This window comes from Pseudophryne corroboree, chromosome 9 (assembly GCF_028390025.1).
Source record: "Pseudophryne corroboree isolate aPseCor3 chromosome 9, aPseCor3.hap2, whole genome shotgun sequence".
Taxonomy (NCBI): domain Eukaryota; kingdom Metazoa; phylum Chordata; class Amphibia; order Anura; family Myobatrachidae; genus Pseudophryne; species Pseudophryne corroboree.
Window position 1 is genome coordinate 250628320 of NC_086452.1, and position 288358 is coordinate 250916677.

The 288358-nt window shown below is 47.1% G+C and overlaps 2 protein-coding genes across 5 annotated transcripts; one reads left to right on the plus strand and one right to left on the minus strand.

The window, feature by feature from the left end:
* Nucleotides 1–92543: 92543 nt before the first annotated feature.
* LOC134958801 (zinc finger BED domain-containing protein 5-like) lies at nucleotides 92544–94391 on the plus strand. The gene has a single exon (XM_063941523.1). The coding sequence runs from the start codon at nucleotides 92544–92546 to the stop codon at nucleotides 94389–94391; it is 1848 nt and encodes a 615-aa protein (XP_063797593.1).
* A 9408-nt stretch (nucleotides 94392–103799) lies between these two features.
* On the minus strand, nucleotides 103800–232412 carry RNF2 (ring finger protein 2). Of its 4 annotated transcripts, XM_063940202.1 has the most exons (8): nucleotides 232220–232412; nucleotides 228281–228381; nucleotides 228017–228198; nucleotides 183889–184104; nucleotides 152941–153213; nucleotides 151782–151953; nucleotides 104551–104673; nucleotides 103800–104467 (listed from the first exon to the last, which is right to left on the minus strand). In XM_063940202.1, exons 1-7 carry the CDS (start codon nucleotides 232347–232349, stop codon nucleotides 104572–104574), a joined length of 1176 nt encoding a protein of 391 aa, XP_063796272.1. In that variant the 5' UTR covers nucleotides 232350–232412; the 3' UTR covers nucleotides 103800–104467; nucleotides 104551–104571. The 4 variants fall into 4 exon arrangements, with proteins under 4 accessions (XP_063796272.1, XP_063796273.1, XP_063796271.1 ...); XM_063940203.1 differs by having other exon boundaries at nucleotides 103800–104673; nucleotides 228017–228177; XM_063940201.1 differs by having other exon boundaries at nucleotides 103800–104673.
* Nucleotides 232413–288358: the final 55946 nt, after the last annotated feature.

A 288358-nucleotide genomic window follows, 5' to 3' on the forward strand; every position in this document is an offset into this window, starting at 1 on the left:
AATGTCAGTGTGTGCTGGATCAGTCTTCAGTTCGTTCAACAAAACCTTCTTGACTGCGTGGAGTCCCTCTGAGTGTGGGATGATTGTATATAGGCTGGTAACGTCGGCTGTTACCAGCCAAGCATCTGGAGGAATGGGTCCTATGTTACTTAATTGGTTGAGTAAAGATGTTGTGTCCATCAGAGTGTGAGGATGTTGTTGTATATACGGCTGAAGAATGGAATCCAAGAATACTGAAGTGGGCTGGAATAATGAGCCCCTGGCCGAGATGATCGGTCGCCCTGGAGGGGGATTGATCCCCTTATGGATCTTGGGGACTGTATATAAGATAGGAACCACTGGGTGTTCTGGGAGTAGTAATTTCATAATCTCCTCTGTGATGATTCCTGCATCACAGGCCCTCAGTAATGCTTCTTTCAGTTCTTTCAGAAATGTTGATGTAGGGTTACCATTCAGCCTTGTGTATACACCCGGTTCCTCCAGTTGATGATAAATTTCAGCCCGATAATCAGTTATGTCTTGCAGGACAATGGCTCCGCCCTTGTCTGCCGGGCGAATGATTACTTGCTTGTTATTTGATAAGTTGTGGAGAGCCTCTAATTCAGATTTGGATAAGTTATGCTTAAATGCCTTATTAGTTGTTTTAAGATGTTGTGACTCCAGGTCCACAAGCCGCATGTATGTTTTGATGCTCGCGTTGTTAGATAATGGATCAAAAGTAGATGGTGGTTTAAATTGCATCAATTTTGAAGGTATATTGCTGGAACTTTGCATGAAAGTCTCAGCAAAATGTTCCTTCAATTTCAACTTACGATGAAGTTGATTTTTCGCAACTTGCCAATCCAAGTCATCTATTGGGGCTGTTGGAACAAATGATAGGCCTTTGGATAATAAACTGCGTTCGCTGGAGGAGAGTTCATAGTGGGATAAGTTGACAATTACCTCCTCTTGTTTGGCGCGGGTGGTTTCTTTCCACCTGCGGCTGCGTTTGTATTGGCCCCCTCTTCGGGTTGCTTTGCTCTGCGTGGTCTTGCTTCGCGGGTGCCTACTTCTAAAGGGGCAGCTCCCTTAGGGCGATTTGGAGGTAAGTCCTGGTCACTGTTCGTGCTCTGGCCTTCCGCTGATGTTTCAGTGTCCATCTCGGTTTGTGGATAGCGTCGACGTCTAAAGAATGGTTTTCTTTTTGTACCGGGGTCGTTCCCAGACAGCCATCTGTAGACTTGATGGCTTTCATAGTCTTGATCCACTTTGTCAAATTTTGCTTTTTTGAATTTAATTAGATCCCGCTTATAGATGGCTAATTGGTTCTCCAATTTTGCCAGCCAGTCATTCTCTGAATCTGCAGTCAGTATGGGAAGATGTTTCACCTCATATTTGTTGATTTTCTGTTTAGAGTTGTCCACCTCTAGGTTGGCTTGCTCAATTACCAGCAACATAAGATCTGCTGAGCATTTATTTAAAATGGAAATCCATTTACGGCAAAATGCCGGATTGAATCTACCAATGGTAGGACAATTCCTCACCCTAAACCCCCTTGGGATTTTTTTGGCCCGGTAATAATCACTCAATGTGATTGCATGATATGTGAAGTCGATTTCTTTCTTTTTCATGCGAAGCAGATCTCTGTATATTGCTTCCGGTGCCAGGGCTTCGGCCTGAGTCCAGAGTTGTTCTTTGTGTAGTATGGCTTCGGTGTCTGACTCAGAGTAGCTGAAGTGTTCCTGTAAAGGAATCAGTGCTGGATTAAATAAATTCTCGTCTCCTTGCAGTGGATGCTCCATGGTAATTTTTCAGGAGTGTTACACAGGGTTTCCGTGAGCAAGAGTGAAGATGATTATTGTATGCACACAATAATCCAAATTGATTTCCAGATGCAAATAGATGAAGTGCTTGATAAATTAAATGACACCGTTGGTTGCCTTGACCTGCTGAGTCCCCTGTGGTCTGGGAACGCGGCTGATGTATGTTGGAAATGGTCCGGCACTCCAATAACTGTGTCTGGGATATAAGGTGAGTTTTTAAACTGTTGTATTTATCCTGATGACAATTTTCAAGTAAAATTGAAACGTTGACAGACCGCTGGTGGTGATTTATTTCTGCATACCTGAGTGCCGCACATCATTCTTGATTACATTTCCTTGCTGGAAAGTGAGGGCACCAGGGACTATTGCACGAGTTATTGGAGTGCCGGACCATTTCCAACATATATATATATATATATATATATATATATATATATAAATAAGACAACATCTTTTACATATAAATATATATATACATATATATATATATAGGGACAAAAACCTGGTATCCTTATCTAGGGTTTCAATCTCCGCTGATAAGATATCTGTCTACGTTGCTACAGCGCTATAAACCCATGCCGACACAATCGCCGGTCTGAGTAGTTTACCAGAATGTGTGTAAATGGACTTCAAAGTACTTTTACTGCATGCTATCTGCAGGATCCCTGAGGATAGCTGTAAAGTCAGCGCTACCTTTTTGGGTAAACGTGTCAATGCCTTGTACACCCTAGGGGAAGATTTCCATCTTATCCTGGCCCCATTAGGGAAGGGATACTCCCTGAGGATTCTTTTTTGGGAAGCTTCCCGCTTTCCAAAAAAGCGGGAAGCTTCCAGCTCTTTTTCTTCATGAGAGGAGGGAAATTTACCACAGCTTTCTTCCCCTTAAACATGTGTACCCTCGTGTCAGGGACAGATGAGTCATCACTGATAAGCAAAACATCTTTTATTACAATAATCATATATTGAATACTTTTCTGCCAGTTTTGGCTGTACTTTGCATTATCATAGTCGACACTGGAGTCAGACTCCGTGTCGATATCAGTGTCTATTATTTTGGATAGTGAGCGTCGTGAGACTCTGAAAGTCTTTGTGACATAGGGACAGACATGGGTAGATTCCCTGTCTGTTCTCTAATCTTTTGTCTTAGCATTTAATTTCACATATCCAATCAGGCGTCGGCGTTGTCGACGGAGACACCACACACACACAAATTTGCTCCATCTCCTCCATAGGAGAGCCTTTTACCTCAGACATGTCGACACACACGTACCGACACACCACACACTCAGGGAATGCTCTTCTGAAGACATTTCCCCCACAAGGCCTTTTGGAGAGACAGAGAGAGAGTATGCCAGCACACACCCCAGCGCAATATGACCCAGGAAAAACACAGCAATTTAATGTTTACCCCGTAGCGCTGTTATTATTATCTGCGCCAAATTATGTGCCCCCCCTCTTCTTTAAAACCCTCTCTTCTACCGTGGTATAAGCAGGGGAGAGTCCGGGGAGCTTCCTCTCAGCGGTGCTGTGGAGAAAAACATGGCGCTGGTGAGTGCTGAGGGAGAGGCCCCGCCCCCTCGGCGGCGGGCTTCAGTCCCGCTAAAAGTGTAAAATTGGCGGGGGCTCTTGCATATATACAGTGTCCAGCTGTATATATGCTCTCTTTTGCCAAATAAGAGGTTTATATTGCTGCCCAGGGCGCCCCCCCCCCCCCCTGCGCCCTGCACCCTTACAGTGACCGGAGTATGTGAGGTGTATGGGAGCAATGGCGCACAGCTGCCGTGCTGTGCGTTACCTCAGTGAAGCTCACGAAGTCTTCTGCCGCCATTTGAAGCCTTCTTTCTTCTCATACTCACCCGGCTTCTTTCTTCTGGCTCTGTGAGGAGGACGGCGGCACGGCTCTGGGACGAACGTCCAGGGCGAACCTGTGTTCTGACTCCCTCTGGAGCTAATGGTGTCCAGTAGCCTAAGAAACAAGACCTTGAAACTCAGAGAAGTATGGTTGTTTCTCTCTCCCCAGTCCCTCGATGCAGGGAGTCTGTTGCCAGCAGTGCTCCCTGAAAATAAAAAAACTAACAAATATACTTTCTTAGCAGGAAACTCAGGAGAGCTCCCTGCAGTGCACCCATCTCCTTTGGGCACAGTCTCAAACTGAGGTCTGGAGGAGGGGCATAGAGGGAGGAGCCAGTGCACACCCAGAGTCAAAGTCTTTCTTAAAGTGCCCATGTCTCCTCCGGAGGCCGTCTATTCCCCATGGTCCTTACGGAGTCCCCAACATCCTCTAGGACGTTAGAGAAAAACATAATGATGAGGTTGACGTTACCACATATACACACAACACACTTGGAACATACCCAGCAGCCAGCCATCAGGCATTTGTCCGGCATCAAACTTATCAAAGAGGGATGACTGACTGAGGATGAAGGAGTCATGGCAGCCGCCAGGGTAACCCGCAACAACACTCATAATTTTTAGATTTGCATCACAAACCGCCTGGACATTAGTGGATTGGCCCAGATGTCTATTGGTATAAATGTATTTCCTGCCCCTAGGTGGTCTCAGCTCAACGTGTGTGCAATCTATGGCACCCAGCACATTGGGCATGCCAGCAAGCTCATAGAAAGCTACCCTGACTGCATGCCACTGCGACTCCTGGGTAGGGAAGCAGATAGAGGCATCTATGTGGGGATCCAAGACATCCAAAACCTGAGTGGACATTACAAAATATAAGGTGAGTGTCATGACCTGTAATAAATACAATACTGTGTTATATTACATAATAGAAGCACCACTTAGACATAGACGTGTATGTATGTTTAAACTCACCTGAATTAAATATTTTGAAAAGGTGGGCTGGGAGATACCAATTACATCGCCAGTCACAGCCTGGAGGCTACCAGTAGCCATAAAGTGCAACACAGCCAGGAGTTTGTGCAGGCCTGAGACAGAGCGAGAGCGTGCTGTCTCAGGGTCTAGGTCCAGTTTGACAAGGTCATACAGACGGAAAATGTTGTTCCTATTTAGCCGGAACATCTGTATGACCTGGTCATTGGCCAATGCGTTCAAGTTTAAATGCCCCCTAAAAAAACGAGGCCTGCGCAGCCTCCGCGGCACCTGTACAACCTGCTGACCATGTTCAGTTTTCTGGCCCTGGTTTATTGTAGCCTCATGGAGCAGTCTCAGGTATCCCCCAGCAAACAAGAAATCAGTACTACACATGGCCATTTCAGAGTGAGAGATTAGAAAAATGTGCTTGGGTCCCTTTTAAAGGTAAAAAAATTCAGGTGTGATTAATGTAGAATTGGAAACGCATGTAAACACGCTTCTCAAAAGCAGGTCTATATTTTTTCTGCATTTTTTTTTACGAATTGGTTTTTATCACGGCCGCAAATGCATTTTCACGGTAGAGATTTCAAATACGAATGCATAGTAAATGACCGAGTTCTATACCTAAACAGCTGCGTTTGACCGATGGTATATTCATTCGTATTTTTACAACACAGCCGTAAACAAAATACGAATGCCCTCATCACTGCCGAGATTTGAGTTTAGTAAATTCCCGAGATGACACTTTGAACAAAAAACACTAAATCGGTCAAAATCGGGAGCTTAGTAAATATACCCCCTGGAATCTTGCTTTTCTCTACTTTGGAAAGGTGAATTATTGGTGAAACAAGAACCACAAAGTATTTCTTTGTGGTACTTATAAGACAAAAAAAAATTGTTATGGTAGACTTACTGTACCAATGATAACTCTATCTCTCCAAAGTCCACAGGATAACGTTGGGATAGGAGGTAGCGACAGTGGATTGGCACCAAACGATCAAAGCTTTCAGCCTCCCAGAATGCAATGGGCCTCTCCCTATAGCCCCGCCTCCTGGCTCAGGCAATTCAGTTGTTTTCCAAAGCTCAAGGCAGGAGTTTCATAGAGAGCCCTAATCAGGAGAAAAGAGCACACATGCACACCCTTCCATACAAGAAGGAAGAGTTTAGTAAATGAAAGGATCTTCAAATCAGGTGCATCAGGGCGGGATCCCTGTGGATCCTGTGGTTTAGGAGCAATAGAGTTATCAATGGTAAGTCTACCATAACGATTATTCCTCCTGCAGGGTCCACAGGTTATCCACAGGATAACATTGGGATGTCCCAAAGCAGTTTAGTGGTGGGGACGCTCCTGATTGGACAGGAGAATCCTTCACCTGAATTCAGCGTCCTGAGAGGCACAGGTATCAAAGGCATAATGTCTAATGAATGTGTTAATGGGAAACCATGTGGCTGCCTTACATATCTACTCTGCTGAAGCACCACGTTGTGCTGCCCATGACGGACCTACCTTACGAGTAGGGTGAGCAGAGACATTAGCCGGAACAGGGAAATCAACTTGAGAATATGCTTCTGAAATTGTCATTCGAAGCCACCTCGCCAGTGTCTGCTTGTCAGCAGGCCATCCTCTCTTGTGAAATCCGTAGAGAATGAAGATTGTTTTTCTGATGACACTGGTATGATCCACGTAGATCCTTAAAGCAATACCCAATAATGCATCTCCCGCAGAAAGGTCCGGCCCTTGGTAGGCCGGGAATACAATTTCTTCATTAAGGTGGAATTTAGACACCATCTTAGGCAGATACCCAGATTTGGTTCTGAGAACCGCTCTAATTGGATAAAAAAAAATCAGAAAAGGAGGGCGACATAACAATGCCCCGAAATCTGAAACTCTTCTAGCTGAAGCAATAGCCAATAGAAAGAGAACTGTAGCTGTCAACCATTTAAAATCCACTTATTCTAGTGGTTCAAATGGGGCAATTTGAAGGGCCTTTAGAACTAAACTTAAATCCCAAGGCACTGTAGGAGGAACAAAAGGAGGTTAAATGTGCAGCATTCCCTGGAAAAAAGTGCGCAAATCCTGTAGGTTAGCAATTTTCTTTTGGAACCATACAGTCAATGCTCAAGGAAGCCATCCTTAGACCTTTGTCCTTTCCTAACTGAAGGAATTCTAGGACTCTGAAAGACCCACTGTAGGATAAAATTTCAGGTCACTGCTTGCCATATTCGGTGATAAATGAGAGCTTAGGCAGGTTTCCTTGCTCTGAGCATTGTTTGAATTACCTGTTGTGAGAATCCTCTTGCTTTCAGTATGGAAGTTTCAAGACGAAGTCGTTCAAGGTGCTTGTGATAGCAAGGACACTGAGACAGTAGATCTGGATGTTGAGGGTGTAGGAATATAGCATCCATCGACAACCTCTGCAGATCTGTGTACCAATGTCTTCTGGGCCTATCTGGAGCTATTAGTATCACGGCGCTCCTTCCTTGTTTTGCTTTTCGCATCACCCTAAGTAACAGGGTGATTGGTGGAAACACATAGGCCAGACGAAAGTCCCATCTCACTGACAGGGCATCCACAAAGATCGCTTTGGGATCCTTTGTACTTGACCCATATGCGGGAACTTTGTTGTTCTGAGGGGACGCCATGAGATTTATCTCCGGTAACCCCCACTTGTCTACCAGAATTTGGAAGATATCGGGGTGTAAAGCCCTTTCATTTGCATGAATGGAGTGTCGACTGAGAAAATCCGCTTCCCAGTTTAGGACTCCCGGAATGAACACTGCAGACAAGGCTGGAAGATTAAGTTCTGCCCTCTTTGATGTGTGACTTACCTCCTTCATTGTGTTTTGGCTGTGAGTTCCTTCCTGATGGTTGAGGTACGCTACTGCCATTGTATTGTCTGAGCAGATTTGGAATGGTTTCCCCTGAAGGATGTCCTTTGCCTGAATAAGTGCCATATATATGGCCCAAAGTTCCAATATATTTGTTGGCAGGCAACTTTCTTCCTTGGTTCACTGCCCCTGGAAGCAACTCCTTCCTGACAAAACTCCCCAGCCCTGAAGGCTGGTATCAGTTGTCAGAATTTCCCAATCTGATATCCAAAAGGATCTCCGTTTGTCCAGATGGGGTGCCTGTAGCCACCATGCTAAAAACCTCCTTACTTCCAGAGGAAGGACCATAGTCTGCATTTTTATTGTCTGATTAAAACCATTCCATTTGGAAAGGATCAGACGTTGCAGAGGCCTTGAGTGGAACGAAGCATACGCCACCATGTCGAATGTCGAAACCATCAACTCCATCACACGCATTGCTACGTTAATGGATACCCTTTGACTGTGTAGCAGCTCCTGAATCCTTGACTGAATTTTGGATATTTTGTTCATAGGTAAAATTACTCTCTGAAGGCTCGAATCCAGCACAGCCCCCAAGTGAGTCATCAGTTGTGACGGAACCAGGATGACTTTGCCCAATTTATGAGCCAACCGTGTCTCTGTAAACAAGCTATTGTCTGTCGCAGATGACACTGAAGCAATTCCTGAGATTGTACCAGGATTAATAAATCATCGAGGTATGGAAAAATCCTTATCCGCTGCTGACGGAGATAAGATGCCATTACCACCATAATTTTGGTGAACACTCTGGGAGCTGTAGCCAGTCCAAATGGTAGGGCCTGAAAGTGAAAACATTGCTGGAGGATAGCAAACCTGAGATAGCGCTGATGGGACAGTGTTATAGGAACATGAGGGTAAGCATCCTGGATATCCAGGGATATCATAAAATCCTCCGGCTCCGTGGCCAAAATATTGGAACGTAATGTCTCCATATGAAACTGAGGCACCCCAATGTACTTGTTCAGAACCTTGAGATTGAGTATGGGCCGGAACGACCCTTGTGGCTTCTGGACTAGAAACAGGTTGGAATAATAACCTTGTCCTCATTGTGCAGGAGGAACTGGAATTATCACTCCTGACAGCTGAAGCAACTTCTGAACTACCTCTTGCAAAGCCCTGCCCTTCGTTTCCACTGAAGACGGGCTGGTACAAAATAACCTTTGAGGGTGTTTCTTGAAAGCAAATGCATATCCGTGAGATACTGCTGTTTGCACTCAGGCATCTGTGGTAGACTGCTGACAGATCCGTGCAAACTAAAGAAGTCAGCCTCCCACCCCGGGGTCCCCCAGGTGGAGGCCCGCACCATCAGGCTGATGGTTTATCTTCTGATTGGGAAGCCGGCCCTCTGGTAGCCCAATGCTTTTTAGTCTTACCAGACTTGTCAGATGGAGACTGTTTGCCATAACCCTTTCCTTTTGTTTTTCCTTGAGAGGGCCGAAAAGCTGGAAATCCAGGCTTGGAAGGAAACGTCACTTTATTGGAGTCTGCTTCTGACTACAAAATACTGTTTAATTCTTTACCAAAAAGAATATCTCCAGTAAAAGTCAAAGACTCCAGAACCTTCTTAGATTCTGAATCAGCTTTCCATGTATGTAGCCAAACCGCTCTGTGAGCTGCTACTGCTGATGCCTGAGAGGCAATTGTACCCACATCCAAGGCTGCTTCTTCCATAAAAATAGCTGCCTGTTTGATATGTGCAATATGGGATTTTTGCTCTCTAGATGCCATTGAAAGGTCATCCTCCAATGCATCAGCCCAGGCTGCCACTACTTTTGCCATCTAGGCTGAAGCCATGGCTGGTCTTATGATTGCCCCAGACAAGGAGAAAATGGTTTTAAGAAAACCATCTATTTTCCTATCCGTGACATCATTTAATGATGTTGAAGGCAGAGTTAATGTAGATTTTCGCACTAATCGGATGACATGCGTATCTACTTTGGGAGCCCCCTCACTTTTTAAACAGTCCCTAGCCTGAAGAGGATATAGGGAATTTCCATTTCCTTGGAATTTTAAACTTCTTACTGGGTGTAACCCAAGCCTCTTGCATAATTTCCGTCAGCTGTTCTGACCAAGGAAACTCAGTCCTAACTATTTTGGTTTAAACACAGGTGCCTTATATTTTAACAAATGCTCTGCTGCCTCCTCTAAGGATAGAATGGCTTTCATAGCACTAATTAGCTCAGGAATGTTCACTGAGCTGAGGCCTTCCTCCTCGTCTCTGTATGCAGACCCGGAGTCCTCATCCTCTGACGAGTCCTCATCTGAAACATGTGTAGACTGTGAATAAGTTGTTTCATGTCTATGTGATTTACTTACCACCTGCCTTTCAGTCTGGTTCTGTTGAAAGGCTGCAGATTCCTGTACTGGATGAGATAACCCCAGGTGGAATGTTTTATGTAAGGGTTAATAGGGTAACCTATCCCTGGTATAGGAGCTGGCATTATCTGCTCAGCTATACTGGATAATGTCTGTGCAAAATTAGCCCATGGGGGTTCAACTTGAACCTGTGCCTGCCCCGGATTATTCAAGAGGCTTTGGTGAAAGCTAAAACAATTTGCACGTAATTCATTTTGAACCAGATCCTGAGAGGTTAACCCAGCTTTGCAAGACAAACATGACATGAGTGTGGGTGCTGCTGTGGAGAGTATATCCTTCTCACCCTTGCCTCTCTTGGACATGATAAATAAATCACACACCTTTACAGTGTTAACTACATAAATTGACATACAATCCATTCCCTCCCTGCTATGCACCAGCACTGAGGATCGGAATACACAGAAACTGACAGAAAATAGTAAAGTCAGCAATCTCACTACCAATCAGTCACAGGTTATACATTAGTATAATAAGCAATGTGAGCACATAATCAACTACAGATACATTTCAAGTGTGTAGAAGAAACATATTAATGCATTATCTTATAATAGGATTTGAATTACCCACCAGTAAATCCTTTTCTTGTAGTCCGAAGAGGATACTTGGGTCCACTAGGAGCCATAGGCACTTTAAGAAATTGATAGTGTGAGCTGGCTCCTCCCTCTATGCCCCTCCTACCACTCAGTCTTGGAAACTATGCCCGAGGAAATGGACATACATTGAAAGGATATAAAAGGATAGTGGTGAGATTCCGAAACAGCACACACAAACTAGAGGAAAGCCAAGCTAACCAAACTTCAAATCAGGAACAGCAACCGCTGAACCAACAATACTTAACCAAGTAACAGTGCAGGAAGAAACGAGGCACTGGGCAGGCACCCAGTATCCTCTATTGACTACGAGAAAAGGTTTTACTGGTAGGTAATTAAAATCCTATTTTCTCTTACATCCTAGAGCAGGCTTTCCCAACCACGGTCCTCAAGGCACACTAACAGTGCAGGTTTTAGTGATATCCAGGCTTCAGCACAGGTGACTTAATTAGTAGCTCAGTTATTTTGATTTAATCATCTGTGCTGCAGCCTGGATATCACTAAAACCTGCACTGTTGGTGTGCCTTGAGGACCGTGTTTGGGAATGCCTGTCCTAGAGGATACTGGGGTCAACATTAGTACCATGGGGATGTACCAAAGCTCTCAAACCGGATGGGATAGTGCTGAGTTTCCTGCAGAACTGATTGACCAAACTGAAGGTCCTCAGAGGCCAAAGTGTTGAACTTGTAGAACTTAGCAAACGTGTTCGAACCTGACCAAGTAGCTGCTCGGCAGAGATGTAAAGCCGAGACACCCCGGGCAGCTGCCCAGGAAGAACCTACTGATCTAGTAGAGTGGGCCTGTACAGATTTTGGACACTGCAAACCTGCCGTGGAATAAGCATGCTGGATAGTAAGCATGATCCAGTGTGCAATTGTCTGCTTTGAAGCAGGAATCCCAATTTTATTGGGATCATAGCGAACAAACAGCGAGTCCGATTTTCTGTGACAAGCTATCCGCTTCACATAGCTCTTCAAAGCCCTCACAACATCCAAGGACTTTGATGTAGCAGAGGTGTCGGTAACCACCGGAACCACAATAGGCTGGTTGATATGAAACGCAGACACCACCTTTGGAAGAAATTACTGACGAGTTCTGAGTTCAGCCCTATCTTCATGGAAAATCAAATAGGGGCTTTTGTGAGACAACGCCCCCAGCTCCGACACACGCCTCACCGAAAGCCAAGGCCAACAGCGTGACGGCCTTCCACGTAAGAAACTTGACATCAACGTCCTATAAAGGCTCAAACTATGCCGATTGCAGGAACTGCAACACCACGTTGAGATCTCAAGGTGCCGTAGGAGGCACAAAGGAACTCAATGGGAGTGGTGGAAACACGTACACCATCTGATAAACCCATGGAGTCACCACAGCGTCCACCGCCACTGCTTGCGGGTCCTACGACCTGGAACAATACCGCTTGAGCTTCTTGTTGAGACGAGAGGCCATCATGTCGATTAGTGGCATTCCCCACCGACGTGTCAATCACCCGAACACCTCTGGGTGAAGGCACCACTCTCCTGGGTGGAGGTCGTGTCTGCTGAGGAGGTCTGCTTCCCAGTTGTCTACTCCCGGAATGAAGATCGCGGACAATGCCACCGCGTATCTCTCTGCCAAGAGGAGAATCCTTGCTACCTCCGACATTGCTGCCCTGCTCTTCATTCTGCATTGTCGGTTTATGTACGTTACTGCCGTCACATTGTCTGACTGAACCTGAATGGCTTGATCTTTTTTTGAAATTCTTTATTTGTACGTGGTTAAACAAGATAGTCAAACATTACATGGACATATGGGACAGGTGGTCAGAAGACCCAACGTCCAGCAGAAACCACAATTGGGAAGATGGGAACGTATCTCCGGGTTGTGAAGGAGGGAGTCGTTAAGACGCCATGTCATGGGGCGAGGGCGTGAGAGCAGACCCGAGAGGTCGCAAGAGATAGGGGCATGATCATACCAGATCAATGGGTGTATATGGGCAGCGTGGAGATTCAGGGCGAGATCATGGCTGAGCAGGACCATATCAATGTGGGAGTAGGAATTGTGAGGAGCAGAATAAAAGGTATAGTCATGAGCAGAGGGGTCTTTTATCCTCCAGGAGTCATAGAGAAGCTGGGATCGCATGAGACGGAGGAGGGATCTAGAGCGGTGGGAGTCCGACGGGGAAGCAGTGGGGAGAGAGGGAGAGTGGTCTATCTTAGGATTTAAAACAGAGTTAAAGTCCCCAGCAAGTATGAGGTCGACTTGCCGGACTCGAGTAAGGAGAGTATCTAGCTTTGCAAAGAATAGTTCCTGTCGTTGGTTAGGGGCGTAGATGTTAGCTAGGGTATATAGTTTGTTATTAAGTTTCCAAACTAAAACAAGAAACCGGCCATCCTTCTCGGCATGGGAATCTAGAAGCTCAAAGGTGAGGTGGTGGGCAAATAAAATCGCGACCCCCCGTTTCATGGCTGAGTGATCACAGGCATGGAAAGAATAAGGGTATGGTTTACATTGCAGCGTAGGGTGGGAATTATGTAGGAAGTGAGTCTCCTGGAGAAAGACCAGGTCGCCCTTATGAAGTTTAAGGGAGGCAAAGAGCTTACCTCTCTTTTGAGGGCTGTTCAAGCCCTTCACATTAAAGGAGAGTACCCGGAGACCCATGGGCAAGCAACAAAGAGGCAGGCTGAACAGAGGGACTGTATAACACTGAAAGTAGGGGAAGGAAGAAGGGAGATAGAGAAGGATAGAGAGCGGGAGACAACGTGGTCAGAATGGAGGGAGCAAGGAAAGGAAACCGGGAGGGATGGTAATTCGTCATCCGGCAATAGGGTCCAGGACCGGTAGTGCTGACAGGGGGAAGGGATACTAGGTGTCAGGAGGGCACCTAGGTCAGCAAGAGGGCTCAAAGCCCTAGGGGGGCGCGGCATGGGATCCAAGTGATGGATCACAAACCACGTAGCAATGGGCATGAGGCAAACCTCCCCTGGGGAGACCCGAGGGACAAAGCTGGAAAGAAAGCAGGAACAAAGAACAGATGGAGCGCCAGCTCCAGAAAGAAAGGGAGGAGCAGGGGGTAGAGAAAAAACAGATTATCACTGTTTAGCATATTAACATGTTAACATTTTAACACTTTAACAACGGGTAACAATCAAAACAGTCGAGAAGCAACTAAGGGGTCGGGAAATCAGGATGCGGGAGATCTAAAGTGAAACAGCTCCCCGACTAGGGGAGTACGACCAGGAAAGGGCAACGCAGTAATAAAGAGGAGGCATTAAATCAGAGAGCTAGATTGGTGGTTGGTGGAGCTGGGGAGGCCGCAGAAGCTGGGACCGTAAACCACTCAGATCGGGGAGGCTGAGGCGAGTTCCGCTGTGTCCGCGGTGGCAGGTGTTGAGTAGAGATATCCTGCTCAGCAGTGTGGATACCCAGCTTGGAGAGCAGCGTTTGAGCCTCGGATAGGTTCCTGGCTGTGAGCAGCTTCCCCTTGGTGCCAGACCAGGATACGGAAAGGGAAGCCCCAGCGGTATTTTACATTATGACGGGAGAGCAGAGAAGTGACGGGTTTAAAGTCTCTACGTTTGGCCAGGGTGAGCGGGGATAAGTCCTGGAAGATCTGCAGGGGGGCATTCTGGAAAGTCACAGACCCCAGCCGTCGGGCTTCTCTCATAATGGCCTCTTTCGCAGTGAAGTAGTGCAGTCGGAGGATGACATCCCTGGGCTGGGAGGAGTCCTGGGAGCATGGTCGGAGGGCTCGATGCGCACGATCCAGGAGAAGATGTTCCTCAGGGGTGTCAGGTGATAGGTGGGCAAAGAGGCGCTTAAGGTAAAGATCAAGGTGGGCCGCTTCGACCTCCTCAGGAATACCCCGAATCCTCAGGTTATTTCTCCTCGCCCTATTGTCCTGGTCCTCATGCTCCTCCCGCAGTTGGGCAACATCTTGGCGGAGTTGATGGAAGTCGGTCTCGACCGCTTGTTGGAACGACACCACCTCTTCCACTCGTCGTTCAAGTTTATCCGTTCTGGAGCCGATGTCGCAAATATCGGATTTCAGGGAGTGGAGAGCCTGGACAGATGTTTTAACATCCCACATCTCCATAAGGAGGGAGAGGAAGTCTCTGCGGGTAAGGGGTGTGAGATCGTCGTCTTCGGCCTCAGAATCGGAGGGACCATGGGGGGGTTCAGGAGCATCGGGCCTGCTCTTGGCCGGGGTGCTCTTTTTAGTAAGGAATGGTGTGAGGTCGGACCCCTGTGATTTTTTGCCACCCCTGGGCATCGTGAATTTGAGAAGGGGGGTGGACCGCAGGGTGGGAGGTAGAGAAGGCGCTCCAGCAGTAAGGCTCAGGACCAGGGGGGGTAAGGCGGGGGCTCTAGAGAAAGATCATGACGTGGCCAGCCGAGCAAGGCGGGTGGGACAGGGCCGGGGAGCTTCGGCAGAGAGGAGGGTCCACGTGGTCCCGAAAAGGAGCTAGACAGTCAGAGGCTGCAGGAGATAGGGCACTCTGGGGGTCCCCCTCCAGTGAAAGTCCTTTCCAATACTGAATAGAACCACCAGATGGCAGCGTTGGCCGACGTGGGGATCGTGCACCGCTGTTTTCTCAGATATCTGTCCCAACACTGGAGATACACGCTTCACTGCAGCAATGGGGTGCGGGAGATGTAGAACAGTGAGTGCAGATTGGGGGGGGGGGGAGTGTGGCTCTCACTGTAGTGTAAACTTGTAGTTGCTATAACAGCCCCCCTCTCACCTCTCCTCCAGAGCAATCAGCGCTGCCCGTCTGCTGGCTGCGGCCGGCCGTCCTGAGGTCAAACACAGGGTCCAGGGCTCTTGTTAGGCTGAGGCCGCGGGACGGAGGCGCATGGAGCTCTCCCACGCAGAGGTAGAGGCCGCCGGGCAGCGCGGGCTGGAAGTCGCGCCGGCTGTCTTCTCTCCCACCGCCGCTCTGGATCCAGGAGGCGCCGTCCCCGGCTGCTGTGATCGCGGTCACCCGTTCCCTCCGCTCAGGCACAGGTACTGTGGGCTGGGGGACTTTGTGCTAGCCAGCTGAGGGTGTCGAGCCGAGATCGCGGGCAACCCGGCGTCCCTGGTTCTCCCGGCCGGCTGCCGCGCACACTCCACTCCCGGCTCCGGAGCCAGTATAGGCCGCAGTGAGCGGACCACGCTGAGTCGGAAAATATGCGCCAGCGGGAGACCCACAGTGTAGAGGAGGGTCCCCTGAGACAATCTGGATAGGGTACAGCTCTGTTCCAGGGCAGGAATAGGGCAGTAAATCTCTTAAAAGCCGAGGGATCGCAGGAGCCTATTCAGGACACGTCCAGTAACTTTGGCTGTCAGGCCACACCATTTAAAATCCACTCATTCTAGTGGTTCAAATGGGGCAATTTGAAGGGCCTTTAGAACTAAACTTAAATCCCAAGGCACTGTAGGAGGAACAAAAGGAGGTTAAATGTGCAGCATTCCCTGGAAAAAGTGCGCAAATCCTGTAGGTTAGCAATTTTCTTTTGGAACCATACAGTCAATGCTCAAGGAAGCCATCCTTAGACCTTTGTCCTTTCCTAACTGAAGGAATTCTAGGACTCTGAAAGACCCACTGTAGGATAAAATTTCAGGTCACTGCTTGCCATATTCGGTGATAAATGAGAGCTTAGGCAGGTTTCCTTGCTCTGAGCATTGTTTGAATTACCTGTTGTGAGAATCCTCTTGCTTTCAGTATGGAAGTTTCAAGACGAAGTCGTTCAAGGTGCTTGTGATAGCAAGGACACTGAGACAGTAGATCTGGATGTTGAGGGTGTAGGAATATAGCATCCATCGACAACCTCTGCAGATCTGTGTACCAATGTCTTCTGGGCCTATCTGGAGCTATTAGTATCACGGCGCTCCTTCCTTGTTTTGCTTTTCGCATCACCCTAAGTAACAGGGTGATTGGTGGAAACACATAGGCCAGACGAAAGTCCCATCTCACTGACAGGGCATCCACAAAGATCGCTTTGGGATCCTTTGTACTTGACCCATATGCGGGAACTTTGTTGTTCTGAGGGGACGCCATGAGATTTATCTCCGGTAACCCCACTTGTCTACCAGAATTTGGAAGATATCGGGGTGTAAAGCCCTTTCATTTGCATGAATGGAGTGTCGACTGAGAAAATCCGCTTCCCAGTTTAGGACTCCCGGAATGAACACTGCAGACAAGGCTGGAAGATTAAGTTCTGCCCTCTTTAATGTGTGACTTACCTCCTTCATTGTGTTTTGGCTGTGAGTTCCTTCCTGATGGTTGAGGTACGCTACTGCCATTGTATTGTCTGAGCAGATTTGGAATGGTTTCCCCTGAAGGATGTCCTTTGCCTGAATAAGTGCCATATATATGGCCCAAAGTTCCAATATATTTGTTGGCAGGCAACTTTCTTCCTTGGTTCACTGCCCCTGGAAGCAACTCCTTCCTGACAAAACTCCCCAGCCCTGAAGGCTGGTATCAGTTGTCAGAATTTCCCAATCTGATATCCAAAAGGATCTCCGTTTGTCCAGATGGGGTGCCTGTAGCCACCATGCTAAAAACCTCCTTACTTCCAGAGGAAGGACCATAGTCTGCATTTTTATTGTCTGATGAAAACCTTTCTATTTGGAAAGGATCAGACGTTGCAGAGGCCTTGAGTGGAACGAAGCATACGCCACCATGTCGAATGTCGAAACCATCAACTCCATCACACGCATTGCTACGTTAATGGATACCCTTTGACTGTGTAGCAGCTCCTGAATCCTTGACTGAATTTTGGATATTTTGTTCATAGGTAAAATTACTCTCTGAAGGCTCGAATCCAGCACAGCCCCCAAGTGAGTCATCAGTTGTGACGGAACCAGGATGACTTTGCCCAATTTATGAGCCAACCGTGTCTCTGTAAACAAGCTATTGTCTGTCGCAGATGACACTGAAGCAATTCCTGAGATTGTACCAGGATTAATAAATCATCGAGGTATGGAAAAATCCTTATCCGCTGCTGACGGAGATAAGATGCCATTACCACCATAATTTTGGTGAACACTCTGGGAGCTGTAGCCAGTCCAAATGGTAGGGCCTGAAAGTGAAAACATTGCTGGAGGATAGCAAACCTGAGATAGCGCTGATGGGACAGTGTTATAGGAACATGAGGGTAAGCATCCTGGATATCCAGGGATACCATAAAATCCTCCGGCTCCGTGGCCAAAATATTGGAACGTAATGTCTCCATATGAAACTGAGGCACCCAAATGTACTTGTTCAGAACCTTGAGATTGAGTATGGGCCGGAACGACCCTTGTGGCTTCTGGACTAGAAACAGGTTGGAATAATAACCTTGTCCTCATTGTGCAGGAGGAACTGGAATTATCACTCCTGACAGCTGAAGCAACTTCTGAACTACCTCTTGCAAAGCCCTGCCCTTCGTTTCCACTGAAGACGGGCTGGTACAAAATAACCTTTGAGGGTGTTTCTTGAAAGCAAATGCATATCCGTGAGATACTGCTGTTTGCACTCAGGCATCTGTGGTAGACTGCTGACAGATCCGTGCAAACTAAAGAAGTCAGCCTCCCACCCCGGGGTCCCCCAGGTGGAGGCCCGCACCATCAGGCTGATGGTTTATCTTCTGATTGGGAAGCCGGCCCTCTGGTAGCCCAATGCTTTTTAGTCTTACCAGACTTGTCAGATGGAGACTGTTTGCCATAACCCTTTCCTTTTGTTTTTCCTTGAGAGGGCCGAAAAGCTGGAAATCCAGGCTTGGAAGGAAACGTCACTTTATTGGAGTCTGCTTCTGACTACAAAATACTGTTTAATTCTTTACCAAAAAGAATATCTCCAGTAAAAGTCAAAGACTCCAGAACCTTCTTAGATTCTGAATCAGCTTTCCATGTATGTAGCCAAACCGCTCTGTGAGCTGCTACTGCTGATGCCTGAGAGGCAATTGTACCCACATCCAAGGCTGCTTCTTCCATAAAAATAGCTGCCTGTTTGATATGTGCAATATGGGATTTTTGCTCTCTAGATGCCATTGAAAGGTCATCCTCCAATGCATCAGCCCAGGCTGCCACTACTTTTGCCATCTAGGCTGAAGCCATGGCTGGTCTTATGATTGCCCCAGACAAGGAGAAAATGGTTTTAAGAAAACCATCTATTTTCCTATCCGTGACATCATTTAATGATGTTGAAGGCAGAGTTAATGTAGATTTTCGCACTAATCGTATGACATGCGTATCTACTTTGGGAGCCCCCTCACTTTTTAAACAGTCCCTAGCCTGAAGAGGATATAGGGAATTTCCATTTCCTTGGAATTTTAAACTTCTTACTGGGTGTAACCCAAGCCTCTTGCATAATTTCCGTCAGCTGTTCTGACCAAGGAAACTCAGTCCTAACTATTTTGGTTTAAACACAGGTGCCTTATATTTTAACAAATGCTCTGCTGCCTCCTCTAAGGGTAGAATGGCTTTCATAGCACTAATTAGCTCAGGAATGTTCACTGAGCTGAGGCCTTCCTCCTCGTCTCTGTATGCAGACCCGGAGTCCTCATCCTCTGACGAGTCCTCATCTGAAACATGTGTAGACTGTGAATAAGTTGTTTCATGTCTATGTGATTTACTAACCACCTGCCTTTCAGTCTGGTTCTGTTGAAAGGCTGCAGATTCCTGTACTGGATGAGATAACCCCAGGTGGAATGTTTTATGTAAGGGTTAATAGGGTAACCTATCCCTGGTATAGGAGCTGGCATTATCTGCTCAGCTATACTGGATAATGTCTGTGCAAAATTAGCCCATGGGGGTTCAACTTGAACCTGTGCCTGCCCCGGAATATTCAAGAGGCTTTGGTTAAAGCTAAAACAATTTGCACGTAATTCATTTTGAACCAGATCCTGAGAGGTTAACCCAGCTTTGCAAGACAAACATGACATGAGTGTGGGTGCTGCTGTGGAGAGTATATCCTTCTCACCCTTGCCTCTCTTGGACATGATAAATAAATCACACACCTTTACAGTGATAACTACATAAATTGTGACTGCAATCACTTTAAAATTTGTTAAAGTGACATACAATCCATTCCCTCCCTGCTATGCACCAGCACTGAGGATCGGAATACACAGAAACTGACAGAAAATAGTAAAGTCAGCAATCTCACTACCAATCAGTCACAGGTTATACATTAGTATAATAAGCAATGTGAGCACATAATCAACTACAGATACATTTCAAGTGTGTAGAAGAAACATTAATGCATTACCTTATAATAGGATTTGAATTACCCACCAGTAAATCCTTTTCTTGTAGTCCGAAGAGGATACTTGGGTCCACTAGGAGCCATAGGCACTTTAAGAAATTGATAGTGTGAGCTGGCTCCTCCCTCTATGCCCCTTCTACCACTCAGTCTTGGAAACTGTGCCCGAGGAAATGGACATACATTGAAAGGATATAAAAGGATAGTGGTGAGATTCCGAAACAGCACACACAAACTAGAGGAAAGCCAAGCTAACCAAACTTCAAATCAGGAACAGCAACCGCTGAACCAACAATACTTTACCAAGTAACAGTGCAGGAAGAAACGAGGCACTGGGCAGGCACCCAGTATCCTCTATTGACTACGAGAAAAGGTTTTACTGGTAGGTAATTAAAATCCTATTTTCTCTTACATCCTAGAGCAGGCTTTCCCAACCACGGTCCTCAAGGCACACTAACAGTGCAGGTTTTAGTGATATCCAGGCTTCAGCACAGGTGACTTAATTAGTAGCTCAGTTATTTTGATTTAATCATCTGTGCTGCAGCCTGGATATCACTAAAACCTGCACTGTTGGTGTGCCTTGAGGACCGTGTTTGGGAATGCCTGTCCTAGAGGATACTGGGGTCAACATTAGTACCATGGGGATGTACCAAAGCTCTCAAACCGGATGGGATAGTGCTGAGTTTCCTGCAGAACTGATTGACCAAACTGAAGGTCCTCAGAGGCCAAAGTGTTGAACTTGTAGAACTTAGCAAACGTGTTCGAACCTGACCAAGTAGCTGCTCGGCAGAGATGTAAAGCCGAGACACCCCGGGCAGCCGCCCAGGAAGAACCTACTGATCTAGTAGAGTGGGCCTGTACAGATTTTGGACACTGCAAACCTGCCGTGGAATAAGCATGCTGGATAGTAAGCATGATCCAGTGTGCAATTGTCTGCTTTGAAGCAGGAATCCCAATTTTATTGGGATCATAGCGAACAAACAGCGAGTCCGATTTTCTGTGACAAGCTATCCGCTTCACATAGCTCTTCAAAGCCCTCACAACATCCAAGGACTTTGATGTAGCAGAGGTGTCGGTAACCACCGGAACCACAATAGGCTGGTTGATATGAAACGCAGACACCACCTTTGGAAGAAATTACTGACGAGTTCTGAGTTCAGCCCTATCTTCATGGAAAATCAAATAGGGGCTTTTGTGAGACAACGCCCCCAGCTCCGACACACGCCTCACCGAAAGCCAAGGCCAACAGCGTGACGGCCTTCCACGTAAGAAACTTGACGTCAACGTCCTATAAAGGCTCAAACTATTCCGATTGCAGGAACTGCAACACCACGTTGAGATCCCAAGGTGCCGTAGGAGGCACAAAGGAACTCAATGGGAGTGGTGGAAACACGTACACCATCTGATAAACCCATGGAGTCACCACAGCGTCCACCGCCACTGCTTGCGGGTCCTACGACCTGGAACAATACCGCTTGAGCTTCTTGTTGAGACGAGAGGCCATCATGTCGATTAGTGGCATTCCCCACCGACGTGTCAATCACCCGAACACCTCTGGGTGAAGGCACCACTCTCCTGGGTGGAGGTCGTGTCTGCTGAGGAAGTCTGCTTCCCAGTTGTCTACTCCCGGAATGAAGATCGCAGACAATGCCACCGCGTATCTCTCTGCCAAGAGGAGAATCCTTGCTACCTCCGACATTGCTGCCCTGCTCTTCATTCTGCATTGTCGGTTTATGTACGTTACTGCCGTCACATTGTCTGACTGAACCTGAATGGCTTGATCTTTTTTTGAAATTCTTTATTTGTACGTGGTTAAACAAGATAGTCAAACATTACATGGACATATGGGACAGGTGGTCAGAAGACCCAACGTCCAGCAGAAACCACAATTGGGAAGATGGGAACGTATCTCCGGGTTGTGAAGGAGGGAGTCGTTAAGACGCCATGTCATGGGGCGAGGGCGTGAGAGCAGACCCGAGAGGTCGCAAGAGATAGGGGCATGATCATACCAGATCAATGGGTGTATATGGGCAGCGTGGAGATTCAGGGCGAGATCATGGCTGAGCAGGACCATATCAATGTGGGAGTAGGAATTGTGAGGAGCAGAATAAAAGGTATAGTCACGAGCAGAGGGGTCTTTTATCCTCCAGGAGTCATAGAGAAGCTGGGATCGCATGAGACGGAGGAGGGATCTAGAGCGGTGGGAGTCTGACGGGGAAGCAGTGGGGAGAAAGGGAGAGTGGTCTATCTTAGGATTTAAAACAGAGTTAAAGTCCCCAGCAAGTATGAGGTCGACTTGCCGGACTCGAGTAAGGAGAGTATCTAGCTTTGCAAAGAATAGTTCCTGTCGTTGGTTAGGGGCGTAGATGTTAGCTAGGGTATATAGTTTGTTATTAAGTTTCCAAACTAAAACAAGAAACCGGCCAGGGGTAACAATCAAAACAGTCGAGAAGCAACTAAGGGGTCGGGAAATCAGGATGCGGGAGATCTAAAGTGAAACAGCTCCCCGACTAGGGGAGTACGACCAGGAAAGGGCAACGCAGTAATAAAGAGGAGACATTAAATCAGAGAGCTAGATTGGTGGTTGGTGGAGCTGGGGAGGCCGCAGAAGCTGGGACCGTAAACCACTCAGATCGGGGAGGCTGAGGCGAGTTCCGTTGTGTCCGCGGTGGCAGGTGTTGAGTAGAGATATCCTGCTCAGCAGTGCGGATACCCAGCTTGGAGAGCAGCGTTTGAGCCTCGGATAGGTTCCTGGCTGTGAGCAGCTTCCCCAGGTGCCAGACCAGGATACGGAAAGGGAAGCCCCAGCGGTATTTTACATTATGACGGGAGAGCAGAGAAGTGACGGGTTTAAAGTCTCTACGTTTGGCCAGGGTGAGCGGGGATAAGTCCTGGAAGATCTGCAGGGGGGCATTCTGGAAAGTCACAGACCCCAGCCGTCGGGCTTCTCTCATAATGGCCTCTTTCGCAGTGAAGTAGTGCAGTCGGAGGATGACATCCCTGGGCTGGGAGGAGTCCTGGGAGCAAGGTCGGAGGGCTCGATGCGCACGATCCAGGAGAAGATGTTCCTCAGGGGTGTCAGGTGATAGGTGGGCAAAGAGGCGCTTAAGGTAAAGATCAAGGTGGGCCGCTTCGACCTCCTCAGGAATACCCCAAATCCTCAGGTTATTTCTACTCGCCCTATTGTCCTGGTCCTCATGCTCTTCCCGCAGTTGGGCAACATCTTGGCGGAGTTGATGGAAGTCGGTCTCGACCGCTTGTTGGAACGACACCACCTCTTCCACTCGTCGTTCAAGTTGATCCGTTCTGGAGCCGATGTCGGCAATATCGGATTTCAGGGAGTGGAGAGCCTGGACAGAGGTTTTAACATCCCGCATCTCCTTAAGGAGGGAGAGGAAGTCTCTGCGGGTAAGGGGTGTGAGATCGTCGTCTTCGGCCTCAGAATCGGAGGGACCATGGGGGGGTTCAGGAGCATCGGGCCTGCTCTTGGCCGGGGTGCTCTTTTTAGTAAGGAATGGTGTGAGGTCGGACCCCTGTGATTTTTTGCCACCCCTGGGCATCGTGAATTTGAGAAGGGGGGTGGACCGCAGGGTGGGAGGTAGAGAAGGCGCTCCAGCAGTAAGGCTCAGGACCAGGGGGGGTAAGGCGGGGGCTCTAGAGAAAGATCATGACGTGGCCAGCCGAGCAAGGCGGGTGGGACAGGGCCGGGGAGCTTCGGCAGAGAGGAGGGTCCACGTGGTCCCGAAGAGGAGCTAGACAGTCAGAGGCTGCAGGAGATAGGGCACTCTGGGGGTCCCCCTCCAGTGAAAGTCCTTTCCAATACTGAATAGAACCACCAGATGGCAGCGTTGGCCGACGTGGGGATCGTGCACCGCTGTTTTCTCTTATATCTGTCCCAACACTGGAGATACACGCTTCACTGCAGCAATGGGGTGCGGGAGATGTAGAACAGTGAGTGCAGATTGGGGGGGGGGGTGTGGCTCTCACTGTAGTGTAAACTTGTAGTTGCTATAACAGCCCCCCTCTCACCTCTCCTCCAGAGCAATCAGCGCTGCCCGTCTGCTGGCTGCGGCCGGCCGTCCTGAGGTCAAACACAGGGTCCAGGGCTCTTGTTAGGCTGAGGCCGCGGGATGGAGGCGCATGGAGCTCTCCCACGCAGAGGTAGAGGTCACCCGGCCGCCGGGCAGCGCGGGCTGGAAGTCGCGCCGGCTGTCTTCTCTCCCACCGCCGCTCTGGATCCAGGAGGCGCCGTCCCCGGCTGCTGTGATCGCGGTCACTTGTTCCCTCCGCTCAGGCACAGTTACTGTGGGCTGGGGGACTTTGTGCTGGCCAGCTGAGGGTGTCGAGCTGAGATCGCGGGCGACCCGGCGTCCCTGGTTCTCCCGGCCGGCTGCCGCGCACACTCCACTCCCGGCTCCGGAGCCAGTATAGGCCGCAGCGAGCGGACCACGCTGAGTCGGAAAATATGCGCCAGCGGGAGACCCACAGTGTAGAGGAGGGTCCCCTGAGACAATCTGGATAGGGTACAGCTCTGTCCCAGGACAGGAACAGGGCAGTAAATCTCTTAAAAGCCGAGGGATCGCAGGAGCCTATTCAGGACACGTCCAGTAACTTTGGCTGTCAGGCCACGCCCCCTGTTTTTATTTATGAATGGCTTGATCTTGAAGATGCGATGCCTGTAGCAGGGCGTTGTATATGGCCCTTAGTTCCAGAATGATGATTGGAAGAATGGCTTCCTGAGTTGACCATTTTTCTTGGTACTGTTCCCCCTGGTCGACTGCTACCCAACCTCTGTGGCTTGCGTCTGTGGTTAGCAGAATCCAATTTTGAATCCCAAACCTTCTGCCCTTGGTCAGGTCAGAAGTCTGAAGCCACCACAGAAGAGAAATCCTGGCTTTTGGCGACAGACGTATCCTCTGGTGCATGTGAAGATGCGATCAGGACCATTTGTCCAGCAGATCCAGCTGTAAGGGCCTTGTGTGAAACCTTCCATACTGCAGCGCCTCGTAAATGGCTACCATCTTCCCCAGAAGGCGAATGCACAGATGCACCAATGTCCGGTTTTGTCTTAGAATATCCCGTACCATTGACTGGATCACCAATGCTTTTGCCAACAGAAGGAATACCTTGTGCTCCTCCGTATCCAATATCATCCCCAGGAAAAGAAACCTCCGTGTTGGTTCCAGATGAGATTCTGCTAGGATCAAAATCCACCCGTGATCCTGGAGTTGAGAGGGCAAAGTTGACTAACAACCTATACCTGGATGGTGCTTTTATCAGCAGATCGTCCAGGTACAGTATTATGTTCACTCCCTGTTTGCAGAGAAACATCATCTCTGCCATTACCTTGGTGAACACCCTCGGTGCCGTAGATAGGCCGAATGGCAGGACCTGAAACTGGTACTGACGGTCCTGTAATGCAAACCTTAGATAAGCCGGATGAGGCGGCCAAATCGGAATATGAAGGTACACATCCTTGATATCCAGAGACACCAAGAATTCCCCCTCCTCTAGACCTGATATCACCGATTCCATCTTGAACTTGAACACCCGTAAGTATGGGTTCAATGACTTGAGATTTAAATTGGGACTTACCGAACCATCCGGTTTTGGAACTACAAACAGGTTGGAATAATAACCCTGGTTTTGCAGCTGAAGTGCAACTGGAACAATGACCTGAGTCTGTACCAGTTTCTGAACTGCTTCCTGTAAAGTCATACTTGCCTCTTGAGAAGCTGGTAAGCCTGATCTGAAGAATCTGTGAGGTGGGAGTTCCTGAAACTCCAGTCTGTAGCCCTGGGCTACAAGATCTTTGTCCCAGGGATCCTGGCATGATGTTGCTCACGTGACTGAAGAATCTCAAATGGGCTCCCACCTGCCTGTCTGCCAGGCAGTGCGGTCCAACCGTCATGCCGAAGGCTTGTGGAGGAAGCAGAACCGGGATTCACTTCCTGTGAACCAGCAGTTGCTGGTTTTCTGGGTTTACCTCTATTGCCTTTGAAGGCCATAGAAGAACCATTGGTTTTGTTTTTAAACTGTGCTGTCCGAAAGGACTACAGAGTTGGAGCAGTGTAGGATTTTCTAGCAGGGGAAGCTGCGGAAGGAAGGTATGTAGACTTACCCGCTGTAGCCTTGGATATCCACGTATCTAGTTCATCTCCAAAGAGGGCTTCACCTGTGAAAGGTAGGCTTTCCATGCCCTTCCTAGCATCCGCGTCCACAGTCTACTGGCGTAGCCACAAGCCCCTGCGTGCTGACACTGCCATGGGAGTGGTGCGTGCATTGAGTAAACCAATTTCCTTTATGGCCTCCACCATAAAGTTAGCAGAATCCTGTATATGCTGTAGGAGTAAAATTATCTCCCCCCTGGATAAGGAATCTAACCCATCAATTAATTACCCGACCATTTAGCAATGGCTCTAGAGATCCATGTACAAGCTATAATGGGTCTCTGGGCCAACCCCGCAGCTGTATACAGAGATTTGAGAGTGGTCTCAATCTTGCGGTTTGCAGAATCCTTCAAGGAAGCTGCCCCAGGACCAGGTAAAACTATCTTACGTGACAGCCTAGAAACCGATGCTCAACTTTTGGTGGGTTTTCACATTTTTTTCTATCCTCTTGAGGCAACGGGAAAGAGGTGAGTAACCATTTTGGTACCTGAAATTTCTTGTCAGGATTTACCCAAGTTGCTTCAAATAGGGAATTTAATTCCTTAGATGCAGGGAAAGTAGCTAAGGATTCTTTTTTACATTAAAATAAGATTCCTCATCATCCTCTGTCACTTTGTATGGGATGTGCAGGACATCTCTAATAAATTCGATCAGGGCCTGTATTCCCTGTGACAAAGCTGCATCCCCCCTCCCGAGTCAACCTCACCCTCCTCTGGGTCTGATACATCATCATCATCATCATCGGTATCAGCCTGCACGATTTGGGCCAGAGTACGCTTCTGTGGACAAAGAGCAGGGGTCTGAGACACTGGAATAACCACTGAATCTCTATTTATCAGGTCATCAACAGATTGCCTTAAGTATTGCATCTCCTTCTCATTTTTGGATAATTTATTTGAAATATTTGAAATCATCCCTTTTAATGAATCTAACCATACTGGTTCAGATCCACTAGCCTGAGAATGTATACTATCCTGAGTACATGGCAGTGATTCCCCAGATTGAGAAAAACATTCTGCTGTGCATGATACACACTCCTTTGACATAGTAAATGTGAAGGAAAACACACACACACACACACACACACACACACACACACACACACACACACACACACACACACACACACACACACACAGGAAATTAGGGTAAAACACAGTTAACCCACACAGAGCCCTCTAGGGAGACACAGAGTATATTGAAGCCAGCCACACAGCGCCCCTATAGCTAAAGTACAAATTCAGCTGGGTCGCAAACTAAGTACCCTTAATAGAGTTTAGTACACCAAATATTGCTCCCCCCCTTCCTTTGCTATTACCCCCTGGTACCACTGAGGTGCTATGGAGTCCTTGTGGAGGATCTGCGCTTCCCTGCCAGCCTGTCTGTGTTCAGCAGAGGGAAAATGGCACTGGTGAGCTGCTGGATCCGCTCATAGTGAAGCCCCGCCACCTTAATGGCGCACGGACTTCCCGGTTATTTTATACTGTCTGAGGTAATTTCTGTCCGACAGTGGGTTAAAACCCCTGTAGAAGCACTGCCAATGTGGGTTTATGGATGTTGTGACTTCAGCTCGCCCCTCACAGTGGAACACACACCCTGTATGCCTCTGAAGCCTGGAGCCGCAGCCTGCTAGTCAGCGCTGTGCTCCTACCCTTGTGCCGCCATTACAGCCGGTGACCCATTAACCAGGACGCCAGCCACCTACTCACCACTCTTCATTCTTCTGGCTCTGCTAGTGGTGGCGGCGTACTGTGGGTCTGTACGCTCGTCGTGGTGAGGCTTGCGAACAGTACCCTCAGCTCAGTGTCCTGTCAGTGGGGAACAGTACCATTAACCCTAGGGAGGGAGGTTGGTTGGTCCCCCCCCCCCCCCCCCCCAAAGTCCCATGAAGCAGGCAGTCTGGTGCCAGCCAGACCTGCCTGAAAAAAAAAAAAGATAATAAATGTATAAAACTCTTCAAGAGCTTGACCGGCTCCTCCAGGCACATTTTCTAAACTGAATCTGGTAGGAGGGGCATAGAGTGATTAGCCAGCCCACACTATCAATTTTTTAAAGTGCCCATGGCTCCTAGTGGACCCATCTATACCCCATGGTACTAATGTGAACCCCAGTATCCTCTAGGAAGTAAGAGAAATAGGAGTTTAAACATATTCAGTTGCACAGTGAAAGAAAACAGCAGCAATAGTTACAGATTCATATGCATCAGGCACTTATCCAACTATTCGTATCTAATGGTACCCATACACCAGGACGATATCTTTCCAACCAGCCAACTTTTTGGCTGGTTGGAAAGATAATCTGGCAGTGTGTTGGGAGCAAACGATTATCAGCCGTTTGCTCTCACACGCTAAAAAACGGTCTGTCCAACTAGTTGGGAAAATCAAAGCTGTTTGATTTTCCCAACTAATCGTTCAGGTGTAGGGGGAAAGTTTCCCCCCAACTGAACGATTACTAGGCGGACACTGCCTGCTAGTGTCCGCCTACTTTTGTCTCTGGACTGCAGAGGACCCTCTCTGCTCCATACCCCTCCGGCCACCTCACCACCCCCAGCAAATAAGACCAATTGTAGATACATGTAATAATATGAAAAGTGGCGATAAAATATATAGTAGCTGATTCTGCTACATATGTTGCAACTCTGTCTGTGCATGTATCCTTTTTCCTCATTCAGATGCAGTCCAGATAAGCAGCTGAAGGAATATAAATGATTATCTAATATTTAGCAGAGCTATTTAACCGCTGAAGCCACTATAATGATTGGGATATATGTATCCGAATGATAGCTCTAATTGATAAGTTCACAGGCGGTCCTTATAAATAAACAAAAGCGCTTATAATATCAAATAGCCGTTGCTGGGAGCTGCTACTCACTCTATCCCTGCTATCTATGACCCATTTGTAGGTGAGAGGAAGCAGTCTGACCAGAGCATCCTCGGGTGATGCAGCTGTAGATAGCGGCAGCCATATATGTGTCCTGAGAACAAGGTACATCCTGCTCCTGTCCAGTCCCCAAACCATACACTGTGACTGGGGACGCCCTAACCCTTACACCATCATGATAATGCTAATAATGTAATTAAAAATAACCTCTCTGCCAGGTCCCCTTCAGTGCTCAGTAGCCGCTCTGGCCAGTTCAGTGAGAGTGCGGGAGCTGGGGTGGTGGCCAGTGGCAAACGCAGGATTTAGCGAGGGGGTTTTTTGTGGGTGGGTGGTTGTGTATGTATATGCGCAGGTATGTGTAATAAATATATATATATATATATATAGATATATATATATAGATATACATACAAACAAACATACATACATATATATGTACGGAGGCAGGACGGCACTCATTGAGACTGGTAAACCATAGAAAATCAGCACAGGACGCTGAAGCTGTTTGTCAACATTTCAGAGTTAGACTCCTTTAAAAGAGTCTAACTCTGAAACGTTGACATACAGATACAGCGATCTGTGCTGATTTTCTATGGTTTACTAGTCTGAGTGCTGTCCTGCTTCCTTACATTTTATCTGATTCTGACGGGCACCGAAGCATGTTGTGTGGTACTATATATTTGTGTGGTCGTCTGGCACTCTGGATGATAAAAAAGCAAAGATGCCAGGGTGCCAGCCTGAAATTAATATAACTGGTAATCCTCCTTGGGTCCTGTGATAGGACCTCTATTGAAGAAAAATAGGCGGCACTCCAGGGACTTAAATCAAGTCAAAGTGTATTAAAAAAAAAATGTCATGGTGCAAAAAATAAGAATTTACTTACCGATAATTCTATTTCTCGGAGTCCGTAGTGGATGCTGGGGTTCCTGAAAGGACCATGGGGAATAGCGGCTCCGCAGGAGACAGGGCACAAAAAAGTAAAGCTTTACTAGGTCAGGTGGTGTGCACTGGCTCCTCCCCCTATGACCCTCCTCCAGACTCCAGTTAGGTACTGTGCCCGGACGAGCATACACAATAAGGGAGGCATTTTGAATCCCGGGTAAGACTCATACCAGCCACACCAATCACACCGTACAACTTGTGATCTAAACCCAGTTAACAGTATGACAACAGAAAGGGCCTCTTAAGATGGCTCCTTAACAATAACCCGAATTAGTTAACAATAACTATGTACAAGTATTGCAGATAATCCGCACTTGGGATGGGCGCCCAGCATCCACTACGGACTCCGAGAAATAGAATTATCGGTAAGTAAATTCTTATTTTCTCTATCGTCCTAAGTGGATGCTGGGGTTCCTGAAAGGACCATGGGGATTATACCAAAGCTCCCAAACGGGCGGGAGAGTGCGGATGACTCTGCAGCACCGAATGAGAGAACTCCAGGTCCTCCTTTGCCAGGGTATCAAATTTGTAAAATTTTACAAACGTGTTCTCCCCCGACCACGTAGCTGCTCGGCAGAGTTGTAATGCCGAGACCCCTCGGGCAGCCGCCCAAGATGAGCCCACCTTCCTTGTGGAGTGGGCTTTTACAGTTTTAGGCTGTGGCAGGCCTGCCACAGAATGTGCAAGTTGAATTGTGTTACAAATCCAACGAGCAATCGACTGCTTAGAAGCAGGTGCGCCCAACTTGTTGGGTGCATACAATATAAACAGCGAGTCAGATTTTCTGACTCCAGCCGTCCTTGCAATGTATATTTTTAAGGCTCTGACAACGTCCAACAACTTGGAGTCCTCCAAGTCGCTAGTGGCCGCAGGCACCACAATAGGTTGGTTCAGATGAAATGCTGATACCACTTTAGGGAGAAAATGCGGACGAGTCCGCAGTTCTGCCCTATCCGAATGGAAGATTAGATAAGGACTTTTATAAGATAAAGCCGCCAATTCAGATACTCTCCTGGCAGAGGCCAGGGCTAGTAACATAGCCACTTTCAATGTGAGATATTTCAAATCCACCTTTTTCAATGGTTCAAACCAATGGGATTTGAGGAAATCTAAAACTACATTTAGATCCCACGGTGCCACCGGAGGCACCACAGGAGGCTGTATATGCAGTACTCCCTTGACAAAAGTCTGGACCTCAGGGACAGAGGCCAATTCTTTTTGGAAGAATATTGACAGGGCCGAAATTTGAACCTTAATGGATCCCAATTTGAGACCCATAGATAATCCTGATTGCAGGAAATGTAGGAAACGACCCAGTTGGAATTCCTCCGTCGGAACCCTCCGATCCTCGCACCACGCTACATATTTTCGCCAAATGCGGTGATAATGTTTCACGGTGACTTCCTTCCGTGCCTTAATCAAGGTAGGAATGACTTCTTCTGGAATGCCTTTCCCTTTTAGGATCTGGCGTTCAACCGCCATGCCGTCAAACGCAGCCGCGGTAAGTCTTGAAAAAGACAGGGACCCTGCTGTAGCAGGTCCCTTCTCAGAGGTAGAGGCCACGGTTCGTCCGTGAGCATCTCTTGAAGTTCCGGATACCAAGTCCTTCTCGGCCAATCCGGAACCACTAGTATTGTTCTTACTCTTCTTTGCCGTATGATCTTCAATACCTTTGGTATGAGCGGCAGAGGAGGAAACACATACACTGACTGGTACACCCAAGGAGTTACCAGTGCGTCCACAGCTATTGCCTGTGGATCTCTTGACCTGGCGCAATATTTGTCCAGTTTCTTGTTGAGGCGAGACGCCATCATGTCTACAATTTGTCTTTCCCAACGGTCTATTAACATGTTGAAGACTTCTGGATGTAGACCCCACTCTCCCGGATGAAGATCGTGTCTGCTGAGGAAGTCTGCTTCCCAGTTGTCCACGCCCGGGATGAACACTGCTGACAGTGCTATCACGTGATTCTCCGCCCAGCGAAGAATCTTGGCAGCTTCTGCCATTGCACTCCTGCTTCTTGTGCCGCCCTGCCTGTTTACATGGGCGACCGCCGTGATGTTGTCCGACTGAATCAACACCGGCTTTCCTTGCAGGAGAAGTTCCGCCTGGCTTAGAGCATTGTAGATTGCTCTTAGTTCCAGAATGTTTATGTGAAGAGACTTTTCCAGACTCGTCCATACTCCCTGGAAGTTTCTTCCTTGTGTGACTGCTCCCCAGCCTCTCAGGCTGGCGTCCGTGGTCACCAGGATCCAATCCTGAATGCCGAATCTGCGGCCTTCTAATAGGTGAGCCTTCTGCAACCACCACAGAAGTGACACCCTTGTCTTTGGTGACAGGGTTATTCGCAGGTGCATCTGCAGATGCGACCCTGACCATTTGTCCAACAGATCCCTTTGGAATATTCTTGCATGGAATCTGCCGAATGGAATTGCTTCGTAAGAAGCCACCATTTTTCCCAGGACTCTTGTGCATTGATGTACTGACACTTTTCCTGGTTTTAGGAGGTTCCTGACCAGATCGGATAACTCCTTGGCTTTTTCCTCTGGAAGGAAAACCTTTTTCTGAACCGTGTCCAGAATCATTCCTAGGAACAGCAGACGAGTTGTCGGGATTAAATGGGATTTTGGAATATTCAGAATCCACCCGTGTTGTCTTAGCACCTCTTGAGATAGTGCTAAAGCTGTCTCCAGCTGTTCTCTGGACCTTGCCCTTATTAGGAGATCGTCCAAGTATGGGATAACTAATACGCCTTTTCTTCGAAGAAGAATCATCATCTCGGCCATTACCTTGGTAAAGACCCGAGGCGCCGTGGACAATCCGAACGGCAGCGTCTGAAACTGATAGTGACAGTTTTGAACAATGAACCTGAGGTACCCCTGGTGTGCGGGGTAAATCGGAACGTGTAGATACGCATCCTTGATGTCCAAGGATACCATAAAGTCCCCTTCTTCCAGGTTCGCTATCACTGCTCTGAGTGACTCCATCTTGAACTTGAACTTTTTTATGTAGAGGTTCAAGGACTTCAGATTTAGAATAGGCCTTACCGAGCCATCCGGCTTCGGTACCACAAATAGAGTGGAATAATACCCCTTTCCTTGTTGTAATAGGGGTACTTTGACTATCACCTGCTGAGCGTACAGCTTGTGAATGGCTTCCAACACCCTCTCCCTTTCGGAAGAGACGGTTGGTAAGGCAGACTTCAGGAAACGATGAGGAGGATCCGTCTCTAATTCCAACCTGTACCCCTGAGATATTATCTGCAGGATCCAGGGGTCTACCTGCGAGTGAGCCCACTGCGCGCTGTAATTTTTGAGACGGCCCCCCACTGTCCCCGAGTCCGCTTGAGAGGCCCCAGCGTCATGCTGAGGTTTTTGCAGGAGCCGGGGAGGGCTTCTGTTCCTGGGAAGGAGCTGCCTGTTGGTGTCTCTTCCCTCTTCCTCTGCCTCGTGGCAGATACGACAAGCCCTTTGCTCTCTTATTTTTGTAGGAGCGAAAAGGCTGCGGTTGAAAGGTCGGTGCCTTTCTCTGTTGGGGAGTGACTTGAGGTAAAAAAGTGGATTTCCCGGCAGTAGCCGTGGCCACCAAGTCTGATAGACCAACTCCAAATAACTCCTCCCCTTTATACGGCAAAACCTCCATGTGACGTTTTGAATCCGCATCGCCTGTCCACTGTCGTGTCCATAAGGCTCTTCTGGCTGAAATGGACATAGCACTCATCCGAGATGCCAGTGTGCAAATATCCCTCTGTGCATCACGCATATAGATAAATGCATCCTTTATTTGTTCTAACGACAGTAAAACATTGTCCCTATCTAGGGTATCAATATTTTCAATCAGGGATTCTGACCAAACTACTCCAGCACTGCACATCCAGGCAGTTGCTATAGCTGGTCGTAGTATAACACCTGCATGTGTGTATATATTCTTTTGAATAACTTCCATCTTTCTATCTGATGGATCCTTAAGTGCGGCCGTCTCAGGAGAGGGTAACGCCACTTGTTTGGATAAGCGTGTGAGCGCCTTGTCCACCTTAGGGGGTGTTTCCCAGCGCGCCCTAACCTCTGGCGGGAAAGGGTATAATGCCAATAACTTTTTTGAAATTATCAACTTTTTATCAGGAGCAACCCACGCTTCATCACACACGTCATTTAATTCTTCTGATTCAGGAAAAACTGTTTGTAGTTTTTTCACACCATACATAATACCCTGTTTTACGGTATCTGTAGTATCAGCTAAATGTAACGTCTCCTTCATTGCCAAAATCATATAACGTGTGGCCCTACTGGAAAATACGTTTGAATTTCTACCGTCGTCACTGGAATCAGTGCCCGTGTCTGGGTCTGTGTCGACCGACTGAGGCAAAGGGCGTTTTACAGCCCCTGACGGTGTTTGAGGCGCCTGGACAGGCATTAATTGATTGTCCGGCCGCCTCATGTCCTCAACTGACTGTTTAAGGGAAGATAAACCATCACGTAATTCCACAAATAAAGGCATCCATTCTGGTGTCGACCCCCTGGGGGGTGACATCTGCATATTTGGCAATTGCTCCGCCTCCACACCAATATCGTCCTCATACATGTCGACACCACGTACCGACACACACCGCAAACTCACAGGGAATGCTCTAATGAAGACAGGACCCACTAGCCCTTTTGGGGAGACAGAGGGAGAGTCTGCCAGCACACACCACAAAGCGCTATATATACAAGGGATATCCTTATATTAAGTGCTCCCTTATAGCTGCTTTAATATATATATATATAGCCATTAATGTGCCCCCCCTCTCTGTTTTACCCTGTTTCTGTAGTGCAGTGCAGGGGAGAGACCTGGGAGCCGTTCTGACCAGCGGAGCTGTGACAGAAAATGGCGCCGTGTGCTGAGGAGATAGGCCCCGCCCCTTTTTCGGCGGGTTCTTCTCCCGCTATTTTTCCAGTCAGGCAGGGGTTAAATATCTCCATATAGCCCCTATGGGCTATATGTGAGGTATTTTTAGCCTTGTATAAGGTTTATATTTGCCTCTCAGAGCGCCCCCCCCCAGCGCTCTGCACCCTCAGTGACTGCCCAGTGAAGTGTGCTGAGAGGAAAATGGCGCACAGCTGCAGTGCTGTGCGCTACCTTATGAAGACTGAGGAGTCTTCAGCCGCCGGTTTCCGGACCTCTTCACGCTTCAGCATCTGCAAGGGGGTCGGCGGCGCGGCTCCGGGACCGGACTCCACGGCTGGGCCTGTGTTCGATCCCTCTGGAGCTAATGGTGTCCAGTAGCCAAGCAGCAAATCCACTCTGCATGCAGGTGAGTTTACTACTTTCCCCCTAAGTCCCACGTTGCAGTGATCCTGTTGCCAGCAGGACTCACTGTAAAGAAAAAAACCTAAACTAAACTTTCTCTAAGCAGCTCTTTAGGAGAGCCACCTAGATTGCACCCTTCTCGTTCGGGCACAAAATCTAACTGGAGTCTGGAGGAGGGTCATAGGGGGAGGAGCCAGTGCACACCACCTGACCTAGTAAAGCTTTACTTTTTTGTGCCCTGTCTCCTGCGGAGCCGCTATTCCCCATGGTCCTTTCAGGAACCCCAGCATCCACTTAGGACGATAGAGAAAACAACGTTTCAAGGCTCTACAGCCTTTCCATCAGGTTATGCATTATAGGTGAGGTGAAAAAAAACAGGTATTTTGTTTATTGTTTTTGACCTCACCTATAATGCATAACCAGATGAAAAGGCCGCAGAGCCTTGAAACGTTGTTTTTTGCACCCATGAAATTTTTTTTTAATACAGTTTGACTTTATTTAAGTCCTTGGAGTGCCCCCTATTTTTCTTCAATAGAGGTCCTATCACAGGACCAAAGGAGGATTACCGGTTTCATATATATATATATATATATATATATATATATATCTATATCACACATTTATATATACATACACAAACTCACACATGTAAACACATACATACATGCATACTGTACATACGCAAGTACACACAGAACCCCACATACATACATACATGCATTCATATCATACAAAAAAACACTTAAGCAATGATTTAAAACTTACATACAGTATACAAGGCTGGGAGCAGAGGGGCAGCCGCGGCAGTGTGAGGACAGAGGGAGCTGCTGTGGCTGAGCATGCGCAGACAGCAGCTCCCCCGGCACCCGGGACATTCTCTAAACAGAGAGCTGCATAGCTCTCTGCTCTTGCTACAGCTCCGTCCGCGATAGCGGCTTTTGCTTTTGTTGAGACGGAGACAGCTGTGTCTCCATCTTAAAACATTTTTTGGGGGTCTTCAGGGGGGGGGGGTTCCAGGTACTCGGAAACCCCCCCTGCATGCGCCACTGGTGGCGGGTGACGTGAACCCGGCTGCGACCATCGCTTTGCTGCTGCTCCCAGGCCGGGCTCGTTGAAGAGACTTCCGTGGCCAGAGAGAGTATGCTGCTGGGCTGGTTAACTTTCTCCAGGTCCCCCATTGGTAGAACAGCTTCACCACTTTTCACAGCTAGCAGCACCTGGAAGTGCCTGCTAGCCTAACTTCCAGATTGTATTCCAATGAACCGCAAGTACTGGGAGCAGTGTGAGCCAGCCCAGCCTGAGTGTGAGTCAGCCTGGCTGAGGGGGATATGGGACCGGCCCATCTGAATCTGTCATGGTGGGCCAATCCACGCCTGGACTGGGGTCACACAGATGGGGAGGGTAGGGGGGTTAGAACAAACTCCGAGTCTGGTGGTACTGTGAGTGCCACATACAGCCACACTTACAGTATTTGTGGGTGCGAGCTGTTCGCACTTAATTGTATTTCCCTCTACCCTTTCACTAATGCGACCCGGGAATCCTGCGTCGGTGGTGATCCTGTGTCGGTCTCCAGAGTGGTGTCGGGATTCTGCCATCTGTCACGACTGCTGACAGCCGAGATGCTAAATGCATCCAATGCAGAATTATCTGTTTATTTCGGCCAAAAAAACACCGGATGCTAAAAGATTCTCACATGACTTAGTGTGGGGCTGTTTGGCATGACTGCAGTAAAGATGTATGACAACAATTGTAACACATTATCAGTCCCTGGGAAGATGACTGTACGGACGGTGTAGTGGTTAGTATTACTGCCTCACAGCACTGAGGTCATAAGTTGGATTCCTACCATGGCCCTGTGTGGAGTTTGTATATTCTCCCCGTGCTTGCGTGGGTTTCCTCCCACAATCCAAAAACATACTGATAGGTTAATGGCTTCCAACAAAATTAACCCTAGTGTGAATGTGTGTACATGTGGTAGGGAATATAGATTGTAAGCTCCACTGGGGCAGGTACTGGCTGCGGAATGTGTGCTGCGACCACTTGTCACATTCATTACTACTCGAGCCCTGTGTCCGCTGGAGCACGGATCTGCGGCCTTCATAGGCAGCGAAAATTATGCTGTCTTTTCATTAACACTGTTTATTTCAATATATCTGCTTTAACACTCAATATTATAATTTCTATTATAGAACACTCAGTGATACCAAATCATCCATTTGATTGGAACAACACCACCTTTTCAGACAAATCTCGGAAAAATGAATGTCGATCCAAGAAGTGCAAGAGCAGCAATTGCTGTAGCTGCTGTAAACCTATTTCTACATACTAGGAGAAAGACCAGAAAGAATCGCAAAAGAAGCTGCTGGACCAAGCATGGTTGAAAAGAAGAGACACTTTGTCTCATATGGAGCTGTTAAAAGAAAATAAGATTTTACTCACCGGTAAATCTATTTCTCGTAGTCCGTAGTGGATGCTGGGACTCCGTAAGGACCATGGGGATTAGCAGCTCCGCAGGAGACTGGGCACAACTAAAGAAAGCTTTAGGACTACCTGGTGTGCACTGGCTCCTCCCACTAAGACCCTCCTCCAGACCTCAGTTAGGATACTGTGCCCGGAAGAGCTGACACCATAAGGAAGGATTTTGAATCCCGGGTAAGACTCATACCAGCCACACCAATCACACCGTATAACTCGTGATACTATACCCAGTTAACAGTATGAAATATAACTGAGCCTCTCAACAGATGGCTCAACAATAACCCTTTAGTTAGGCAATAACTATAAACAAGTATTGCAGACAATCCGCACTTGGGATGGGCGCCCAGCATCCACTACGGACTACGAGAAATAGATTTACCGGTGAGTAAAATCTTATTTTCTCTGACGTCCTAAGTGGATGCTGGGACTCCGTAAGGACCATGGGGATTATACCAAAGCTCCCAAACGGGCGGGAGAGTGCGGATGACTCTGCAGCACCGAATGAGCAAACTCTAGGTCCTCCTCAGCCAGGGTATCAAACTTGTAGACTCTTACAAAAATGTTTTAACCCGACCAAGTAACAGCTCGGCAAAGTTGTAAAGCCGAGACCCCTCGGGCAGCCGCCCAAGAAGAGCCCACTTTCCTCGTGGAATGGGCTTTTACAGATTTAGGGTGCGGCAGTCCAGCCGCAGAATGTGCAAGTTGAATCGTGCTACAGATCCAGCGAGCAATCGTCTGCTTAGAAGCAGGAGCACCCAGCTTGTTGGGTGCATACAGGAGAAATAGCGAGTCAGTTTTCCTGACTCCAGCTGTCCTGGAAACATATACTTTTCAGGGCCCTGACTACGTCCAGTAACTTGGAATCCTCCAAGTCCCAAGTAGCCGCAGGCACCACAATAGGTTGGTTCACATGAAAAACTGATACCACCTTAGGAAGGAATTGGGAACGAGTCCTCAATTCCGCTTTATCCATATAAAATGCAGATAAGGGCTTTTGTATGACAAAGCCGCCAATTCTGATACACGCCTGGCCGACGCCAAGGCCCACAGAATGACCACTTTCCACGTGAGGTATTATAGCTCCACGGATTTAAGTGGCTCAACCCAATGCGACTTCAGGAAATCCAACACCACGTTGAGATCCCACGGTGCCACTGGAGGCACAAACGGGGGCTGACTATGCAGCACTCCCTTAACAAAAGTCTGAACTTCAGGCAGTGAAGCCAGTTCAAATTTTGAAGAAAATCGATAGAGCCGAAATCTGGACCTTAATGGAACCCAATTTTAGGCCCATAGTCACCTCTGACTGTAGGAAGTGCAGAAATCGACCTATCTAAAATTTCTCCTTTGGGGCCTTCCTGGCCTCACAGTACGCAACATATTTCCACCATATGCGGTGATAATGGTTTGCGTTCACTTCTTTCCTAGCTTTAAATAGCGTAGGGATAACTTCCTCCGGAATTCCCTTTTCCTTCAGGATCCGGCGTTCAACCGCCATGCCGTCAAACGCAGCCGCGGTACGTCTTGGAACAGACAGGCCCCCTGCTGTAGCAGGTCCTGTCTGAGCGGTAGAGGCCATGGGTCCTCTGAGATCATTTCTTGGAGTTCTGGTTACCAAGCTCTTCTTGGCCAACCCGGAACAATGAGTATAGCTCTTACTCCTCTCCTTATTATTCTCATTACCCTGGGTAAGAGAGGCAGAGAAGGGAACACATACACCGACTGGTACACCCACGGTGTTACCAGAGCGTCCACAGCTATCGCCTGAGGGTCCTTGACCTGGCGCAATATCTTTGTAACTTTTAGTTGAGGCGGGACGCCATCATGTCCACCTGTGGCCTTTCCCAACGGTGTACAATCATTTGGAAGACTTCTGGATGAAGTCCCCACTCTCCCGGGTGGAGGTCGTGTCTTCTGAGAAAGTCTGCTTCTCAGTTGTCCACTTCGGGAATGAACACTTCTGACAGTGCTAACACATGATTTTCCGCCCATCGGAGAATCCTTGTGGCTTCTGCCATCGCCATCCTGCTTCTTGTGCCGTCCTGTCGGTTTACATGAGCGACCGCCGTGATGTTGTCTGACTGGATCAGCACCGGCCGGTGTTGAAGCAGGGGTCTAGCCTGACTTAGGGCATTGTAAATGGCCCTTAGTTCCAGAATATTTATGTGTAGGGAAGTCTCCTGACTTTTCCATAGCCTTGGAAGTTTCTTCCCTGTGTGACTGCCCCCCAGCCTCGAAGGCTGGCATCCGTGGTCACCAGGACCCAGTCCTGTATGCCGAATCTGCGGCCCCCTAGAAGATGAGCACTCTGCAGCCACCACAACAGCGACACCCTGGCCCTTGGAGACAGGGTTATCCGCCGATGCATCTGAAGATGCGACCCGGACCACTTGTCCAACAGATCCCACTGGAAAATCCTTGCATGGGACCTGGCGAATGGAATTTCTTCGTAAGAAGCTACCATCTTTCCCAGGGCTCGCGTGCATTGATGCACCGACACCTGTATACGTATTAGGAGGTCTCTGTCTAGAGACAACAACTCCTTGGACTTCTCCTCCGGGAGAAACCCTTTTTATCCTGTTCTGTGTCCAGAACCATACCCAGGAACAGTAGACGCATCGTAGGAACCAGCTGCGACTTTGGAATATTCAGAATCCAGCCGTGCTGTTGTAGCACTTCCCGAGAGAGTGCTACTCCGACGAACAACTGCTCCCTTGACCTCGCCTTTATAAGGAGATCGTCCAAGTACGGGATAATTATTTCGGCCATTACCTTGGTAAATACCTCGGTGCCGGGGACAGACCAACGGCAACGTCTGGAATTGGTAATGACAATCCTGAACCACAATTTTGAGGTACTCCTGGTGAAGAGGGTAAATAGGGACATGCAGGTAAGCATCCTTGATGTCCAGTGATACCATGAAATTCTCCAGGCTTGCAATAATCGCCCTGAGCGATTCCATTTTGAACTTGAACCTTCGTATATAAGTGTTCAAGGATTTCAATTTTAGAATGGGTCTCACCGAACCGTCTGGTTTCGGTACCACAACATTTTGGAATAGTAACCCCGGCCTTGTTGAAGGAGGGGTACCTTGATTTCACCTGCTGGAAGTACAGCTTGTGAATTGCCGCCAGTACTACCTTTCTCCGAGGGCAGCAGGCAAGGCTGATGTGAGGTAACGGCGAGGGGGAGTCGCCTCGAACTCCAGCCTGTATCCCTGTGATACTATTTGCAGAACCTAGGGATCCACCTGTGGGCAAGCCCACTGGTCCCTGAAGTTCCCGAGACGCGCCCCTACCGCACCTGTCTCTACCTGTGGAGCCCCAGCGTCATGCGGTGGACTCAGAGGAAGCAGGGGAAGATTTTTGATCCTGGGAACTGGCTGCTGGTACAGTTTTTTCCTTCTTCCCTTGTCTCTGTGCAGAAAGGAAGCGCCTTTGACCAGCTTGCTTTTCTGAAGCCGAAAGGACTGTACCTGAAAATACGGTGCTTTCTTGGGCTGTGAGGAAACCTGAGGTAAAAAAATTTCTTCCCAGCTGTTGCTGTGGATACGAGGTCCCAGAGACCATCCCCAAACAATTCCTCACCCTTATAAGGCAGAATCTCCATGTGCCTTTTACAGGCAGCATCACCTGTCCACTGCCGGGTTTCTAATACCCTCCTGGCAGAATGGACATTGCATTAATTCTGGATGCCAGCCGGCAAATATCCCTCTGTGCATCCTTTATATATAAGACGACGTCTTTAATATGCTCTATGTTAGCAAAATATTATCCCTGTCTTAGAGTATTAATATCTGACAGGGTATCAGACCACGCTGCAGCCGCACTATTTATGCTGAGGCAATTGCAGGTCTCAGTATGTAACCTGAGTGTGCATATACAGACTTCAGGATAGCCTCCTGCTTTTTATCAGCAGGCTCCTTCAAGGTGGCCGTATCCTAAGACGGCAGTGCCACCTTTTTCGACAAACGTGTGAGCGCCTTATCCACCCTAAGGGATATCTCCCAACGTGACCTATCCTCTGGCGGGAAAGGGTACGCCATCAGTAACTTTTTAGAAATTACCAGTTTCTTATCGGGGGAACCCACGCTTCTTTACACACTTCATTCATTCATCTGATGGGGGAACAAAACACTGGCTGCTTTTTCTCCCCAAACATAAAACCCCTTTTATGTGGTACTTGGGTTCATGTCAGAAATGCTTAACACATTTTTCATTGCCTAGATCATGTAACGGATGTTCCTAGTGGATTGTGTATATGTCTCAACCTTGTCGACACTGGAGTCAGACTCCGTGTCGACATCTGTGTCTGCCATCTGAGGTAACGGGCGTTTTTTGAGCCCCTGATGGCCTTTGCGACGCCTGGGCAGGCGCGGGCTGAGAAGCCGGCTGTCCCACAGCTGTTGCGTCATCCAGCCTTTTATGTAAGGAGTTGACATTGTCGGTTAATACCTTCCACCTATCCATCCACTCTGGAGTCGGCCCCACAGGGGGCAACATCCCATTTATCGGCCTCTGCTCCGCCTCCACGTAACCTTCCTCATCCAACATGTCGACACAGCCGTACCGACACACCGCACACACACAGGGAATGCTCTGACTGAGGACAGGACCCCACAAAGTCCTTTGGGGAGACAGAGAGAGAGTATGCCAGCACACACCAGAGCGCTATATAATGCAGGGATTAACACTATAACTGAGTGATTTTTCCCCCAATAGCTGCTTGTATACATATATTGCGCCTAAATTTAGTACCCCCCCCCTCTCTTTTTAACCCTTTGAGCCTGAAAACTACAGGGGAGAGCCTGGGGAGCTGTCTTCCAGCTGCACTGTGAAGAAAAAATGGCGCCAGTGTGCTGAGGGAGAAGCCCCGCCCCTTTTTCAGCTGACTTTTCTCCCGCTTTTTTATGGATTCTGGCAGGGGTAATTAATCACATATATAGCCCTGGGACTATATATTGTGATGATTTGCCAGCCAAGGTGTCTTATATTGCCCTCAGGGCGCCCCCCCCCCAGCGCCCTGCACCCATCAGTGACCGGAGTGTGAGGTGTACACGAGGAGCAATGGCGCACAGCTGCAGTGCTGTGCGCTACCTTGGTGAAGACCGAAGTCTTCTGCCGCCGATTTTCCGGACTCTTCATGCTTCTGGCTCTGTAAGGGGGACGGCGGCGCGGCTCCGGGAACGAACACCAAGGTCGGGTCCTGCGGTCGATCCCTCTGGAGCTAATGGTGTCCAGTAGCCTAAGAAGCCCAAACTACCACCTGTTAAGTAGGTTCGCTTCTTCTCCCCTTAGTCCCTCGCTGCAGTGAGTCTGTTGCCAGCAGATCTCACTGTAAAATAAAAAACCTAAATATACTTTCTTTCTAGGAGCTCAGGAGAGCCCCTAGTGTGCATCCAGCTCAGCCGGGCACAAGAATCTAACTGAGGTCTGGAGGAGGGTCTTAGTGGGAGGAGCCAGTGCACACCAGGTAGTCCTAAAGCTTTCTTTAGTTGTGCCCAGTCTCCTGCGGAGCCGCTAATCCCCATGGTCCTTACGGAGTCCCAGCATCCACTTAGGACGTCAAAGAAATAAGAGAAAATAACCAGGATGACTATAAAAATTATTTAAGAATGCCCGACAACACCTTTCAAGAGTTACTTAAACTCGTAGCTCCATTAATTACCAAACAAAACACAAAATTCAGAAAGTCTATATCACCTGAGCAAAGACTAGTGGCCACTTTGCGCTTTTTGGCCACTGGCCGGTCATTTGAAGACTTGAAATTTTCTATGAAAATTTCTGCACAAGCTCTTGGTAAGATTATACCGGAAACTTGTAGAGCCATTATGAAAGTATTGGAACTAGAATACCTAAAAGTAAGTAATTTGAACAAGAAATTTGTTTCTAAAAAAGTTTTATTAATACAAAAGTAAAGCAGTAACTTTGAAAAAAATATAATGCGAAAACAATGTGAACATGTTTTTTTCTTTACAAAAATAGGAAAATATTGGCAACAAATGTTTAGATGGTCCTAAAGTTTTGTTTATTTTTATAGATTGACATAATTATAAGGCTGTGGTTGAGAAATATTGTGAACATCTCCAGGGTCAAAAGACAAATCATCCATGGCATCAGTGCTACTATGTATAGGGGTAGAGAAGGATGCAGAGGGGAACAGGCATAACTGTCATGCACGGTGGAGAGTTGGGGCACATCAGGTGGTTTACTATAGTATGTTTCTGGCTGTGGTTGCTGAGAGCTAATATGGAACACACTATTAAAGCTTCCATCCTGCAGCCTTTGATGTTCCTCATGCGGTGGCCTATGAGAAGGCAAATTTGATATAAAGGTATATGCATTAATTTCTCCAATGGAGGCCATATGCAGTATCTCATTTACAAGTCTTTCTGTATAGTGTTGATGTTGCTGTTGTATACGTCGCAACTTTGCTCCCCATGTGAGTACTGTGGCATCATATTCGTCCATAGAATGATTTAGTAGATTTGTGGCTTTATCAAGAAGTGACACTTTTTTTTTCTCCAAATGATCTCTTTTATGGAACTTCTTTTGTGTAGTACTTTTCTTCCGATGTTGGGGATCATTTGGTGTCTCAGTACTTGTAGATGCAGCAGCTGATGCCTAGAGAAATAAGGGACAATGGCCCTCATTCCGAGTTGTTCGCTCGCTAGCAGATTTTAGCAGCATTGCACACGCTAGGCCGCCGCCCTCTGGGAGTGTATCTTAGCATAGCAGAATAGCGAACGAAAGATTAGCAGAATTGCGAATAAATAATTCTTAGCAGTTTCTGAGTAGCTCGAGACTTACTCCTAACGTCACAAACACGCCCTGCGTTCGGCCAGCCACTCCCCCGTTTCTCCAGACACTCCTACGTTTTTATATACAGCGCTTTAAAACTGGATATGGAAAACCAATTGTGTTTTATTACATGAAAATTGTTGCAACAACTAATTTAAAATTCAATTCATGGATGTACATCAATATATATAGAAAATAACAATAGGGCAAGCACAGCAATTTAGTTTGGTATATTACCATATAGGAAGTCAGGCATATATGGTTTGTATGGATCCCCGAATTTCAAGATGAATGGGAGAATATTTTGGATAAATGTTCTGTACATTTGATGGAATTAGTTATTAAATTTAGAAACAAGAAAGTAGAGTCATTGATATTAGAGATTGATACCCTAAAGAAAAAATTAGATAACCATAAAACTACTGCAGAATACATAGAAAGGGACCGTTTAGTCTCTGAAAGGGTGATTAAATTTGAAATGTCCATTACTAAAATGAAGTGTAAAAAATTTAAGCGGGATATGGATGATTATAAAAATGGTGAATACAGATCATATAGAGATAAACATAAACCTGTATCTGATGATTCCAAATATGGGGGAAAAAGGACAACAAGGAACGTGAAGTATGAGAGAGAGAATCGATCTGGATTAAATTCCATAAATCAAGATCAGGAAGAAGTATCCTCATTAAGAGCTACCTATGATACCCCACAAGATAGAAGAGATATACAAAGAGGGGCACGACCCAAAGAGGTCTAGTACAAGGGAAAGAGGAATCTTCATGATCCCTCTTTTTTAGAACAGCGAGATTACAGGTACAAGGACCAGATAAGGGGGAGAAAACAATATATACACACACCAAAAAGACCCAGAGACCCAAGTACAGAGGACGACGGGGAGGGAAAAAAGAGAAACTTAAGAGAATAAGAAATAAAAGATTACAGAATAATATGAGAAGTATTTACAATTTATCATCTAAACAACTAACAAATAGTGAGATATCACACTTATGTAAGGGATTTAAGTTTTCCCCCACAGAGTCCCCCAATATATTCGATTTATATGTTGAACTTAACAGGTTTGTTCGGACCCTTTGCAGAAAAAGGTTTTTTGCAAAGAAGGCAAATATAAAGTTTAGTTCAAATGAAATGCCAATTGTATTAGATTCTACGGATGACCCCATTCTCGAAATGTTAGAGGAATTGGACTGTGGTAATGAAACACAGTCCCCTATCAAAAAGATATATGATATTGACAGAAAAATGTGTAAACTAAAGTCAGATTTCTTTCCTATCAGTTTCAAAAGCAGTCAGTTAGAAACCTTTTACAGAACCACCTTAGAAGATTTCAAAATATTGTGCTCATCAGACCAAAAATGTAAACAGAACTTAAATAAATGGGAGAAACGAGCCCTAAAGAATCTTACTAAAGACATGTCAATTATTATCAAGGAAGCTGATAAGGGGGGGGTGGGCTCGTGATACAGGACAGAGAGGATTACGTCACAGAGCTTCATGACGTTCACTTCTATGTAGTCCTTACTTGCGACCCCACCCCCCTTTATCACAAAGAACTTCATAATCTTTTAAAAGCGGCATTTCAAGATAGAGTGATATCCAAGGAAGAGCTGAAGTTTCTTTTTCCGTTACATCCCAGTATCCCTATCTATTATCATTTACCAAAAATTCACAAGTCCCTCACTTCACCCCTGGGACGTCCTATCATTTCTGGTATCAATTCACTCACTTCTTCCTTATCAGCATATGTCGACAGTTACCTCCAACCACGTGTCTCCCGGTTAAGGTCCCATATAAGAGACACCATGCATTTTTTGGAACTTATCCAAAATATTATCTGGAAGCCGTCTAATGCTTTTGCCACCTTAGATGTTTCCAGCCTATATACCAACATACCTCACAAATCAGGGGTACAGACAATTAATCGAGACACCGAGAGTTTACTGTTGACTCCATCACATTCATTCTTTCTCACAATTATTTTCTTTTTTTGAACACGTTTTACCGTCAAATGATGGGAACCGCCATGGGGACGAGATTTGCGCCGAGTTACACCATCCTATATGTTGGTCAACTTGAAGAGGACCTCATTTGGGGAGGCGGGCTCGGCGAGCGTCTCGTCCTCTATGGGCGGTACATCGATGACCTATGTTTCATTTGGGACGGGGATCACAACACTTTTTCAGATTTAGTTAAGTCTCTCAACACAAACACCTTTAATTTAACTTTCACCTCTAACTTCAGCCCTTCGAAAATCAATTTCTTGGATATCACTCTAGAAATAATTGATAATTGCATTCATACCTCCAATTATATAAAAGACGTGGGTCATAACTCATATCTAAATTACAGTAGTGAACATCACCAATCCTGGAAGAACAATATCCCTAAAGGACAATTATTAAGAGTTAAAAGGAATTGTTCCTCTACCCAATCATTTAAAATGCAGGCCACAAAATTATTGGAATCTTTTACCGATAGAGACAATACACAATATATATTAAATAAAAATATTTTAGAAGTAGAGAAAATAGAAAGAAATACCCTCCTCCATCCGAAAGAAAAAATTCAGTCTGGCAAAAGAGAACTAGCGTTTATATCTAAATTTAATGGCAAATCAAATAATATCAAAAATATAATAAAACAAAACTATCATATGCTCCAAAGTGATCCCATTTTGGGCAGTATTCTTCCCACACAACCAGAATTTATTTTTAAAAAGAACAAATCCTTGAAAACTATTTTAGCCCCCAGTCAACTAAAAAGTCTACCAATTGATACATATGAAAAATCTGAAAGAAGCTGGCTAGCCACGAAACCTAATGGATTTTATAAATGTGGGGCTAGTAGATGTATGACGTGTTTGCATGCACGTAATAAAACCAAAATGGTGAATATAACATCAAAGGAAAAATGTTTAAATATCTCTAGTTTCATTAATTGCAACACAACATGGGTTGTATAACTACTAGAATGTGGGTGTAATTTAAAATATGTTGGTAGAACAACCAGAGCTTTAAAATCGAGATTTATGGAACATCGTAGAAATATTGTCAATGGGGTAACAAAACATAGTGTATCAAGACACTTTTTATACCATCATAATAAGGACCCTAGTTCCCTACGACTTGTTGGATTAGAACATATAATACAAACCAATCAGGGGGGTGATCGATTTACTAGATTATGTCGGCAGGAGATTTTTTGGACATTTCAATTAAATTCCTTATATCCAAGCGGTCTCAACGAGGCATTAGAATTAAATGTAATATTATAGCAATTTAAGATATTAAAAAGAAATATACCATCCGTGGGGTGTGCATGTATTTGTGGCACACTATAATTGCTATGGATACATATTTTTCTTGTTGAACACATATATGTATAATGCATTATGGCATCTAACCTCAAGATGTCAGTAGTGAGCAGAATAGAAAAGATTAAATCAAAACATCTGTACCAAGCTCCTCCGATATATATAAACAAATGTGTATTGCTATAACTATATTATCTGATTGCTATAAGCCAACAAGAGATGTGTAGCTAAATTTATATAAAATAATACATTGTCCAAATGTCAGAACTTCTATTGGATAAATGTAGTCATGGGATACAGACACATGACCAGTAGAGATCAATATATATAAGAAATTAATTTCTCAAATACATATACATTTGGTAATAAAAAGTCTATCCATAAATGGCTGGTATGAAATATATAGGTCTGACTAAAGACGCTGGGAAAACTAGGTCTAAAAGTGAAGTATTTATATTTATTGAACTAAGGGCAATGACGCCCTCTGAAAGGGCCGATCACGCGACCGCTCCTGGCATCGAACTAAGGGAATGACGCACTTCCGGCTACATGCGCGGACCACGTGGATAGATCACGTGATCAGACGTGCGTGATCGGGCCGGAGGATGGGGCTGGACGCGTTTTCGGAGGCGTCAGCTGATCATGTGGCTGGCTATACTGGCAAACAGTCACATGATCAGGAAATACACTGTATGCAGCCAATGATTGGTCGCTGTGCGTTCCAGACACAGGAAATGATTCAGAGCGGTCATGTGACTGATTTCACAAACAGGAAATGTCTATTTTCTTTTTATTATATATTGTAATAAATATGCACTGAAAGCACTTTTGACATACATATGCATTTGTCTCCTTTGTTTATCAATAATTTAAACTGGATATGGTTTTGTATTGAGCTATTTTATTATGTTTAATTGAATCTCAGCTGCTAACAATGGGCAATTAGCACAGCCTTTAAAAAGGGCACCTCTACAACAGGCACACATACCTTGACAAAGCTGCTGACACAGCGAAACGCGTTGGTTAAGAGAAGCTGGGCATTACATACTCCATCATCTCCAACTTGGAACAAGCCTAGAAGTCCATCAAACAAGCCTTAACGGGGATTTGGCAGATATCCACAAAAAGCACAGGAGACCAAGCTTCAAATAGGACTGGGTTGCTGCTCGGGACAAAGCAAAGGTCTGTCCTTATGATTAATGTGGACTTTTACCTGCCAGCATTGAAAAGTGCCCCCAGGACTGTGGCATAATTCCTTGGAGTCCATACAAACCATATATGCCTGACTTCCTATATGGTAATATACCAAACTAAATTGCTGTGCTTGCCCTATTTTTATTTTCTATATATATTGATGTACATCCATGAATTGAATTTTAAATTAGTTGTTGCAACAATTTTCATGTAATAAAACACAATTGGTTTTCCATATCCAGTTTTAAAGCGCTGTATATATCTTTTCCTTTTGCTATCTTCAGGGGCTAACTACCCCTTTAAACAGCAGCTGAATGTGAAGCATCTCATCTTAAAAGCGCCGGGCCTATTACCTTGGTAATTCCTTTGCTTACAGTTACACATAGTTTTTGTTTGGCTGCTAAGATGAGCTGCTTTTCTGCTTTTAATGATAGATATAACCGGAGACAAATGTATATGTCAAAATGGGATAATGATAAAAGTATTATGAATAAGGATAATGAGGATTTGTTGAAAAAGGATTTTTTGAGGTTGGAGGATCTACTGAAGGCTGAGAGTAAACACTGGCTTGACAGGGTGAACCTACAAAAATATATAGATAATAAACTAATTCCTAGGGGTTTACGTTTGTTCAAGCCATCAATCTTTCAGGAGATCCCCGAATTTCAAGATGAATGGGAGAATATTTTGGATAAATGTTTTGTACATTTGATGAAATTAGTTATTAAATTTAGAAACAAGAAAGTAGAGTCATTGATATTAGAGATTGATACCCTAAAGAAAAAATTAGATAACCATAAAACTACTGCAGAATACATAGAAAGGGACTGTTTAGTCTCTGAAAGGGTGATTACATTTGAAATGTCCATTACTGAAATGAAGTGTAAAAAATTTAAGCGGGATATGGATGATTATAAAAATGGTGAATACAGATCATATAGAGATAAACATAAACCTGTATCTGATGATTCCAAATATGGGGGAAAAAGGACAAGGAATGTGAAGTATGAGAGAGAGAATCGATCTGGATTAAATTCCATAAATCAAGATCAGGAAGAAGTATCCTCATTAAGAGCTACCTATGATACCCCACAAGATAGAGGAGATATACAAAGAGGGGCACGACCCAAAGAGGTCCAGTACAAGGGAAAGAGGAATCTTCATGATCCCTCTTTTTTAGAACAGCGAGAATACCGGTACAAGGACCAGATAAGGGGGAGAAAACAATATATACACACACCAAAAAGACCCAGAGACCCAAGTACAGAGGACGACAGGGAGAGAAAAAAGAGAAACTTAAGAGAATTAGAAATAAAAGATTACAGAATAATATGAGAAGTATTTACAATTTATCATCTAAACAACTAACAAATAGTGAGATATCACTCTTATGTAAGGGATTTAAGTTTTCCCCCCACAGAGTCCCCCAATATATTCGATTTATATGTTGAACTTAACAGGTTTGTTCGGACCCTTTGCAGAAAAAGGTTTTTTGCAAAGAAGGCAAATATAAAGTTTAGTTCAAATGAAATGCCAATTGTATTAGATTCTACGGATGACCCCATTCTCGAAATGCTAGAGGAATTGGACTGTGGTAATGAAACACAGTCCCCTATCAAAAAGATATATGATATTGACAGAAAAATGTGTAAACTAAAGTCAGATTTCTTTCCTATCAGTTTCAAAAGCAGTCAGTTAGAAACCTTTTTCAGAACCACCTTAGAAGATTTCAAAATATTGTGCTCATCAGACCATAAATGTAAACAGAACTTAAATAAATGGGAGAAACGAGCCCTAAAGAATCTTACTAAAGACATGTCAATTATTATCAAGGAAGCTGATAAGGTGGGGTGGGCTCGTGATACAGGACAGAGAGGATTACGTCAGAGAGCTTCATGACGTTCACTTCTATGTAGTCCTTACTTGCGACCCCACCCCCCTTTATCACAAAGAACTTCATAATCTTTTACAAGCGGCATTTCAAGGTAGAGTGATATCCAAGGAAGAGCTGAAGTTTATTTTCCCGTTACATATCACTATCCCTATCTATTATCATTTACCAAAAATTCACAAGTCCCTCACTTCACCCCCGGGACGTCCTATCATTTCTGGTATCAATTCACTCACTTCTTCCTTATCAGCATATGTCCTGGAAAAATTACGTGCTCTATCCTGCGCTATTCTGCTTAACCATGTAAAAAATAATGATACCAGGAATGTGCATAGGGAAACAAACAATCATGCAAATAGGTGTGTACATGCAAAGCACCACATCCAAATAAAATATAAATTACTGAGCTTTTATAAATGACTGATGAATTGATCACAATCTTCTGTGAATAGCTCCTCAATGCATGTAGAGGTTGGTGCCGTCCTTTTGTAACAGAAGTTTCTAAATCAAAACAATAGTGCTTCCCTCACAGGGGTGTTACCCATTACAGAGGGAGTCAGCACAAAGAATAAATGATAGTGCAGTATTTTGTATAAAAAAAAGGAGCATTTTAATACAAGTTGCACTTACAACAAATGGAAGTAAAAATCACATGTAAAACATCCTTTTATGGCAGAGACACAGGAACATTGCATGCATATTACCAGAATCCTCACTGACGAAGGACCCAGTGAGGTCCGAAACGCGTAAAGTGTGGTTCCTACGACTCCTGTTGGTTGGACACTCATTCACCTTGCACTGCCACCTTGGAGAAGCCCCTACAGGTTCCGGAACTGTGGCCGCTAATCCCTGCCTGATTACATCAGTAGGATTCTGGTGATATGCATGCAGTGTTCCTGTGTCTCTGCCATAAAAGGATGTTTTACATGTGATTTTTACTTCCATTTGTTGTAAGTGCAACTTGTATTAAAATGCTCCTTTTTTATACAAAATACTGCACTATCATTTATTCTTTGTGCTGACTCCCTCTGTAATGGGTAACACCCCTGTGAGGGAAGCACTATTGTTTTGATTTCTTCTGTTACAAAAGGACGGCATCAACCTCTACATGCATTGAGGAGTTATTCACAGAAGATTGTGATCAATTCATCAGTCATTTATAAAAGCTCAGTAATTTATATTTTATTTGGATGTGGTGCTTTGCATGTACACACCTATTTGCATGATTGTTTGTTTCCCTATGCACATTCCTGGTATCATTATTTTTTACATGGTTAAGCAGAATAGCGCAGGATTGAGCACGTCATTTTTCCAGAATATTGTTCAGCTTCCTGAGTGTTGGATGAAAACTCATCTTTACGTGTGAATCTGCTGTTTTTAATTGCGCACAATTGTAACACCTTAACACACTTTTTTCTCTTATCAGCATACGTCGACAGTTATCTCCAACCACGTGTCTCCCAGTCAAGGTCCCATATAAGAGACACCATGCATTTTTTGGAACTTATCCAAAATATTATCTGGAAGCCGTCTTATGCTTTTGCCACCTTAGATGTTTCCAGCCTATATACCAACATACCTCACAAATTAGGGGTACAGACAATTAATCGAATATTAACAGCTGATGGAGACCTTTCCGAGAGACACCGAGAGTTTATTGTCGACTCCATCACATTCATTCTTTCTCACAATTATTTTCTTTTTTCGAACACGTTTTACCGTCAAACGATGGGAACCGCCATGGGGACGAGATTTGCGCCGAGTTACGCCAACCTATATGTTGGTCAACTTGAAGAGGACCTCATTTGGGGAGGCGGGCTCTGCGAGCGTCTCGTCCTCTATGGGCGGTACATCGATGACCTATTTTTCATTTGGGACGGGGATCACAACACTTTTTCAGATTTAGTTAAGTCTCTCAACACAAACACCTTTAATTTAACTTTCACCTCTAACTTCAGCCCTTCGAAAATCAACTTCTTGGATATCACTCTAGAAATAATTGATAATTGTATTCATACCTCCAATTATATAAAAGATGTGGGTCATAACTCATATCTAAATTACAGGAGTGCACATCACCAATCCTGGAAGAACAATATCCCTAAAGGACAAAATTAAGAGTTAAAGAGAATTGTTCCTCTACCCAATCATTTCAAATGCAGGCCACAAACTTATTGGAATCTTTTACCGATAGAGACTATCCACAATATATATTAAATAAAGCTATTTTAGAAGTAGAGAAAATAGAAAGAAATACCCTCCTCCATCCGAAAGAAAAAATTCAAAAGAGAACTAGCGTTTATATCTAAATTTAATGGCAAGTCAAATAATATCAAAAATATAATAAAACAAAACTATCATATGCTCCAAAGTGATCCCATTTTGGGCAGCATTCTTCCCACACAACCAGAATTTATTTTTAAAAAGAACAAATCCTTGAAAACTATTTTAGCCCCCAGTCAACTAAAAAGTCTACCAATTGATACATATGAAAAATCTGAAAGAAGCTGGCTAGCCACGAAACCTAATGGATTTTTATAAATATGGGGCTAGTAGATGTACGGTGTGTTTGCATGCACGTAAAAAAACAAAAATAGTGAATATAACATCAAAGGAAAAATGTTTAAATATCTCTAGTTTCATTAATTGCAACACAACATGGGTTGTATACCTACTAGAATGTGGGTGTAATTTAAAATAAGATTTTACTTACCGGTAAATCTATTTCTCGTAGTCCGTAGAGGATGCTGGGGACTCCGTAAGGACCATGGGAATAGACGGGCTCCACAGGAGACATGGGCACTTTAAGAAAGAATTCAGTTCCTGGTGTGCACTAGCTCCTCCCTCTATGCCCCTCCTCCAGACCTCAGTTAGAGAAACTGTGCCCAGTGGAGATGGACAGTACAAGGAAAGGATTTTGTTAATCCAAGGGCAAGATTCATACCAGCCACACCAATCACACCGTATAACTTGTGATAACTACCCAGTTAACAGTATGAAAACAACATATCATCAGTGCAAGACCGATGCAACTACAAGGTAACCCTGATTGAAGCAATAACTATATACAAGTATTGCAGAAGAAGTCCGCACTTGGGACGGGCGCCCAGCATCCTCTACGGACTACGAGAAATAGATTTACCGGTAAGTAAAATCTTATTTTCTCTAACGTCCTAGAGGATGCTGGGGACTCCGTAAGGACCATGGGGATTATACCAAAGCTCCCAAACGGGCGGGAGAGTGCGGATGACTTTGCAGCACCGATTGAGCAAACATGAGGTCCTCCTCAGCCAGGGTATCAAACCTATAGAATTTTGCAAAAGTGTTTGAACCCGACCAAGTAGCAGCTCGACACAGCTGTAGTGCCGAGACCCCCCGGGCAGCCGCCCAAGAAGAGCCCACCTTCCTAGTGGAATGGGCCTTGACCGATTTTGGTAACGGCAATCCAGCCGTAGAATGCGCTTGCTGAATCGTGTTACAAATCCAGCGAGCAATAGTTTGCTTTGAAGCAGGGGCACCAATCTTGTTGGATGCATACAGGACAAACAGCGCTTCAGTTTTCCTGACTCTAGCCGTTCTGGCCACGTAAATTTTCAAAGCCCTGACCACATCAAGTAACTTGGAATCCTCCAAGTCACGTGTAGCCACAGGCACCACAATAGGTTGGTTCATATGAAAAGATGATACCACTTTCGGCAGAAATTGCGAACGGGTCCGCAATTCTGCTCTATCCATATGGAAAACCAGATAGGGGCTTTTATGTGACAAAGCCGCTAATTCTGACACAGGTCTAGCCGAAGCCAAGGCTAATAACATGACCACCTTCCACGTGAGATATTTTAACTCTGCCGTTTTAAGTGGTTCAAACCAGTGTGACTTTAGGAAACTTAACACCACGTTAAGATCCCAAGGTGCCACCGGAGGTACAAAAGGAGGCTGAATACGCAGCACTCCTTTTACAAACGTCTGAACTTCTGGTAGAGAAGCCAACTCTTTTTGAAAGAAAATGGATAGGGCCGAAATCTGAACCTTAATGGAGCCAAAGTTTTAGGCACAAATTCACTCTAGTTTGTAGGAAGTGAAGGAAACGGCCCAGATGGAATTCTTCCGTAGGAGCATTCCTGGCCTCACACCAAGAAACATATTTTCGCCATATACGGTGATAATGTTAAGATGTCACGTCCTTCCTAGCCTTTATCAGCGTAGGAATGACCTCATCCGGAATGCCTTTTTCCGCTAGGATCCGGCGTTCAACCGCCATGCCGTCAAACGCAGCCGCGGTAAGTCTTGGAACAGACATGGGCCCTGTTGCAACAGGTCCTGCCTTAGAGGAAGAGGCCACGGATTTTCTGTAAGCATTTCCTGCAGGGACGGATACCAGATCCTTCGTGGCCAATCTGGAACAATGAGGATTGTTCTCACTCCTCCATTTTCTTATTATTCTCAACCCTTGGGTATGAGAGGAAGAGGAGGAAATACATAGACTGACTGGAACACCCACGGTGTCACTAGGGCATCTACCGCTACTGCCTGAGGGTCTCTTGACCAGGCGCAATAAATCTGCAGCTTTTTGTTGAGGCGGGACGCCATCCTGTCTATCTGTGGCAGTCCCTACCGAACTGCAATCTGTGCGAAGACTTCCTGATGAAGTCTCCACTCTCCAGGACGTATGTCTGGTGAGGAAGTCTGCTTCCCAGTTGTTCACTTCCGGAATGAACACTGTTGACAGTGCTCTTACATTATTCTCCGCCCAGCGAAGAATTCTGGTGGCTTTCGCCATCGCCACTCTGCTCCTTGTGCACCCTTGGCGGTTTACATGAGCTACTGCGGTGACGTTGTCTGACTGGATCAGAACCGGTTGGTTGCGAAGAAAGGTCTCCGCTTGACGTAGGGCGTTGTATATGGCCCTTAGTTCCAATATGTTGATGTGAAGACAAGTCTCTTGACTTGACCAAAGACCTTGGAAATTTCTTCCCTGTGTGACTGCTCCCCAGCCTCGGAGGCTTGCGTCCGTGGTCACCAGGATCTAGTCCTGAATGCAGAATCTGCGGCCCTCTAGAAGGTGAGCACTCTGCAGCCACCACAGGAGAGATACCCTGGCCCTGGGGGATAGGGTGATCAACTGATGAATCTGTAGATGTGACCCGGACCACTTGTCCAGTAGGTCCCATTGGAAAGTCCTCGCATGGAACCTGCTGAGGGAATGTTTTTCCCAGGACTCAAGTGCAGTGATGCACTGACACCTGTCTTGGTTTCAACAGGTCCCTGACTGGAGTCGTGAGTTCCTGGGCCTTCTCTATCTGAAGGTAAACCCATTTCTGGTCTGTATCCAGAATCATACCCAAGAAGGGCAGACGAGTTATAGGAACCAACTGTGACCTCGGGAAATTGAGAATCCAGCCGTGTTGCTGTGACACCTTCAGCGAAAGTGACACGCTGTTCAACAACTGCTCTTTTGATCTCGCCCGTATTAGGAGATCGTCCAAGTATGGGACAACTGTGACTCCTTGCTTGCGTAGGAGCACCATTATTTCCGCCAATTACCCTGAAATTGGTAATGACAATCCTGTACCGCAACTGTCAGGTACGCCTGATGGGGTGGATAAATGGGAACATGAAGGTATGCAGCCTTTATGTTTTGATACAAAATAAAATCCCCCCATCCAGTCTGGCGATGATCGCTCTGGGCGATTCCACTTTAAATTTGAACCTTTTCCCGTATATGTTCAGAGATTTTAATTTTAAAAAATAGGTCTGACCGAACCGTACGGTTTCGGGACTACAGCCAAGGTTGAGTAATATCGCCTTCCTAGTTTCAGGAGGGGAACCTTGAGCACCACCTGTTGGAGATACAATGTGTGAATTGTATTTAATATTATCTCCCTTCCTGGGGGAGAAGCCGGTAGGTCCGATAAGGAAAAAACGGCGAGGAGGCACCTTTCGAATTCCAGCTTGTAACCCTGAGAAACAATTTTTTATTGCCCCGGGAACCACCTGTGAGTGAACTCAGATGTGGCTGAAGAGTCGAAGATGTGCTCCCACTGGGGCGGACTCCCTTAGCGGAGCTCCAGCGTCATGCGTTGGATGTAGTAGAGGCCGGGGAGGACTTCTGTTCCTGGGAACTAGCTGTGCCCTGTACCCTTACCTCTGGTAAGAAAGGACGCTCCTCGTACTTTTTTGTTATTCTGCGACCGAAAGGACTGCATTTGATAATGTTGTGCTTTCTTAGGCTGTGAGGGAATATAAGGCAAAAGATCAGAATTACCAGCTATAGCTGTGGAGACCAGGTCCGAGAGCCCTTCTCCACACAATTCCTCAGCCTTGTAAGGTAAACCTTCCATATGCCTCCTTTAGTCGGCATCACCTGTCCATTGCATGTTCCACAGGACACTTCTAGCAGAAATCGACATAGCGTTGACTCTAGAACCCAGTAGACTAATGTCTCTTTGGGCATGTTTTATATATATATATATATATATATATATATATATATATATATATATATAAGACAGCATTATATATATATATATATATATATATATATATATACACACATATACTAGGGTCAATACCATGGTATCCTTATCTAGGGTTTCAATCTCCGCTGATAAGGTATCTGTCCACGCTGCTACAGCGCTATAAACCCATGCCGACACAATCGCCGGTCTGAGTAGTGTACTAGAATGTGTGTAAATTGACTTCAAAGTATTTTTACTGCAAGCTATCTGCAGGATCCCTGAGGATAGCTGTTAAGTCAGCGCTACCTTTTGGGTAAATATGACAAAGCTTTGTCCACCCTAGGGGAAGAGTCCCATCGTATCCTGGCCCTAGTAGGGAAAGGATACTCCCTGAGAATTCTTTTTGGGAAGCTGCAGCTTCTTGTCTGGAGATTACCGCTCTTTTTCTTCATGAGAGGAGGGAAATTTACCTCAACTTTCTTCCCCTTAAACATGTGTAACCTCGTGTCAGGGACAGATGAGTCATCGGTGATATGCAAAACATCTTTTATTACAATAATCATATATTGAATACTTTTCTGCCAGTTTTGGCTGTAACTTTGCATTATCGTAGTCGACACTGGAGTCAGACTCCGTGTCGATATCAGTGTCTATTATTTTGGATAGTGAGCATTGTGAGACTCTGAAGGTCTCTGCGACATAGGGACAGACCTGTGTAGATTCACTGTCTGTTCTCTAATCTTTTGTGCAATAAATTTACCTCAGCACTTTATTTCACATATCCAATCAGGTGTCTGCGTTGTCGACGGAGACACCACTCACACACACATTTGCTCCATCTCCTCCTTAGGAGAGCCTTTTACCTCAGACATGTTGACACACACGTACAGACACACCACACACTCAGGGAATGCTCATCTGAAGATAATTCCCCCACAAGGCCCTTTGGAGAGACAGAGAGAGAGTATGCCAGCACACACCCCAGCGCTATATGACCCAGGAAAAAACACAGCAATTTAATGTTTACCCAGTAGCGCTGTTATTATCTGCGCCGAATTATGTGCCCCCCCTCTTCTTTAAAACCCTCTCTTCTACCATGGTATAAGCAGGGGAGAGTCCGGGGAGCTTCCTCTCAGCGGTGCTGTGGAGAAAAACATGGCACTGGTGAGTGCTGAGGGAGAAGCCCCGCCCCCTCGACGGCGGGCTTCTGTCCCGCTAAAAGTGTATAATTGGCGGGGGCTCATGCATATATACAGTGTCCAGCTGTATATATGCTCCTTTTGCCATATAAGAGGTTTATATTGCTGCCCAGGGCGCCCCTCCCCTGCGCCCTGCACCCTTACAGTGACCGGAGTATGTGAAGTGTGTGGGAGCAATGGCGCACAGCTGCAGTGCTGTGCGTTACCTCAGTGAAGATCATGAAGTCTTCTGCTGCCTCTGAAGTCTTCTTTTCTTCTCATACTCACCCGGCTTCTATCTTCCGGCTCTGCGAGGGGGATGGCGGCACGGCTCCGGGACGAACGGCGAGGGTGAGATCCTGCGTACCAATCCCTCTGGAGCTAATGGTGTCCAGTAGCCTAAGAAGCAGGACCTAGCTTCAGAGATTAGGGCTGCTTCTCTCCCCTCAGTCCCACGATGCAGGGAGTCTGTTGCCAAGAACTCCCTGAAAATAAAAAAACCTAACAAAATACTTTCCATCAGTAAACTCAGGAGAGCTCACTGCAAAGCACCCAGCTCGTCTGGGCACAGTATCAAAACTGAGGTCTGGAGGAGGGGCATAGAGGGAGGAGCCAGTGCACACCAGGAACTAAATTCTTTCTTAAAGTGCCCATGTCTCCTGCGAAGCCCGTCTATTCCCATGGTCCTTACGGAGTCCCCAGCATCCTCTAGGACGTTAGAGAAAATATGTTGGTAGAACAACCAGAGCTTTAAAATCGAGATTTATGGAACATCGTAGAAATATTGTCAATGGGGTAACAAAACATAGTGTATCAAGACACTTTTTATACCATCATAATAAGGACCCTAGTTCCCTACGACTTGTTGGATAAGAACATATAATACAAACCAATCGGGGGGGGGGGGGGGGGGGGCTGATCGATTTACTAGATTATGTCGGCAGGAGATTTTTTGGACATTTCAATTAAATTCCTTATATCCAAGTGGTCTCAACGAGGCATTGCAATTAAATGTAATATTATAGCAATTTAAGATATTAAAAAGAAATATACCATCCGTGGGGTGTGCATGTATTTGTGGCACACTACAATTGCTATGGATACATATTTTTCTTGTTGAACACATATATGTATAATGCATTATGGCATCTAACCTCAAGATGTCAGTAGTGAGCAGAATAGGAAAGATTGGATCAAAACATCTGTACCAAGCTCCTCCGATATATATAAACAAATGTGTATTGCTATAACTATATTATCTGATTGCTATAAGCCAACAAGCAGAGCCGGCCTTAGGCATAGGCAAACTAGGCAATTGCCTATGGCATCTGGTATGCCTAGGGACACAAGCAGCTTCTGCTGATTAAAATGATATGCGGCATGCCTATATTCTGTGTGCAGCATTTCGTATGCAGATACAGCCACAGTCGCACACAATATACAGGCATGCTGCATATCATTTTAATCAGCAGAAGCTGCTTGTGCATCCTAGCCACATAGCAATGCAAATAAGATGCATTTTCATAAAAAATAGGCACCCGACGTTAGCAGAGCTGCCAGTTGACTCACGCCAGGTACTATATGTGGCATTATTTGTATAAGGGCATTAATAATGTGTAACATATGTGTAAGGGGCACTATGTGTTTCATTATGTGTATAAGGGCACTAATAATGTGCAGCATATGTGTAAGGGACATTATGTGTGTCATTATGTGTATAAGGGCATTAACAATGTTCGGCATATGTGTAAGGGAAATTATGTGTATAAGGGCATTAATAAGGGTTGGCATAATGTGTAAGACGCACTATGTTTATAAGGACATTAATAATGTGTGTCATATGTGTAAGGGGCATTACTGTGTGGTATTATGTGTATAAATGCTTACCAATGTGTGGCATTATGTGTATAAGGTGCTCTACTGTGTGGCGTAACGTATAGAAAGGGTACTACTGTGTGGTCTAATGTGAATAAAGAGCAATATGGTGTGGTGTAATGTGAATAAGGAGAAATATGGTGTGGTGTAATGAGAATAAAGAGCAATATGGTGTGGTATAATGAGAATAAAGAGCAATGTGGTGTGATGTAATGTGAATAAGGAGCAATTCAGTATGATGTTATGTGAATGAGGGGCACTACTGTGAGAAGTAACGTATATAAGGTAAATTAGTACTACTGTGTGATGTAATGTGAATAAGGGACACTATCATATGATAAATTGTGAATAAAGTTGCACTACTGTGTGGTGTAATTTGAATTGGGGGTACTATTGTGTGGCCATGCCCCTTGCCAGCAAAAACACATACCTTTTTGGGCTGTGTACCGAATGTGCACACTGTTCTTATTTAAATTACAGGGGTAGGAAAACAAAAAATAAGAATTTACTTACCGATAATTCTATTTCTCGTAGTCCGTAGTGGATGCTGGGGACTCCGTCAGGACCATGGGGTTTAGCGGCTCCGCAGGAGACAGGGCACAATAATAAAAGCTTTAGGATCAGGTGGTGTGCACTGGCTCCTCCCCCTATGACCCTCCTCCAAGCCTCAGTTAGGATACTGTGCCCGGACGAGCGTGCATAATAAGGAAGGATATTGAATCCCGGGTAAGACTCATACCAGCCACACCAATCACACCGTACAACCTGTGATCTGAACCCAGTTAACAGTATGATAACAACGAAGGAGCCTCTGCAAAGATGGCTCACAACAAGAATAACCCGATTTTTGTAACAATAACTATGTACAAGTATTGCAGACAATCCGCACTTGGGATGGGCGCCCAGCATCCACTACGGACTACGAGAAATAGAATTATCGGTAAGTAAATTCTTATTTTCTCTAACGTCCTAAGTGGATGCTGGGGACTCCGTCAGGACCATGGGGATTATACCAAAGCTCCCAAACGGGCGGGAGAGTGCGGATGACTCTGCAGCACAGAATGAGAGAACTCCAGGTCCTCCTCAGTCAGGGTGTGCCCATGACCAAGTAGCATCTCGGCAAAGTTGTAAAGCCGAGACCCCTCGGGCAGCCGCCCAAGATGAGCCCACTTCCTTGTGGAATGGGCTTTTACTGATTTTGGCTGTGGCAAGCCTGCCACAGAATGTGCAAGCTGAATTGTACTACAAATCCAGCGAGCAATCGTCTGCTTAGAAGCAGGAACACCCATCTTGTTGGGTGCATACAGGCTAAACAGCGAGTCAGATTTTCTGACTCCAGTCGTCCTGGAAACATATATTTTCAGGGCCCTGACAACGTCAAGTAACTTGGAGTCCTCCAAGTCCCTAGTAGCCGCAGGTACCACAATAGGTTGGTTCATGTGAAAAACAGAAAACACCTTAAGGAGAAATTGAGGACGAGTCCTCAATTCTGCCCTGTCAGAATGAAAAATTAAGTAAGGGCTTTTATATGATAAAGCCGCCCATTCTGACACACGCCTGGCTGAAGCCAGGGCTAATAGAATCTTCACCTTCCATGTGAAATATTTTAATTCCACAGTGGTGAGTGGATCAAACCAATGTGACTTTAGGAAACTCAAAACAACATTGATATCCCAAGGTGCCACTGGGGGCACCAAAGGAGGCTGTATATGCAGTACCCCTTTTACAAACGTCTGAACTTCAGGCACTGAAGCCAGTTCTTTCTGGAAGAAATTCGACAGGGTCGAAATTTGAACCTTAATGGACCCTAATTTTAGGCCCATAGACAGTCCTGTTTTCAGGAAATGTAGGAAACGACCCAGTTGGAATTCCTCTGTAGGGACCTTCTTGGCCTCACACCACGCAACATATTTTCGCCAAATGCGGTGAAAATGTTTTTCGGTTACATCCTTCCTGGCTTCGACCAGGGTAGGGATGACTTCATCTGGAATGCCCTTTCAGGATCCGGCGTTCAACTGCCATGCCGTCAAACGCAGCCGCGGTAAGTCTTGGAACAGACAAGGCCCCTGCTGGAGCAGGTCCTCTCTTAAAGGTAGAGGCCACGGTTCTTCCATGAGCATCTCTTGAAGTTCCGGGTACCAAGTCCTTCTTGACCCATCCGGAACCACGAGTATCGTTCTTACTCATCTCCTTCTTATGATTGTCAGTACTTTTGGTATGAGATGCATAGGAGGGAACACATACCCTGACTGGTACACCCACAGTGTTACCAGAGCGTCCACCGCTATTGCCTGAGGGTCCCTTGACCTGGCGCAATATCTGTCTAGTTTTTTGTTCAGGCGGGACGCCATCATGTCCACCTTTGGTTTTTCCCAACGGTTTACAATCATGTGGAAGACTTCCCGCTGAAGTCCCCACTCTCCCGGGTGGAGGTTATGCCTGCTGAGGAAGTCTGCTTCCCAGTTTTCCACTCCCGGAATTAACACTGATGAGAGTGTTATCACATGATTTTTCGCCCAGCGAAGAATCCTTGCAGTTTCTGCCATTTCCCTCCTGCTTCATGTGCCGCCCTGTCTGTTTACGTGGGCGACTGCCGTGATGTTGTCCCACTGGATCAATACCGGCTGACCTTGAAGCAGAGGTCTTGCTAAGCTTAGAGCCTTGTAAATTGCCCTTAGCTCCAGTATATTTATGTGGAGAGAAGTCTCCCGACTTGATCACACTCCCTGGAAATTTTTTCCTTGTGTGACTGCTCCCCAGCCACTCAGGCTGGCATCCGTGGTCACCAGGACCCAGTCCTGAATGTCGAATCTGCGGCCCTTTCATAGATGAGTACTCTGCAGCCACCGCAGAAGAAAACACCCTTGTCCTTGGAGACAGGGTTATCCGCTGATGCATCTGAAGATGTGATCCGGACCATTTTCCCAGCAGATTCCACTGAAAGGTTCTTGCGTGAAATCTACCGAATGGGATCGCTTTGTAAGAAACCACCATTTTTCACAGGACCCTTGTGCAATGATGCACTGATACCTTTCCTGGTTTTAGGAGGTTCCTGACTAGCTCGGATAACTCCCTGGCCTTCTTCTCCGGGAGAAAACATCCTTTTCTGGACTGTGTCCAGAATCATTCCTAGGAACATTAGACGTGTCGTCGGAAAAGCTGCGATTTTGGAATATTTAGAATCCACTCGTGCTGTCGTAGAACTACTTGAGATAGTGCTACTCCGACCGCCAACTGTTCTCTGGACCTTGCCCTTATCAGGAAAGCGTCCATATTTCTTTTAGGAAGAATCATCATTTCGGCCATTACCATGGTAAAGACCCGGGGTGCCGTGGACAATCCAAACGGCAGCGTCTGAACTGATAGTGACAGTTCTGTACCACGAACCTGAGATACCCTTGGTGAGAAGGGCAAAATTTGGACATGTAGGTAAGCGTCCCTGATATCCAGTGACACCATATCGTCCTGGTTCGCTATCACTGCTCTGAGTGACTCCATCTTGATTTGAACCCTTGTATGTAATTGTTCAAATCTTTTAGATCTCACCGAGCCGTTTGGCTTCAGTACCACAATATAGTGTGGAATAATACCCCTTCCCTTGTTGTAGGAGGGGTACTTTGATTATCACCTGCTGGGAATACAGCCTGTGAATTTTTTCCCAATACTGCCTCCCTGTCGGAGGGAGACGTTGGTAAAGCAGACTTCAGGAACTTGTGAGGGGAAGACGTCTCGAATTTCCAATGTACACCTGGGATACTACGTGTAGGATCCAGGAGTCCACTTGCGAGTGAGCCCACTGCGTGCTGAAACTCTTGAGATGACCCCCCACCGCACCTGAGTCCGCTTGTATGGCCCCAGCGTCATGCTGCGGACTTGGCAGAAGCTGTGGAGGACTTCTGTTCCTGGGAATGGGCTGCCTGCTGCAGTCTTCTTCCCTTTCCTCTAACCCTGGGCAGATATGACTGGCCTTTTGCCCGCCTGCCTTTATGGGTACGAAAGGACTGAGACTGAAAAGACTGTGTCCTTTTCTGCTGAGATGTGACTTGGGGTAACAAAAGTGGATTTTCCAGCTGTTGCCATGGCCACCAGGTCCGATGGACCGCACCTTTATACGGCAATACTTCCATGTGCCGTCTGGAATCTGCATCACCTGACCACTGTCGTGTCTATAAACATCGTCTGGCAGATATGGACATCACATCTACTCTTGATGCCAGAATGCAAATATCCCTCTGTGCATCTCGCATATATAGAAATGCATCCTTAAAATGCTCTATAGTCAATAAAATATTGTTCCTGTCAAGGGTATCAATATTTTCAGTCAGGAAATCCGACCAAGCCCCCCCAGCGCTGCACATCCAGGCTGAGGCGATTGCTGGTCGTAGTATAACACCAGTATGTGTGTATATACTTTTTAGGATATTTTTCAGCTTCCTATCAGCTGGCTCCTTGAGGGCGGCCGTATCTGGAGACGGTAACGCCACTTGTTTTTATAAGCGTGTGAGCGCCTTATCCACCCTAAGGTGTGTTTTCCAACTCGCCCTCACTTCTGGCGGGAAAGGGTATACCTCAAATAATTTTCTATCGGAGGAAACCCACGTATCATCACACACTTTAATTTATCTGATTCAGGAAAAACTACAAGTAGATTATTCCCACCCTACATAATACCCTTATTTGTGGTACTTGTAGTATCAGAAATATGTAACACCTCCTTCATTGCTCTTAACATGTAACGTGTGGCCCTAAAGGAAAATACGTTTGTTTCTTCACCGTCGACACTGAAGTCAGTGTCCGTGTCTGTGTCTGTATCGACCAACTGAGGTAAATGGGCGTTTTTACAAGCCCCTGACGGTGTCTGAGACGCCTGGACAGGTACTAATTTGTTTGCCGGCCGTCTCATGTCGTCAACCGACCTTGCATCGTGTTGACATTATCACGTAATTCCTAAATAAGCCATCCATTCCGGTGTCGACTCCCTAGAGAGTGACATCACCAATACAGGCAATTTGCTCCGCCTCCTCACCAACATCGTCCTCCTACATGTCGACACACACGTACCGACACACAGCACACACACAGGGAATGCTCTGATAGAGGACAGGACCCCACTAGCCCTTTGGGGAGACAGAGGGAGAGTTTGCCAGCACACACCAAAAACGCTATAATTATACAGGGACAACCCCTTATACAAGTGTTTTCCCTTATAGCATTTTCACATATGTAATCATATCGCCAAATAAGTGCCCCCCCTCTCTGTTTTAACCCTGTTTCTGTAGTGCAGTGCAGGGGAGAGCCTGGGAGCCTTCCTCACAGCAGAGCTGAGCAGGAAAATGGCGCCGTGTGCTGAGGAGAATAGGCCCCGCCCCCTAAAACGGCGGGCTCTTCTCCCGGAGTTTGTGAGATCTGGCAGGGGTTAAATACATCCATATAGCCTCAAGGGCTATATGTGATGTATTTTAGCCATAAAAAAGGTATAATACATTGCTGCCCAGGGCGCCCCCCCCAGCGCCCTGCACCCTCAGTGACCGCTGGTATGAAGTGTGCTGACAACAATGGCGCACAGCTGCAGTGCTGTGCGCTACCTTATGAAGACTGAAAGTCTTCTGCCGCCTGTTTCTGGACCTCTGGACCTCTTCAACTTCGGCATCTGCAAGGGGGGTCGGCGGCACGGCTCCGGGACGAACCCCAGGGTGAGACCTGTGTTCCGACTCCCTCTGGAGCTAATAGTGTCCAGTAGCCTAAGAAGCAAATCCATCCTGCACGCAGGTGAGTTTACTTCTCTCCCCTAAGTCCCTCGTAGCAGTGAGCCTGTTGCCAGCAGGACTCACTGAAAATAAAAAACCTAACTTAAACTTTTATTCTAAGCAGCTCAGGAGAGCCACCTAGATTGCACCCTTCTCGGCCGGGCACAAGAATCTAACTGAGGCTTGGAGGAGGGTCATAGGGGGAGGAGCCAGTGCACACCACCTGATCCTAAAGCTTTTATTATTGTGCCCTGTCTCCTGCGGAGCCGCTAAACCCCATGGTCCTGACGGAGTCCCCAGCATCCACTTAGGACGTTAGAGAAAAAGGACTGCTGTGGTGGGGGTGATGGTGCTGGGAAAGGAGTGCAGGGTCAGAGGCGGAACTAGCGGTGGTGCTAGGGGGCACCAGCCTAAATCTTGCCTAGGGCATCATATTGGTTAGGGCCGGCTCTGCCAACAAGAGATGTGTTGCTAAATTTATATAAAATAATACATTGTCCAAATGTCAAAACTTCTATTGGATAAATGTAGTCATGGGATACAGACACATGACCAGTAGAGATCAATATATATAAGAAATTAATTTCTCAAATACATATACATTTGGTAACAAAAAGTCTATCCATAAATGGCTGGTATGAAATATATAGGTCTGACTAAAGACGCTGGGAAAACGAGGACTAAAAGTGAAGTATTTATATTTATTGAACTAAGGGCAATGACGCCCTCTGGAGGGTCCGATCACGTGACCGCTCCTGGCATCGAACTAAGGGAATGACGCACTTCCGGCTACGTGCGCGGACCACGTGGATAGATCAGGAGGATGGGGCTGGACGCGTTTTCGGAGGCGTCGGCTGATCATGTGGCTGGCTATACTGGCAAACAGTCACATGATCAGGAAATACACTGTATGAAGCCAATGATTGGTCGCTGTGCGTTCCAGACACAGGAAATGATTCAGAGCGGTCATGTGACCGGATTCACAAACAGGAAATGTCTATTTTCTTTTTATTATATATTGTAATAAATATGCACTGAAAGCACTTTTGACATACATATGCATTTGTCTCCTATGTTTATCAATAATTTAAACTGGATATGGTTTTGTTTTGAGCTATATTATGTTTAAGTGAATCTCAGCTGCTAACAATGGGCAATTAGCACAGCCTTTAAAAAGGGCACCTCTACAACAGGCACACATACCTTGACAAAGCTGCTGACACAGCGAAACGCGTTGGTTAAGAGAAGCTGGGCATTACAGACTCCATCATCTCCAACTTGGAACAAGCCTAGAAGTCCATCAAACAAGCCTTAACGGGGATTTGGCAGATATCCACAAAAAGCACAGGAGACCAAGCTTCAAATAGGACTGGGTTGCTGCTCGGGACAAAGCAAAGGTCTGTCCTTATGATTAATGTGGACTTTTACCTGCCAGCATTGAAAAGTACCCCCAGGACTGTGGCATAATTCCTTGGAGTCCATACAAACCATATATGCCTGACTTCCTATATGGTAATATACCAAACTAAATTGCTGTGCTTGCCCTATTTTTATTTTCTATATATATTGATGTACATCCATGAATTGAATTTTAAATTAGTTGTTGCAACAATTTTCATGTAATAAAACACAATTGGTTTTCCATATCCAGTTTTAAAGCGCTGTATATATCTTTTCCTTTTGCTATCTTCAGGGGCTAACTACCCCTTTAAACAGCAGCTGAACGTGAAGCATCTCATCTTAAAAGCGCCGGGCCTATTACCTTGGTAATTCCTTTCCTTACACTCCTACGTTTTTCCCTGACACACCTGCGTTTTTTAGCCAACGCCGGGAAAATGCTGAGTTGCCGCCCAGAAACCCCCCTTTCCTGTCAATCATTTACCGAACACCAGTGCGACTGAAATGCGCCGCAGATGCTACAGCAAAACAGCTTAATTTTTAGTAAAATAACTAAGCGCATGCGCTCTGCGTACCATGCGCAGATAGCGACTAATCGCAGTATAACGAAAATTGGCAACGAGCGAACAACTCGGAATGACCCACAATGTGACTTTGAACTGGTTTTATCAAACCTTGTTTTTCCCTCTATATAGGTTCCTACCACATCAGAAGAATGGCAAGCTATTGCAGAAGATTTTGAAGATAAATGGAACTTTCCAAACTGTGGAGGAGCTATAGATGGAAAACATATAAGGATAACGCCTCCATCAGACAGTGGTTCATACTATTATAACTACAAGGTTTTTTTTTGCATTGTCCTAAGGGCAGTAGTAAATGCCAATTATGAATTTCTATATGTAAATGTAGGTAGAAATGGGAGAGTGGCTGATGGTGGCTCTTTTGAACAAACAAAATTCTGTGAAAATCTGCACAGTGGCTCTCTGAATTTACCTTCTGATTCAGAAACAAAATATGGTCTACCTTTTGTTTTTGTAGCAGATGATGCCTTTGCATTACATTTGCACATATTGAAACCTTTTTCTCAACGCCACCTTACACCAGAAAATAAGATTTTACTTACCGGTAAATCTATTTCTCGTAGTCTGTAGTGGATGCTGGGGACTCCATAAGGACCATGGGGAATAGACGGGCTCCGCAGGAGACAGGGCACTTTAAGAAAGAATTTGGATACTGGTGTGCTCTGGCTCCTCCCTCTATGTCCCTCCTCCAGACCTCAGTTAAAGAAACTGTGCCCGGAAGAGCTGACAGTACAAGGAAAGGATTTTGGAATCCAGGGCAACACTCATACCAGCCACACCAATCACACCGTATAACTTGTGATAAACTTACCCAGTTAACAGTATGAACAACAATAGAGCATCAGATCTACCCTGATGCAACTATAACATAACCCTTATGTAAGCAATAACTATATACAAGCATTGCAGAAAAAGTCCGCACTTGGGACGGGCGCCCAGCATCCTCTACGGACTACGAGAAATAGATTTACCGGTAAGTAAAATCTTATTTTCTCTAACGTCCTAGTGGATGCTGGGGACTCCGTAAGGACCATGGGGATTATACCAAAGCTCCCAAACGGGCGGGAGAGTGCGGATGAGCAAACACAAGGTCCTCCTCAGCCAGGGTATCAAACTTGTAGAACTTTGCAAAAGTGTTTGAACCCGACCAAGTAGCTGCTCGGCAAAGCTGTAATGCAGAGACCCCTCGGGCAGCCGCCCAAGAAGAGCCCACCTTCCTTGTGGAATGGGCTTTTACTGATTTTGGCCTGCTGAATCGTGTTACAGATCCAGCGAGCAATAGTTTGCTTTGAAGCAGGCGTCCCAAGCTTGTTGGGTGCATACAGGATAAACAGTGACTCAGTATTCCTGACTCTAGCCGTTCTGGCTACATAAACCTTCAAAACCCTGACCACATCTAGTAACTTGGAATCCTCCAAGTCACGAGTAGCCACAGGCACCACAATAGGTTGGTTCATATGAAAAGATGACACCACTTTTGGCAGAAATTGCGGACGGGTCCGCATGTCCGCCCTGTCTATATGGAAAACCAGATAGGGGCTTTTACGTGACAAAGCCGCTAATTCTGACACACGTCTAGCTGAAGCCAAGGCTAATAGCATGACCACCTTCCACGTGAGAAATTTTAACTCCACGGTTTTAAGTGGCTCAAACCAGTGTGACTTCAGGAAACTCAACACCACGTTAAGATCTCAAGGTGCCACTGTAGGCACAAAAGGAAGCTGAATATGCAGCACTCCCTTTACAAACATCTGAACTTCAGGAAGAGAAGCCAGTTCTTTTTGAAAGAAAATGGATAGGGCCGAAATCTGGACCTTAATGGAACCCAATTTTAGGCCCAAAGTCACTCCCGACTGTAGGAAGTGAAGGAAACGGCCCAGCTGGAATTCCTCCGTAGGGGCATTCCTGGCCTCACACCAAGCAACATATTTTCGCCATATACAGAATCATGCCCAGGAAGGGCAGACGAGTCGTAGGAATCAACTGCGACTTTGGAATATTTAGAATCCAGCCGTGCTGTTGTAACACTTCCCGAGAGCGTGCTACGCTGATCAGCAACTGCTCTCTGGACCTCGCCTTTATGAGATCGTCCAAGTATGGGATAATTGTGACTCCTTGCCGTCGCAGGAGCACCATCATTTCCGCCATTACCTTGGTAAATATTCTCGGTGCCGTGGAGAGACCAAACGGCAACGTCTGGAATTGGTAATGACAATCCTGTACCACAAATCTGAGGTACTCCTGATGAGGTGGATAAATGGGGACATGAAGGTAAGCATCCTTTATGTCCAGAGACACCATAAAATCCCCCTCCTCCAGGCTTGCGATGACCGCTCTGAGCGATTCCATCTTGAACTTGAACCTTTTCAGGTATATGTTCAGGGATTTTAAATTCAATATGGGTCTGACCGAACCGTCCGGTTTCGGTACCACAAACATGGTCGAATAGTAACCCCTTCCCTGTTGAAGGAGGGGAACCTTTACCACCACCTGCTGAAGATACAATTTGTGAATTGCAGCTAACACTATTTCCCTCTCTAAGGGGGAAGCTGGCAGGGCCGATTTGAGGTAACGGTGAGGGGGCATCTCTTCGAATTCCAGCATGTATCCCTGAGACAAAATCTCTATAGCCCAGGGATCCACCTGGGAGTGAACCCACTTGTGGCTGAAATTTCGGAGACGCGCCCCCACCAGGCCTAGCTCCGCCTGTGGAGCCCCAGCGTCATGCGGTGGATTTAGTGGAAGCCGGGGAGGACTTCTGTTCCTGGGAACTAGCTGTATTGTGCAGCTTCTTTCCTCTACCCCTGCCTCTGGTAAGAAAGGACGCACCTCGGACTTTCTTGCCTTTTTGTGATCGAAAGGACTGCATATGGTAATACGGTGCTTTCTTAGGTTGTGAGGGAACATATGGCAAAAAATTTGACTTTCCAGCCGTAGCGGTGGAGACCAGGTCCGAGAGACCGTCCCCAAACAATTCCTCACCCTTGTAAGGTAAAACCTCCATGTGCCTTTTTGAGTCGGCATCGCCTGTCCATTGCAGAGTCCACAGGACCCTTCTGGCAGAAATCGACATTGCATTTATTCTAGAGCCCAGTAGGCTAATGTCTCTTTGAGCATCTCTCATATATAGGAGAGCGTCTTTTATATGCCCCAGGGTTAGTAATATAGTATCCTTATCCAAGGTATCAAGTTCCTCAGATAAGGTATCTGTCCATGCTGCTACAGCACTACACATCCAGGCCGACGCAATCGCCGGCCTTAGTAAGGTACCTGAATGTGTATAAATGGACTTCAGGATACCCTCCTGCCTTCTATCCGCAGCATCTTTTAGGGTGGCCGTATCCTGTGACGGCAGGGCTACCCTCTTGGATAAGCGTGTTAAAGCTTTGTCTACCCTAGGGGAGTATTCCCAGCGTAACCTGTCCGTTGGCGGGAAGGGATACGCCATAAGCATCCATTTGGAAATCTGCAGTTTTCTATCTGGAGATTCCCAAGCCTTTTCACATAACTCATTTAACTCATGTGAAGGGGGAAAGGTCACCTCTTGCCTTTTTTCCCCATACATATAAACCCTCTTGTCAGGGACTGGGGTTTCCTCTGTGATGTGCAACACCTCTTTCATTGCTATAATCATGTAACGGATGGCTTTAGCCATTTTAGGCTGTAACTTTGCATCATCGCCATCGACACTGGAGTCAGAATCCGTTTCGATATCTGTGTCAACAATTTGGGATAGTGGGCGCTTCTGAGACCCTGACGGCCTCTGCGACATAGGATCAGGCATGGGCTGAGACCCCGGCTGTCCCAAAGCTTCAGCTTTATCCAACCTTTGATGCAAGGAATTAACATTATCATTTAAAACCTTCCACATATCCATCCTATCGGGTGTCGCGCCGTCAGCGGCGACCCCACATTCATTTGTTCCCGCTCTGTTTACACATAGCCTTCCTCGTCAAACATGCCGACACAAGCGTACCGACACACCACACACACAGGGGATGCTCTGTTTGAAGACAGCTCCCCCACAAGGCCTTTCAGGGAGACAGAGAGAGAGTATGCCAGCACACACCCCAGCGCTATATGTCCCAGGAATCACACAGTAACTTAGTGTTAACCCAGTAGCTGCTGTATATACTGTTTTTTGCGCCAAATTTATGTGTCCCCCCTCTCTTTTTACCCTCTTCTACCGTGATTCTGCAGGGGAGAGCCTGGGGAGCTTCCTCTCAGCGGAGCTGTGGAGAGAAAATGGCGCTGGTGAGTGCTGAGGAAGAAGCCCCGCCCCCTCAGCGGCGGGCTTCTGTCCCGCGTTTCTGTGTAAAAATATGGCGGGGGCCCATGCATATATACAGTGCCCAACTGTATATATGCCCACTTTTGCCAAGAGGTCTCTAATTGCTGCCCAGGGCGCCCCCCCCTGCGCCCTGCACCCTACAGTGACCGGAGTATGTGGGTTTAGTGTGGGAGCAATGGCGCACAGCTGCAGTGCTGTGCGCTACCTCATATGAAGACTGGAGTCTTCTGCCGCCGATTTCGAAGTCTTCTTACTTCTGTCACCGGCTTCTGTCTTCCGGCTCTGCGAGGAGGACGGCGGCGCGGCTCCGGGATCGGACGACCAAGGGTGCGATCCTGTGTACGATCCCTCTGGAGCTAATGGTGTCCAGTAGCCTAAGAAGCAGGACCTATCTTCAGTGAGTAGGGCTGCTTCTCTCCCCTCAGTCCCACGTAGCAGAGTCTGTTGCCAGCAGATCTCTCTGAAAATAAAAAAACCTAACAAAATACTTTCTTTTTAGCAAGCTCAGGAGAGCTCACTAAGTAGCACCCAGCTCGTCCGGGCACAGATTCAAACTGAGGTCTGGAGGAGGGACATAGAGGGAGGAGCCAGAGCACACCAGTATCCAAATTCTTACTTAAAGTGCCCTGTCTCCTGCGGAGCCCGTCTATTCCCCATGGTCCTAACGGAGTCCCCAGCATCCACTAGGACGTTAGAGAAAGGAAGATTTTTAACTGTAGATTGTCACGAGCAAGGAGAGTTGTGGAAAATGCATTTGGCATTCTCAGTAATAGATTCAGAATTTTTCATACATCTATAATGTTGCACCCAGATAAAATAGATGCAGTTGTTTTGGCCTGTTGTCTGCTCCACAACTGTTTAAGAAGAAAAACCTTAAGTAGTTTGCAGTTGTCAGATGAAAGTCTCAATATGGAAAGTGACAATTTCACTTGGACACCTGTGGAGAGGTCAGATGCACGCAATTCTAAAGAGATTGCAAAGTTAAACCGCGAAAACTACCTGACCTATTTCAATGGTCCTGGAGCAGTAGAATGGCAAGATAACATTGCCTTATAATAATTTGTCATCCTCATTCTGATTTGTTTCCTATTTTATGCTCTAAGTATATTGCTGATTGCAGTTGAATATTGCATTCACTATATTTTGTGATTATTATTTTTACTATGCCAATCTGTATGTTTACATTGAAATAAAAGTTTTTTGTTTTTTTTTAAATGTTTATTTAATAGTCAGATGAGATACATCAAGAAACAGGCAATCGTGTAGAAACATGTTACACGTACAAAGTCATTAGTATACGTTAAACATCCCCTTGGGGGAGTTGTTGGTTGGTATAGACAAAGTAAATTGTGCCTGTTTAAACCCTTAAGCCAACATATACTCATCTATTTTTGAAAACATTAAGTGACAGTATTCAAGTGGAGAGAGAAGCAGAGGGAGAGGAAAAGAGGGGGAAAGAGAGAGCCACCTGGTTAGAGACCAGGGGCGGTGAGGAGAGGTACAAATGGGGGGTATAGTGACTCGGCTGGACCCGCCCAGAGGAGCGCATTCAACATATTGTGTCCGGTGTGTAAGTATGCATTTTATTTGGAGCTGACGTTAGAGTCGTGTTACATTAGTGGAACGGTGGAGGAGTCTTGAAAAAGGACGTCCATGGTTCCCAAGTCCTCAAAAAGGACTCTGATGAGCCCTTTAGGATACTAGTGATATGTTCCATGGCATAAATGTGCCATATTTTCCCTACAATTTCACCTTGAGTGGGGGCGTCAGTGGATTTCCAGGTCGATGCAATGGCGCATCTAGCTGCCAGGACCATATGGGTGAACAATTTTATCTGACATCGTGAAGCCCCCGGGATTGAGATGGAGAGAAGGAAGTGCTTGGGATTGTGGGGGATATCGATTTCTAGGATTGAACTAAATAGAGATCCCAGTTCCTTCCAGAGGGGAAGGAGTCTGGGGCATTCCCACCAGATATGCAGAAACGTACCATCCATTGTTTTACATCTCCAACAAAGTGGAGATGTGTCTGGAAACATCTTGGCAAGTCGGGTGGGGACATAATACCATCTATAGAAAAGCTTATATGCATTTTCCTTTGCTCGTACACAAATAGAGCTAGATGCTAAGCTAGCATAGATATCTGTCCACTCCTCAGAGTCAAATACTTCACCCAAATCCGTTTCCCATGCCCTTTCATGGGGTTCTTTATCTAGCTGCCCTGGAGGAACCAGTGATCTATAAATATTGGAGATGAGACCTTTGGTCGAGTTCGTGCGTGTTGCGTACGTTTCTAGAGATGTTAACGGTCTATGATTAATCTGTGTGAGAAGTGTGGAGTGAAAATGGCGAATTTGCAGGTATTGGAAGAAGATCGAATGAGGTAATGCATATTTAGATTGTAATTCTGTAAAGGTTGGAAACGTTGTATCTGAGGTAAGATCGTTTAGTAACATGATCCCTTCCCTACGCCAATGGGGCATCGCGTTGTGGTAACGACCTGGGTGAAACAAGGGATTATCATATATCGGGATTAAGGGACTAGGGGGTGGTGCCAACTGGAATTTCCGAGTAGCCAAGTCCCATATGCCCAGGGAATGGGATATTACTGGGTGTGATTTAGCGGAACGGGGGCGTGCCGAAGAGGGAAGCCATAGCAGAGAGGGGAGGTAATTCACTTGTAGAGAGTCGGTCTCTATTGAGACCCATTTCCTCTCTGTTTTTGGTGTAATCCAGAGAATACATTGTGCTAGGTTGGCCGCTATATAATAGGCTTTAAAGTCTGGAACTCCCAAGCCGCCTTCGGAGGTGTGTTTCTGTAGTGTAATGCGTTTGACTCGTGGCTTCTTTTTGGACCATATGAATTGAGACGAGGCGTGTTGGCGGTTTTTAAAGACATAGGGTGGCACCCGGACAGGGAGCGTTTGGAACAGATAGAGGAGCCTGGGCAACAGGTTAATTTTAACGGCATTGATACGGCCGATCCAGGAGATATACTTGCTACCCCAGGTTTCAAGGTCTTTTTGAAGTCGGACGATCAGGTTGGGGTAGTTGGCTTGAAAGAGATGAGAATAGTGTTTGGTTATCGCTACTCCCAAGTACGTGAATTTTTTTGCATTCCATTGAAAATTAAACCTGTGTGTTAGGTCATCTTTCATATTCTGTTGTATATAAAAGTCTAAGACCTCAGTCTTATCAGTATTAATTTTATAGCCGGATTGTGCACCAAACTCCTCTATCTCACGAAAGAGATGTGGCAGTGAGTGTACTGGGTCAGAGATCGTGAGCAACACATCGTCAGCGTATAGTGCAATTTTGTGTTCAGTGTCACCTACCCTTATCCCTTTTATAAGTGGATTGGCTCGGATCCGCGCAGCAAGGGGTTCTATGGATAACGCGAATATTAGCGGGGAGAGCGGGCAGCCCTGTCGTGTACCATTAGTTATCTGAAAAGGGGAAGATAACACTCCATTGGCAAGCACCGCCGCTCTGGGGTTGTTATATAATGCTGTCACTCCCTGAAGAAAATGGCCCAAAATCCCCACTTGTTGTAGTGTATAGAACATAAAAGGCCATTGTATCCGGTCGAATGCCTTCTCAGCGTCTAGACCCAGGACCATAGCTGGTTGTTTTTGTCTATGTATTTCGTGTATTAAATCTACCGTTCTACGTGTGTTATCTAGGGCTTGGCGTCCAGGTATAAAGCCGACCTGATCAGGATGGATCAGTTGAGGGAGCAAGGGTCCCAGCCTATTGGCCAGTAATTTTGCGTAGAGCTTAATGTCAACATTTAAGAGTGATATGGGCCTATAATTGGTAACTAGCTCAGGATCTCGGCCGGGTTTAGGGATCACAACTATGCTTGCCAAAGAAGTTAGGATATCAAAGGAAGCCCCATGCAATATATCATTGAAAAACTTAGTAAGAAAGGGAATAAGTTCCGTTGCACACTTTTTATAGTACATAGGGGAAAAACCGTCCGGGCCCGGGGCCGCTGACATTTTAAGATTCTTAATGGCGCTTAAAATTTCCAGATCCGTAAAGTCAGCATTTAGGTCTAAAAGGTGTTGGTCAGATATACGGGGGAGTAATATATTGGTAAAGAAGGAGGAAAGAGAAGGGGTATCCTGTGTGGCTTGTGGAGGGGTGGTAGTAGTGAGATTGTAAAGTGTTTTATAGTAGGTTTGGAATTCCTGGACAATTGTCTCTGGGTCGTATGTGACTTTCCCAGATTGAGGGGACCTCAATTTATTAATAAGATTCGAGGCCTTTTTTTCTCGAAGCTTATTAGCTAGAACAGAATCTGCTTTGTCTGCCTTGTCATAATATTTCTGCTGGAGCCGTCGTAGAATAAAGGCTGATCTACGGGACAGTATGGTGTTAAGTCTGCCTCTTAATGTGTTTATTTGAGAGTACCGTAGGGGAAGGTTGCAATTGATGTTCGAGCAGTAGGGACGATATTTCAGTTTCGAGAGACGCTATTTCGGTTTGGGTTTGCTTACGGCGATGAGAGGCTATGCTAATGAGCTTACCTCGAATCGTGGCTTTTTGCGCTTCCCAGACTATACTATTTGCTACGCCATCGGTTATGTTGATCTCAAAGTATTCTGATATGGCAGATTTAACAGCTTGGAGAGTTGATGGGTCGAGTAATAGGCTATCGTCAAGCCTCCAGGATCCAGACCTACCCCCCGAGTTCCACAAGTCAAACAGGAGGATAGTTCCCGAGTGGTCTGTCCACGAGATGGGTTTTATACCTGCATAAGTGATCCTAGGTGCTAAGGAGCGGGAGATTAGAATCATATCTATACGGGCGTATATTTGGTGAGGAGTAGAGTAATGGGTATAGTCTCTAGCCATTGAATTTTTTAGGCGCCAGGAGTCTAACAACATCATCTTATTAATACTTTTTCCCAAAACCTGTGCTGTTCGTAGAACCTCAGGGGAGTGTTTTATTAGGGTTGGGGCCTTTTTGTCAAGGGTCGGGTCGAGTACAGCATTAAAGTCCACGCCAATTAGAACATGGCCCTGTGAGAACTTTTCTATTTGCTTGAATATAGCATGGAAGAAGCGGCCTTGGCCATTATTTGGAGCATATAAGTTAACTAGGGTGATCGTCTCAGCTCCGATGGTACCCAACAGCATGAGATATCTGCCTTCTGGGTCTATCAGGGATTTAGAGAGAGTGAAGGGAACCTTATTCGAGAGCAAGATCGCTACCCCCGGCTTTTTGCATGGGGCAGAAGCAAAGTAGGATTGAGGAAATCGCTTACCTCGTAATTGTGAGTGAGTGCCAGTCATGTGGGTTTCCTGGAGCATCACGATGTCAGCTTTCTCCCGCCTACAAGTATCCAGCATCAGAGTGCGCCGTCTGGGGGAGTTGAGGCCGTTGACGTTTAAAGAGAAGACCTTCAAACCCATTGGGGAGGCCAAATATGAAAAGCTCCTAAATTCAGCTGAAAGAATCTAGAAAAATTGGACAGGGCCAGCCGAGCCAGGGGGAGAGAGGAGGAGGGGGGGGAAAAGGAGGGAAGAGAGAGAGGGAGAGAGGACAGGAACAGAATGGCAGGAGAAAGATGAGAGACAAGAAGAGAAGGCCTGAGCAGGCCGAAACCCCTTATAATGCGAGCCCATATGATAGGGCCAATCATAATAACAAAGAGATTCACACTAGGATATCGAAGGGGAAAAGGAGAACACTAATTAAACAGGTATTATAATAATGTCCTCCAGGAGTGGAGGGGGGAAAATCTAGGGCCGGTAAAGCACCATGGGCCCCTAAACCAGTTAATAGACCTCCCTTAAGGGGAGGATCATAGGGAGTGGATCCGTAAAGTATGCATCGTTATGTGTAATTTGCAAACAGAATTTTAAGGTCTCCGGGTTGGCCAACTAAGGCGCAAGCCCACCATTAGTATAAGAAAAACAAACATCACTGCTATACAGCCCTAAAGAGGGTGTAGATTATATATAGAAGAACTAACTAGTAGATAATACATAAAACACAAATGGGATTAACCAAGCAGTGAGATAGAGAACAAGGAATAGGCCTATCTGCATTGAGAACCTAGTGATAGGCTAACTGTAGGTCTATAGGTAACTTATATCGTTACCCAATTATGCAAATGAGAGTTATCAAACGATCAAGAGTGGGGTGCATGACCAAAGAGCAAGTGTCCCAAGTCATGGAGGTGCAAAGTCATTCTTCGTGCCGCGGCGAACTTGTTGCCATGTCACCTGTGGGGGACGATTACGTTGAGGCTTAGGAGAGCTCGATGGGATAGTACCAGTGGTTGGTTCTGGAAGAATGTCCAAGTCCTCGAGTAGTTTTTGGCCTTGTTCCAGTGTTTTGGCCGTGCGTACAGCATTGTCTGCTAGAACTTGTAATTGGAAAGGAAAGTTCCATCTATATTTTATATTGTGTTGTCGCAGAATTCTTGTGATGGGTTGCAAATCTCTCCTTTTTTGTATCGTCGAAGGTGCCAGATCTTGGAACAGTTGGACTTGAGTATCTCTGAATGTGATGGTCGGCGTGTCTCTAGTCGCGATGACCAGCCTCTCTTTTGTATGGTAATAATGTAGCCGGGTGATAATGTCCCTGGGCTGTTGATCAGGTGGGAGTCTAGCTCTAAGTGCGCGGTGCGCCCTGTCAAGGAGGAGCTCGTTGTCTTGAAGTCCAGGTAGGATATGTCTAAAGAGGTCCTTGACAAATGTCGACACAGACGCAGTTGCGACAGTTTCAGGGATCCCCCTGATCCTTAAATTGTTCCTACGCGACCTGTTCTCCATATCTTCTTGTTTTTCCTTAAGGTCGGTAATTTCGGATCTAAGGAGAGAGAGCTCTCTGTCTACGGAGCCTTGGTATTGGCATATCTCATCCGTTTTGGACTCTAGAGCATCCGTTCTCGTACCAAGAGAAGTCAGTTCCGATTTGAAGTCGTCCACCGCTCGCTTGAGCTCTTGTTGAAATGTCAGTTTTATCCCGTCTACTAAGGTAGTGAGGACAGAGTGTATAGACGGGTCTATATCTAACTCCGGCGGCGACTCAGGGGGAGAAGACTCCGCACGATATGTATTCTGTGAGGACGCTTTGGCTTTAGGTGTAAATATAGAAGGAGTAGATGCAGCCGTAGCTATACGGTTTTTATTAGACATATCGAAAGCTGATGATAAATATCTTGGAGATATTGTATACGGATCCACAGAAAGAATTAAATAGTTAAGGCGTAGGGGCTATCTTGAGGAGCGTTCAGAACATCATTAGCCCAGCAGTGTAGGCAGAAATCAGGCGGACTGCGAGACGCTTTCCCACGTCATGGAGGCACGTCTGGGACTTGGCGATTTATTTGCCCCTGTGTGGGGCCGGTGGTAAAATGGGTGGGATGGGTGTTATATATTAAAGGAGGGCTTCTTAGATATGAAGATATTTTATTTTTTTTCCAGTTTTTGTAGAGGCACAGCAGCCAGCAGTGTCACTGCAGCACCAGCGGGGGGAGATAGTAACCAGAGCCAGCCGATGAGCTCCCTGTGGAGGGTGCTATTAAGGCCTCAGGATCTTCGGCTCTCACAATAACACCCAGCTCGGGAACTAGTCCCCCTTCTTAGTGGAGGGGCGTGGGGGATTGTCTGTGGCAGTGAGCAAGCCGAGCAGTCACCTCAAGATGGCCGCCGGGCGTTCCACGGTCTCCTCCGCCCTGCAGGTTCCCCGGCATCTCCGGCGTCTCTAGACGGCACAGGTAGGCAGCGGGTGGATTGATGTCACCGCCCGTCGTGGTGAGCGGCTGTACGGGCGCCTGGGGTCTGGATGAGGTCCGCGCTCAGGTCCGGAGGCTCGTGGTGCCGCTGACGGTGCGGGGCGGAAATCTAGGCCCCGGTCTGAAGAGGTCTCGTAGGCCGCAATCCGCGGGAGCCCAAAGTGCAGCTCCCCGATTCCGCGGCTGAAACTGAGACGCTGCTGGGGGGTCAGGAGGGACAGGGGAGCTGTTGGTAGCAGAGCTGGGGCACGGAGCAATTGATAAAAGGGGGTTTGGGTCCCCAGAGTCCGGGAGCTCTCACTCTGCGTGTCTGTCTCCTCAAGCGGCCAGGCCCTCCAATAAAAGTTAATTTTTACAAGTTCAGTTGTTGCTGTTTTTAATGCTAGTGGATATCATTTATCAATGCAATGTATACACTTATCTTGCAATAAAGATATTCCAAAGACACTTCTAGGAGTCCCCAATTATAGTTAATGACGTTACAACATTTTGTACTTTATAAAATGAATATTTTACAGTACTTACCAAGCCGGTTAATGGTTCTTCCATTATATCCAGGGTTTCCGTAGATGTTCCTTTGCTATGTTCATTTATTGAATAATTGTCTATGGAAGGTCGTATCGCCTCTTGGTCTCTTGTGAACATTAACAGATCATAGCACCAGAGACGAGGCACATACACGTCATCAGTATCGCAACCTGATTTCTTGGATGTATCAATTTTGTTTGTCTCTCTTTTGAATACAGTTCTAAAGTTCTGAATTTTATTTTTAACCCACGCAACATCAGCATGTGGGTAAAGAGGTCTGCTCAGTTCAATTAGAGACTGTATGGCATCATATCTTTTTTGTCTATTACTATAATCGGACGATTTGACCTTCCACAGACAGGGATGGGAATGGTATAAGTTAATGAACTCTCTCAGGAACTCTGAGTGTTTATCTTCAGGCATCTTTCTAAAAAACATTTAAACAAAATTAACATTGATATAAAAAATATGAAGATATGCTAACTTTTAAAAAGTCATGTCAGATTTTCTTTACATCGCATAACAATTACAACCTAGTTATGTACAAAAAAATATAGTGAAAATATGCATATAACGGGTAACCCCAGTGAACACTTTTCTAGCATTGTGTGCTGATGTATGGGGGTAGGAATACATTAAATATCTGGGTGGCAGAAAAACAAGTATTTGGGGCTGATTAATTGAGTAAATTCTACCCGTTCATGAGTCTTCAACCTGCTGCCCTCCAGCTGCTGAGGAACTACACATCCCAGCATGCCCTGCCAGTTTTGCCATTAAGGCATGCTAAAACGGAGACAGGGCGTGCTGGGATGTGTCAGTTCACAACAGCTGGAGGTCTGCAGGTTGAAGACCCATGGAGGAGAAAGTTTAAGAGAAGGAAAAGCACAGATATACACTTTAAAAAAATATCAAGATTTTTAACAAGGTACAGGAGGGAAACATTATACAAAGTAAAAGAAGCATTACAAGGCAGGGAAACAAAAGGTAAACAATAAAATAGTAACAAAAGTGTTCACAGCATTTTCTGTTCAAAGATATGATATATTTATCAGTTGAAGATAGACAAATGTGCTTGGGGTGTGAAGTGTAGTCTGATAAAATAATGAAACCCACAGACAAAAGGTTAAGATGGTTTTACCTGTGAAAAAGGTGGGATAGGATTTGAAACGTCTGTATTCTTGCAGTGACATCCTTTAGAGTGCAGCCTTCTCATTGGTGGACCATTTCTTGAATGCAGGTCTTGAAATTAATTCTCTTAAAATTCATGGTGCCGGCTGGTACATGGTGAGGTGTGTTCAACCAGTATTTTCAGCAGTAGTAATTTAATTAACATGAGTGTTGCATTGAAGACAGGATCACAGTTGTATATAGATGCTTCAAATAGGGTTGAAGTTGCCAAAAGGATAAATTGAATGGGGAAGACGAGATGGTGAAGTGGTTATCTGCCGTCAAATTCTATGTTTCCATGCAAACTTTATTGGTGTGAAAAGTGGCTGGCAAGGTCTGCTGACACTTACAGAACCACAGCAGTGCTAATCTAATTAACATGGGTGTTGCACTGAAGCCAGAATCACAGGTGTGTATATGTATATGTGTGGTGTATATGTGTGTGTGTGTGTATATATATATATATATATATATATATATATATAAAATTACACACACACACACTTTATTGGTGTGAAACGTGTAGTCAGAAAATATTCCTGTTTCCATGAATAGAACCTACTTAAGTAAATAACAAAGAATTAACAATTATCAGAGAACCCTTCCCCACTACCCAAACTGCAGTGGATACATATGCAATGCAATGGGTAATAATACAATAGAAGCTAAATTTATTTATTTTATTTTACAAACTACAATTCTCAACATTGACTCACAGCAGTGTTAATTAACATGGGTGTTGCATTGAAAATAAGATTGCAGTTGTGTATGTATATGCAAACTGAAACTTGCAGAACCACAACTGGCAGCTTGCCGTGACACCAGGTCATGCTATGACAATTGTAGTTCAACAAAAAAAATTGTAACAAAATTTACAGAGAGCAAATGATTCATTCAATTCTTGTACTGCTGCCCAGGAGTAGTTCAAAAGGTATGTTTTTACAAATTAAAATGATCAAAAATAAAAAGATACTGAAGTACATGTACCAGGGCAAGCTTGTACTTGTGGTTCTCCAAGTTCCAATTTGCCTTAGCAGCCCAACCATGCTAGCATCTACAGTTCACTATAAAAATAAGTAAATGTAATAAATGTATGGTGGTGAAAGAAAAGCCCAGTTTCACTGAAATAAAGACTGCATGTTTTGAATGGCAAACCCCCCCCCCCCACAAAAACTGAAGTACTGTAGGCAGGCACTGTCCGTCTACTTCGGTGACATCACAAGTTGGACAGAAGTTGGCAGGTTGGTTGGTCTGATGAAAAGTTGGTTAGATGTGTGGAGCACTGGTAAAAAGTTGGTTAGATGTGTGGTGCACTGTTTTAGTTGAACAGACAAGTTGGATGGTTAGAAGTTTGGAGTGTTGGAGAAAAGTTGATCTGATGTATGGCTAGCATAAGGTAGATAGAGACTAAAGGTGCATACACACGGAGAGATTTTGGCTATGAGAGATTTTGACTAACTTTTCCCTTGAACTGGCAGTAGGAGATTTTGACTAACTTTACCAGAGATTTTGTCTAACTATGCAAGAGATTTTGGCTATGGGAGATTTTGACTATCTCATTTAAATAAGGGGATGAGTGTCATATATAGGACGATTTTACAGGGTGGCTGGTATTTAAATAGCTGAAAGTAAAAAAAAAAATTTGCGTGGGGTCCCCCCTCCTATGTAAAACCAGCCTCGGGCTCTTTGAGCCAGTCCTGGTTGTTAAAATACAGAGGAAAAAATGAGTAGGGTTCCCCCATATTTAGACAACCAGCACCGGGCTCTGCGTCCGGTCCTGGTTTAAAAAATACGGGGGACAAAAGACATAGGGGTCCCCCGTATTTTCCAAACCAGCACCGGGCTCCACTAGCCAGGGAGATAATGCCACAGCCGGGGGACACTTTTATATTGGTCCCTGCGGCCGTGCCATTACCCCCCCAACTAGTCACCCCTGGCCGGGGTACACTGGAGGAGTGAGGACCCCTTAAATCAAGGAGTCCCCCCCTCCAGCCACCCAAGGGCCAGGGGTGAAGCCCGAGGCTGTCCCCCCCATCCGTGGCCCGGTGGATGGGAGGCTGATAGCCTTTCAATAGTAATATTGTTCTTTACAGGAGGCCTACAGGTCCCAGCAAGCCTGCCCCAGCATGTTGGCACTTGGAGAACCACAAGTGCCAGCATGCCCGGACATAAAGGGCCCGCTGGCACCTGTAGTCCACCTGTAAAGAAAATATTAAAAAAAAAACACAACACATTCTTTTAAAAATCCTTTATTAAACTGGGTCTTCACCTGGGGGCGGCGGCCTTTAAGCTCTTTTGCATGGCCGCCGCCTTCCCAGGGCTTCCGGCGTCTTCACCTGGGGGGGCGCCACCTCCCCAGGGCTTCTGGGGTCTTGCTCCGGCGTCTTCACCTGGTGGGCGGCGGCTGCTAAGCTCTTTTGCATAGCCGCCGCCCATCCAGGACTTCCACGACGTCTTCACCTGGGAGGCGGCGGCCTTTAAGCTCTTTTGCATGGCCGCCGCCTTCCCAGGACTTCCAGCATCTTCACCTGGTGGGCGGCGGCTGCTAAGCTCTTTTGCATAGCCGCCGCCCATCCAGGACTTCCACGGCGTCTTCAGGAGCTCTTCTCCGCTCCTCCTCCGCCGTCGGACTGACAGCCGCTGCCTCGCGCTGACTTATATAAGTCAGCGGGAGGGGGCGGGGCGATGACGCGGCGAGCCGTGATTGGCTCGCGGCGGCCAGCTTGAATTTCAAAAATGACGCTGAGGCGCCATTTTTGAAACTGGTACCGCTCCGCTGCCAAACTCTGCAATAGAAAGGTAAATTTCCCCCGCCCGCACCGCTGCCGCAACCCGCCGCCGCCCACACCGCCACCGCAACCCACACCGCCGCCGCAACCCGCCGTCGCCCACACCGCCACCGCAACCCGCCGCCGCCCGCACCGCCGCCACAACCCGCCGCCGCCCGCACCACCGCCGCCTGCACATCGCTATCGCTGGGAAAAATCGCTGGCCTCTTAAAGTGTTAGCGATTTTGACTAACTTTTGCAGCGACATAGCCAAAATTGACTTGCCTGCACTGACTATTTTTCCCAGCGATAGCGACCTAGCGGGGACGCGCATCGCTATCGCTGGCTGTGTACACACGGAGCGATCTGCACTAACTTTCTGAGCGATTTTGACTATATAGTCAAAATCGCTCAGTTATATCGCTCCGTGTGTATGCACCTTAATGCTAGCCATACATCAGACTAACTTTTCTCCAACACTCCATACTTCCAACTTGTCTGTTCAACTAAAACAGTGCTCCACACATCTAACCAACTTTTCATCAGACCAACCAACCTGCCAACTTCTGCTTAACTTGTGATGTCACCGAAGTAGGCGGACAGTGCCAGCCTACAGTACTTCAGGTGGTGTTAGGGCACAAAAGTCAGGGAGCGGGATGTATTAAGATACATCGCCGCCCCTCACCGGTTACCGCAGCGATGTTGATCGCATATGTACTAACATATGCGATCAACATCGCGATGCGGTGACGGAGGGCCCTGCGACACCTGTTAGGTGGTCTGCGGGGGGTCTCCGTCACCTCCCAGGGGTCCCCACACTGGCTAGACGCCGGGAAGCAGCAGCAGGCTTCCCCCGGCGCCGCCTCCTCCCCCCTGCAGCCGGAAGGACGTCCGGCTGCGTTGCTAGGGGGAGGAGGAGACCTTCAGGGTCCAGGGCAGCCTGGAGGAAGGTAAGCTGGGGGGGAGGGGGGGAGGCATCTGCGGCGGTGTTGGCGGGTTGCGGCGGTCGGCGAAAAGAAGCCCATAGGCTTTTATAGGGTATCGCCATCCAGAGATGGTGATACCCTGGACACCGAAAACACGGCGGTAGGTTGTTAGTAAATATGAAAATGCGGTAAAACCCCCGTTTTGGGGGGTTTTACCACATTTTTGCTTTAGTACATCCCGCCCAGGATGAGGTGGGTGTGGGAAGGGGAGACTGAGCTGCTGTTGGGGTTCACAATTCATTCACCTTTAGGCTGATCAGGCCAGAGCTGACGTCACACACCCTCCCTGAAAACGCTTGGCAATGCCTGCATTTTTTTGGACACTCCCAGAAAACGGACAGTTAACCCCCAAATGCCGGCTTGCTGTCAAACTGCATACGACTAGCGATTAAAAAAGATGCTGATTTCTATTCGGCTATGCCTGTTGTTGTTTGGTGACACGCGTGAGCATTGCAGTGCTATCTATCGATAATCATCCACTGTGCGAAAACGCACAGCAGTGATCAGGTCTGAATCAGGCCCAATTTCCACATAATGGTGGTCATTCCGAGTTGATCGCTAGCTGCCGTTGTTCACAGCGCAGCGTTCATGCAAAAAAAAAATCGGCATTTCTGCGCATGCGTATGGTACGCAATGCGCACGCGCGGCGTACTTTCACAACAAACAATGTCGTTTTACACAAGGTCTAGTGGCGCTTTTCAGTCGCACTGCTGGTCGCTGAGTGATTGACAGGAAAGGGGTGTTTCTGGGAGGTAACTGACCGGGGAGTGTGCTGAAAAACGCAGGCGTGTCGGATGCAATCGCAGGCGTGCCGGGGAAAACGGGGGAGTGGCTGGACGAACGCAGGGCGTGTTTGTGACGTCAAAACTGGAACCAAACAGTCTGAAGTAATCGCAAGGTAGGAGTATTACTTAGAAACTGCTTGAAAATTTTTTGCAGCAGAACTGTGATCCTTTCGGTCGTACTTCTGCTAAGCTAGGATACACTCCCAGAGGGCGGCGGCTTAGCGTGTGCACGGCTGCTAAAAGCAGCTAGCGAGCGATCAACTCGGAATGACGGCCCATGTCCCCAGTATATTGCCAGATACACCTAACCCCCCAGTATAGTGCCAGATACATATTTATTACCAGTTATTTATATAGCGCACACATATTCCGCAGCTCTTTATAGAGAATATTTGCCCAGTCACATCAGTCCCCACAGTGCCAGATACACATATGCCCCCATAGTGCCAGATGCAGATATGCCCCCAGTAGTGCTGCTCACTGCCGCCGGGCTCCTCCGCTGCTGTCACCGCTGGCTGCCGCTGGACTCCTCCACTGCTGTCCGCCGGGCGCCTCCGCTGCTGTCACCGCTGGCTAGAGCTGGCCCTGGTGGTGGTGGGGGAAGAAAGGGTGCCGCTATCTTGGAGGGCAGTGACTGCAGGTGGGGTGCAGAGGTGCCGCGATCGCAGGTAAGATGTGGGGGTGCCAGATATGCCCCCAGTGCCAGATACAGATATGTCCCCAGTGTCAGATACAGATATGTCCCCAGTGTCAGATACAGATATGTCCCCAGTGCCAGATATGCCCCCAGTGCCAGATACAGATATGCCCCCAGTGCCAGATACAGATATGCCCCCAGTAGTCCTGCTCACCACCGCCGGGCTCCTCCGCTGCTGTCACCGCTGGCTAGAGCTGGCCCTGGTGGTGGTGGGGGAAGAAAGGGTGCCGCTATCTTGGAGGGCAGTGACTGCAGGTGGGGTGCAGAGGTGCCGCGATCGCAGGTAAGATGTGGGGGTGCCAGATATGTCCCCAGTGCCAGATACAGATATGTCCCCAGTGCCAGATACAGATATGTCCCCAGTGCCAGATACAGATATGTCCCCAGTGTCAGATACAGATATGTCCCCAGTGTCAGATACAGATATGTCCCCAGTGTCAGATACAGATATGTCCCCAGTGCCAGATATGCCCCCAGTGCCAGATACAGATATGCCCCCAGTGCCAGATACAGATATGCCCCCAGTAGTCCTGCTCACCACCGCCGGGCTCCTCCGCTGCTGTCACCGCTGGCTGCTGCCGGGCTCCTCCGCTGCTGTCACCGCTGGCTGCCGCCGGTCTCCTCCACTGCTGTCCGCCGGGCGCCTCCGCTGCTGTCACCGCTGGCTAGAGCTGGCGGGGGAAGAAGGGGTGCCGCGATCTTGGAGGGCAGTGACTGCAGGAGGGGAGCAGAGGTGCAGCGATCGCGGGTGGTATGCAGGGGGTGCCGCGATCGCGGGCAGCTGCGGGGGGTGAAGCGATCGTGGGAGGGGGTGCAGGGGTGCTGCGACCGCAGGTGGGGTGCCAGTGATCGGGGGTGCAGCGATCATGGGCGGGGCTCGCGGGAGGGGTGCCACTGCTGGGTGTCCTGTGACAGCGGCAGCAGTGATGTACTGCCGTAGCTGCCCCTGGTCCTCCTCCAGCTCCGCTACCACTGCCTGGGGTCTGCTGTGACAGGGGGAGCAGTGATGAACTGCCGCAGCAGCCCCTGAACCTCCTCCTGGCTCCTGCTCCACAGTGCTGCAACTGCCAGGGATCCTGGGTTGTAGAGTGACAGAAGTAGGCGGACACTGCTGGCTAGTGTCCGCCTACTTGTCGTTCAGTTGGGGGGACAGTTCCCCCTACACCTGAACGATTCATTGGGATTGGGTTTCTGGACGTTTTTTAGCGTGTGGGAGCAAACGGCTGATAATCGTTTGCTCCCACACACTGCCAGATTATCGTTCCAACCAGCCAACTACTTGCGTCTCAGACGGAAATGGGAACTCAGTTCATGGCTAGAAACTTGGAGGAAACTGGTCATGAACAGAGGGGGGAGGGGCAACCAAGGGAGCATCTTACTCCCCACTGCTGACATCAACCCTAGGGATCCCAGCCTCATACGAACCCCGGCGCCTATGATCCCTGAGGCCTAGCGCTGGTGCACCCGAGGTGGCAGCTGCGTCAGCGACTGTTCAGCGGTCTCCATCCCAAAACAGTGCGGCTGTGCCTCACATTTCCCCTACTAAGCGGAACTGATGCCTTACCTTCTCCCCGTGCTCCGGCCACAGCCTGGTAATGTCTGCTGGATTTGCTAGTACATCCTAAACCGTTATCCGCCAAAACAGTACTGTACACATGGGTAAGCGTTGCCGCAAAGCGGAAGGGAGTTGTTGGAGCGACTCTTTCTAAGGTACGTATAAGACGCTTTTTAGAAAGATCGCTCAAAAAAAAAAAAGTAAGACTATAAAAATAAAAATAAATAAAGCTTATGGCTGCTAAAAACCAGCAGCCTATTGACCATGGTCCGGCTTCTGCTGCACCAAACAAAAAACTGAATTGCCTGAACCAGGGATATAGGGACGGGCCCGTTGCATTCTGGGAGGCCGAAAGCTTTGATCGTTCGGTGCCAATGCGCTGTCGCTACCTCATATCCCAATTTTATCCTGTGGACCCTGCAGGAGAAAAAAGGATTTTAAATTACCTACTGGTAAATCCTTTTCTCGTAGTCCATAGAGGATGCTGGGGTCCACATTAGTACCATGGGGTATAGACGGGTCCATTAGGAGCCATTGGCATTTTAAGAGTTTGAGAGTGTGGGCTGGCTCCTCCCTCTATGCAGCTTCTAACAGACTCAGTCTAGAAACTGTGCTCGAGGAGACAGACAACTTTGAGAGAAGGTTTTTACACAGATAGTGGCGAAATTCACACCAGCTCACACATACAAGGCAAACCAAGCTAACCAGCTTGAAAACTCAGCAACGGCTGAACAATATTACTTAACCAAGTAAGAAAAAAACAGTACTTAACCAAGAACAAAGCAGTACTGAACTAAGCAACCACTGCAGGATCACGAAGCGGAAGGTAAGTAAAATCCTATTTTCTCTTATGTCCTAGAGGATGCTGGGGTCCACATTAGTACCATGGGGATGTACCAAAGCTCCCAGAACGGGAGGGAGAGCGCGGAGCCTCCTGCAGAACTGATTGACCAAACTGAAGGTCCTCAGAGGCCAAAGTATCGAACTTGTAAAACTTTGCAAACGTGTTCGACCCAGACCAAGTAGCCGCTCGGCAAAGCTGTAAAGCCGAGACACCCCGGGCAGCCGCCCAGGAAGAACCCACCTTATAAGTAGAGTGAGCCTTAACAGATGTAGGACACGGCAATCCTGCCGTAGAATACGCATGCTGGATAGTGAACCTGATCCTGCGAGAGATCGTCTGCTTAGAAGCAGGACACCAAAGTTTCTTGGGATCATACAGGACAGAGTCCGATTTTCTGTGACGAGCAGTCCTCGTCACATAGATTTTCAGAGACCTTACAACATCCAAGGACTTTGATGAAATTGAGGAGTCAGTAGCAACTGGCACCACAATAGGTTGGTTGATATGAAATGCCGACACAACCTTTCGGAAGGAACTGTTGATGTGTCTGCAGCTCAGCCCTATCATCATGGAAGATCAAGTAGGGGCTCTTACAAGACAAAGCCCCCAACTCCGACACACGTCTAGCAGAAGCTAAGGCCAACAAAGTGACAGCTTTCCACATGAGAAACTTAACCTCGACCTCCGGGAGAGGTTCGAACCAATCCGATTGGAGGAACTGTAACACCACGTTAAGATCCCAGGGCGCCGTAGGCGGCACAAAGAGAGGCTGGATGTGCAGAACCCCTTTAAAGAAAGTCTGAACCTCAGGAAGGGAAGCCAATGGTTTCTGGAAGAAAATGGATAGGGCCGAAATCTGGACCTTTATGGATCCCAACTTCAGGCCCATATCCACACCTGCTTGCAGGAAGAGGAGAAACCGTCCCAGTTGAAACTCCACCGTAGGAAACTTCTTGGACTCACACCAAGATACATACTTTTTCCAAATGCGATAGTAATGTTTAGACGTTACTCCTTTCCTAGTCTGTATCAGTGTAGGAATAACTTTGTTCGGAATGCCACTCCGAGCTAAGATCTGGCGTTCAACCTCCATGCTGCTGCAGCAGGTCATCCAGAAGAGGAAGAGGCTCGACTCTTCCAGCAGTAGATCCAGAAGATCCACGTACCAAGCCCTTCTTGGCCAGTCTGGAGCAATGAGGATTGCTTGAACTCTTGTTCTCCTTATGAGCTTCAGAACCCTTGGAATTAGTGGAAGTGGAGGAAACACGTACACCGACTGGAACACCCACGGAGTTACCAGGGCGTCCACTGCTTGCGGGTCTCTTGACCTTGAGCAATACCTCCTAAGTTTTTTGTTGAGGCGGGAGGCCATCATGTCTATTTGAGGAACCCCCCAAAGATTTGTCACCTCCATGAACATCTCTGGATGGAGGCCCCACTCTCCTGGATGGAGATGATGTCTGCTGAGGAAGTCCGCTTCCCAGTTGTCTACTCCCGGAATGAAGATTGCCGACAGTGCCAACGCGTGCTTTTCCGCCCAGAGGATGATTCTCAATACCTCCGACATTGCAGCTCTGCTCTTTGTTTCGCCTTGTCGGCTTATGTATGCCACCGTCGTTACATTATCCGACTGCACTTGAATGGGTCGATCTTGCAGAAGATGAGCCGCATGGAGAAGACCGTTGTATACGGCTCTTAGTTCCAGAATGTTTATTGGAAGACTGGATTCCAGGCTTGACCACCTTCCTTGGAAGGTTTCCCCTAGAGCAGCCTTTTTCAACTGGTGTGCCGCGAACAGTTGCTGAGTGTGCCGCCGCTCGCCGCCCGCACCCGCCGCACGGACCCGATCACTGCCGCCAGAGCCGTCACTGCCGCCATCCGCCCCGCCGCACGGACCCGATCACTGCCGCCAGAGCCGTCACTGCCGCCATCCGCCCCGCCGCACGGACCCGATCTCTGCCGCCAGTAAGAGCCGTCACTGGCGCCATCCACCCCCGCTACACGGACCCGCTCTCACTGCAGAAATGCGACCTGTCAGATCTCCGCACGCCGCCGCCCTCCTGCCTCACAGACCTGCAGACCTGTTAATATCCATTCCGCAGTCAGCCGGACAGTGACCTATGACTCACCATAGGTCACGGTCCGGCTGTCGCTGCGCCCGCCCTCTCACACGCTGCTCTGCTTGCTGCTCTGTGGTGAGGTCCAGGCGCTCCTCACCACTATATATTATATTTATATAATAAAGCATGTTTTGAACTAAGTGGGGGCATGTGTGTGGAATTACTAAGGGGGAGCTGGTAAGGGGGAACTGGTGTGAGGAATTACTAAGGGGGGGCTGGTAAAGGGGAACTGGTGTGTGGAATTACTAAGGGGGGGCTGGTAAAGGGGAACTGGTGTGAGGAATTACTAAGGGGGGGCTGGTAAAGGGGAACTGGTGTGTGGAATTACTAAGGGGGGGCTGATAAAGGGGAGCTGGTGTGTGGAATTACTAAGGGGGGGCTGGTAAAGGGGAACTGGTGTGTGGAATTACTAGGGGGGGGCTGGTAAAGGGGAACTGGTGTGTGGAATTACTAAGGGGGGCTGGTAAAGGGGAACTGGTGTGTGGAATTACTAAGGGGGGGCTGGTAAAGGGGAACTGGTGTGTGGGATTACTAAGTGGGGCATGTGTGTGGAATTACTAAGTGGGGGAGCTGATGGGTGGAAATATGAGGGCATGTATGGGGCATTACTTGTGGGGGTGGCGGTGTGTGGCATTACTGGGAGGCAGGTGTGTTGCATTAATATGGGGGGGCAGGTGTGTGGAAATATAATGAGGGGCATGTGTGTAGAATTATACTGGGGGGGGCAGGTGTGGAATTACAATGAGACGTGTGTGGAATTACAATGGGGACATGTGTGTAAAACGCTGGGGGTAGGTGTGTGGAATTACCGGGGGGGGGGGGGGGGGGGGGGAGACAGCATTTGTTTTATTACTGTGGGGGCCAATGTGCTTTATTACTGTGGGGGCCAATGTGTTTTATTACTGTGGGGCCAATGTGTTTTATATAAGGCTCTTCTTGCCACTCCAGCGTGTGATCGAGGCTCTTCTTGCCACTCCAGCGTGTGACCGAGGCTCTTCTTGACTGAGGCTGCAGAATCTCACATCGTTGAGACACGGACAGGTAGGGACCAGTGTTTTTTTTATGTGGGAGTCAGTGTGTTTTTGAGGAATATAAATTCTGGATTTACTTGTTTTTTTTCTTTTTCGCAGAGTTTATGAAACATGGACAAGTTTCTAACTAAGAAACGTGCATTAGAGTCAAATGATGATGACAGTGAATCAAATGTTGCTGGTCATAGTTCTGGTGCTAAAGCCGTTGTGCGCCAGTATAAAGAAGATTATTTGTCCTTTGGATTCATTTCACCTGGAGAAGAGCAGCCACGTCCTGAATGCCTTGTATGTGGTGAGAAACTGGCAAACCAAGCCATGGTTCCAAGTAAGCTGAAGAGACACCTTCACACAAAGCACTCACATTTGTGCAAGAAGCCAATTGAGTATTTTAACAGACTTCTAGCTGAACAAAAACGCCAGGCTAAACAGTGGGCCAAAATCACAACGGTTTCTGACAAAGCTCAAGAAGCAAGCTATGCTGTTGCAGAAATTGTGGCAAAGAAGATGAAATCACATACAATTGCAGAGTCCGTAATTTTACCAGCATGCTGTAAAATTGTAAATATCATGTTTGGTGAGAAATATGAACAAGAGATTTTGAAAATCCCTCTGTCTGATAACACTATTAGTCGGCGAATACTAGACATGTCTGAAGATGTTGAGTCACAAGTGATCACCAAGATTAAAGAAGCCAATGTCTTTGCATTCCAACTGGATGAGTCAACTGACATCACTGGAAAAGCTCAACTCCTAGCATTCAGCAGGGTTGTTTGTAATGAAGAATTCATTGAACAATTTTTGTTTTGCAAAATACTTCCAGAAACAACAAAAGGCCAAGACATTTTTGATGTTGTGAACACTTATTTCACTTCTCACAATTTGTCTTGGGAATTATGCATCAGCATCTGCACAGATGGTGCTCCATCTATGTCGGGAAGAGTGAAAGGATTTGTTGCACTAGCCAAGCAAAAGAACCCTGCCATTGGTTTTACACATTGTTTCCTTCACAGAGAGGCCCTCATTTCAAAATCAGTAGTACCTGAGCTGCAAAAAGTACTGGACGAGACAATAAAAATGGTCAACTACATCAAGAGTAGGCCATTAAAATCAAGGTTGTTTTCAGTACTATGTTCTGCCATGGATGCTGCTCACACTCAACTCCTACTGCACACAGACGTGAGGTGGCTATCTCGAGGGCGGGTGCTTTCAAGATTCTATGAATTTAGAGAAGAGCTCATAATTTTTTTTACTTCTGAAAATTCTGAGATGGCTGACCGGCTTAGTGATGAGACCTGGTGCAATAAAGTTGCCTTCCTAGCGGATATCTGCCAAGCCTTGAATACTCTTAACAAGAGTATGCAGGGAAAGAATGAAAATATTCTTACTTGTACTGACAAAATTACCACTTTCAAGGAAAAATTAACATTGTGGGGAGCCAGAATAAAAAAAGACAACAAAGTTGAGATGTTTGAGCTGACTAAAAGTTGCAGACTTGACAAAAATCTTGTCAATTTAATTCTACAAAGTTTGTTACTGCTGAGTAACAACATTGACAAGTATTTCCCATCACTTGATATTTCTTCCTTGGACTGGGTGAGAGATCCATTTGTGCCAAGTGCATACGCGTCGGCAGCACTAAGTGTTGCAGAAGAAGATGAGCTGGCAGAAATAAGGAATGACAGAGGGCTGAAATTAAAGCACTCATCAACAGATATGGCCTCATTCTGGTTGTCTCTCCGACAAGAATTCCCCATGGTCACAAAAAAGGTGATTGAAGCACTCCTTCCTTTCTCAACATCGTATCTGTGTGAGGCTGCCTTTTCTGCTATGAACACCATGAAGTGTAAGAACAGGTCACGGCTTCAATCATTGGAGGAGGACTTGAGGGTATGCTTGTCAACCATCCGTCCTCGGACAAGAGACATCATGAGACATCACCAAGCACAGGTTTCCCACTGATATTCTTATGTAAGTAAAACCTATTTATTTCTATTAATTTTAAGAGAAATAATAACAAATATCAACATATATTAAATATATGACGATATTTATTATTATATGTATTATATTTGATTAAAACAACTGATGGTGTGCCTTGGCAATTTTGAAATCTTGTTTAGTGTGCCACGAGTTTAAAAAGGTTGAAAATCACTGCCCTAGAGTGACTGCACCCCAGCTCCGGAGACTTGCATCCGTGGTTAGAAGGATCCAGTCCTGAATCCCGAACCTGCAGCCCTCCAGAAGGTGAGGCATTTGTAGCCACCAGAGGCGTGAAATCCTTGCTTTTGGCGAGAGACGTATCCTCAGGTGCATATGTAGATGAGAACCCGACCACTTGTCCAGGAGATCCAATTGGAAGGATCGAGCATGAAACCTTCTGAACTGCAGAGCCTTGTAAGAGGCAACCATCTTCCCCAGAAGACGAATGCACTGATGAATCGATACCCGGGTTGGCTTCAGGACATCCCGTACCATTGAGTGTATCACCAACACCTTTTCTATCGGTAGAAACACCCTCTGCACTTCCGTGTCGAGGATCATCCTCAGGAAAGACAATCTCCTTGTCAGCTCCAAATGTGACTTTGGAAGGTTCAGGCTCCAACCATGGTCCCTGAGCAGATGAGTCGTGAGAGCAATGGACTGCAACAGCTTCTCCCTGGACGACGCTTTTATCAGCAGATCGTCCAGGTATGGAATTATGTTCGCTCCCTGTCTGCGGAGAACCATCATCCCTGCCATCACCTTGGTGAAGACCCTCTGTGCCATGGAGAGACAAAATGGCAGCGCCTGAAACTGATAATGACTGTCTAACAGTGCAAATGTGAGATAAGCCTGGTGCAGAGGCCAAATCGGAATGTGGAGATACGCATCCTTGATATCTAGGGATACCATAAACTCCCCCTCCTCCGGACTTGAGAGCACTGCTCTCAGAGACTCCATTTTGAATTTGAACTCCTTTAGATAAGGGTTTAAAGATTTCAAGATCAAAATTGGTCTGACCGAACCATCCGGTTTTGGTACCACAAAAAGGTTTGAATAGTAACCCACGTTGTCCATATGAGGTGGAACTGGAACAATGACCTCTGACTTTTCAAAGTTCTGGATAGCTTCCTGTAGGACAGTTCTGTCTGTCAGTAAAGCTGGCAAGCCTGATTTGAAGAATCGGTGAGGGGGGTTTCATGAAACTAAAGTCTGTACCCCTGGGACACAATATCCTGTACCCAGGGATCCAGGCCGGACGACACCCAGACGTGGCTGAAACGTCTGAGTCTGGCCCCCACCAGCCTGTCCTCCAGGCTGTGTGGTCCACCGTCATGCTGAGGATTTTGAGGTACCCAAAGTAAGTTTCTGGTCCTGGGAGCCTGCGGGTGTAGGCTTTTTGGATTTTGCCCGCCCACCTCTAAAGAAGGTGGTAGGGGGCTTGGACTTTTTTGTCTTGGCGGTCCGAAAGGACTGCGATGCAGATGAAGAAAAGGGTTTCTTTGTAGAAGGCGTGGCTGAGGGAAGAAAAGGTGATTTACCCACTGTTGCCGTGGAAATCCACGCATCCAATGCTTCCCCAAATAGAGCCAGACCTGTGGGGAGAACCTACCCTACACTTCTCCCGGATTCCGCGTCAACAGACCATTGGCGTAGCCAGAGTCCCCTGTGAGCTGATATAGACATGGAAGATATCCTTGCAGTCAGCGTACCTAGGTCCTTCATAGATTCCACCATGAACACCGCAGAATCCTGTATGTTACGTAAAAATAATTCAATGTCACTTCTATCCATTGAATCCAAATCCTCAAGTAATGTGCCTGACACTTTACTATAGAGATCTATGCGCAGGCAACAGTAGGCCTAAGCGCCACCCCTGAAGCAGTGTATATGGAATTGAGCGTAGTGTCAATCTTACGATCAGCTGGTTCTTTTAAAACCACCTTTTTCGACAGTCTTGAAACAGATGCGTCAACTATGGGTGGGTTTTCCCATTTTTTTCCTATCTTCCTCAGGGAAGGGAAAAGCAACCAGAACCTTTTTGGAATATGGAATTTTTCTCCGGGTTTTCCAAGGATTTTTCAAATAAACCGTTTAATTCTTTAGACGCACGGAAGGTTAGCGAGGCTCTTATTGTCTGTGAAGTAAGCCTCCTCAACCTGCTCAGGTGTTGTCAGTAATATTTAAAACATCTCTAATGGCCTCAATCATTAGCTGTACCCATTTTGCAAGGGAAGCTGCCCCCCTCAGCACATCCCCATCACCGTGTCAGAGTCGGTATCCGCGTCATCTTGCATAATCTGGGCAAGTGCACGTTTCTGTGGGCATATGCTAGGGAGTTTTGAAGGGATAGGAACAGAACCTGACCAAACTTCCATAAACTTCTTTAAAACCCGAGTTTCAGTCTCAGTATGAGCTACCCTAGTAGAGATTTGAGAGATCATACCCTTAATAGAGGATAACCACTCAGGCTCATTAATAGGGATCTGAGACAAGACATTACATTCCTGTGTACAAGGAATGGATTCCTCCTGAGAGGAAATGTCCTCTGCAGCATAAGACAGAGTCCCTAGACATGGCCATGTGAGACAACAACCACACACACACAGGGAAATGTCAGACACAGTTTCCCCCCCAAGACTGCCACAGAGAAAACAGAGATTGGAGCCAACCCACACACAGCGCTTCCCATGGTAGATATAATAGAACTACCTGGCGCTTACTGTGTACCTTAATAGATTACACAGTATTTACACAGCCCCTCCCTTCTACAACCCCCTGGTACCCCACAGGATAGCTGGAGTTGCTTGGAGGGACAGCTCTCCCTGTCAGCGTCTCTGTACAGGATCTGCAGGCAGGAAAATGGTGCTGGATGCTGCTGGGTCCGCTGAGAAGCTCCGCCCCCTGAACATGGCGATGATTCCCGCTCTCCACTTCTTTATACTGGCTTGAGGAATTGTGCTGGCAGTGTTACCTAGGTCCCTGACAGCCTTGGTGCCAGTGTAGGGTATAGGCGCTGGCTCAGTGCACCCCTCACAGCGCCGCACTATGTACCGCTGAGCCTCCGGAGCGCAGTTAATACTGCACTCTTACCTTGTTGCCGCCATCTTCACTCCGGCTCCCTGCTTGCTATGGGGGCCGGTGACTCACTCGCCACTGGAATCTTCTGGCTCTGTTAGGGGGTGGCGGTAGTGCTGCGGGAGTGAGCAGTCGCCTGGGGCGGCTAACGATCATCTCCCTCAGGAGCTCAGTGTCCTGTCAGCGGAGATAGTGGCTCAAACCCCGCAGGGCAGACACTACTACCCCCCTAAGTCCCACAAAGCAGGGAGCCTGTTGCCAGCAGCCTCCCTGTGCCTAAACGCAAAGAAAAAAGAAAGAAAAAAAAGAGAAACTCCTATGGAGCTTCCCTAGCTGTGACCTAAACTGAGTCTGGTAGGAGAGGCATAGAGGGAGGAACCAGCCCACACTCTCAAACTCTTAAAGTGCCAATGGCTCCTAGTAGACCCGTCTATACCCCATGGCACTATAAGAGAAATAATAATAATAATAAGAAGAAGAATTTACTTACCGATAATTCTATTTCTCGTAGTCCGTAGTGGATGCTGGGGACTCCGTAAGGACCATGGGGAATAGCGGCTCCGCAGGAGACTGGGCACATCTAAAGAAAGCTTTAGGACTATCTGGTGTGCACTGGCTCCTCCCCCTATGACCCTCCTCCAAGCCTCAGTTAGGATACTGTGCCCGGACGAGCGTACACAATAAGGAAGGATTTTGAATCCCGGGTAAGACTCATACCAGCCACACCAATCACACTGTACAACTTGTGATCTGAACCCAGTTAACAGCATAACAGAGGAGCCTCTAGAAAAGATGGCTCACTACAGCAATAATCCGATTTTTTGGTAACAATAACTATGTACCAGTATTGCAGACAATCCGCACTTGGGATGGGCGCCCAGCATCCACTACGGACTACGAGAAATAGAATTATCGGTAAGTAAATTCTTATTTTCTCTAATGTCCTAAGTGGATGCTGGGGACTCCGTAAGGACCATGGGGATTATACCAAAGCTCCCAAACGGGCGGGAGAGTGCGGATGACTCTGCAGCACCAATTGAGAGAACTCCAGGTCCTCCTCAGCCAGGGTATCAATTTTGTAGAATTTTACAAACGTATTTGCTCCTGTCCAAGTAGCTGCTCGGCAAAGTTGTAAAGCCGAGACCCCTCGGGCAGCCGCCCAAGATGAGCCCACCTTCCTTGTGGAGTGGGCATTTACAGATTTTTGGCTGTGGCAGGCCTGCCACAGAATGTGCAAGCTGAATTGTACTACAAATCCAACTAGCAATAGTCTGCTTAGAAGCAGGAGCAGCCAGCTTGTTGGGTGCATACAGGATAAACAGCGAGTCAGATTTTCTGACTCCAGCCGTCCTGGAACCATATATTTTCAGGGCCCTGACAACGTTTAGCAACTTGGAGTCCTCCAAGTCCCTAGTAGCCGCAGGCACCACAATAGGTTGGTTCAGGTGAAACGCTGAAACCACCTTAGGGAGAAACTGAGGACGAGTCCTCAATTCCGCCCTGTCCGAATGGAAAATCAGATAAGGGCTTTTACAGGATAAAGCCGCCAATTCTGACACGCGCCTGGCCCAGGCCAGGGCCAACAGCATGACCACTTTCCATGTGAGATATTTTAACTCCACAGATTTAAGTGGTTCAAACCAATGTGACTTTTGGAACCCAAAAAACTACATTGAGATCCCAAAGTGCCACTGGAGGCACAAAAGGAGGCTGTATATGCAGTACCCCTTTTACAAACGTCTGAACTTCAGGGACTGAAGCTAGTTCTTTTTGGAAGAAAATTGACAGGGCCGAAATTTGAACCTTAATGGACCCCAATTTCAGGCCCATAGACACTCCTGTTTGCAGGAAATGTAGGAATCGACCCAGTTGAATTTCCTCCGTCGGGCCTTACTGGCCTCGCACCACGCAACATATTTTCGCCAAATGCGGTGATAATGTTTTGCGGTTACATCCTTCCTGGCTTTGATCAGGATAGGGATGACTTCATCCGGAATGCCTTTTTTCCTTCAGGATCCGAGGTTCAACCGCCATGCCGTCAAACGCAGCCGCGGTAAGTCTTGGAACAGACAGGGTCCTTGTTGGAGCAGGTCCCTTCTTAGAGGTAGAGGCCAAGGATCCTCCGTGAGCATCTCTTGAAGTTCCGGTTACCAAGTCCTTCTTGGCCAATCCGGAGCCACGAATATAGTGCTTACTCCTCTCCATCTTATCAATCTCAGTACCTTGGGTATGAGAGGCAGAGGAGGGAACACATACACTGACTGGTACACCCACGGTGTTACCAGAGCGTCTACAGCTATTGCCTGAGGGTCCCTTGACCTGGCGCAATACCGGTCGAGTTTTTCCCAACGGTTTATAATCATGTGGAAGACTTCTGGGTGAAGTCCCCACTCTCCCAGGTGGAGGTCGTGCTGAGGAAGTCTGCTTCCCAGTTGTCCACTCCCGGAATGAATACTGCTGACAGTGCTATCACATGATTTTCCGCCCAGCGAAGAATCCTTGCAGCTTCTGCCATTGCCCTCCTGCTTCTTGTGCCACCCTGTCTGTTTACGTGGGTGACTGCCATGATGTTGTCCGACTGGATCAACACCGGCTGACCTTGAAGCAGAGGTCTTGCTAAGCTTAGAGCATTGTAAATGGCCCTTAGCTTCAGGATATTTATGTGAAGTGATGTCTCCAGGCTTGACCATAAGCCCTGGATATTCCTTCCCTGTGTGACTGCTCCCCAGCCTCGCAGGCTGGCATCCGTGGTCACCAGGACCCAGTCCTGAATGCCGAATCTGCGGCCCTCTAGAAGATGATCACTCTGCAACCACCACAGGAGGGACACCCTTGTCCTTGGTGACAGGGTTATCCGCTGATGCATCTGAAGATGCGACCCGGACCATTTGTCCAGCAGGTCCCACTGGAAAATTCTTGCGTGGAATCTGCCGAATGGGATTGCTTCGTAGGAAGCCACCATTTTACCCAGAACCCTTGTGCATTGATGCACTGAGACTTGGCTCAGTTTTAGGAGGTTCCTGACTAGCTCGGATAACTCCCTGTCTTTCCCCTCCGGGAGAAACACCTTTTTCTGGACTGTGTCCAGGATCATCCCTAGGAACAGAAGACAAGTCGTCGGAACCAGCTGCGATTTTGGAATATTGAGAATCCAATCGTGCTGCCCCAACACTACCTGAGATAGTGCTACACCGACCTCCAACTGTTCCCTGGATCTTACCCTTATCAGGGAATCGTCCAAGTAAGGGATAACTAAAATTCCCTTCCTTCGAAGGAATATCATCATTTCGGCCATTACCTTGGTAAAGACCCGGGGTGCCGTGGACCATCCATACGGCAGCGTCTGAACTGATAGTGACAGTTCTGTACCATAAACCTGAGGTACCCTTGGTGAGAAGGGTAAATTTTGACATGAAGGTAAGCATCCTTGATGTCCCGAGACATCATGTAGTCCCCTTCTTCCAGGTTCGCAATCACTGCTCTGAGTGACTCAATCTTGAATTTGAACCTCTGTATGTAAGTGTTCAAAGATTTTAGATTTAGAATCGGTCTTACCGAGCCGTCCGGCTTCGGTACCACAACAGTGTGGAATAATACCCCGTTCCCTGTTGCAGGAGGGGTACCTTGATTATCACCTGCTGGGAATACAGCTTGTGAATGGCTTCCAAAACTGTCTCCCTGTCAGAAGGAGACATCGGTAAAGCCGACTTTAGGAAAACGGCGAGGGGGAGACGTCTCGAATTCTAATTTGTACCCCTGAGATATCACCTGAAGGATCCAGGGGTCTACTTGCGAGTGAGCCCACTGCGCGCTGAAATTCATTGAGACGGGCCCCCCACCGTGCCTGATTCTGCTTGTAAAGCCCCAGCGTCATACTGAGGGCTTGGCAGAGGCGGGAGAGGGTTTCTGTTCCTGGGAACTGGCTGATTTCTGCAGCCTTTTTTCTCTCCCTCTGTCACGGGGCAGAAATGAGGAACATTTTGCCCGCTTGTCCACGAAAAGACTGCGCCTGATAATACGGCGTCTTCTCATGTTGAGAGGCGACCTGGGGTACAAACGTGGATTTCCCAGCTGTTGCCGTGGCCACCAGGTCTGAAAGACCGACCCCAAATAACTCCTCCCCTTATTAAGGCAATACTTCCAAATGCCGTTTGGAATACGCATCACCTGACCACTGACATGTCCATAACCCTCTACTGGTAGAAATGGACAACGCACTTAGACTTGATGCCAGTCGGCAAATATTCCGCTGTGCATCACGCATATATAGAAATGCATCTTTTAAATGCTCTATAGGCAAAAATATACTGTCCCTATCTAGGGTATCAATATTTTCAGTCAGGGAATCCGACCACGCCAACCCAGCACTGCACATCCAGGCTGAGGCGATTGCTGGTCGCAGTATAACACCAGTATGTGTGTAAATACATTTTAGGATACCCTCCTGCTTTCTATCAGCAGGATCCTTAAGGGCGGCCATCTCAGGAGAGGGTAGAGCCCTTACAAGCGTGTGAGCGCTTTATCCACCCTAGGGGGTGTTTCCCAACGCACCCTAACCTCTGGCGGGAAAGGATATAATGCCAATAACATTTTAGAAAATATCAGTTGTTATCGGGGAAAAACCACGCATCATCACACACCTCATTTAATTTCTCAGATTCAGGAAAACTACAGGTAGTTTTTCCTCACCGAACATAATACCCCTTTTTGGTGGTACTCGTATTATCAGAAATGTGTAAAACATTTTTCATTGCCTCAATCATGTAACGTGTGGCCCTACTGGAAGTCACATTTGTCTCTTCACCGTCGACACTGGAGTCAGTATCCGTGTCGGCGTCTATATCTGCCATCTGAGGTAACGGGCGCTTTAGAGCCCCTGACGGCCTATGAGACGTCTGTACAGGCACAAGCTGAGTAGCCGGCTGTCTCATGTCAACCACTGTCTTTTATACAGAGCTGACACTGTCACGTAATTCCTTCCAACAGTTCATCCACTCAGGTGTCGACCCCCTAGGGGGTGACATCACTATTACAGGCAATCTGCTCCGTCTCCACATCATTTTTCTCCTCATATATGTCGACACAAACGTACCGACATACAGCACACACACAGGGAATGCTCTGATAGAGGACAGGACCCCACTAGCCCTTTGGGGAGACAGAGGGAGAGTTTGCCAGCACACACCAGAGCGCTATATATATACAGGGATAACCTTATATAAGTGTTTTTCCCCTTATAGCTGCTGTATTGTTAATACTGCGCCTAATTAGTGCCCCCCTCTCTTTTTTAACCCTTTCTGTAGTGTAGTGACTGCAGGGGAGAGCCAGGGGAGCTTCCCTCCAACTGAGCTGTGAGGGAAAATGGCGCCAGTGTGCTGAGGAGATAGGCTCCGCCCCTTTTTCGCGGACTTTTCTCCTGCTTTTTTATGGATTCTGGCAGGGGTTAAAATTCATCCATATAGCCCTGGGGGCTATATGTGATGTATTTTCGCCAGCCAAGGTGTTTTTATTGCTGCTCAGGGCGCCCCCCCCTAGCGCCCTGCACCCTCAGTGACCGAAGTGTGAAGTGTGCTGAGGAGCAATGGCGCACAGCTGCAGTGCTGTGCGCTACCTTGGTGAAGACAGGATGTCTTCTGCCGCCGATTTTCCGGACCTCTTCTGTCTTCTGGCTCTGTAAGGGGGCCGGCGACGCGGCTCTGGGACCCATCCATGGCTGGGCCTGTGATCGTCCCTCTGGAGCTAATGTCCAGTAGCCTAAGAAGCCCAATCCACTCTGCACGCAGGTGAGTTCGCTTCTTCTCCCCTTAGTCCCTCGATGCAGTGAGCCTGTTGCCAGCAGGTCTCACTGAAAATAAAAAACCTAAACTAAAACTTTCACTAAGAAGCTCAGGAGAGCCCCTAGTGTGCACCCTTCTCGTTCAAGCACAGAGATCTGAGGCTTGGAGGAGGGTCATAGGGGGAGGAGCCAGTGCACACCAGATAGTCCTAAAGCTTTCTTTAGATGTGCCCAGTCTCCTGCGGAGCCGCTATTCCCCATGGTCCTTACGGAGTCCCCAGCATCCACTTAGGACGTTAGAGAAAATAATGTTTGCTTTTGGTTCCCTTAGTAATTTTTACACTAACAAAGTTTTCTGGAAAAGACAAAAACAAAAAACAAGGTATAACTATGGTCTCAGCGCAAGGGTGAGTAAACGAAGGGTTAAAATGTTTTTTCAACAACTGTGTTAGATTCAAACTTCAGAAGATACTGTACCTGTGTTCCATTTTATTCATTGAGACACATTGTTAAGATGGAACATTCAAATACGCTTACAAATTGAAAATATTTTATTTACAATTGTCTTGTAATGTACAGATTACACGGACTTCAACAAGCTACTATAAGCAAGTTAAGTTTGCAGACTTATACAAGACAAACATTTACATGCCTACAAGAACTTTGAGAATATAAATACATGTGGCACTGTAAAATTTATTTTTATTCAAATAGTGTTTCCCTTTAATAACCATTATCAATACTAGTAACTTGCAACACTGTTCTGACAATATTTCCTATTGTGTGACATGGGAAGGGATACAATTATTTGAGAACACATATCTTCGCTTCAGAAGAAATAACAAATTTAATTTATCATAGAAATTATATACAATTTGTATTGTATGCATTTGGGTATAAATATTTATGAAATGACAGAGCAATGTGCATACATTGTGCTCCAAAGTAGATAAACATTTGTAATATATAGCAAATGTCCCCATCTATTTTTTATGCTGCATTTGTATGCAAAAGAATGCATATTTTCAATTAAGCCAACATATTCTATACACAAGTAAACCAAGAGCATAAAAAGAAATCCTTATTATGTAAAGCTATAGACCTTGTCTTAAAAGAAATCCCTTTTGCTCCAAGAAATTGTGAAGGACCGTCATCAAACACGCTGGCACAAGATTGTTTTGTAAATAAAATTCAGGTTTATCTGTCAAGTAAAATAAAAGGCGTCACTTGCTTCAAAAGTGCAAAGTTCATCATTGATTGAATCTTCAAGATAACGAAAAGCACCTTTTTGAAAGAAGTCCAGCACTATTTATGCTCCTTGGTGGGTGCGTAGTAAAGTTCCATTGGTTTATTTACCTTCCAATATTTTTCACTAACTAGTTCCAAGGAAAATGATCCATTTAAAACCTAAAAAAGAAAAAAGGACAGTTTAACATTATGTGGTTTTAGTATATAATTACATTTCAGCTGCAACTTCAACAGTACACAGTGGTTCCAAAGAACACCTTTGTGGAGACATCATTTGTGTAAGCTGGCATCAAGACTACAGGTACAGGTGAAAGAGAGAGATTCAATTAGCCATGGTAAATTACCGTGGGCTAATTGATCCCCTAGATCCTATTAGTACCAAATGCAGCCTGCCGATAGTATTTACCTGGGATTTTATTTCGACACCTCAGCAGACTCTCTTAAAAAATAAAAAAAATAAGAATTTAAACCTACCGGTAAATCTTTTTCTCGTAGTCCGTAGAGGATGCTGGGGACTCCGTAAGGACCATGGGGATAGACGGGCTCCGCAGGATACATGGGCACTTTAAGAAAGACTTTAGGTATGACCGATTTTGGTAACGGCAATCCAGCCGTAGAATTGAGCCTGCTGAATCGTGTTACAGATCCAGCGAGCAATAGTCTGCTTTGAAGCAGGGGCTCCAACCTTGTTGGCCGCATATAGGACAAACAGTGTTTCTGTTTTTCTTACTCTAGCCGTTCTGGCCACGTAAATTTTCAAAGCCCTGACTACATCAAGGGACTCGGAATCCTCCAAGTCGCGCGTAGCCACAGGCACGACAATAGGTTGGTTCATATGAAAAGATGACACCACCTTAGGCAAGAATTGAGGACGGGTCCGCAATTCCGCTCTATCCATATGGAAAACTAGATAGGGGCTTTTGAGACAAAGCCGCCAATTCCGACACTCGCCTAGCTAAAGCCAAGGCTAACAACATGACCACTTTCCAAATGAGATATTTTAACTCCACCGTTTTAAGTGGTTCAAACCAGTGTGACTTAAGGAAACTCAACACCACATTAAGGTCCCAAGGCGTCACCGGAGGTACAAAAGGAGGCTGAATATGCAGCACTCCCTTTACAAAAGTCTGTACTTCTGGGAGAGAAGCCAACTCTTTTTGAAAGAAAATGGATAAGGCCGAAATCTGAACCTTAATGGAGCCTAATTTTAGGACCAAATTAACTCCAGTTTGTAGGAAGTGAAGGAAACGGCCCAGATGGAATTCTTCCGTAGGAGCATTCCTGGCCTAACACCAAGCAACATATTTTCGCCATATACGGTGATAATGTTTAGCTGTCACGTCCTTCCTAGCCTTTATCAGAGTAGGAATGACCTCATCCGGAATGCCCTTTTCCGCTAGGATCCGGCGTTCAACCGCCATGCCGTCAAACGCAGCCGCGGTAAGTCTTGGAACAGACAGGGCCCCTGTTGCAACAGGTCCTGTCGTAGAGGAAGAGGCCACGGATCTTCTGTGAGCATTTCCAGTAGATCCGGATACCAGGTCCCTCGTGGCCAATCTGGAATAATGAGAATTGTCTGTACTCCTCTTTTCCTTATTATTCTCAACACCTTTGGGATGAGAGGAAGAGGAGGAAACACATAGACCGACTGGAACACCCACGGTGTCACTAAGGCGTCTACAGCTACCGCCTGAGGGTCTTTTGATCTGGCGCAATACCTCTAACTGTTTGTTGAGGCGGGATGCCATCATGTCTATCTGGGGCAGTCCCCACTGACTTGCAATCTGTGCGAATACTTCCTGATGAAGTCCCCACTCTCCTGGATGCAGGTCGTGTCTGCTTCCCAGTTGTCCACTCCCGGAATGAACACTGCTGACAGTGCGCTTACATGATTTTCCGCCCAGCGAAGAATCCTGGCGGCTTCCGCCATTGCCACTCTGCTCCTTGTGCCGCCTTGGCGGTTTACATGAGCCACTGCGGTGATGTTGTCTGACTGGATCAGAACTGGTCGGTCGCGCAGTAAGGTCTCCGCTTGACGTAGGGCGTTGTATATGGCCCTCAGTTCCAGGATGTTGATGTGAAGACAAGTCTCTTGACTTGACCAAAGACCTTAGAAGTTTCTTCCCTGCGTGACTGCTTCTTCCCTGCGTGACTGCTCCCCAACCTCGGAGGCTCGCGTGCATGGTCACCAGGATCCAGTCCTGAATGCCGAACCTGCGGCCTTCTAGAAGGTGAGCACTCTTCAGCCACCACAGGAGAGATACCCTGGCTCTGGGGGACAGGGTGGTCAACTGATGAATTTGTAGATGTGACCCGGACCACTTGTCCAATAGGTCCCATTGGAAAGTCCTCGCATGGAACCTGCCGAAGGGAATGGCTTCGTATGATGCCACCATCTTTCCCAGGATTCGAGTGCAGTGATGAACTGACACCTGTTTTGGCTTCAATAAGTTCCTGACCAGAGTCATGAGTTCTTGAGCTTTTTCTATCGGAAGATAAACTCTTTTCTGGTCTGTATCCAGAATCATGCCCAAGAAAGTCAGACGAGTCGTAGGAACCAACTGCGACTTCGGGATATTGAGAATCCAGCCGTGTTGCTGTAACACCTTCAGTGAAAGTGAGACGCTGTTCAGCAATTGCTCTCTTGATCTCGCTTTTATGAGGAGATCGTCCAAGTACGGGATAATTGTGACACCTTGCTTGCGCAGGAGCACTATCATTTCCGCCATTACCTTGGTGAAAATCCTCGGGGCCGTGGAAAGCCCAAACGGCAACGTCTGAAATTGGTAATGACAATCCTGTACTGCAAATCTCAGGTACGCCTGATGTGGATAAATGGGAACATGAAGGTATGCATCCTTTATGTCCAGAGATACCATAAAATCCCCCCCTTCCAGGCTGGCGATGACCGCTCTGAGCGATTCCATCTTGAACTTAAACCTTTTCAAGTATAGGTTCAGGGATTTTAAATTTAAAATGGGTCTGACCGAACCGTCCGGTTTCGGGACTACAAACAGGGTTAAGTAATATCCCCTCCCTTGTTGAAGCAGGGGAACCTTGACCACCACCTGTTGAAAATACAATTTGTGAATTGCATTTAACACTATCACCCTTTCCGGGGGAGAAGCTGGTAGGGCCGATTTGAAAAACCGGCGAGGAGGCACCTCTTCGAATTCCAGCTTGTTACCCTGGGAAACAATTTCTATTGCCCAGGGATCCACCTGTGAGTGAACCCAGATGTGGCTGAAAACTCTAAGACGTGCCCCCACTGGGGCGGACTCCTGTAGCGGAGCCCCAGCGTCATGCAGTGGATTTTGTAGAGGCCGGGGAGGACTTCTGTTCCTGGGAACTAGCTGTGTTGTGCAGCTTTTTTCCTCTGCCCTTACCTCTGGCAAGAAAGGACGCACCTCGTACTTTCTTGTTTCTTTGTGATTGAAAGGACTGCATTTGATAATGTGGCTCTTTCTTAGGGTGTGAGGGAAAATAAGGTAGAAAATTTGATTTACCAGCTGTAGCTGTGGAGACCAGGTCCGAGAGACCTTCCCCAAACAAGTCCTTACCCTTGTAAGGTAAAACCTCCATATGCCTCTTGAGTCGGCATCACATGTCCACTGCCGGGTCCATAGGACTCGTCTAGCAGAAATGGACATCGCGTTGATTCTAGAACCCAGTAGACTAATGTCTCTTTGAGCATCTCTCATATATAAGACAGCATCCTTTATATGCCCTAGGGTCAATAAAATGGTATCCTTATCTAGGGTCTCAATTTCCGCTGATAAGGTATCTGTCCATGCTGCTACCGCGCTACAAACCCAGGCCGACGCAATCGCCGGTCTGAGAAAGGTACCAGAATGTGTGTAAATGGACTTCAGGGTAACCTCCTGCTTGCGGTCAGCAGGATCCTTGAGGGTAGCCGCATCTTGGGATGGCAGCGCTACCTTTTTTGATAAGCGTGTCAATGCTTTGTCCACCCTAGGGGAGGATTCCCACCGTATCCTGTCCGTTGGCGGGAAAGGATACGCCATAAGAATCCTTTTGGGAATCTGCAGTTTTTTGTCTGGAGATTCCCAAGCTTTTTCACATAATTCGTTCAACTCATGTGAGGGGGGAAAGGTTACCTCAGGTTTCTTTCCCTTATACATGTGTACCCTCGTGTCAGGGACAGGGGGTTCCTCTGTGATATGCAAAACATCTTTTATTGCAATGATCATATATCTAATACATTTAGCCAATTTTGGTTGTAACTTTGCATCATCGTAGTAGACACTGGAGTCAGAATCCGTGTCGGTATCTGTGTCTACAATTTGGGACAGTGGGCGCTTTTGAGACCCCGAAGGTCCCTGCGACATAGGGAGAGACATGGGTTGACTCCCTGGCTGTTCCCTAGCTTCAGCTTTGTCTAATCTTTTGTGCAATAAATTTACATTAGCACTTAAAACATTCCAGATATCCATCCAGTCAGTTGTCGACGGAGACACCACACGTTTTCTCCTCCTCCCCCTGAAAGCCTTCTACCTCAGACATGTCGACACACGCGTACCGACACACCACACACTTATCTGTAGACCGTTCCCCCACAAGGCCCTTTGGAGAGACAGAGATAGAGTATGCCAGCACACACCCAGCGCTATATGACCTAGGAAAAAACACTATAAAATATGTTTACCCCAGTAGCGCTGTTTGTACACACACACACACTATATATATATATATATATATATATATATATATATATATATATATATATATATATATATATATATATATATATATGCGCCAAATTATGTGCCCCCCCCCCCTCTTCAAAACACTCTTTCACCGTGGATTAAGCAGGGGAGAGTCCGGGGAGCTTCCTCTCAGCGCTGTGCTGTGGAGAAAATGGCGCTGGTGAGTGCTGAGGGAGAAGCCCCGCCCCCTCGGCGGCGGGCTTCTGTCCCGCTCAAATATACTAAAAACTGGCGGGGGCTCTATATATATATATATATATACACACACATACATACATACATACATACATACATACATATATATACACATACATACATATATATATATATATATATATATATATATATACACACATACATACATATACACGTACATATATATACACATACATACACAGTGCTCAGCTGTATATATACCTATTTTTGCCAGAGAGAGGTTTATATGCTGCCCAGGGCACCCCCCTGCGCCCTGCACCCTTACAGTGACTGCCATGTGTGAGGTGTATGGGAGCAATGGCGCACAGCTTCACCGCTGTGCGTTACCTCAGTGAAGTTCATGAAGTCTTCTGCCGCCTCTGAAGTCTTCTTTTCTTCTCATACTCACCCGGCTTCTATCTTCCGGCTCTGCGAGGAGGACGGCGGTGCGGCTCTGGGACGGACGGCGAGGGTGAGACCTGCGTACCGATCCCTCTGGAGCAAATGGTGTCCAGTAGCCTAAGAAGCAGAACCTTGAAACTCACAGAAGTAGGTCTGCTCCTCTCTCCTCAGTCCCTTGATGCAGGGAGTCTGTTGCCAGCAGGCTCCCTGAAAATAAAAAACCTAACAAATATACTTTCTGACAGGAAGCTCAGGAGAGCTCCCTGTAATGCACCCAGTCTCCTCTGGGCACAGTAGTAAACTGAGGTCTGGAGGAGGGGCACACCCATACCTAAAGTCTTTCTTAAAGTGCCCATGTCTACTGCGAAGCCAGTCTATCCCCATGGTCCTTACGGAGTCCCCAGCATCCTCTAGGACGTAAGAGAAAATAAGAATTTACTCACCGGTAATTCTATTTCTCGTAGTCCGTCCAGCATCCACTACGGACTACGAGAAATAGAATTACCGGTGAGTAAAGTCTTATTTTCTCTAACATCCTAGTCGATGCTGGGGACTCCGTAAGGACCATGGGGATTATACCAAAGCTTCCAAACGGGCGGGAGAGTGCGGATGACTCTGCAGCACCGAATGGGCAAACACCAGGTCCTCCTCAGCCAGGGTATCAAACTTGTAGAATTTTGCAAATGTGTTTGAACCCGACCAAGTAGCAGCTCGGCAAAGCTGTAATGCAGAGACCCCTCGGGCAGCCGCCCAAGAAGAGCCCACCTTCCTTGTGGAATGGGCTTTTACTGATTTTGGATGCGGCAATCCAGCCGCAGAATGAGCCTGCTGAATCGTGTTACAGATCCAGCGAGCAATGGTTTGCTTTGAAGCAGGAGCACCCAGCTTGTTGGATGCATACAGAATAAACAGCGAGTCAGTCTTCCTGACTCCAGCTGTCCTGGCAACATAGATCTTCAAAGCCCTGACTACATCAAGCAACTTGGAATCCTCCAAGTCACGAGTAGCCGCAGGCACCACAATAGGTTGGTTCAGATGAAAAGCGGACACCACCTTTGGCACAAAAGGAGGCTGAATATGCAGCACTCCCTTAACAAACGTCTGAACCTCAGGCAGTGAAGCCAGTTCTTTTTGAAAGAAAATGGATAGGGCCGAAATCTGGACCTTTATGGACCCTAATTTCAGGCCCAAAGTCACACCCGACTGTAGGAAGTGCAGGAATCGACCCAGTTGGAATTCCTCTGTAGGGGCCTTCCTGGCCTCACACCAAGCAACATATTTTCGCCATATACGGTGATAATGTTTTGCCGTTACGTCCTTCCTAGCCTTTATCAGCGTAGGAATAACTGCTTCCGGAATGCCCTTTTCTGCTAGGATCCGGTGTTCAACCGCCATGCCGTCAAACGCAGCCGCGGTAAGTCTTGGAACAGACAGGGCCTTTGTTGTAACAGGTCCTGTCTGAGAGGCAGAGGCCACGGGTCCTCTGTGAGCATTTCTTGCAATTCCGAGTACCAAGTCCTTCTTGGCCAATCCGGAACAATGAGTATTGTTCTCACTCCTCTTTTTCTTACAATTCTCAGCACCTTTGGTATGAGAGGAAAAGGAGGAAACACATAGACCGACTGGAACACCCACGGTGTTACTAGTGCGTCCACAGCTATCACCTGAGGGTCCCTTGACCTGGCGCAATATCTTTTTAGCTTTTTGTTGAGACGGGACGCCATCATGTCCACCTGTGGCAGTTCCCATCGATTTGCAATCTGCGTGAAGACTTCCTGATGAAGTCCCCACTCTCCCGGGTGGAGGTCGTGTCTGCTGAGGAAGTCTGCTTCCCAGTTATCCACTCCCGGAATGAACACTGCTGACAGTGCTAGTACGTGATTCTCCGCCCACCGAAGAATCCTGGTGGCTTCTGCCATTGCCACTCTGCTTCTTGTGCCGCCCTGGCGGTTTACATGGGCCACTGCCGTGATGTTGTCTGACTGAATCAGCACTGGTTGGTTTCGAAGCAGAGGCTCCGCTTGACTCAGGGCGTTGTATATGGCCCTTAGTTCCAGGACATTGATGTGCAGACAAGTCTCCTGACTTGACCACAATCCTTGGAAGTTTCTTCCTTGAGTGACTGCCCCCCACCCTCGGAGGCTTGCATCCGTGGTCACCAGGACCCAGTCCTGTATGCCAAATCTGCGGCCCTCGAGGAGGTGAGCACCTTGTAGCCACCACAGAAGAGAGACCCTGGCCCTGGGGGACAGGGTGATCATCCGATGCATCTGAAGATGCGATCCGGACCACTTGTCCAGCAGATCCCACTGAAAGATCCTCGCATGGAACCTGCCGAAGGGAATGGCTTCGTATGACGCCACCATCTTTCCCAGGACTCGCGTGCAGCGATGCACCGACACCTGTTTTGGCTTTAGGAGGTCTCTGACCAGAGTCACGAGCTCCTGAGCCTTCTCCTCCGGGAGAAACACCTTCTTCTGGTCTGTGTCCAGAATCATGCCCAGGAAGGGCAGACGCGTTGCAGGAATCAGCTGCGACTTTGGAATGTTCAGAATCCAGCCGTGCTGACGCAACACTTCCTGAGAGTGTGCTACACTGATCAGCAACTGCTCCCTGGACCTCGCCTTTATGAGGAGATCGTCCAAGTATGGGATAATTGTAACCCCCTGCTTCCGAAGGAGCACCATCATCTCCGCCATCACCTTGGTAAACACTCTCGGTGCCGTGGACAGGCCAAACGGCAACGTCTGGAATTGGTAATGACAGTCCTGTACCACAAACCTGAGGTACTCCTGATGAGGCGGATAAATGGGGACATGCAAGTAAGCATCCTTGATGTCCAGAGACACCATAAAATCCCCTTCCTCCAGGCTTGCAATGACCGCTCTGAGCAATTCCATTTTGAACTTGAATTTCTTCAGATAAATGTTCAGGGATTTTAAATTTAAAATGGGTCTGACCGAACCGTCCGGTTTCAGTACCACAAACATAGTGGAATAGTAGCCCCTTCCCCGTTGAAGGGGGGGGACCTCTACCACCACTTTCTGGAGAAAAAGTTTGTGAATTGCCTCCACCACTATCTCCCTTTCCATGGGGGCAGTTGGTAAGGCCGATTTTAGGTAACGGTGAGGGGGCATCACCTCGAATTCCAGCTTGTATCCCTGAGACACAATTTGTATAGCCCAAGGATCCACCTGTGAGCGAACCCACTGGTGGCTGAAATGTCGGAGACGCGCCCCCAAAGCTCCTGGCTCCGCCTGTGGAGCCCCAGCGTCATGCGGTGGATTTAGTGGAAGCCGGGGAAGACTTTTGTTCCTGGGAACTAGCTGCGTGGTGCAGCTTTTTTCCTCTACCCCTGCCTCTGGCAAGAAAGGACGCACCTCTGACCTTCTTGCTCCTCTGAGAACGAAAGGACTGCATTTGGTAATACGGTGCTTTCTTTGGTTGTGGAGGGACATAAGGTAAGAAATTTGACTTCCCAGCCGTAGCTGTAGAAACTAGGTCTGAGAGACCGTCCCCAAACAATTCCTCACCCTTATAAGGTAAAACCTCCATGTGTTTTTTTTAGAGTCGGTATCCCCTGTCCATTGCAGAGTCCACAGGACCCTTCTGGCAGAAATGGACATAGCGTTAACTCTAGAGCCCAGCAGGCAAATGACCCTCTGGGCATCCCGCATATAGGACCGCGTCCTTGATATGTGCCAGGGTCAGTAGAACAGTGTCCCTGTCCAGGGTATCTAATAACTCCTCAGACAGAGAATCCGTCCATGCAGCTACCGCACTACACATCCAGGCCAAAGCAATTGCTGGCCTCAGCAGTGTGCCAGAATGTGTATAAACTGACTTCAGGATAGCTTCCTGTTTTCTTTCTGCAGGATCCTTTAGGGCGGCCGTATCCGGAGACGGTAGGGCCACCTTCTTAGACAAGCGTGTCAACGCCTTGTCTACCCTAGGGGAGGATTCCCAGCGTAACCTGTCCGTTGGCGGGAAAGGATACACCATGAGTAATCTCTTGGAAACTATCATCTTCCTGTCAGGGGAATCCCACGCTTTTTCACATAATTCATGGGAAGGGGGAAAAGTCACTTCATGCTTTTTCTCCCCATACATATAAATCCTCTTGTCAGGGACAGGATTTTCCTCAGAAATGTGTAATACATCCTTCATAGCTACAATCATGTAGCGGATGGCTTTAGTCATTTGAGGCTGCAACTTTGCCTCATCATCATCGACACTGGAGTCAGATTCCGTGTCGACATCTGTGTCAACTATCTGGGATAGTGTGCGCTTTTAGGACCCTGACGGCTTCTGCGCTGCAGGAGCAGGCATGGGTTGAGACCCTGCCTGTCCCCCGGTTACAGTTTTATCCAATCTGTTCTGCAAGGAGTTTACATTATCATTTAACACCTTCCACATATCCATCCAATCAGGTGTCGGCACCGTCAGCGGCGACACCACACTCAGTTGCACTTGTTCTGCCTCCACGTATCCTTCCTTATCAAACATGTCGACACAGGCGTACCGACACACAGCACACACACAGGGAATGCTCTGACTGAGGACAAAAGGCTTTTGGGGAGACAGAGAGAGAGTATGCCAGCACACACCCCAGCGCTATATAACCCAGGGATTACACAGTACCGAAGTGTTTACCCTGTAGCTGCTGTTATATATATATATATATATATATATATATATATATATATATATATACACACATACTGCGCCTAAATTTATATGCCCCGCCTCTTTTTTACCCTCTAATGCACCTGTATACTGCAGGGGAGAGCCTGGGGAGCGTCCTTCCAGCGGAGCTGTGAAGAGAAAATGGCGCTGGTGTTCTGAGGAAGAAGGCCCCGCCCCCTCAGCGGCGGGCTTCTGTCCCGCTTTAATGTATAAAAAATGGCGGGGGCTCTGGCATATATACAGTCCCAGACTGTATATATATGTCTCTTTTTGCCAAAAAAGGTACTTAATTGCTGCCCAGGGCGCCCCCCCCCCCCTGCGCCCTGCACCCTACAGTGACCGGAGTGTGCGGTGTGCTGTGGGAGCAATGGCGCACAGCTGCAGTGCTGTGCGCTACCTTAAGTGAAGACAGGAGTCTTCAGCCACCGATTTCGATGTCTTCATGCTTCTGCTGCTTCTGGCTCTGCGAGGGGGACGGCGGCGCGGCTCCGGGAACGGACGATCAAGGTTAGGTACCTGTGTTTGATCCCTCTGGAGCTAATGGTGTCCAGTAGCCTAAGAAGCGCTACCTAGCTGCCGTGAGTAGGTTTGCTTCACTCCCCCCAGTCCCTCGTAGCAGAGAGTCTGTTGCCAGCAGAAGCTCTCTGAAAACAAAAAACCTAACAAAATACTTTCTTTTCTAGCAAGCTCAGGAGAGCCCACAAGGAGCACCCAGCTCGGCCGGGCACAGATTCTAACTGAGGTCTGGAGGAGGGGCATAGAGGGAGGAGCCAGTGCACACCAGATAGTACTAAATCTTTCTTTAGAGTGCCCAGTCTCCTGCGGAGCCCGCTATTCCCCATGTTCCTTACAGAGTCCCCAGCATCCACTAGGACGTTAGAGAAATCCCTGTTAAGTAGCCAGTTTTCATAAGCTCTGCAATGTTAACACATAGGGAGAGATTCAAATCTTATCCCACCAGCAGGCACTAGATAGCGCCCAAATGGAGCTATTCAATTGTAGCCCCATTCAGGCGCGATGGCTGCTGGCGGCTACTTTTTAGCTCGGACCCCTCAGGGGTGGCGAGCTGGAATATGCAAAAGTGACCCATTTGGGCACCCAAAAGGCACTTTATGCGGCTAAAATCAACTTCTATGGGAGCAATCAGCGCAATAACGGGACTCAACTTAATATTGCCCCCGCGATCTCTCCTTACTTTAGATGGGAGATAGGGCGCGATAATCAATTGAATTCCACACCTAGAATAAGTCATACGGTAAGTACACTGAACTATGTGTTAACACTCAAAACCAGATAATTTAACGTGCGCAAAAAATGGGCTGTAATTGAACAGTCCGAAACTAAAAACTGGAGAAAAAAAATCTAGGCTACCTTTCCCCCCGTTAAATTATTGGTGCTAATTGAATCCCCCCCCACACCCCACCCCTTAACCAACATGCCTCTTTTTGCCAGAATGTGTATTGTTATGTGCACAATGCTAGGATGTTATATAACCTTGCATGTACAGTATTCTTGAATATCACCAGGGGAGGGAAACCCACATTGCTTCTATACATATTCTGTTCATTTTTTGGTTTAGAACATCTACTTAAAACTTATCCAACATTATTATTATATATAATAATTTATTTATATATATAAATAAGTAAATAATTTCTTTATTATTTTTTTTTAACAACATTAATATTGATTAGTTCTACAATAGAATAACAGCAGCTGACATATCACACCACACATTTACATTTCCCTGGCAGCTGCTCCTTTCTGCAGCCACCGGGAGAGGCTGAGAACTGCTTTGTTTACATTTCCCCAGTGACGACTACCCTCTGCTGAGGGAGGGGGGGGGGGGACGGACGGACGATTAAGAATGCAGGAGGGCCAGGAGGCATTTCTGACCGGTCACATCAAATTCGACCTTATCAGGGAAATCCGAGCATGGCATGGTAGCATCTGATGTCACCACATCAGGCAAGTAGTTAATAGATACTCTTAATTACATGCAGTTTGGACAGACATGCTCTGGAAACGGGAGGTCTTCAGTATGCCGACTGTCGGGATCCCGGCGCACAGTATACCGGCGCCGGAATCCCGACAGCCGGCATACTGACACTTTCTCCCTCGTGGGGGTCCATGACCCCCCTGGAGGGAGAATAAAATAGCGTGGCGCGTATAGCACGCCACCGTGCCCGCAGCATGGCGAGCGCAGCAAGCCCGCAAGGGGCTCATTTGCGCTCGCCACGCTGTCGGTATGCCGGCGGTCGGGCTCCTGGCGCCGGTATACTGGTCGCTGGGAGCCCGGCCGCTGGCATACCATACTACACCCCTGGAAACAAGTTGTACATGGCGTTACCAACAAACTTAATGCTGGGTAAAGTCCCTGGGCCAACTCAAGACCAGCAAGAATTAACTAGTGCAGTTGCATCACGCTATTTCATGTGGGGCCAACCCTGTCTAATGACTCCAGTTGTATTGGACACAATAAAGAGCCACCAGGAAGAAGAAAAGTTGCCAGTAGCCACAAGTGAACAGGTGGCCCAGTAGTCTAATAGGGCAACAATGGGTGTGGTCGACATGATCACTAGGTCGACATGGTGATTAGGTCGACTTTCATTTTTGTTGTTTGAAGAAAACATGCTTGGTAGTGAAATTTGGCAAAATGGTCACCTTATGCTTAAGCTCAGATTGTCCCAAGTGGTGCCCTGTGGAAATCCGAGTACCCAGGGAAAGTCCGCAATGAAAGACTGCTATTATATGCCCGAGGGAATGTAAAGATCAGGGACACTGATTTCCAGTCTTGGATCAGGTTTAATTTTTTCCCTAGCATTGTGTTTTACCCCAGTACGGGTGATGATATTTTGCTGTCCCCGTTTTCTGTGCGCCTCTTGATCTGCTTTGATTTCTGGTACTGACCTCTGGCCTAGCTGACAATCTTTTGGCACTTCTCTCTTGCTATATATATGATTCTGGCTTGCAGAGTGTTACTGTACTTTCTTTGACAGACAGATGTGTCTTACACAGTGGCTACAGTTGTGCCAAACAGCCCCACTCAGCATGCCAGTTCCTGTGTGACTTGGCCATACCGAGCATCTTATTAAAAATAAAACTTAATCTTTGTTAAGATCAATTTACTGTGCAACATTTGTACATCTGTGTTCAAAGGAGTTTGAATCTGCATACAACGTGCTACGATGCAGCAGCTTTAGATTTGCATTTTGCTTCACCTGTGACTTTGTACATGTTTAACATCTTCAGGGATACTTGCTCAAATGTGTATGTTTATGTAACAATTAACTTTTAGTTGCAAAGCTTTTAGAAGTTTGAATATATATTTAGAACTAAATCAGTCAATACAGAAACAATTCTTTTAACTTGACATGTATTAATCTTTTCAATAAAATATATTATATAAAGAATGTTTCCCTCTCTAAAATTATTTCGGCCCTGAAGAAGTTGTATAAATTCCTGTGCGAGTAAAGTCACAGTTCAATGTCTAGTACTGAATGAGTGGTGTTTTGCCGTTTCTGCAATGCGAATAAGAAGTAAAAATTGAAAGAAAACGTTGCTACGCTTCACCGTTCGATGAATCATGCCAAGTGTCTGAGGCTTAGTGTATGAGGACATATCTGTACTCTACATTGCCAGCTCACACAAGCAGGATCCGCTGACCTCTGTATTCTCATTGTAATTATTTCATGTAAGCATAGCAGTTATGTATATATGTCCTTAAGCACTTTTTTTCATCCCTGTGTATAGCACTCCAAAGCCTTATAAATCTATTTATCTATAGAAATATACATATACACATACATACATACATACATACATACACACACACACAGTGGGGCAAAAAAGTATTTGGACAGCCACTGATTGTGCAAGTTGACCCACTTAAAAAGATAAGAGAGGTCTGTAATTTTCATAGGAACACTTCAACTGTGAGAGAGAATCTGAAAAAACCTAGGAAATCACATTTGTATGATTTTTTTTTAAATTCAATAAGTTTTTACAATGCTTTAACATTTAAACAATGCCTAGTGTAGCTATAACAGACATAGCCCAGCTAGACTTAAACACTTATACAAATAGAAAGTAATAAAACAACATGCTTACGGTATTTCATAAATAACATATTGTGATGTGGTGTTATGTACCTCATTCGAAGACATAAATAGCAACAAAGCAGTGATGACCCGACTTTTCCATAAATTATACACATATCTTGTTATCTTTTGTCATGTCAGTATCATGCCTTTGAAACTTTGAATTCTTGAATCTGGCTGGCCATGGGCCACCCACCCCAGGGATCCCACATAGAGAACACCTACATCGGTTAGTTAAATAAATCTAGGGATCGGCAGTATTCATCCGTGAAGCGAAATAGCTAGAGCTCAACCACTTTCCCCATATAGCAATAAACTTTTTTTCCGCATTCCTGGCCAGATATACAAATTTTTCATGTGTAACAGAGGCATTGACCAGAGCGATCCAGGATTGTAGTTTGGGGGCTTCAGTAGCCATCCACAGTCTGGCTATGCAGACCTTGGCCAGAGCACAGAGGTTTATAACATAGCGTCGACTGGGTGGATCTAGAGCCTCCTCATCTATAGTTGCTAACATACAAGATATAGGTGTAAGTATGGTAGAGGGGATACCCGTGGCCACAATGGCACGTATAACCGCCTCCCAAAAGACTGACACCAAGGGGCATAACCATATCATGTGCCAAAAGTCTGCTCCCAGACTGCCACATTTGGGACATTTTGAATTATGGGATCCCCCTATATGTGACAATCTCAGAGGTGACATGTATACTCTGTGGAGCACGAACAACTGAATTTGTTGATATCTAACAGACGATGTTGAAAGCCGGCTCGATCCCAGAGCACCCTCCCACATATCATCCGATACTGGACCTAGATCAGATTCCCACTTGGTCCTGAGGGCGCCAAGGGGGTCTATATGGTGCATTTGGAGTAAACGGCCATATATTTTGGAGACTAAATGACTGGGTCCCACCGTCTGCAACAGCAATTTGACCGGGGAATCAGTGAGTGCCGGCGGGCCATCGGGGAATTGGGCAGTCATAGCATGTCGTAATTGAAGGAAGCGATAAAAATATGCTGATGGGACATTGAATTCCTGTTGAATCTGCTGAAAGGATTTAAAGAACCCGCCAGTGTATAAGTGTCCCAGTGAAATTATTCCCCACGGTTCCCACACCTCCCTGACTTGAAGCTGACACAACTCCGGCAATCCGTATTTATTGTCCAGTGGAGTGTCAGGGTCAATGCCCTGCCCCTGCATTATCCGGTGTGCCTGCCTCCAAATAGTGATATATTGTTTAATAAGTGGCAGTGCCGACCCCTTGACGCCTTCACAGAGAAGTAGTCTCAGTGGGGAGCCACCGGGATACTCCTGCAACACCGTCTGCGAGTGCAGACTTGAGGTGTCAGAGTCATTAACCCATTCCCATAGATGTGCTAATTGTGCTGCCAAGTAATAAAAACGAAAGTTGGGAAGAGCCAGCCCACCTGACGTTTTGGACCTGGTCAGAGTAGTAAGTTTCAACCGTGCCCGTTTACTAGCCCAGACCAAAGAGGACATCAAACCATCTATTTGTTTGAAAGTTTTCTGGGGGATATATATTGGGGATTGTTGTAGAATGTACAGGAGTTTGGGCTGAAAAACCATTTTCACCAAGTTAACCCTCCCCGTAACTGTCAGGGGCAGTTTCCCCCCGACCTTCACTTTACTACGGAGATAAGATATTTGCGGCGTAATATTAAGAGTAGTAAATTTATGAGGGTCATTGGATACCCAAATGCCCAGATATTTAAAGGAATTCACCCACCTTAGAGGAAGAGCAACCATTGGGGAGGCCGGGACCTCGCCCTGTAGTGGGATAATGGAGGATTTCTCCCAATTTATCAGGAGCCCGGAGTAACATCCGAACTTATTAATAATATCCAAAATCTTAGGCATAGACTCAGCATAGCAATCTACAAATAGCAGGATGTCATCGGCATATAAAGCTATTTTCTCCTCTCTGGTGCCCACTGTATAGCCAACAATCTCAGGGTTCGCTCGCAGAAGACAAGCAAGTGGTTCAATGGCCATCGCAAACAGGGTAGGGGACAATGGGCATCCCTGACGAGTACCTCTAGACAATGGAAAGGAGTGCGACACAAAGCCATTAACCGCCACCCTAGCCAGGGGAGAGGAGTACATCAAACGGACAAATTTAATAAAACTGGGGCCTATACCAAACTTGCGCATGATACTCCACAAATATTCCCATTCCACGGAATCAAAGGCCTTAGCGGCATCCAATGAAACTACTATGGATGAGGTTGCCTCACGGGAGACCTGGAGATGGGTAAATAATCGTCTGAGATTAATGGATGTTGATTTATTGGGCATAAAACCCGTCTGATCTGGGTGTATGAGCTGCGTAATGACCTGATTTAATCTACATGCTAGGATTTTGGCCAGGATTTTAATGTCAGTCGGAAGAAGGGAGATAGGTCTGTAAGAATCAACTTTCCTATGGTCCTTATCGGGCTTCGGAAGGACAATAATCAATGCCTCCGCCATAGATAACGGGAGGGATTCCTGTGTAAATATCTGATTATATAACTCAAGTAATTGGGGGACAAAAAAATCTAAATGGTGTTTATATAACTCAGACGGTATGCCGTCGAGCCCCGAAGCCTTCCCATTGGGGGCAGCGTTGATCGCATTCGCAATCTCCTCCGGTGAAATAGGTGCCTCGAGGAAGTCACGTGCCTCACAAGTCAGCAAGGGGAGCTGTATAGTCTGTAGATATTCTTCTAACTGCATCAGGGTACAGTCTAGTTTGGAGCTATATAACCTCCTATAGTACGACACGAATTCCGACGCAATCTGTGGGGTCTGCAGTAAAGTGGTACCGTCTGAGGCCTCTATTTCAACCACGGTATTAGCGGACCTCTCACCCCGTGCCAGGTAGGCTAAATATGATCCTGGCCTATCCCCGGAGGCGTAAAAGGTGTGTGAGGAGAAGAGAAGTCTATGCTGAGTCTTTTCCATTAGATATTCCCTCCATTCCCCCTGAGCTGACAACCATGCAGATTTGGAACTATCCAAGCAATCCTGTAAATATTGTGCCTCTGCAGCAACACTTATGGTCTCTAGTTCGGACTCCCGGTGCCTGAAAAATGTTTTTAAATTAGCCACTCGTTTAATTAGGGTTCCCCGCAAAAAGGCCTTGAACGCATCCCATAGATTAGAGATAGGCTGCCCAACCTTGTTTATCTCGAAAAATTCCCGCCACGCGGCCACCAGATCGGAGCCATCTCCCATATGTACTAGCCAGAACGGGTTAAACTTCCACACTGTCTGGCCTCTAGAGCAATTAAAATCTAGGATCAATGTTAAAGGGGAGTGATCCGATATACCCCTAGTCTCATATTTGCTATCCCGGACCCTAGGAATCAGATCGCTCGAGAGAAGGGCCAGGTCAATCCTAGAGAACGAGGAGTGAGAGTGTGAGAAACATGAATATTGTTTAACAAATGGATGTCTCAGTCTCCAGGGATCAACCAGGCCCAGCCCCGACACGACCTCAGCAAAATCATTTCTACCGGAGTGTGGACCAGAGGGATTAGCTGAGAATCTATCCATCGTTTTATCCAACACATTGTTAAAATCCCCCACACAAACCACGGGTGTTCCCGGTGACAAGGCCATAAACCCTGCAACCTTTTTTAGGACATCGGAGGAGTACGGGGGAGGCACATACACGGACAGCAAAAGCAAAGGGGTACAGTGGATCTTACACTTTAAAAAAACATATCTCCCCCATGGGTCCGTTTGTACTGACTCCAATACAAAGGGAACAGTCCTCTTTACAAGAATAGAGACCCCCCGAGAGGCAGAAGTGTGTGTAGAATGGAATGCCCACCCTACCCAAGGCCTTTTAATGGCTAGGGTCTTGCTGCCCACCAGGTGGGTCTCCATAAGACATATCACATCAGCGGCATACTGCTTAATTTGTCGAAGCACCAGAGATCTCTTAATCTTGTCATTGAGACCCCGTACATTCCATGACAACATCCTAAGCCCAGCCATGAGTAGTCGTTTTGGTAATAATAGAGGCTGCTGCCCACAGCCAGCCAGATCCACCCTCCTTGAATATAAGTAAAGGGCACCACCGCTCAATTAATAGATTCGTAAGCCACACACACTCACATTCTAAGTATCCACACCATAGACAACCGTAGCTATTAACTTCCTCCCTCCCCCCACCCTGTACACTACTCCCAACCTGCAGCATATTTGGATCCCTTAACCTAACACCGGCTCAGACCCAGAGCACTCAACCAGTTATACTCTGGGTGGAGCCAAATATATAATGACCCTAAGATAGAGAGAACAAAACACAAACAAAATATCCCCAGCCATTAGACAAAATCGCCCCTATAAAATAAAAAAAAAGGGGACAAAACATACAAAGTCACCCCTCGGGACTTAAGAACAAAATATGATCGAGTATATTCGGGCCTCTAATATATTCCTCCTCTCTCCCCAGTTCTCCCCTCCCCAGCGTCCCAGCAATATGCATATATTGATTGGCCTGCGTGAGAAGATTAACAGGATAGAAAATAGGGCAGGCAATTATCCCCCCTACCACCCACACACCCTCAGGGAGCATCACTGAGATACATAAACATTTTTCACATCCTGCATCCCCCCAGTATATATGCAGATAATCTTATCCTGTACATAAACTCTCTTGCACCCATAGTCCCAGGAATTAATCACGGATCAGCAAGAGCCCATCTCGCCAGGAAGCGTCTATCCAGCCATACCATCGCCTCTCGAGGAGTCGCGAAAAATTTAGTCTCACCATCAGCTACCACTCGTAATCGTGATGGAAAGAGCATGGCGTACGGCAAGTCAAGTTCCCGGAGCCTCCTCTTAACAGGCAGAAATTGAGCTCTGTCTTTCTGCACCTCCACCGCAAAGTCTGGGAAGACCGATATTGGCGACCCGTTCCATTTGAGGGGCCCTTTCGTGCGAGCAAGTTTCAAAACAGTATCCCGGTCGCGGAAGTGAAGGAACTTGGCGATGAAGGTACGAGGTGGAGCCCCCGGAGGCAGTGGGCGCATCGGAACCCTATGAGCTCGTTCTATGGTGAAATGAGGCGAGAATTCCTCGGGTCCAAATGCCCTCCGAAGCCATGTTTCTAGAAATTCCTCAGGAGATGAGCCTTCCTCCTTCTCGGGCAAACCAATGAAACGGACATTATTGCGACGTAAGCGTCCCTCCATATCCGTCAGTTTTTTGTGCACAGTAGTCATCTGAGACTCCAAAGTATCCGTACGCCGTCCCAGTGGAGTGATAGTATCCTCGACATTGGAGATACGGGTTTCGGCCTCACCCACCCTCTCTCTCACCCGTTGTAGGTCCTGATGGATAATGGAGAGATCAGACTGCACCTGCCCAATTTTGTCAGCCAAGCGGGCTTCACTAGCTGTCACGGCATCCAACACTCTTTGTAACGCAGCATCAGGCGGTTCAGATGAGGCAGAGCTGTATGCAGGAGAGGGGGGCGAGGACTCAGCTTGCGTAATTTCCCTCCTCTGTTGTTGGGGACCGGGGTTACGGACAAACTTCTCCATTGCGCCCGCCGCCGCGTTTTGTTGGCGGCCTTTCACCATCTTGGACAACACAATGCCGCCGTATACGTCCAATTATATATCAAAGCAATGCAGACCGAGAGAGGGGACGCAGGCACTAGCACGCCGCGTGAGGGCCGAGAGGCACGGGACAAATATATATATATATATATATATATATATATAAAGGGACCAGTGTTCTTGATTGTGTTGCTGCGTGTCGGCACTATGAATTCGGAAGCTGTGATCAGGATCAGGGAGTCAGGCACTTTCTCACCTTAACAGCCAGTACTTTCCTGAGGCAAAGCAATGCAGGTTTTCACTGTAATGTAATAGGCACCAGTCTCCAGGCACTTCCAGCAGGGGGGGGTGTGGGTAGGAACAGAACTGAGTCTGTTGCCAACCCCAAGATGGCGCCCGGGATATCCCACAATCAGCCCAGCCGGTATTATACCCTTAGGGGTGCAAGGGCTCCTATATTAGGCAGCGAGAGGTGCCCCCCAGTCAGCGCTCAGGCCTTTCCAAATTGATTTCAGGGCTGTGAGGAGCGGGCAGCGGAGCTCCGTGTGCGCGGCCCGCCAACCGCAAGATGGCGCCCGGCGGCTTTCCGATGCAGCACGGCCGCGACAAGCGCCCTGTTCGTCCGGCGGGGAAGAGGAGCAGATTGAGGCGCTGTTCGGGTGGCGGGGACCCCGCGCTATCCACTCACCGGCCGCGGAGTATGTCAGGCAAGCCGGGTGGGAGGCGGATGGTGAAGCTCCCCTGCAGCACTATCCAAGATGGCGTCGGCTGCATGTAGGTCTGGGACAGCTCACCCCTTCCAACGGTCTCAGCAGGGGCACCGGGCACTGTATCCTCCCAAAACGAGGTCTAGAACGGGCAGCAGGTAATAAGGTACCTGTACAAGGCCACTTATGCAGTCTCTCAGGGGGTGCAGGATATGTACAGGATATAGTCGGCTGGGGAGCTAGGAAAACACGTCCTACTCCATATCCCGTCAGGCCACGCCCCCTCACATTTGTATGATTTTTAAACAATTTATTTGTATATTCTTGCAGAAAATAAATATTTGGACGATCAAAAAAGTTTAACTCAATACTTTGTAATATAACCTCAGTTGGCAACTGCAGAGGTCAAACATTTCCTGTAGTTCTTGGCCAGGTTTGCACACACTGTAGCAGGTATTTTGTCCCACTCTTCCAAGCAGATCTTCTCTAGATCGGTCATGTTTTGGGGCTATCGCCGGGCAACACGGACTTTCAACTCCATCCATAGATTTTCTATTGGGTTGAGGTCTGGAGACTGGCTAGGCCACTCCAGGACCTTGAAATGCTTCTTATGGAGCCACCCCTTAGTTGCCCGGGCGGTGTGTTTGGGGCCATTGTCATGCTGGAAGACCCAGCCACGTTCCATCTTCAATGCTCTTACTGAGGGAAGGAGGTTTTTGCCCCAAATCTCACGATACATGGCCCCATTCATCCTCTCAATACAGATCAGTCGTCCTGTCCCCTTTGCAGAAAAGAAGACCCAAAGCATGATGTTTCCATTCCCATGCTTCACAGTGGGTATGGTGTTCTTGGGATGCCATTCATCATTCTTCCCCCACCAAACACGGCGAGTGGAGTTTATACCAAAAAGTTTGATTTTGCTCTCATCTGACCACATTACATTCTCCCAATCCTCCTCTGGATCATCCAGATGGTCACTGGCAAACTTTAGACGAGCCTGGACATGTGCTGGCTTAAGCAGGGGGACCTTTCGGGCGCTGCAGGATTTCAATCCATGACGACGTAGTGTGTTACTAATGGTAACCTTTGTGGCTGTCGTCCCAGCTCTCGAGGTCATTGACCAGGTTTCCCCGTGTAGTTCTGGGCGGATTCCTCACCGTTCTCAAGATCATTAATACCCAACGGGGTGAGATCTTGCAATGGAGCCCCAGGTCTAGGGAGATTGTCAGTGATCTTGTATTTCTTCCATTTTTTAATAATTGCGCCAACAGTTGATCTCGTCTCACCAAGCTGCTTGCCTATTGTCGAGTAGCTCATCCCAGCCTTGTGCAGCGCTACAATTTTGTCCCTGGTGTCCTTAGACAGCTCTCTGGTCTTGGCCATGGTGGAGAGGTAGCAGTCTGACTGTTTGTGGGTGTGGACAGGTGTCTTTTATACAGATAACCAGTTCAAACAGGTGCCATTGATACAGGTAATGTGTGGAGGATAGAAGAGCTTCTTAGAAAAGAAGCAACAGGTCTGTGAGAGCAAGAACTCTTGCTGCTTGGTAGGTGTCCAAATATTTATTTTCCACAAGAATATACAAGTAAATTGTTTAAAAATCATACAATGTGATTTCCTGTTTATTTTTTTCAGATTCTGCCTCTTACAGTTGAAGTGTACCTATGATGGAAATTACAGACCTCTCCTCTTTTTAAGTGGGTCACTTTGCACAATCGGTGGCTGTCCAAATACTTTTTTGCATGCGTATGTATGTATGTATGTATGTATGTATGTATGTATGTATGTATGTATACACACACACACACACACATATATACATACATACATATAGATAGGCAGAGAGAGAGAGATCTGTCTGATAAACCTCCCCTAAGGGGATGAAAAGGGGGTTAACATAAAGACGTCATTACCGATGCATGGCTTGCATTACATGAACGATAACTACTATTGGATCAAAATTCGGATTGCACCTCCAGTGCGTAGAACTTAATAGACTACAAAAGTGGATCTGCTACAGGTGCTCCTAGGGTAATGCCAATAACTATGGATTGACATTTACTTAAATTAAAACGTCTCAAATGTACATTTCTATAGGTTTACCAAATTTTTAACACTCCTTTATATTTACAACCATGAAAATCAGAAACTCTCGTGTGAAGAACGGGTAGAACAACTAGTAAGAGATAAAAATAGATAAATAATCATCATCATCATCCTACTCCTACTACTACATAGGGGTCAATCAAATTAGGTACAAGTTGCTGTTTTATCCGCAAATTTTGCATTGCAAATTCACTTTGCAATCAATTAGAAACTTGCATGAAAACAGTCTGAGCAAACTCAAATTTTTCCGTTTGCAGCCTTCTCTCCCCCCAATGACTAATTAGGCATTTCGAAGTTTTCAATTTGCTGAATTTAGCCAATAATTCCATCCAATTTGAACCAGTCGGTGAGAGTGTGTTACCATAAGATCCCCTGAACTTACCACAAACCAGGTAAAACTGCTCTGGGTGGGCGTCCAGTGCCCCCTATGGATTCAAAGAAAATAATTTACCTGGTAAGTACCAAAATCCTATTTTCTTTTTCATCCACTAGGGGTCACTGGAGTACTCTTGGGACGTACCAAAGCATGAAGGTAAGCTTGACGTATAGTCAGTTTTATCCATCTGGATAAGGTCTGCTTAGAAGCTGGCCAACCCATCTTGGCAGCATCATTGAGAACAAACAACGTATCCGTCTTACGAACTGTAGACGTTCAGGATACGTTCAGGATACATAAACGCATAATGCGCGTACCACATCCAGAGTTCCAGAATGTGCTGTTAACACTGTTACTATTGGTTGATTGATGTGAAAAGATGACACTACATTTGGTAAGAAAGCGGGATTCGTCCGAAGTTCCGCTCTGTCACCATGAAACACCAAATACGGTGGCTTGCATGACAAGGCACCCAAATCTGAAACACGCCTTGCCGAAGCTAAGGCTAGGAGGAAAATTGTTTTCCAAGTGAGAAACTTAATATCCACCTGTTGTAAGGGTTCAAAATATGAAGACTGTAAGAAATCTAAAACCAGATTCAAGCCCCATGGCGCTGTAGGTGGAATGAATGGAGGCTGCACTCTGAGGACACCTTGCAGAAAAGTGTACACAGACGGCAATAGAGCCAATCGTCTTTGAAAGTAAATTGACAAAGCAGAGACCTGCACCTTTAGTGTAGATAAACGCAGTCCTCCATCTAACCCTGTCTGTAGAAATAACAAAAAAGACGGGATAACTTGAAAGATGATGTCGGAAACTTACGAGCTTCACACCAACCTATATAGGCACGCCAAATTCTGTAATAATGAGCTGCCGTAACCTGCTTCCTAGCTCGTAACATGGTTGGTATAACCGAATCTGGAATGCCCTCTTTTCTTAAGAGGGCGGTCTCAACAGCCACCCCGTCAAACGCAGCCGCGCTAAATCGGGGTAAAGGAACAGACCCTGTTGTAACAGGTCCGGACGTAGTGGGAGCGGCCAAGGATCGTCTGCGAGTAGTCCACGGAGATCCGAGAACCAAGCTCTCCGAGACCAATGAGGCGCCACTAGTATGACTGTGACGGACTCTTTTGATCCGTTTTAGCAACAGAGGGAGCAGCGGAAACGGTGGAAACAGATACACGAGGCTGTACGGCCACGCGATTGTGAGAGCATCCACCGCCACTGCCTTTGGATCTCTCGTTCTGGACACATACTGGGGCGTTTGGCGATTGTGGCGAGATGCCATCAGGTCCGCTTGAGGGTAACCCCACCTCTGGACCAACATGTGAAACACTTCTGGATTTAATGCCCATTCTCCTGGATGAAAATCCCGACGGCTGAGATAATCCGCCTCCCAGTTGTCCACTCCCGGAATGAACACTGCCGACAATATCACTTGGTGATGTTCGGCCCAATTGAGGATTCGAGCTACTTCCCGCATTGCCATTCGGCTTCTCGTTCCTCCTTGTTTGTTGATGTACGTGACTGCCGTTGCGTTGTTTGACTGCACCTGGACAGTCTGAGACCGAAGCATGTGTACTGCTTGTCGTAGCGCATTGTAAATTGCCCGGAGTTCCAGGACATTTAGAGACAGCAATCTTTTGTGATCCGCCCAGAGACCCTGGAGCTGACAATTTTGAACTACAGCTCCCCAACCTCTGAGACTTGCGTCCATCGTTAGAATTATCCAATTCCAGGCGCCGAACCGTTTCCCTGCGGTTAGATTGTGTACTTTGAGCCACCAGAGTAGATACACCCTTGCCCGTGGCGACAACCTCACCCTGTGGTAAATCTGCAGATGCGAGTGCGACCACTGTGCGAGCACATCCAGTTGAAATGGACGTGAGTGAAATCTTCCGAACTGAAGCGCTTCGAAAGCCGCCACCATTGTGCCTAAGAGGCAAATGCACAAATGTACCGAGACTGTGCGTGGCTTGAGCACTAATTGTACCAGATGTCGAATAATCTGTACTTTCTGTTCTGGTAGGTAAATTCTTTGATTTACCGTATCGAGAATTATACCTAGGAATTGAAGTCGTTGAGACGGAATTAAATGTGATTTCTTAAAGTTGACAATCCAACCGTGCTGAACCAGTACATTGTACGTTACCAACACATGTTGGAGGAGCATCTGTTGAGACGGAGCTTTGATGAGCAGATCGTCGGAACTATTGTCACTCCCAGGGAACTGAGACGAGCTATCACAGACATAACTTTGGTGAATACCCGAGGTGCTGACGAGAGGCCAAACGGTAGAGCCTGAAACTGGTAATGGTTCTGGCGTATTGCAAACCGCAAGAACCTCTGATGAGGCGGCCAAATTGGAATGTGTAAGTACGCATCCTTGAGATCTAGCGCAATCATGAATTCCTGTGGCTCTAAACCTGCAATTACTGACCGCAGAGATTCCATCTTGAATCTGTAGTAAGTGACGTACTGATTGAGACCCTTCAAGTTCAATATTGGCCTGACGGAGCCATCCGGCTTCGGTACCACAAACAGACTGGAATAATAACCCTGACCCTGTTGTTGTACCGGGACCTGAATCAAAACTGCTGAATCCAGTAGGGACTGAAAGACAATTTGCAGAACCACCCTCTTGTCGTCCAAGAGAGGTAGTCCTGTCTTGAAAAACCGCAGTGGCGGAAGACAGTCGAACTCTATTTTGTAACCTCTTAACACTAAATAGCGGATCCACCCATCTGTGGATGTCTGGAACCACACCAAATGGAACGTCTGAAGGCGTGCTCCCACAATTGGAGATCCGAGATGGGCTGGGAGCCCGTCATGCCACTGGCTTGTCGGTGACCTTGGCGTCCTGACGCCTGGTGTTGGTTTGTTGGAAACCACGTCCTCGACCTCGTCTACCAGGCGTGGCTGTTCCTCTGCCACGCCCGCGAAAGGGCTGAGGTCTAAAGGATTTGAACGCAGGTCCAGAGTATCTCCGTCTTGGTACCATTGGAGGCAATGGTAAGAAAACAGACTTTCCTCCCGTGGCCTCAGAAATCCATTTGTCCAATTCAGGACCAAACAACTTCTCGCCCCCGTAAGGTAACGCCTCTATACCTCTTTTGACCTCTGCCTCCGCTTGCCAAGAAGGCAGCCAGAGTGCTCGTCGTACTGTAACCAGTGACGATGAAATGCGAGAAGTGAGCTGACAGACATCAGTAGAAGCTGTACATAGATACTCCGCAGCCTCACAGATTTGATCAGCAAGAAGTATAAGGTGATAGTCATGTAGGGCAGACTTGAGTTCTGTTATCCATACTATGAACGCCTTAGTGACCCAAATGCCAACCAACCCGGGTCTCAGCAGCAGTCCTGCTGCTATATACATGGACTTTAGCATAGTTTCTATTTTGCGGTCTGAAGGGTCTTTAAGAGTAGTAGCAGTTGGCACTGGTATGGTTAATTTCCTGGTAAGTTTTGACACAGACGAATCAACCATTGGCGGATTCTCCCATGTACATGTCACCGAGTCTGGAAACGGGTAACTAGACTTAAATCTGCGAGGTATAGAAAACCATTTATCTGGATTCTTTCGTGTTTCTACTAACATCTTATTAAGAGATTCCGAAACAGGAAAACACATTGGTGATCTCTGTCGTTTAGTAAATACAACTTCATCATTTGTCAGAGGCTCCTCAGTTTCTGTAAACTTTAGAGACTGACGCACCGCTCTGATGAGATTATCAATGCCTGGGCTGTTAAAATCATCACTATCTGACTGCTGGTCCACTTCCCCCTCCTCACCCTCATCTTGCGCAGTGAGGTCTGGCATAGAATCGTCAGAATGCAACATAGCAGAAACTGGTAAATCATACGAAAAATGATATTTATCCAGTCTACCCAAAATGGATTTGGATTTTTGGCAAGGCTGAGACGCCTCCGGTAGTACTGGCGGTCTCACCTTAGACTCAGATCTTGCCGCTTCCTACTCTTGTCGAGCGGCGGTCAATTCTGATTGCAACCCAGCCAGTACATTGGCTAGCATTTCCCATGGAGGGTCCGGGGAGGAAACTGGCTTTAAAACCGGAGCAGAAATTGTATTCGTAGCTGAATTCACAAAACATACTGTACATGTGGTAGATCCATCCGGTAACACACTGTTACAGACCTTGCAGTGAAACTGCTTTTTAGTTTTTGCTGGTGCCTTACTCATTATGCAGACAGACAATACAATATACAAAGACAGACCACTTGCACGACTCAGTAAAATAGTACTAAGGTGTGTGTGATATATATATCTGGCCAAGTGCAGTGCACGTGGCCAGTCCTATATGAAATCTGATCCCAAATTCCCACTAACACCCCTGCGCCTCCGGTGGAGTAGAGATGTAGGACAGGAACGTTCTGGAATCACAACAGGAAGAACAGGAAGCATGGTTAAAATGGCCACCATGCCATGCTTACACTAATAATCACAGTACAGGTTATAATCATGTGAAACAGATATATAACCTGGGATAGTGTAACAAAAGCCTAATAGTCTATGCTTTCTACATCATCTATGCAGCCTAGCATACTGCTGCTCCCCCCCCCCCCCCCGTGCAGCTGCATTTTCCTGCTGCTATATACAAGGTGCTGTGATTTTCTCTCCCAACCCCCCCCCCGTATGCTCCGTGTACTGGAACACCAGGAGCATGTAAATGGGCCGGGGAGCGGGAGCCGGACGGCCAGCGGGCGCCGGAGAGCGCGCTCCCTCTATGCGGCTCTGAGCAGCGGCGGCTGGCGGCTTACTATGTGGCTCTGAGCAGCGGCGGCGGGCGGCTTACATTGCCGCTCTCAGAAACAGTTTCCCCACACAGCGTCCCTCCAACATACCTGGACTCCTGTGGTGAGGCTACGACGGGGCTTCTCTGTAAGCACCGGCCAGCCTTTTCTGCAGGATGTCTGCTCTGGCTGTGAGGGTGCTCTTTTAGAAAGGACCGACACGCCACAGCTGCTTGTAGCAGCTTCCACTATCCCGGACCCTCGCCTTTTGGAAGGGGGAAAGGGATGTGAATAAAGTGAAAAATAAAAAATAAAAAATAAAATAAAAAATAAGAATTTACTTACCGATAATTCTATTTCTCGGAGTCCGTAGTGGATGCTGGGGTTCCTGAAAGGACCATGGGGAATAGCGGCCCCGCAGGAGACAGGGCACAAAAAGTAAAGCTTTAGGATCAGGTGGTGTGCACTGGCTCCTCCCCCCATGACCCCCCTCCAAGCCTCAGTTAGGACACTGTGCCCGGACGAGCGTACACAATAAGGAAGGATTTTGAATCCCGGGTAAGACTCATACCAGCCACACCAATCACACTGTACAACCCGTGATCTGAACCCAGTTAACAGTATGATAACAGCAGAGCCTCTGAAAAGATGGCTCACGACAATAATAACCCGATTTTTGTAACTATGTACAAGTATTGCAGATAATCCGCACTTGGGATGGGCGCCCAGCATCCACTACGGACTCCGAGAAATAGAATTATCGGTAAGTAAATTCTTATTTTCTCTATCGTCCTAGTGGATGCTGGGGTTCCTGAAAGGACCATGGGGATAATACCAAAGCTCCCAAACGGGCGGTAGAGTGCGGATGACTCCGCAGCACCGAACGAGAGAACTCCAGGTCCTCCTCAGCCAGGGTATCAAACCTGCAGGATCTTACCAACGTGTTTGCCCCTGACTAAATAGCCGCTCGGCAAAGTTGTAAAGCCGAGACCCCTCGGGCAGCCGCCCAAGATAAGCCCACCTTCCCTGTGGAATGGGCATTTACATATTTTGGCTGTGGCAGGCCTGCCACAGAATGTGCAAGCTGAATTGTATTACACATCCAACTAGCAATAGTCTGCTTAGAAGCAAGAGCACCCAGTTTGTTGGGTGCATACAGGATAACAGCAAGTCAGTTTTCCTGACTCCAGCCGTCCTGGAACCTATCTTTACAGGGCCCTGACAACATCTAGCAACCTGGAGTCCTCCAAGTCCCTAGTAGGCGCAAGGCACCAAAATAAGCTGGTTCAGGTGAAACACTGACACCACCTTAGGGAGAGAACTGGGGACGAGTCCGCAGCTCTGCCCTGTCCAAATGGACAACCAGATATGGGCTTTTTTGAGAAAAAAACCACCAATTTGACACTCGCCTGGTCCAGGCCAGGGCCAAGAGCATGGTCACTTTTCATGTGAGATGCTTCAAATCCACAGATTTGACTGGTTTTAAACCAATGTGATTTGAGGAATCCCAGAACTACGTTGAGATCCCACAGTGCCACTGGAGGCACAAAAGGGGGTTGTATATGCAATACTCCCTTGACAAACTTCTGGACTTCAGGAACTGAAGCCACTTCTTTCTGGAAGAAAATCAACAGGGCCGAAATTTGAACCTTAATGGACCCCAATTTGAGGCCCATAGACACTCCTGTTTGAAGGAAATGCAGGAATCGACCGAGTTGAAATTTCTTCGTGGGGCCTTTCTGGCCTCACACCACGCAACATATTTTTGCCACATGTGGTGATAATGTTGTGCGGTCACCTCCTTTCTGGCTTTGACCAGGGTAGGAATGACCTCTTCCGGAATGCCTTTTTCCCTTAGGATCCGGCGTTCCACCGCCATGCCGTCAAACGCAGCTGCGGTAAGTCTTGGAACAGACATGGTACTTGCTGAAACAAGTCCCTTCTTAGCGGCAGAGGCCATAAGTCCTCTGTGAGCATCTCTTGAAGTTCCGGGTACCAAGTCCTTCTTGGCCAATCCGGAGCCATGAGTATAGTTCTTACTCCTCTACGTCTTATAAGTCTCAGTACCTTAGGTATGAGAAGCAGAGGATGGAACACATACACCGACTGGTACATCCATGGTGTTACCAGAACGTCCACAGCTATTGCCTGAGGGTCTCTTAACCTGGCGCAATACCTGTCCCGTTTTTTGTTCAGACGGGACGCCATCATGTCCACCTTTGGTATTTCCCAACGGTTTACAATCATGTGGAAAACTTCCCGATGAAGTTTCCACTCTGCCGGGTGGAGGTCGTGCCTGCTGAGGAAGTCTGCTTCCCAGTTTCCATTCCCGGAATGAAACACTGCTGACAATGCTATCACATGATTTTCCGCCCAGCGAAAAGTCCTTGCAGTTTTTGCCATTGCCCTCCTGCTTCTTGTGTCGCCCTGTCTATTTACGTGGGCGACTGCCGTGATGTTTTTCCCACTGGATCAATACCGGCTGACCTTGAAGCAGAGGTCTTGCTAAGCTTAGAGTATTATAAATTTACCCTTAGCTCCAGTATATTTATGTGGAGAAAAGTCTCCAGACTTGATCACACTCCCTGGAAATTTTTTCCTTGTGTGACTGCTCCCCAGCCTCTCGGGCTGGCCTCCGTGGTCACCAGCATCCAATCCTGAATGCCGAATCTGCGGCCCTCTAGAAGATGAGCACTCTGTAACCACCACAGGAGAGACACCCTTGTCCTTGGATATAGGGTTATCCGCTGATGCATCTGAAGATGCGATCCGGACCATTTGTCCAGCAGATCCCACTGAAAAATTCTTGCGTGAAATCTGCCGAATGGAATTGCTTCGTAGGAAGTCACCATCTTTACCAGGACCCTTGTGCAATGATGCACTGATTTTAGGAGGTTCCTGACTAGCTCGGATAACTCCCTGGCTTTCTCTTCCGGGAGAAACACCTTTTTCTGGACTGTGTCCAGAATCATCCCTAGGCACAGCAGACTTGTCGTCGGGATCAGCTGCGATTTTGGAGTATTTAGAATCCACCCGTGCTGTTGTAGCAGTATCCGAGATAGTGCTACTCCGACCTCCAACTGTTCCCTGGACTTTGCCCTTATCAGGAGATCGTCCAAGTAAGGGATAATTAAGACGCCTTTTCTTCGAAGAAGAATCATCATTTCGGCCATTACCTTGGTAAAGACCCGGGGTGCCGTGGACAATCCAAACGGCAGCGTCTGAAACTGATAGTGACAGTTCTGTACCACGAACCTGAGGTACCCTTAGTGAGAAGGGCAATTTTTGGACATGGAGGTAAGCATCCCTGATGTCTCGGGACACTATATAGTCCCCTTCTTCCTGGTTCGTTATCACTGCTCTGAGTGACTCCATCTTGATTTGAACCTTTGTAAGTGTTCAAATTTTTTTAGATTTAGAATAGGTCTCACCTAGCCTTCTGGCTTCAGTACCACAATATAATGTGGAATAATACCCCTTTTCTTGTTGTAGGAGGGGTAATTTGATTATCACCTGCTGGGAATACAGCTTGTGAATTGTTTCCCATACTGCCTCCTTGTCGGAGGGAGACCTTGGTAAACCAGACTTCAGGAGCCTGCGAAGGGGAAACGTCTCGACATTCCAATCTGTACCCCTGGGATACTACATGTAGGATCCAGGGGTCCTGTACGGTCCCAGCGTCATGCTGAGAGCTTGGCAGAAGCGGTGGAACGCTTCTGTTCCTGGGAATGGGCTGCCTGCTGCAGTCTTCTTCCCTTTCCTCTATCCCTGGGCAGATATGACTCTTATAGGGACGAAAGGACTGAGGCTGAAAAGACGGTGTCTTTTTCTGCAGAGATGTGACTTAGGGTAAAAACGGTGGATTTTCCAGCAGTTGCCGTGGCCACCAGGTCCGATGGACCGACCCCAAATAACTACTCTTCCTTTATACGGCAATACACCTTTGTGCCGTTTGGAATCTGCATCACCTGACCACTGTCGTGTCCATAAACATCTTCTGGCAGATATGGACATCGCACTTACTCTTGATGCCAGAGTGCAAATATCCCTCTGTGCATCTCGCATATATAGAAAATGCATCCTTTAAATGCTCTATAGTCAATAAAATACTGTCCCTGTCAAGGGTATCAATATTTTTAGTCAGGGAATCCGACCAAGCCACCCCAGCTCTGCACATCCAGGCTGAGGCGATCGCTGGTCGCAGTATAACACCAGTATGTGTGTATATACTTTTTATGATATTTTCCAGCCTCCTGTCAGCTGGCTCCTTGAGGACGGCCCTATCTATAGACGGTACCGCCACTTGTTTTGATAAGCGTGTGAGCGCCTTATCCACCCTAAGGGGTGTTTCCCAACGCGCCCTAACTTCTGGCGGGAAAGGGTATACCGCCCATAATTTTCTATCGGGGGGAACCCACGCATCATCACACACTTCATTTAATTTATCTGATTCAGGAAAAACTACGGTAGTTTTTTCACATCCCACATAATACCCTCTTTTGTGGTACTTGTAGTATCAGAAATATGTAACACCTCCTTCATTGCCCTTAACGTGTGGCCCTAATAAGGAATACGTTTGTTTATTCACCGTCGACACTGGATTCAGTGTCCCTGTCTGTGTCAACCGACTAAAGTAAACGGGCGTTTTAAAACCCCTGACGGTGTTTCTGAGACGTCTGGACCGGTACTAATTGTTTGTCGGCCGTCTCATGTCGTCAACCGACCTTGCAGCGTGTTGACATTATCACGTAATTCCCTAAATAAGCCATCCATTCCGGTGTCGACTCCCTAGAGAGTGACATCACCATTACAGGCAATTGCTCCGCCTCCTCACCAACATCGTCCTCATACATGTCGACACACACGTACCGACACACAGCACACACACAGGGAATGCTCTGATAGAGGACAGGACCCACTAGCCCTTTGGAGAGACAGAGGGAGAGTTTGCCAGCACACACCAAAAACGCTATAATTATATAGGGACAACCTTATATAAGTGTTTTCCCTTATAGCATCTTTTATATATTTCTAACGCCAAATTAGTGCCCCCCCCCTCTCTGTTTTAACCCTGTTTCTGTAGTGCAGTGCAGGGGAGAGCCTGGGAGCCTTCCCTCCAGCCTTTCTGTGAGGGAAAATGGCGCTGTGTGCTGAGGAGATAGGCCCCGCCCCTTTTTCGGCGGGCTCGTCTCCCGCTCTTTAATGGATTCTGGCAGGGGTTAAATATCTCCATATAGCCCCCGGAGGCTATATGTGAGGTATTTTTAGCCAAAAAAGGTTTTCATTTGCCTCCCAGGGCGCCCCCCTCCCAGCGCCCTGCACCCTCAGTGACTGCCGTGTGAAGTGTGCTGAGAGGAAATGGCGCACAGCTGTAGTGCTGTGCGCTACCTTAAGAAGACTGAGGAGTCTTCTGCCGCCGATTCTGGACCTCTTCTCGTTTCAGCATCTGCAAGGGGGCCGGCGGCGAGGCTCCGGTGACCATCCAGGCTGTACCTGTGATCGTCCCTCTGGAGCTAATGTCCAGTAGCCAAAGAAGCCAATCCATCCTGCACGCAGGTGAGTTCACTTCTTCTCCCCTAAGTCCCTCGTTGCAGTGATCCTGTTGCCAGCAGGACTCACTGTAAAATAAAAAACCTAAGCTAAACTTTTCTAAGCAGCTCTTTAGGAGAGCCACCTAGATTGCACCCTTCTCGGCCGGGCACAAAAATCTAACTGAGGCTTGGAGGGGGGTCATGGGGGGAGGAGCCAGTGCACACCACCTGATCCTAAAGCTTTACTTTTTGTGCCCTGTCTCCTGCGGAGCCGCTATTCCCCATGGTCCTTTCAGGAACCCCAGCATCCACTAGGACGATAGAGAAATATATTCAAAATAAGTGTGGACTGAGCCACACAAGCCTGTTGCTACGATGAGCACAGAAAAAAACACTGAGGTACTCTGGGATATGGAGGGGTGGAGTGTTCTAAATTTAAATATTCAGTGCCCTGTTCCTGCGGAAGCCATCCATATCCCAAGAGTACTTCAGTGACCCCTAGTGGATGAAAAAGAAATGGCGCTGAACGCTGCTGGGTCCGCTCTGAGGAAAGGCTCTGCCACCTTAATGGCGCTGTCTTCCTGCTCTTCGGAGATTATACTGGCCTGAGGATTTTGTTCTGGCTGAGATCCGCAGACCCCGACAGGCTTGATTTGGTCAGTGTAGGGTCAGGTGCTGGCTCAGGGCGCCCCTCACAGCGCCGCACCGAAGTACCGCTGAGCCGTCCGGGAGCGCAGTTAATACTGCGCTCCTACCCTTAAGCCGCCCATCTTCACACTGACCCCCCGCTTGTGAGGGGGGGACAGTGACTCACTCGCCACACTTCAGCTCTGCAAGGGGGTGGCGGCTGGCTGCTGCGGTGAGCGTTCCCCTGTGGCGGTGCGCGATCTGTCCCCTCTGGAGCTCAATGTCTAGTCAGCGGAGACAGTGGCTCAGACCCCGCAGGGCGGACATTGCTCCCCCACCTCAGTCCCTCGTTGCAGGCAGGCTGCTGCCAACAGTCTCCTGTATAAAAAACTCTAAAATAAACTTTTTCTAAGAAAGCTCTGTAGAGCTCCCCTAGCTGTGACCGGCTCCTCCGGGCACATTTTCTAAACTGAGTGTGGTAGGAGGGGCATAGAGGGAGGAGCTAGCCCACTATTAAACTCTTAAAGTGCCAATGGCTCCTGATGGACCAGTCTATACCCCATGGTACTAATATGGACCCCAGCATCCTCTAGGACGTAAGAGAAAAGTTGATTGTACAGATGCTGTTAAGATGACCACTGGTGTCTGAGGAGATAATGGTGCTGGTGGGCATTCCCCTGTCAGGAGCATGAAAAAAAAGGAAAAAGAAAAAGGAGGAGGTGCAAACAAAGTAATGCACCTCCCCCAGAGCTTAATAATATGATGGAAAGCAGCCAAAATATCGGCTCCCCGTACAACCCAACATGCCTTGTGAAGGATGATAAATTAAAAGAGCCTCTATCTGCTACTTTCCAGTGTCCCCATTGGATGAAGGAGAAATTTGTTTTAAAATAAGATTTTACTCACCGGTAAATCTATTTCTCGTAGTCCGTAGTGGATGCTGGGAACTCCGTAAGGACCATGGGGAATAGACTGGCTCCGCAGGAGACTGGGCACTCTAAAAGAAAGATTAGGTACTATCTGGTGTGCACTGGCTCCTCCCTCTATGCCCCTCCTCCAGACCTCAGTTAGGATACTGTGCCCGGAAGAGCTGACACAATAAGGAAGGATTTTTGAATCCCGGGTAAGACTCATACCAGCCACACCAATCACACCGTATAACTCGTGATACTATACCCAGTTAACAGTATGAAATATAACTGAGCCTCTCAACAGATGGCTCAACAATAACCCTTTAGTTAGGCAATAACTATATACAAGTATTGCAGACAATCCGCACTTGGGATGGGCGCCCAGCATCCACTACGGACTACGAGAAATAGATTTACCGGTGAGTAAAATCTTATTTTCTCTGACGTCCTAGTGGATGCTGGGAACTCCGTAAGGACCATGGGGATTATACCAAAGCTCCCAAACGGGCGGGAGAGTGCGGATGACTCTGCAGCACAGAATGAGAGAACTCAAGGTCCTCCTCAGCCAGGGTATCAAATTTGTAGAATTTAGCAAACGTGTTTGCCCCTGACCAAGTTGCAGCTCGGCAAAGTTGTAAAGCCGAGACCCCTCGGGCAGCCGCCCAAGATGAGCCCACCTTCCTTGTGGAATGGGCTTTTACTGATTTAGGATGCGGCAATCCAGCCGCAGAATGTGCCAGCTGAATTGTGCTACAAATCCAGCGAGCAATAGTCTGCTTAGAAGCAGGAGCACCTATTTTGTTGGGTGAATACAGGATAAAAAGCGAGTCAGTTTTCCTGACTCCAGCCGTCCTGGAAACATAAATTTTCAAGGCCCTGACTACGTCCAGTAACTTGGAATCTTCCAAGTCCCTAGTAGCCGCAGGCACTACAATAGGTTGGTTCAAGTGAAAAGCTGATACCACCTTAGGGAGAAACTGGGGACGAGTCCTCAATTCTGCCCTATCCATATGGAAAATCAGATAAGGGCTTTTACATGACAAAGCCGCCAATTCTGACACCCGCCTGGCCGAAGCCAAGGCCAATAACATGACCACTTTCCACGTGAGATATTTCAGATCCACAGTTTTAAGTGGCTCAAACCAATGTGATTTCAGGAAACTCAACACCACATTGAGATCCCAAGGTGCCACAGGAGGCACAAAAGGGGCTGAATATGAAGCACTCCCTTTACAAAAGTCTGAACTTCAGGCAGTGAAGCCAGTTCTTTCTGGAAGAAAATCGACAGAGCCGAAATCTGGACCTTAATGGAACCCCATTTTTAGGCCCATAGTCACTCCCGACTGTAGGAAGTGCAGAAAACGACCCAGCTGAAATTCCTCTGTAGGGGCCTTCCTGGTCTCACACCACGCAACATATTTTCGCCAAATACGGTGATAATGGTTTGCGGTTACTTCTTTCCTGGCTTTTATCAGCGTAGGAATGACTTCCTCCGGAATGCCCTTTTCCTTTAGGATCCGGAATTCAACCGCCATGCCGGCAAACGCAGCCGCGGTAAGTCTTGGAACAGACAGGGCCCCTGCTGTAGCAGATCCTGTCTGAGCGGTAGAGGCCATGGGTCCTCCGATATCATTTCTTGAAGTTCTGGGTACCAAGCTCTTCTTGGCCAATCCGGAACCACGAGTATCGTTCTTACTCCTCGCCTTCTTATTATTCTCAGTACCTTTGGTATGAGAGGCAGAGGAGGGAACACATAAACCGACTGGTACACCCACGGTGTCACTAGAGCGTCCACAGCTATCGCCTGAGGGTCCCTTGACCTGGCGCAATATCTAGTTTTTTGTTTAGGCGGGACGCCATCATGTCCACCTGTGGCCTTTCCCAACGGTTTACCAACAGTTGGAAGACTTCTGGATGAAGTCCCCACTCTCCCGGGTGTAGGTCGTGTCTGCTGAGGAAGTCTGCTTCCCAGTTGTCCACTCCCGGAATGAACACTGCTGACAGTGCTAAGACGTGATTTTCCGCCCATCGGAGAATCCTTGTGGCTTCTGCCATCGCCATCCTGCTTCTTGTGCCGCCCTGTCGGTTTACATGGGCGACTGCCGTGATGTTGTCTGATTGGATCAGTACCGGCTGGTTTTAAAGCAGAGGCCTTGCCAGACTTAGGGCATTGTAAATGGCCCTCAGTTCCAGAATATTTATGTGTAGGGACGACTCCTGACTTGACCAAAGTCCTTGGAAATTTCTTCCCTGTGTGACTGCCCCCCAGCCTCGAAGGCTGGCATCCGTGGTTACCAGGACCCAGTCCTGTATGCCGAATCTGCGGCCCTCTTGAAGATGAGCACTCTGCAGCCACCACAGTAGAGATACCCTGGTCCTTGGAGACAGGGTTATCAGCCGATGCATCTGAAGATGCGATCCCGACCACTTGTCCAAGAGGTCCCACTGAAAGGTTCTTGCATGGAACCTGCCGAATGGAATTTTGCTTCGTAAGAAGCTACCATTTGTCCCAGGACTCGCGTGCAGTGATGCACCGATACCGGTTTTGGTTTCAGGAGGTCTCTGACTAGAGATGACAGCTCCTTGGCTTTCTCCTGCGGGAGAAACACTTTTTTCTGTTCTGTGTCCAGAACCATCCCCAGGAACAGTAGGCGTGTGGTAGGAACCAGCTGTGACTTTGGAATGTATAGAATCCATCCGTGCTGTTGTAGCACTTCCCGAGATAGTGCTACTCCGACCAACAACTGCTCCTTGGACCTCGCCTTTATAAGGAGATCGTCCAAGTACGGGATAATTAAAACTCCTTTTTCGAAGGAGTATCATCACTTCTGCCATTACCTTGGTAAAGACCCTCGGTGCCGTGGACAGTCCAAACGGCAGTGTTTGGAATTGGTAATGGCAATCCTGTACCACAAATCTGAGGTACTCCTGGTGAGGATGGTAAATGGGGACATGTAGGTAAGCATCCTTGATGTCCAGGGATACCATGTAATCCCCCTCCTCCAGGCTTGCAATAACCGCCCTGAGCGATTCCATCTTGAACTTGAATTTTTTTTTATGTATGTGTTCAAGGATTTCAAATTTAAAATGGGTCTCACCGAACCATCCGGTTTCGGTACCACAAACAGTGTGAAATAGTAACCCCGTCCTTGTTGAAGTAGGGGCACCTTGACTATCACCTGCTGGGAATACAGCTTGTGAATTGCCTCTAGCACAGCCTCCCTGCCTGAGGGAGTTGTCGGCAAGGCAGATTTGAGGAAACGGCGGGGGGGAGACGCCTCGAATTCCAGCTTGTACCCCTGAGATACTACTTGAAGGATCCAGGGATCCACCTGTGAGCGAGCCCACTGATCGCTGAAATTTTTGAGGCGGCCCCCCACCGTACCTGGCTACGCCTGTGGAGCCCCCGCGCCATGCGGTGGACTCAGAGGAAGCGGGGGAAGAATTTTGATTCTGGGAACTGGCTGACTGGTGCAGCTTTTTTCCTCTTCCGTCGTCTCTGTGCAGAAAGGAAGCGCCTTTGACCCGCTTGCTTTTCTGAAGCCGAAAGGACTGTACCTGATAATACCGTGCTTTCTTAGGCTGTGAGGAAACCTGAGGTAAGAAAAAAAAAATCCCAGCTGTTGCTGTGGATACGAGGTCCCAGAGACCATCCCCAAACAATTCCTCACCCTTATAAGGCTCTATGTGCCTTTTAAAGTCAACATCACCTGTCCACTGCCGGGTCTCTAATACCCTCCTGGCAGAATGGACCTTGCATTAATTCTGGACGCCAGCCGGCAAATATCCCTCTGTGCATCCCTCATATATAAGACTACGTCTTTAATATGCTCTATGTTAGCACCATATTCTCCCTGTCTAGGGTATTAATATTATCTGACAGGGTATCAGACCCTGCTGCAGCAGCACTATGCATGCTGAGGCAATTGCAGGTCTCAGTATAATACCTGAGTGTGTATATACAGACTTCAGGATAGCCTCCTGCTTTTTATCAGCAGGCTCCTTCAAAGTGGCCGTATCCTAAGACAGCAGTGCCACCTTTTATGACAAACGTGTGAGCGCCTTATCCACCCTAGGGGATATCTCCCAACGTGACCTATCCTCTGGCGGGAAAGGGTACGCCAGCAGTAATATTATTTTTTTTTAAATTACCAGTTTCTTATCGGGGGAACCCACGCTTCTTCACACACTTCATTCACTCATCTGATGGGGGAACAAAACACCGGCTGCTTTTTCTTCCCAAACATAAACCCCCTTTTATGTGGTACTTGGGTTAATGTCAGAAATGTGTAACACAATTTTTATTGCCAAGATCATGCAACGGATGTTCCTAGTGGATTGTGTATATGTCTCAACCTCGTCGACACTGGAGTCAGACTCCGTGTCGACATCTGTGTCTGCCATCTGAGGTAACGGGCGTTTTTTGAGCCCCTGATGGCCTTTGAGACGCCTGGGCAGGCGCGGGCTGAGAAGCCGGCTGTCCCACAGCTGTTACGTCATCCAGCCTTTTAATGTAAGGAGTTGACACTGTCGGTTAATACCTTCCACCTATCCATCCACTCTAGTGTCGGCCCCACAGGGGGCGACATCCCATTTATCGGCATCTGCTCCGCCTCCACATAAGCCTCCTCATCAAACATGTCAACACAGCCGTACCGACACACCGCACACACACAGGGAATGCTCTGACTGAGGACAGGACCCCACACAGACCTTTGGGGAGATAGAGAGAGAGTATGCCAGCACACACCAGAGCGCTATATAATGTAGGGATAAACACTATCACTGAGTGAATTTTCCCCAATAGCTGCTTGTATAAACAATATTGCGCCTAAATTTAGTGCCCCCCCCTCTCTTTTTAACCCTTTGAGCCTGAAAACTACAGGGGAGAGTCTGGGTAGCTGTCTTCCAGCTACACTGTGAAGAGAAAATGGCGCCAGTGTGCTGAGGGAGATGGCTCCGCCCCTTTTTCGGCTGACTTTTCTCCCGCTTTTTTATGGATTCTGGCAGGGGTAATTACCACATATATAGCCTCTGGGGCTATATATTGTGATTATTTTGCCAGCCAAGGTGTTTTTATTGCTGCTCAGGGCGCCCCCCCCCAGCGCCCTGCACCCTCAGTGACCGGAGTGTGAAGTGTGTATGAGGAGCAATGGCGCACAGCTGCAGTGCTGTGCGCTACCTTGGTGAAGACTGAAGTCTTCTGCCGCCGATTTTCCGGACCATCTTCTTGCTTCTGGCTCTGTAAGGGGGACGGCGGCGCGGCTACGGGAACGAACACCAAGGACGGGTCCTGCGGTCGATCCCTCTGGAGCTAATGGTGTCCAGTAGCCTAAGAAGCCCAAGCTAGCTGCAAGCAGGTAGGTTCGCTTCTTCTCCCCTTAGTCCCTCGTTGCAGTGAGCCTGTTGCCAGCAGGTCTCACTGTAAAAATAAGAATTTACTTACCGATAATTCTATTTCTCATAGTCCGTAGTGGATGCTGGGGACTCCGTCAGGACCATGGGGAATAGCGGCTCCGCAGGAGACAGGGCACAAAAAGTAAGCTTTTAGGATCACATGGTGTGTACTGGCTCCTCCCCCTATGACCCTCCTCCAAGCCTCAGTTAGGTACTGTGCCCGGACGAGCGTACATAATAAGGAAGGATCTTGAATCCCGGGTAAGACTCATACCAGCCACACCAATCACACCGTACAACTTGTGATTTGAACCCAGTTAACAGTATGATAACAACGAAGAAGCCTCTGAAAAGATGGCTCACAACAATAATAACCCGATTTTTGTAACAATAACTATGTACAAGTATTGCAGACAATCCGCACTTGGGATGGGCGCCCAGCATCCACTACGGACTATGAGAAATAGAATTATCGGTAAGTAAATTCTTATTTTCTCCAACGTCCTAGTGGATGCTGGGGACTCCGTCAGGACCATGGGGATTATACCAAAGCTCCCAAACGGGCGGGAGAGTGCGGATGACTCTGCAGCACCGAATGAGAGAACTCCAGGTCCTCCTTAGCCAGAGTATCAAATTTGTAAAATTTTACAAACGTGTTCTCCCCTGACCACGTAGCTGCTCGGCAAAGTTGTAATGCCGAGACCCCTCGGGCAGCCGCCCAAGATGAGCCCACCTTCCTTGTGGAGTGGGCATTTACAGATTTAGGCTGTGGCAGGCCTGCCACAGAATGTGCAAGTTGGATTGTGCTACAGATCCAACGAGCAATCGTCTGCTTAGACGCAGGAGCACCCATCTTGTTGGGTGCATACAGGATAAACAGCTAGTCAGATTTTCTGACTCCAGCCGTCCTTGAAATATATATTTTCAATGCTCTGACAACGTCCAGCAACTTGGAGTCCTCCAAGTCGCTAGTAGCCGCAGGCACCACAATAGGCTGGTTCAAGTGAAAAGCCGAAACCACCTTAGGCAGAAACTGAGGACGCGTCCGCAGTTCTGCCCTGTCCGAATGGAAAATCAGATATGGGCTTTTGTACGATAAAGCCGCCAACTCTGATACTCTCCTGGCTGAAGCCAGGGCCAGTAGCATGGTTACTTTCCATGTAAGATACTTCAAATCTACCGATTTGAGCGGCTCAAACCAATGGGATTTGAGAAAATCCAAAACTACGTTGAGATCCCACGGTGCCACTGGAGGCACAATCGGGGGCTGTATATGTAGTACACCTTTGACAAAGGTTTGTACTTCAGGCACTGAAGCCAATTCTTTCTGGAAGAAAATCGATAAGGCCGAAATTTGAACCTTAATAGACCCCAATTTGAGGCCCATAGACAATCCTGCCTGCAGGAAATGTAGGAATCGACCCAATTGAAATTCCTCCGTTGGGGCCTTCTTGGCCTCACACCACGCAACATATTTTCTCCAAATGCGGTGATAATGTTGTGCGGTCACTTCCTTCCTGGCTTTAATCAAGGTAGGAATAACTTCCTCTGGAATGCCCTTTTCTTTTAGAATCCGGCGTTCAACCGCCATGCCGTTAAACGCAGTCGCGGTAAGTCTTCCGTGAGCATCTCTTGAAGTTCCGGGTACCAAGTCCTTCTTGGCCAATCCGGAGCCACGAGTTTTGTTCTTACTCCCCGTAGCCGTATAATTCTCAGTACCTTTGGTATGAGAGGCAGAGGAGGAAACACATACACGGACTGGTACACCCACGGTGTTACCAGAGCGTCCACAGCTATTGCCTGAGGGTCTCTTGACCTGGCGCAATATCTGTCCAGTTTCTTGTTGAGGCGGGACGCCATCATGTCCACATTTGGTTTTTCCCAACGGTTCACAATCATGTGGAAGACTTCTGGATGAAGTCCCCACTCTCCCGGGTGGAGGTCGTGTCTGCTGAGGAAGTCTGCTTCCCAGTTGTCCACTCCCGGAATGAACACTGCTGACAGTGCTATGACATGATTTTCCGCCCAGCGAAGAATCCTTGCAGCTTCTGTCATTGCTCTTCTGCTTCTCGTGCCGCCCTGTCTGTTTACGTGGGCGACTGCCGTGATGTTGTCCAACTGGATCAACACCGGCTGACCCTGAAGCAGCGGTTTTGCCAGGCTTAGAGCATTGCAAATCGCTCTTAGCTCCAGTATATTTATGTGAAGAGACGTCTCCAGGTTTGACCACACGCCCTGGAAGTTTCTTCCCTGTGTGACTGCTCCCCAGCCTCGTAGGCTGGCATCCGTAGTCACCAGGACCCAGTCCTGTATGCCGAATCTGCGGCCCTCTAACAGATGGGCACTCTGCAACCACCACAGAAGAGACACCCTTCGTGCGTGGAATCTGCCGAATGGAATTGCTTCGTAAGAAGCCACCATCTTTCCCAGGACTCTTGTGCATTGATGTACTGACACATTTCCTGGTTTTAGGAGGTTCCTGACAAGTTCGGATAACTCCCTTGCTTTCTCCTCCGGGAGAAACACCTTTTTCTGAACAGTGTCCAGAATCATTCCCAGGAACAGCAGACGTGTCGTCGGGGTCAATTGAGATTTTGGAAGATTCAGAATCCACCCGTGTTGTTGAAGCACTACTTGGGTTAGTGCTACTCCGACTTCCAGCTGTTCTCTGGACCTTGCCCTTATCAGGAGATCGTCCAAGTAAGGGATAATTAATACGCCTTTTCTTCGTAGAAGAACCATCATTTCGGCCATTACCTTGGTAAAGACCCGAGGTGCCGTGGACAAACCAAACGGCAGCGTTTGAAACTGATAATGACAGTTTTGTATCACGAACCTGAGATACCCTTGGTGTGAAGGGTAAATTGGGACATGCAGATAAGCATCTTTTATGTCCAGGGACACCATGAAGTCCCCTTCTTCCAGATTCGCTATCACTGCTCTGAGTGACTCCATCTTGAACTTGAATTTCTGTATGTACAGGTTCAAGGATTTCAGATTTAGAATAGGTCTTACCGAACCGTCCGGCTTCGGTACCACAAATAGTGTGGAATAATACCCCTTTCCCTGTTGTAGGAGGGGTACCTTGACTATCACCTGCTGAGAATACAGCTTGTGAATGGCTTCCAATACCGTCGCCATTTCTGAGGGAGACGTTGGTAAAGCAGACTTTAGGAACCGGCGAGGGGGAGACTTTTCGAATTCCAACTTGTAACCCTGAGATACTACCTGCAGGATCCAAGGGTCCACCTGTGAGCGCGCCCACTGTGTGCTGAAAATCTTTAGTCGACCCCCCACCGCCCCTGAGTCCGCTTGCACAGCCCCAGCGTCATGCTGAGGGCTTTGTAGAAGCCGGGGAGGGCTTCTGTTCGTGGGAAGTAGTTGCTTGCTGCAACCTCTTACCCCTTCCTTTGCCTCTGGGCAAATATGACTGTCCTTTTGCCCGCTTGTTCTTATAGGAACGAAAGGACTGCGGCTGAAAAGACGGTGTCTTTTTCTGTTGGGAGGTGACCTGAGGTAAAAAAGTGGATTTTCCGGCTGTTGCCGTGGCCACCAGATCCGATAGACCGACCCCAAATAATTCCTCTCCTTTATACGGCAATACTTCCATATGCCGTTTGGAATCCGCATCACCTGACCACTGTCGCGTCCATAAACTTCTTCTGGCAGATATGGACATCGCACTTACTCTCGATGCCAGAGTGCAAATATCCCTCTGAGCATCTCGCATATAAAGAAAAGCATCCTTTAATTGCTCTATAGTCAATAAAATACTGTCCCTATCCAGGGTATCAATATTTTCAGTCAGGGAATCCGACCACACCACCCCAGCACTGCACATCCAGGCTGAGGATATTGCTGGTCGCAGTATAACACCAGTATGTGTGTATATACTCTTCAGGGTAGTTTCCAGCCTCCTATCAGCTGGATCCTTGAGGGCGGCCGTATCAGGAGACGGTAACGCCACTTGTTTTGATAAGCGTGTGAGCGCCTTATCCACCCTAGGGGGTGTTTCCCAGCGCGCCCTAACCTCTGGTGGGAAAGGGTATAATGCCAATAACTTCTTTGAAATTAGCAGTTTTCTATCGGGGTTAACCCACGCTTCATCACACACGTCATTCAATTCCTCTGATTCTGGAAAAGCTACAGGTAGTTTTTTCACACCCCACATAATACCCCCCTTTGAGGTACCTGCAGTATCAGAGATATGCAAAGCCTCCTTCATTGCCGTGATCATATAACGTGTGGCCCTATTGGAAAATACGTTTATTTCTTCACCGTCGACACTAGATTCATCTGTGTCGGTACCTGTGTCGACTGACTGAGGTAAGGGGCGTTTTACAGCCCCTGACGGTGCCTGAGACGCCTGGACAGGTACTAACTGGTTTTCCGGCCGTCTCATGTCGTCAACTGACTTTTGCAGCGTGCTAACATTATCACGTAATTCCATAATTAAAGCCATCCATTCCGGTGTCGACTCCCTAGGGGGTGACATCACCATTACCGGCAATTGCTCCGCCTCCACACCAACATCGTCCTCATACATGTCGACACACACGTACCGACACACAGCAGACACACAGGGAATGCTCTTATCGAAGACAGGACCCCACTAGCCCTTTGGGGAGACAGAGGGAGAGTTTGCCAGCACACACCAAAGCGCTATAAAAATGTATATAAACAACCCTAAAAGGTGTTGTTTCTGTTATATGCGCTTAATATATAAAAATATCGCCAAAATATGCCCCCCTTCTCTGTTTTACCCTGTTTCTGTAGTGCAGTGCAGGGGAGAGTCCTGGGAGCCTTCCTCACAGCGGAGCTGAGCAGGAAAATGGCGCTGTGTGCTGAGGAGAACAGGCCCCGCCCCCTAAAACGGCGGGCTCTTCTCCCGGAGTTTGCGATATATGGCAGGGGTTAAATACATCCATATAGCCTCAAGGGCTATATGTGATGTATTTTAGCCATAGAAAAAGGTATTATACACTGCTGCCCAGGGCGCCCCCCCCAGCGCCCTGCACCCTCAGTGACCGCTGGTGTGAAGTGTGCCGACAACAATGGCGCACAGCTGCAGTGCTGTGCGCTACCTTATGAAGACTGAAAGTCTTCTGCCGCCTGTTTCCGGACCTCTTCAACTTCGGCATCTGCAAGGGGGGTCGGCGGCACGGCTCCGGGACCGGACTCCATGGCTGGGCCTGTGTTCGATCCCTCTGGAGCTAATGGTGTCCAGTAGCCTAAGAAGCAAATCCATCCTGCACGCAGGTGAGTTCACTTCTCTCCCCTAAGTCCCTCGTAGCAGTGAGCCTGTTGCCAGCAGGACTCACTGAAAATAAGAAACCTAAAAAACTTTTTCTAAGCAGCTCTTTATGAGAGCCACCTAGATTGCACCCTGCTCGGACGGGCACAAAAACCTAACTGAGGCTTGGAGGAGGGTCATAGGGGGAGGAGCCAGTACACACCATGTGATCCTAAAAGCTTACTTTTTGTGCCCTGTCTCCTGCGGAGCCGCTATTCCCCATGGTCCTGACGGAGTCCCCAGCATCCACTAGGACGTTGGAGAAATAAAAAACCTAACATATACTTTCTTTCTAGGAGCTCAGGAGAGCCCCTAGTGTGCATCCAGCTCGGCCGGGCACAGAAATCCAACTGAGGTCTGGAGGAGGGGCATAGTGGGAGGAGCCAGTGCACACCAGATAGTACCTAATCTTTCTTTTAGAGTGCCCAGTCTCCTGCGGAGCCCGTCTATTCCCCATGGTCCTTACGGAGTTCCCAGCATCCACTAGGACGTCAGAGAAAATACAATGGAGCAAGTCATCCAGGTATTCCATATTATTCCAAGCTTTACTGGTACTAGTTCACCATAGTGAAATATAAAAAATTGACGGAGTGTGTTTAATATAAAGCAGCCTCTATTTTTGTCATTTGGTATGGGATATTTTCCAGTCCGTACCCAACACAAAGATAAGTTTAGTTTCAGGTGGAAAGGCAGTGAAGTGGGAGTATAGTAAATATTGAACATCCTTATCCAAAGGGTACATCAACTGGTAGACACTTTTGGCCGTCAATCTGTCTTTGAATGGAGAGGTTACTGAGGCATCCGAGAGCTTATTAAGACATAAAACCCTATCTCAGGTTTGAAGGTATAATTGTTTGGAGAATATCGTCACTCTTTAATTGCCGTTTGTGCTTTCAGGTTGCTTCCCATCTACTCAGCAGCCTACTCACTTCAAAATTGGTCGGCTGGTCGAATCTCCAGGTGTTTTTTTTCCCCCATGCTTGAAAGGAGGAGATCAGACAGGTGACCAGGATCAAGCATATGGGCAGGTCAGCAGAGGGTACACACTTGTCCAGTGGCAGACAAACAGGTTGGTCAAGAGTCGGATCTCCTGAGGGTTGGAGAAGTGTGTACCCAGTTTTACATATGTTAATTTTAATAAAGCACTGGGAAATCCTGTAGAAAATATCAGATAGGCAGCTGGAGACATGAGTGAAGAGAATGGGGAAGACGTCAGTGTTAGAGAAGTAATTTGAATATAATCAGAACAGAGATGACATTGGAAGATAAGAGTCAAAGAGCTCACCATGGGAGGAAGTGTAAAGGGAAAACAGAAGGCGGCCAAAAACAGAACATTGAGGGACACCAACAGTTAACAAAAGAGGAGGAGCCAGGGCGGCTGCAGACATTTAATTTTGAAGAACTTGAGGACAAAAAGGGAAGAAAAAGAAGTGGTAATTAGAGAGCACGTTGTGGCCACTAGGGCATGCTTAAATATTAAACAGAGGGACGATTCAGCCTGATGAGAGAAAAGGGTTGAGACGTGGGCAAGATGGGAACAAACAGTGAGAGAGAGGCAGTAGAGACTAGTGTATTTTGCAGCTGCAGACTATCAACTTAAACAGCTGAAACAAAGGCAGCCAAATGTGTCTCATCATTGTGGATTAAATTCCTGGCATACAAACTGCTACCCCAGAGTTCTTGGCAAGCATGTCATAGTGTGCACAGGGCAGTTTAGTATCTGCATGTAGTACTCCATTTCCTATAATGCTGAATGTTTGTTTTCCCCTTTGTAGCCACCCAAGTAGACAGCAGCCTGCCTAATGATTGAGTCTGTGTGCTAATCAGCCGGCGAGCACCCTGTGAATATGGAATGGAGTAAAAAAACAACTTACTGTAAATTGTCCAGCAGCTGTAGCAATGTATATCGTATACTGTTTTTCACTGGCAGTATTTAGATTCATCTGGTTTGTGTCCCCTTTACTCCGAAATTCTTCAAGAGCCAGCCTCACCGCAAGATATTTAGATAAATGATCAACCGTGGCATTGCCAGAAGTCTTTATGTACCTTTAACATGAAGACAGGAAAATATTAACAAAAATATTAACAAAATAATATTATTCATGCACAAACACATTACTTAACAGAATATGCACGGACACATAAGTACAATGACATTAAACAACACGTTACCACTGCAATGACCACACACTGAAGAAGGGTACACATTAGACGACATGCAAACGATACAATGTCGCTCACAATTTCCCTTAAACTCCCGGACACACAATAACGTGCGTACACACTGAACGATTTTACAAACAACCAAACGATATACATGAGTTATTCAGTACTACCAAATTGTTGGGTTTCAGCCTAATTTAAAATATTGTTCATCGTTGGTAGCAGTGCAATTTGCTCCTAGGCGTTAGCGACATTTTCGAAACCGAGTTGAATGTACAGACAGAGGACGTTGTTAGTGACCCGCTGGAGCACATATCGCTAGCGATATAGGGGGTAATTCCAAGTTGATCGCAGCAGGATTTTTGTGAACAGTTGGGCAAAACCATGTGCACTGCAGGGGGAGGCAGATTTAACATGTGCAGAGAGAGTTACATTTGGGTGTGGTGTGTTCAATCTGCGATCTAATTTGCAGTGTAAAAATAAAGCAGCCAGTATTTACCCTGCACAGAAACAATCTAACTCTTTCTGCACATGTTATATCTGCCTCCCCTGCAGTGCACATGGTTTTGCCCAACTGCTAAAAAAAAATCCTGTTGCGATCAACTTGGAATTACCCCCATAGTTCGTACACACTGAACAATTTTAAGAATTTGTTGTAACGAATGGTTGTAATCAGCAAATTAGTTTAAAATGTTGTCTACTGTGTACTCGGCTTTAGCCTCATGTCTGCTGTGAAATGTTGGCTAAGTAATTAATGGAATTTTTGGGTTGAGAATGTATTACAGTCACCCAAATATTTAACATAATAAATACTTTTGCAATTTTTATTACATAGCCTAACAGATTTTACAGAAAAGATTTACTTATTACCGGGTCTGAGCATTATCATCCTTCTCCATTAGTGTAGGATGGGGTCTGAAGACCAACTCTATTTCACTGGATCCATCCAGTATTGGATCCATTGTAACAGTCTCATTATTAGTGTCAAGTTCTAAACCAGAATCATCAGATGTCTTGGTCCTCTTGTTACTTGGCCCAGCTTCCTGGTTGCTATGTACAGAAGCATTACTGCAGTGGGAACTGTCTGCGTTATCCTCAGCACCACTCCCATTGTCCACCTGCTGTTTCTTACCTCTCTGTAGCCTGCAATGCAAAAAACATTTTCTCAGTCTTTTGGCAGTTTGCACCAAGCAGAGACAGTGTACAGAGAGAACTAAAATACCCTTTATTGGAGAGAAAGGCTGTTTGAGAAATCTTACACAAATAGCACTTCTTTTTGTATATTTATATTCCAATGCACAGTTATCGAGATTAAAGCGTGCATTATAAATCTGCTAAATTTATCATGAAATAACATTATAAAACAGAAGCATATAACTCTGAATGCTGCCTTATCTATGGGGACTATTTGAGAAGCATGTATTACATATACACTAGTTACAGCACTGATTTTGTGCCCATATCAATGTAAATATTCATATAATTTAACAAATATGCACATGATACATATAATTGTAAATTGAAATAGGTATATATTCTGTTCCTAATTTCTGCTATTTGCTGGGACTGGCATACAAACTTGCTCTCCAATCTCTATTTGTAGATTTCAAATACATATTGATGGGGAAATGTTTCCCCTAGATACATATTTTGCTACTATTAATGCAATATTTTGCTGCCAAAAAAGAGAAAATTCTAAAGTGGCTTACCATTATGTTCTTCTCCTGCGGTTTTGTTTATTTTCCAGAAGAAGAAACTGGTAAGCAGATTAGAATGTTCTCCTTTCCCTGTACACAGCACAAAACAGAAGATACCTATAGTAATTACCTATGCATTGAATCTAAAGTGGGATATATCCAAAACCCAAAAGTCAAATTTGGCTGGAATACAATTTGTGGTCATATTGTTTGAAAAGTGCTCATCTACATTGTATTTGAAAAAGCTATTATGACATGTAAAAGGGACTGCCAGCTTCAGGAACAATGCCTTCCCAGCTAATTTATCTAATTGTCCCTAAAAACCACCATGGCCCTAACTGTGCGGAGTTTGTATATTCTCCCCGTACTTGCATGGGTTTCCTCCGGGTACTCCGATTTCCTCCCACAATCCAAAAATATACTGGTAGGTTAATTGGCTTCCAACAAAAATTAACCCTAGCGTGAATGTGTGTGTGTACATGTGATAGGGAATAGAGATTGTAAGCTCCACTGAGGCAGGGACTGATGTGAATGGCCAAATATTCTCTGTAAAGCGCTGCGGAATGTGTGCGCGCTGTATAAATAACTGGTAGTAATAATAATAATAACAAAAATAGATCTGCTGTGTAGATATAACTGTATCCACTTGAAGAAAAATGACGTTTAGCTTCAATATATTTTGAGAATATCATATCTGAAATCTCAAATCTCTAAAAAAATGTTTTGCTCTTTAGTCTACGGTTTCTTATCTTCTTAATTAACTACTTGGTAGAAGGTAATGTTAATTTATTCCAAAATGGGGGTATTTTGAGGATTTACAGGTCGCTGCCTGGTTCTTCAGATACTCACATGAGACGGAGCAAAGGAAACACATGGGACGGCATACAATTATCTGCGATAGAGCCGCACTCGTAAACAGGCGGTTTTCCGTGTTTTTTTCCTACCCCTATCAAATTCCCTCATCTGAAAAACACCAGTTTTCAGGTTAAAATACATAGGTTCCTCGAACCTATTTATTTTAACAACACTTATCGTGTAAAAACTGGCCACTTAGCAGGGTTGGAAAAAAAACAAAAACGCTATTTTTGGCTTAAACAGTTTTTTCTTTTTTAGCTTTAAACCGATTTTTGGTTGCATGAACATTTTAATGAAATTTTTTTTACTCCTGTTTATTATAATGCTGCGAAACATTGCTATGTATTAGAAACCTTGATCAACCATGTTTTTATGCTTTCTAACATTAACAATCCAAAGTTATTAGGCTTTGATATGATTTTTCAATAAAACCAATTTTAAAACTAAATATAATTAAAATATGCAAAAGTACTTTTCAGAGAAACGCACAAACACAAAAAAAGGGAGTTAAGCATTAGCACTGGATATGTCACTGGCATTTAACATTTTGTGGTCGACTCATGTCGACCTGTTGATCTGTCGACCTAGAACATGTCGACCTAGAAACCCTGTCAATCTTCAAACCCTGTCGACCTAGTGACTGTCGACCTAAACATTGTCGACCTAGACACTGTCGATCTAATGAGCCACACCCGTGGCAGATATAACATGTGCAGAGAGAGTTAGATTTGGGTTGGGGTGGGGGGGGGGGGGGGTTCTCTCTGTGCAGGATAAATACTGGCTGCTTTACTTTTACACTGCAATTTAGATTTCAGTTTGATTACACCCAACCCAAATCTCTCTCTCTCTGCACGTTATATCTGCCTCCTCTGCAGTGCACATGGTTTTGCCCAACTGCTAACAAATTTGCTGCTACGATCAGGTCTGGTTACCTCCTATGTTCCTATGTCTTCTACATTTAAAATCTGAAAGACTTTTGCACTGACCTCTATTTCTTTTCCTGACAAGCACAAACATTTTCATTTCAATAAAATGTGTTACTGTATGTAAATGGTAGTGTTGGGAAAACACTTCAGAGTAGTTTTCTGAAGTATGTGTAAAAGTTTACTAATTATATAACTTTTAATAACTTACTTGCAATGTTATAACCATGCCAGGAACAATACCTTTAAATCGTTAGGATAATTCTATTCAAGAAATATTGCATGCAATATGTAGTAGAGTTTATTTTCATTAACAATTGATCCTCGATACAATTCACATATACTATAAAACAGTATCATCGGGCCATCTTGGAGTGCGGGCGTCCACTGCATGCGTCCACTGCTGTGAAAGTGAGCCTGGGGGGCTGTGTACACTGCACAGGAGATCCTGTGCTGGGCTGCTGGAGGGACTGAGCAGCTAGGGCTTAACTCAATACGGTGTCCCAGCTGTCCCCCCCCCCCCCCCCCCCTCTCCATTTACTACTGCCTGGCATTCCCTGGAGCCTATAAGGGGGAGGTGGATCAGAGCTGCTGGCACATCTGCTCCTCTGAGAAACAGCTCCTGAGTTACCCTGGATGTGTATATACAAGTGCCCAGGCACTTCCCTGCTGATTAAATAAAGTGCCATAGCTTAGCATTCCCTTTTTTACTGCAGGAACCACAGCAAACTTCACTTACATGTACCTGACTTGATTGAACAGATTGGAGCTCCCTCCTGTGGCGACTTCTTGAATTGCACCCTTTCCTCAGACTTTCTTATACTATAACGGGGAGCTTACAGAGTCCTCTCCCACTGCTGGCTCTGCTGTCCTGAAGTGGGGGTTCACTCAGCGCTACGACGTGGTGGCGGCTGCCTTCCCATGCCGGAATTGTTCCCTGCTCCTTGCTCCGGATAGACGGATCCGGCTTTCTGCAGCAACGACTCTCTACTTTTCACACCATGGTGTCTGAGATTTAAACTACAATGACCTGACCGGGCCACGTTGAGGGGAACACGTGATATGTCACATGTACGTCGATATTCAGCTCGATGATAATTCCTTCTGACAACGCCAAAAACCGTGCCTCATGCCGAGACGACGTTCCTCCAAGAAGTTGCCAAATACTCCAGCCAACTCATCCCACGCCAAGGCTTTTCGTTCACTTTTTCAGCCACCAGTATCCGATTCTACCTCGTCATCCCCTTTATCATCCTCCTTACTCTCCAGCACCATGGAAGACAACGCGGCTGCAGGACCCCCTGCTCTCCTTCCGCCGTCTACACCTATGGTAGAATCTTCGGATTTATCTGCCATTCACTCTAAATTGCGGTCCCTTCCCACCCGCCAGGACCTGCAGCAGGACCTCCTGTCCATGGAACAACGGATAAAGGATTCCATTCAGGCCCGTATTTCTTCCATTCAGTCAGATGTCACCCATGTCGCAGACAGAGTGGTAACGTTGGAAGATTGCTTTGAGAAGACGGACTCTAAAATATCTGATCTCCATGATCTCATCTCTCGCCAATCACGCTCTCTGATCACCATGGGCCACAGGCTCGATGATGTTGACAACAGGGGGCGCAGGAATAACTTGCGAGTACGGGGACTGCCTGAAGACGTCGCACCCCAAAACATTGAACCTGCTCTGACCAAAATATTCAATGAACTTTTGGGGGCAGACAGACTACCAGATGGTGTTTGACAGGGCACATCGGGCCTTGCGTCCTAGAGGGACCCCAACGGAGACACCACGCGATGTTATCTGAAGACTCCATTACTTTCAGGAAAAGGAAGAGATTCTTAAAGCAGCCAGACACGCACCGGACATCACTTTTGATGGTCATAGGATACACATTTTTCCGGACCTCTCGTGGTCTACCCTACAACAGAGGAGTCTTCTCCGTCCCCTCACAGATGAACTCAAAAACCGTAACATCAAATTTCGCTGGGGATTCCCCTTATCTATTCAAGCGACCTACAAAAGGAACCCTTTTTGTCTTGCAAGAATTTGAAGGTGTTGGGGATTTCTGCTCAGCCCTAGACATTCCTGCCCTGAATCTTCCTAATTGGCTGGACTCGTTTGAACTGTCTTCATCACCTCCGCCTCGTGCGGAACAGTGGCAAGAAGTCCGTAATTCTAGGAGGCGACGACGGGCTGACACATCCGGGGAATCTGAAGCCGTTGCGGCTGCTACGGTTACCGCTGGTGACACGGGATGACAATTGCAGGCTGGACTTCAAGTTACTTTCTCCATGGACACGTGAATACTTGACATACTTTATGTTTTGTTTTTTTTTAATGTGTCTTTCTACTGATGGTTAAATAATTCACTGTCCACGATTGTTCAGGTAACTGATTGCCTCAAATGGCTGCCTGAATGCTGCCTCTTCCTGCCAGGTCGTGTTTTTTGTTTGTGCTCTTTTGGTTTCTTGGTTTTTAGGTTATGTCACTTATATACTAGATCAACGCTACCCGTTATGCCATTTTGCCTTTCTGTGCATTACTTGATCTCGTAGTCTTCTGATTCAGTTTTCTTCTTTCTTCGAGCTGCTCTATATGCTGAAATTTTTTTGCTTGGATTTCAATGCTATTTAACTGCGATATGTCCCGGTTCCCCTCTGACCCCCCTTGCTCTGCTGTACATTTGTAGATCATGGGCCTTTTATGGTTTCCCATGACTAATGATGCGGAGTATTGCGGTTATACTAACAGCTGTTTTTTTTGTCTCTTATTTTCTATGTTACTTCCCCCTATCTTTCCTCTTGTGATTTCCTTCCTCCCCTCCCCCACTTGGATGAGGTATTATGGGTGGTTACTCTCTCAGCAAGGTAAATTGGTTGACACGGTGTTGTGGCAGCGTTGAGATTCCCTGGTAACCTGCCAATATGGCTAACTTGAAGTTGATATCATTTAATGTGAAAGGCCTTAACATCCCGGAAGAGGTCCCGGCTTCTACACTCCCTACATACCGATAAAGCGGACGTGGTGTTCCTCCAGGAGACACACTTTAAAAAAGGTGCCTCTCCGAAGCTTCACTAACGTCACTTCCCGCAGGGATATTATAATGATTTCTCAGGAGCTAAGGCTAAGGGGGTTGCAATTTTACTTGCCAAACATGTTAGATTGAGTGATGTGTTGGAGGTTCCTATTGGGGATGGGAGAGGCCTGCTGGTGAAAGCTACTATTGCCGGCCAAACTTTTACGTTTGTTAACCTTTATCTCGCTAATCAGGGTCAGCTCCGTTTTATGAGGGATGCTTTAGAGTTGATAGAGCAAACCTTGGAAGGGGTGTTGGTGGTAGGAGGGGACCTTAACTGGGCATTGGAGCCTCTTCTAGATACCTCAAATGGTGCTCCCAGATCTACTTTAAACAATATTAAACGCTTTAAATCAATTCTACATGACTTCCAACTCAAACATCTGGCGCCTGCTCCACCCCAAGGATAGAGACTACACGTTTTACTCCTACCCGCACAATTGTTATACCCGTATTGATTATCTCTGTGTAGACCATAAATCTCTTGATTCTCTTGTGGATGCCACAATAGGACAAATAGTTGGCTATGACCACGCCCCCATTACTCTTATCCTATCTTTACGCCACCCTCCCCCGCACCAATGGCGATGGCGCTTTAATGAGCAATTTCTCAGAGACTCAGACTGTCGGGCCCAAATAGAAAGTACTATTGATGATTATATTGCTCTTAATATGACCGACGAGGTCTCCCCAGTACACTCCTGCCCACATACTTCACTTCATAAATGCATGCCACCTTTCCTGCCATCTGATTACTTCTTCCTACTTCCACTACCAAAATGTTGCCTGTGCTGCTCCCTACCTCTGAAATTCTCTCCCTCAGAGACGCTACCCCTCTCCAAGACCCACTTCTTCATCAATGTCATCCAGCTCTCATCCTAACTCACTGCTTCTTGCTCCTTTCTCACTGTCTACACCATCTGTGTCATCCCTGTCTGTGTGCCCTTCTCCTTTAAAATGTAGGCTCTTACGAGCAGGACTCTCTTCCCTCGTGCTTCTCGTTCGCTTACTTTTACTATCATCTACTCCACGCGTTCTCAAACTCGGTCCTCAGGACCCCAAACAGTCAACATTTTCCAGGTGACCCAGCAGGTGCACAGGTGAATTTATTACTCACGGACACATTTTAAAAGGTGGAGCTAATTATTACACTTGTGATTCTGTGAGGACACCTGCAAAACATGCACCGTGTGGGGTCCTAAGGCCCGAGTTTGAGAACCTGTGATCTACTCCATACTCCTTAGTACAGCACCTAACCCTTGGTTTCTGCCACCCTGCTGTTTATTTGGGTGGTATGATCTCTGATGCAGCAATGTTTATAAACCATGTACTTGGCCTACATTGTATTGCACTGCAAGTCATGGTATTCTTATTTTGATCAATTGTTTATGTAAATTATATGATGCTGCAGAACCATTTTGGTGCCATGTAAGTAAAGGATAATAATAATAATAATAATAATATATTAACAACAACAACAACCACCACCACCGGAAGTTTCAATGTGATGTGAGGAGGTATATACTGAAATAAAAATAAGAATTTACTCACCGGTAAATCTATTTCTCGTAGTCCGTAGTGGATGCTGGGGACTCCGTAAGGACCATGGGGAATAGACAGCTCCGCAGGAGACTGGGCACATCTAAAGAAAGATTTAGGACTATCTGGTGTGCACTGGCTCCTCCCCCTATGACCCTCCTCCAAGCCTCAGTTAGGAACTGTGCCCGGAAGAGCTGACACAATAAGGAAGGATTTTTGAATCCCGGGTAAGACTCATACCAGCCACACCAATCACACCATATAACACGTGATAGGAACCCCGGTTAACAGTATGATAACAACTGGAGCCTCTGAAGAGATGGCTCACAACAAAACCCGATTTTTGTAACAATAACTATGTACAGGTATTGCAGACAATCCGCACTTGGGATGGGCGCCCAGCATCCACTACGGACTACGAGAAATAGAATTACCGGTGAGTAAATTCTTATTTTCTCTGACGTCCTAGTGGATGCTGGGGACTCCGTAAGGACCATGGGGATTATACCAAAGCTCCCAAACGGGCGGGAGAGTGCGGATGACTCTGCAGCACCGAATGAGAGAATTCCAGGTCCTCCTCAGCCAGGGTATCAAATTTGTAGAATTTTGCAAACGTGTTTGCCCCCGACCAAGTAGCTGCTCGGCAAAGTTGTAAAGCCGAGACCCCTCGGGCAGCCGCCCAAGATGAGCCCACCTTCCGTGTGGAATGGGCTTTTACAGATTTAGGCTGCGGTAAGCCTACCGCAGAATGCGCCAGCTGAATAGTGCTACAAATCCAGCGCGCAATAGACTGCTTAGAAGCAGGAGCACCCAGCTTGGTGGGTGCATACAGGATAAACAGCGAGTCAGTCTTTCTGACTCCAGCCGTCCTGGAAATATAAATTTTTAGGGCCCTGACTACGTCCAGCAACTTGGAATCCTCCAAGTCCCTAGTAGCCGCAGGCACCACAATAGGTTGGTTCAAGTGAAAAGCTGAGACCACCTTTGGGAGAAACTGAGGACGAGTCCTCAATTCTGCCCTATCCATATGGAAAATCAGATAAGGGCTTTTACAAGACAAAGCCGCCAATTCTGAAAACCCGCCTGGCCGACGCCAAGGCCAACAGCATGACCACTTTCCACGTGAGATATTTTAAATCCACAGTCTTAAGTGGTTCGAACCAATGTGATTTCAGGTATGCCAAAACCACATTGAGATCCCAAGGTGCCACTGGGGGCACAAAAGGAGGCTGAATATGCAGAACTCCTTTGACAAAAGTCTGAACTTAGGGCAGAGCCGAAATCTGGACCTTTATGGACCCCAATTTGAGGCCCAACGTCACCCCTGCTTGCAGGAAGTGCAGGAATCGACCCAGTTGAAATTCCTCCGTCGGGGCTTTCATGGCCTCACACCAAGCAACATATTTTCGCCAAATGCGGTGATAATGTTTTGCGGTGACATCCTTCCAGGCTTTGATCAGGGTAGGGATGACTTCCTCTGGAATACCCTTTTCCTTCAGGATCCGGTGTTCAACTGCCATGCCGTCAAACGCAGCCGCGGTAAGTCTTGGAACAGACAGGGTCCCTGCTGCAGCAGGTCTTGTCTGAGCGGCAGAGGCCAAGGGTCCTCTGTAAGCATCTCTTGAAGTTCCGGGTACCAAGCTCTTCTTGGCCAATCCGGAACCACGAGTATGGTTTTCACTCCTCGCCTTCTTATTATTCTCAGTACCTTGGGTATGAGAGGTAGAGGAGGAAACACATAAACCGACTGGTACACCCATGGTGTCACTAGAGCGTCCACCGCTATCGCCTGAGGGTCTCTTGACCGGGCGCAATATCTTTTCAACTTCTTGTTGAGGCGGGACGCCATCATGTCTACCTGTGGTTTTTCCAACCGGTTGACCAGCATTTGGAAAACTTCTGGATGAAGTCCCCATTCTCCCGGGTGGAGGTCGTGCCTGCTGAGGAAGTCTGCTTCCCAGTTGTCCACTCCCGGAATGAACACTGCCGTCAGTGCTAACACATGATTCTCTGCCCATCTGAGAATCCTTGTGGCTTCTGCCATCGCCATCCTGCTTCTCGTGCCGCCCTGTCTGTTTACATGGGCGACCGCCGTGATGTTGTCTGACTGGATCAGTACCGGCTGGTTTTGAAGCAGGGGTCTTGCCTGGCTTAGGGCATTGTAAATGGCCCTTAGCTCCAGGATATTTATGTGAAGAGAAATCTCCTGATTTGACCACAGTCCCTGGAAATTTCTTCCCTTTGTGACTGCCCCCCCAGCCACGAAGGCTGGCATCCGTGGTCACCAGGACCCAGTCCTGTATTCCGAATCTGCGGCCCTCTAGTAGATGAGCCCTCTGCAGCCACCACAGCAGCAACACCCTGGTTCTGGCCGATAGGGTTATCCGCTGTTGCATCTGGAGATGGGACCCGGACCATTTGTCCAACAGGTCCCACTGGAACGTCCTTGCGTGGAACCTTCCGAATGGAATTGCTTCGTACGAAGCTACCATTTTTCCCAGGACTCGTGTGCATTGATGTACCGACACTTATCCTGGTTTTAGGATGTCTCTGACCAGAGATGACAATTCCTCTGCTTTTTCCAGTGGAAGAAACACTCTTTTCTGGTCTGTGTCCAGAATCATTCCCAGGAACAGAAGACGTGTCGTCGGGACCAGCTGTGACTTTGGAATGCTTAGAATCCAGCCGTGCTGTTGTAGCACTTCCTGAGAAAGTGCCACCCCCCCTATCAACTGTTCTTTGGACCTCGCCTTTATCAGGAGATCGTCCAAGTACGGGATAATTAAAACTCCCTTCTTGCGAAGGAGTATCATCATTTCGGCCATTACCTTGGTAAAGACCCTCGGTGCCGTGGATAACCCAAACGGCAGCGTCTGGAACTGATAGTGACAGTCCTGTACCACAAATCTGAGGTACTCCTGGTGCGGAGGGTAAATGGGGACATGCAGGTACGCATCCTTGATGTCCAGGGATACCATGTAATCCCCCTCCTCCAGGCTCGCAATAACCGCCCTGAGGGATTCCATCTTGAACTTGAACCTTTTGATATAAGTGTTCAAGGCTTTTAAATTTAAGATGGGTCTCACCGAACCGTCCGGTTTCGGTACCACAAACATTGTGGAGTAGTAACCCTTTCCTTGTTGAAGGAAGGGTACCCTGACGATCGCTTTCTGTGAATACAGTTTTTGAATAGTCACCAACACTGCCTCCCTGGCAGAAGGAGTTGTCGGCAAGGCAGATTTTAGGAAACGGCGGGGGGGAGACGTCTCGAATTCCAGCCTGTACCCCTGAGATACTACTTGAAGGACCCAGGGATCCACTTGTGAGAGAGCCCACTGTGTGCTGAAAAACCTGAGACGCGCCCCCACCGTTCCCGATTCCGCCTGAGCAGCCCCAGCGTCATGCTGTGGACTTACCGGACGCAGGGGAGGACTTCTGCTCCTGGGAACTAGCTGTGCGCTGCAGCTTTTTCCCCCTTCCTCTGCCCCTCGGCAGAAAGGATGAGCCTCTAGCCCGCTTATTTTTCTGGGGCCGAAAGGATTGTACCTGATAATACGGTGCTTTCTTTTGCTGTGGGGTAGCCTGTGGCAAAAAAGTCGATTTCCCAGCAGTAGCTGTGGAAACGAGGTCTGAAAGACCTTCCCCAAAAAGTTCCACCCCTTTATAGGGTAAAACTTCCATGTGCCGCTTGGAGTCGGCATCACCTGACCATTGCCTAGTCCATAACCCCCGTCTGGCGGCAATGGACATAGCGCTTATTTTTGATGCCAGCCGGCAAATATCCCTCTGTGCATCACGCATGTATAAGACCGCGTCTTTAATATGGTCAATCGTTAGCAAAATATTGTCCCTATCCATGGTATCAATGTTTTCCGACAGGGAGTCGGACCATGCAGCAGCAGCACTGCACATCCAAGCTGATGCAATAGCGGGTCTCAATATAATGCCCGTGTGTGTGTGTGTGTATATAGCTTTTAGGGTACTTTCCTGCTTTCTATCAGCAGGTTCTTTTAGGGCGCTGTATCCGGAGACGGTAGTGCCACCTTCTTTGATAAGCGTGTCAGCGCTTTATCTACCCTAGGGGGTGTTTCCCAGCGTGACCTATCCTCTGGCGGGAAAGGGTACGCAGCCATTAACCGTTTAGAAATGATCAATTTCTTATCTGGGGAAGACCACGCTTCCTCACACACCTCATTTAATTCGTCAGATGCAGGAAAAACTACTGGTAGTTTTTTCTCACCAAACAATACCCTTTTTTGTGGTACCTGGGGTATCATCAGAAATGTGTAATACATTTTTCATAGCCTCAATCATATAACGGGTGGATCTATTGGAGGGTACACTCGTCTCATCATCGTCGACACTGGAGTCGGTATCCGTGTCGACATCTGTATCTGTCATCTGAGGTAGCGGGCGTTTTATAGCCCCTGATGACATTTGAGACGCTTGGACAGGCACAAGCTGAGTAGCCGGCTGTCCTATGTCGTCAAACCTTTTATGTAAGGAGCTGACACTGTCACGTAATTCCTTCCATAAGTCCATCCACACTGGTGTCGACCCCGCAGGGGGTGACATCACAGTCACAGGCATTTGCTCCGCCTCCATATCATTATCCTCATCATACATGTCGACACAGCAGTACCGACACACAGCAGACACACAGGGAATGCTCTTACAGAGGACAGGACCCCACAAAGCCCTTTGGGGAGACAGAGGGAGAGTATGCCAGCACACACCAGGGCGCTATATAACACAGGGATATCACTATACAGAGTGTTTTCCCCTATAGCTGCCTATATATTATATATATACTGCGCCTAAATTGTGCCCCCCCCCCCTCTCTTTTTTACCCTTTCTGTAGTGCAGGACTGCAGGGGAGAGCCAGGGAGCTTCCTTCCAGCGAAGCGGTGAGGGAATAATGGCGCCAGTGTGCTGAGGGAGTTGGCTCCGCCCCTTTTTCGGCTGGCTTTCTCCCGCTATTTTATCGTTTCTGGCAGGGGTTAATATACACCTATATAGCCTCTGGGGCTTTATATGGTGTTAGTTTTGCCAGCCAAGGTGTTATTATTATTGCTGCTCAGGGCGCCCCCCCCCAGCGCCCTGCACCCATCAGTGACCGCAGTGTGTGGTGTGCATGAGGAGCAATGGCGCACAGCTGCAGTGCTGTGCGCTACCTTGGAGAAGACAGAAGTCTTCAGCCGCCGATTTTCCAGATCACCTTCTTGTTTCTAGCTCTGTAAGGGGGACGGCGGCGCGGCTCCGGGAACGGACGACGAGGTCGGGTCCTGTGTTCGATCCCTCTGGAGCTAATGGTGTCCAGTAGCCTAAGAAGCCCAAGCTACCACCACTTAGGTAGGTTCGCTTCTTCTCCCCTTAGTCCCTCGTTGCAGTGAGCCTGTTGCCAGCAGGTCTCACTGAAAATAAAAAACCTAAACTATACTTTCTTCTAGGAGCTCAGGAGAGCCCCTAGTGTGCATCCAGCTCAGCCGGGCACAGAAATCTAACTGAGGCTTGGAGGAGGGTCATAGGGGGAGGAGCCAGTGCACACCAGATAGTCCTAAATCTTTCTTTAGATGTGCCCAGTCTCCTGCGGAGCCGTCTATTCCCCATGGTCCTTACGGAGTCCCCAGCATCCACTAGGACGTCAGAGAAAGTACATTAATCTGGTATGCAGTCATCATGTCAACAGTTATGTGCAGACTGTCAACATGTTCAAAATGTCGACATTTGAAAGGTCAACATTCTGCCAAATACCATTAACCTCCAAGAGGGAAGGGTTAAGATTAGAAGTTAAGGCACGGATGAGGGTCATTACCACTCGCCAAAAAAACATCATTACCGGTTTATTGGACCCAGAACACACTGCCAGAGCCACGCTAGCAGGTAAGCGATAGCTGCAGCACCAAGACTGATTTTCAACGTAGATGTGATGAATGTCTATATTGTCAACATGATAAATGTTGATATAGTCAAATGTCAACATGCTAAGCATGTCAACACTCATCAACACAATGTTGATAATACACTGAACCCCATTAATCATATGCGCTAAGTGAACGCTCAGTACCAATTAACAGCAATGAAAAAAAATAAGATTTTACTCACCGGTAAATCTATTTCTCGTAGTCCGTAGTGGATGCTGGGAACTCCGAAAGGACCATGGGGAATAGCGGCTCCGCAGGAGTCTGGGCACAACTAAAAGAAAGCTTTTAGACTACCTGGTGTGCACTGGCTCCTCCCACTATGACCCTCCTCCAAGCCTCAGTTAGGATACTGTGCCCGGAAGAGCTGACACAATAAGGAAGGATTTTGAATCCCGGGTAAGATTCATACCAGCCACACCAATCACACCGTATAACTCGTGATACAATACCCAGTTAACAGTATGAAACATAACTGAGCCTCTCAACAGATGGCTCAACAATAACCCTTTAGTGAACAATAACTATGTACAAGTATTGCAGACAATCCGCACTTGGGACGGGCGCCCAGCATCCACTACGGACTACGAGAAATAGATTTACCGGTGAGTAAAATCTTATTTTCTCTAACGTCCTAGTGGATGCTGGGAACTCCGAAAGGACCATGGGGATTATACCAAAGCTCCCAAACGGGCGGGAGAGTGCGGATGACTCTGCAGCACCGAATGAGAGAACTCAAGGTCCTCCTCAGACAGGGTATCAAATTTGTAGAATTTTGCAAATGTGTTTGCCCCTGACCAAGTAGCAGCTCGGCAAAGTTGTAAAGCCGAGACCCCTCGGGCAGCCGCCCAAGATGAGCCCACCTTCCTTGTAGAATGGGCTTTAACCGATTTAGGATGCGGCAGTCCAGCCGCAGAATGCGCCAGCTGAATTGTGCTACAAATCCAGCGAGCAATAGTCTGCTTAGAAGCAGGAGCACCCAGTTTGTTGGGTGCATACAGGATAAATAGCGAGTCAGTTTTCCTGACTCCAGCCGTCCTGGAAACATAAATTTTCAAGGCCCTGACTACGTCCAGCAACTTGGAGTCCTCCAAGTCGCTAGTAGCCGCAGGCACTACAATAGGTTGGTTCAAGTGAAAAGCTGATACCACCTTAGGGAGAAACTGGGGACGAGTCCTCAATTCTGCCCTATCCATATGGAAAATCAGATAAGGGCTTTTAAATGACAAAGCCGCCAATTCTGATACACGCCTGGCCGAAGCCAAGGCCAATAACATGACCACTTTCCACGTGAGATATTTCAGATCCACGGTCTTTAGTGGCTCAAACCAATGTGATTTTAGGAAATTCAACACCACGTTGAGATCCCAGGGTGCCACTGGAGGCACAAAAGGGGGCTGAATATGCAGCACTCCTTTTACAAATGTCTGAACTTCAGGCAGTGAAGCTAGTTCTTTTTGGAAGAAAAATCGACAGAGCCGATATCTGTACCTTAATGGAGCCTAATTTCAGGCCCATAGTCACTCCTGCCTGTAGGAAGTGCAGAAATCGACCCAGCTGAAATTCCTCTGTTGGGGGATTATTGGCCTCACACCAAGCAACATATTTCCGCCATATGCGGTGATAATGTTTTACAGTTACATCTTTCCTGGCTTTAATCAGCGTAGGAATGACATCCTCCGGAATGCCCTTTTCCTTTAGGATCCAGCGTTCAACCGCCATGCCGTCAAACGCAGCCGCGGTAAGTCTTGGAACAGACAGGGCCCCTGCTGCAGCAGGTCCTGTCTGAGCGGCAGAGGCCATGGGTCCTCTGAGATCATCTCTTGAAGTTCCGGGTACCACGCTCTTCTTGGCCAATCCGGAACCACGAGTATTGTCCTTACTCCTCGTTTTCTTATTATTCTCAATACCTTTGGTATGAGAGGCAGAGGAGGGAACACATAAACTGACTGTTACACCCACGGTGTCACTAGAGCGTCCACCGCTATCGCCTGAGGGTCCCTTGACCTGGCGCAATATCCCTCTAGTTTTTTGTTTAGGCGGGACGCCATCATGTCCACCTGTGGCCGTTCCCAACGATTTACAATCAGTGTGAAGACTTCTGGATGAAGTCCCCACTCTCCCGGGTGGAGGTCGTGTCTGCTGAGGAAGTCTGCTACCCAGTTGTCCACTCCCGGAATGAACACTGCTGACAGTGCTACCACGTGATTTTCCGCCCATCGGAGAATCCTTGTGGCTTCTGCCATTGCCGTCCTGCTCCTTGTGCCGCCCTGTCGGTTTACATGGGCGACCGCCGTGATGTTGTCTGACTGGATCAGTACCGGCTGGTTTTGAAGCAGGGGTTTTGCCTGACTTAGGGCATTGTAAATGGCCCTTAGTTCCAGAATATTTATGTGTAGGGAAGTCTCCTGACTCGACCATAGTCCTTGGAAGTTTCTTCCCTGTGTGACTGCCCCCCAGCCTCGAAGGCTGGCATCCGTTGTCACCAGGACCCAGTCCTGTATGCCGAATCTGCGGCCCTCTAGAAGATGAGCACTCTGCAGCCACCACAGCAGAGACACCCTGGTTCTTGGAGACAGGGTTATTAGCCGATGCATCTGAAGATGCGATCCGGACCATTGGTCCAACAGGTCCCACTGAAAGATTCTGGCATGGAACCTTCCGAAAGGGATTGCTTCGTAAGAAGCCACCATCTTTCCCAGGACTCGCGTGCAGTGATGCACCGACACCTGTTTTGGTTTCAGGAGGTCTCTGACTAGAGATGACAGCTCCGTGGCTTTCTCCTCCGGGAGAAACACTTTTTTCTGGACTGTGTCCAGAATCATTCCCAGAAACAGTAGACGTGTCGTCGGGACCAGCTGTGACTTTGGAATATTCAGAATCCAACCGTGCTGGTGTAGCACCTCCTGAGATAGTGCTACTCCTACCAACAACTGCTCCCTGGATCTCGCCTTTATTAGGAGATCGTCCAAGTACGGGATAATTAAAACTCCCTTTTTTCGAAGGAGTATCATCATTTCCGCCATTACCTTGGTAAACACCCTCGGTGCCGTGGACAGTCCAAACGGCAACGTCTGGAATTGGTAATGGCAATTCTGTACCGCAAATCTGAGGTACTCCTGGTGAGGATGATAAATGGGGACATGCAGGTAAGCATCCTTGATGTCCAGGGATACCATGTAATCCCCCTCGTCCAGGCTTGCAATAACCGCCCTGAGCGATTCCATCTTGAACTTGAATTTTTTTATGTATGTGTTCAAGGATTTCAAATTTAAAATGGGTCTCACCGAACCATCCGGTTTCGGTATCACAAACAGTGTGGAATAGTAACCCCGTCCTTGTTGAAGTAGGGGCACCTTGACTATCACCTGCTGGGAGTATAGCTTGTGAATTGCCTCTAGCAGAGCCTCCCTGCTCGAGGGAGTTGTTGGCAAGGCCGATTTGAGGAAACGGCGGGGGGGAGACGCCTCGAATTCCAGCTTGTTCCCCTGAGATACTACTTGAAAGATCCAGGGATCCACCCGTGAGCGAGCCCACTGATCGCTGAAATTTTTGAGGCGGCCCCCCACCGTACCTGGCTCCGCCTGTGGAGCCCCACCGTCATGCGGCGGACTTGGAAGAAGCTCCTGGGAACCAGCTGTTTGTTGCAGCCTTTTCCCCCTACCTCTGCCTCTGGACAGAAAGGACCCGCCTTTCCCTCGCCTGTTTTTCTGGGTCCGAAAGGACTGTACCTGATAAAACTGCGCTTTTTTAGGCTGTGAGGGGACATGGGGTAAAAATGCTGACTTCCCAGCTGTTGCTGTGGAAACGAGGTCCGAGAGACCATCCCCGAATAACTCCTCACCCTTATAAGGCAAAACTTCCATGTGCCTTTTGGAATCTGCATCCCCTGTCCACTGCCGAGTCCATAAGCCTCTTCTAGCAGAAATGGACAATGCACTTATTTTAGATGCCAGCCGGCAGATCTCCCGCTGTGCATCTCTCATGTATAAGACTGAGTCTTTTATATGCTCTATGGTTAGCAGAATAGTGTCCCTGTCTAGGGTGTCAATATTTTCTGACAGGGAATCTGACCATGCAGCGGCAGCACTGCACATCCATGCTGACGCAATAGCTGGTCTAAGTATAATGCCTGTGTGTGTATATATAGACTTCAGGATCGCCTCCTGCTTTCTATCCGCAGGCTCCTTCAGGGCGGCCGTATCCGGAGACGGAAGTGCCACCTTTTTAGACAAACGTGTGAGCGCTTTATCCACCCTAGGAGGTGTTTCCCAACGTGCCCTATCCTCTGGCGGGAAAGGGAACGCCATTAGTAATTTTTTTGAGATTATCAATCTTTTATCAGGGAAAGCCCACGCTTCTTCACACACTTCATTTAATTCTTCAGATGGGGGAAAAACTACAGGTAGTTTTTTCTCCCCAAACATAATACCCTTTTTAGTGGTACCTGGGTTTATATCTGAAATGTGTAAAACCACTTTCATTGCCTCAATCATGCAACGAATGGCCTTAGTGGACATTAGATTAGACTCATAGTCGTCGACACTGGTATCAGTATCCGTGTCGACATCTGCGTCTGCCATCTGAGGTAGCGGGCGTTTTAGAGCCCCTGATGGCCTTTGAGACACCTGGGCAGGCACAAGCTGAGAAGCTGGCTGTCCCGCATTTGGCATGTCGTCAAATTTTTTGTGTAAGGAGTCGACACTTGCACGTAATTCCATCCATAAAACCATCCACTCAGGTGTCTGCCCCGCAGGGGATGACATCACTTCTAAAGGCATCTGCTCCGCCTCCACATAATTTTCCTCCTCAAACATGTCGACACAGCCGTACCGACACACCGCACACACACCGGGAATGCTCTAACAGAGGACAGGACCCCACAGAAGCCCTTTGGGGAGACAGAGAGAGAGTATGCCAGCACACACCAGAGCGCTATATAATGCAAGGACTAACTGAATTATGTCCCCTATAGCTGCTATAATATTTACTGCGCCTAAATTTAGTGCCCCCCCCCTCTCTTTTTTACCCTTTTCTGTAGTGTAGACTGCAGGGGAGAGCCAGGGAGCTTCCTTCCAGCGGAACGGTGAGGGAAAAATGGCGCCAGTGTGCTGAGAGAGATAGCTCCGCCCCTTTTTCGCGGACTATTCTCCCGCTTTTTTAAGGATTCTGGCAGTGGTAATTATCACATATATAGCCTCTGGGGCTATATATTGTGATTGTTTTGCCAGCCAAGGTGTTTTTATTGCTGCTCAGGGCGCCCCCCCCCCCAGCGCCCTGCACCCTCAGTGACCGGAGTGTGAAGTGTGTATGAGAAGCAATGGCGCACAGCTGCAGTGCTGTGCGCTACCTTGGTGAAGACAGAAGTCTTCATGCCGCCGATTTTCCGGACTTCTTGCTTCTGGCTCTGTAAGGGGGACGGCGGCGCGGCTCCGGGACCGAACACTAAGGCCAGTTCCATGCGGTCGGTCCCTCTGGAGCTAATGGTGTCCAGTAGCCTAAGAAGCCCAAGCTAGCTGCAAGCAGGTAGGTTCGCTTCTTCTCCCCTTAGTCCCTCGTTGCAGTGAGCCTGTTGCCAGCAGGTCTCACTGTAAAATAAAAAACCTAAAATATACTTTCTTTCTAAGAGCTCAGGAGAGCCCCTAGTGTGCATCCAGCTCGGCCGGGCACAAAAATCTAACTGAGGCTTGGAGGAGGGTCATAGTGGGAGGAGACAGTGCACACCAGGTAGTCTAAAAGCTTTCTTTTAGTTGTGCCCAGACTCCTGCGGAGCCGCTATTCCCCATGGTCCTTTCGGAGTTCCCAGCCTCCACTAGGACGTTAGAGAAATAGGATTTTAATTACCTACCGGTAAATCCTTTTCTCGTAGTCCGCAGAGGATGCTGGGGTCCATTTTAGTACCTTGGGGTATAGACGGTTCCACAGGAGCCTTCGGCACTTTAAGACTTTTCAACAGTGTGAACTGGCTCCTCCCTCTATGCCCCTCCTACAGACCTCCGTATAGGAACAGTGTCCGAGGAGACGGACAACTTCGAGAGAAGAATTTACATTAAACTAGTGGCGAGATTCACACCAGCTTACACCATACAAAACATGTCGCGCCTAACATGGCTTTCAACATAACCCATGCTAACGTGCATGCATAACGCAACAGCAACAGCTGCAAACATCTTAACACATGAGAACCTGTGTAAAAAGATAAAACGTAATTCTGCAGGAAAAATGAGCACTGGGCGGGCGCCCAGCATCCTCTACGGACTACGAAAAAAGGATTTACCGGTAGGTAATTAAAATCTTATTTTCTTTTACGTCCTAGAGCAGCGATTTTCAACCTTTCACGACTCGTGGCACGCCTAACAAGACTTTAAAATTCCCAAGGCACACGATCTTTACCCATGGGGGAAAAAAAACAACATATGTCCCCACAGATATCAAATACATTGGCCTCAACATTTATCAAACACACTGGGCCCCACAATAATTCCACACTGCCCCCCCCCCCAAACACACACAGTAATGGCACACACACTGCACCCCTCACAGCCCCCACAGTAATGGCACACATACTGCCCCCTCCTTCCCTGTAATAGTATACTACTCACAGCCCCCACTGTAATGTCAGCCCGAAGTCCTGTATATCAGAGCTGTAGTAGGATTAGGACAGGGCAGTCCGCACGCTGCAGCATACACCAGCACCAAGCGCAGCGGGAATGAGACGTAGTATGAGTGACTTATCAGCACGTCACCATAGGTCACGGACTGGGCAGCAGGAAAGTTTACTGTGCTGGCCGTGCACGACGACAGGAGAAGGATCCATGTATCGCAGGCTGACGGCGGCAGAGCACTGTCGGCGGCGCACTGTGCAGGGCATCTCTGGTGGCCGGTGAGCCGCGTGAACGGCAGGCTGCGGCACACCTGACAACCGCTGGCGGCACACTAGTGTGCCGCGGCACAGCGGTTGAAAAACGCTGTCCTAGAGGATGCTGGGGTCCATTTTAGTACCATGGGGATGTACCAAAGCTCCCAGTACGGGTGGGAAAGTGCTAATGTTCCTGTAGAACTGACTGGCCAAACTGAAGGTCGTCAGCAGCCAAGGTGTCAAACCTGTAAAACTTAGCAAACGTGTTTGCCCCTGACCAAGTAGCTGCTCGGCAAATTTGCAACGCCGAGACACCCCGAGCAGCCGCCCAGGAAGAACCCACTTTCCTTGTAGAGTGGGTATTTACCGAACTCGGTAACGGCAATCCTGCCATGGAGTACCTCTGATCAAGCGTGTAATAGTCTGCTTAGAAGCAGGACCTCCAATCTTGTTGGGGTCATAGAGGACAAACAAAAGATTCTGTTTTCCTTATCCGAGCCGTTCTTGCAGCATAAGTCCTCAATGCTCTGACGACATCCAAGGGCTTTTGAAAACGGCTGAGGTGTCAGAAGCCACTGGCATCACCACAGGTTGGTTGATATGGAAATAAGACAACCTTTGGAAGAAAATGCTGATGCGTCCGCAGTTCAGCTCTATCTTCATGAAAAATCAAATAAGCCCCTAATTCAGACACTCGTCTGCCTGAGGCCAAGGCCAACAGCATGACCACTTTCCAAGCGAGAAACTTCAACTCTACCTCGTGTAGAGGCTCAAACCAGTCCGATTTAAGGAACTGCAACACCACATTAAGATCCCATGGTGCCGTAGGAGGCACAAAGGGAGGTTGGATGCGCAGAACCCCCTTCACGAACGTCTGGACCCCAGGAAGGGAAGCCAACTGTTTCTGAAAGAAAATGGACAAAGACGAAATTTGAACCTTGATAGACCCTAATCTCAAGCCAGCATCCACACCCGCCTGTAGAAATAGGAGAAGACGTCCTAATTTAAACTCCACTGCAGGAGATTTCTTGGATTCACACCAAGATACATATTTTCTCCAAATACGATGGTAATGTTTGGACGTTACCTCTTTCCTGGCCAGAATAAGTGTGGGAATTACTTCATTGGGAATACCCTTACGGGCTAGGATCTGGCGCTCAACAGTCATGCCGTTAAACGCAGCCGCGGTAAGTCTTGATAAACAAATGGCCCCTGGTGAAGCAGGTCCTCGCGAAGAGGAAGAGGCTGAGGATTTTCCAGTAATAACTCCTGAAGAACTGGATACCAAGCCCTCCTTGGCAAGTCTGGAGCAATGAGAATTGCTTGAACCCTTTTTCTTCTGATGATCTTGAAAACTTATGGTATTAGTGGGAGTGGAGGGAACAGATACACCGACTGAAACACCCACTGGGTCACCAGTGCATCCACTGCTATTGCTTGTGGGTCTCTCGACCTGGAACAATATTTCTGAAGCTTCTTGTTGAGACGTGATGCCATCATATCTACTTGAGGAACGCCCCAACGATCTGCTACCTCTGCAGAGACTTCTGGGTGGAGGCCCCATTCTCCTGGATGGAGATCGTGTCTGCTGAGGAAGTCTGCTTCCCAGTTGTCCACTCCCGGAATGAAAATTGCCGACAGAACTTTTGCATGTCTTTCTGCCCAGAGGAGTATCTTTGTCACCTCTGCCATTACCGCTCTGCTTTTTGTTCCGCCCTGGCGGTTTATGTAAGCTACTGCCCTTACACTGTCTGACTGGATCTGTATGGGACGACCTTGAAGGTGGTGTGCCGCTTGATGAAGGCTGTTGTACGCAGCTCTCAATTCCAGAATGTTTATGTGAAGTAGTACTTCTTGACTTGACCATCGTCCTTGGAAGATTTCCCCTTGCTTGACTGCTCTCAAACCTCGGAGGCTTGCATCTGTGGTCACCAGGATCCAAGTCTGAATCCCGAACCTGCATCCCTCCAGGAGGTGAGAACTTTGAAGCCACCACAAGAGTGAAATTCTGGCTTTTGTTGACCGGATTATCCTCTGGCGCATGTGTAGGTGCGATCCGGACCACTTGTCCAGTAGGTCCCATTGGAACACCCTGGTTTTAAAACTTGTTTGACCATCCTCTGGATCTCCAGAGCCTTTTCCACCAGTAGGAATACTTTCTGTGCTTCAGTGTCCAATATCATTCCCAGAAATGATAACCTCATTGTGGGTTCCAATTGTGATTTTGGAAGGTTTATGATCCAACCGTGCTGTTGAAGCACAGTCAGGTAAAGTGCAATGTTCTGCACTAGTTTCTCCCTGGATCTCGCTTTTATGAGATCGTCCAAGTATGTGATGACTGACTCTTTTCTTGCGAAGAAGAACCATCATCTCTGCCATCACCTTAGTGAATATTCTCGGAGCCGTGGAAAGCCCAAAAGGCAATGGTGGTCAGAGTTGTTCGCTCGTTATTTTTTTGTCGCAACGGAGCGATTAGTCGCTAATGCGCATGCGCAATGTCCGCAGTGCGACTGTGCCAAGTAAATTTGCTATGCAGTTAGGTATTTTACTCACGGCATTACGAGGTTTTTTCTCCGTCCTGGTGATCGTAATGTGATTGACAGGAAGTGGGTGTTTCTGGGCGGAAACTGGCCGTTTTATGGGTGTGTGCGAAAAAATAAGGTTTTACTTACCGATAAATCTATTTCTCGTAGTCCGTAGTGGATGCTGGGGACTCCGTCAGGACCATGGGGAATAGCGGCTCCGCAGGAGACAGGGCACAAAAGTAAAAGCTTTAGGATCAGGTGGTGTGCACTGGCTCCTCCCCCTAGGACCCTCCTCCAAGCCTCAGTTAGGATACTGTGCCCGGACGAGCGTACACAATAAGGAAGGATTTTGAATCCCGGGTAAGACTCATACCAGCCACACCAATCACACTGTACAACCTGTGATCTGAACCCAGTTAACAGCATGATAACAGCGGAGCCTCTGAAAAGATGGCTCACAACAATAATAACACGATTTTTGTAACAATAACTATGTACAAGTATTGCAGACAATCCGCACTTGGGATGGGCGCCCAGCATGCACTACGGACTACGAGAAATAGATTTATCGGTAAGTAAAATCTTATTTTCTCTGACGTTTTAGTGGATGCTGGGGACTCCGTCAGGACCATGGGGATTATACCAAAGCTCCCAAACGGGCGGGAGAGTGCGGATGACTCTGCAGCACCGAATGAGAGAACTCCAGGTCCTCTTTAGCCAGGGTATCAAATTTGTAGAATTTTACAAACGTGTTCTCCCCCGACCACGTAGCTGCTCGGCAGAGTTGTAATGCCGAGACCCCTCGGGCAGCCGCCCAGGATGAGCCCACCTTCCTTGTGGAATGGGCCTTGACAGATTTAGGCTGTGGCAGGCCTGCCACAGAATGTGCAAGTTGAAATGTGCTACAAATCCAACGAGCAATCGTCTGCTTAGAAGCAAGAGCACCCAGTTTGTTGGGTGCATACAGGATAACAGCGAGTCAGTTTTCCTGACTCCAGCCGTCCTGGAAACCTATATTTTCAGGGCCCTGACAACATCTAGCAACTTGGAGTCCTCCAAGTCCCTAGTAGCCGCAGGTACCACAAGGTACCACAATAAGCTGGTTCAGGTGAAACGCTGACACCACCTTAGGAAGAAACTGGGGACGAGTCCGCAGCTCTGCCCTGTCCGAATGGACAATCAGATATGGCTTTTGTGAGACAAAGCCGCCAATTCTGACTCTCGCCTGGCCGAGGCCAGGGCCAACAGCATGGTCACTTTTCATGTGAGATATTTCAAATCCACAGATTTGAGCGGTTTAAAATGTGATTTGAGGAATCCCAGAACTACGTTGAGATCCCACAGTGCCACTGGAGGCACAAAAAGGGGGTTGTATATGCAATACTCCCTTGACAAACTTCTGGACTTCAGGAACTGAAGCCAATTCTTTCTGGAAGAAAATTGACAGGGCCGAAATTTGAACCTTAATGGACCCTAATTTGAGGCCCATAGACACTCCTGTTTGCAGGAAATGCAGGAATCGACCGAGTTGAAATTTCTTCGTGGGGCCTTCCTGGCCTCACACCACGCAACATATTTTCGCCACATGTGGTGATAATGTTTTGCGGTCACCTCCTTCCTGGTTTTGACCAGGGTAGGAATGACCTCTTCCGGAATGCCTTTTTCCCTTAGGATCTGGCGTTCCACCGCCATGCCGTCAAACGCAGCCGCGGTAAGTCTTGGAACAGACCTGGTACTTGCTGAAGCAAGTCCCTTCTTAGCGGCAGAGGCCATGAGTCCTCTGTGAGCATTTCTTGAAGTTCCGGGTGCCACGTCCTTCTTGGCCAATCCGGAGCCACGAGTATAGTTCTTACTCCTCTACGTCTTATAATTCTCAGTACCTTGGTTATGAGAAGCAGAGGAGGGAACACATACACCGACTGGTACACCCACGGTGTTACCAGAACGTCCACAGATATTGCTTGAGGGTCTCTTGACCTGGCGCAATACCTGTCCAGTTTTTTGTTCAGGCGGGACGCCATCATGTCCACCTTTGGTCTTTCCCAACGGTTCACAATCATGTGGAATACTTCCCGATGAAGTCCCCACTCTCCCGGGTGGAGGTCGTGCCTGCTGAGGAAGTCTGCTTCCCAGTTGTCCACTCCCGGAATGAACACTGCTGACAGTGCTATCACATGATTTTTCGCTCAGCAAAGAATCCTTGCAGTTTCTGCCATTGCCCTCCTGCTTCTTGTGCCGCCCTGTCTGTTTACGTGGGCGACTGCCGTGATGTTGTCCCACTGGATCAATACCGGCTGACCTTGAAGCAGAGGTCTTGCTAAGCTTAGAACATTGTAAATTGCCCTTAGCTCCAGTATATTTATGTGGAGAGAAGTCTCCAGACTTGATCACACTCCCTGGAAATTTTTTCCCTGTGTGACTGCTCCCCAGCCTCTCAGGCTGGCATCCGTGGTCACCAGGACCCAGTCCTGAATGCCGAATCTGCGGCCCTTTAGTAGATGAGCACTCTGCAGCCACCGCAGAAGAAACACCCTTGTCCTTGGAGACAGGGTTATCCGCTGATGCATCTGAAGATGCGATCCGGACCATTTTTCCAGCAGATCCCACTGAAAAGTTCTTGCGTGAAATCTACCGAATGGAATCGCTTCGTAAGAAGCCACCATTTTTCCCAGGACCCTTGTGCAATGATGCACTGACACTTTTCCTGGTTTTAGGAGGTTCCTGACTAGCTCGGATAACTCCCTGGCTTTCTTCTCCGGGAGAAACACCTTTTTCTGGACTGTGTCCAGAATCATCCCTGGGAACAGCAGACGTGTCGTCGGAAACAGCTGCGGTTTTGGAATATTTAGAATCCACCCGTGCTGTCGTAGAACTACTTGAGATAGTGCTACTCCGACCTCCAACTGTTCTCTGGACCTTGCCCCTATCAGGAGATCGTCCATTTTCTTTGAAGAAGAATCATCATTTCGGCCATTACCTTGGTAAGGACCCGGGGTGCCGTGGACAATCCAACCGGCAGCGTCTGAAACTGATAGTGACAGTTCTGTACCACGAACCTGAGGTACCCTTGGTGAGAAGGGCAAATTGGGACATGGAGGTAAGCATCCCTGATGTCCCCGGACACCATATAGTCCCCTTCTTCCTGGTTCGCTATCACTGCTCTGAGTGACTCCATCTTGATTTGAACCTTTGTATGTAAGTGTTCAAATATTTCAGATTTAGAATAGGTCTCACCGAGCCGTCTGGCTTCAGTACCACAATATAGTGTGGAATAATACCCCTTTCCTTGTTGTAGGAGGGGTACTTTGATTATCACCTGCTGGGAATACAGCTTGTGAATTGTTTCCACTACTGCCTCCCTGTCGGAGGGAGACGTTGGTAAAGCAGACTTCAGGAACCTGCGAGGGGGAGACGTCTCGAATTTCCAATCTGTACCCCTGGGATACTACTTGTAGGATCCAGGGGTCCACTTGCGAGTGAGCCCACTGCGTGCTGAAACTCTTGAGACGACCCCCCCCACCGCACCTGAGTCCGCTTGTACAGGCCCCAGCGTCATGCTGAGGACTTGGCAGAAGCGGTGGAGGGCTTCTGTTTCTGGGAATGGGCTGCCTGCTGCAGTCTTCTTCCCTTTCCTCTATCCCATGGCAGATATGACTGGCCTTTTGCCCGCTTGCCCTTATGGGGACGAAAGGACTGAGGCTGAAAAGACGTCTTTTTCTCCTTTATACGGCAATACTTCCATGTGCCGTTTGGAATCTGCATCACCTGACCACTGTCGTGTCCATAAACAACTTCTGGCAGATATGGACATCGCACTTACTCTTGATGCCAGAGTGCAAATATCCCTCTGTGCATCTCGCATATATAGAAATGCATCCTTTAAATGCTCTATAGTCAATAAAATACTGTCCCTGTCAAGGGTATCAATATTTTCAGTCAGGGAATCCGACCAAGCCACCCCAGCGCTGCACATCCAGGCTGAGGCGATCGCTGGTCGCAGTATAACACCAGTATGTGTGTATATACTTTTTAGGATATTTTCCAGCCTCCTATCAGCTGGCTCCTTGAGGGCGGCCCTATCTGGAGACGGTACCGCCACTTGTTTTGATAAGCGTGTGAGCGCCTTATCCACCCTAAGGGGTGTTTCCCAACGCGCCCTAACTTCTGGCGGGAAAGGGTATACCGCCAATAATTTTCTATCGGGGGAAACCCACGCATCATCACACACTTCATTTAATTTATCTGATTCAGGAAAAACTACAGGTAGTTTTTTTACACTCCACATAATACCCTTTTTTGTGGTACTTGTATCAGAAATATGTAACACCTCCTTCATTGCCCTTAACAAGTAACGTGTGGCCCTAAAGGAAAATACGTTTGTTTCTTCACCGTCGACACTGGAGTCAGTGTCCGTGTCTGTGTCGACCGACTGAGGTAAAAGGACGTTTTAACGTCGACACTGGAGTCAGTGTCCGTGTCTGTGTCGACCGACTGAGGTAAAAGGACGTTTTAACGCCCCTGACGGTGTTTGAGACGCCTGGACAGGTACTAATTGGTTTGCCGGCCGTCTCATGTCGTCAACCGACCTTGCAGCGTGTTGACATTATCACGTAATTCCTTAAATAAGCCATCCATTCCGGTGTCGACTCCCTAGAGAGTGACATCACCATTACAGGCAATTGCTCCGCCTCCTCACCAACATCGTCCTCATACATGTCGACACACACGTACCGACACACAGCACACACACAGGGAATGCTCTGATAGAGGACAGGACCCCACTAGCCCTTTGGGGAGACAGAGGGAGAGTTTGCCAGCACACACCAAAAACGCTATAATTATACAGGGACAACCTTTATATAAGTGTTTTTCCCTTATAGCATTTTAATATATATAGTCATATCGCCAAATAAGTGCCCCCCCTCTCTGTTTTAACCCTGTTTCTGTAGTGCAGTGCAGGGGAGAGCCTGGGAGCCTTCCCACCAGCATTTCTGTGAGGGAAAATGGCGCTGTGTGCTGAGAATAGGCCCCGCCCCCTTTTCGGTGGGCTTCTTCTCCCGTTTCTCTGAGACCTGGCAGGGGTTAAATACATCCATATAGCCCCCAGGGGCTATATGTGATGTATTTTTAGCCAGAATAAGGTACTATCATTGCTGCCCAGGGCGCCCCCCCCAGCGCCCTGCACCCTCAGTGACCGCTGCTATGAAGTGTGCTGACAACAATGGCGCACAGCTGCAGTGCTGTGCGCTACCTTATGAAGACTGAAAAGTCTTCTGCCGCCGGTTTCTGGACCTCTTCACTTTTCGGCATCTGCAAGGGGGTCGGCGGCGCGGCTCCGGGACGAACCCCAGGGTGAGACCTGTGTTCCGACTCCCTCTGGAGCTAATGGTGTCCAGTAGCCTAAGAAGCCAATCCATCCTGCACGCAGGTGAGTTCACTTCTCTCCCCTAAGTCCCTCGATGCAGTGAGCCTGTTGCCAGCAGGACTCACTGAAAATAAAAAACCTAACAAAACTTTTACTCTAAGCAGCTCTTTAGGAGAGCCACCTAGATTGCACCCTTCTCGGCCGGGCACACGTATCCTTCTGGATAAATTTCTTCTCTGGATTAGCCCAGGATTCTTCAAAGAACGCATTCAAATCCTTTGACGGAGGTAAAGTCACAACCTGCTTTATATTTAATTTCAAATAATCCTTTTCCTTAGGGACCAGTGTTGTTTCAGGAAACTCCAACACTTCCTTTATAGCATGCAAAGGATAGGTACAATAGGGTGCGCAGATATGACAGAAATGATGAAGGCAACAAAATATATACTTCCCTTAATACTTAACACATGCAAGAGATGGTATTATGTTTCCAGATGCATCATGGTTTCTTTGCTGGAATAGTGGTCTTTCAAAGACTGTTTGTATCCTTCTCCTCCTTATAGGAGTGTGTCCCCAGGTTTGTGAGAGCTCAGCAGGAAGTAGGCTACCTGGTCTCTGCAGACTGTGGAGCTGGTGCTTCCCAAGCTGGACACACTCCTATAAGGAGGAGAAGGATACAAGCAGTCTTTGAAAGACCGCTATTCCAGCAAAGAAACCATGATGCATCTGGAAACATAATACCATCTCTTGCATGTGTTAAGTATTAAGGGAAGTATTTATTTTGTTGCCTTCATCATTTCTATCATATCTGCGCACCCTATTGTACCTATCCTTTGCATGCTTGTTCAAACATTTTGGTAAAAGGGAATACCACTGGTCCAAAGGGGGTTGCTGCAAATATAGTACAAAATTGGCACCACATTAGCTCTTTAGACCCTTCTTCTACCACTTCCTTTATAGCAACTATCATATATTGTATGCTTTTGGCTAATTTGGGGTCTACCCCTCTCAAATCCCCAGTGTTGACATCAGAGTCGGAAACTGTGTATGTGTCCCCTTGCATTATCTGGGCCAGAGACCTTTTCTGGGAACTGGATGGGACCAGAGTGGATGATATGGAGGGGTCAGTAAACAGTGCATCCTCCACAATATTAAGTCTGTTGTTCAGACTCCGGCTCCTTCTGAGAGGGAAGGGCCCCATATTACCCTCTTGTGCATCTAAAATGGGTTCTTCCTGGGAAGAAGCCTCCCCAATGTCTGACATGTTACACACTTGTACGTACACACACACACACACCCCTATCACACAGGGGAGCTATTGGGGACAGACTCACACTAAAGTCTGTCAGAGAGACACAGAGGGATTTGCCAGTCCACACACTGCTCCTTATTGTGAATTGTGGAAATATTACCCACTTACAGCGCATATACCAATAATAGGCCCACAGACCTAATTATAATGAACACTCTCTGCCCCTTCTATAACACCCTGTACTTGTATCAGCGTTGTCATGAGGAGAAACAGCGTTCAGGAGCTTCACACTGGAGTGTTTCTGCAGGAGAAAATATCACCCAGTGAGTGTTCTGGCAAGTCTGAGGAGAAGCCCCGCCCTTCAGCCTCAGCAATGTAATATTTATACTGGCTGGGGATGGCACATCAGCGGCTGTACATGTATGTACCCTTTTTGCCAGTGAGAGTAAGGTTTTACCAGTGCTCTGCACCCTTGTGCTGAGAGACATGGCGCGCAGCGTCGCGCCGCGTGTACCTGTATGCCGCCAACGATGACCGAAGGATCCCCTCTCTGCAGGACTCCAGTAATATACTCACCAGCCTTCTGATTTCTGGCTCTGTTAGGGGGTGGCGGCAGTGCTGTGGGAGTGAACACTGGCCAGGCTTGGGCTGTGTTTAGTACCCTTCAGGAGCTAATGGTGTCCTGTCAGCGGAAGCAGAACCATTAACTGAGAAGTTGGTTCCTACTTCCCCCCCTAAGTCCCACGAAGCAGGGAAACTGTTGCCAGCAGCTTCCCTATAAAATAAAAAACCTAAGAAAGTATTTTTCCAGCAAAGCTCTGTAGAGCTCCACTAGTGTGCATCCAGTCGCCTGGGCACATTTTCAAAACTGAGGTCTGGAGGAGGGGCATAGAGGCAGGAGCCAGTTCACACTGTTGAAAAGTCTTAAAGTGCCGAAGGCTCCTGTGGAACCGTCTATACCCCATGGTACTAAAATAGACCCCAGCATCCTCTAGGACGTAAGAGAAACAATGATGGAAAAGATTGGTGCAGACACCATTGCTATGCTATGGATTTTCTATAATGTCCGTGCGCACAGACCATCCATTCATCAAAAGGATCACAGATCCCCAATTAAGTGCAGTCTGTAGTCTGGTCACTGCCTGACAGAGAAGTTGTACTGAATATTATGAAGATGGGGAGCACCGTTGCGTAAAGAAAGGTTGTAGATTTCATAAAATCACCCTGCTTCATTCTCTGAGCCATACAAAGCAACTTGTCAAAGTGCTTGAGATTTAAATCAGGTATGTCAGGCCTTATAAAACACATTTTAAATCCTCATACTACTGAAGATAGAGTAAATAAAAGCATGTGAATTTGAGAAGACTCAGATAATAATACAGATACATTAATTAATATGGCTCTGATAATACAGAGGCAGTATTTGTTCAAAGAACTGGTGCAGCTTTATTTAGAGAAAATATATTTTTTCAGAATTGAATAATATAAACCTCTGTTTTCTAGAAATAAAGAACATTTGCGGCCTCTCCCCCTGAAGCAGACTAGATAGGTGGGATGTAATGGAGTCCGAGATCGCCGGAGGTGTGGGATGCCATCCGATGTCAGATGTCTTTTTTTAAAGGGGCAATCACTTACACAAAGCATGGTTTTGCCTTGAAAGTGATTGCACCTTAAAAACAATGTCAGAGATCGGCCGGCATCCCGCACCTCCGATGACCTCGGATGCCATTACATCCTGCAGTATAACTCTGTTTTGGTGCAGAGCTCTCCATCTGGTCACATAGAATTACCCCAAAGTTTACCTGTTTATTGCTTGTATTTTAAGGCCCTTTTCGATACTATCACTCAGTGCTTGCTGATTATTATGTTTGTTGATCCTGGCCAAAACTCTTTCCTGGTGAGCTTCATATTCATCTCGACTTGGGTAGATTTTACTGATAAGTGCATCAAAATTTGGGTCTGGCCGTAATGATCTTTTGGAGACTAGTTTTTTGCGACATGTTGGGCACTCTTTATTTCTGAAGGGAAAAAAAAAAAAAAAACATGTTAAAAGAAGTAGTAGTAGTAGTAGCAGTAATAATAATAATATTGCTGTATTATGATATTCTTTGAAAAGATTAAGAAAAATAAGAATTTACTTACCGATAATTCTATTTCTCGGAGTCCGTAGTGGATGCTGGGGTTCCTGAAAGGACCATGGGGAATAGCGGCTCCGCAGGAGACAGGGCACAAAAAAGTAAAGCTTTAGGATCAGGTGGTGTGCACTGGCTCCTCCCCCTATGACCCTCCTCCAAGCCAGTTAGGTACTGTGCCCGGACGAGCGTACACAATAAGGGAGGAATTTTGAATCCCGGGTAAGACTCATACCAGCCACACCAATCACACCGTACAACTTGTGATCTAAACCCAGTTAACAGTATGATAACAGCGGAGCCTCTGAAAAGATGGCTCACAACAATAATAACCCGATTTTTGTAACTATGTACAAGTATTGCAGATAATCCGCACTTGGGATGGGCGCCCAGCATCCACTACGGACTCCGAGAAATAGAATTATCGGTAAGTAAATTCTTATTTTCTCTATCGTCCTAGTGGATGCTGGGGTTCCTGAAAGGACCATGGGGATTATACCAAAGCTCCCAAACGGGCGGGAGAGTGCGGATGACTCTGCAGCACCGAATGAGAGAACTCCAGGTCCTCTTTTGCCAGGATATCAAATTTGTAGAAATTTACAAACGTGTTCTCCCCTGACCACGTAGCTGCTCGGCAGAGTTGTAATGCCGAGACCTCTCGGGCAGCCGCCCAAGATGAGCCCACCTTCCTTGTGGAATGGGCCTTAACCGATTTAGACTGTGGCAGGCCTGCCTCAGAATGTGCAAGTTGAATTGTGTTACAAATCCAACGAGCAATCGACTGCTTAGAAGCAGGCGCACCCAACTTGTTGGGTGCATACAGTATAAACAGCGAGTCAGATTTTCTGACTCCAGCTGTCCTGGAACATATTTTCAGGGCCCTGACAACTTCTAGCAACTTGGAGTCCTCCAAGTCCCTAGTAGGTGCAAGGCACCACAATAAGCTGGTTCAGGTGAAACACTGACACCACCTTAGGGAGAGAACTGGGGACGAGTCCGCAGCTCTGCCCTGTCCGAATGGACAAACAGATATGGGCTTTTTTGAGAAAAAACCACCAATTTGACACTCGCCTGGTCCAGGCCAGGGCCAAGAGCATGGTCACTTTTTATGTGAGATGCTTCAAATCCACAGATTTGACTGGTTTTAAACCAATGTGATTTGAGGAATCCCAGAACTACGTTGAGATCCCACAGTGCCACTGGAGGCACAAAAAGGGGTTTTGTATATACAATACTCCCTTGACAAACTTCTGGACTTCAGGAACTGAAGCCAATTCTTTCTGGAAGAAAATTTACAGGGCCGAATTTGAACCTTAATGGACCCCAATTTGAGGCCCATAGACACTCCTGTTTGCAGGAAATGCAGGAAACGACCGAGTTGAAATTTCTTTGTGGGGCCTTCCTGGCCTCACACCACGCAACATATTTTCGCCACACGTGGTGATAATGTTGTGCGGTCACCTCCTTTCTGGCTTTGACCAGGGTAGGAATGACCTCTTCCGGAATGCCTTTTTTCCCTTAGGATCCGGCTTTCCATCTCCATGCCGACAAACGCAGCTGCGGTAAGTCTTGGAACAGACATGGTACTTGCTGAAGCAAGTCCCTTCTTAGCGGCAGAGGCCATAAGACCTCTGTAAGCATCTCTTGAAGTTCCGGGTACCAAGTCCTCCTTGGCCAATCCGGAGCCATGAGTATAGTTCTTACTCCTCTACGTCTTATAATTCTCAGCACCTTAGGTATGAGAAGCAGAGGAGGGAACACATACACCGACTGGTACACCCACGGTGTTACCAGAACGTCCACATCTATTGCCTGAGGGTCTCTTGACCTGGCGCAATACCTGTCCCGTTTTTTGTTCAGACGGGACGCCATCATGTCCAACTTTGGTATTACCCAACGGTTTACAATCATGTGGAAAAAACTTCTCAATGAAGTTTCCACTCTCCCGGGTGGAGGTCGTGCTGAGGAAGTCTGCTTCCCAGTTTCCATTCCCGGGATGAAAAACTGCTGACAGTGTTATCACATGATTTTCCGCCCAGCGAAAAGTCCTTGCAGTTTCTGCCATTGCCCTCCTGCTTCTTGTGTCGCCCTGTCTGTTTACGTGGGCGACTGCCGTGATGTTTTTCCCACTGGATCAATACCGGCTGACCTTGAAGCAGAGGTCTTGCTAAGCTTAGAGCATTATAAATTTACCCTTAGCTCCAGTATATTTATGTGGAGAAAAGTCTCCATACTTGATCACACTCCCTGGAAATTTTTCCCTTGTGTGACTGCTCCCCAGCCTCTCAGGCTGGGCTCCGTGGTTACCAGCATCCAATCCTGAATGCCGAATCTGCGGCCCTCTAGAAGATGAGCACTCTATAACCACCACAGGAGAGACACCCTTGTCCTTGGATATTGGGTTATCCGCTGATGCATCTGAAGATGCGATCCGGACCATTTGTCCAGCAGATCCCACTGAAAAGTTCTTACGTGAAATCTGCCGAATGGAATTGCTTCGTAGGAAGCCACCATTTTTACCAGGACCCTTGTGCAATGATGCACTGTTTTTAGGAGGTTCCTGACTTGCTCGGATAACTCCCTGGCTTTCTCTTCCGGGAGAAACACCTTTTTCTGGACTGTGTCCAGAATCATCCCTAGGCACAGCAGACGTGTCGTCGGGATCAGCTGCGATTTTGGAATATTTAGAATCCACCCGTGCTGATTGTAGCAGTATCCGAGATAGTGCTACTCCGACCTCCAACTGTTCCCTGGACTATGCCCCTATCAGGAGATCGTCCAAGTAAGGGATAATTTAGACGCCTTTTCTTCGAAGAAGAATCATCAATTCGGCCATTACCTTGGTAAAGACCCCTGGGTGCCGTGGACAATCCAAACGGCAGCGTCTGAAACTGATAGTGACAGTTCTGCACCACGAACCTGAGGTACCCTTAGTGAGAAGGGCAAATTTGGGACATAGAGGTAAGCATCCCTGATGTCCCGGGACACTATATAGTCCCCTTCTTCCTGGTTCGTTATCACTGCTCTGAGTGACTTCATCTTAATTTGAACCTTTGTAAGTGTTCAAAAAAAAATTTTTAGAATAAGTCTCACCTAGCCTTCTGGCTTCAGTACCACAATATAGTGTGGAATAATACCCCTTTTCTGTAGTAGGAGGGGTAATTTAATTGTCACCTGCTGGGAATACAGCTTGTGAATTTTTTCCCATACTACCTCCTTGTCGGAGGGAGACTTGGTAAAGCAGACTTCAGGAGCCTGCGAAGGGGAAACGTCTCGACATTCCCATCTGTACCCCCGGGATACTACTTGTAGGATCCAGGGGTCCTGTACGGTCTCAGCGCCATGCTGAGAACTTGTCAGACGCGGTGAAACGCTTCTGTTCCTGGGAATAGGCTGCCTGCTGCAGTCTTCTTCCCTTTCCTCTATCCCTGGGCAGATATGATCTTATAGGGACGAGAGGACTGAGGCTGAAAAGACGGTGTCTTTTTCTGCAGAGATGTGACTTAGGGTAAAAAACGGTGGATTTTCCAGCAGTTGCCGTGACCACCAGGTCCGATGGACCGACCCCAAACAAGTCCTCATCCTTTATACGGCCATACTGTGCCGTTTGGAATCTGCATCACCTGACCACTGTCGTGTCCATAACATCTTCTGGCAGTTATGGACATCGCGTTTATTCATGATGCCAGAGTGCAAATATCCCTCTGTGCATCTCGCATATATAGAAATGCTCTATAGTCAATAAAATACTGTCCCTGTCAAGGGTATCAATATTTTTAGTCAGGGAATCCGACCAAGCCACCCTAGCTCTGCACATCCAGGCTGAGGCGATCGCTGGCCGCAGTATAACACCAGTATGTGTGTATATACTTTTTATTATATTTTCCAGCCTTGTCAGCTGGTCCTTGAGGACGGCCCTATCTATAGACGGTACCGCCACTTGTTTTGATAAGCGTGTGAGCGCCTTATCCACCTTAAGGGGTGTTTCCCAACGCGCCCTAACTTCTGGCGGGAAAGGGTATACCGCCCATAATTTTCTATCGGGGGGAACCCACGCATCATCACACACTTTATTTAATTTATCTGATTCAGGAAAAACTATGGTAGTTTTTTCACATCCCACATAATACCCTCTTTTGTGGTACTTGTAGTATCAGAAATACGTAACACCTCCTTCATTGCCTTTAACGTGTGGCCCTAATAAGGAATACGTTTGTTTATTCACCGTCGACACTGGATTCAGTGTCCCTGTCTGTGTCTGTGTCGACCGACTAAAGTAAACGGGCGTTTTAAAACCCTTGACGGTGTTTTTGAGACGTCTGGACCGTACTAATTGTTTGTCGGCCGTCTCATGTCGTCAACCGACCTTGCAGCGTGTTGACATTATCACGTAATTTCCTAAATAAGCCATCCATTCCGGTGTCGACTCCCTAGAGAGTGACATCACCATTACAGGCAATTGCTCCGCCTCCTCACCAACATCGTCCTCCTACCTGTCGACACACACGTACCGACACACAGCACACACACAGGGAATGCTCTGATAGAGGACAGGACCCACTAGCCCTTTGGAGAGACAGAGGGAGAGTTTGCCAGCACACACCAAAAAACGCTATAATTATATAGGGACAACCTTATATAAGTGTTTTCCCTTATAGCATCTTAATATATATATAAGCATATCGCCAAATTAGTGCCCCCCCTCTCTGTTTTAACCCTGTTTCTGTAGTGCAGTGCAGGGGAGAGCCTGGGAGCCTTCCCTCCAGCCTTTCTGTGAGGGAAAATGGCGCTGTGTGCTGAGGAGATAGGCCCCGCCCCTTTTTCGGCGGCCTCGTCTCCCGCTCTTAACGGATTCTGGCAGGGGTTAAATATCTCCATATAGCCTCCGGAGGCTATATGTGAGGTATTTTTAGCCAAAATAGGTATTCATTTGCCTCCCAGGGCGCCCCCCTCCCAGCGCCCTGCACCCTCAGTGACTGCCGTGTGAAGTGTGCTGAGAGGAAAATGGCGCACAGCTGCAGTGCTGTGCGCTACCTTTAGAAGACTGAGGAGTCTTCTGCCGCCGATTCTGGACCTCTTCTTACTTCAGCATCTGCAAGGGGGCCGGCGGCAAGGCTCCGGTGACCATCCAGGCTGTACCTGTGATCGTCCCTCTGGAGCTGATGTCCAGTAGCCAAGAAGCCAATCCATCCTGCACGCAGGTGAGTTCACTTCTTCTCCCCTAAGTCCCTCGTTGCAGTGATCCTGTTGCCAGCAGGACTCACTGTAAAATAAAAAACCTAAGCTAAACTTTCCTAAGCAGCTCTTTAGGAGAGCCACCTAGATTGCACCCTTCTCGGCCGGGCACAAAAATCTAACTGGCTTGGAGGAGGGTCATAGGGGGAGGAGCCTGTGCACACCACCTGATCCTAAAGCTTTACTTTTTTGTGCCCTGTCTCCTGCGGAGCCGCTATTCCCCATGGTCCTTTCAGGAACCCCAGCATCCACTAGGACGATAGAGAAATACATATAAATAGAAAAAAAAGCTAAAAACTGTTCTATCCCAAACTAGTTGGCCCTCAAATTTTATCCATTCCATTATTTATTTGCATACTTTAAATTACTGAAAACTGCTGTTGGAGACATAGCTATGAGACACTGAAATTCTTGAAGCAATAACGCAACATTTCTACGGGTTATTCGATGCGACCACAATTTACCTTTCCCGGTGCCAATGCGCACAGCAGGTCCCATCCTGCACGCCCGGTATTCGCAGGGTAGCGACGCTGCATTGCAGGGGCAGGACACTCTAAATGGGGGCAGGGCCATTTTCAAGGTGGCTGCGTAATGTCACACGCAGCCGTTCTGATGGAAAAAATGGCGGCGACATGCCTCCCTGGGCGGCCTTGCCCTGCAATGGGAGGCTCCCAGCATGCGATAGAGACACATGCAGATTCTGCCTTTTAGCAGAATCTGCAATCCAATCTGAATCAGGTCCTTAGTGTCCAAATTATATTAAGAATCATTGGGAAAAAAGTACTTAGTATTACAAAGCGTAATCTAAGGATCACCAAAGGAAGTAGTGTCACTAACAGCATGAGACTTACTTAAAATAGATCATTTTCAAAACAAATTGCTTATTGCCAATATTATTTAGTAAAATATAATTTTAGTATTCTCATAAACAAGATCAATAGCACATATCCATTACTGTTGAACTTGTAACTTATTTTCTAGAATCGTTGTACAGGTTGAGTCTCCCTTATCCAAAATGCTTGGAACCAGAAGTTTTTGGTTATTGGATTTTTCCGTATTTTGGAATAATTGCATACCATAATGAGATATCATGGTGATGGGACCCAAGTCTAAGCACAGAATGCATTTATGTTTCATATACACCTTATACACACAGCCTGAAGGTCATTTAATACAATATTTTTAATAACTGTGTATTAAACAAAGTTTGTGTACATTAAGCCATCAGAAAACAAAGGTTTCACTATCTCAGTCTCAGTCCAAAAATTCCGTATTTCGGAATAATTGGATATGGGATACGCAACCTGTATTTATTTTTTTCTACTTTCAGGATAATTTTTTACTATGAAGCACAAAAATATTTATATAATTAAATAAAAACTGAGCTCCCTCCTCAGCGTCTGCATCTTGATAGGGTGAGGATAACACCCTTTCAGCAGGTCTTCCTTAGCCGCCCCAGGCACAATTTGCAGTGCTGACTTCAATTAATTTTAGTATTTATATAATTGGTCCAATGTTACTATAACCTTATTTCTACCTATTCCCTGAATAAATATAAAATTGCTTTGGTAAACTAAAAAAGCAAAAACATTGTAACAAGCACAAAATGTGAATATTGCTCTAGTCTTTGACATGAAAACCACCCTTGTACATGAATTGGTTACACCCACATGGCTACTTTTTAAATAGACCACCATGGTAAATAAAGAGATTCTAAAAGGAAGAAATATTCAGGAGTGAAGGCTCTCTCCAGGTTGACATTCTGCAATCATCAACTTGAGCTGCATAGACTAATGGGGAAATGTCTCAGTTGTATTTTTGCATATGTTTAGGGATTTAATAAGCCTGTGTACAATAAAGCAAGAGAGCAGTCCCCATAATGCATTAGAGAGTGTACAACACACAAAAACGTTAATGCGTATAATGATACCATTTTCATATGCTGGACAGAGGGTGTGGCCAAAACTGAAGATGATGTAAAAAATAAGAATTTACTTACCGATAATTCTATTTCTCGTAGTCCGTAGTGGATGCTGGGGACTCCGTCAGGACCATGGGGATAGCGGCTCCGCAGGAGACAGGGCACAAAAGTAAAAGCTTTAGGATCAGGTGGTGTGCACTGGCTCCTCCCCCTATGACCCTCCTCCAAGCCTCAGTTAGGATACTGTGCCCGGACGAGCGTACACAATAAGGAAGGATTTTGAATCCCGGGTAAGACTCATACCAGCCACACCAATCACACTGTACAACCTGTGATCTGAACCCAGTTAACAGCATGATAACAGCGGAGCCTCTGAAAAGATGGTTCACAACAATAATAACCCGATTTTTGTAACAATAACTATGTACAAGTATTGCAGACAATCCGCACTTGGGATGGGCGCCCAGCATCCACTACGGACTACGAGAAATAGAATTATCGGTAAGTAAATTCTTATTTTCTCTGACGTCCTAAGTGGATGCTGGGGACTCCGTCAGGACCATGGGGATTATACCAAAGCTCCCAAACGGGCGGGAGAGTGCGGATGACTCTGCAGCACCGAGTGAGAGAACTCCAGGTCCTCCTCAGCCAGGGTGTGCCCCTGACCAAGTAGCAGCTCGGCAAAGTTGTAAAGCCGAGACCCCTCGGGCAGCCGCCCAAGATGAGCCCACCTTCCTTGTGGAATGGGCATTTACATATTTTGGCTGTGGCAGGCCTGCCACAGAATGTGCAAGCTGAATTGTACTACACATCCAACTAGCAATCGTCTGCTTAGAAGCAAGAGCACCCAGTTTGTTGGGTGCATACAGGATAACAGCAAGTCAGTTTTCCTGACTCCAGCCGTCCTGGAAACCTATATTTTCAGGGCCCTGACAACATCTAGCAACTTGGAGTCCTTCAAGTCCCTAGTAGCCGCAGGTACCACAATAAGCTGGTTCAGGTGAAACGCTGACCCACCTTAGGGAGAAACTGGGGACGAGTCCGCAGCTCTGCCCTGTCCGAATGGACAATCAGATATGGGCTTTTGTGAGACAAAGCCGCCAATTCTGACACTCGCCTGGCCGAGGCCAGGGCCAACATCATGGTCACTTTCCATGTGAAATATTTCAAATCCACAGATTTGAGCGGTTTAAACCAATGTGATTTGAGGAATCCCAGAACTACGTTGAGATCCCACAGTGCCACTGGAGGCACAAAAGGGGGTTGTATATGCAGTACTCCCTTGACAAACTTCTGGACTTCAGGAACTGAAGCCAATTCTTTCTGGAAGAAAATCGACAGGGCCGAAATTTGAACCTTAATGGACCCCAATTTGAGGCCCATAGACACTCCTGTTTGCAGGAAATGCAGGAATCGACAGAGTTGAAATTTCTTCGTGGGGCCTTCCTGGCCTCACACCACGCAACATATTTTCGCCACATGTGGTGATAATGTTGTGCGGTCACCTCCTTCCTGGCTTTGACCAGGGTAGGAATGACCTCTTCCGGAATGCCTTTTTCCCTTAGGATCCGGCGTTCAAACGCCATGCCGTCAAACGCAGCCGCGGTAAGTCTTGGAACAGACATGGTACTTGCTGAAGCAAGTCCCTTCTTAGCGGCAGAGGCCATGAGTCCTCTGTGAGCATCTCTTGAAGTTCCGGGTACCAAGTCCTCCTTGGCCAATCCGGAGCCACGAGTATAGTTCTTACTCCTCTACGTCTTATAATTCTCAGTACCTTAGGTATGAGAAGCAGAGGAGGGAACACATACACCGACTGGTACACCCACGGTGTTACCAGACCGTCCACAGCTATTGCCTGAGGGTCTCTTGACCTGGCGCAATACCTGTCCAGTTTTTTGTTCAGGCGGGACGCCATCATGTCCACCTTTGGTCTTTCCCAACGGTTCACAATCATGTGGAAGACTTCCCGATGAAGTCCCCACTCTCCCGGGTGGAGGTCGTGCTGAGGAAGTCTGCTTCCCAGTTGTCCACTCCCGGAATGAACACTGCTGACAGTGCTATCACATGATTTTCCGCCCAGCGAAGAATCCTTGCAGTTTCTGCCATTGCCCTCCTGCTTCTTGTGCCGCCCTGTCTGTTTACGTGGGCGACTGCCGTGATGTTGTCCCACTGGATCAATACCGGCTGACCTTGAAGCAGAGGTCTTGCTAAGCTTAGAGCATTGTAAATTGCTCTTAGCTCCAGTATATTTATGTGGAGAGAAGTCTCCAGACTTGATCACACTCCCTGGAAATTTTTTCCTTGTGTGACTGCTCCCCAGCCTTTCAGGCTGGCATCCGTGGTCACCAGGACCCAGTCCTGAATGCCGAATCTGTGGCCCTTTAGTAGATGAGCACTCTGCAGCCACCACAGAAGAGACACCCTTGTCCTTGGAGACAGGGTTATCCGCTGATGCATCTGAAGATGCGATCCGGACCATTTTTCCAGCAGATCCCACTGAAAAGTTCTTGCGTGAAATCTGCCGAATGGAATCGCTTCGTAAGAAGCCGCCATTTTTCCCAGGACCCTTGTGCAATGATGCACTGACACTTTTCCTGGTTTTAGGAGGTTCCTGACTAGCTCGGATAACTCCCTGGCTTTCTCCTCCGGGAGAAACACCTTTTTCTGGACTGTGTCCAGAATCATCCCTAGGAACAGCAGACGTGTCGTCAGAGACAGCTGCGATTTTGGAATATTTAGAATCCACCCGTGCTGTCGTAGAACTACTTGAGATAGTGCTACTCCGACCTCCAACTGTTCTCTGGACCTTGCCCTTATCAGGAGATCGTCCAAGTAAGGGATAATTAAGACGCCTTTTCTTTGAAGAAGAATCATCATTTCGGCCATTACCTTGGTAAAGACCCGGGGTGCCGTGGACAATCCAAACGGCAGCGTCTGAAACTGATAGTGACAGTTTTGTACCACGAACCTGAGGTACCCTTGGTGAGAAGGGCAAATTGGGACATGGAGGTAAGCATCCTTGATGTCCAGGGACACCATATAGTCCCCTTCTTCCTGGTTCGCTATCACTGCTCTGAGTGACTCCATCTTGATTTGAACCTTTGTATGTAAGTGTTCAAATATTTCAGATTTAGAATAGGTCTCACCGAGCCGTCTGGCTTCAGTACCACAATATAGTGTGGAATAATACCCCTTTCCTTGTTGTAGGAGGGGTACTTTGATTATCACCTGCTGGGAATACAGCTTGTGAATTGTTTCCAATACTGCCTCCCTGTCGGAGGGAGACGTTGGTAAAGCAGACTTCAGGAACCTGCGAGGGGGAGAAGTCTCGAATTTCCAATCTGTACCCCTGGGATACTACTTGTAGGATCCAGGGGTCCACTTGCGAGTGAGCCCACTGCGCGCTGAAACTCTTGAGACGACCCCCCACCGCACCTGAGTCCGCTTGTACGGCCCCAGCGTCATGCTGAGGACTTGGCAAAAGCGGTGGAGGGCTTCTGTTCCTGGGAATGGGCTGCCTGCTGCAGTCTTCTTCCCTTTCCTCTATCCCTGGGCAGATATGACTGGCCTTTTGCCTGCTTGCCCTTATGGGGACGAAAGGACTGAGGCTGAAAAGACGGTGTCTTTTTCTGCTGAGATGTGACTTGGGGTAAAAAAGGTGGATTTTCCAGCTATTGCCGTGGCCACCAGGTCCGATGGACCGACCCCAAATAACTCCTCCCCTTTATACGGCAATACTTCCATGTGCCGTTTGGAATCTGCATCACCTGACCACTGTCGTGTCCATAAACATCTTCTGGCAGATATGGACATCGCACTTACTCTTGATGCCAGAGTGCAAATATCCCTCTGTGCATCTCGCATATATAGAAATGCATCCTTTAAATGCTCTATAGTCAATAAAATACTGTCCCTGTCAAGGGTATCAATATTTTCAGTCAGGGAATCCGACCAAGCCACCCCAGCGCTGCACATCCAGGCTGAGGCGATCGCTGGTCGCAGTATAACACCAGTATGTGTGTATATACTTTTTAGGATATTTTCCAGCCTCCTATCAGCTGGCTCCTTGAGGGCGGCCGTATCTGGAGACGGTAACGCCACTTGTTTTGATAAGCGTGTGAGCGCCTTATCCACCCTAAGGGGTGTTTCCCAACGCGCCCTAACTTCTGGCGGGAAAGGGTATAACGCCAATAATTTTCTATCGGGGGAAACCCACGCATCATCACACACTTCATTTAATTTATCTGATTCAGGAAAAACTACAGGTAGTTTTTTCACACCCCACATAATACCCTCTTTTGTGGTACTTGTAGTATCAGAAATATGTAACACCTCCTTCATTGCCCTTAACATGTAACGTGTGGCCCAAATGGAAAATACGTTTGTTTCTTCACCGTCGACACTGGAGTCAGTGTCCGTGTCTGTGTCGACCGACTGAGGTAAATGGGCGTTTTAAAGCCCCTGACGGTGTTTGAGACGCCTGGACAGGTACTAATTGGTTTGCCGGCCGTCTCATGTCGTCAACCGACCTTGCAGCGTGTTGACATTATCACGTAATAACCTAAATAAGCCATCCATTCCGGTGTCGACTCCCTAGAGAGTGACATCACCATTACAGGCAATTTGCTCCGCCTCCTCACCAACATCGTCCTCATACATGTCGACACACACGTACCGACACACAGCACACACACAGGGAATGCTCTGATAGAGGACAGGACCCCACTAGCCCTTTGGGGAGACAGAGGGAGAGTTTGCCAGCACACACCAAAACGCTGTATTATACAGGGACAACCTTATATAAGTGTTTTCCCTTATAGCATCTTAATATATAATAATATCGCCAAATAAATGCCCCCCCTCTCTGTTTTAACCCTGTTTCTGTAGTGCAGTGCAGGGGAGAGCCTGGGAGCCTTCCTAGCAGCGGAGCTGTGTAGGAAAATGGCGCTGTGTGCTGAGGAGAATAGGCCCCGCCCCCTTTTCGGCGGGCTTCTTCTCCCGTTTTTCTGACAACCTGGCAGGGGTTAAATACATCCATATAGCCCCAGGGGCTATATGTGATGTATTTTTAGCCAGCATAGGTACTTTCATTGCTGCCCAGGGCGCCCCCCCAAGCGCCCTGCACCCTCAGTGACCGTTGGTGTGAAGTGTGCTGAGAGCAATGGCGCACAGCTGCAGTGCTGTGCGCTACCTCATGAAGACTGAGAAGTCTTCAGCCGCCGATTTCTGGACCTCTTCTCTCTTCAGCATCTGCAAGGGGGTCGGCGGCGCGGCTCCGGTGACCCATCCAGGCTGTACCTGTGATCGTCCCTCTGGAGCTAGTGTCCAGTAGCCTAAGAAGCCAATCCATCCTGCACGCAGGTGAGTTCACTTCTTCTCCCCTAAGTCCCTCGTTGCAGTGAGCCTGTTGCCAGCAGGACCCACTGAAAATAAAAAACCTAACAAAACTTTTACTCTAAGCAGCTCTTTAGGAGAGCCACCTAGATTGCACCCTTCTCGGCCGGGCACAAAAACCTAACTGAGGCTTGGAGGAGGGTCATAGGGGGAGGAGCCAGTGCACACCACCTGATCCTAAAGCTTTTACTTTTGTGCCCTGTCTCCTGCGGAGCCGCTATCCCCATGGTCCTGACGGAGTCCCCAGCATCCACTTAGGACGTCAGAGAAATTGGAATTTATATACCTAGTTCCAGTCAAGGGGGTATATTTACTAAAGTGTGGGTTTATAGATTTGGAGATGTTGCCCAAACAGATTCTACTTATCATTTATCTAGCACCTTCTATAAGATTATAGCTACAGATGTGTCCTTTTAAATCTTTGCTGTATCCCGGCACAGCGTACCGTAGCAGGAGCAAACAGTAAGCATTAACAATGTGTGCAGTCGCAGGCAGAGGGAAAGCGATGCTCCCGCTGCCACACAAAGGAAGGGGGAGTCGGCAAAAGGTAGGGAGCACGGTAGGGGGAAGCTAAGCTCCCGCTCTCTATAGTTAAAAGCACTTGTACCTAGCAGTAATCACAGAAGTGTATACAAGCAGGACAAAAGAAAGCTGTGGCTGCGCCATGCCGCATTGCAACACCACAATATGTAGCCTCCAGCAGCAAGGATATAAAGGGACACATCTGTAGAATCTGATCGGTTGTTATGGGCAATATCTCCACTTCTATAAACCCACACTTTGGTAAATGTACCCCAGGAGGTCTACACTACATTCTGATTCAAAATGTTGACATGTTTTGAATGGACCCTAACCCTAGAATGTCGAGATTTCATGCAATTAGGGGTAGGCTACAGTTCGTTTTAAGCCGGCAACATATCAAAATATCATCATACCAACTATTCATCAAAGAATACCCTTCCATTGCATAACCTAGTCCTGAGGGTGCTCCTCCATCCCCCTGCCTCATGCCTTCAACATCTCTGCTTTGCGTACATAGTTACTGCCATCAGGCTACCTCCCGCTTGCTTCTCACGTCATCTGTTTTGAGAATTGTGGTGCTCTTTGTTACTACTACTACTACTACTACTGTTACTACTACTACTACTGTTACTACTACTACTACTACTACTACTGTTACTACTGTTACTACTACTACTTACACCAGAGATTCCCAAACGCGGTCATCAAGGCACCCCAACGGTCCTAGAATTAAATGTATCCATGCTTGGCCACAGGTGACTTAATTAGCACCTTAGTCAATTTGATTTAACCATCTGTGCTGAGCCATGGATATACCTAAAACCTGGACTGTTGGGGTACCTTAAGGACCACGTTTGGGAACCTATGAACTAGACAACAAGTTGGCTGGTTGGAATTAAAATCTGGTAATGTATCCTTATGCAGAGCTGTCTGTGGCTCTCGCTAATAGGCAGAATGCCAGCAAGTTTAGTGTCTGGTTGGTATGATTATCTTTAGATATGTGGCCAGCTTCAGGCTTTGTCAACTTTCTCAAAGTGTTAAGATGTCAGTGTTGACACTGTCGATATGTTCTGTTAACATTCTGGACACGTAGACATGCTGAATGTCGGCACTCTGCATGCTGACATATCATGCACCTTTATAAAACCATTAACTACAATAGGATTGGAGAAATTGGTCTACATGTATAATTTTGACAACGACAATAAATGCCTATTTATTATATTAGATCTATTTGACTATACTCAAGCAGGTTCAACCACTTATATGAGTTCCATTCATTTGAAAGGGTCCTATGGTTACGTTTCCTTACTGTTTAGTAAAATAAGAATTTACTTACCGATAATTCTATTTCTCATAGTCCGTAGTGGATGCTGGGGACTCCGTAAGGACCATGGGGAATAGCGGCTCCGCAGGAGACTGGGCACATCTAAAGAAAGCTTTAGGACTAACTGGTGTGCACTGGCTCCTCCCCCTATGACCCTCCTCCAAGCCTCAGTTAGGATACTGTGCCCGGACGAGCGTACACAATAAGGAAGGATTTTGAATCCCGGGTAAGACTCATACCAGCCACACCAATCACACCGTATAACTTGTGATCTGAACCCAGTTAACAGTATGATAACAGAGGAGCCTCTGAAAAGATGGCTCCCAACAATAATAACCCGATTTTTGTAACAATAACTATGTACAAGTATTGCAGACAATCCGCACTTGGGATGGGCGCCCAGCATCCACTACGGACTATGAGAAATAGAATTATCGGTAAGTAAATTCTTATTTTCTTTAACGTCCTAAGTGGATGCTGGGGACTCCGTAAGGACCATGGGGATTATACCAAAGCTCCCAAACGGGCGGGAGAGTGCGGATGACTCTGCAGCACCGAATGAGAGAACTCCAGGTCCTCCTCAGCCAGGGTATCAAATTTGTAGAATTTAGCAAACGTGTTTGCCCCTGACCAAGTAGCTGCTCGGCAAAGTTGTAAAGCCGAGACCCCTCGGGCAGCCGCCCAAGATGAGCCCACTTTCCTTGTGGAACGGGCTTTTACAGATTTTAGCTGTGGCAGGCCTGCCACAGAATGTGCAAGCTGAATTGTACTACAAATCCAACGAGCAATAGTCTGCTTAGAAGCAGGAGCACCCAGCTTGTTGGGTGCATACAGGATAAACAGCGAGTCAGATTTCCTGACTCCAGCCGTCCTGGAAATATTTTCAGGGCCCTGACAACATCCAGCAACTTGGATTCCTCCAAGTCCCTAGTAGCCGCAGGCACCACAATAGGTTGGTTCAGGTGAAAACGCTGGAACCACCTTAGGGAGAAACTGAGGACGAGTCCTCAATTCCGCCCTGTCCGAATGGAAAATCAGATAAGGGCTTTTACAGGATAAAGCCGACAATTCTGACACGCGCCTGGCCCAGGCCAGGGCCAACAGCATGACCACTTTCCATGTGAGATATTTTAACTCCACAGATTTAAGTGGTTCAAACCAATGTGACTTTTGGAACCCAAGCTACATTGAGATCCCAAATTGCCACTGGAGGCACAAAAGGAGGCTGTATATGCAGTACCCCTTTTACAAACGTCTAAACTTCAGGGACTGAAGCTAGTTCTTTTTTGGAAGAAAATTGACAGGGCCGAAATCTGAACCTTAATGGACCCCAATTTCAGGCCCATAGACACTCCTGTTTGCAGGAAATGTAGGAATCGACCCAGTTGAATTTCCTCCGTCGGGCCTTACTGGCCTCGCACTACGCAACATATTTTCGCCAATTGCGGTGATTATGTCTTTGCGGTTACATCCTTCCTGGCTTTAGATCAGGATATGGATGACTTCATCGGAATGCCTTTTTTCCTTCAGGATCCGGTGTTCAACCGGCATGCCGTCAAACGCAGCCGCGGTAAGTCTTGGAACAGACAGGGTCCTTGCTGGAGCAGGTCCCTTCTTAGAGGTAGAGGCCACGGATCCTCCGTGAGCATCTCTTGAAGTTCCGGTTACCAAGTCCTTCTTGGCCAATCCGGAGCCACGAATATAGTGCTTTCTCCTCTCCATCTTATCAATCTCAGTACCTTGGGTATGAGAGGCAGAGGAGGGAACATATACACTGACTGGTACACCCACGGTGTTACCAGAGCGTCTACAACTATTGCCTGAGGGTCTCTTGACCTGGCGCAATACCTGTCGAGTTTTTTAATCATGTGGACGACTTCTGGGTGAAGTCCCCACTCTCCCGGGTGGAGGTCGTGCTGAGGAAGTCTGCTTCCCAGTTGTCCACTCCCGGAATGAATACTGTTGACAGTGCTATCACATGATTTTCCGCCCAGCGAAGAATCCCTGCAGCTTCTGCCATTGCCCTCCTGCTTCTTGTGCCACCCTGTCTGTTTACGTGGGTGACTGCCATGATGTTGTCCGACTGGATCAACACCGGCTGACCTTGAAGCAGAGGTCTTGCTAAGCTTAGAGCATTGTAAATGGCCCTTAGCTTCAGGATATTTATGTGAAGTGATGTATCCAGGCTTGACCCTAAGCCCTGGATATTCCTTCCCTGTGTGACTGCTCCCCAGCCTCGCAGGCTGGCATCCGCGGTCACCAGGACCCAGTCCTGAATGCCGAATCTGCGGCCCTCTAGAAGATGAGCACTCTGCAACCACCACAGGATGGATACCCTTGTCCTTGGTGACAGGGTTATCCGCTGATGCATCTGAAAATGCGACCCGGACCATTTGTCCAGTAGGTTCCACTGGAAAGTTCTTGCGTGGAATCTAACGAATGGGATTGCTTCGTAGGAAGCCACCATTTTTTCCCAGAACCCTTGTGCATTGATGCACTGAGACTTGGTTCGGTTTTAGGAGGTTCCTGACTAGCTCGGATAACTCCCTGGCTTTCTCTTCCGGGAGAAACACCTTTTTTCTGGACTGTGTCCAGGAACATCCCTAGGAACAGAATACGAGTCGTCGGAACCAGCTGCGATTTTGGAATATTGAGAATCCAATCGTGCTGCCGCAACACTACCTGAGATAGTGCTACACCGACTTCCAACTGTTCCCTGGATCTTACCCTTATCAGGGAATCGTCCAAGTAAGGGATAACTAAAATTCCCTTCCTTCGAAGGGATATCATTTCGGCCATTACCTTGGTAAAGACCCGGGGTGCCGTGGACCATCCCTACGGCAGCGTCTGAACTGATAGTGACAGTTCTGTACCATAACCTGAGGTACCCTTGGTGAGAAGGGTAAATTTTGACATGAAGGTAAGCATCCTTGATGTCCCGAGACATCATGTAGTCCCCTTCTTCCAGGTTCGCAATCACTGCTCTGAGTGACTCAATCTTGAATTTGAACCTCTGTATGTAAGTGTTCAAAGATTTTAGATTTTAGATTTAGAATCGGTCTCACCGAGCCGTCTGGCTTCGGTACCACAATAGTGTGGAATAATACCCCGTTCCCTGTTGCAGGAGGGGTACCTTGATTATCACCTGCTGGGAATACAGCTTGCGAATGGCTTCCAAAACTGCCTCCCTGTCAGAGGGAGACGTCGGTAAAGCCGACTTTTGGAAACGGCGAAGGGGAGACGTCTCGAATTCCAATATGTACCCTTGAGATATTACCTGAAGGATCCAGGGGTCTACTTGCGAGTGAGCCCACTGCGCACTGAAATTCATTGAGAACGGGCCCCCACCGTGCCTGAGCTTGTAAGGCCCTAGCGTGATACTGAGGGCTTGGCAGAGGCGGGAAAGGGTTTCTGTTCCTGGGAACTGGCTAATCTCTTCAGCCTTTTTCCTCTCCCTCTGACACGAGCAGAAAAGAGGAACCTTTTGTCCGCTTGCCAACAAAGGACTGCGCCTGATAATACGGCGTCTTATTTTGAGAGGCGACCTGGGGTACAAACGTGGATTTCCCAGTTGTTGCCGTGGCCACCAGGTCTAAAAGACCGACCCCAAATGTCCCTTTTCAAAGGCAATACTTCCCAATGCCGTTTGGAATCCGCATCACCTGACCATTTTACTGGTAGAATTGGACAACGCACTTATACTTGATGCCAGTCGGCAAATATTCCGCTGTGCATCATGCATATATAGAAATGCATCTTTTAAATGCTCTATAGGCAATAATATACTATCCTTATCTAGGATATCAATATTTCCAGTCAGGGAATCCGACCATGCCAACCCAGCACTGCACCTCCAGGCTAAGGCGATTGCTGGTCGCAGTATAACACCAGTATGTGTGTGAATACATTTTTGGATACCCTCCTGCTTTCTATCAGCAGGATCCTTAAGGGCGGCCATCTCATGAGAGGGTAGAGCCCTTGTTCTTACAAGCGTGTGAGCGCCTTATCCCCCCCTAGGGGGTGTTTCCCAACGCACCCTAACCTCTGGCGGGAAAGGGTATACACCAATACTTTTTAAGAAATTATCAATTGTTATCGGGGGGAAACCCATGCATCATCACACACCTCATTTTATTTCTCAGATTCAGGAAAACTACAGGTAGTTTTTCCCTCACCGAACATAATACCCCTTTTTGGTGGTACTCGTATTATCAGAAATGTATAAAACATTTTCCATTGTCTCAATCATGTAACGTGTGGCCCTACTGGAAATCACGGTTGTCTCTTCACCGTCGACACAGGAGTCAGTATCTGTGTCGGCGTCTGTATCTGCCATCTGAGGTAACGGGCGCTTTAGAGCCCCTGACGGCCTATGAGACGTCTGGACAGGCACAAGCTGAGTAGCCGGCTGTCTCATGTCAACCACTGTTTTTTTATACAGAGCTGACACTGTCACGTAATTTTCAACAGTACATCCACTCAGGTGTCGACCCCCTAGGTGGTGACATCACTGTTACAGACACTCTGCTCCGTCTCCACATCATTTTTCTCCTCATACATGTCGACACAAACGTACCGACACAGCACACACACAGGGAATGCTCTGATAGAGGACAGGACCCCACTAGCCCTTTGGGGAGACAGAGGGAGAGTATGCCAGCACACACCAGAGCGCTATATATATATATATATATATATATATATATATATATATATATATATATATATATATATATATATAGAGACGAAGAGAAATGGGAGCACCTTTGCCAAGTGAGGACCGAAACGTCGATGCTCTGTCTGACATGATATTCAAATAAATTACCACTATAATGAAGACTGGTGAGTGCTCCCATTTCTCTTCGTCTATACAATTTACTGGTGATTCTGTTTAAGATCCCCAGCTTTGGAAGGCACCCCAGCAGAAAATTTGAAAACGTGAGTGTGGACCAAACGTTTGATAGATATATATATATATATATATATATATATATATATATATATATATATATACATACACACACACAGGGATAACCTTATATAAGTGTTTTTCCCCTTATAGCTGCTGTATGTTTTAATACTGCGCCTAATTAGTGCCCCCTCTCTTTTTTTTTTAACCCTTTCTGTAGTGTAGTGACTGCAGGGAAGAGCCAGGGAGCTTCCCTCCAACTGAGCTGTGAGGGAAAATGGCGCCAGTGTGCTGAGGAGATAAGGCCGCCGAAAAGGGGGCGGAGCCTATCTCCCGTTTTTCTGTATATTCTGGCAGGGGTTAAATGCATCCATATAGCCCAGGAGCTATATGTGATGTATTTTTTGCCATGTAAGGTATTTTTATCATGTTTTATTGCGTCTCAGGGCGCCCCCCCCAGCGCCCTGCACCCTCAGTGACCGGAGTATGAAGTGTGCTGAGAGCAATGGCGCACAGCTGCAGTGCTGTGCGCTACCTTATTGAAGACAGGAACGTCTTCTGCCGCCGATTTTTCCGGACCTCTTCGCTCTTCTGGCTCTGTAAGGGGGCCGGCGGCGCGGCTCCGGGACCCATCCAGGCTGGGCCTGTGATCGTCCCTCTGGAGCTAATGTCCAGTAGCCAAGAAGCCCAATCCACTCTGCACGCAGGTGAGTTCGCTTCTTCTCCCCTTAGTCCCTCGATGCAGTGAGCCTGTTGCCAGCAGGTCTCACTGAAAATAACAAACCTAAACTAAAACTTTCACTAAGAAGCTCAGGAGAGCCCCTAGTGTGCACCCTTCTCGTCGGGCACAGAAATCTAACTGAGGCTTGGAGGAGGGTCATAGGGGGAGGAGCCAGTGCACACCAGTTAGTCCTAAAGCTTTCTTTAGATGTGCCCAGTCTCCTGCGGAGCCGCTATTCCCCATGGTCCTTACGGAGTCCCCAGCATCCACTTAGGACGTTAGAGAAATATAATATAGACATGGCTTTTTCATCAATATTCTGCATATTGTTGTGTGCTTAAATTAATAGAAACTATCCTATGCTTGATGAATAAAACAATCAAATAATAAGATTTTACACTTACCGGTAAATATATTTCTCGTAGTCCGTAGAGGATGCTGGGGACTCCGTAAGGACCATGGGGAATAGACGGGCTCCGCAGGAGGTATGGGCACTATAAGAAAGACTTTGGACTCAGGGTGTGCACTGGCTCCTCCCTCTATGCCCCTCCTCCAGACCCCAGTTAGAGAAACTGTGCCCAGAGGACATGGACAGTACGAGGAAAGGATTTTTGGGAATCCCAGGGCAAGATTCATACCAGCCACACCAATCACACCGTATAACTTGTGATAACTACCCAGTTAATAGTATGAACAAACAACATAGTCTCAGTCTAAACCAATGAAACTATAACATAACCCTTATGTAAGCTATATACAAGTCTTGCAGAAGAAGTCCGCACTTGGGACGGGCGCCCAGCATCCTCTACGGACTACGAGAAATAGATTTACCGGTAAGTGTAAAATCTTATTTTCTCTAACGTCCTAGAGGATGCTGGGGACTCCGTAAGGACCATGGGGATTTGTTAGGGTCTCCTGCCCTGTGCTGCCACGTCGTCATGGCAACCGGGAGACAAGTGCTAGCGGAGTAACCTGAGCGCAGCTGATACTCCGGTTCGGGTCTTTTGCTGTGCAGTGGTTACAGGCTCTGTGCACGGCAGGGGATCCGGTGCTGGTTTTTGTGCTCACAGTCTGTGAGGTCTGAGTGGGGCGTGGACAGCACCTGCTTTATAAGGCCTCTTCTCAGGTTAAGCAGATGCTGCCGAATCTTTGTTGGTTAGTCAGTTCCTGAAAGTTAGCCAGTACTGTGTAGCTTTGTATTTGTTGTTGCTTACTGCAAATAGGCCTGGGGATTTGGTACTACACTCTGCCAATCCAGACCTAGCAGTAAAACTGGAGTCAGTCGTTTAACCTGCTGGGGTTCTTTTGCTACTCTGTGAACTTAGCAGGTTTGCGGCTGTATTCTCAGACTGCCTGCCTAAATCCTGTCTCACTGTGCAAGGTGTTCAGGTATTCAGTTTAGTGGCAGTAAGCTGAACCTGTGCACTGCAAGTGAGGATTAGGATTGTGGAGACTCTCCTTGTGTCTATCATTCCATCTCTGACCAAGGAGTTTACTGCCACACCCGTTGGTAACCCTTTAAGGTTTTGCTGTTGCCCTTAGCAAAAGCATTTCGGGTTCTCTACGTATTAACACACAACATCTTGCTTTTTTCATCTGAGCATTCCTAATAATAGGGAGACACCCAGTTTCTTAGCCTCTGGGCTTCTCTGTTCACTTTGTGTTTATTTTGTTACCCTATCACCTTCTGTGTACGTAATGTCATATTCCCCAGTCTGTCTGTGAGTTCATTTGTTTTGCATCCCTATCCGTTCAGACACCAGTACATTCCTGCAGGCACTGGTGTGCATAACAGTTCAGACACCAGTACATTCCTGCAGGCACTGGTGTGCATAACAGGATTATACCAAAGCTCCCAAACGGGAGGGAGAGTGCGGATGACTCTGCAGCACCGATTGAGCAAACAGGAGGTCCTCCTCAGCCAGGGTATCAAATTTATAGAACTTTGCAAAGGTGTTTGACCCCGACCAAGTAGCTGCTCGGCACAACTGTAATGCCGAGACCGCTCGGACAGCCGCCCAAGACGAGCCCACCTTCCTAGTGGAATGGGCCTTAACCGATTTAGGCAATGGCAATCCTGCCGTAGAATGCGCCTGCTGAATCGTGTTACAGATCCAGCGAGCAATAGTCTGCTTTGAAGCAGGGGCGCCAACTTTATTGGCTGCATACAGAACAAACAGCGCTTCAGTTTTCCTAACCCTCGCTGTTCTGGCCACATAAATCTTCAAAGCCATGACCACATCAAGGGACTCGGAATCCTCCAAGTCCCGTGTAGCCATCGGCACGACAATAGGTTGATTCATATGAAAAGAAACCACTTTAGGTAGAAATTGAGGACGAGTCCTCAATTCTGCCCTATCCACGTGGAAAACTAGATAGGGGCTTTTATGTGACAAAGCCGCTAATTCCGAAACACGCCTCGCAGAAGCCAAGGCTAACAACATGACCACTTTCCAAGTGAGATATTTCAACTCCACTGTTGTGAGTGGTTCAAACCAAGGTGACTTGAGGAAACTTAATACCACATTAAGATCTCACGGCGCCACCGAAGGTACAAAAGGAGGCTGAATATGCAGCACCCCCTTCACGAATGTCTGTACTTCAGGAAGAGAAGCCAATTCCTTTTGAAAGAAAATGGATAAGGCCAAAATTTGGACCTTTATGGACCCTAATTTTAGGCCCAAAGTCACTCCTGTTTGCAGGAAGTGAAGCAGACGACCCAAATGGAACTCCTCCGTAGGAGCAGTCCTGGCCTCACACCAAGAAACATATTTTCGCCATATATGGTGATAATGTTTCAATGTCACGTCCTTCCTAGCCTTGATCAGGGTAGGAATGACCTCCTCCGGAATGCCTTTTTCGCTAGGATCCGGCGTTCAACCGCCATGCCGTCAAACGCAGCCGCGGTAAGTCTTGGAACAGACAGGGCCCCTGCTGCAGCAGGTCCTGTCTTAGAGGAAGAGGCCACGGATCTTCTGTGAGCAACTCTTGCAGATCCGGATACCAAGTCCTTCGTGGCCAATCTGGAACAATGAGGATTGTTCTTACTCTTCTTAAGTCTTATTATTCTCAACACCTTGGGTATGAGAGGTAGAGGAGGGAACACATAGACCAATCTGAACACCCAAGGTGTCACTAGAGCGTCCACCGCTACCGCCTGAGGGTCTCTTGACCTGGCGCAATACCGCTTTAGCTTTTTGTTGAGACGGGAAGCCATCATGTCTATCTGAGGCAGTCCCCACCGACCCACGATTTGTGCGAAGACTTCTTGATGAAGTCCCCACTCTCCCGGATGCAGGTCGTGCCTGCTGAGGAAGTCCGCTTCCCAGTTGTCCACCCCCGGGATGAATACAGCTGATAGGGTGCTTACATGGCCTTCCGCCCAGCGAAGAATCCTGGTCGCTTCTGCCATGGCCGCTCTGCTCCTTGTGCCGCCTTGTCGGTTTACATGAGCCACTGATGTGACATTGTCTGACTGAATTAGAACCGGTTTGTCCCGAAGCAATGCCTCCGCCTGGCGTAGGGCGTTGTATATGGCCCTCAACTCCAGGACGTTGATGTGGAGACAAGTCTCTAGATTCGACCAGAGACCTTGGAAATTTCTTCCCGGTGTGACTGCTCCCCAACCTTGGAGGCTTGCGTCCGTGGTCACCAGGATCCAGTCCTGAATTCCGAACCTGCGGCCTTCTAGGAGGTGAGCACTGTGCAGCCACCACAGGAGAGATACCCTGGCTCTTGGAGACAGGGTGATCCCCTGATGCATATGTAAATGGGACCCGGACCATTTGTCCAGTAGATCCCATTTAAAGGTCCTCGCATGGAACCATCCGAAGGGGATGGCCTCGTACGATGCCACCATCTTCCCCAGGACACGCGTGCAGTGATGCACTGAAACCTTTTTTAGCTTTAATAGGTTCCTGACCAGGGCTATGAGCTCCTGAGCCTTTTCTATCAGAAGAAAAACCTTTTTCTGGTCTGTGTCTAGAATCAGACCCAGAAAGGTCAGGCGCATTGTAGGGACTAGCTGGGACTTCGGTATATTGAGAATCCAGCCGTGCCCCTGCAACATCCTCACCGACAGCGACACGCTGTCCAGCAACTTCTCCCGAGATCTCGCCTTTATGAGGAGATCGTCCAAGTATGGGATAATTGTGACACCCTGCTTGCGCAGAAGCACCATCATTTCCGCCATTACCTTGGTGAAAATTCTCAGGGCTGTGGAAAGCCCAAACGGCAACGTCTGAAATTGGTAATGACAGTCCTGTACTGCAAATCTCAGGAACGCCTGGTGAGGAGGGAAAATCGGAACATGAAGGTATGCATCCTTTATGTCCAGGGACACCATCCAATCCACCCCCTCCAGGCTGGCGATGACCGCTCTGAGCGATTCCATCTTGAATTGAACTTTTTCAAGTACAAGTTCCGGGATTTTAGATTCAAAATGGGCCTGACCGAACCGTCTGGTTTCGGGACCGCAAACAGGGTTGAGTAATACCCCTTTCCTTGCTGGAGAAGAGGAACTGTGACTATCACCTGTTGAAGATACTATTTTTGAATTGCAGTCAACACTAACTCCCTCTCTGACAGGGAAAAAAAAGGGATGGATTACCAGCGCTGGCTGATCAGAAATTATAAATATTAAAAATATATATATCTAAATATGAAACAATGTCTCAAAAGGCTTATATTTTAAATAATCATATTTATTTCACATAAATACCCAAAATAAAAGGATAAAAGATAAATATAAAAAATATATATGGAACACTCAAAAGTATATACCACAATATCTTATTGTTTATGAATCCACATTTGGCTGTAATTGTACTCAAGGGGACTGAAATCACTTGGCAATGTCCATCACTAATCGGTTAGTAGCATAAATCCGATAAATTTGCAGATGTGAGGTATTTACCAGTGTTCTAAGAGCAGGTAATGTCCACCTGGTGTGTGGCTGGATCAGGTTTGTCCTCTTGGCATGGAGGATTGGGTCCAGAAGGTGGATTCTGCTGATAAAAGATGTCCCAAATGGTGTGCACCGGAGTATCCGTGGAGCCAGTGGAGATGGTGGTATTGAGTGTCCCAATAGAAATGAAGCTCAACGCGTTTCGCTGGTTTAAATATTCCAGCTTCCTTCCACTTGCTCCTGAGGAAGCTGGAATATTTAAACCAGCGAAACGCGTTGAGCTTCATTTCTATTGGGACACTCAATACCACCATCTCCACTGGCTCCACGGATACTCCGGTGCACACCATTTGGGACATCTTTTATCAGCAGAATCCACCTTCTGGACCCAATCCTCCATGCCAAGAGGACAAACCTGATCCAGCCACACACCAGGTGGACATTACCTGCTCTTAGAACACTGGTAAATACCTCACATCTGCAAATTTATCGGATTTATGCTACTAACCGATTAGTGATGGACATTGCCAAGTGATTTCAGTCCCCTTGAGTACAATTACAGCCAAATGTGGATTCATAAACAATAAGATATTGTGGTATATACTTTTGAGTGTTCCATATATATTTTTTATATTTATCTTTTATCCTTTTATTTTGGGTATTTGTGAAATAAATATGATTATTTAAAATATAAGCCTTTTGAGACATAGATTGTTTCATATTTAGATATATATATTTTTAATATTTATAATTTCTGATCAGCCAGCGCTGGTAATCCATCCCTTTTTTTTTTGTCTTGCTATTTGCACCATTAGGGGACTTACCATCCCCTTACCAGCTGCTATTGATAGCGCACCCACCCTTCTCTTCTTTTTATAACATTTATATCTCTGACAGGGAAGCTGGCAGAGCAGATTTGAAAAACCGGCGAGGAGGCACGTCTTCGAATTCCAGCCTGTATCCCTGAGAAACAATCTCTATAGCCCAGGGATCCACCTGTGAGTGAACCCAGACCTGTCTGAAAAATCGAAGACGTGCCCCCACTTGAGCTGACTCCCCCCGGGAAGCCCCAGCGCCTTTTTAGTATGCTGCGGGGGGACATAAGGTAAGAAATTCGATTTACCGGCCGTAGCAGTAGAGACAAGGTCCGAGAGGCCTTCTCCAAACAACTCCTCCCCCTTGTAAGGCAACGACTCCATATGCCGCTTTGAGTCGGCATCCCCCGTCCACTGTCAGGTCCACAGGAGTCGCCTAGCAGAAATAGACATAGCATTTATTCTGGAGCTTAGTAAACCAATGTCTCTTAGAGCATCCCTCATATATAAAGCAGCATCTTTGATATGCTCTAGGGTCATTAGAATAGTATCCTTATCTAGGGTGTTAAGTTCCGTAGATAAGGAATCTGTCCATGCTGCGATAGCACTACACACCCAGGCCGATGCCATAGCCGGTCTAACGATAGTACCGGAATGTGTGTAAATGTGCTTCATGGTAACCTCCTGCTTACAATCAGCAGGATCCTTGAGGGAAGCTGTATCCTGAGAAGGCAGTGCCACCTTCTTGGATAAGCGTGTCAGCGCCTTGTCTACCTTCGGCGAAGCTTCCCATCGTATCCTGTCCTTTTGTGGAAAGGGATACGCCATAAGAATCCTTTTGGGAACTTGTAGTCTCCTATCTGGAGATTCCCAAGCCTTTTCGCACAAGTCGCTTAGTTCAAATGAGGACGGAAAAAAATGACCTCACGCTTTTTCCCTTTATACATGTGTACCCTTGTGTCAGGGACAGGGGGTTCCTCAGTGATATGCAAAACCTCTTTAATGGCAATAATCATGTAACGAATACCTTTCGCCACCTTTGGCTGTAATTTTGCATCCTCATAGTCGACACTAGAGTCAGTATCTGTGTCGGTATCTGTGTTAGTGATCTGGGATATGGTGCGTTTTTGAGACCCCGAAGGTCCTGGTGCCACAAGGACAGGCATGGTCTGACTACCTGGCTGATCCCTAGCTTCAGCCTTGTCTAATCGTTTATGCAGTAAAGTTACATTTGCATTCAAGACATTCCACATATCCACCCAGTCCGGTGTCGGCGTTGCCGACGGCGACCTGACCATCATGCACTCCCCCTCCTCCTTAGGTGAGCCTTCCTCGTCAAACATGTCGACACACATACCGACACACTTCACACACACAGGGAATCTCTTTTCTGAAGACAGGTTCCCCCTGAGGCCCCTTGGAGAGACAGAGAGAGAGTATGCCAGCACACACCCAAGCGCTATATAACCCTGGAGAAAAACACAGATTGTTTACCCAGTAGCGCTGCTTAATGTATAAACGCCAATAATGTGCCCCACCTCTACTTTAAAACCCCCTTTCACCGTGTGTCAAGTAGGGGAGAGTCCGGGGAGCTTCCTCTCAGCGGTGCTGTGGAGAGAAAATGGCGCTGGTGAGTGCTGAGGGAGAAGCCCTGCCCCCTCGGCGGCGGGCTTCTGTCCCACTCAAACTTACTAAAAAATGGCGGGGGCTCTTTTATATACATGTACAGTGCCCACCTGTACATGTATATAGACTTTTGCCATAGGAGAGGTGTTTTGCTGCTGCCCAGGGCGCCCCCCTGCGCCCTGCACCCTTACAGTGACCGGAGTGTGTGAGGTGTATGGGAGCAATGACGCACAGCTGCGGTGCTGTGCGTTACCTCAGTGAAGCACCGAAGGCTTCTGCCGCCTGAGACGTCTTCTGTCTTCGTTTCTTCTGGCTCTGTGAGGAGAACGGCGGCATGGCTCTGGGGTGAACGCCCAGGAAGAACCTGTGTTCACTCCCTCTGGAGCTAATGGTGTCCAGTAGCCGAGGAAGCAGAACCTATCATTTAAGTAGGTCTGCTCCTCTCTCCTCAGTCCCTCGATGCAGGGAGCCTGTTGCCAGCAGTGCTCCCTGAAAAAGAGAAAAAATCCTAACAAAAATGCTTTCTAAGCAGGAAACTCAGGAGAGCTCCCTGCAGTGCACCCATTCTCCTCTGGGCACAGTCTAAAACTGGGGTCTGGACGAGGGGCAAAGAGGGAGGAGCCAGTGCACACCCAGAGTCCAAAGTCTTTCTTAAAGTGCCCATGCCTCCTGCGGAGCCCGTCTATTCCCCATGTTCCTTACGGAGTCCCCAGCATCCTCTAGGACATTAGAGAAATTAGTAATAATGCAAACAGCATGCATGTATACCATAATGGGCGAGATCTAATTGTATTGCACACCCGTCTAAAGTGACAGGAGATCGTAGGGCACAATTCAATTGTTTCCTTTTGCACATATCGCACCCAAAAAGGACAGGTTTAGCCGCGTAAAGCGGCTGAAACCGACCAAAGTGCTGGGCGCGATTGCAAAAAGTGCCGTTTTGGCGCCCAAATGGGTCACTTTTTGCGAATTTCAGCTATCCACCCCGTGGGGTGTGAGCTGAAATGCAGTTGCTGGCAGCCATCATGCACGAACGGAGCTACAACCGAATAGCTTTGTTTGGACGCCATCTAGTGGTTGCCGGCGGGAAAACTTTTAACCTTGCCCTATGTGTCTATTAATTTTGGTTGAGGACAAGAAGCAAAACATTCGTAAAGCGACTGTCTTAAATATGCTCAAATCACCAAATGTCTACATCAAAATACAAATTGATTTAATATGAAAACGTTATTTTTGCCAGAATGGCAGTACAGTGATTAGCATTGCTGTCACAAAAAATAAAAATTACCTAGTGTGTCTCCATGGACTGATGTGAATGATTAAATATTATACTATATACTAAACAATCCCATCATCTTTTTACCAAATTATTAAAGGATTTGTGTGTACATAACAGGTCCATTATGATCACATGTAGATGCCAACATCAATCTCTAGTTCCACTGTATTAGATGGAAACTTCAAAATCCAAAAGAAATAGATTAAAGATGAAGAATACGTATTGTAAATCTCTATATGTCATAAAACGTTAAGGGTTATGTCTGTACATAGCAAATGTTTTGAGAAATGTACCTCTAAAGACTGTTTATGAACTATGAAAACAAATTAAAAAAAAAAAATATTCAGAAATGTGTCTGTTCGTTCCAGCATCATGCAAAAACTACTGGAAGCATTTGGATCACATTTTCAGTATTGTATAGCTTAGGGACCTAGAAGGAAATTGAGCTATTTATGATCTGAATGTGACATCAGGGAGAGGAGCAATAAAGGAAAAACCAGACGCTTGACACTGTGCACTGAAAGTTGGTGTACTGAAAATGGTTCTGCAGAACTTGATTCCGCCCAAGTAATGCAACGGAACACAACTAAAAGCAACTGCTCTGCAGAGGAACCGGAGGCATAGATTCTGTCGGGATGTGAAAAAAAGGTGAGACTGTGTTTATACCATGTATATGTCACGATCTAGGTAAGTCCTTATCAGTATTTACCTTCCAAATGCCTCCTGAGACTGTCCCAGTGTTCCAAGCCTGGATTCCATCTGCACTGTCTGTGTGCAGCACGCTGCATCTCATTGTCTCAAATCTTTTTACTGTGATTCTGGCAGCTTCATGGTTAAAGCTCACATTCAAGTTACAAACAATCTTTCCCTCCAAAAGCTACCATGGGCGCAGCCATGTTTTCCTAATCACATGTTACCTTTCAGCCTATCAGCTGCACTCTGCTCTCAGCCTGATTACACAGCAGCTGCACTCTGGTCTCTGGTTAATCAGCCAGCCAATCCCTGCTTCCCAGCAGGTATAAATATCCTGTTCCTGGGGTGGAAAGATGTCAGTGCTTCAATTGTCTTCAGTGATTCCAGTGTGCAGTTCTCCCATGGACTTTCTCTGCAGTACAGCCTGACTCCCTGGTGATTACACTCTGCAGTGTAACCCGACACTCCAGTGATTAACCCTCTACAGTCTACCCCGATTCACTTGTGTCTGAACTCCGGCTTTCCAGCAGCCATTCTCCAGATTCTTCTACAGCTCTCCTGCGATCCCCAGCATCACTTCATGCTTCACCTGTGCTTCTAAGTACAATAGTGCATTTCTATCTGCGAACCCCAGCTTCACTCAAAGCTTACCAACGATCCCAAAGTAACCATCGGTGTTCTGTCATCGATTCCAAGTCACCATCGGTGTTCCGTCATCGATTCCAAGTCACCATCGGTGTTCCGTCATCGATCCCAAGTATTTCTCTGAACTGTGTTTCCTATTACCAGTACCAAGTCATCAATATTCCTCTGAACTGCGTTTAATAAAACCTTTGAACTTTCCCTTGTTGTCGTGGTCACGCCTTCGGGCATTTGTTCTAAAGGTTCCCTGCATGTTCAAGAACCCTGTACTGCCTCCCAGGTACACATATACCTCAGCCCCTACAACTGAGGCTTCCCCCTGGTCAGCACCAGCCCTCAGTTGTGACAGTATACCCCTTATCCTCAACAATTTTTCTTTTCAATTCAAGAGCCTGCAGTTTCTTGTAACCGTTTGCTTTGCTATGACGATCAACAAGTTGCAGAGGCAAATGCTCAGGGCTGCAGGCGTATATCTCAGGACCAGCTGCTTCTCCCATGGGCGGCTTTATGTGGCTTATTCACAAGTTAGTAGCCCAAAGCATCTTTTTGTGTTAATCCTTGAAGAAAAAACTGCAAATATTGTTTACAAAGAAATTGTGATCAATGTGCACAAAATAGAATATATGACACAATAAAGAATATATGGCACAATATTAGATGGCACTACTGTCTTTGTAAAATTAGTTCCGCTGAACAACAACGGACATCCATATGAGTGAAGCTGCTGGCAAACGCTAGTTAAAGCCTAAAGATTCTGACAATGTCCTGTACTATACTACTGAAAAGGTCAAGAAAAAATTGTAATGTGGGTAAAGCAATCACTTATCTTTACAATTGCGGTCTGGTTAAAATACTGTAGCCGAAACGGATAGGATAGAATAGGATATGACTATGTAATGTGCACCTCAATTACACATTTAGGTTACTGCACAAAAAATAAGAAACAATATGTATGTATTAATCCAGGGACAAAAAATAAACGACATCAACTATTGTCTAAATTACCATTTTATATGAATGAACGGTTGGCTCCAAAAATGTTGCAGATATTTTCCCAGGGCTGGGTAATTACAAACCTGTTTACTTCTTGTTCGGGAAAGAAAAAGGAAACCTCAGCGTTGGCTAATATTACTTGAATAATAAATGTAATTATATAACAAAATATTATATTCTTCTTATACAATGAATAATTGCAAGGAGATACTTTTAAACATAGTTATAGAAACATTTAGATAAACAATAATTACAGGTTGCGTATCAGTTATCCGGATACCAGTTAACCAAAATATTCAGAAAACCGGAATATTTCGGCCCCGTTGTGACATCATAACGCGTGCTTCCAACGTGTTTCGGGACCTCTCCCTTCCTCAAGGCAGTGAGGAAGGGAGAGGTCCCGAAATGCGGCGGCAGCAGGAGCGTAATCCGATCATTGATAGTATAAGGCTGACCAGACTGAAGTGCGGCTTGGACCCAGGAGACAGGTTCCGGAGCAGGTGCTCCTTATTAGAGTCATACTGAATTTTACTAAACCTCCACCTTTACCTTAGCTACACAATTTTTTTTCGTGTGTAAATCATTGTTCTGATTAAGTGGAGAAATTACTGTGTTTTAAAAAAAATAAGATTTTAAACCTACCGGTAAATCTTTTTCTCCTAGTCCGTAGAGGATGCTGGGGACTCCATAAGGACCATGGGGTATAGATGGGCTCCGCAGGAGACATGGGCACTCTAAAGACTTTAGATGGGTGTGAACTGGCTCCTCCCTCTATGCCCCTTCTCCAGACCTCAGTTAAAGAACTGTTCCCAGAGGAGACTGACAGTACGAGGAAAGGATTTTTGTTAATCTAAGGGCGAGATACATACCAGCCCACACCATACACACCGTACAACATGGAACATACCAAACCAGTTAATAGTATGAATAAAACAGCATCAGTCAGAAACTGATCACAACTGTAACATAACCCTTATGTAAGCAACAACTATATACAAGCCTTGCAGAAATTGTCCGCACTGGGACAGGCGCCCAGCATCCTCTACGGACTAGGAGAAAAAGATTTACCGGTAGGTTTAAAATCTTATTTTCTCTTACGTCCTAGAGGATGCTGGGGACTCCGTAAGGACCATGGGGATTATACCAAAGCTCCAGACCGGGCGGGAGTGCGCGGATGACTGCCGCACCGATTGAGCAAACATGGAGGTCCTTATCAGACAGGGTATCAAACTTGTAGAATTTTGCAAAAAAGTGTTTAAACCCGACCAAGTAGCTGCTCGGCACAGCTGTAATGCCGAGACGCCTCGGGCAGCCGCCCAAGAAGAGCCCACCTTCCTAGTTGAATGGGCCTTTACCGAATTTGGTAACGGCAATCCCGCCGTAGAATGAGCCTGCTGAATCGTGTTACAGATCCAGCGAGCAATAGTCTGCTTAGAAGCAGGAGCGCCAACCTTGTTGGCCGCATACAGGACAAACAGTGCCTCTGTTTTCCTAACCCGAGCCGTCCTGGCTACATAAATTTTTTAGGCCCTGACTACATCAAGGGACTTGGAATCCTCCAAGTCACCCGTAGCCACAGGCACCACAATAGGTTGGTTCATATGGAACGACGGAACCACCTTAGGCAGAAATTGAGGACGAGTTCTCAACTCTGCTCGATCTACATGGAAAATCAGATAGGGGCTCTTGTGAGATAAAGCCGCAAATTCAGACACCCAGGCCAACAACATGACCACTTTCCAAGTGAGACATTTTAACTCCACCGTTTGAAGAGGTTCAAACCAGTGTGATTTAAGGAACCGTAACACCACGTTAAAGTCCCACGGTGCCACTGGGGGCACAAAAGGAGGCTGGATGTGCAGCACTCCCTTTACAAAAGTCTTGACTTCTGGGAGAGAAGCCAATTCCTTCTGAAAGAATATAGATAAGGCCGAAATCTGCACCTTAATGGAGCCTAACTTAAGGCCCATGGGGGGTCATTCCGAGTTGTTCGCTCGCAAGCTGCTTTTAGCAGCTTTGCACACGCTAAGCCGCCGCCTACTGGGAGTGAATCTTAGCTTATCAAAATTGCGAACAAAAGATTAGCAGAATTGCGAATAGACACTTCTTAGCAGTTTCTGAGTAGCTCCAGACTTACTCTGCATCTGCGATCAGTTCAGTCAGTTTCGTTCCTGGTTTGACGTCACAAACACACCCAGCGTTCGCCCAGACACTCCTCCGTTTCTCCAGCCACTCTCGCGTTTTTCCCAGAAACGGTAGCGTTTTTTCACACACACCCATAAAACGGCCAGTTTCCGCCCAGAAACACCCACTTCCTGTCAATCACATTACGACCACCAGAACGAAAAAAAAACCTCGTAATGCCGTGAGTAAAATACCTAACTGCATAGCAAATTTACTTGGCGCAGTCGCACTGCGGACAATGCGCATGCGCATTAGCGACTAATCGCTCCGTTGCGGAAAAAAAATAACGAGCGAACAACTCGGAATGACCCCCCATATCCACTCCTGTCTGTAGAAAGTGGAGAAAACGCCCCAGCTGAAAATCCTCCGTAGGAGCATGCTTGCCTCACACCAAGAAATATATTTCCTCCAGATACGGTGATAATGCTTCGCCGTTACCTTCATCCTAGCTTTGATTAGAATAGGGATGACTTCCCCCAGGAATACCTTTTCTAGCTAGGATTTAATGTTCAACCGCCATGCCGTCAAACGTAACTGCGGTAAGTCTTGGAACACACAGGGCCCCTGTTGCAACAGGTCCTCCCTGGGAGGAAGAGGCCACGGATCTTCCGCGATCATTTCCTGAAGATCTGAATACCAGGCCCTTCGAGGCCAATCTGGAACAATGAGTATTGTCTGCCCTCTTGTTCGTCTTATGATTCTCAATATTTTTGAGAGGAGTGGAAGTGGAGGGAACACATAGACCGACTGAAACACCCATGGTGTCACTAGTGCGTCCACCGCCACTGCCTGAGGGTCCCTTGACCTGGAACAATATATCCGAAGCGCCATCATGTCTATTTGAGGAAGTCCCCAACGACTTGTTATCTCTGCAAAGACCTCTTGATGAAGTCCCCACTCTCCTGGATGGAGATCGTGTCTGCTGAGGAAGTCTGCTTCCCAGTTGTCCACTCCCGGAATGAAGACAGCTGACAGAGTGCTTACACGATTTTCCGCCCAGCGAAGAATCCTGGTGGCTTCTGCCATTGCTGCTCTGTTCCTTGTCCCGCCCTGGCGGTTTACATGCGCCACGGCTGTGACGTCCGATTGGATCAGAACGGGTAGGTTGCGAAGAAAACTCTCCGCCTGTTGCAGGCCATTGTATATGGCCCTTAATTCCAGCACATTGATGTGTAGACAAGCCTCCTGGCTTGACCATATTCCCTGAAAATGTCTTCCTTGTGTGACAGCTCCCCATCCTCAGAGGCTCGCGTCCGTGGTCACAAGAACCAAATCTTGAATGCCGAACCTGCGACCCTCTAGAAGGTGAGCACTCTGGAGCCACCACAGGAGAGAGACCCTGGCCTTGGGGGACAGGCTTATCCTCTGATGTATCTGTAGATGGGACCCTGACCATTTGTCCAGAAGGTCCCACTGAAAAGTTCTTGCATGGAACCTGCCGAACAGAATGGCCTCGTAGGCCGCCACAATTTTTCCCAATACTCGAGTGCATTGATGAACTGACACTCTTTTTGGTTTCAGCAGGTCCTTGACCATGCTCTGGAGTTCCTGGGCTTTTTCTAATGGGAGAAAAACCCTCTTTTTTTCCCGTGTCCAGAAACATGCCCAAAAATGACAGCCGAGTCGTCGGAACCAACTGCGACTTCGGTAGATTTAGAATCCAGCCGTGTTGTTGTTGTACTCTCGGGGAGAGAGACACGCTCTTTAGTAACTGATCTCTCGATCTTGCCTTTATCAGGAGATCGTCCAAGTATGAGATAATTGTGACCCCCTGCTTGCGCAGGAGCACCATCATTTCTGCCATCACCTTGGTGAAAATTCTCGGGGCCATGGAAAGCCCAAACGGCAACGTCTGAAACTGGTAATGACAGTCCTGTACAGCGAATCTCAGTTACGCCTGATGAGGAGGATATATGGGGACATGAAGGTAAGCATCCTTTATGTCTAGTGACACCATAAAATCCCCCCCTTCGAGGCTGGAGATCACTGCCCGGAGAGATTCCATCTTGAATTTGAACCTTTTCAAATATAGGTTGAGGGATTTTAGATTCAGGATTGGTCTGACCGAGCCATCTGGCTTCGGGACCACAAATAGGGTTGAATAAAACCCTTTTCCCTGTTGTCCTAGGGGAACCTTGATCATCACCTGCTGTTGACACAGCTTTTGTATGGCAGCTGAAACTATTTCCCTCTCTGGGGGAGAAGCTGGCAAGGCCGATTTGAAAAATCGGTGTGGAGGCACATCTTCGAACTCCAGTTTGTAGCCTTGGGATACAATTTCGATCACCCAAGGATCCAAATCCGACTGAACCCAGACCTGGCTGAAGAGACGAAGATGTGCCCCCACCGGTGCGGACTCCCCCAGCGGTGCCCCAGCGTCATGCGGTGGATTTTGTAGAGGCCGGGGAGGATTTTTGTTCCTGGGAACTAGCTGTAGCTGGTGTTCTCTTCCATCTACCTCTGGCGAGGAAGGAAGAGCCCCGACCCTTTCTGAACTTATGCGACCGAAAGGACTGCATCTGGTATTGAGGTGTTTTCTTTTGCTGTGGGGGAACATCAGGCAAAAAAGAAGACTTACCTGCGGTAGCTGTGGAAACCAGGTCCGCGAGGCCCTCCCCAAATAAAACTTCACCCTCCAAAGCCTCCATAAGTCTCTTTGAATCAGCATCACCGGGTCCACAGGGACCTTCTAGCAGAAACTGCCATGGCATTGGCTCTTAAAACCCAACAGCCCAATATCTCGCGCAGCCTCTCTCATATACAGTATAACGCTGTGTCCTTAATGTGACCCAAGGTCAACAAAATACTATCCTTATCAAAGGTGTCAATGTCCGATGACAAGTTATCTACCCAGGCTGCAATTGCGCTACCAACCCATGCCGACGCTACTGCAGGCCTGAGTAGGGCTCCTGTATGCGCGTAAGTTGATTTTAAGGTAGTTTCCTGCCTGCGATCCGCAGGATCCTTTAGGGCCGCCGTGTCCGGGGACGGTAGCGCCACCTTTTTGGATAAGCGCGTTAAGGCCTTGTCCACCGTGGGCGAGGATTCCCACCATAACCTGTCCTTTGAGGGTAAAGGATACGCCATAATAATTCTCTTGGGAACCTGCAGTCTCTTGTCTGGAGTTTCCCAAGCCTTTTCAAATAAAGCATTAGGCTCATGAGATGGGGGAAACGTTACCTCAGGTCTCTTTTCCTTAAACATGCAGACCCGTGTCAGGGACAGAAGGGTCCTCTGTGATATGTAATACATCTTTTGTTGCAATAATCCTATATTGAATACTCTTGGACACTCTTGGGTGTAACCTCGCATCATCATAGTCGACACTGGAGTCAGAATCCGTGTCGGTATCAGTGTCTGCTACCTGGGAAAAGGGACGTTTATAGGACCCTAAAGGGTCTTGTGACACAGTCAAAGCCATGGATTGACTCCCTGCTTTGTCCTTGGACTCTGCTTTGTCCAATCTCTTATGTAATAAAGTCACATTAGCATTTAACACATTCCACATGTCTAACCAATCAGGTGTCGGCTGTGCCGACGGAGACACCACCACCATCTGCTCTGCATCCTCCCTAGACGAGCCCTCCGCTTCAGACATGTCGACACACACGTTCTGACACCCCCACACACTCTGGGATATATGAATATGGGGACAGCACCCCAATAAGGCCCTTTGGAGAGACAGAGAGAGAGTATGCCAGCACACACCCAGCGCCACTAGACACTGAAAACAGTCCTAGCCTATACAGCGCTTTTTTATATATATGATTTGCGCCAAATAAATGTCTGTCCGTCCATCCCCCCCCCCCCCCCCCGTTTTTTGTCCCGTTACTTGGTTCAGCAGGGGAGAGTCCGGGAGCAGCTTCTCTGCAGCATGCTGTGGAGAAAATGGCGCTGGTTAGTGCTGGAGGATCAAGCCCCAACCCCTCGACGGCAGGCTTCTGTCCCGCTCAATTTTTTACACTGGCGGGGGTTTTATAATATACTGCCTCCGCAGTATCTAACAATGGTGCCAGTGTTATTTGAGGTAATTATTGCTGCCCAGGGTGCCCCCCCCTGCGCCCTGCACCCTTGCTGTGCCTGTGTGTGTGTGTGGGAGCAATGGCGCGCAGCGCGACCGCTGCGCGGTACCTCTCTGAAGAACTGAAGTCTTCTGCCGCCTTTTTTGTCTTCTTACTTCATATACTTACCCGGCTTCTATCTTCCCGCTCTGTGAGGAGGACGGCGGCGCGGCTCTGGGACGAACAGAGAGGACGACACCTGTGTTCCGACCCTCTGGAGCTAATGGTGTCCAGTAGCCTAAGAAGCAGAGCCTATCAGTAAAGTAGGTCTGCTTCTCTCCCCTCAGTCCCACGAAGCCGGTTGCCAGCAGTGCTCCCTGAAAATAAAAAACCTAACAAAAGTCATTTCAGAGAAACTCAGTAGAGCTCCCCTGCAGTGCATCCAGTCTCCTCTGGGCACAGGATCTAACTGAGGTCTGTAGGAGGGGCATAGAGGGAGGAGCCAGTTCACACCCATCTAAAGTCTTAGAGTGCCCATGTCTCCTGCGGAGCCCGTCTATACCCCCATGGTCCTTACGGAGTCCCCAGCATCCTCTAGGACGTAAGAGAAATATTTTTATCCCTGAAAGCAAGATTGTTGCATATTAAAATTCTTTTTGGACATATTACACTATATTATTATTATTATTATTATTTTTTTTCATATATTCCCTCTATATGGAACTCACTGCTGAAGTTGTGACGTCTTCACAGGAGAACCACTGAGGGAAGTATATTTGATTTTTTTTTTTTTTTTTTTTTATTATTACTTTTTCCAATATTAGCGCTCCTATCTGATAAATGTATTTTCTACGCTTAGGATTATTAAAAAAAAAGTTGAGCAGATTATCAAGTGAATGATCTGCAGTTGGCGTGAGTAATAAATATGGAAAAATAAGAATTTACTTACCGATAATTCTATTTCTCATAGTCCGTAGTGGATGCTGGGACTCCGTAAGGACCATGGGGAACAGCGGCTCCGCAGGAGACCGGGCACAAAAGTAAAAGCTTGAACTAGCTGGTGTGCACTGGCTCCTCCCCCTATGACCCTCCTCCAAGCCTCAGTTAGGATACTGTGCCCGGACGAGCGTACATAATAAGGAAGGATATTGAATCCCGGGTAAGACTCATACCAGCCACACCAATCACACCGTACAACCTGTGATCTGAACCCAGTTAACAGTATGATAAACGAAGGAGCCTCTGAAAAGATGGCTCACAACAATAATAACCCGAATTTTGTAACAATAACTATATACAAGTATTGCAGACAATCCGCACTTGGGATGGGCGCCCAGCATCCACTACGGACTATGAGAAATAGAATTATCGGTAAGTAAATTCTTATTTTCTCTAACGTCCTAAGTGGATGCTGGGACTCCGTAAGGACCATGGGGATTATACCAAAGCTCCCAAACGGGCGGGAGAGTGCGGATGACTCTGCAGCACCGAATGAGAGAACTCCAGGTCCTCCTCAGCCAGGGTATCAAATTTGTAGAATTTAGCAAACGTGTTTGCCCCTGACCAAGTAGCTGCTCGGCAAAGTTGTAAAGCCGAGACCCCTCGGGCAGCCGCCCAAGATGAGCCCACCTTCCTTGTGGAATGGGCTTTTACAGATTTTGGCTGTGGCAGGCCTGCCACAGAATGTGCAAGCTGAATTGTACTACAAATCCAACGAGCAATCGTCTGCTTAGAAGCAGGAGCACCCAGCTTGTTGGGTGCATACAGGATAAACAGCGAGTCAGATTTCCTGACTCCAGCCGTCCTGGAAATATATATTTTCAGGGCCCTGACTACGTCCAGTAACTTGGAGTCCTCCAAGTCCCTAGTAGCCGCAGGCACCACAATAGGCTGGTTCACGTGAAACGCTGAAACCACCTTTGGGAGAAATTGAGGACGAGTCCTCAATTCTGCCCTATCCGTGTGAAAAATCAGGTAAGGGCTTTTATAAGATAAAGCCGCCAATTCTGAGACACGCCTGGCTGAAGCCAGGGCTAACAGCATTACCACCTTCCATGTGAGATATTTTAATTCCACAGTGGTGAGTGGTTCAAACCAATGTGATTTTAGGAACCCCAAAACCACATTGAGATCCCAAGGTGCCACCGGGGGCACAAAAGGAGGCTGTATATGCAGTACCCCTTTGACAAACGTCTGGACTTCAGGAACTGAAGCCAGTTCTTTTTGGAAGAAAATCGACAGGGCCGAAATTTGAACCTTAATGGATCCTAATTTTAGGCCCATAGACAGTCCTGTTTGCAGGAAATGTAGGAAGCGACCCAGTTGAAATTCCTCTGTAGGGGCCTCTTTGGCCTCACACCACGCAACATATTTTCGCCAAATGCGGTGATAATGTTTCGCGGTTACATCCTTCCTGGCCTTTATCAGGGTAGGGATGACTTCTTCTGGAATGCCTTTTTCCTTCAGGATCCGGCATTCAACCGCCATGCCGTCAAACGCAGCCGCGGTAAGTCTTGGAACAGACAGACAAGGTCCCTGCTGGAGCAGGTCCTTTCTTAGAGGTAGAGGCCACGGGTCCTCCGTGAGCATCTCTTGAAGTTCCGGGTACCAAGTCCTTCTTGGCCAATCCGGAACCACGAGTATAGTTCTTACTCCTCTCCTTTTTATGATTCTCAGTACTTTTGGTATGAGAGGCAGAGGAGGGAACACATACACTGACTGGTACACCCATGGTGTTACCAGAGCGTCCACCGCTATTGCCTGAGGGTCCCTTGACCTGGCGCAATATCTGTCTAGTTTTTTGTTGAGACGGGACGCCATCATGTCCACCTTTGGTTTTTCCCAACGGTTTACCATCTCTTGGAAGACTTCTGGATGAAGTCCCCACTCCCCCGGGTGAAGGTCGTGTCTGCTGAGGAAGTCCGCTTCCCAGTTGTCCACTCCCGGAATGAACACTGCTGACAGTGCTATCACATGATTCTCCGCCCAGCGAAGAATCCTTGCAGCTTCTGCCATCGCCCTCCTGCTTCTCGTGCCGCCCTGTCTGTTTACGTGGGCGACTGACGTGATGTTGTCCGATTGGATCAATACCGCCTGACCCTGAAGCAGGGGTTTTGCTTGAGTTAGGGCATTGTAAATGGCCCTTAGTTCCAGAATGTTTATATGAAGAGATGTTTCCATGCTTGACCACAAGCCCTGGAAATTTTGTCCCTGTGTGACTGCTCCCCAGCCTCTCAGGCTGGCATCTGTGGTCACCAGGATCCAATCCTGAATGCCGAATCTGCGGCCCTCTAGTAGATGAGCACTCTGCAGCCACCACAGAAAAGACACCCTTGTCCTTGGCGACAGGGTTATCCGCTGATGCATCTGAAGATGCGATCCGGACCATTTGTCCAGAAGATCCCACTAAAACGTTCTTGCATGGAATCTTCCAAATGGAATCGCTTCGTAAGAAGCCACCATTTTTCCCAGGACCCTCGTGCACTGATACCTGGCCTGGTTTTAGGAGATTCCTGACTAGCTCGGATAACTCCCTGGCCTTCTCCTCTGGGAGAAACACCTTTTTCTGGACTGTGTCCAGAATCATTCCTAGGAACAGGAGACGTGTCGTTGGAATCAGCTGCGATTTTGGAATATTTAGAATCCACCCGTGCTGACGTAACACTAACTGAGATAGTGCTACTCCGACTTCTAACTGTTCCCTGGACCTTGCCCTTATCAGGAGATCGTCCAAGTAAGGGATAATTAAAACGCCTTTTCTTCGAAGAAGAATCATCATTTCGGCCATTACCTTGGTAAAGACCCGAGGTGCCGTGGACAATCCAAAGGGCAGCGTCTGAAACTGATAATGACAGTTTTGTACTACAAACCTGAGGTACCCTTGGTGAGAAGGGTAGATTGGGACGTGGAGATAAGCATCTTTGATGTCCAGAGACACCATATAGTCCCCTTCTTCCAGGTTTGCTATCACTGCTCTGAGTGACTCCATCTTGAATTTGAACCTCTTTATGTAAGTGTTCAAGGATTTTAGATTTAAAATTGGTCTCACCGAGCCGTCCGGCTTCGGTACCACAAACAGCGTGGAATAATACCCCTTTCCCTGTTGTAGGAGAGGTACCTTGATTATTACCTGCTGGGAATACAGCTTGTGAATGGCTTCCAAAACTGCCTCCCTGTCGGAGGGAGACTTTGGTAGAGCAGACTTCAGGAACCGGCGAGGGGGAGACGTCTCGAATTCCAGTTTGTACCCCTGTGATACTACCTGCAGAATCCAGGGGTCCACTTGCGAGTGAGCCCACTGCGCGTTGAAATTTTTGAGACGGGCCCCCACCGTGTCCGAGTCCGCTTGTAAAGCCCCAGCGTCATGCTGAAGACTTGGCAGAAGCAGAGGAGGGCTTCTGCTCCTGTGAAGAGGCTGCCTGGTGCAGTCTTTTTCCTCTTCCTCTGCCCCGGGGCAGAAATGAGTGGCCTTTTGCCCGCCTGTACTTATGGGGACGAAAGGACTGAGTTTGAAAAGACGGTGTCTTTTTCTGCTGAGAGGTGACCTGGGGTAAAAAGGTGGACTTTCCGGCCGTTGCCGTGGCCACCAGGTCCGATAGACCGGCCCCAAATAACTCCTCCCCTTTAAACGGCAATACTTCCATATGTCGTTTGGAATCCGCATCCCCTGACCACTGTCGCGTCCATAACGCTCTTCTGGCAGAAATGAACATAGCACTCACTCTTGATGCCAGGGTGCAAATATCCCTCTGTGCATCACGCATATATAGTAATGCATCCTTCAAATGCTCTATAGTTAGTAATATACTGTCCCTATCCAGGGTATCAATATTTTCAGTCAGGGAATCCGACCACGCAACTCCAGCACTGCACATCCAGGCTGATGCGATTGCTGGTCGCAGTATAACACCAGTATGTGTGTATATACCCTTCAGGATATTTTCCAGCCTTCTATCCGCTGGTTCTTTGAGGGCGGCCGTATCAGGAGACGGTAACGCTACTTGTTTAGATAAACGTGTGAGCGCTTTATCTACTCTAGGGGGTGTTTCCCAACGCGCCCTAACCTCTGGCGGGAAAGGGTATAGTGCCAATAATTTATTAGAAATTAGCACTTTTTTATCGGGGGAAACCCACGCTTTATCACACACCTCATTTAATTCATCTGACTCAGGAAAAGCTACTGGTAGTTTTTTCACTCCCCACATAATACCCTTCTTTGTGGTACTTGTAGTGTCAGAAATGTTCAATGCCTCCTTCATTGCCGTGATCATGTAACGTGTGGCCCTACTGGACATTACGTTTGTCTCCTCACCGTCGACACTGGACTCAGTATCCGTGTCTGGGTCTGTGTCGACCCACTGAGGTAACGGGCGTTTTATCGCCCCTGACGGTGTCTGAGACGCCTGGACAGGCACTAATTGATTTGTCGGCTGTCTCATGTCGTCAACAGTTTTTTGTAAAGTGCTGACATTGTCACGTAGTTCTTTAAATACAACCATCCAGTCAGGTGTCGACTCCCTAGGGGGTGACATCACTAATACAGGCAATTGCTCTGCTTCCACATCATTTTCCTCCTCATACATGTCGACACAATCGTACCGACACCCAGCACACACACAGGGAATGCTCCGATAGAGGACAGGACCCCAATAGCCCTTTGGGGAGACAGAGGGAGAGTTTGCCAGCACACACCAGAGCGCTATATATATATATCAATAGGGATAACCTTATATAAGTGTTACTCCCTTTTATAGCTGCTGTTTATAATTTAGCTGCCAATAGTGCCCCCCCTCTCTCGTTTTTACCCTGATTCTGTAGGGACTGCAGGGGAGGGTCAGGGAGCCGTCCTTCCAGCGGAACTGTGAGGGAAAATGGCGCTTGTGTGCTGAGGAGATAGGCTCCGCCCCTTCACGACGGCCTTATCTCCCGCTTTTTTCTGGAAAACTGGCAGGGGTTAAATACATCCATATAGCCCAGGAGCTATATGTGATGTATTTCTTTTGCCATCCTAAGGTATTTCTGTTTTTATTGCGTCTCAGGGCGCTCCCCCCCAGCGCCCTGCACCCTCAGTGACCGGAGTGTGAAGTGTGCTGAGAGCAATGGCGCACAGCTGCAGTGCTGTGCGCTACCTTAGTTGAAGACAGGAACGTCTTCTGCCGCCGATTTCACCGGACCTCTTCGTTCTTCTGGCTCTGTAAGGGGGCCGGCGGCGCGGCTCCGGGACCCATCCAGGCTGAACCTGTGATCGTCCCTCTGGAGCTAATGTCCAGTAGCCTAAGAAACCCAATCCACTCTGCACGCAGGTGAGTTCGTTTCTTCTCCCCTTAGTCCCACGATGCAGTGAGCCTGTTGCCAGCAGGACTCACTGAAAATAAAAAACCTAAAATAAACTTTTACTCTAAGCAGCTCAGGAGAGCCACCTAGCATGCACCCTTCTCGTTCGGGCACAAAAATCTAACTGAGGCTTGGAGGAGGGTCATAGGGGGAGGAGCCAGTGCACACCAGCTAGTTCAAGCTTTTACTTTTGTGCCCGGTCTCCTGCGGAGCCGCTGTTCCCCATGGTCCTTACGGAGTCCCAGCATCCACTTAGGACGTTAGAGAAATACAATAAAGATCACATTTATTACTTACCCACTTCGGAGAGCAGTTATTATACAGTCAGCACAAAACCTGTGCAAACATTCTTTAGTTGTCATTGTGTTCTTCAGCATGTCGAGGCATATTGGACACATCAGCTCACTGTGCAGGCTTCTGGGCGATACTACAATTTCTAGGCCATCTGTAATTGCTTCCTGTTCAAAGATATATGAAAACTTTAAAAAATAAATTGAAAAACAAAAATGTAAAAAAAAAAAAAACGTATGTTACGTCTTGCACAAAAATACACTGGATTACCTGTGGAGTCCTTTGCAATTCATACAAACTTAGCTCCCAAGTCTTACTCAGTGGTTGAGCGCCATTGATTTGGACTGCCTGAGACATAGTGACTGGGGAATCTAACAAAAATAAAAATAAGGTTTCAATGGTAACCAACTTATGAAAGCATTCACATGATTAGAAAAACAGCAAATCATAAGGACAACGGAAGGCTTTAGGAGTACTCCACATTAGAGGGAAGGGGGATATTTATCAAGCTTGGAGAGCGAGATAACATTGAGAGATAAAGTACTAACCAATCAGCTCCTGTCATTTTTTAAACACATCCTGTAAAAAGTAAAGCAGAAACTGATTGGCTAGTACTTTATCTCTCTTCAAGCTTTGGAACATCCCCCCCCCCAAAAGCTTTGAAAATCAGTATTACATGCTGTGGAGGAAGGGGGGGTGTACCATCTTCTGTTACAATATCTTGCCTCTTAATAAATATATAAGTTAAGGCCCATACACACTTGTCGATTTTGATCTGAAAGCAGCTCACTTTTGGTGTTTTGAGCTGCTTTCAGCTCAAAACCACCCAGTCCCGCATCATCGCTAGCCGCCGCCATTCATCTACTGGTATTACCAGCAGATGATCGGCGTGGTGAACGGCTTTCCATAGCGTCCTTCTGACATCGCTGGGCAGGGGAGAAAAGCACCCCCGCTGACATCGCTGGGCAGGGGTGAAATGCGCTCAGTGTCTATGCACTGAGCGCTTTTCAGGCCAGCTATGTCAGCGATCATCGCTGTGCATACACGCTGGGCAAAAATGCCCAGTCTGTATGCACCTTTAAGCAGTTCAGAATCTCTAACCTACAGTAGGTAACCGCACATAGGGGGTCATTCCGAGTTGATCGTAGCTGTGCTACATTTAGCACAGCTACGATCAGGCACTCAGACATGCGGGGGGATGCCCAGCACAGGGCTAGTCCACCCTGCATGTTAGTGCTGCCCCCCCCCCTCTCCCCGCAGAAATGCAAAAGCATTGCACAGCGGCAATGCTTTTGCATCTCAGGAGTTACTCGCGGCCAGCGCAGCTCCTGCGGCTGGCCGGGAGAACCTCTTTGCTGCCCCGGGACGCAGCGGCAGCGTGTGATGTCACGCAGCCGCCGCCGCAGCCCGCCCCTCCAATGGTTCAGCCACGTTTGCTTAACGCCGCCAACCAGCCCTCTCCCGCCCAGCGACCGCCTCTGCCTCAGAGGCGATCGCTAGGCAACGACGGACTTCGGCCGTCTGGCATGCGCCGGCGCAGTTCCGACCCGATCGCTGCGATAAACTGCAGCGAGCGATCGGGTCAGAATGACCCCCATAGATAGGAACATATGCTTGGCCATATAGGCATGCACTCTTCAGCATTTTGGGAAAATGCCCTAGGGCAGTGGTTCTCAAACATTTTTGAATCACGGCAGCTAGAGTATCAGAATATTTTTCATGGCACCCCTAGACCAAAAGTTTCTTATTGAGAAATTTAGAAAGAAATTGTACTTGAAGTAAATTGTGTTTATATGTCATCCTTAGGTTCAGTTATGTAGCGAGGAACAGCATTTGCTTTTGTTTGTCCACATTATTTTTTATTTATTACCAGTTATTTATATAGCGCACACATTTTCTGCAGCGCTTTACAGAGAATACTTGGCCATTCACATCAGTCCCTGCCCCAGTGGAGCTTATAATCTATATTCCCTAGCACATTTACACATTCACGTTAGGATTCATTTTTGTCAGGAGCCAATTAACCTACCTGTATATTTTTGGATTGTGGGAGGAAACCGGAGTACCCGGAGGAAACCCACGCAAGCACGGTGAGAATATACAAACTCCACACAGTTAGGACCATGGTGGTCAAACCCATGACCTCAGTGCTGTGAGGCAGTAATGCTAACCATTACACCATCCGTACTGCCCACATATTTTATGATTGGTAGCTGCTAGCACTGGTTTTGTCTATTATATTGACCATAAATAATTTCAATTGATCCTGGACCACCAATCAAAGGCACCCAGGGTGCCTAGGCATACAGTTTGAGAACCACTGCCCTTGGGATTTCAATTACAGAAATCCATGTGCAATCCCATATATCCAATAACACCACCAGCAAATGGCAATAAGCATCAAACTGCCATTTTCAGGTCTCATACACAAGATGCCCCCTCTAAAAAAAAAAAAAAAATGGAGAGCAGATTGCATGGGGTATGTGGTAGTCACACTATCAGGTAAGACAAATATTCAGGGATGTAGTCATGTTGTTGATGGTCAAAAAGTCAACACCATAATATCAAGTGATAGAACGTCAACATGGTTAAAATGTCAACAGTAGAAATTCTGGGGTTATTGTTAGGGATGGGGTAGGGGTTAGATGTATATGTGGGTGTAGACATGTACCAATCAACATTTTGAACACGTTGATTTTTTGCAATTAGACATTGTTTTTGTTGACATTCTGAAACTATTGATATTTTGTCTGTCGGCCTAATGCAATGACATGTGTCTATATAATGACTGACGGCATGGTGATTGTTGAAAAACACATCGGACACGAATATTCAGAGTGAACAATGAAACCTGAAGGCGGTGTTACAGATTGGAAGCAATGTAGCAAAGCATAAGAGCGATGTACTGTATATGTTGTGTATTATACCCTTTGCTTACAGTTTCCATCACACATTTCAATTTTTTTTTATTAGTATCAAAACTATATATGTCACATCACGGATTTATTCTATATGGTTTATGAAGGCAACGTTATTTTGTTTCTAGAAATAACAGAAGCCATTTGTAAAGCAGACGCAGCTTCGTGTAAGTAACAATGAGCTTACAATGAGCACACAATGGGGCTACTTCTACCTTATCACAGAAAACGTTTTTAATGGACGTGTATGCAGCACAGGGACACGGGCGCAATGTTCCCCGTGCATCTGCTTTGTTCAGGGGTACATGATAAACAGAACTGAGCGCATACTCACCCTCTGCTCCGTTACCACCCGATGGAGAGTGACTCGCAGCCCGCTATGCCCGTACGGCGCTTTGTGTACTGAGTGATGCCAGCGGCTGCTCCGTCCTTGTAGGTATCGGCTGCTGCTGCACAATATGGCGCGGGCCCAGCAGCAGCAGCAGCATCCGCAATGGAGCTCGGGAGGATACTGCATGCACAGGGCGAGGAGGGGAGGAGAGACAGAGAGACAGGCGAAGGAAGGAGGAGAGACAGAAACGCCGAGAGTGAAAGGGAATGAAGAGACGGTCAATGAGAGACCGAAAAGAAAACACACAAAAGGGAGCTGTGCGGTGGAGAAATAGAAATGTTACCATGAATGGGGGGGAGGGGTGACGGACAGGTGTGAATGCAAGATTAGCATCTGTCCCCAATTCCCTGGAATACTATCCCCGGGTTTTATGGATTTGAAAATACCCCTGCTTATAATAATAATAATAATAATTTTATTTTATGTATAGTCTTACCAAACTGTGGGCAGGATGTACTAAAGGGAAAATGCGGCCAAAAAAAGTCTGTTTTGGGAATTTGCCTGCATTTCCCATATGCACTAAGCTCCTGAATGTGATGGATTCCAGGGCATAGATGCAGTGGGTAACGCCAGCAAAAGAAGTCTGTGTGATTCTTTCCGCGTTTTCTCCTGAGAGCAATCCAGTCGCGCGTGCGCACCCCAGACGGAGACGATCTCGGCGTTAGGGGTGCGCTTAGGCACAGACGGATCCACGACTAGCGTAAATCCATCTGTATATATATGCGAGTGTGTGTATATATACTGAAAAATAAACTGCAGCACTCCAAGTACGTGATGATTAGTCTTTTTAGTGAAAAGCAGCGTTACATGGTCATTCGTGCTGACGTTTTGGTACCACGCAGGTATCGTTTTCAAAGCTGACCAGAGGTATGACAAAATCAGAATAAAGAAAATTCTTACCTAAATAGGTTTGGACCACCACCGCCGGGACCGGTCCGCGTCTCCTGCAACTTCTGGTCACGGGCGTCACTTCCAGTGACGTCAGCCCTCTGTCGCCGGCCGCACCATGCCAACATGTCCTGCGCTGCATGGCAACCAGGTTCAGGATGCCGATCCATCTCCCCGGCTCCCCCCGAAGGCAGGGGAACAAAACAAGCTGTATAAAAGACACACATGTATACATATTAAATGGCTATACTTTGCTGCCACTAGATAATGCACATTACCCGTATATGAAACTCACAGACCATATATAATAATACCTTATTAGAACTGCAGACACAGCCTGTGAGTAACATACCGGTGGTAGTATCCTTTAAAGCTAAAAACACTGCATGTAAATGTCATAACAATAAAGTGCAACATGTAATCAATATCCAGTCTCCTTAAGAAACCTGAGATCAACTAATGGTAGCCTGCACAAAAACAATGGGCAGAAGAAGAACCCTAACTAAAAACCAACAATCACATGCGAATAAATAGTATCTATTACCACATGAGCGTGGTAAATTTGATTAAAGAAACACGTTCCAATTGGGTCGTTCATTCAAGCCTGACGGATAAACCATGTTCAAATAGTGTATCCACTTAGTCTCACAGCTCAAAAGTTTTCCATTCCGCTCACCTCCACACAGTGATGGTGGAATGTGATCGATTAACATATGTGTTAATGACTATAGTGGATGTGCTGCTTGAACAAAGTGTCAGGCCACCGGTTGGTCGGAGATGCCACTAGCAATGGCTTTGCTAATAGAAAGCTGTGTAATGCTAACCGTTCACATGCCGTTCTGATGGTTTTTCCCACATAATATAGGTTGCACTTTCAAATTATAATATACAGTGGAGCAAAAAAGTATTTGGACAGCCACCGATTGTGCAAGTTGACCCACTTAAAAAGATGAGAGGTCTGTAATTTCCATCATAGGTACACTTCAACTGTGAGAGACAGAATCTGAAGGGGAAAAAAAACTAGGAAATTACATTGTATGATTTTTAAACAATTTATTTGTATATTCTTGCAGAAAATAAATATTTGGGCAATCAAAAAGTTTAATTCAATACTTTGTAATATAACCTCGGTTGGCAAATACAGAGGTCAAACATTTCCTGTAGTTCTTGGCCAGGTTTGCACACACTGTAGCAGGTATTTTGGCCACTCTTCCATGCAGATCTTCTCTAGATCTGTCATGTTTTGGGGCTGTCGCCGGGCAACACAGACTTTCAACCCCCTCCACAGATTTTCTATTGGGTTGAGGTCTGGAGACTGGCTAGGCCACTCCAGGACCTTGAAATGCATCTTAAGGAGCCACTCCTTAGTTGCCCGGGCGGTGTGTTTGAGGTCATTGTCATGCTGGAAGACTCAGCCACGTTCCATCTTCGATGCTCTTACTGAGGGAAGGAGGTTTTTGCCCAAAATCTCACGATACATGGCCCCATTCATCCTCTCCTTAATACGGATCAGTCGTCCTGTCCCCTCTGCAGAAAAGCAGCCCCAAAGCATGATGTTTCCACCCCCATGCTTCACAGTGGGTATGGTGTTCTTGGGATGCCATTGATCATTCTTCTCCCTCCAAACACGGCGAGTGGAGTTTATACCAAAAAGTTCAATTTTGCTCTCATCTGACCACATTACATTCTCCCAATCGTCCTCTGGATCATCCAGATGGTCACTGGCAAACTTTATATGGGCCTGGACATGTGCTGGCTTAAGCAGGGGGACCTTTCGGGCGCTGCAGGGTTTCAATCCATGACGACGTAGTGTGTTACTAATGGTAACCTTTGTGACTGTGGTCCCAGCTCTCTTGAGGTCATTGACCAGGTCCCCCCGTGTAGTTCTGGGCTGATTCCTCACCGTTCTCAAGATCATTGATACCCCATGAGGTGAGATCTTGCATGGAGCCCCAGGTCGAGGGAGATTGTCAGTGATCTTGTATTTCTTCCATTTTTTAATAATTGTGCCAACAGTTGATCTCGTCTCACCAAGCTGCTTGCCTATTGTCGAGTAGCTCATCCCAGTCTTCTGCAGCTGTACAATTTTGTCCCTGGTGTCCTTAGACAGCTCTCTGGTCTTGGCCATGGTGGAGAGGTAGCAGTCTGACTGTTTGAGGGTGTGGACAGGTGTCTTTTATACAGATAACTAGTTCGAACAGGTGCATTAATACAGGTAACGAGTGGAGGATAGAGAGCTTCTTAAAGTAGAAGTAACAGGTCTGTGAGTGACAGAAATCTTGCTGCTTGGTAGGTGTCCAAATATTTATTTTCCACAAGAATATACAAGTAAATTGTTTAAAAATCATACAATGTGATTTCCTGGTTTTTGTTTTTCAGATTCTGTCTCTCACAGTTGAATTGTACCTATAATGGAAATTACAGACCTCTCTCATCTTTTTAAGTGGGTCAACTTGCACAATCGGTGGCTGTCCAAATACTTTTTTGCCCCACTGTATATCACGTATGAAGACAGGCAAGATAAGGTGTGTTTGATGAAAAACACCTTAGAAGAATGCAGGTGCTTGAAAGTGGTTCCTGTGAGCATATGGGAACATGTCGTACAGCGAGGACATCTATAACAGCCAGGTGGCTTGTTAAGAAGTGACTTGGTGGGCTGGGTTTATTAAATCCGGTGATATCCGTATGGACAACCATGTCTTCGATATTTCGGCCTCTAGTGTAACAACCCACGTCTTTTATTCTTGAAGCACTGTAAACTATCATCTGATGTAACTATGGGCCATAGGGCCCTGCTGGCACGTTGAACTACTTGACTAGATATAGTGTACTCCATTTTCAAAGGGATCACCGAATTTTGATCCTTTACCTTTGCTTTAAGTAGTTGATTTCTAACGATGGTCAGTACCTCCATTTTTTGTTGTTTTAATAGTTTCAAATTGTAGCCCCTGGCAACAAATCTGTCAAATACTTTATCAATACTTGCTGCCACGATCTCAGGACTGCTCGCAATTCTAGCCACCCACGTCATTTGTGATTTCGGTAGTCCACTCTTTAGAGGTTTTGGGTGGTGGCTCGATGATAGCAACAAGGTGTTTCTATCTGGAGGCTTGGAGAACACTTAATTTCTTAATTTATCGGCCTCTTTGGACACCAAGACATCCAAAAAATGAATAGGTGTCTTACTGTATTGGAACGTAACTCTGAAAGTTGACGATCTTGAATTGATATGCTTGATCATTTGTAATAGGGTGGATTCATCACCCTTCCACAACAGGAATAGCGAATCTATGAACCGCATGTACATTTTGATGAACTGTGTGTTTTCCGGAGAGGCAAAGAACATTGCTTCTTCTTTGAACATAAAAATGTTCACGTAGCTAAGTGCTACGTTGCTCCCCATCGCACACCCTGCTAGTTGTCTTTAAAACTCCCATTATATATAAAATAGTTCCGAGTGAGTGTAAGTTCGAGTAGTCTCATATGTCAAAGTCAGAAAAATATCACGCTACACACTGCCATATTTGCACCTCATGCGAGTGCCTGTTGCACGTTCATGAGCCCTGCCGTGCGTGCGCATACTCGCCGTTGCGGGCACCCGCAGGCGCACGGTGTGCGCATTTACAGTAAAGTTTATGTGCGTCTAGCGGGCGACTCGTTCATAACATATTTTAACTGTATAATGTATTTTGTAGATTATGGTCCCTTTGATAGAATCTGAAAGTTTAGTTAAGGTAGCATGTTCATAGACAAAGAGAACCCTCTTTGTTTGATACGAAGGGTCAGACAAGGGTTATACAGTGGTGTTTAGTATCCATCGGAAGAGTATTTAATTAGCAATATTCCGGTGTTGGTTTGAAGCGGATAACTCGCTCGTGCGAATAGTTATGGACATAAGAAGTTTATGGACTTTTACTATATTTGCACTTTATTATCCATGCGGCGGGAAACCTAGTTTCCCACCCACCTGAGCAGTTGGAAATAATCACAGCCCACCTGTATGAATCAACCTATGACCTTTTGTTATAATGCGAAGAGGAATTCCTGTGTCCAATGAACAATAAGAATATAGGGACCATTGTACTGTATTATGTGTAGGGTATAAAAGGACAAGCCACTCTGGGCCAGCTCTCTATTCTCTTCAACGGTTCTCATTGCTGATAATCGGGAGCTGGATATCCAGAGGCGCATGCGATTGTTTCCCTTGAGCGTAAGTTTCTCCGCAATCATATTGTCTTTCTTGTTATTGTGAGCCATATCTCTCTCTCTCTCTCTTCTCCCCTTTTCTCTCTCTTTTCCTCTTAAAGTGTTATTATGCTGTTATAGTATTTCATGTGTAGTTATCTGGTTAGTTAGTCTATGTTATATTGGTAGTGTATGACTTGTATTGTATTATTCTTTTGCAAATAGAACGTTCATATAAGGTGTTAGAACCTAAGATCGGTATCTGTGTATTTCTTATATTTCTAAGTATTCTCTGAGCATCGGAGACGCTCGTACAGCTTTTAAGTTAATAAGGTTACACTGTGTTACATTCACACCCTATCACTACACCAAGGTTTATTGCATAGATACATTGTTTATGGTATAGTTATAAAGGTTTAACATTGTGAGCATCAGCACCGCTTGTGATCTCCTCGTGGTCCCAAGCGTCCGCTACGCTAATAGCGTATCATTACGTTAGTCGGCAGCCAATAGCGTGCCCGCCTGTGATCTCTTGGCCGTGAGCGAACGTGACGCTTGAGCGTCTCGACTACGGCTAAGCGATTGTTACGCAACGTGCGTACCCTTACGGTATTCCATACGCCAATAGCGTACTGTGTTCTTTGGCCTCTTAAAGGGTTTTAAGTAAGATAAATATTTAGCTTTAACAATTGGCGGCTCGTCCGTCCTTCACATATCTGTGCTAGGTAATTTCAGCAGACATTATCCATCAGCAAAGGGCGGGAGATCATATTCCTCGAAGTGCTGCCTGGATAAGCGTCTGCTTCGCTTAGTAAAGGGTGCTGAAGGAATCCGGAACCGGAGGTAAGAACAACACGCTAGTGTCTTTTAAAACTGTTTTTTTCTGTTTTGCGTACGCACACACGCACGCTTATATCTGCATTTCTTTTTCATTCGTGTATTTTCATATCACTCTCCTGTTTGCCATTTTATAATTGATAAACGTGCTAAGAAAGATTTGTTGCTATTAGTAGTTAAAGAGTAAAAGTAATACATTAAGGGGTAAATTGTAAAGCACGCACACATCTCTGCCTAAGGATACAAGGAGAGACCGGTGTGGTGCTCGGTAGATGATCGAGGATCACCTACATTGATAAACGTGTTAATTGTGTTACGGTGGATATCTGCCTTGCGTACACGTGTCTCTAACAAAAGGCTGAGACCCGCGTGCGCAACCCAAAGGCCGACGCACGCAGCGTATATTACGCAACGGAGCGTCTGGGTACGCCCACGTAACAAATCACACGATAGTGTTATTTTAAACAGGCGAAAAGGTGGCAACGCGATAAATAGCGCAAATCGATTTTAGTGTCCGAAATTTAAGCTAATAGATCCTTCTCCAATTTACGACTCATCTGGTCTAAAGGGAAGAAATTTCTGCGCAGTAATAGAAAGAAATAGAAACAAAAGTAAAGTGTACATGTGGTGAGTGAGTGTTTGCATATATAAGTTTCTACAATTTTTGGGATTGAACCACAGGAAATCATCGAGTTCTCGTGAAGTACACACGTGTAAGTGACATACATGGTGGCTAGGGAGGCATCCCTTGTTAAACATATAAAGAGCATTAGAGTGTAGCAGACCAGGAGGTCATACTGTAGCAGACCAGGAGGTCCGGAATACAGACCAGGAGGTCTAGGTACAGCAGACAAAGAAGTCCGCTATAGAGACAAGTAGCACAACACCAGGAAGGGTTGGTGCGGAACCCATATAGGCCATAAAGCTCAGGCTGAAGGAATTCGCAGCTGCTAAATTTCGATTCCACTGGTCGCTCCGCACATAAGATTAGTTGCTTATGTGCTGAACGATTGTACCGCACGTAATTGTGTGCATTAGTTAGTAATTTGACCCAGTACCATTTGCGTACGCTAGAGGGGTCATAAACGCTATTTGTACATTTTAACGTGATTTGTGAATTTTTTTTTATTTTAAGGGAGGTTCGCTGGTCACTCAGGAACTATCCAACAACCGATACTTGCTGGGGACTGGTAGATCCAACACGCCCCAGTAAGTAAAGGTTCATAGGGGCCCTAGGTTGGGTACAACAGCTCTGGATACAGTGATTGCAGTACTGGCCAACGTGGGTGAGGAGTGAGTGGAGTACTCGGTAAACTTCGCCACCGGCCTGCCCCGGACATCTTGGTTTTTGTAAGGGTTCGCTGAAGACCCTGATTTGAAGGTCAGAGGTAGTGAAAGCAACACCTGCAAGTTATGGGGGCCAGTTGTTCAGGTAGGGGGCGATCAACCTCGGTTCGGGTTGATTTAGTGAACCGACCAATCGGGTCGGCAAGGTATGTAATGTGTGAAAAATACGGTTCACACACAGAAGTTTTATGTGATGAATGGGAAAGAATGACTGTACATGACGGGGAGAAGTTCCCAAGAGTAGGCAGCTTTAGCCCAGATGTGTTACTAAATCTAAGGAGAAGGATATGTCTCATTAAATCAGCAAAGAGACGGATCAAACATTTTGATTGTTTAAAGTTATGGCAAAAGGAAAGTGAAATACAACGAAACTTAACTTACATATCTGATTCTCATCTTGGGAGGAGAGACATGGCAATGGAGAGGATTATGGTTGCGGAGAAAGGCACAATGTTGTACGATAAAAATGCACTTAGTAACTGTATTAAGGATGAAAGTAACAAATGTAATAATGTTTATGAAAATGAAAGTGTAAAAATTACAAATGTTAACCTGTGCAAGTCGCACCCCATGTCAAACTTCCCTCAGGATTACAAGCCAGAAAGTGAGCCCAGCACGATGTCGGCATCTCTTCCAGCAGCCATCACACAAGACATCCAGGTGGACACGACCAAATCGGTAAAGGCAATAATCAAACCCCCTAACGGAGGGTCAGGTGAGGTCGTGTCCACAGGTACGTACAATGTTTTATGTCACGCACAAACAAATGTACCCCATATTGTAAGACCAACACAAGATGATGTAGTTGAGTTTGATCCTGTCAGGGTGATCACAGTCCCCAATGGGAAGACTGACGATCAGGGAATCATTCCCGTCGGGGACAGTGCAATTCGCTGTCCCTGGTCCCGGACCGAATTGAGATCAATTATGTCTGAATTTCCTGATCCTAGGAAAAATCTAGTCGCATGTCAAAGGTTCATTAAAGAACTAGGAAACTCAACAGAACCCACCAACAAAGATTGGCGGACAGTGCTGAGGGCATTTTTGCCCTCCGGTGTTGACCCTGCGAAATTTATTACTGATTGTCAATTAGACACAGAAGTACCTCAAACGGAGGAACACAATCAGGAATGTATTAAGCAGATTAACCGACAGTTGGAAGTATATTTCCCTGCCGTTGTCAAGTGGAATGCAATTTTCTCCATAAGACAAAACGAAGGGGAAAGTATTTCCAATTATTTCAATCGAGCACTGCAAGTAATGGCTAGGAACACTGGGATCACAGACATCAAAACATGCGCACAGCATAGAGAAATAGCGGTTAAGGTATTAATGAATGGTTTAAAGGAGGTATTGAGAACAAGGGTACAGACCACCAACCCAAACTGGAGAAATATCTCGGTGGCCGCATTAAGAGAGGCCGCTATTGATCATGATCAAAATATCACCAGACACAGGGAGTCACAAAGTGATAAGTTAATGGCCGCAAGTATACAGGCCCTAACCACAAGACCACTCCAGCATAAGCCCCAAACCCCTGCGAGAAATTCAAATGTGGAAGTCTGTTACACTTGTCATAAAGAGGGACACTTTGCAAGAGATTGTAGATCAAGAAAAATACAAAAATCATATCAACCCCCTAGACAACAACATAACCATGATATCCAAGGAACCAGGGAAGTACAGGGAAAACAGTTGATGGTGATGAGCATCCGAGCGTTTGAGGAGGCATCACATCAACCAAGACCTCAGGTCATTGACACTTGGAGGAAACCCAGGGTTTGTTATCTTTGTAAAAGAGAAGGGCATTATGCCAGTAACTGTAACAGCCCACATAAAGTCAGACCCCCTAGACATGAATATGACACACCAAATTGTAATCAGGGATCACATAGGAAGGAGTTTGGGCCGCACCTGTAACATGCCATCAGGAAAGGTGATCATTAGGACTGATGGTAAGCCTGAGGCTATTGTTAACAAGTTGGGAGGTCATTCCCTGAAGACACAGGAAGGACCGGGTAAAACGTTGTAATGTACCTGTTAAGTGTTTTTTTCCCCATCTCTGACGTTCACCACAACAGCTCCAACATCACCTGACTACTTGGTCTTTGCAGAAGTCTACCAAACCCCAGCATGACCTACCCGCATCAATGTATCCTGGCCAGATACAAAGGGTGGAATATGGAGATGCTGGTGGGAGGGACTGCGCAAGGATACCATTGGACATGTAGATGTGACAGCCTGATGGTGAACGGAAGATCTGGCAATGTTTTTTTTGAAAAATGTTTTTTTCTGTTGTTGTTTATTGTTGATATATGTGATGTATATATATATATGAACGGTTCTCTCTCTCTCTCGTTGTTTTTTTTGTTCTCTCTCTTCTCACTCATGTTTTCATATTTTAAAGATGGCATGTCACCCATCAGTTAGACAAATGGTAATGCAAGATTTTTGCTCCTTACAGAAAGATCGCTGGTTTGGAAGGAATATTGTATCACCAGAGTGTTCGTTTGGAAGACTGAGAGACAGCACCTTTGAGATGACAGCAGAACAAGAAGAACAACAAGACTAGAGAACTAATTATCGTAACAAGTTTCTCTCCCCCTCAAATTTTTTTTTTCTGTACCCCCATTACAAATTTCTCCTTTTCTCCTCCTGTAAGATGGACTTGCCCCAAGAGACTGTGATATGGATTTTCCTGTTGACCATGATGTTGACCAGAGCAGTCTGTTTCGGTGAGAGTACCAGTGAGGTCGAGAAAGGATCCAGAAGGGTTTCTGATGACTGAGATGGAGGTGTAAATTTCCAATAGCAACACAATCACCAAGCAAAGGCGAGTACCGGAAACGATCTAGCAGCCATGTTATTTGTAAACATTGTAAAGGATTGTTAGCTGAAAAGAGAACTGTATCTGTAGACTCTGTGACAGTGTAGTAGAGGATGGGTGCATCAAAAAAAAAAATGTCAGTCCAGTTTTAACATTAACATGGACCGGCACCCATTGAGTGACTATCACTCCTTAGTGGGTAAAGTGTTAAATCAGACAGATTGTTGGGTATGCTCTCAAGTACCTCAAGGCCATAGTAAATCAGGCTTAGTACCATTCCCTTTAACGGTAGGGGAGGTACTTGAGCTAAGTGGTGGGAGGCCGGTGGACAGGAGGTTTAATATCTCCAGTCCTCCTAGTTCGAAGCTCCACCAATATCATGTGGATAGGTCCCTAGTATGCTTTAACATTTCCAATCCCCGAAAGCCGGGAAATTGGGAAGCGTCATGGAATAACCAAACCATGACCTTTTCATACAGAGCCGATAGAATGCCAACAGATACAGAACTTATACGCCACATAGCTGGTAGTGGAAAATATTTCCGATATAGGTATACCCTAGGAAGTAGGTCCATGAGAGTTTGAGAGGTATCACCAGGATACTGTGCACATATCATACAAACAGACACGTGTACTAGACAGATGGGAGAATTAGGGTTAGGAGATTTCACATGGAAGATGTGTAATATGGTTATGTCCTACTCCTTCCCATATGTTCTCCCCGATGATGCATATTTCATATGCGGGAGGAAGGCGTATAAGTGGCTTGCCCCAAACTCTGAAGGATTGTGTTATATTGGAAAGGTACTGCCTGAGGTAATGACTGTATCACATACTAAAATGAAAGATATTCACCGCAGTGCCCAAGCTCCTTATACCCACACTCATTACGAGCATATCGTTAAACGGCACCTGATAGAGAGAACAGAGCATCCGGCCTCTGACCTGATCAGTGAATCCACCGGGATTCAATTCCAAATCGCGTTAGATATCACTCGCACCGCTAGAGGAGTGATAAATTATAAATATATATCAGCGCTTGCAAATTTATTAGACAATATCACAGAAATGTATGACGACACTTTTAGATATACCGGAAGAGAGCTCCAAGCTTATAAAACTGAACTGGTTCAGCATAGGATGGTTCTTAATTATCTCACGGCAGTGACGGGTGGGTATTGTGTCACCCTAGCAACGCAGTACGGCGTAAAATGCTGCACTTATATTACGAATAGCACCGAGGACCCGGTCGAGGTCATAGACCAAAGGATGGACGACATTCTCCAATTAAAATGGGAGTTCCGAAGGAAACACAATCTCACCCTTGCCGCTGTGGGTAATGAGCTGACCAGTTGGGTGTCATGGTTGAACCCACGAAATTGGTTCTCTGGTTTAGGAGAATGGACCCAAGGTATTATCATGGATGTAGGGAAATTCCTTTTGTGTGTTCTGGGTGTCATCATATTAGTCGGTCTGATATTTAGATGCGTTCGGATTTTAACAAAGTGTAAACGTAGCGCCCGAGTGATGAGTTTAAGGAGCGAAGATACTGTAAAAAATAAAATAAAATAACGACTGATGTGATTTATGACCCAACGATAGAGACGCTGTTGTGATGAAAATGTGATTTCCACGGTCCGTTTCTTTCACCTGTTTCTCGTTTTTCTCCAAGGTAAAAAGACCCACTTGGACGAGGAATTTGACGATCCTGTATACAGACAACAGATGGATTAAAGATGAAGTTTTGACAACCTTGTACACAGATAATTGATGAACTATGCCATAGACCCCCAGTTTCCCTAGAAATTTTAAATTTACGCTAGCCCAACACTTTTGTAAGTCTATGGACATTGACAAAGCTTTTTGCTCGCACTTTTTGGCAAAAGTCCAAAGAAGACTGCATTCAACAGACACCAGACAAGACTTCAACCGACAAATGTTCATTAACCTGACATAGAATACCACTGCATTTACCATAATTGTTTCTTATCTTCATCTCTACAACCTTCAGGTAATGACACACATAGTCGATAGGGAATACAGGCACAGATATCAGCAATCACATACCCCCCCATTCATGTATCATCAACTAAAATGTGCTCCCCCATTTTGTTGCAACTAAAAGCCGAAACGAGCTCGGTAAAGTTTGACAGCCCATCCACAGACCCTTAATACGGGATGAGAAGGAATTCAAATGTATACTTCGCAATACCTCGAAGCTTGATTTAAAACACGTACGGCACGATGATACATGACCCCCCAAACATGGATTCATACACACATGCTTCTGCTATCTCACTAGGTCATACCCTTTTCTCACCTTCTCCTCTCCTCCCCTACCCAACCATAGAAATATTTACACATGACATATATTTTTCTCTTTTTGAAATGTTTTAGGAAGTGGCAGTTATTGGTGACTGCCAAAGGGTGGACTGTCAAAGTCAGAAAAATATCACGCTACACACTGCCATATTTGCACCTCATGCGAGTGCCTGTTGCACGTTTATGAGCCCTGCCGTGCGTGCGCATACTCGCTGTTGCGGGCAGGCGCACGGTGTGCGCATTTACGGTAAAGTTTATGTGCGTCTAGCGGGCGACTCGTTCATAACATATTTTAACTGTATAATGTATTTTGTAGATTATGGTCCCTTTGATAGAATCTGAAAGTTTAGTTAAGGTAGCATGTTCATAGACAAAGAGAACCCTCTTTGTTTGATACGAAGGGTCAGACAAGGGTTATACAGTGGTGTTTAGTATCCATCGGAAGAGTATTTAATTAGCAATATTCCGGTGTTGGTTTGAAGCGGATAACTCGCTCGTGCGAATAGTTATGGACATAAGAAGTTTATGGACTTTTACTATATTTGCACTTTATTACCCATGCGGCGGGAAACCTAGTTTCCCACCCACCTGAGCAGTTGGAAATAGTCACAGCCCACCTGTATGAATCAACCTATGACCTTTTGTTATAATGCGAAGAGGAATTCCTGTGTCCAATGAACAATAAGAATATAGGGACCATTGTACTGTATTATGTGTAGGGTATAAAAGGACAAGCCACTCTGGGCCAGCTCTCTATTCTCTTCAACGGTTCTCATTGCTGATAATCGGGAGCTGGATATCCAGAGGCGCATGCGATTGTTTCCCTTGAGCATAAGTTTCTCCGCAATCATATTGTCTTTCTTGTTATTGTGAGCCATATCTCTCTCTCTCTTCTCCCCTTTTCTCTCTCTTTTCCTCTTAAAGTGTTATTATGCTGTTATAGTATTTCATGTGTAGTTATCTGGTTAGTTAGTCTATGTTATATTGGTAGTGTATGACTTGTATTGTATTATTCTTTTGCAAATAGAACGTTCATATAAGGTGTTAGAACCTAAGATCGGTATCTGTGTATTTCTTATATTTCTAAGTATTCTCTGAGCATCGGAGACGCTCGTACAGCTTTTAAGTTAATAAGGTTACACTGTGTAACATTCACACCCTATCACTACACCATGGTTTATTGCATAGATACATTGTTTATGGTATAGTTATAAAGGTTTAACATTGTGAGCATCAGCACCGCTTGTGATCTCCTCGTGGTCCCAAGCGTCCGCTACGCTAATTGCGTATCATTACGTTAGTCGGCAGCCAATAGCGTGCCCGCCTGTGATCTCTTGGCCGTGAGCGAATGTGACGCTTGAGCGTCTCGACTACGGCTAAGCGATTGTTACGCAACGTGCGTACCCTTACGGTATTCCATACGCCAATAGCGTACTGTGTTCTTTGGCCTCTTAAAGGGTTTTAAGTAAGATAAATATTTAGCTTTAACACATAAATAGATCAATATCAAGATCTGTAATACCCTCTTAAATGTAAAATGTTCTGACTGCTGCCAGACCCTGTTGGTGTGGTATTGAGTTATAGAGACTATTAATATCGAATGTACACAAGATAGCTTCTTGTAAGATTCTTTTAATACTTGCTAGGCATGTTAAGAAGCTGGTAGAGTCCTTGATAAATCTTGGGTCCTTAATAAAATAAAGTTGTAAAATGCTATCAAGGTAAATGGCGATGGGCTGATAAAGAGATTCACGGGCAGATATTATGGGGCGTCCAGGGGGGCAAATTGGATCTTTGTGGATCTTTGGGACGGTGTATAATATCAGACTCACTGGATGTGGTTGTTGTAATGCCGTCAATAATTTGTCATCCAGAAGTCCATCAGATTTGGCTTGTTGTAAAATCTCGGTCAGTTCTAGTTGATATTACGGTGTTGGATCACCTCCCAATTTTTGATATACAGGAGATAGGGCACTTTAAGAAAGCTTTGGATTCTGGGTGTGCACTGGCTCCTCCCTCTATGCCCCTCCTTCAGACCTCAGTTTTACACTGTGCCCAGAGCAAGATGGGTGCACTGCAGAGAGCTCTCCAGAGTTCTCTGCCTGAAAGCATTTTTGTTTGGATTTTTCTTTCTACTTTTTACTACTTTTTCACAGGGAGCACTGCTGGCAACAGCCTCCCTGCATCGAGGGACTGAGGAGAGAGGAGCAGACCTTCTTGTCAAAGATAGGCTCTGGTTCCTCGGCTACTGGACACCATTAGCTCCAGAGGGGGTGAACGCAGGTTCTTACTGGGCGTCCACCTCCGTAGCCGCGCCGCCGTTCTCCTCACAGAGCCAGAAGTACAGAAGTCAGAAGACGTCTCATGCGGCAGAAGCCTTCAGCTTCACTGAGGTAACGCACAGCACTGCAGCTGTGCGTCATTGCTCCCATACACCTCACACACTCCGGTCACTGTAAGGGTGCAGGGCGCAGGGGGGGGGGGTGCCCTGGGCAGCAATATAAAACTCTGCATGGCAAAAAGACTATATACATGTACATGTGGGCTCTGTACATGTATATAAAAGAGCCCCCGCCATATTTTACTAAGTTTGAGCGGGACAGAAGCCCCGCCGCCAAGGGGGCGGGGCTTCTCCCTCAGCACTCACCAGCGCCATTTTCTCTCCACAGCACTGCTGAGAGGAAGCTCCCCGGACTCTCCCCTGCTTACACATGGTGAAAGGGTGCTTTAAAGAGAGGGGGGGGGGGGGCACATAATTGGCGGTTTACATATTACACAGCGCTGCTGGGGAAAAACATTTTGTGTTGGTCTCCAGGGTTATTGCGCTGGGGTGTGTGCTGGCATACTCTCTCTCTGTCTCTCCAAAGGGCCTTGACAGGGATACTGTCTTCAGAAAAGGGGTTCCCTGTGTGTGTGAAGTGTGTCAGTACGCGTGTGTCGACATGTTTGACCAGGAAGGCTCGCTTACTGTGGAGGGGGAGTGTTTGAATGTCAGGTCGCCGTCGGCAACGCCGACACCGGAATGGGTGGATATGCTGAATGTCTTGAATGCAAATGTCAATCTATTGCATAAAAGGTTAGACAAGGCAGAAGCTAGGGATCAGTCAGGTACCCAGTCCATGCCTGTCCCTGTGGCGCCAGGCCCATCGGGGTCTCAGAAGCGCACCATATCCCAGATCGATGACACAGATACCGACACAGATTCTGACTCTAGTGTCGACTATGAAGATGCAAAATTACAGCTGAAGGTGGCAAAAGGTATTCGGTACATGATTATGGCCATTAAAGAGGTTTTGCATATTACTGAGGAATCCCCTGTCCCTGACACGAGGGTACACATGTATAAAGAGAAAAAGCCTGAAGTCACTTTTCCATCATCATTTGAATTAAGTGAATTGTGCGAAAAGGCTTGGGACTCTCCAGATAGGAGACCACAAGTTCCCAAAAGGATTCTTATGGCGTATCCTTTTCCACAAACTGATAGGATACGCTGGGAATCTTCACCAAAGGTGGACAAGGCGCTGACACGCTTGTCCAAAAAGGTGGCACTGCCTTCTCAGGATACGGCTTCCCTCAAGGAACCGGCTGATCGCAGGCAGGAAATTACCTTGAAGCACATTTACACTCACTACGGTACTATTGCTAGACCGGCTGTGGCGTCGGCCTGGGTTTGTAGTGCGATTGTGGCATGGGCAGATTCCTTATCTGCGGAGATTGACACCTTAGATAGGGATGCCATTCAAATGACCATAGAGCATATCAGAGATGCTGCCTTGTATATGAGAGATGTTCAGAGAGACATTTGTTTATTAAGCTCCAGAATAAATGCTATGTCTATTTCTGCTAGGCGACTCCTGTGGACCCGGCAGAGGACGGGAGATGCCGATTCTAAGCGGCACATGGAGTCCTTGCCGTACAAGGGGGAGGAGTTGTTTGGAGACGGCCTCTCGGACCTTGTCTCTACGGCTACGGCTGGTAAGTCGAATTTCTTACCTTATGTCCCCCCGCAGCATACTAAGAAGGCACCTCATTATCAAATGCAGTCCTTTCGTTCCAATAAAAACAAGAAGGTGCGGGGATCGTCCTTTGTTACCAGAGGAAAAGGCAGGGGAAAGAAGCTGCACACAGCTAGTTCCCAAGAGCAGAAGTCCTCCCCTGCGTCTGCAAAGTCCACCGCATGACGCTGGGGCTTCCCGGGGGGAGGCAGATCTGGTGGGGGCTCGTCTTCGGTTTTTCAGCCACGTCTGGGTTCAATCGCAGGCTAGAATTCGAAGACTTGCCTCCTCGCCGGTTTTTCAAATCGGCTCTGCCGACTTCCCCGTCAGAGAGGGAGTCAGTGTTGACAGCAATCCAAATATTGTATGTTAAACAGGTGATTGTCACAGTTCCTCATCTCCAGCAGGAAGAGGGATATTATTCAACCCTGTTTGTGGTCCCGAAACCAGACGGTTCGGTCAGGCCCATTTTAAACCTGAAATCTCTGAACTTGTACTTGAAAAGGTTCAAGTTCAAAATGGAATCACTCCGGGCGGTCATCGCCAGCCTGGAGGGGGGGGGGGGATTGGATGGTGTCCCTGGACATAAAGGATGCATACCTTCATGTTCCAATATTCCCCCCCATCAGGCGTTCCTGAGATTTGCAGTGCAGGACTGTCACTACCAATTTCAGACGTTGCCGTTTGGGCTTTCCACGGCACCGAGGGTTTTCACCAAGGTAATGGCGGAAATGGTGGTGCTCCTGCGCAGGCAGGGGGTCACAATTATCCCATACTTGGACGATCTCCTAATAAAGGCGAGATCTCGGGAGAAGTTGCTGGACAGCGTGTCTCTGTCCATAAAGACGTTGCAGCTACACGGCTGGATTCTCAATATACCGAAGTCCCAGCTAGTTCCTACAACGCGTCTGACCTTTCTGGGCCTGATCCTAGACACAGACCAGAAAAAGGTTTTTCTTCCGATCGAAAAGGTTCAGGAACTCATGACCATGGTAAGGAACCTATTGAAACCAAAGAAGGTTTCAGTGCATCAGTGCACGCGGGTCCTGGGGAAGATGGTGGCTTCATACGAGGCCATCCCTTTCGGCAGATTCCATGCGAGGACTTTTCAATGGGACCTCTTGGACAAGTGGTCCGGGTCCCATTTACAAATGCATCAAAGGATCACCCTGTCTCCCAGGACCAGGGTATCTCTCCTGTGGTGGCTGAACAGTGCTCACCTTCTAGAGGGTCGCAGGTTTGGCATTCAGGACTGGGTCCTGGTGACCACGGATGCAAGCCTCCGAGGCTGGGGAGCAGTGGCACTGGGACGAAATTTCCAAGGTCTCTGGTCAAGCCTGGAGGGCCATATACAACGCCCTGCGTCAAGTGGAGAACTTACTTCGGAGAAGACCGGTTCTGATTCAGTCAGACAATGTCACGGCAGTGGCTCATATAAACCGCCAAGGCGGAACAAGGAGCAGAGTGGCCATGGCAGAAGCGACCAGGATTCTACGCTGGGCGGAAGGCCATGTAAGCGCGCTGTCAACGGTGTTCATCCCGGGGGTGGACAACTGGGAGGCGGGCTTCCTCAGCAGGCACGACCTGCATCCGGGGGAGTGGGGACTTCATCAAGAAGTCTTTGCACAGATCGCGGATCGGTGGGGCCTACCTCAAATAGACATGATGGTGTCCCGTCTCAACAAAAAGCTAAAGCGGTATTGCGCCAGGTCAAGGGACCCTCAGGCGGTAGCGGTAGACGCTCTGGTGACACCTTGGGTGTTCAGATCGGTCTATGTGTTTCCTCCTCTTCCTCTCATACCCAAGGTGTTGAGAATTGTAAGAATAAGCAGGGTCAGAACAATCCTCATTGTTCCAGATTGGCCACGGAGGACTTGGTATCCGGAACTGCAAGAGTTGATCACAGAAGATCTGTGGCCTCTTCCTCTAAGGCAGGACCTGCTGCAGCAGGGGCCCTGTCTGTTCCAAGACTTACCGCGGCTGCGTTTGACGGCATGGCGGTTGAACGCCGGATCCTAGCGGAAAAAGGAATTCCGGAGGAAGTCATTCCTACCTTGATCAAGGCTAGGAAAGACGTGACGTTGAAACATTATCACCGTATATGGCGGAAATATGTTTCTTGGTGTGAGGCCAGAGCTGCTCCTACAGAGGAGTTCCATTTGGGCCGTCTACTTCACTTCCTTCAAACAGGAGTGACCTTGGGCCTAAAATTAGGGTCCATAAAGGTCCAGATTTCGGCCTTATCCATTTTCTTTCAAAGAGAATTAGCCTCTCTTCCTGAGGTACAGACTTTTGTGAAGGGGGTGCTGCATATTCAGCCTCCCTTTGTGCCTCCGGTGGCGCCTTGGGATCTTAACGTGGTGTTACGTTTCCTCAAGTCACCTTGGTTTGAACCACTTAAAACTGTGGAGTTGAAATACCTCACGTGGAAAGTGGTCATGTTGTTGGCGTTAGCTTCGGCGAGACGTGTTTCAGAATTGGCGGCTTTATCGCATAAAAGCCCATACTTGGTTTTTCACGTGGATAGGGCAGAGTTGAGGACTCGTCCTCACTTTCTGCCAAAAGTGGTCTCATCTTTTCATGTGAACCAACCTATTGTCGTGCCTGTGGCTACAAGGGACTTGGAGGATTCCGAGTCCCTGGATGTAGTCAGGGCTTTGAAGATTTATGTGACCAGAACGGCTCGGATCAGGAAGACTGAAGCTTTGTTTGTTCTGTATGCGGCCAACAAGGTTGGCGCCCCTGCTTCAAAGCAGACTATTGCCCGCTGGATCTGTAACACGATTCAGCAGGCGCATTCTACGGCAGGATTGCCGTTATCGAAATCGGTTAAGGCCCACTCCACTAGGAAAGTGGGCTCTTCTTGGGCGGCTGCCTGAGGGGTCTCGGCATTACAGTTGTGCCGAGTAGCTACTTGGTCGGGGACAAACACCTTTGCAAAGTTCTATAAGTTTGATACCCTGGCTGAGGAGGACCTCCTGTTTGCTCAATCGGTGCTGCAGAGTCATCCGCACTCTCCCGCCCGTTTGGGAGCTTTGGTATAATCCCCATGGTCCTTACGGAGTCCCAGCATCCTCAAGGACGTTAGAGAAAATAAGATTTTACTTACCGGTAAATCTATTTCTCGTAGTCCGTAGAGGATGCTGGGCGCCCGTCCCAAGTGCGGACTTCTTCTGCATGACTTGTATATAGTTATTGCTTACATAAGGGTTATGTTATAGTTTTCGGTGATACCGTGGCTATGTTGTTGTTCATACTGTTAACTGGGTAAGTTTATCTTAAGTTATACGGTGTGATTGGTGTGGCTGGTATGAATCTCGCCCTTAGATTTACAAAAATCCTTCCTCGTACTGTCCATCTCCTCTGGTCACAGTTTCCCTAACTGAGGTCTGGAGGAGGGGCATAGAGGGAGGAGCCAGTGCACACCCAGAATCCAAAGCTTTCTTAAAGTGCCCTATCTCCTGCGGAGCCCGTCTATTCCCCATGGTCCTTACGGAGTCCCAGCATCCTCTGCGGACTACGAGAAATAGATTTACCGGTAAGTAAAATCTTATTTTCCTGTGTCAAAGTAACTAAACACCCTGTTTGAAGAACCGTGGGTTAATCCAGATAAGAAATTTCAAATTCTTAGGCAGTTATTATCATATTTTTCTTTTCCTCCTGAGGATAGGAAAAAATGAGAAAATCCACCGATAGTGGATGCGTCAGTCTCCAGGCTCTTACGTAAAATAGTATTACCTGTTCCTGGTGCAGCCTCCTTAAAGGATGCAGCTGATCGTACGATTGAGACTACACTCAAATCTTTGTCTACAACTGCTGGGGTGGCCCAGAGACCCACTATAGCATGTGGGTGGATTATGCGAACCATTGCTAAATGGTCTGGTAATTTAATTGAGGGGTTAGATACCTTATTGCAAGAGGACATGTTTTACTCATGCAACACATACAAGACTCTGCAAACTTTATGGTGGAAGCCATTAGGGAGATAGGTTTGCTTAATGCACGCACTACAGCTATGGCAGTGTTGGCACGCAGGGGTTTATGGCTACATCAGTGGACTGCTGACGCGGACTCCAAAAAAGGTGTGGAAGGCCTGCCTTTCACAGGTGAGGCCTTATTTGGCGATGAACTCGACAAGTGGATTTCACGAGCTACTGCGGGTAAGTCCACCTATTTGCCTTCTGCAGCTCCACCATCTAGGAAGGCCTACTCAGGACCCAATTCACAGTCCTTTCGGACTTCAAAATTTCGGGGCTGCCAGAGGGGCTAGAGGTAAACCACGCCAACCAGCGGCTGCTGGTTCACAGGAACAGAGCTCCGGCTCTGCCTCCTCAAAGCCTTCCACATGACGGTGGACCGCAATGCCTGGGTGACAAGCAGGTGGGAGCCCGGTTGAAATTCTTCAGTCACGCCTGGACAAGATCTTGCCAGGATCCCTGTGTCATAGACCTTATATCCCAGTGCTACAGGCTAGAGTTCCAGGATCTCCCACTTCACAGATTCTTCAATCAGGCTTACCAGTTTCACAAGACACAAGAATAACCTTACAAGATGCATTCAAAAAACTGTTACAGAGCCAGGTCATTGTTCCAGTTCCACCTCATCTACAAAACAAGGGTTACTATTCCAGCTTGTTTGTAGTACCAAAACCGGACGGTTCGGTAAGAACGATTCTGAACCTCAAGTCATTGAACCATACTTACGAGTGTTCAAGTTCAAGATGGAGTCTCTGAGAGCGGTGATCTCAGGTCTGGAAGAGGGGGAATTCCTAGTGTCTAGATATCAAGGATGCGTACTTTCACATTCCGATCTGGCCGCGTCATCAGGCTTATCTACGGTTTGCACTGCAGGGCTGTCACTACCAGTTCCAGACCCTGCCATTTTGTCTCTCCGCGGCACCGTGGGTGTTCACCAAAGTGATGGCAGAGATGATGCTACTACTCCGCAAACAAGGAGTGAATGTAATTCCTTACCTTGACGATCTTCTAATAAAAGCTGCATCCAGGGAGCAGTTGTTGGAGAACATTGGTCTTACAACCTGATTACTCCTGGATCATGGGTGGATTCTGAACCTGCCAAAATCTCACCTATAACCGATGCCGAAGATTCATTTCCTGGCAATGATACTGGACACAGAGTCTCAGAGAGTGTTCCTTCCCTTGGAAAAGGCAATGGTAATCCGGTCGATGGTTCAGGCCATCTTGAACCCGACCCGAATCTCAGTATATCTGTGCATCCACCTTCTGGGGAAAATGGTGGCTTCTTTTGAAGCAATTCAGTACGGAAGGTTTCACGTGAGGACCTTCCAGCTGGATCTGTTGGACAAATGGTCCGGCTCGCATCTTCACATGCATCAGAGGATTTGTCTGTTGTCAAAAGCCAGAATCTCCCCCCTGTGGTGGCTACAAACTACTCACCTAGTGATGGGTCGAAGGTTTGGGATTCAGAATTGGATCCTTCTAACCACAGATGCAAGCCTCAGAGGTTGGGGTGCAGTCACCGAGGGGGTACAGTTTCAAGGAAGATGGTCATAGTATATCTGTAACTTCAACCATGCACAGCTGTGCATGTCAGCTGTGCGTTCCAATACTCAAAGCGTTCCTTCTCTAAGCGTCTTGAAAATGAACAGTTAAAAAAACAGTTCCTGCATTGGACTGAACTTAACCATCTTCCTTTTTCTCCTCATCCTCAGGTATGTTCATATCTCCCCATGTAATCTGGCTATTGCTATCTGCACCTATGCAAAACATCCATATTCCAAATGTATGTTCATATCTCCCCATGTAATCTGGCTATTGCTATCTGCACCTATGCAAAACATCCATATTCCAAATGTATGTTCAAATCATTTGTTAGACAGTTTTGTGATTTTTGCTTTTGTTTGTAATGTAAAATACCTGCGTTTCAAAGCTTGGTCAGTGCCGCATATTTAATTAAGGCTCACTGGGCTGGTGTTTGTTTAGTCAATCACTGTGTAATGTAACACCTTTGATTAGTGGAACATTTGCCTCAGCTGTAGTTGGGTCAATTTCCCATAGTATATCTGTAACTTCAACCATGCACAGCTGTGCATGTCAGCTGTGCGTTCCAATACTCAAAGCGTTCCTTCTCTAAGCGTCTTGAAAATGAACAGTTAAAAAAACAGTTCCTGCATTGGACTGAACTTAACCATCTTCCTTTTTCTCCTCATCCTCGGGTATGTTCATATCTCCCCATGTAATCTGGCTATTGCTATCTGCACCTATGCAAAACATCCATATTCCAAATGTATGTTCATATCTCCCCATGTAATCTGGCTATTGCTATCTGCACCTATGCAAAACATCCATATTCCAAATGTATGTTCATATCTCCCCATGTAATCTGGCTATTGCTATCTGCACCTATGCAAAACATCCATATTCCAAATGTATGTTCAAATCATTTGTTAGACAGTTTTGTGATTTTTGCTTTTGTTTGTAATGTAAAATACCTGCGTTTCAAAGCTTGGTCAGTGCCACATATTTAATTAAGGCTCACTGGGCTGGTGTTTGTTTAGTCAATCACTGTGTAATGTAACACCTTTGATTAGTGGAACATTTGCCTCAGCTGTAGTTGGGTCAATTTCCCATAGTATATCTGTAACTTCAACCATGCACAGCTGTGCATATCAGCTGTGCGTTCCAATACTCAAAGCGTTCCTTCTCTAAGCGTCTTGAAAATGAACAGTTAAAAAAACAGTTCCTGCGTTGGACTGAACTTAACCATCTTCCTTTTTCTCCTCATCCTCAGGTATGTTCATATCTCCCCATGTAATCTGGCTATTGCTATCTGCACCTATGCAAAACATCCATATTCCAAATGTATGTTCATATCTCCCCATGTAATCTGGCTATTGCTATCTGCACCTATGCAAAACATCCATATTCCAAATGTATGTTCAAATCATTTGTTAGACAGTTTTGTGATTTTTGCTTTTGTTTGTAATGTAAAATACCTGCGTTTCAAAGCTTGGTCAGTGCCGCATATTTAATTAAGGCTCACTGGGCTGGTGTTTGTTTAGTCAATCACTGTGTAATGTAACACCTTTGATTAGTGGAACATTTGCCTCAGCTGTAGTTGGGTCAATTTCCCATAGTATATCTGTAACTTCAACCATGCACAGCTGTGCATGTCAGCTGTGCGTTCCAATACTCAAAGCGTTCCTTCTCTAAGCGTCTTGAAAATGAACAGTTAAAAAAACAGTTCCTGCATTGGACTGAACTTAACCATCTTCCTTTTTCTCCTCATCCTCAGGTATGTTCATATCTCCCCATGTAATCTGGCTATTGCTATCTGCACCTATGCAAAACATCCATATTCCAAATGTATGTTCATATCTCCCCATGTAATCTGGCTATTGCTATCTGCACCTATGCAAAACATCCATATTCCAAATGTATGTTCATATCTCCCCATGTAATCTGGCTATTGCTATCTGCACCTATGCAAAACATCCATATTCCAAATGTATGTTCAAATCATTTGTTAGACAGTTTTGTGATTTTTGCTTTCGTTTGTAATGTAAAATACCTGCGTTTCAAAGCTTGGTCAGTGCCGCATATTTAATTAAGGCTCACTGGGCTGGTGTTTGTTTAGTCAATCACTGTGTAATGTAACACCTTTGATTAGTGGAACATTTGCCTCAGCTGTAGTTGGGTCAATTTCCCATAGTATATCTGTAACTTCAACCATGCACAGCTGTGCATGTCAGCTGTGCGTTCCAATACTCAAAGCGTTCCTTCTCTAAGCGTCTTGAAAATGAACAGTTAAAAAAACAGTTCCTGCATTGGACTGAACTTAACCATCTTCCTTTTTCTCCTCATCCTCAGGTATGTTCATATCTCCCCATGTAATCTGGCTATTGCTATCTGCACCTATGCAAAACATCCATATTCCAAATGTATGTTCATATCTCCCCATGTAATCTGGCTATTGCTATCTGCACCTATGCAAAACATCCATATTCCAAATGTATGTTCAAATCATTTGTTAGACAGTTTTGTGATTTTTGCTTTTGTTTGTAATGTAAAATACCTGCGTTTCAAAGCTTGGTCAGTGCCGCATATTTAATTAAGGCTCACTGGGCTGGTGTTTGTTTAGTCAATCACTGTGTAATGTAACACCTTTGATTAGTGGAACATTTGCCTCAGCTGTAGTTGGGTCAATTTCCCATAGTATATCTGTAACTTCAACCATGCACAGCTGTGCATGTCAGCTGTGCGTTCCAATACTCAAAGCGTTCCTTCTCTAAGCGTCTTGAAAATGAACAGTTAAAAAAACAGTTCCTGCATTGGACTGAACATAACCATCTTCCTTTTTCTCCTCATCCTCAGGTATGTTCATATCTCCCCATGTAATCTGGCTATTGCTATCTGCACCTATGCAAAACATCCATATTCCAAATGTATGTTCATATCTCCCCATGTAATCTGGCTATTGCTATCTGCACCTATGCAAAACATCCATATTCCAAATGTATGTTCATATCTCCCCATGTAATCTGGCTATTGCTATCTGCACCTATGCAAAACATCCATATTCCAAATGTATGTTCAAATCATTTGTTAGACAGTTTTGTGATTTTTGCTTTTGTTTGTAATGTAAAATACCTGCGTTTCAAAGCTTGGTCAGTGCCGCATATTTAATTAAGGCTCACTGGGCTGGTGTTTGTTTAGTCAATCACTGTGTAATGTAACACCTTTGATTAGTGGAACATTTGCCTCAGCTGTAGTTGGGTCAATTTCCCATAGTATATCTGTAACTTCAACCATGCACAGCTGTGCATGTCAGCTGTGCGTTCCAATACTCAAAGCGTTCCTTCTCTAAGCGTCTTGAAAATGAACAGTTAAAAAAACAGTTCCTGCGTTGGACTGAACTTAACCATCTTCCTTTTTCTCCTCATCCTCAGGTATGTTCATATCTCCCCATGTAATCTGGCTATTGCTATCTGCACCTATGCAAAACATCCATATTCCAAATGTATGTTCATATCTCCCCATGTAATCTGGCTATTGCTATCTGCACCTATGCAAAACATCCATATTCCAAATGTATGTTCATATCTCCCCATGTAATCTGGCTATTGCTATCTGCACCTATGCAAAACATCCATATTCCAAATGTATGTTCAAATCATTTGTTAGACAGTTTTGTGATTTTTGCTTTTGTTTGTAATGTAAAATACCTGCGTTTCAAAGCTTGGTCAGTGCCGCATATTTAATTAAGGCTCACTGGGCTGGTGTTTGTTTAGTCAATCACTGTGTAATGTAACACCTTTGATTAGTGGAACATTTGCCTCAGCTGTAGTTGGGTCAATTTCCCATAGTATATCTGTAACTTCAACCATGCACAGCTGTGCATGTCAGCTGTGCGTTCCAATACTCAAAGCGTTCCTTCTCTAAGCGTCTTGAAAATGAACAGTTAAAAAAACAGTTCCTGCGTTGGACTGAACTTAACCATCTTCCTTTTTCTCCTCATCCTCAGGTATGTTCATATCTCCCCATGTAATCTGGCTATTGCTATCTGCACCTATGCAAAACATCCATATTCCAAATGTATGTTCATATCTCCCCATGTAATCTGGCTATTGCTATCTGCACCTATGCAAAACATCCATATTCCAAATGTATGTTCAAATCATTTGTTAGACAGTTTTGTGATTTTTGCTTTTGTTTGTAATGTAAAATACCTGCGTTTCAAAGCTTGGTCAGTGCCGCATATTTAATTAAGGCTCACTGGGCTGGTGTTTGTTTAGTCAATCACTGTGTAATGTAACACCTTTGATTAGTGGAACATTTGCCTCAGCTGTAGTTGGGTCAATTTCCCATAGTATATCTGTAACTTCAACCATGCACAGCTGTGCATGTCAGCTGTGCGTTCCAATACTCAAAGCGTTCCTTCTCTAAGCGTCTTGAAAATGAACAGTTAAAAAAACAGTTCAACAAACATTAAACAGCATCAAGAAAGAAATCTGGAACATTATGTGGCCTCTCCTCACCTCTGCCATGAGAACACCAGGACCAATGCCTACTACTTCTGTGTCCAAGAACATCATGACTGCCCCCGGGACTACCCCTCAAGCTCAGCAGGGAACTGAGGGACGTGCGCATCAGGACCAGACTTTGCTGGGTCAGTTCCATTGGACATTAGTGTGCACCCCACATTCTCACACCCACCCGCACTGCTCTCATGAGACCAGGACATTTATCTTTTTCACAAAATAATGTTAGTACAGTTTTTTCCTGCAAATGTGTCTTTCTCTTCTCTTTCTTCTTACACTGTACTTCCACCCCACTGTGTGCTATTCCCGTAATGTGTACCTCCATTGGTTGCACACCCTGCCAGCAGTAACCTATGCAGTGCGCCCCACATGGCTGCCTCGGATGGTTCCCCTGTGGGCGGGGTGTGCTTCATTTGGATCTTTCCATGCAGGGTATAGCATACTCCTACACACGTGTCAGTTCTCCCATACATGCATTTGGCCCCTGTATGGCTCATCTCCCACTGTGTAACCGTGTAGTGCGCCCAACATGGCTGCCTTATCTGGTGCGCTTGTGGATGGGATGAAAAATGCGTGGACCTGATGTTTTTATTGGAACCCTACTCTGAACTTAAGGACTCTGCAATCTCCCCATTTTGTGTTCTCTTCTAGGGGTGGACTATTCCACCGTGGGTAATCCTACGCAGTGCGCCTAAGATGGCTGCCGCACCTGGTGCCTTGTGATGGTGGAATACACAACCCCTGGAGGTTATTACTCAAAATGCCTACACCAATCATGCACCAATCATTCTTTCTGTGTCTTTGTCTGTGTGGTTTATCTTTTGATGTAATGCTTAAATCTTCTGTATTATGTGCATTGTGTGAGTTCTAGTTGGCGCCGCGGATGGCTGCCTCGGTGCTGCTCTGCCAAGCAGCCTTTGTGTTTAGTCTTAAATGTATAATATGTCTACTGTACAGTTGCATATGTGATGTATGAACTCATATGTGTAATGTTTGTAATGTATGCTACGTTTTTTCCTCCATGTTGCTGCTTGGCGATGCATCGTACCACAAAGAATTCCTAGTGTACGTGAGTACACCTGGCCAATAAAGCTGATTCTGATTCTGAAGTCAGGAAGTTGTCCTTCCAATAAACATCCTGGAACTCAGGGCAATCTACAACACCCTTCTGCAGGCCTCATCCCTTCTTCAGAATCAGGCCATTCAAGTTCAGTCGGACAATGTGACGGTGGTCACGTACATAAACCGACAGGGAGGAACGAAAAGCAGAGCCACAATGTCAGAGGTGTCAAGAATTCTCCACTGGGCAGAAAAACACGCCATGGCGTTGTCGGTGATCTTCATTCCGGGAGTAGACAACTGGGAAGCAGATTTCCTCAGCAGACACGACCTGCACCAAGTGGAATGGGGCCTCCACCCGTAGGTGTTCCAGTGGCTGACATGTCTGTGGGGTTATCCACAAATCGACATGATGGTCTCTCAACTCAACAAGAAGCTCAAGCGATATTGTTCCAGGTCGAGGGACCCACAAGCTGTAGCAGTAGACGCCCTGACAACTCTGTGGGTCTACTGGCTGGTGTACTTGTTTCCTCCCATTCCTCTGATCCCAAAAATTCTCAAAAGAATAAAAAGATAAAGAGTTCAAGCAATACTTATTGCTCCGGACTGGCCGTGAAGGGCCTGATATGCGGATCTTCTCGAGATGCTAATCAAAGATCTGTGGCCTCTGCCTCTTCGAGAGGATCTTCTGCAACAAAGCCCATTTGTTTGTCAAGACTTACCATGGCTACGTTTGATGACATTAGCTGAACGGCTGATTCTAGCCAGGAGAGGGATTCCTGACAAGGTCATCCTGACTATGATCCAAGCCAGGAAGGGGGTAACGTCTAAACATTACCATCGTATTTGGAAGAAATATGTTTCTTGGTGTGAGAGCAGACAATATTCTATGGTGGAATTTCATCTGGGACGTTTCCTGCTTTTTCTGCGGTCGGGAGTTGATGTGGGCCTCCATAAAAGTTCAGATTTCGGCCTTGTCTATTTTCTTTCAGAAACAATTGGCTTCTCTCCCTGAAGTCCAGACGTTCTTGAAAGGTGTTCTTCATATCCAACCTCCCTTTGTGCCTCCCACGGTGCCTTGGGATCTCAATTTGGTTCTGCAATTCCTCCAATTGTACTGATTTGAACCGTTACAGGAGGTAGATGTAAAGTATCTTATGTGGAAGACCATCACGCTGTTGGCCTTGGCTTCGGCAATGCGTGTGTCGGAGCTGGGGGCGTTGTCTCACAAGAGCCCCTACTTGATTTTCTATGAGGACAGAGCTGAACTCAGGACTCGTCAGTAATTCCTTCCTAAGGTGGTGTCGGCATTTCACATCAACCAGTCAACTGTGGTTCCGGTTGTTACTGATGCCTCTGCTCCTTTAAAGTCTTTGGACGTTGTATGGGCTTTGAAGTTATATGTAAAGGGAACTGCTCATCACAGGAAATCAGAATCGATATTCGTTCTTTACGATGCCAATAAGATTGGGTGTCCTGCTTCAAAGCAGTCAATTGCACGCTGGATCAGGCTCACTACCCAGGATGCTTATTCCATGGCAGGTTTGCCAATTCCAAAATCTGTACAGGCCCACTATACTAGGTCGGTGGGTTCCTCTTGGGTGGCTGCCCAGGATGTCTCGGCATTACAGCTCTGCCGAGCAGCTACATGGTCGGGTTCTAACACGTTTGCCAAGTTTTACAAGTTTGATACATTGGCCTCTGAAGATCTTCAGCTTGGTCAGTCTGTTCTGCAGGAACCTCAGCACTCTCCTACCCGGTTTGGGAGCTTTGGTACTTCCACACGGTACTAAATGGATTCCCAGTATCCCCTAGGACGTGAGAGAAAATAGGATTTTAATTACCTACCAGTAAATCCTTTTCTCGTAGTCCATAGGGGATACTGGGCTCCCGCCCAGTGCTTCGTTCTTCCTGCATGGTTACTTGTTTATGTACTGTTGTTTGGTTCAGCTGTTGCTGTCCCTGTTTCATGTTTGGTTAGCATGGCTTTCCTCTGGTTGTGCTGGTTCGAAATCTCACCACTTTCCTTATCTATTTAATTCTCTCAAAGTATGTCCATCTCCTCAGGCACAGTTTCCTAGACTGAGTATGGTAGGAGGGGCATAGAGGGAGGAGCCAGCACGCGTTATCAAACTTCTATAGTGCCCATGGCTCCAAGTGGACCCTTCTATACCCCATGGTACTAAATGGATTCCCAGTATCCCTTTCAGACTATGAGAAAAGGATTTCCCAGTAGGTGATTAAAATCCTATTTCTCTTACGTCCTAGAGGATGCTGGGGTCCACATTAGTACCATGGGGTATAGACGGGTCCACTAGGAGCCATTGGCACTTTAAGAGTTTGAGAGTGTGGGCTGGCTGCTCCCTCTATGCCCCTTCTACCAGACTCAGTTTAGAAAATGTGCCCGGAGGAGCCGGTCACAGCTAGGGGAGCTCCATAGGAGTTCTTTTAGTTAGTTTTTTTTTTAGAGTTTAGGCACAGGGAGGCTGCTGGCAACAGCCTCCCTGCTTCGAGGGACTAAGGGGGGGGAGTAGTGTCCACCCTGAGGGTTCTGAGCCACTATATCCGCTGACAGGACATTGAGCTCCTGATGGGATTGAACGTTCGCCGCCACATGGGATCGCTCACCCCAGCAGCCCCCATGCCGCCACCCCCTTACAGAGCCAGAAGACTTCAGTGGTGAGTTCGTCACTGGCCCCATTGGCAAGCGGGAAGCCGGTGTGAAGATGGCGGCAACAAGATAGGGAGCGCAGTACTACCTGCGCTCCGGGGTTCAGCGGTACATGGTGCGGTGCTGTGAGGGGCACCCTGAGCCAGCGCCTACACCCTGCACTGTCCAGCAAGCCTGTCAGAGTCCCAGGATCACTGCCAGCACAATTCCTCAGGCCAGTATAATCTAGAGGAGAGCAGGAAGCAGTGCCATGAAAGGGGGCGAAGCTTCTCCTCAGAGCGGACCCAGCAGCGTTCAGCGCCATTTTTCTGCCTGCAGAAGCGCTGACAGGGAGAGCTGTCCCTCCAAGTCAACTCCAGCTATCTTGTACAATACCAGGGGGTTGAGGAAGGGAGGGGGAGGCTGTGTAAAGTCTGTGTGGTTTATTAAGGTACACAGACAGCGCTGGTAGTTTCATTAGTTCTACCTTGAAAAGCGCTGTGTGTGGGTTGGCCCCAATCTCTTGTGTCTCTCTGTGGCATACTTGGGGGGAAACTGTGTCTGACATTTCCGTGTGTGTGTGTGTGTTTACTATCTCACATAGCCATGTCTAAGGACTCTATGTCATATGCTGCAGAAGGTGTTTCCTCTCAGGAGGGATCCATTCCATGTACACAGGATTGTAATGCTTTGTCTCAGATCCCTATTGTTGAACCTGAGTGGTTAACTTCTATCAAAAGAATGATCTCTCAGATCTCTACTAGGGTAGCTAGTACTGAGACTAAAACTCAGGTGTTGAAGAAGTCTGTGGCAGTTTGGTCAGGCTCTGTCCCTATTCCTGCAAAATCCCCTAGCATGTTCCCACAGAAACGTGCACTTGCCCAAATTATGCAAGATGACACGGATACCAATTCTGATATTACAGACAATGATGGGGACGTGCTGAGGGGGGCGGCATCCCCTGCAAAAGGGGTGCAGCTCATGATTGAGGCCATTAGAAATGTGTTAAACATTAATGACACTACACATGAGCAGGTTGAGGAGGCTTACTTCACTGATAATAAGAAAGCCCCGCTAACCTTTCCCACGTCTAAAGAATGAAACGCTATATTTGAAAGAATTCCAGATCCCAAAAAGAGTTCTGGCTGCTTTTCCCTTCCCTGAGGAAGATAGGAAAGAATGGGAAAACCCACTAATTGTTGACGCATCTGTGTCATGATCCGGGTATCTGGACGCCATTTCTTACCTATCAGATGCCTCCTAAGGCTGGCTCAGCGCTCCAGGACCGGATCCCATCTGTTATCCTGATGTGCACATTCCCGCATCCTCTCCTGTCTCTCTGGACGCAGTCACAGTAACGCCTTATACATCTGGCATGGCGTCTCCCGCGGCCTCCGCCGCCGTCCCTGAGCTTCTGCATTCAGAGTGGCGATTACGTCAGCCGCGGCCTCCGCTGTGTCCGCGTGGTCGGATGTGCATCTGTCAGCCTGGCGTCTCCTGTCTCCGGTGGCCGGCGCCGCCATTACTGTTTTCCAGACCACATGGATTACAATCCAAACTTCCCTCCAAGTGTCTGCATGGGCGCAGCCATCTTGGATTCTGTCAGCTGATCTTTCCTACCAATCCGTCGTCAGTGCTTTGGTTGTCAAACCTAGTTCCAGTTTGTCTCTCTCCTGTGATTGTCTTCCAGGTTCCAGCTCCTGTCTCCAGACTTCTGCTATAGAGACCCGCACCAGCATTCCATCTGCGGTGTAGCCTGACTCTCCGATCCATTCTGGACTCACCTGTTTCCAGCTACAACATCACCTGCTTCCAGCTCAGCTTCCAGCAGTGTACAGCTTCTCTTAAAGGGCCGGTGTCCTTTCTGCAGTTTACCACTCTCCACCGGTATTATTATTTCTCCGCTCTCAAATTCTACATTTCATCTATATTGCATCGCTCTCAAGCTTTATTTATTATTTAACTGGTTCCAGCCAGTATCCACTCCGTGCCAACACCTGTCTGGTTCTAACCAGTACCCACAGCAGCATTTTATCTACAGCAGTCCAGCTTTCCCTGGAACACCAGCTGGTACGACCCTGGGCTTTCCTCATTGCTACAGTTGAGCCTGGTAAGGACTTTCCAACTTGCAGATAATAAGAACTGTCTCATACCACCAGAGCTCTGTGGCCCCTGCCACCCTGTAGTACCCAGGAACTGTATTATTATTTCTCTGCTGATTTTTATGTTTCTTTTTACTGCTACTGTGATGCATGGAGTTTGTCATAAATAAATATCATTGACTTTTACTCAAGTTGTCGTGGTCACGCCTTCGGGCGGTTTCTCTTCATGTTACTTACATGTCCAGGGGTCTGATACAACCTCCCAGGTTCCGGTACATCTCAGCCCCTACAACTGAGGCTGCCTTCCGTCAGCTCAGGCCCTCAGTTGTGACAATCTGTCTCCAGACTGTCTAAAAAGGTGGTTTTACCTGTCCCTGGTTCTACTGCGTTGAAAGAACCAGCTGATCGTCAGATTTACACTATGCTCAAATCCATATACACTGCTTCAAGAGTGGCCTTAAGGCCCACTATTGCCTATTCATGGATTTCTAAAGCCATAGTAAGGTGGTCGGGCACATTGCTAGAGGTTTTGGATGCAATGGATAGAAGTGACATTGAATTGTTTTTACGTAACATACAGGATTCTGCAGGGTTCATGGTGGAATCCATGAAAGACCTGGGTATGCTGACTGCACGGATATCCTCCATGTCGGTATCAGCTCGCAGGGGACTCTGGCTACGCCAATGGTCTGCAGACGCGGAATCCAGGAGAAGTGTGGAGAACCTACCCTACACAGATCAGGCTCTATTTGGGGAAGTGTTGGATACGTGGATTTCCACGACAACCGCGGGTAAGTCACCTTTCCTTCCCTCTGCTGCTCCTTCTACTAATAAACTGTTTTCTTCAGCTGTGCAGCAGTCCTTTTGGACCGCTGAGACAAAAAAGCCCAAGCCTTCTACCACTTTCTTTAGAGGTGGTCGGGCAAAATCCAAAAAAGCCTGCACCCGCAGGCTCCCAGGACCAGAGACCTGCTTCTGGTTCCTCAAGATCCTCAGCATGACGGCCTGGAGGACGGGCTGGTGGGTGCGAGACTCAGACGTTTCAGCCACGTCTGGGTGTCATCTGGCCTGGATCCCTGGTACAGGATATTGTGTCCCAGGGGTACAGACTGGAGTTTCAAGACTCCCGCCTCACCGATTCTTCAAATCAGGCTTGCCAGCTTTGCTGACAGACAGGGCTATCCTATCAGAAGGCATCCTAAAATTGGAGAAATCACAGGTCTTTGTCCCAGTTCCACCTCATATGCAAAACAAGTGTTATTATTCAAACCTTTTCGTGGTACCGGAACCGGATGTTCGGTCAGACCAATTTCAAATGCAAAATAAAGTCTCTCAGAGCAGTGATTTCATGTCTGGAGGAGGGAGAGTTTCTGGTATCCCTGGATATCAAGGATGCCTACCTCCACATTCCGATTTGGCTGCCTCACCAGGCTTATCTCAGATTTGCACTGTCAGACAGTCAATATCAATTCCAGGCACTACCATTCGGCCTCTCCACAGCACCGAGGGTGTTCACCGAGGTGATGGCAGAGATGATGGTTCTCCTCCGCAAACAGGGGATGAACATAATCCCATATCTGGATGATCTGCTGATAAAGGCATCATCGAGGGAGAGGTTGTTGCAGTCCATTGTTCTAACGACTCATCTGCTCAGGGAACACGGTTGGAACCTGAATTTTCCAAAATCATATTTGGAGCCGACCAGGAGGTTGTCTTTTCTGGGAATGATCCTCGACACAGAAGTGCAGAGGGTGTTTCTTCCGGAGGAGAAAGCGTTGGTGATACAAACAATGATCCGGGATGTCCTGAAGCCAGCCCGGGTTTCGGTTCATCAGTGCATTCGCCTTCTGGGGAAGATGGTGGCCTCTTACGAGGCTCTACAGTACAGAATGTTTCATGCTCGGCCCTTCCAGCTGGATCTGCTGGACAAGTGGTCAGGATCTCATCTACACATGCACCAGGGAATACGTCTGTCGCCAAAAGCCAGGATTTCACTCCTCTGGTGGCTACAACTACCTCACCTTCTGGAGGGTTGCAGGTTCGGGATTCAGGACTGGATCCTTCTAACCATTGATGCAAGTCTCCGGGGCTGGGGCGCAGTCACTCAGGGGGAAATCTTCCAAGGAAGGTGGTCAAGCCTGGAATCCAGCCTACCAATTAACATTCGGGAACTAAAGGTCAATACACATTAGATGATGTCGCTCTGTGAGCGATGTCGTCAAATGTTTCCCTTCCCGGGCCGGCCGGTCGGCGGCCGACTGTACACACTGAACGATATGACCGCTCATATCGCTCAGTGATGTCACGCCTCCACCAGCCCTACATGCAGGTCATGGATGACAGTCCAGATCCTGCATGCATGCACTGGCGACAGCGACGATCATTACCGACCCGCGGTGCCGTGCATCAGTCGTCACTGGTGACATACACACTTGCCAACAAAATGAGCGACGTCACTCAGTGAGGGGGAAAATGAGCGACATTGCTCATTTTATCAACAAGTGTGTATGGGCCTTTTTTTTTTTAATAAAGTAATTTTTATTCAAGAGAATGGAGATAAAGTTACAGAAATTGCATATCAACGGCATATCACATATATCAAACAAATCACAGTTTCATCTATGAGACAGAGTTTACATCAGTGGAGTAGCAAGCTGTGTCATTGATGAAATGAACAAAGATATACAATTGTTCATAGTATTTGGACTTGCAAGATCCGCAACCAATATATAAATCCCCATTAACCTTTTTGTTTTTCACCGGTAAACTAACCCAGAAAAAGAGTACAAGAAAAGAAAAGGGAAAGAAAGAAAAACATAGAGAGAAGCATAATAAGGAGGAATCACCTAACTCAGGACCTCTTCAGCCGTCCATGTAATTAGGCGAGCACGCAGAGCTCAGCAGCCAAAAAAAACTGAGCATACTGTACATCATTAAACATTAATTCAGTGACACGATAGCACTCCAGTGCCCACTATGACTGAGGGACCAGGTGAGAGTGGGGAGATTCCAGCCATGGAGACCAGACTCTTTCAAATTTGGCTGATGCGTTTTGTTTCATATATATATATCGTTCCTTGGATATTGTATCATTATCTAGAGTCTTGAACGCAGAAACTAAAGGGCCACCAGGGGCCATCCAGAGCCTTGCAATGCATACCTTAGCCAAGGCACATACATTGTGAGCATATAGACCCGCCGGATCAGACACAGAAGCAGAGCATCCCATCCCCAAAATACAAAATTGTGGGGTAAGCAAGCCGCCAGTCACTCCTGTACTCTCCAGAATCGACCTGACCCCCGACCAGAACACCCGCAGCCTCGGGCAGTCCCACACTAGATGCCAAAATGTTCCCACATCCACCTCGCACTTAGGGCAGAGGCTAGACCCGCCAGTCCCAAAAGTGGCCAGTCTAACTGGAGTCATATATGTTCTATGTAGAAAGAAGAATTGAATTTGTTGATACCTGAGAGACTTGGTGACTGTAGCAGGATATTCCAGAGCAAGGGCCCAGTCCTCCACAGTTATTAGACCCATATCCTCCTCCCACTTTCCACGGAGACGTGTCAAAGGGTCCGTATGGAGTTTAGTAAGAAGATACCCATACGCAAGGGAGACCATCTTAACTCGACCCAATGAAGTCACAAAGGTCTTGATGGGAAATGGGAGGATTCGTGGGGGGGACACAGCAAATTGGGACTGGAGGGCATGACGAAGTTGAAGGTATCTGAAAAAGTAGGAGTTGGGTAAATCAAACTCATCTTTCAGTTGCTGAAAGGATTTGAGTACACTATCTAGATAAAGTTGGGAAATAGAAACCACAGATCTAGGGGCCCAAACTTCCCGTCCCTCAATCGTATGCAATTCAGGAAGCCAGTCAGAGTACCAAAGGGGGGTATCTGGGTCCAGGCCGTCGTACCCCAAGAGGTCCCTCAGGGCCCGCCATATCTTTAAAGCCTGGAAAATAATAGGGGGAAGAAACCGAGCTATGCTCCCACTCAGCAGCACCTGCATAGGAGAGAGGTGAGGAAAGTAGCATCGAATGAACTCACAATGTAAAGAGTCAATGCCAGAATCCTGCGCCCATACACTAATATGAGTCAGCTGAGCAGCGTAATAATACATCTGAAAGTTAGATAGAGCCAGGCCGCCATCAGAGCGTTGCCTGGTGAGAGTATTTAACTGTATCCTAGGTCGTTTGTTAGCCCAAATCAGTGAGGATAAAACACTATTCAATTTCCTAAAGAATAATGGATAGATATATACGGGGGACTGGAGAATAATATATAAAAGTTTGGGCAGTATGATCATTTTAATGAGATTAACCCTGCCAGACACCGTCAGTGGAAGCCTACACCAAGTTTTGGATTTGCACGCGACCTGCTGCATGATCAAGTCAAGGTTCAAAGGGATAAAATCAGAAGGGTCGTTATTTATTTGAATTCCGAGGTATTTAAATTGTGTTGTCCAACACAATGGCAGGGAGATTTTGGAAACAGTAGGAGGGGGGCCTATGACTGGCATAATGTATGATTTAGACCAGTTGATTTGAAGACCCGAGTGAGCACCAAAGCTCTCTATCACACGCAACAGAATGGGCATTGACTTGGTGTAATCTTGCAAAAAAAACAACATGTCGTCGGCATAGAGAGCTATCCTATCCTCACGTGGGCCCGTACAGATTCCCACAATATCTGGGTGCGATCTTACCAGACAGGCCAAGGGCTCGATGGCCAAGGCAAACAGTGTGGGGGATAGGGGGCAGCCCTGCCTAGTACCACGGGACAATTGAAAGGAGGGGGATACATATCCATTCACCAAGATCCTGGCACTCGGATGTTGATACAGTAATTTAGTCCATCTGATAAAGTTGGGCCCAAAGCCCATACAAGCCATCACCTCCCATAAATAAGCCCATTCAATACTGTCAAAGGCTTTGGCCGCGTCCAGCGAGACCACAGCGGAGTCAGAAGGGAAGTCATGTGGGATTTGTAAAATGGTATACAATCTACGTAGGTTAATAGACGTGGACTTCCCTGGCATGAAGCCAGTCTGATCCGGGTGAATGAGGGAGGTGATCACTGTGTTAAGCCGTACTGCCAATATCTTTGCCAGGATCTTAGCATCGGTGGAAATTAGAGATATCGGCCTATAGGAGTCTGGAGACCTAGGGTCTTTACCGGGCTTTGGAATCACTATTATAACTGCCTCTGACATAGAAGGGGGAAGTTCATTATTGGCAAAAATATCTAAGTATAAGGCATGGAGCCTGGGCCCGAAAAAATCAATATGAGTTTTGTATACTTCGGAGAGAATTCCGTCACACCCCGGAGCCCTGCCATTAGGGGACATACCAATAGCCGCAGTCACCTCCGCGAGCGTCAAAGGCGCCTCCAGTTCCTCACGGGCCTCAGAGGAGAGTGCGGGCAGTGGAATACCCCCCAGATAATATGAGAGATCCAGTGTAGAGCATGTCAACTGTGAGCTATAAACTGCAGTGTAATAAGATCGGAATAACTGCGCAATGTCCGGTGTGGTGTTAACAAGGGAGCCATCACTGTCGGACATTTGGGTGATCGTAGTCCCAGGGCGATCATGATGTATCAGACGGGCCAGGTGGCTACCTGTCCTATCAGCCTGCATATAAATATTAGTAGCCCTAAAGAGGAGAGAACGTGAGTTTTTATCAGATAGATGGGCCAGCCAAGCCGATTGAGCCACCAGCCAGCGTGTTTTCATCGTGGGGGTACCATCAAATATTGGGATTCCAGATCTCTGGCGTCACTCTCAAGGGCCTTTTCCCTCTCCCTACAGGATAGTTTATGAGCTGCTATGCGTCCAATATATGAACCCCTCAAAAACGCCTTAAATGAATCACAAACCATCGTCCCCGGGGCAGATCCTGTATTGTCGTTAAAGTAACCCCCCCACTGAGTCTCCAGGTCACTGCAGTCACCCAGCTGAGTCAGCCAAGAAGGGTGCAGCTTCCAATAAGAGTGTCCCCTCTGACTTTCCACAGCAAGAGTCATCAACAAAGGGGAGTGATCAGAGACCCCCCGGGCCTCATAGTGGACGACAGTGACCACAGGGACGAGGGCGGGAGACACTAGTATCAGGTCGATTCTAGAAAAGGAGCCATATGTGCTGGAGAAACAGGAGAACTGACGGGCCGTAGGGTGACGAAGCCTCCACACATCTACCCACTGCAAGCTATCCAAAAAATCAGCAAACTTGGTAGAACCACTACCCACCACCGCAGTATTCGGAGAATGCCATCTATCCAAAGACAAATCTAGTATGTTATTAAAATCACCCAGACATATCACCGGGGTGGCAGGAGAGGAAGCTATAAAAGAGGCAGCTTGCTGCAACACAGCATATGAAAAAGGAGGGGGGACATACACCGCTAAAATGTAATAGGGCTGGGAACTCAGTTTGCATTCCAGGAATACAAATCTTCCATACGGGTCAGTTTTGATCGATATTAACTCAAATTGCACCGATTTTTTAATCAGGACAGACACACCCCTGGAAAAGGAGGAATGAGAGGCATGGTAAGCCCATCCCACCCAAGCCCGTCGTAGAGATAACAACCTATTTCCCTCTAAGTGGGTCTCGCTGAGGCATGCAATATCCGGGTCATATTTCCTAATCATATTTAAAACTAAAGAGCGTTTGATTTTATTATTCAAACCACGGACATTCCATGCCAGAAATTTCAGATTAATCATGACCCCAGGTAAACTCTATGTGCCACACGGATAGACATCTCTCCAAATATATCTGAGAATCAGCACTATTAGCAACAGCAACATATATCATATACAAGCCCTGCGTTGTAAGCCATATCATCCGATATATTAAACATCCTTGTTTCAGAAAATACATAGATATGAAAAATAACAAACTAAAGAAAGAAAACAGAAAACAGCAAGAGGAGCCGCAACTGGCAGCTCCCCAACCATCCTTCCCCTCCCCGTACACCACCCCGAACACCGGCATACTTATATCCCAAACAACCAACCCCAACTACCAAATGCTAAGAAGGCCTAGATTCTCAGCTAAACCTCTTTAACCAGTACCACTTGAACGTGAAAAGTCTTGAGCCACCAAAGCAAAGGGGGGGCTCCCTGAACTATGGTCGCCTCCTCCGGTAGTCAAGATCCCAGCATCTTCAACGCAGGGAGTCAGTCCGGAGCCAGCTGACGAGCACCCGGCGCAAATCTGTCCAGCCGTTGGGCCGCCTCTCTAGGAGAATTAAAGAACTTGGTCTCCCCATCCGCCACAACCCGGAGCCGAGAGGGAAACAACATGGAGTATGAGAGGTTGAGGTCTCGGAGACGTCGTTTAATAGGCATAAACTGGGCTTGGTCCTTCTGGACGTCTGCGGCAAAGTCCGGGAAGGCCGACACCATGACTCCATTACGGACCAACGGGCCCTTTGTACGACCCAGGCGGAGAACCGAGTCACGATCCTTATAATGCAGGAATTTGGCTATGAAGGTGCGAGGAGGGGCACCAGGAGGTAGCGGCCGAGATGGTATCCTATGTGCACGCTCCACCGTGAATTGGGCCGTAAAGGATTCAGCGCCATACATCTCTTTAAGCCAAGATTCGAGAAAGTCCTCCAGTTGCGAGCCCTCCTCTCTCTCAGGCAGGCCCACAAATCTTACATTGTTTCCACGCAGCCGACCCTCCATGTCTAGAAGCCTGGTTTGGAGGGAGGAAACCTGCTGGGTCACCATTGACATGGATTGCTTGAGGGGGCCATACATATCTTCCAAGTTGGAGACGCGTGTCTCCGCCTCACCCACTCTCTCACGGATACGCTGAACATCTTGTCGGAGTAAGGAAAGATCACACTGCACCTTCTCCATCTTATCAGAAAGACGCTGTTCACTGCCCGCTATAGCCTCCAGCACCTGCTGAATAGACGGCGCCTCTGATGCCGTTGGGGAGTTGGTAGTAGACGCAGAGGGGGAGCATGAGTGTGTTGGAGAGGCTCCCTGAGGAGGAGCCAACGACACCCTGGGGTTGGGTTGCCTAACAAATCTCTCCAGTTTGGCCGCGGCCGTACGCTGGCTGTCTCTAACCATGTTGAACAAGAAGCAGTCACACAAACCCCCGGATAAGGTCTCAATATAGAAGTGCAATCAGAAGGCGGCAACAGCGAGGTTGTATGTATTCAGTACCGGTAAAGCAGCCGTGCCCGATCTTTAGGTCAATATATCAATGGATAGGAAAGCACAGGCATTGTGTAAAAGTAAAAATAAAGGTAATATTGAGGAGAGAATATCTTGCAGCAAATTCCAGGAGGCAAAGGTAGGATGTTGGTATGTAATACACTGTGAGATAGTAGAGCAGCACAACAGTACAGTCAGTTCCAAGCTATAGGCAGCCCCTGCAGGGTAGAATGGCAGAGCTGTGCAGTGAGGCTATGTGTGGAGCTGCACCCAAAATGGCCCCCGGGTTCACAGGCACTTCTCCACTTCTCCCCTTCCCCTGGAGTACCTGTCTTCGTTGTCCAGCCAGCAAATCATGGGCCTCAGCCAGCCAGACGTAGGAGGGATATCTGTGTCCTCCAAGGTGCCTCCTGCAGTCAGATAGCGCCGCCCGCCAATGAGGCCCCGGGAGTCGCGCGGCCGGGAGCGCCAAACTCGAGGCCGGGGATCCGGAGGAGGCACAGGCCGCAATACCGGAAGTCGTCCGCCGCGGTCAGCCAGCACACGGAGACCGCGGACGAGGGTGCCCGCCGCTGCCCGGAGGTGAGGGGGGACCAGCACTGGGAGGTAGACACTCCGGAGGGGCACAGGATGGGTTCAGGAGTTATGTGATCGGGGAGCTCCCGGGATCTGCTGCCTACTCCTTCACCGCCGTGGCCACGCCTCGTGTGTATGGGCCTTTAGAGCCGTCTAGAACGGTCTTCTCCAAGCGGACCATCTTCTGCGAGATCGAGCAATTCAAGTGCAGTTGGACAATGTAACGACAGTGGCTTACATTAACTGACAGGGTGGAACGAAGAGCAGAGCTGCAATGTCATAGGTAACAAGAATCATCCTCTGGCAGAAAAACACGCTTTGGCGCTATCAGCAATCTTCATTCCAGGAGTAGACAACTGGGAAGCGGACTTCCTCTGCAGACACGGTCTCCATCCAGGAGAGTGGGGACTCCATCCAGAGGTGTTCACGGAGGTAACAGATCTTTGGGAGGTACCTAAAATAGACATGATGGCCTCTCGTTTCAACAAGAAGCTTTGGCGGTATTGTTCCAGGTCAAGGGGCCTGCAAGCCGTGGCGGTGGATGCCCTAGTGACTCCGTGGGTGTTCCAATCAGTGTACGTGTGTTAGGATCTCCTGCTCTGTGCTGCCACGTCGCCATGGCAACCGGGAGGCAAGTGTTAGCGAAGTAACCTGAGCGCAGCTGATACTCCGGTCCGGGTTTTTACTGTGTAGTGGTTACAGGCTCTGTGCACGGCAGGGAATCCGGCGCTGGTTTTGTGCTCACAGTCTGTGAGGTCTGAGTGGGGCGTGGACAGCACCTGCTATATAAACCATCCTCTCAGGCTAGGCAAATGCTGCTGAATCTTTGTTTGTTAGTCAGTTCCAGAGAGTTAGCTAGTACTGTGTGACTTTGTATTTACTTGTTGCTTACTGCGAATAGGCCTTGGGATTCGGTACTTCATTCTGCCAATCCGGACCTAGCAGTAAGACTGGAGTCAGTTGTTTGACCTGCTGGGGTTCTTTTGCTATTCTGTGAACCCAGCAGGTTTGCGGCTGTACTCTCAGACCTGCTTGCTTAATCCTCCCTCACTGTGCAGGGCGTCCAGGTGTCAGTTTAGTGGCAGTAGGCTGAACCTGTGCCCTGCAAGTGGGGGTTAGGATTGTGGATACTCTCCTTGTGTCTATATTTCTATCTCTGACCAAGGAGTTTATTCCCACACCCGTTGGTAACCCTTTGGGGTTTTCTCTGTTGCTCTTAGCAACATCATTTCAGGTGCTCCACATGTTAAATCACTACACATCGCTTCATTGTCCGCTCTATTCCATCTGAGCATTCCTGACACTAGGGAGACACCCAATTCCTGAGCCTTTGGGCTTCTCCGTTCACTTTGTGTTTATTAGTTATTCCATCACCTCCTGTGTATGTTATGTTATACTGTCTGTGAGTTCGTTTGCTTCGCTTCCCTCTCTGTTCATACACCGGTATACTCCTGTTAGCACTGGTGTGCTTAACATATTCAGCAGCCCTACTCCTGTTGAAATTTTGTGGGAATATGGAGCATACCCCTCAAAATACTTTGCAACAGGTGGTCGATCAGGTGCAGGTCCTGACTCTACAATTTAATGAGATGTCCATTAAAATGAACACCCCGCAGGCCGCTAGCGAAGCTCCCGCAGCAGCAGCGGCAAGTTCAGGGGTTAAGGAGCCGAAAGTAAATCTCCCGGATCGTTTTTCTGGAGATCGCTCGCAGTTATTTTGTTTCAAGGAGAGCTGTAAGCTATATTTCAGGCTTAGGCCCCAGTCTTCTGGGTCGGAAATTCAGCGGGTGGGCATGGTGATTTCCTTGCTACAAGGAGACCCACAGGTCTGGGCATATGGGTTGCAGCCTGACTGTCCGTCGCTTAAAAGTGTTGATGCTCTTTTTACGGCACTGGGCATTTTGTATGATGACCCTGACAAGATGGCTTCAGCCGAGGCTCAGATTACGGTTCTTAAACAAGGGCGACGGCCAGCTGAGGTTTATAGTACGGAGTTTCGGAGGTTGGCTCATGATACCCAGTGGAATGACCCAGCCCTGAGAAACCAGTACCGAAGGGGCCTTTCTGACCAGATAAAGGACCAACTGGTACAATATCCCTCGCCTGATAGCTTAGATCAGCTCATGCAGTTATCCATCCGGGTGGATAGACGGCTGAGAGAGCGTAGGCTTGAAAGGGAGACCGCAGTTTCCTTTTTTCCCAAGGGAACCTCAGACTCTGAGGAATATTCCGAGGAGCCTATGCAGATTGGGGCTACCCGCCTCTCCTCGCGTGAGAAGACGCGGAGGAGACAGCAGGGTTTGTGTTTGTACTGTGGGAATAAAGGTCATGTTGTAGTATCATGCCCAGAAAAACTGGAAAACTTCAGGGCCTGAAGGTGATGGGAAATATCCTGTCAGGCCAGAAGTCAGAATTTCCTAAAAAGACTTTTCTCATTCCGGTAACTTTGGAGATCCTCGGTCAAACTGTCAAGACTGAGGCCTTTGTTGACAGTGGGGCCGATGGGGTTTTCATGGACCGTCAATTCGCCCTGGAACACTCTGTTCCCTCAGTACCTTTGGCATCAGAGATTGAGATCTGTGGGTTAAACGGGGAACCATTGTCCCAGGGTAAAATTACCTCCTGCACCAGCCAAATTCCTTTGTTTATTGGAGCCACACACTCTGAAAAATTGTCTTTTTATGTGACTGTCTGTTCTTTTGCCCCATTGGTTTTGGGGTTACCCTGGTTAAGGGCCCATAACCCTCAATTTGACTGGGTCTCTGGGGAGATTCTTAGTTGGGGTAGTGATTGTTTCAGGAGTTGCTTGAGCCTTCCAGTCAGACTCTCGCAGCTAAGTTTGCCAGGATTGCCAGGATGTTATGCAGATTTTGCGGATGTGTTCTCCAAAAAAGTTGCGGAGGTACTACCTCCCCATCGCCCCTATGACTGTGCCATTGATTTGTTGCCGGATGCTAAGCTTCCCAAGAGCAGGTTGTACTCCCTGTCACGTCCTGAGGCTCAGGCTATGGCAGAGTACATTCAGGAGAACTTGGCTAAGGGATTTATCAGACCCTCACAGTCCCCAGTTGGGTCGGGGTTCTTTTTTGTGGGTAAAAAGGACGGTTTGTTGCGACCCTGCATCGACTTCAGGGAATTGAACCGTATCACGATTAAAAACTCATACCCACTGCCTCTCATTTCGGTTTTGTTTGACCAGCTTCGTACTGCCACCATTTTTTCTAAGATTGACCTACGCGGTGCTTACAATCTAATCCGAATAAGAGAGGGGGATGCATGGAAGACTGCCTTTAATACCCACTCAGGGCATTATGAATATTTGGTGATGCCTTTTAGGCTCTCTAATGCCCCGGCAGTCTTCCAGGAATTCATGAACGATGTGCTCAGGGAATATTTGGATAGATTCTTAGTTGTTTATCTAGATGACATTCTAATCTTCTCTCATTCCCTGGAGGAACATCGGAAGCATGTACGCTTAGTCCTCCAGAAACTCAGAGACCACCAGCTTGGGGCGAAGCTGGAGAAGTGCGAGTTTGAAGTCCAGCAAATCGCATTTCTAGGGTATATTATCTCCTCAGAAGGTTTCCAAATGGAGGGTTCTAAGGTACAGGCAGTCCTGGATTGGGTGCAGCCCACTAGTTTGAAGGCGCTTCAGCGTTTTCTGGGCTTTGCGAATTTTTATAGACGGTTTATCACTGGATTTTCGTCTATAGTGGCCCCCTTGGTGGCACTCACTAAGAAAGGGGCGGATGTTGCTCACTGGTCTTGTGAGGCCAAAGCGGCCTTTGCCCGTCTCAAAAGGGCATTTGTCTCGGCCAAGGTGCTGCGACACCCAGATCCAGAGCGTCCTTTTGTGGTAGAAGTGGATGCCTCTGAGATAGGTATTGGGGCAGTGCTCTCTCAGATGGGGGTGTCTGATAATCGCCTTCATCCTGTCACGATCCGGGTATCTGGACGCCATTTCTTACCCATCAGATGCCTCCTAAGGCTGGCTCAGCGCTCCAGGACCGGATCCCATCTGTTATCCTGATGTGTACATTCCTGTATCCTCTCCTGTCACTCTGGGACGCTGTCACAGTAAATGCCATATTACACCTGGCATGGCGTCTCCCGCGGCCTCCGCCGCCGTCCCTGAACTTCTGCATGCAGAGTGTCTGAGTGGCGATTACGTCAGCCGCGGCCTCCGCTGTGTCCGCGTGGTTGGATGTGCATCTGTCAGCCTGGCGCCTCCTGTCTCCGGTGGCCGGCGCCGCCATTACTGTTTTCATTACCACATGGATTACAAACCAAACTTCCCTCCAAGTGTCTGCATGGGCGCAGCCATCTTGGATTCTGTCAGCTGATCATTTCCACCAATCTGTTCTCAGTATTGATAATCTGCATAATTGCCTAGCCAATCCCTTCCTTGCTGCAGGTATAAATACACTGTGCCTGAGCAAGGAAGGCGTCAGTGCTTTGGTTGTCAAACCTAGTTCCTGTTTGTCTCTCTCCTGTGATTGTCTTCCAGGTTCCAGCTCCTGTCTCAAGACTTCCACCATAGAGACCCGCACCAGCATTCCACCTGCGGTGTAGCCTGACTCTCCAATCCATTGTGGATTCATCTGTTTCCAGCTACAACTTTACCTGCTTCCAGCTCAGCTTCCAGCAGAGTACAGCTTCCCTTAAAGGGCCGGTGTCCTTTCTACACTTTACCACTCTCCACCGGTATTATTATTTCTCCGCTCTCAAGTTCTACATTTCAGTTCATATTTCATCGCTCCCAAGTTCATTTATTATTTAACTGGTTCCAGCCAGTATCCACTCCGTGCTAACAACAGTCTGGTTCCAGCCAGTATCCACAGCAGCTGTTTTATCTTCAGCAACCCAGCTTTTCCTGGAACACCAGCTGGCACAATCCTGGGTTATCTCCATTGCTACAGTCGGGTCTGGTAAGGACTTTCCATCTAGAAGATCATAAGAACTATCTCACACTACCAGTGCCCTGTGGCTCCTGCCATCCTGTAGTACCCAGGAACTGTATTTATTCTTTGCTGACTTTTACGTTTTCTTTTACTGCTGCTGTGTTGCGGAGTTGTCATAATAAACATCATTGACTTTTATCCAAGTTGTCGTGGTCACGCCTTCGGGCAGTTATTATTCATGTTACTTACATGTCCAGGGGTCTGATACAACCTCCCAGGTTCCGGTACATCTCAGCCCCTACAACTGAGGCTGCCTCCCGTCAGCTCAGGCCCTCAGTTGTGACAGTAAGCACTGACCTAATGAATCCAGCCGGAGACCAGGATCAAGCGGCCAGGCCGATGCAAGAACTGGCAGCCCGACTAGAACATCAGGAGGCTGCACAGGGCCACATCATCCGCTGTCTCCAGGATCTCTCTACTCGGCTGGATGGGATTCAGACAACTCTCCTTGGATCAGGCGCGTCTGGTGCGTCAACCACAGTGACTCCAGCTATAACCCCACCCACCTTACCCATTTCTGCTCCACGTCTTCATCTTCCAACGCCAGCAAAATTTGACGGATCTCCAAGATTCTGCAGGGGATTTCTCAACCAGTGTGAGATTCAGTTTGAGCTACAACCTGGCAATTTTCCCAGTGACCGTACAAAAATTGCCTACATTATTTCTCTTCTCAGTGGCTCAGCCCTTGATTGGGCATCACCGTTATGGGATAGGTCCGACACCCTGCTATCTTCCTACACTGCCTTCATGTCAACATTCAGGCGCATCTTCGACGAGCCAGGCCGGGTAACCTCAGCTTCATCCGAGATTCTCCGTTTACGCCAGGGGTCACGTACTGTAGGACAATATCTGATACAGTTCCAGATCCTGGCATCCGAACTGGCATGGAACGACGAGGCCCTGTATGCTGCATTCTGGCATGGCTTATCTGAGCGTATTAAAGATGAGTTAGCTACCAGAGACTTACCTTCTAAGTTAGATGAGCTAATCTCACTCTGCACGAAAGTTGATTTACGTTTCAGAGAGAGAGCAACTGAGCGTGGAAGATCATCTGCTCCAAAATCTTCTGCTCCTCCTCCTCGTCAACTGTCACCATCTAAAGATGAGCCCATGCAACTTGGCCGTTCCCGTTTAACTCCTGCTGAGCGCCGAAGACGTCTCTCCGAGTTTCTCTGTCTCTATTGTGCAGCTCAGTCTCACACCATTAATGCCTGTCCCAAACGTCCGGGAAAACTCCAAATCCTAGCTCGCCAAGGAGAGGGCCGGCTAGGAGTAATGATCTCCTCTCCATCTCCTCAAGATTGTAATCTCCCAGTCTCGCTTCAAGTTGCTCAACGTTATCGGAACGTCATTGCCCTCCTTGATTCCGGAGCAGCTGGGAACTTTATTACCGAAGCCTATGTTAAACGGTGGTCCCTACCCACCGAGAGACTTCCTTCGTCCATTTCCTTAACTGCCGTGGATGGCAGCAAAATTTTTGATGCAGTTATTTCTTTAAGGACTCTACCAGTTCGTCTGAGAGTGGGAGTTCTTCATTCCGAACTTATTTCTTTTTTAGTGATTCCAAGAGCCACACATCCTGTGGTCCTGGGCCTTCCATGGCTCCGTCTTCACAATCCTACAATTGATTGGACGACTACGCAAATCCTGGCATGGGGTTCCTCCTGTGCTGAGACATGTTTGTTTAAAGTATTGCCTGTCTGTTCTTCCTCCCCCAGGTCGTCTGATGTTCCACCTCCTCCATATCAAGATTTCACGGATGTGTTCAGTAAAGCTTTGTCACGAACCGGTCTCTCACCTTTGCGGGTTCTGGGGTTCATCCGTTGCCAGTGCGGTTGCTCGCGGTGCTGTGCGCCCGTGTGGGGACACGGCGTGATCAATGGCACAGGTAATGCAGAGTCTGGGAACTGTGAGTGCGGGGACCAAATGGCCTAAGGCACTGCGGTGTGTCTGCTGTATAGGAGGTGGCCATGTTGGAGACCAAATAGCTAATACTGAGCACTTGTGAAAACACCTGTGGGCAGGTGTAAGCCAATCCCGTGCTTGTGCTGCCTTTAAGTAGGCTGGGATTATGTCACTCTGGGCCAGTGCTTTGTTGTATCAAAGCTGTGCTCTAGCTCTGAACTCTCTCCGTGCATTCCTGTGTGATTCCCGTGGTCCAGATATCGCCTCCGTTCCCAGAGGTCCGTTTTGCAGCCTTCACTGCCAAAGATCTACCGGCTCTCCATTGTGCTATCAGTCAATTGCACACCTATTGGAAATACTTGGATTCCCAGTGTCCTGCATGAGGTTACCTTGTCTGTCTGCCTATCATACAAAGTCTGGAGGATTCCAATTCCCTCAGCTGTTCGTTTGTTCAACTCTGCATTTAACCCATTCATCACCTCGCCATCTACTACAGTTTCACAGTGATCTCCGGAACCCGCAAGTAACCCAATTCAGTACTTTTTCTATGTTGTCATTACAAGGATAATTCTTCACAGTCTCTCAGTTAACTCTTAAAACTCCATTGCAAATTCTTACAGTTAATTCTCCATGTCTGCATTAACCAGTTAAACACAATCTGCAGTTCAGCATCAAAGCCTGTTTATATTTGGACAATTCAACATTTATTCTTCAGCTTGTTTTTGCATATGTTTCCATGAACATTTCTTTTATTTATTTCTGAGTTTTCTCTTGCATATTATTTCTGTCATTCCTGCAATACTTCAGTATAATGATGATTAACAACTAGTCATTTAACTCCTTACTGAATTGTTACTTTAATAAATATATGAAACGGAACTTCCTTCGTCCTCCCTGTTTTCTTCATACCCCAGCACCTACCCCTGTGGTTGGTTCCAGGTTAACGGATTCACAAAAACACCCGGACCTGACAGTAAGCACTGGCCACATGGATCCGTCAAGTGACCAATTCGCAGGAGGCGGTGCTACGTCAAATATCCTTTCCCGTCTGGAAAACCAGGAGTCTATACAGACACAAATAGTGCAGTTTATGCAAACTATGGCAGACCGTTTAGAGACTCTTCATACAGCAATTAAAACGTCTCAAGTCCAGATTCCAACTCCGGTTGTCCCAGTTACCACTACAGCTTCTCCTGTGATGCTGCCTACGTCCCGCTTGCAGTTACCCTCTCCGAGTAAGTTTGACGGAACTCCAAAACTTTGCAGGGGATTCCTGAATCAATGCGAGATCCAGTTCGAACTGATGTCCGCCAGTTTCCCATCAGCTCGTTCTAAGGTCGCATATATTATTGCCCTCCTCTCCGGTCAGGCTCTGGAGTGGGCATCACCATTATGGGAGAGAGGTGATCCTATCCTCTCTAATTACAAAGAGTTTGTATCTTCTTTCCGGAGAATCTTTGACGAACCCGGCAGGACCACCTCAGCATCTTTGGAGATTCTCCGTCTACGTCAAGGTTTACGTCCTGTCAATCAATATATTGTTCAGTTTCGCACGTTGTCTTCAGAGTTAAACTGGAATGAGGAGGCCCTGATCGCCGCGTTTTGGAATGGACTTTCTGAGAGAATCAAGGACGATTTAACTATCCGGGATGTGCCAACTAAACTGGATGAATTGATTTCTCTCTGTAACAAACTTGACCTACGCTACAGGGAGCGATGTTTAGAGAAATCCAGGGCAGAGCGATCCAGTCCACGTTATCATCCTAGGCCTCGACAAGATTCTTCATCACAGTCTCCGGTAACGACAGACGAACCTATGCAGATTGGGCGCTCTCGCCTCACAGAAGAGGAACGACTTCGTCGTCGACAGGGTAACCTCTGCATGTACTGTGGGTCCTCTGAACACTTAGTTAAATTCTGCAAACTCCGACCGGGAAACTCTCGCTCCTAGCTTATTCAAGAGAGGTTAAGCTAGGAGTTACTCTAGAATCACGTTCTGGGAAAGAGCCCACCTTGTCTATTCAATTAGAAGTGCCAAGTTCTACAGTGAAAGTTTCAGCCCTCCTAGATTCTGGGGCAGCCGAGAACTTCATCTCCTCAGCCTTTGTCATGCGGTCTAAAGTTCAAACCATGCCTCTGGAAGCAGCAGTTGCCGTTACAGCAGTGGATGGAAGTCGAATTCCAGATGGTATAATTACTCATCGAACCGTATGTCTCAAGATGAAAGTTGGTGTGCTCCATTCCGAATACCTCTCCTTCTACGTGATTCCCAAAGCCTCTCAAGATGTGATACTTGGTTTACCTTGGCTGCAGAAACATAACCCTCAACTTAATTGGCAAACCATGGAAGTCCTTTCATGGGGTAAATCTTGTACCAAGAACTGTTTAGCCTCAATTGTACCTCTCCGGTCAATCAGCCTTCCCGACCTACCTCCGGTGTATCAATCCTTTGCGGATGTTTTCAGTAAACAAGCAGCAGACTCTCTACCTCCTCATCGCGAATGGGACTGCCCAATTGTCCTGGTTCCGGGTAAAACACCTCCTAGGGGACGAATTTATCCGCTATCCATCCCAGAGACGCAAGCTATGTCTGATTATATACAAGAAAATCTAACCAAAGGATTTATCAGACCATCTTCTTCACCTGCAGGAGCCGGATTCTTTTTCGTTAAGAAGAAGGACGGTGGGTTACGACCATGCATAGATTACCGTGGACTCAATGAGATCACTGTGAAAAACAAGTATCCATTACCCTTAATTCCAGAATTATTTGACCGGGTAAAAGGAGCTACTGTGTTTACAAAACTGGATCTCCGAGGGGCCTACAATTTAATCCGCATCCGAGAAGGGGACGAGTGGAAGACTGCTTTTAATACCCGGGATGGGCATTACGAATACCTTGTAATGCCTTTCGGTCTTTGTAATGCACCTGCAGTTTTTCAAAGCTATGTGAATGAACTTTTTCGTGATCTTCTCTACAAGTGTCTAGTAGTGTACCTGGATGATATCCTAATATTCTCTAGGGATATAAAGTCTCACCGTCACCAAGTTAAAGAGGTACTGACACGTCTGAGGAAAAATCAACTTTATTGTAAGTTAGAGAAGTGCACTTTTGAAGTATCTTCCATACCGTTCCTTGGTTACATCATTTCTGGATCAGAGCTATGTATGGATCCCGGTAAGGTACAAGCTATCCGAGATTGGTCCACTCCTACAACTCTCAAGGGGATTCAGCGATTTCTCGGCTTTGCTAATTTCTATAGGAGATTCATTAAGAATTATTCTACGTTAGCTGCTCCCATCACAGCCCTAACTCGTAAGGGAGCAAATCCTACGAACTGGTCTTCAGAAGCAATCAAAGCCTTCTCTGATTTAAAGCAAGCCTTTGTGTCAGCCCCCATTCTTCGACAGCCTGATCTGAATCGTCCCTTTCTACTAGAGGTGGATGCATCTACAGAAGCAGTAGGAGCTGTGTTGTCACAAGTCTTTGAAGATAAAAAGGTCCATCCCTGCGGATATTTCTCCCGTAAGTTCCTCCCGGCAGAACGTAATTATGCAATCGGTGAGCAAGAGTTACTTGCCATCAAGTTGGCATTTGAGGAGTGGAGATACCTTCTAGAAGGAGCTCAACATCGCATTACAGTTTATACTGATCATAAGAATCTTCTGTATCTGCAGTCAGCTCAGTGTTTGAATCCACGACAAGCCCGATGGGCGCTTTTCTTCTCACGATTTGATTTCAAACTCACCTATCGTCCAGGGTCTCAGAACAAAAAGGCAGATGCCCTTTCCCGGTCCTTTGCTTCTTCTGAATTAAATGATGCTACCACGAATCAAGCCATTGTGAATCCTAGGTCCTTTTTAATGACTCGAACCTCTCCAGTTCCTCCGCCTGGCAAGACCTTTGTCGCCACAAGTCTTCGAAAACGGCTGCTTACCTGGGCTCACTCCTCTTCCTTCATGGGTCATCCTGGGGTTCTAAAGACTCTCAAGTTTATTCAACAGTCTTATTGGTGGCCACGTCTCAAAGCCGATGTCCAAGAGTTTATAGCAGCATGTCCTAAATGTGCCCAACATAAGAGTCCAAGAAGTTCTCCACCAGGTTTGTTACATCCACTATCCATACCCAAACAACCATGGACTCATATCTCAATGGATTTCGTGACCGATCTACCTCCATCAAAAGGGCGAAATACCATTTGGGTGATAGTGGATCGATTTTCGAAAATGGCACATTTCATTCCATTAACTGGGTTACCATCAGCCCCTTTACTAGCCAGATTGTTCATCTCTGAAATCTTCAAGTTGCATGGCCTTCCTCGAGAAATTGTTTCTGATCGGGGAACACAGTTTGTGGCCAAGTTTTGGAGGTCGCTTTGTTCATCTTTAAATGTCAAGTTGAACTTTTCTTCTGCATATCATCCTCAGACAGATGGACAAACTGAGAGAGTCAACCAAGACCTTGAAACATTTCTCCGGCTATATATATCGTCCTCACAGGATGACTGGGTTGACTACCTTCCATTGGCAGAATTTGCTCATAATAATCTCTTCCATTCATCTTCAGAATCTACGCCCTTTTATATTAACTTCGGCTTTCATCCTCGTGTGCCAGAGTTTCATCCATTGCCAGCCCTAGAGGTCCCAGCGGCAGATCAAGAGCTTCAACGTCTATCTAGCATCTGGAGTTGTGTACGTAAGTCCTTGGTCAAAACTTCCGCTCGTTATAAATCTTTTGCAGATAAAAAACGTAAAGCTGTACCGAATTACAAAGTGGGAGACCAAGTTTGGATTTCTACGCGCAATCTCAAGTTCAAAGTTCCTTCTAAGAAATTTGCTCCCAGGTTTATTGGTCCATTTCCCATTGTAAAGGTACTCAACCCTGTGTCATACAAAGTCAAGCTGCCACCGTCTTTGAGAATTCCTAACGCCTTTCATACATCTTTACTGAAGCCTTTGATTCTCAATAAGTTCCGTACTACCCAGTCCAAATCTCCTAAAGTTCACTCTTTGCAGAATGAGGAATTTGAAGTTAAAGAGATTGTGGACTCACGTTCCCGATATGGACGTTTACAGTTTCTGGTCGACTGGAAAGGTTACGGCCCGGAGGAGAGATCCTGGGTTTTCTCTGAAGATGTTCATGCTCCAAGACTGGTACAGAAATACTTCTCCAAAAATCCTGACAAGGTTCAAAGGTGTTCGGAGACCACCCGTAGAAGAGGGGGTACTGTCACGAACCGGTCTCTCACCTTTGCGGGTTCTGGGGTTCATCCGTTGCCAGTGCGGTTGCTCGCGGTGCTGTGCGCCCGTGTGGGGACACGGCGTGATCAATGGCACAGGTAATGCAGAGTCTGGGAACTGTGAGTGCGGGGACCAAATGGCCTAAGGCACTGCGGTGTGTCTGCTGTATAGGAGGTGGCCATGTTGGAGACCAAATAGCTAATACTGAGCACTTGTGAAAACACCTGTGGGCAGGTGTAAGCCAATCCCGTGCTTGTGCTGCCTTTAAGTAGGCTGGGATTATGTCACTCTGGGCCAGTGCTTTGTTGTATCAAAGCTGTGCTCTAGCTCTGAACTCTCTCCGTGCATTCCTGTGTGATTCCCGTGGTCCAGATATCGCCTCCGTTCCCAGAGGTCCGTTTTGCAGCCTTCACTGCCAAAGATCTACCGGCTCTCCATTGTGCTATCAGTCAATTGCACACCTATTGGAAATACTTGGATTCCCAGTGTCCTGCATGAGGTTACCTTGTCTGTCTGCCTATCATACAAAGTCTGGAGGATTCCAATTCCCTCAGCTGTTCGTTTGTTCAACTCTGCATTTAACCCATTCATCACCTCGCCATCTACTACAGTTTCACAGTGATCTCCGGAACCCGCAAGTAACCCAATTCAGTACTTTTTCTATGTTGTCATTACAAGGATAATTCTTCACAGTCTCTCAGTTAACTCTTAAAACTCCATTGCAAATTCTTACAGTTAATTCTCCATGTCTGCATTAACCAGTTAAACACAATCTGCAGTTCAGCATCAAAGCCTGTTTATATTTGGACAATTCAACATTTATTCTTCAGCTTGTTTTTGCATATGTTTCCATGAACATTTCTTTTATTTATTTCTGAGTTTTCTCTTGCATATTATTTCTGTCATTCCTGCAATACTTCAGTATAATGATGATTAACAACTAGTCATTTAACTCCTTACTGAATTGTTACTTTAATAAATATATGAAACGGAACTTCCTTCGTCCTCCCTGTTTTCTTCATACCCCAGCACCTACCCCTGTGGTTGGTTCCAGGTTAACGGATTCACAAAAACACCCGGACCTGACAAGCTTCTGCTGATATCCTTCCTCCTCATAGAGAATGGGACTGTCCGATTGATCTCGTTCCAGGGAAGGTTCCACCTCGAGGCCGAACTTATCCGTTGTCTCTGCCTGAGACGCATTCTATGGAGGAATATATTAAAGAGAACCTAGCAAAGGGGTTCATTCGACCTTCTTCTTCTCCAGCCGGCGCAGGCTTCTTTTTTGTAAAAAAGAAAGATGGTGGTCTGCGGCCGTGCATCGACTACAGAGGTTTGAACGACATTACCATCAAGAACCGTTATCCTTTACCCCTGATTACTGAGCTCTTTGACAGAGTTAGCGGAGCTACCATCTTTACAAAGCTGGACTTGCGAGGTGCATACAATCTCATCCGGATCCGTGAGGGTGACGAGTGGAAGACCGCCTTTAACACCCGTGACGGACATTATGAGTACCTCGTCAAGCCCTTCGGATTGAGCAATGCTCCAGCTGTCTTCCAGCATTTTGTCAATGAGATCTTCAGAGACATTCTATACCGTCATGTCGTGGTCTATCTAGACGATATCCTCATTTTTGCCAACGATTTAGAGGAACATCGTTTTTGGGTTAAAGAGGTTCTGTCCCGTCTCCGTGTCAATCATCTCTATTGCAAATTAGAAAAATGCGTCTTTGAAGTCAAGTCCATTCCGTTTCTAGGGTACATTGTGTCCGGTTCCGGACTAGAGATGGATCCTGAGAAACTACAAGCAATCCAAAATTGGCCGGTACCCTTAACCCTCAAAGGGGTCCAGAGGTTCTTAGGGTTCGCCAACTATTACCGAAAGTTTATACGAGACTTTTCCACCATTGTGGCGCCTATTACTGCTTTCACTAAGAAGGGTGCTAACCCGTCCAAGTGGTCTGAAGAAGCCATGCAAGCATTTCATCTTTTAAAACAAAGGTTCATCTCTGCGCCTGTTCTGAAACAGCCTGACATCGACTCTCCTTTCATCTTAGAGGTGGATGCCTCCTCCGTTGGAGTAGGAGCGGTGTTATCTCAGAGGGCTAAAGATGGCCATTTACACCCTTGCAGTTTCTTCTCCCGGAAGTTCTCCCCAGCTGAGCGCAACTATGCCATTGGCGACCAGGAGTTGCTAGCCATCAAGCTCGCTCTAGAAGAGTGGAGGTATCTGTTGGAGGGAGCTTCTCATTCAATCACCATACTTACAGACCACAAGAACCTTTTATACCTGAAGGGCGCACAATGTCTCAACCCTCGTCAGGCCAGATGGGCACTTTTCTTTTCCAGGTTCGACTTTAAACTCCAGTTCTGTCCGGGCTCTCAGAATCGCAAGGCCGATGCCCTTTCCCGCTCATGGGAGCAAGAAAATGAGTCAGAGCCTTCAGACAAGCATCCTATTATAAATCCGTTGGCATTCTCCACGGTAGGGATGGACTCTACGCCCCCATCAGGGAAAAGTTTTGTGAAGCCGATGCTAAGGAAGAAGCTCATGCATTGGGCCCATGCTTCCCGTTTTGCCGGACATACAGGTATCCAAAAAACCCTGGAGTTTATCTCTAGGTCCTATTGGTGGCCAACTCTGAAAAAGGACGTCTTGGAGTTTATTGCATCTTGCCCAAAGTGTGCCCAACATAAAGTATCCCGCCAGTCGCCTGCGGGGCAACTGGTTCCACTATCCGTTCCCCGTCGACCATGGACCCACTTGTCGATGGATTTCATTACAGACTTACCCATGTGCAACAAGTTCAATACCATCTGGGTGGTAGTTGACCGGTTCACCAAGATGGCACACTTCATTCCTCTCACCGGTCTTCCGTCAGCTTCCAAGTTGGCTCAAGTATTCATACAAGAGATCTTCCGACTCCACGGTCTTCCTGAAGAAATTATCTCAGATCGAGGAGTTCAATTCACAGCCAAATTCTGGCGAAGTTTATGTCAAGTCCTCCAAGTCAAGCTAAAGTTTTCCACGGCTTACCATCCTCAGACCAATGGTCAAACCGAGAGGGTGAATCAGGACTTGGAGGCCTTCCTCCGCATCTATGTGTCCTCCTCTCAAGATGACTGGGTTCAATTACTTCCCTGGGCCGAGTTCTGTCATAACAACCAGTATCATTCTTCATCTGCTTCAACACCATTCTTCACTAACTTTGGATTCCACCCTAAAGTCCCTGAGTTCCAACCGCTTCCAGCAACTTCTGTTCCCGCAGTGGATATCACCTTGCATCAGTTTGCCAATATCTGGAAGAGCGTACGATCAGCTCTGCTCAAGGCATCGTTCAGGTACAAGAAGTTTGAGGATAAGAAGCGTCGAGCAGTCCCTGCTCTCAAGGTGGGTGATCGGGTATGGTTATCCACGAAGAATTTGAGGTTAAGAGTTCCCAGTATGAAGTTTGCACCTCGCTATATCGGTCCTTTCAAGATTGAACAAGTCATCAATCCTGTTGCTTACAGACTCCAGTTGCCTCCCTTCTTAAAAATACCCAGGACATTCCATGTTTCCCTGTTGAAACCGCTGATCTTGAATCGGTTTCATTCCTCACTTCCTCCAACTCCGAAAGTCCAAACTCAACGAGGCGTTGAGTATGAAGTGGCCAAGATCCTGGACTCACGTCACCGTTACGGTCAACTACAATATCTTATTGACTGGAAGGGTTATGGTCCTGAGGAACGTTCATGGACCAATGCTTCTGATGTCCATGCTCCTGCCTTGGTCCGGAGATTCCATTCCAAGTTTCCTCAAAAGCCAAAGAAGTGTCCTGGGGCCACTCCTAAAGGGGGGGGGGTGCTGTCACGATCCGGGTATCTGGACGCCATTTCTTACCCATCAGATGCCTCCTAAGGCTGGCTCAGCGCTCCAGGACCGGATCCCATCTGT

Bases quoted from the DNA above. Each gene is read 5' to 3' on its own strand.
- LOC134958801 (XM_063941523.1), top strand. From the start codon at position 92,544: ATGGACAAGTTTCTAACTAAGAAACGTGCATTAGAGTCAAATGATGAT.
- RNF2 (XM_063940202.1), bottom strand. From the start codon at position 232,349: ATGCAGCGCAGGACATGTTGGCATGGTGCGGCCGGCGACAGAGGGCTG. The intron at 228,382-232,219 runs GTAAGAATTTTC...TATTTTTGTTAG, and splicing joins GGTGGTCCAAACCTATTTAG to ATTCCCCAGTCACTATGTCT. The intron at 228,199-228,280 runs GTAATCCAGTGT...TATTTTTTAAAG, and splicing joins AATTGCAAAGGACTCCACAG to TTTTCATATATCTTTGAACA.